This window comes from Raphanus sativus, chromosome 5 (genome assembly GCF_000801105.2).
Source record: "Raphanus sativus cultivar WK10039 chromosome 5, ASM80110v3, whole genome shotgun sequence".
In the NCBI taxonomy this organism is placed as follows: domain Eukaryota; kingdom Viridiplantae; phylum Streptophyta; class Magnoliopsida; order Brassicales; family Brassicaceae; genus Raphanus; species Raphanus sativus.
In genome coordinates this window covers 6,503,863-6,717,075 of record NC_079515.1, presented here as the reverse complement: position 1 = coordinate 6,717,075, position 213,213 = coordinate 6,503,863, and the positions used below count along the sequence as shown (strand labels likewise).

General features: G+C 33.9%; 29 protein-coding genes, 4 long non-coding RNA genes and 1 pseudogene across 40 annotated transcripts; 15 read left to right on the top strand and 19 right to left on the bottom strand.

Moving 5' to 3' along the window:
* The first annotated feature begins 10,023 nt into the window (after positions 1-10,023).
* On the top strand, positions 10,024-11,902 carry LOC108835001 (protein IQ-domain 26). Its single transcript, XM_018608317.2, has 3 exons — positions 10,024-10,646; positions 10,861-11,043; positions 11,133-11,902. The coding sequence occupies exons 1-3, from the start codon at positions 10,248-10,250 to the stop codon at positions 11,733-11,735; spliced, it is 1,185 nt and encodes a 394-aa protein (XP_018463819.1). The 5' UTR covers positions 10,024-10,247; the 3' UTR covers positions 11,736-11,902.
* Positions 11,903-18,864: 6,962 nt separating this feature from the next.
* LOC108857032 (probable mitochondrial-processing peptidase subunit alpha-2, chloroplastic/mitochondrial) lies at positions 18,865-21,800 on the bottom strand. Its single transcript, XM_018630952.2, has 13 exons — positions 21,682-21,800; positions 21,283-21,501; positions 20,897-21,193; positions 20,662-20,829; positions 20,406-20,573; positions 20,240-20,317; positions 20,092-20,158; positions 19,881-19,978; positions 19,733-19,802; positions 19,553-19,623; positions 19,409-19,458; positions 19,231-19,343; positions 18,865-19,147 (listed from the first exon to the last, which is right to left on the bottom strand). The coding sequence occupies exons 1-13, from the start codon at positions 21,718-21,720 to the stop codon at positions 19,101-19,103; spliced, it is 1,485 nt and encodes a 494-aa protein (XP_018486454.1). The 5' UTR covers positions 21,721-21,800; the 3' UTR covers positions 18,865-19,100.
* A 5,486-nt stretch (positions 21,801-27,286) lies between these two features.
* Positions 27,287-33,564, bottom strand: LOC108858063 (jacalin-related lectin 34-like). The gene is made up of 7 exons (XM_018632048.2): positions 33,379-33,564; positions 32,820-33,278; positions 32,040-32,483; positions 28,849-29,301; positions 28,331-28,765; positions 27,775-28,215; positions 27,287-27,692 (listed from the first exon to the last, which is right to left on the bottom strand). Exons 1-7 carry the CDS (start codon positions 33,562-33,564, stop codon positions 27,387-27,389), a joined length of 2,724 nt encoding a protein of 907 aa, XP_018487550.2. The 3' UTR covers positions 27,287-27,386.
* Positions 33,565-42,348: 8,784 nt separating this feature from the next.
* Positions 42,349-49,475, bottom strand: LOC108858062 (jacalin-related lectin 34-like). Its single transcript, XM_018632047.2, has 8 exons — positions 49,335-49,475; positions 48,796-49,245; positions 45,879-46,322; positions 44,615-45,052; positions 44,073-44,513; positions 43,543-43,983; positions 42,700-43,149; positions 42,349-42,633 (listed from the first exon to the last, which is right to left on the bottom strand). Exons 1-8 carry the CDS (start codon positions 49,473-49,475, stop codon positions 42,349-42,351), a joined length of 3,090 nt encoding a protein of 1,029 aa, XP_018487549.2.
* Positions 49,476-52,591: 3,116 nt separating this feature from the next.
* Positions 52,592-56,637, top strand: LOC130512668 (uncharacterized). Its single transcript, XM_057010878.1, has 8 exons — positions 52,592-53,488; positions 53,600-54,211; positions 54,268-54,432; positions 54,518-54,864; positions 54,955-55,036; positions 55,114-55,188; positions 55,305-55,499; positions 56,320-56,637. The coding sequence occupies exons 1-8, from the start codon at positions 52,592-52,594 to the stop codon at positions 56,635-56,637; spliced, it is 2,691 nt and encodes an 896-aa protein (XP_056866858.1).
* Positions 56,638-58,380: 1,743 nt separating this feature from the next.
* Positions 58,381-60,474, bottom strand: LOC108858060 (uncharacterized). Its single transcript, XM_018632045.2, has 4 exons — positions 59,659-60,474; positions 59,074-59,361; positions 58,552-59,004; positions 58,381-58,464 (listed from the first exon to the last, which is right to left on the bottom strand). The coding sequence occupies exons 1-4, from the start codon at positions 60,472-60,474 to the stop codon at positions 58,381-58,383; spliced, it is 1,641 nt and encodes a 546-aa protein (XP_018487547.2).
* Positions 60,475-66,642: 6,168 nt separating this feature from the next.
* Positions 66,643-67,515, top strand: LOC130512560 (uncharacterized). The gene is made up of 4 exons (XR_008946109.1): positions 66,643-66,773; positions 66,852-66,927; positions 66,992-67,061; positions 67,262-67,515. It is a non-coding gene; the product is annotated as an uncharacterized LOC130512560 (long non-coding RNA).
* Positions 67,516-67,610: 95 nt separating this feature from the next.
* On the top strand, positions 67,611-68,484 carry LOC108838286 (mitochondrial outer membrane protein porin 3-like; annotated as a pseudogene).
* A 10,618-nt stretch (positions 68,485-79,102) lies between these two features.
* LOC108862088 (jacalin-related lectin 35) lies at positions 79,103-81,328 on the top strand. Its single transcript, XM_018636118.2, has 5 exons — positions 79,103-79,239; positions 79,514-79,723; positions 79,801-80,262; positions 80,356-80,802; positions 80,900-81,328. Exons 2-5 carry the CDS (start codon positions 79,529-79,531, stop codon positions 81,146-81,148), a joined length of 1,353 nt encoding a protein of 450 aa, XP_018491620.2. The 5' UTR covers positions 79,103-79,239; positions 79,514-79,528; the 3' UTR covers positions 81,149-81,328.
* Positions 81,329-81,367: 39 nt separating this feature from the next.
* LOC108862086 (jacalin-related lectin 34) lies at positions 81,368-84,263 on the bottom strand. Its single transcript, XM_057010666.1, has 6 exons — positions 84,201-84,263; positions 83,749-83,907; positions 82,995-83,639; positions 82,462-82,920; positions 81,886-82,341; positions 81,368-81,801 (listed from the first exon to the last, which is right to left on the bottom strand). Exons 1-6 carry the CDS (start codon positions 84,246-84,248, stop codon positions 81,550-81,552), a joined length of 2,019 nt encoding a protein of 672 aa, XP_056866646.1. The 5' UTR covers positions 84,249-84,263; the 3' UTR covers positions 81,368-81,549.
* A 4,452-nt stretch (positions 84,264-88,715) lies between these two features.
* Positions 88,716-90,155, top strand: LOC108857210 (uncharacterized). Its single transcript, XR_001950322.2, has 3 exons — positions 88,716-88,907; positions 89,102-89,422; positions 89,712-90,155. It is a non-coding gene; the product is annotated as an uncharacterized LOC108857210 (long non-coding RNA).
* Positions 90,156-92,727: 2,572 nt separating this feature from the next.
* On the bottom strand, positions 92,728-94,445 carry LOC108860901 (uncharacterized). The gene is made up of 5 exons (XR_001950762.2): positions 94,103-94,445; positions 93,832-94,017; positions 93,623-93,728; positions 93,233-93,535; positions 92,728-93,134 (listed from the first exon to the last, which is right to left on the bottom strand). It is a non-coding gene; the product is annotated as an uncharacterized LOC108860901 (long non-coding RNA).
* A 5,934-nt stretch (positions 94,446-100,379) lies between these two features.
* On the top strand, positions 100,380-102,865 carry LOC108837389 (polyadenylate-binding protein 6). The gene is made up of 7 exons (XM_018610444.2): positions 100,380-100,697; positions 100,840-101,152; positions 101,234-101,496; positions 101,581-101,874; positions 101,956-102,287; positions 102,371-102,433; positions 102,571-102,865. The coding sequence occupies exons 1-7, from the start codon at positions 100,385-100,387 to the stop codon at positions 102,775-102,777; spliced, it is 1,785 nt and encodes a 594-aa protein (XP_018465946.2). The 5' UTR covers positions 100,380-100,384; the 3' UTR covers positions 102,778-102,865.
* A 116-nt stretch (positions 102,866-102,981) lies between these two features.
* Positions 102,982-104,559, bottom strand: LOC108857342 (GDSL esterase/lipase APG). The gene is made up of 5 exons (XM_056986667.1): positions 104,283-104,559; positions 104,070-104,200; positions 103,745-103,978; positions 103,409-103,664; positions 102,982-103,310 (listed from the first exon to the last, which is right to left on the bottom strand). The coding sequence occupies exons 1-5, from the start codon at positions 104,527-104,529 to the stop codon at positions 103,114-103,116; spliced, it is 1,065 nt and encodes a 354-aa protein (XP_056842647.1). The 5' UTR covers positions 104,530-104,559; the 3' UTR covers positions 102,982-103,113.
* A 1,466-nt stretch (positions 104,560-106,025) lies between these two features.
* LOC108860340 (histidine-containing phosphotransfer protein 4) lies at positions 106,026-108,360 on the bottom strand. Of its 2 annotated transcripts, XM_057010415.1 has the most exons (6): positions 108,250-108,360; positions 107,959-108,089; positions 107,805-107,873; positions 106,651-106,722; positions 106,401-106,473; positions 106,026-106,279 (listed from the first exon to the last, which is right to left on the bottom strand). In XM_057010415.1, the coding sequence occupies exons 1-6, from the start codon at positions 108,292-108,294 to the stop codon at positions 106,232-106,234; spliced, it is 438 nt and encodes a 145-aa protein (XP_056866395.1). In that variant the 5' UTR covers positions 108,295-108,360; the 3' UTR covers positions 106,026-106,231. The 2 variants fall into 2 exon arrangements, with proteins under 2 accessions (XP_056866395.1, XP_056866396.1); XM_057010416.1 differs by lacking the exon at positions 106,651-106,722.
* Positions 108,361-116,271: 7,911 nt separating this feature from the next.
* LOC130512661 (uncharacterized) lies at positions 116,272-117,340 on the bottom strand. The gene is made up of 3 exons (XM_057010868.1): positions 117,113-117,340; positions 116,724-117,064; positions 116,272-116,632 (listed from the first exon to the last, which is right to left on the bottom strand). Exons 1-3 carry the CDS (start codon positions 117,338-117,340, stop codon positions 116,272-116,274), a joined length of 930 nt encoding a protein of 309 aa, XP_056866848.1.
* Positions 117,341-118,354: 1,014 nt separating this feature from the next.
* LOC130512659 (glutathione S-transferase T3-like) lies at positions 118,355-118,966 on the bottom strand. Its single transcript, XM_057010866.1, has one exon. The coding sequence runs from the start codon at positions 118,964-118,966 to the stop codon at positions 118,355-118,357; it is 612 nt and encodes a 203-aa protein (XP_056866846.1).
* An 861-nt stretch (positions 118,967-119,827) lies between these two features.
* Positions 119,828-120,443, bottom strand: LOC130495048 (uncharacterized). Its single transcript, XM_056986008.1, has 2 exons — positions 119,957-120,443; positions 119,828-119,880 (listed from the first exon to the last, which is right to left on the bottom strand). The coding sequence occupies exons 1-2, from the start codon at positions 120,441-120,443 to the stop codon at positions 119,828-119,830; spliced, it is 540 nt and encodes a 179-aa protein (XP_056841988.1).
* Positions 120,444-125,657: 5,214 nt separating this feature from the next.
* LOC108859212 (transcription factor MYBS3) lies at positions 125,658-127,980 on the bottom strand. The gene is made up of 3 exons (XM_057010892.1): positions 127,321-127,980; positions 126,537-126,748; positions 125,658-126,413 (listed from the first exon to the last, which is right to left on the bottom strand). Exons 1-3 carry the CDS (start codon positions 127,703-127,705, stop codon positions 125,898-125,900), a joined length of 1,113 nt encoding a protein of 370 aa, XP_056866872.1. The 5' UTR covers positions 127,706-127,980; the 3' UTR covers positions 125,658-125,897.
* A 642-nt stretch (positions 127,981-128,622) lies between these two features.
* LOC108859207 (ABC transporter G family member 29) lies at positions 128,623-137,290 on the bottom strand. The gene is made up of 19 exons (XM_018633083.2): positions 136,853-137,290; positions 135,899-136,108; positions 135,729-135,813; positions 135,507-135,666; positions 135,268-135,398; positions 134,556-134,646; positions 134,179-134,480; positions 132,615-133,213; positions 132,059-132,219; positions 131,853-131,962; positions 131,615-131,768; positions 131,293-131,459; positions 130,865-131,197; positions 130,296-130,670; positions 130,026-130,159; positions 129,725-129,952; positions 129,476-129,647; positions 129,127-129,381; positions 128,623-129,023 (listed from the first exon to the last, which is right to left on the bottom strand). The coding sequence occupies exons 1-19, from the start codon at positions 137,152-137,154 to the stop codon at positions 128,751-128,753; spliced, it is 4,242 nt and encodes a 1,413-aa protein (XP_018488585.1). The 5' UTR covers positions 137,155-137,290; the 3' UTR covers positions 128,623-128,750.
* Positions 137,291-141,977: 4,687 nt separating this feature from the next.
* LOC108859219 (uncharacterized) lies at positions 141,978-143,394 on the top strand. Its single transcript, XR_001950453.2, has 4 exons — positions 141,978-142,285; positions 142,362-142,534; positions 142,906-143,092; positions 143,177-143,394. It is a non-coding gene; the product is annotated as an uncharacterized LOC108859219 (long non-coding RNA).
* A 13,772-nt stretch (positions 143,395-157,166) lies between these two features.
* LOC108859213 (uncharacterized) lies at positions 157,167-158,179 on the bottom strand. The gene has a single exon (XM_018633092.2). It carries the CDS (start codon positions 157,959-157,961, stop codon positions 157,332-157,334), a length of 630 nt encoding a protein of 209 aa, XP_018488594.1. The 5' UTR covers positions 157,962-158,179; the 3' UTR covers positions 157,167-157,331.
* On the bottom strand, positions 157,753-163,379 carry LOC108859209 (cell division cycle protein 27 homolog A). 5 transcript variants are annotated; one of them, XM_057010842.1, is made up of 17 exons: positions 163,142-163,379; positions 162,725-162,797; positions 162,509-162,615; positions 162,347-162,393; positions 162,071-162,168; positions 161,640-161,941; positions 161,367-161,486; positions 161,048-161,195; positions 160,698-160,876; positions 160,552-160,617; positions 160,290-160,409; positions 159,982-160,058; positions 159,641-159,772; positions 159,336-159,555; positions 158,935-159,216; positions 158,752-158,821; positions 157,753-157,888 (listed from the first exon to the last, which is right to left on the bottom strand). In XM_057010842.1, exons 1-16 carry the CDS (start codon positions 163,244-163,246, stop codon positions 158,765-158,767), a joined length of 2,133 nt encoding a protein of 710 aa, XP_056866822.1. In that variant the 5' UTR covers positions 163,247-163,379; the 3' UTR covers positions 157,753-157,888; positions 158,752-158,764. The 5 variants fall into 5 exon arrangements, with proteins under 5 accessions (XP_056866822.1, XP_056866821.1, XP_056866823.1 ...); XM_057010841.1 differs by lacking the exon at positions 157,753-157,888 and having other exon boundaries at positions 158,606-158,821; XM_057010843.1 differs by lacking the exon at positions 157,753-157,888 and having other exon boundaries at positions 158,606-158,821; positions 159,641-159,760; positions 163,142-163,378.
* A 178-nt stretch (positions 163,380-163,557) lies between these two features.
* Positions 163,558-165,769, top strand: LOC108856396 (nuclear pore complex protein NUP35). Its single transcript, XM_018630179.2, has 4 exons — positions 163,558-163,714; positions 164,025-164,647; positions 165,038-165,149; positions 165,259-165,769. Exons 2-4 carry the CDS (start codon positions 164,058-164,060, stop codon positions 165,571-165,573), a joined length of 1,017 nt encoding a protein of 338 aa, XP_018485681.1. The 5' UTR covers positions 163,558-163,714; positions 164,025-164,057; the 3' UTR covers positions 165,574-165,769.
* A 97-nt stretch (positions 165,770-165,866) lies between these two features.
* On the top strand, positions 165,867-166,863 carry LOC108856397 (CASP-like protein 3A1). The gene is made up of 2 exons (XM_018630180.2): positions 165,867-166,269; positions 166,354-166,863. Exons 1-2 carry the CDS (start codon positions 165,992-165,994, stop codon positions 166,706-166,708), a joined length of 633 nt encoding a protein of 210 aa, XP_018485682.1. The 5' UTR covers positions 165,867-165,991; the 3' UTR covers positions 166,709-166,863.
* A 138-nt stretch (positions 166,864-167,001) lies between these two features.
* Positions 167,002-170,741, top strand: LOC108861612 (probable inactive ATP-dependent zinc metalloprotease FTSHI 2, chloroplastic). Its single transcript, XM_018635513.2, has 10 exons — positions 167,002-168,687; positions 168,837-168,938; positions 169,024-169,188; positions 169,286-169,426; positions 169,510-169,668; positions 169,754-169,839; positions 169,934-170,012; positions 170,108-170,230; positions 170,294-170,350; positions 170,442-170,741. Exons 1-10 carry the CDS (start codon positions 167,137-167,139, stop codon positions 170,655-170,657), a joined length of 2,679 nt encoding a protein of 892 aa, XP_018491015.1. The 5' UTR covers positions 167,002-167,136; the 3' UTR covers positions 170,658-170,741.
* A 1,675-nt stretch (positions 170,742-172,416) lies between these two features.
* LOC108861614 (ethylene-responsive transcription factor ERF036) lies at positions 172,417-173,646 on the bottom strand. Its single transcript, XM_018635516.2, has one exon. It carries the CDS (start codon positions 173,326-173,328, stop codon positions 172,606-172,608), a length of 723 nt encoding a protein of 240 aa, XP_018491018.1. The 5' UTR covers positions 173,329-173,646; the 3' UTR covers positions 172,417-172,605.
* Positions 173,647-174,623: 977 nt separating this feature from the next.
* On the bottom strand, positions 174,624-178,008 carry LOC108861613 (protein MODIFIED TRANSPORT TO THE VACUOLE 1). 2 transcript variants are annotated; one of them, XM_018635514.2, is made up of 6 exons: positions 177,871-178,008; positions 177,478-177,795; positions 176,538-177,287; positions 176,239-176,394; positions 175,173-176,150; positions 174,624-175,097 (listed from the first exon to the last, which is right to left on the bottom strand). In XM_018635514.2, the coding sequence occupies exons 2-6, from the start codon at positions 177,682-177,684 to the stop codon at positions 175,056-175,058; spliced, it is 2,133 nt and encodes a 710-aa protein (XP_018491016.1). In that variant the 5' UTR covers positions 177,685-177,795; positions 177,871-178,008; the 3' UTR covers positions 174,624-175,055. The 2 variants fall into 2 exon arrangements, with proteins under 2 accessions (XP_018491016.1, XP_018491017.1); XM_018635515.2 differs by having other exon boundaries at positions 175,209-176,150.
* A 281-nt stretch (positions 178,009-178,289) lies between these two features.
* Positions 178,290-182,408, bottom strand: LOC108863394 (tRNAse Z TRZ4, mitochondrial). Its single transcript, XM_018637806.2, has 9 exons — positions 181,919-182,408; positions 181,736-181,825; positions 181,617-181,661; positions 181,483-181,537; positions 181,347-181,390; positions 180,638-181,275; positions 180,407-180,551; positions 179,905-179,955; positions 178,290-179,821 (listed from the first exon to the last, which is right to left on the bottom strand). The coding sequence occupies exons 1-9, from the start codon at positions 182,315-182,317 to the stop codon at positions 178,445-178,447; spliced, it is 2,844 nt and encodes a 947-aa protein (XP_018493308.1). The 5' UTR covers positions 182,318-182,408; the 3' UTR covers positions 178,290-178,444.
* A 359-nt stretch (positions 182,409-182,767) lies between these two features.
* On the top strand, positions 182,768-185,658 carry LOC108863165 (photosynthetic NDH subunit of subcomplex B 3, chloroplastic). 2 transcript variants are annotated; one of them, XM_018637496.2, is made up of 6 exons: positions 182,770-183,103; positions 183,292-183,402; positions 183,490-183,546; positions 185,181-185,243; positions 185,325-185,387; positions 185,480-185,658. In XM_018637496.2, the coding sequence occupies exons 1-6, from the start codon at positions 182,873-182,875 to the stop codon at positions 185,567-185,569; spliced, it is 615 nt and encodes a 204-aa protein (XP_018492998.1). In that variant the 5' UTR covers positions 182,770-182,872; the 3' UTR covers positions 185,570-185,658. The 2 variants fall into 2 exon arrangements, with proteins under 2 accessions (XP_056842378.1, XP_018492998.1); XM_056986398.1 differs by lacking the exon at positions 185,325-185,387 and having other exon boundaries at positions 182,768-183,103.
* A 7-nt stretch (positions 185,659-185,665) lies between these two features.
* Positions 185,666-187,270, bottom strand: LOC108863164 (aquaporin TIP2-1). Its single transcript, XM_018637495.2, has 3 exons — positions 187,072-187,270; positions 186,741-186,991; positions 185,666-186,177 (listed from the first exon to the last, which is right to left on the bottom strand). The coding sequence occupies exons 1-3, from the start codon at positions 187,196-187,198 to the stop codon at positions 185,809-185,811; spliced, it is 747 nt and encodes a 248-aa protein (XP_018492997.1). The 5' UTR covers positions 187,199-187,270; the 3' UTR covers positions 185,666-185,808.
* An 11,954-nt stretch (positions 187,271-199,224) lies between these two features.
* On the top strand, positions 199,225-200,339 carry LOC108858056 (putative F-box protein At3g16210). Its single transcript, XM_018632041.2, has one exon. It carries the CDS (start codon positions 199,236-199,238, stop codon positions 200,337-200,339), a length of 1,104 nt encoding a protein of 367 aa, XP_018487543.1. The 5' UTR covers positions 199,225-199,235.
* Positions 200,340-201,244: 905 nt separating this feature from the next.
* Positions 201,245-203,864, top strand: LOC108863263 (uncharacterized). The gene is made up of 4 exons (XM_018637636.2): positions 201,245-201,675; positions 202,478-202,922; positions 203,017-203,132; positions 203,220-203,864. Exons 1-4 carry the CDS (start codon positions 201,267-201,269, stop codon positions 203,639-203,641), a joined length of 1,392 nt encoding a protein of 463 aa, XP_018493138.2. The 5' UTR covers positions 201,245-201,266; the 3' UTR covers positions 203,642-203,864.
* A 10-nt stretch (positions 203,865-203,874) lies between these two features.
* On the top strand, positions 203,875-205,354 carry LOC108863265 (probable inactive nicotinamidase At3g16190). The gene is made up of 5 exons (XM_018637637.2): positions 203,875-204,030; positions 204,122-204,235; positions 204,489-204,726; positions 204,810-204,926; positions 205,160-205,354. The coding sequence occupies exons 1-5, from the start codon at positions 203,983-203,985 to the stop codon at positions 205,231-205,233; spliced, it is 591 nt and encodes a 196-aa protein (XP_018493139.1). The 5' UTR covers positions 203,875-203,982; the 3' UTR covers positions 205,234-205,354.
* The last annotated feature ends 7,859 nt before the right edge of the window (positions 205,355-213,213 follow it).

Sequence of the window (213,213 nt, the reverse complement as noted above, 5' to 3'; positions counted from 1 at the left end):
AATATAATAAATTAAAAACATAAGCTAATTACACCAGAATACTTTTAGACAATTTAAAGATTCTTTTATAATGAATATAAAATTAGATATCAAATTGAACAAAAAGATTATTTCTTAAGAATCTTGCAATTTTAAAAATACACATTCGGACTACATATTGAAAACTAATGCAATTTTCCATGTTTATATGTATTTCTCCAAATATCTTAAATGATATTTGATTAAAACATCTCTCTCTTTTCTAGTATATTTTTGATTGTTGTGATTTTATTGTTTATAATTTCTTACAACTCCTTTTATAAAGATATTAAGAGTTGCAATGTTTGACAAACAAATAGTATAAGGATTATCTAATGGTGGTAACAGTTATACCAAAAGTCGCAACGACTCATCACCACCTGCTACAGTCACCGAGAGTTATAATTGTTAAACATCACATATTGCAATGGTTTATTAAAGTATCAAAGACAATTGTTCATTACCAAAAGTCAAAATGTTTCATTTAATCAGTTGTAGGTGTTACTCTACACAATTACAATTGTTCAACTAAATAATTACATAGATTCACTAAATGGTTACATATATTCATTTAAATCTCTAATATTCGTTCTCCATTTCAGTGTAAAAAAGATTCACTAAAAATACATATATCAAACTCATTCATGATTGAAAATGTGTATATAAAAAGTATTTTTTTTCCTAGTAAATCACAAACTTATTTTGAGAGAGAAAATGAGAGATACCATTGGAAATGGTCTTATATCGTTTTAAGGCTTTTAGTGATTTGTGAATGAATATTACAAACTAGGGGTGGGACGGACCAGTTACCCGGATACTCAGATACCTGAATCCGGATCCATAAAGTTGCTACCCGGATTCGTGTCTTTCGGATACCCGGACTAAAATCCGAATACCAGTGGATATTCGAATCTAAATCCTTTGTTAAAAAAAATTAAAAATTAGCTAATTAACTATTTATTTAGTCTATTAAAATTATTTTTTAAAAAAAAATTGAAAAATTATTGAAAATTCATAAAATTAAATTTTTAGTTATTTAGTATATAAACTATATATGGTATACATATATAAATATAATTATATTTTAATATATAATAGTTTCAGATCTAAATTCGGATACCCAAACCTAAAATTTCACTATCCGGATCCATAGATCCGCCAGATCCATAGAAATACTACATGAATCTGGATCCGGACTCTCCGGATATCCATTTTTTGGACCGGATAGGAGCGGATACCAAATCGGATTGCAGATCCAGATTTTAATTCTCAGGCTTATTACAAACCCTATAAACACTTTACACATATAAATATAATACCAAAATGATATATTTATTTCAATTACATTCGCAGTATACAATTACTGAAATGAAAAATAAAATATTTACAAATAAATACTTAGAATTAACAATAAACTAGATCTTGACCCGTCCGACCGGGCGGGTATTTATTTTATGTTTTTTAATTTTCTTTTAATATTAAATGATGTTTTATAATATTTAAATATAAATTTAAATTGGAAATTAATTTTTGTTATAATAAAAATTAAAATTAAAATTTTTTGATATAAATTTTAAACTTTCTAATTAAAATAATATAGAGGTGGGTCATAATTTTTTCCAATTCAAACATCTTTGCATCCCTCAAAAACAAAGAAAATAAATTTATAAATACATAAAATATATAACCATATTTGGAACTACAATTTCTATTAAAATAAATTTGTTGAAGAAAAATAATGTTGCGCTGTTTTTGTTTATTTCTAGAGCTTGACCCGTGATATTATAAATATTTCTTTCACTTTAATTTTTTTCTCTGTACTAATAGTATACTATATATATTTGTAAATTAAAATGTATTACATAATTGTTAATATAACATTTTAAAACATAACGATTTTATTTATTACTTTAAAATAATTATATTTTGTGATTTAATAGTCTATTATATCACAGTGTATCATATAAACAAATCTTATATTTATAACTAATTGGAATTATATATGGAAGCATTATGCTAATAATATATGAAACAAAATATTTTATATTTTATTTATATGTTATATAAATTGATAATGATGTGTGATTATTTATTTTATTATTTATTACTAATAAATATTAAAAATATTTGATATGTCAATACGAAATATATTAGGAAATATATTTTGGTTAAGATTTTATTAAAGAAATCTATTTTTTAAATTAGTAAATAACATTAAATGCTTAAATATATTATTTAAATTAGGAAAATGCAATCATACTTAGATATAACTTCATTTAATACTTTAGTGACATGACAATGTAAATATAGTGAAAAAGTAAGGGTTAATCTAATTTTGTACTTCTGTTTTAATAAAATAGATAGGTCGGTGATTAAGACCAGTCCTGATCATACGGTAATGGGCTTATGGCTCCCAAATCTTTTTAAAATTACCTTAAATTACCTGGTTCTATAATACAACGAATAGTCTCTTCTGTAGTTCTCTTAGTCAAAAATTAAATCCTACAAGGGGAAAGTTGAACCACTAGACAAGTTGATAGCATATAGAAAATCATTATTTTATAATGTCTTTAAAATATTAATGCATCTCCTATCTGTAACACCTAAAAACGCTGTATATACAATGGAAACTTTCTCCGACATAATCTTTAAACATAGAGAACACTAACGAATATATTTTAAAAGACAGTAGGAAAATTTGGCCCACATTTGAGAAAAGCGGTAAAAGACTCATTCTTCGATGTATTTCATCTGTCACACTGGAGCCATGAGTACCTTATCTACAGTATGAAACAATAATGTAACGGTTTTTGCACCATCTCTCTAACCATAAGCGCAGCGCAACAAACGTTTCAATACACATCATGATTCTGATTAATTAGTAATTTTGTTGTCGACAGTCGAGTCAGATGGATTGATTGGTATACGTTTATAATCTTCCCCATACGAGTTTTGATTTTCTCTCTCTCGATTATATATATTAGTTAGTTAAAAGAACATGAAACAGGAGAGTATTAAGAATGTGAACTCAAAGGCAGTGATCATGGCTTTTGTGACCAGGAGACAAGATTCTTCTATATATAAAGAATTCATCAAGTGGAGGCGCCCATAACTGTTGAATATGTATTATTTGTTTCTCAATAATAATGAAACTGAGGGTTGAATCCTTCTCCAGTGTCTATCCCACTTAACTATCCCTTTATACTACAGTGTCAAATGTTTTCTTTTTAAACGGGTATACGAGAAAACGCAGCGGAATGATGCAAGTGTGTGTAAAAAAAAAAACTCAATGGAACCGACGATTTCTGTCGATATATAGTAAACAATCCAAATTACAAAACCTAGAATGTGAATAAAATTGGATACTCTAAATATTATTTATTGTATATGACACGGTCGTTGTATGAAAAGGCTGTTATACGCTTCTTCATTTCCAGAAGGGAATATATTAAAAGAATCGATATTGGCATAAACTAAAGCCTAATGTGTACTGTGTACATACGTATAATCTGAAAAAAAATATACGGAGAAAGAGAGTAAAAGATAACTCTTTCGAGTTGTGATGGACCTATCGGATTGCTTGTGTGTGCTCATATTGTATATGCCTAATCATTGAGTTATATGAAAAATGTTTCTGTGAATAATTGGTCTCCACGCAATCGAGTGCTTCTAGAAACATCGTTTTGGCATATTATAGTTTAGATCGCTTCATCAGTTAAAACATTCATAAGTTTTCTCTATGCTCCTTCTTTTATGTGTCTGTATATTTATTTATAAGTAGAAATATGGTTAACGAAGGGTAGTGTTGTTAATTAAGCGATCAAGAGGGAAGTTTATGAATAAGAGACAAAATCTATGTCTTCTTGTTGTTGTATCTACTTCTTCAGAACGAAGCAATAGACAAAGTGAGTGTATTGGATTTGGTAAGGAAGAGGAAGAAGCAGCAGAAGCAAAGGTTCTTGAAAGATGGCCTGAAGAAGATAACTTCAAAGAGTGCCAATGTCATAAAAGGGGTCCTATGGCACACAGGGTTAAGTCAGGCAAAATAAAGAAATTAAAACAAAAGGTAAATATTTATATACAGCAAAATGGATTTTAGATCTTTCAAAGGGATTGCTCACCACTGTTACGAATACTTATTTTCCTTTGATTATACCTTTAATTATTAATACATTGATGGTAACATTCAAGTATTTTAATGTTAACTAGGATGTTGATCTAGATAGGTTCTTGTAAAGTATGTATTAGCATTAATAATATTCTTGAAGCTTACGTCTATTATATTCTAAATGTATACAATAACATTCTTTCTCAATATGAATTTGCAACATTAATGTTTAGAACAACCCAATTCAACCCATGTTGTAATGCAGTGTTTCAGACAACGGTATTGGTTCTTTGATCAAAAAAAAAAAAAGACAACGGTATTGGTTCGTTGTTCGTTATTACGTTGCTGGATAACTTGGATTGATTTATCATGCTCGACTTTGAACGTGTGTATTTTTCTAAAAAATGTTGATTAACAAAAAAATATGTTTGTCTACAACTAGTAAAAACAACGAAACAAGATTTTGTGAAGAAATTTAACATTTTACCAAAAAAAAAAAAGATTTTGTAAAGAAATAGATAAGATCGGATTCTATATTAGGTGAATGTTATTGAGCTGAACCACGTATAGAGAAGAAGTTCTTCCAATATGCGAGAGTTGCGTAGTGGAGAGAAGATATCCAATTTCTAATAGAATTGTCAGTGAAGCGAGTGAGAAGAGAAGATTGAATTTATCTTGCGTTTCATTTAGAGATGGTAGATGATCGATTTCAAATGTTGGTTTCTAACGATTTCAAATTTATCCTGCGAAAGGAACTGTACAAAATTTAAAAGTCACATTATCTAATGATGCTTGGGACGAAACTACTATATGTGTTACAGTTTGAAGGACTTACTAGATTCGTTCCAAAACCTCCTGGTACTTAGAAAAGAAAAAAAGAAGATTATTGAAGAATGAAACATAAACTCATAACGTCTTGTACAAATAAACATGAAGCATATTCGTCTAGTCGGGTTTGCAAAAAAAAAAAGGAAGCTCTGTCTGAGACACAATCAAGTAAACTTCACTGATTCGAAACTCCAAAAAAAAAACCTCGAACCAGTTAGGAACTTGCTTATTTTTCCTTTTACCACATCCCAATGAAAGAAACGTGATTATGTGATGTGTTATCTAATTGGTAAACGCACTCAAACATTTCTAATTTAAATTTATTATGTAAGTCGGTCCGTCCCATCAGACGGGACTCATTTATCAAAAAACGATTTGTTGGGCTGTGGTTAGACAACCAAATGGCTTAAGCAGTTAAGCATGGAGGGTTCACCCTTTTTTTTTTTGATAAGTTGGAGGGTTCACCCTTGTTTCACCTATAATGGTTCTAGTAACTAGTAATGCTTGTGAAAGCATATTAGCCTAATGGTTAAGGTCTAAAGGTTTTTACACTCAGGTTTGGGGTTCGACTCCCAAATTATGCAATTTATTGCAAATTTTTTCAAATCCAGGTTTCAAGTCCTAGAGAGAGCGCGATTTATTAGGCAACTATGCAAATTATGGAAAGAATGATTACAGGCAACTATACGATTATGGAAAAAAGGATTACAAGAGATCTTCAACATAGTACAGGTAAATCTGGTCAGGCGTGGATCTTCATAGGACGGCTCAGATGATGCAGTTAGGCGTAGATCTTCATAAGACAAGTAATTTGTCGATTGTCGAATCGTCTATATAATGTTTTTAATAATTATAATTGTAATATTATAATAAATCAGCGTTAAAAAAAAATTAGTAATGCTTATGATATTTATTTAGTTTCATTTAAATGTAAAAAAAATTACGTCAGGAATTATGAAGGATGAAACTGTGACATTTAAGAAAATATTGGTGGTGCTGGTGCATTCAATCGTCCTGCATAAACTCCCTCTGTTTCTTTCTCCTTTTCCTAATAAATTTGTTTTAACATTTTCACATATGTTAAAAACTGTTGAAATATAGTATTAGTTTACACTTATTTAACCAGTAATATTTGAGAGAAAAAACTATTTATAAAATCAATACAATTTACAATAATTTTCAACTGAAAATAAATATAATTTACATTAAAATTATAAATTGACACTTTTTATATAGCAAAATATGTTTAAATTATATTTATTATGAAACAGAGGGATCAATATATTAGATGAAGAATCCAATGTGATATTATCTCGTGATCTAAATATCAGTTATATTGCAATTTTCACCACATAAAAGTAAAATTTATTATTCTAATTTTATATAAATTTTAATATATCACTCATCATAACAACTTTAGAAATATTTCAAAATATGATTAATTAAATTATATATTCTTTCGAAGACTAAATTGTTTCAAATACATTTTTCACAAATTGTCATGAACTAAAACGATATATATACATTTCCTATTTCTCGACATTTATTCTGTCAAAATTGAAATAATGTAAAAATGACACATGGACAGCATGATTACAAGCCATTATACTATATTTTTTTTTGTTATACTCCTTCTATTTTTAAAAGATAGTTTTTAGTGTTTTTACACATATTAAAAAAACGCATTAAAACACTATAATAAACTTATTGTTTTCTGTAATTTTCAACAACTTTTGGTCAGTAATAATCTAATAAAACCAATTAATTTTTTTAAAGTTTGCAATTTTTTATAGAAAATATAAAACAACCATTTTTAAAAAACAAATTTTTTTTTCAGAACAGTCATCTTTTAAAAACAGAAATAGTACTATATTTCAAAGATTACCATTGATCAAATACAAAATATACAAGAGATATTAACAAAAAAATATACTATGTTTGCAAATAATAACTCATATAAAAAATCGTCAAAGCATAGTACATCGTCCAAATTTTTACAAAAAAGGAAAAAAAAATCGTCAAAGCTTTTTCAGAAAAAAAAAGAAAAGAAAAATCGTCAACGCATAGTACTCCATATCGTCCACAAACTAAAATAAACGGGAAAAAGGTTGTTTATTTTAAAAAGAGAGAGAAAACTCTCTGACTTCTCACTAGAAAAACCACCGCGTGAATAGTGACTCCGGCCGACGGGTTAGCTCTATAGCCACCGTCGGTCCGGCTTCTGTGTTTTCTCCGTTTCCTTTCTTCTTTTCTTTTCGATTTGCATGCGTTTGGAGAGGGAGAGAATCGTTGTTCTCCTTCTGTTTCGGTTTATATAACCGCTTTTTGACTCCGAGAGACGTTGACTCCTATAGCTTCGTTCTCGTCGGCTTTTGTTATCGGGGAGGTAGAGACTTCCGAAGCTCTGCTCCGCCGACAGTTTTATTTTTTGGGTTACGGGCTCTGTTTTACCGGCAAGGAAGAAGTGTGCATGGTTGGATGTTTTCCTCGGTTGAGATCTCGACTGTTCGATGATGCTCCCCGTGGAAAGGTGTTTCGTGCAGGACGAGGTCGTGGTGTGGGTTTTCTATCCCGCGGTACTACGGAGAATCGCCGTCGGTGATGAATTCTCGAAGAAGATGATGATGTGGTGTCGTGAAACGCGTGTCTCCTCATTGGTGAGGGTTTCGACACGTGAAACGGTTAGTCCAATATTTCGACACGTGGATGGAGTGGAGCTTAGTGGGCTTCGGGATACAGTCTTGGTTTATGGCGTCGAGCAATGGGACGCGGATCCGGTTGGATGTAATGGGCTTTGTCCCACTTGGTTATGTAGTTTGTTAGCTTTTTGGGTCTTTTGTAAGTTTGTATGGTTTGTTGGGCTAAATATAATGAATGCTATTTATTTCTCTATAAAAAAGAATAAATAATAATTTCTATTTTAGGGAAATAAATAGAATAAGTTTGAAATAATTTTGGTTCTAAATGATATTATAAAGGTAAAATATAGAGGAGGGTTAGAATTAGGATGAAAAGGATAAATAGTCTCTTGATTTGTTGTCCAAAAAGAAAGCCTCTTGATTCTTTTATGTTTATCGCGTTCATTCAAGTTTTTTTTTTTGAACTTACATTAATTGAAGTTATTGATCAGTTTTTAGTGGATGTACGCATTTCGCTACCGTGAACTTCACATAACGACTCTAGAATCTATACCCAAAAGTAAACCAAATAAACCACATAAAAGTACAAAGAAGAACGATAAAAGGTACATTATTTCACAAAGTTAATTTCATTTCACGAGGTAGACAAACCTAATGCGACTACCTTCTTTGATTGGTAACATAAACTCATCATTAAGTCATATAAAGTTTCATCTTTTCATAAGCCACACTTCATCGTATCCTTGGCCATAATAATGGAAATGACTTGGTCAGCGTTCGTCAACCACGACTATATTTACAGTTTGGTTTTGAATTATACTACCAATAAATATTTTGGAACTACAAATCGTCAAACCATAAACCAGACTTGATTTAGAAACAAGTCAATATGATTCCATAATCAATGCAAATTAGCTTAATACAAAAAGTCAGATTGAGGTTATGTTTCAAAATTCATTGGTAGATTTTTAACTTAAGTAAAAGGAGTATATTTTGGTAGGTATTTAAAAACAAATGGGATTATGGGTTAAGGAAGGGAAGTGGGTAATTAAATTAACTTAGACGGGACTTACGAGAAGGGTATCCTCTAAAATCGAGTAAGAACACAATGCTCTATAAATTAACTAACATTATTACTCAATGGGAAAATGTTGAAGGCAGACACACCACTTTTGAATCTTTGAAGGTGTGTTTATTTTCAGTTTTAATTTGAAATCTACATAAAAGCATACTTTACTCTGTTCGTCTTCATTGTTTGTCTGCAGATCCATGTTCCGTTGTGGTTGATTTTCTGTTTTTCTTTCTGTTTTTGCACATTCTAAATAATTCAAATAAATCGATTAGAAATCTCTAAAAATAATTAGAGCGCTCCATCTTTTTGTCTCTCCATGACATCATTTGTCTTGTAATTCAGTTTCTTCACGAGGTTGTGTCAGATTATTTTCTTTATTACTAGTATATCATAGTATTTCTTTATTTCTATCCTTTTCAAACAATAGTTAGTTACTGTGTACAAATATTCTGTAAACCGGCATATTTTTTCCTAATGTTCTACTATTCTATAAATAAATCGTTTTTCAAATTTCTGAGTAATTTTGTCAAAAAAAATCCGGAGTAATGATTCCTACTTTTCGCGTTTCAGAAAGGATGATTACAGTTGTTGTCAGCTCATTGAAACTGAGTTCAAGGTATTGTCAAATGAAGTAACTGTTTGTCTTACAACAGCAAAACTAGAAAAATAAAATTTCTTCTACTTTTCTGGTTCAGAGTATTTATTTCTTTACCATCTAAATTTAAAGGTAAGACTATAAACAGCGAGCGAGAAATGAAAAAGAATAACTCATTTTCTGATGTTTTTTTTTTGAAAAACTCATTTTCTGATGTTTTTAAACAAATTTACCATCTGTAAAAAATATTTTTCCCTTTCTATTCATTTTCATTTCTTTTAATGAAGAGGAATATGAAACAATATTGTTTTATTAAATATGATAAAAAAAAATATTTTTTGAATTTTATTCTTATAAATTTTTAATATTTGTTTTTAGTGTTTCTGTGATGCCTACCGATTAGCCCTATATAAAACCTTTTTTTAAACATTGTATAAAACTTATTTGCTTAGAACCTTTAACATAACCTTTGACATAAAGCTGAAATTTTAATATTTTGAATCAAAATTCTTTTTTTTGACCAACGTTTTGAACCAAAATAAGTTATATCTGAAGCTATATCGCATAATATTATACAAAAAGGTTGGCTAGTATAGCTCTTTACCAAATATCACTCGGTGCATTTAAAAACAAAAATTCTCCATAACAAGTGTACAGAAATAGTTCTTTTTTTAATTAACCAATTTGTCATTGCTCGAGTTTAAATTCAAATAGTACATATATATAAATGTGAACCAGATCTTTATTTACAAGAATCTGTTTTCATCGCTCCCTCTCTCTCAACTTCTTTATCTTTCTCTTTATTACAGTGCTTCTTTCACTAAACATCATACTGGTGTCTTCAGTTCCAGTGCCATAACTTTTGGTTAATTTCCCCTCCATTTCTTGCATACGAAAAGTTCGCCTTGGTATTTGTGATTTGTCATCTCTCTTCAAAACGCGGAGGAGACATCTTTGACCGTTCTTGAAAACTCGAACTGAAGCAAGATGGGTAGAGCAGCGAGATGGTTCAAGGGCATTTTCGGTATGAAAAAGAGCAAGGAGAAAGACTACCCAGTTTCCGGTGACGGAGAATATCTCAGCAAAGGAGGAGGAGAAGCCGGTGGGTCACTAATCCACCAAAACGTCCTCCAAACAGACTCTGTCTGGCTCAGAACCTACTTGGCGGAAACAGACAAGGAACAGAACAAACACGCCATTGCGGTTGCTGCCGCCACTGCTGCAGCAGCAGACGCAGCGGTTGCAGCGGCCCAAGCTGCCGTTGCGGTGGTTAGGCTAACAAGTAACGCGAAAAACGGAAGATATTCCGGACGGAACGGAGTTTCTGGGACCACAACGGAGCGGTGGGCCGCGGTGAAGATTCAAAGTGTCTTCAAGGGCTATTTGGTAAATTCATAACTCTTCAAAACCTTTTGCCATGTGGCTATCGTTCTAGATTCGGATTTGTAAAGTAAAGCATGTCTGTACATTGCTTGCTTCTTACACATCTTTCTCAATGGAACAGTACACGTCTTTGCTAGTTACAAAATATTAGGTTTTATACTGTATATTATTATTAAGTTTTTCTTAATTTTTAATATTAATTTGAATCTTATTCTAGGCGAGGAAAGCGTTAAGAGCGTTGAAAGGTCTAGTGAAGCTACAAGCTCTAGTGAGAGGGTACTTAGTTCGCAAACGCGCCGCCGAAAAGCTTCATAGCATGCAAGCTCTTATCAGAGCACAAACCAGCGTTAGGTCTCAACGCATAAACCGCAACAACATGTTTCACCCTCGACATTCTCTTGTAAGAAGAACAATTTATTTATTTATTATTTCTCTGTCCTACCATTAATCTGATAGTCTCTATGGTCTACAAACTTTGATATAAAATAGGAGAGGTTTGATGATTCAAGAAGCGAAATCCATAGCAAGAGAATGTCAATCTCTGTCGAGAAACATATCAACAACAACAACACGTACGATGAGACCAGTCCCAAGATTGTTGAGATTGACACTTACAAGACTAAGTCAAGATCGAGGAGAATGAATGTTGCTGTATCCGAATGCGGAGATGAAGATTTCGAATGGAGTTTCCGTGGAGAGAAATGTAAATTTCCTACGGCTCAAAACACGCCAAGATTCTCTTCTTTGGCGGCAATGAATAATCATCATTACTACACACCGCCTTCGCCGGCAAAAAGCGTTTGCAAAGACGCTTGTTTTAGGCCTAGTTATCCTGGTTTGATGACACCTAGCTATATGGCTAACACGCAGTCGTTTAGAGCCAAGGCGCGTTCGCATAGTGCGCCGAGACAGCGTCCTGATAGGAAGAGGTTGTCGCTTGATGAGATTATGGCGGCTAGGAGTAGCGTTAGCGGCGTGAGGATGGTCCAACCGCAACTGCAGTTACTGAAACAGCAACAAGAGAAACGTTCTTCTTGTAATTGTGATCATCAGTTTCCTCAAGAACCGGCGGGTTTTAGATTCTATAATTAGAAAGAAAACGTTATTTTCGTCCTTGAGAAGAGTACGTCATAGATTTGACTTTTCTTCAAGGACTACTTTGGGTGTTTTATTTTCTCCCTTTATTTTCGGGCTCTTATTTTGTAAATGTTTGGTTTGGAAAAAATGTTAGTTTGTTTTTAAATATTAAAAAGTCACTTTAACCACTCCAAGCGAGTTTTAAAATGTCAAATTTGTTTGTAGATGTTTTTTCTGATGATGTTTCTAGTTACTACTAAGACAATTTACTCGTTACCACTACACACGACCTCTTTCATGTTGAAATGTTTTTCCTTATGATGAATTAGTTAAGGTTACATGTTAGAATAATAAGCTGTTTCAATTCTTTGATCAAAAAAGAAAGCTGTTTCGATTCATCATTCATGTATAACAAACAATAATTTTATACTTCCTCTACTGTTTTAAAGAAGTGTCATTTGATATTTTTAGACATATTAAAAAACTAATTGAAATGTATTTATGTTTCTAATAATTATATTTATCTAAACAGTAATATTTGATACTAATAAATTTTTTATAAGATTCATTTTGTAACAAATATTAATTTTTAAATATATATAGAGTGACACTCTTTGTTTAAATAAATTTTTCTTTTTATCAAAAATACATTGCAGAAGGAGTATTATATATACATTAAAGGTCTACTAAACTTATTTTTCTTGGTTAATTGAAGTACTTTTTGAGTACTCAAGGTTAATTGAACTTGTGACATCTGTTTTGGAGAAATTTGAAATTTCAAAGATTGGAGTGATCGAGAAGATATTATTATCAACTAACTATGATGACGAAATGAGGTTGAAATTTGCAATAAATTGGAATCCATGTAGCGTCAGACAAGTACGATATGACGTTTTCATTGCTATGAAAATTTTCAAAATCTTTTGTAATGTTTCTGTATCTAATCATTATTAAAACCACCAGGGAATATAATTGGCGGAGACCGATACGTGCCTACGTCATCATATTCGCTCTTCTGAAACCCCAAATATATATATTTTTTAATTTCAACTACGGCTTTTTTTTTTTGAATATTAAACTATAGTTAATTTCAACTACGGCTTTTGATAAGCTCTGTTTACCATGTCCAAGATAAAGAAGCAGGTAAGAGCTACATTTACCTCGTAATCTGTCAAAAAGATTCCTTAATAGCCTTTTAATTAAGGTTGTATTCTAACCTTAACTATAGTTTAGTTCAGGCTCTAGACGAATATGCTTTTACATTTAAAAAAAGTGGAAGTAAATTCGTCTGTTTTTGATCACATGACACTGTTTTCTTTGTTGTTGTTAACGATCACATCAGAATATTTAAGTAGTATATAGTAAAGCATTTATTTGGTTGATGAGCTACTTGCATTTGCTCCAAGTTAGCTAAGATATTATATTATCAGCATTGGTACATTTTCACAACATATTTAATGTATAATATAGTGTAGAAGTATAATTAAGTTTTAGTTAAACTAAACTAATTTTAAACAGAATTAATATAAGACTAGGTGATAATCTGTGTCCTACACGGAGTGAAAAGATTTTTAAAATATTATAACTTTGAATTTATAGGTATTAGAAAGGTAAAAGTAAGAAGAAGAAATATTACATGTTATATAATAACAGATTCAACAAAACTGTGTATGTCTATATAAAGTAAGTTTCAATTTTTTTTAAAAAAAAATTGTATATTTGTTTTGTTTAATTGAAATATAGTTCGTGGAAGTGAATCTATAAAAGTAAACGAACACTTATAATAAATTAAATTATGAAGTAAAGATAAAACGAAGCATAGAAAATAGAATTATTGATTTCATAAAATAAATTGTAAATATAAAATAAAACGAAACATAAGCAATAAGCAATAGACTAATAAAATATGAAAGAAACAAAACTAAAAAAAAAAAAAACTGAGAAAACCACAACTGCTATGAAAAGTGTTTTCAGAATTCTTCATCTCCAATCCTATTATGAGCAATAACAAAGGATATCAGCTTGGAAAACTAAACACAGTTATTTAACAAAATATATAAACGAAATGTATTATCTCATTCTAAAAACATCAATTTCTGGAATATCATTGGGCTCGAAAACAATTTTGAAAAAACCATCAGTGTTAATAAAGTTCTTCAATCGACCTATTATGAAAGACAAAATAATGTTAGCAAAATATACAGATAATATCACCTCCAACTTTTTTATATAAAATAATTACAATACGTAAAACACAGAATAAAATATTTGCATCTTTAGAATTCTATAAATCTTAGAAAATATGAGCAAGTGCACCATAAGTGACACACTTAACGACAACATTAGTGTAATCAGAAAAACATAATATTTTAGCACATGTGATAAAGTTCTATCTAATAGATTGAGATACGGGCCTTGCACCGGATGAAATCAATATTTATTATTTTCTTGTATTTTAAAGTGTTTGAATTTTTCTCTTTTTTTTTTTTTTTTTTTCGGGTAGTCATGTATGACTATAAAATAAAATAATTGGTTCAACATCATTAAATACTCTACCTAAAATTATACAACTAATGACCAATTTATTTATATAAAAATTGTTTTCATTTTGCAAAAAATACTTAATTTTAATGATATATGGGATTATTTTGATGTACGTGTTGGCTACCTAAACATATATAAACATAGTATTAATTATAATAAATCTGGAAATAATATTTCTCACAGTTAAACAGTATTAGTTTACCAAATTATTAATTGTTGAAAAATAATATGGTCAGCTTTCTTAGTGTACATGAAACATATACAAAAAATTGAGAAAGGTATTTTCTTTTTCACAATTAAACATATACAAAATAATATAGAAAACCATATACCATGCCTAGTTGACTAAATGATTGTCTCGAGTGTTACTGACCCACAAGTTAAATTCTTGAATTTTATTGACATCACCCAAAACAAAACAAAAAAATTAAGGAAATGATACTTAGGTTTGAATAAACTTTATTGTAGTCAAAAAAAATTAAGGAAAAGAAATTTAGGGTTGAAAAAAGATTATAGTAGTTTCAATATCGTCTACTCCAACTTTTATGTGGAGAATAAATTTTATAAATTACACAAATAAGATAAAGAAACTTAGGTTTGAATACCAAATATACGTTGAATTATAAAAGATTTGTTACATTAATAGTCTAATTTGACTTTTCAATCAAACCAAAAAGATTGCATATCACGTTTTATGATTTGAATAATTTCCTTTTGGATTATAGCGGTTATCAAAAATATCAAGGGACCCCAATCAATTCATTAAAAAATAATAATAACAAACATACCAATTTCGATATTTTTTTTTTGAAAAAAAACATACCAATTTCAAGGGAAAAAAATTATGTGCTGTGGAATACACGGTATCAATAATATTAAAAACTATGATTTCTTAGCAAACAACACGCTGTTTAAGAACATACTGTGTGATCCTTTCAAGAATACACGATCAGTAACCTTAACGAAAATAAAAACTACACTTAACAGTTAATAAATCCATTATTTACAACATGTGCAATTGTATGATCCATTAAAGAAGTCAGTGTTAATATAAGGGTTTTTAGTGATTAAAACCCTCAACTATTTTTAAATCGTAAAATAAACCATCAACTATTTTTTTAGTGTTTTAACCCCTCAACTTATAAATTGTTAGTGTATGTCACCTTCCGACTATAATTCTGTAACGGAAAGTGATATACGTTAACGATTTGTAAATTGAAGGGTTAAAACACTAAAATAATAGTTGAGGGTTTATTTTATGATTCAAAAATAGTTGAGGGTTTTAATCACTGAAACACATTTTTAAACAAATTAGAAGGAAATAGATAAATGAGTTGATATTTCTCTAATTATCAAATATTTTTTGTTAACTAAGAACATTTTAGCTTAGACAATATGACTATAAACTGATAATGGGACGATAATAGCCTAAGCTAAGAAAAAGAAGAAGTTGTAAACCCAGTTTAAAAAATTGGTTATCAGATAATACGAATTTCAAGTAAATAAGTTTCATTTACAATTAGATATTCCCATCAGATGGCCTAACTTATTATCTTAAATATTTTTCTTAACTGGGTCCCGGCAATCCGATCTTTCTTTTCGTGAATTAAACTTCTTTACATATAATTCATATTATCTGATAACCAACTTTTTTAACTGGATTTACAGTCTCCTTTTTTCTTCACTTATGCTACTATCATTCCACTATCAGTTTACAGTCATACTATCTAAGCTAAAATGTTTTTAGTTAACAAAAATATTTGATAATTAGAGAAACATTAATTCATTTTTTTTCCTTCTAATTGTTTAAAAGTGTGTTTTAGTGATTAAAACCCTCAACTATTTTTAAATCGTAAAATAAACCCTCAACTATTTTTCTAGTGTTTTAACTCCTCAACTTACAAACCGTTAACGTATATCACCTTCCGTTACAGAATTATAGACGGAGGGTGACATACACTAACAATTTGTAAGTTGAGGGGTTAAAACACTAGAAAAATAGTTGAGGGTTTATTTTACGATTTAAAAATAGTCGAGGGTTTTAATCACTAAAAACCCTTTAATAACAAAAATGATATTATAGTCATACATGATGAGGGGGAAGAGTGGCTCTTGAATATTCGGTTTATTGATCCTACAGAACAGTGAATAACTGTAAAACATACATCGGTGATATCATATAATATATAACATCGACTATTATGTTAAACTACAATTTAATGAATAATGGCAATATATGTAATATGTCTAGTAAAAAAAAACTTTTAACTATAGAATGTGAAAATGAATATGGTGTTACTACGTAGAAAATGACATTTTGATTAATAATACATAAATATATTTTGGTTACCTGATATTAAGGAAAATTGCAACATGCTCAAACTGTTTCAATTAATGTGACTCAACATATTTCTATGACAAATTAATGAACACTTACATACCAATTCCGATATTTTTTTTTGAAAAAAAATACCAATTTCAAGGGAAAAAAATTATGTGCTGTTATTTGAACAAAAAAAAAAAATATGTGCTGTTGAATACACGGTATCAATAATATTAAAAACTATGATTTCTTAGCGAAACAACACGCTGTTTAAGAACATACTGTATGATCCTTTCAAGAATACACGATCAGTAACCTTAACGAAAATAAAAACTACGCTTAACAGTTAATAAATCCATTATTTACAACATGTGCAATTGTATGATCCATTAAAGAAGTCAGTGTTAATATAACAAAAATGATATTATAGTCATACATGATGAGGGAGAAGAGTGGCTCTTGAATATTCGGTTTATTGATCCTACAGAACAGTGAATAACTGTAAAACATACATCGGTGATATCATATAATATATAACATCGACTAATATGTTAAACTACAATTTAATGAATAATGGCAATATATGTAATATGTCTAGTAAGAAAAAAACTTTTAATTATAGAATGTGAAAATGAATATGGTGTTACTACATAGAAAATAACATTTTAATTAATAATACATAAATATATTTTGGTTACCTGATATTAAGGAAAATCGCAACATGCTCAAACTGTTTCGATTAATGTGACTCAGCATATTTCTATGACAAATAATGAACACTTACATCTCCACATAAATACATCTTATGTTTTTTTCAAATTACTTTGTTTATTTTTCAGCTTTAAACATTTTTCTCTCTTTTTTATTGACAGTAAAATACTAAGATGCATTTACTACTCGTAACGTGTTCACATGGGAGGGGAGGGGGAGGGGTATAAAAGCAATGTGCAGTGTACAGTACGAGAACATCAAAGTCTTTTCATTTTAGTACGATGACATCTGGAAAGCATATCGTTGTTCTCTTACTGTTTCTCCTACCGGCAACGGCAACGTTGACGAGTACGAGAGCACATCAAATCTCTGTTTATTTATTTTTATTATTTCTTTATCGTTCTACAGCTTGGATCGGTTGGACTACACATGTCACGACTAACAAACTGTACATAATGGCTAGAGATCTATATAACATGATTACAACTAAAAGGTCGAGACACAATACGCAACTGTGAACAAAGAAAAGAAACTACGATATTGTGAATAGGATAAGATCCGACCATCAGTCATTCTACAACTTGAGAGAAACTCTAAAGGCTATGTAAAACCACGTACCGTGCGAGTTAACATGAAAATATCATACTTTATACGTCTGATGAAAGTTACTCATTTTTTACTTTCTTCCTTTTTAGGACTTTGCAACTTTCTTATTTCTTACACAAACTATAGTATATGTCCTAATTATCATAAAGTAGCTCAAAATTAAGGTTAGTAATTTATAATGCTCTGAAAGTGTACGGAGCAGGATCCACCTCCATTGCCATATCTGAATCAATGATTGCGTGACACAAAAAACAAACTGCGACACCAAGTACCAATCTGCAACACGCATAAGTTAGATCAGAAGATCAATGATTGCGTGACACAAAAAACAAACTGCGACACCAAGTACCAATAGCTTACATACATCAAACCTTTCATTCCTAGTTTTCAAATCTTTTAATTATAGAGTGTGAAAATGAATATAGTGTTATTACGTAGAAAATGACATTTTGGTTAATAATACATAAATATAAAGTTAGTTTTTAGGAATGCTCTTATTTTAATATTAAAGAGGTTATATGGATAATTTCTAGAAAGTCATCTTTCTTTACTTTTCAATACTAATATGTTATTAATTATAATTTAGAAAGACATCTAAAACTACCAGTAACGATGCTCATAAGAGAACTGATCACATGATAATGTCAAAACTATCGATCGACTAATGTGTTTAAACTATCTATCACTGACTATATTTTAAGTCCTGGATATTCGGTTTTCAGTTTGATTCCGATTTAGTTTTTCTGGTTTTCAGTTCAGTTTCAATTTTTTGATTTTAAAACTATAAGATACACTACTGTAATTGATAGTTTTCAGTTTGGTTTCAATTTTTCAGTTTTAAAAATATAAATCCACTATTGTAATTGATATGATCCCGACATAAATCAAATTTTATTTTTAGGTTCGGTTCTGGATAAGTGTACGAAAGCCTAGTCTCAACTGAAGGTGGAAAAGAGTAAAAACTTGGTAAACGTAACAATTATTATTCAAGAACTGAAGTTGGAGACATGGTCGTAAATAGTCGACATTTTAAAGGGATTATCCTTTTCTCAGAGTTCAAAAAACTGTGTGATGAAACAATAAGAAAAGTAGTTGCATCTTCCTAAAAAAATGCTCTCTCTTTATTTTACAAGACCTCCCCCGCCCCACTCTTTCTTATGACGCGAGAAAAGATCCTTTGCTTTCAGCAGAGAGCTTCAAGAAAATCTACTGCTTACGGAGTCGTAGCTTGGAACATTCAACACTGCAAGCAAAAGATCAACAAAATGATATCATAACAAAGTAAACTGGAACTAATCGAAAGGAAACACGTTTATATTTCTATACCTGATCCTAAAGATGCCATCGTCAATGGCTTTGCAATAATCTTGCTGGTGAAATCTGCTATGTCCTTTAAGGTGAGTTGGTCAACTGTCTTCAAGAATGCATCCACTGGCTTCCTGCAAATATAAGACCCCCGGTTATAACCGGTTAAGAGATGGAATGTGTTTATGTAGTTAGATACCTCTCTCCGTATGTAAGTATCTGTCTACCGATGTCTTCTGATACAATCATCTGCAAATCACACCAATCAATTACAATTCCACTATATCTCATGGCTTAAAAAAGGAAGAAGACGGTGGACTGTTATAACTTATAAGTGACCTACCCTAGATTCAAGATTCATCAGAATTGCAGATTTCGTTGCTGCTTTGGCACGATCGAGATGTTTCTGGTTAACTGCCAAAACATATAAACCAACGGTTATAATATGTTTTTTTTTTAATGTATACATAAATAAATGGTTCAAAAAAAAGTATCATAGGAAGGAGTGTAAATTTTACAAAACCTTTTCCTTCAGCAACAGCTTTCATTTCATCAGCTACTAATTCAATTCCCTTTGCAGCATACTCAGGACTCTGCAACCCCCAAAGTCAAAATGTAACCAAATCACCCACAAATAATCAACAACTAGAAATTAGTGAAAAAAAACTCACAGTGCAACCGTAGATTCCAAACAATCCGGCGTTGTTAAAGATGCTAGTGAATGCAGTGCATGATTGAAACTCCTGGTATTGGTTCAAAATACGGAGATCTGCATTCACAGTTAAGAAATATTCAGTTTATAATCATCATCATCATAGACACTGATTATGAGACCAAGATGGAACTGCGAGTAGAAAGAAACAAAGACACTGAGAGACTTACAGAGCCAAGAGTGCATTCCCTTGCCAGGACCTCCCGCAGAGAATGAGCCACCTCCTCCCATAAGCATCTAACAAGAATAATATATTTTTAACATCATTAAGCCGTACATCTCAAAAAGAAACTAGAGTAACATATCTGAGTTAAGCACCTGAAGAACAGTGGCCATAACAGCTTCCTTCTCTTTATCCCATCCTGGCACTCCAAAAGAAAGCGCAAAATGTGTAGCCTAAGAATCGCATAGAAAGAACACATTAGGAACAATAAACCATTCTTCAACTCAAACAAACAACAGACTCATTGAAAGGCGTGCATACCTCATCACCAGTATGTTGACGAAAATCTCCACCAACATATTCAGACTTAGGTTCTGCTAGTCGAGTTACATTAGGAAGGTCAGAGAGTAATGGCTCAACCACTTTTAAAAGCTCCTCATGTTCGACTCCACTAGCTGCTAACACCATTCGTGGGGCAGTGTAGTTCTCCTAGTAATATTTCAAGTTCCAAATGAGTAAAGAACAAAAGAAGACACACATACACGATATAACTAACTAAAAGCAACGACTGTCTTACGGAAACGAACTTCTGCAAGACGTCTCCATTTAATCCACTAATTGCAGATTCAGGTGCGTACAAAGGATTAGCCATAGCGCCAGAGTAAGCAGCAGAATGAGCCGCCTCGAGGAGATAACCCATAGGGTTCTTTGCAAGCTCTCCTATCTCCACTTTCACTTTCCCGAGCTGTCAGGTGAAGGAAACACAACGTCAAAAAGAGATAAATTGCAAAACATGACATGATGATGATTACCTCTTCGTTGACTTCCCAGTCGAGGAACGCAGGGTTCCTCACACTGTCGACAAGCACTTCAACCATGTGAGGAACATATGTTTTGAGAGCGTCGATGGTGTAACCCATCTGCTCTCTAGATGCAGAAGCTGAAGTGCTGGCTCCCATGGACTCTATCTCCCTCACAAGGCGGAGATGGCTTCTGTTCAACGTGCTCTTGAAAGCCATCCTCTCAAGCAAGTGCGTAGCTCCGCGTGAATAAGGTGTCTCGTAGATAGAGCCGCAGTCAACGTATAAACCAACCGAAGCTGCTGGATTCTGAGTAAGCAAAAGAGTTTCTTTACAAAAAAAAAAAAAAATCAAATCTTTTTTCAAGAAGAAGGTTGAAGCTGAGAAGAAGGTCTCACCGGAGACATCTCAGAGGCTATTTTGAGACCATTGGGAAGAGTAGTGGTGTGAAGCTTGCTAGGGTTGAGATTATCAGAGAGTGATGGTGGAAGAGAGACACCTTCCAAGGGAATGTTCAACGAAGGAATCGAGCTACCTGAGAAAACTGCTGAAGCCGTTGCAATAGCAGCAGTTGAGCTTGCATAGCGTGATGCTCTGAAACCGCGGCTAAGACAGCCCTATAAACGAAAACAAAAAAAAAACATAAATCCTATCATGCATCCATTACACGATGATGCTCAATGAGACAAAAGTGAGCTACTTTCCTCAAAATGTCAAAATCTAAAACCAGAAAGCTTTGCAATTGATAATGGATTAGAAAAAAAATGTTAATTGAGAAAGTGGAGTGGGAGACTGACCGTAAGAGCCTTTGCTCGTAAAGCTGCCATGCGGTACATGACGACTGCGAACCCTAGATCGGTCTGACGAGTGCCGGTGGTTGCTGACGACAGGAGAGGACAAGGCTTTTTTCTTCTTAATATTGCTTCTTAAAATTACTTGGACGAGATCAATTTATTAATGGGCCATTAAATTCTAATGATTATGGCCCATATTTGTATAATAATCTAAAGCCCATAGGTAAAGGTATATGTCCGTAATAAAATCTAGATCAAATTGGGTAAAAAACAAATAACTCTTAGCAAATTAGGTAAGTAGGAAAGAGGGTAAAGTAGAACCAGCATGTCATAACAATAGGGAGGCGATTTGACGAAACTGCCCTTTGGGTTTAGAGAGTCTACTTCCAAAAGTTAGGAGATCTGGGATTAGTATGTGACAGAAAAGATTTACAAAGATATGGTGCTATAGTAAAAAGATTTGTTTAGTATTTATTTAAGATTTTACTAGATTTGATAATCTTTAAAGATTTTTTTATATATTTTAAACATACAAAAAGAAAACAAATCATTTGAAAAACAATTATCTTCATCTTTCTCATCTCATATTATTGTTCTTTAATCTTAATCTTCTTCGTCAAACTTTTTTTCATCCTCCTAATGAATACATAAACCCAAGAAAATATGTTTCATCATCATATTGCTTTTCTCACTTAGCGGTAAAGTTATTGCGTATGCTGCACGTCGGTGTAAACAAGTTATACATAAAATTTATTTCTTAAACAGTCAGTTATTTTCATATCCGGCTAAACCTCATTTTTTTTACTTAGCAGTAAAGTTATTACGTATGCTTTACCTGGATACTTTTCGCATTGGCTGTCACATGTAAATATTAACGGGCAATTGATTTGACCTTATATTGCAGGTACGTCCAATGCTTCGATAATGTCAAACAGAAAGAATGGACACATCTAAACCCTAAACCTAAACCATAAACATAAAATGCTAAAACCCTAAACCCAATAGGAACCCCGGAACCCCAAGGATAAAAAATAAACACTAAAATCTTTATCCTTACCCCCTTAAACATATTACTTGATTAAAAATATAATTATTATACCCTAAACCATATACTCTTATTCACAACCATACCCCAATAGCTGAACGTTAGTGTAAACAAGTTATACAAAAAAATATTTATTAAATAATTAGGTATTTTTATAACCGGCTAACCTCGCATTTTTCACTTAGCGGTAAAGTTATTACGTATGTTTTAGCATGATAATTTTCGCAATGGCTGTCACCTGTAAATATTAACCGGGTAATTTTTAAAGTATGCCTTAGCCGGAATTGTTTTTGCAAAACCGGTTATGGAAAAACTTAGCCTGGTTTAGTTTATTTTTAGGTTGATAATATTTATTGCAACCAATGAGGAATTGCTTTTACAGAATCGGCTATGGAAAATCTTAGCCTGGTAAAGTTTATATTTAGGTTGATAATCTTCCTTGTAACAAAGCCGATTATAAGAAATTTTAGCAGGTTTATTCTACTTTTTGGTTTGTTAAACTTTCTTGTAGCCAATGGTGTAATAAATTATCATGTAATGAATTTATCTTATACAACCCTAAGTTTTTACAAGTGTGATTAACTCAAACTTAAGCCATTTCCCAACCTTGTTTTGTTAGAAATATGGAATTTGTTATAGTAAGGAATTTTTTTTGTAATTGATGATGGATAATTTTTACAAAACCGGTATAAGAAAGTTTAGAATAGTTTACTTAACCTTTTTGGCTTTTGGCTTGTTAAACTTTTTTTTGTAAACAATGATTTAATATATTATCATGTAATAAAATTATTTTATTGTACAAGTTGTTGTCAATACCATTTAACCTTTGTTACGACATATATGATGCTTGGACATTAGAAAGATAAAAATTAATCATGGTATTAATTTAATATTAGTTGGTACTAGATTAAAAAAGCGGTAAATAGAAACACAAGCAAGCTAATTGTGAAGCACAACTTAACAAGAAATGGAATCTAAAAATCACCGAGCTAAACTCAAAACTTTCAGAAAACTCTAAACAAAGAACAACAAACTTCATTCCAAGAAATACAATCAAAAAAATTAAGTACAAGATGGCAATAAACTATCAAGAAATCTGCCAAAAATACTAAATTTGCACAGTTAATATGTCAATTTATGTCACTGGTTTCATAGGTCTTACAAAGAAACCCAAATCACACAGCCAGAAGAGAAAGGATCTAGGGTTTCTCTCTTCTCCAAACGTCAGTAGATGAATATCCAAAGAAAGCTGTTTTTGACCGATAGATGAGAGAGACGATTGTTGAGATGCAATAGCAAGAGAGATCACGATTTCAAATTTTGAAAACTTTGGTTAAAAAACTAGACTTCTATTTCTATCTGACATGCAAAGATATGATTATCTATGCTTGTCACTGTAGAAGATCTTTGTGAATCTTTCTACAAGATTTTGAAGGGGTATTAGATTCATATTTGATTTCGTACAGTGAGCAAATAGTAGTATTTGATATATTGCTAAATAGCTGATAATGTGTTGGTAGGAGTCCTAATTTCTCAAAAATCTATCTATACCGTTAATTTGTTTAGTTCTCATATTTCCATGATTTTCAAAGTATCTAGCTCCAAAAGAGAATATTTTCAAAATATTAATTTTTATTTAGAACAGATACGTTATATTTGAAAATTTAAAATTAACTCTATTTACTTTTAACATTTTAAGAGTTTCACAAAATTATAGCTTTGTTTAAATGAAAATTTATTTTAAAAAATATTATTTAAAGAATAATATGATTCTATTTTTTATAAAATTTTATCTTCTAAAATGATTTTTCTTAGTTATAATTATTAAAATTTGAAAGTAAAAGACCATTTGAAAATAAAAAAATACGATTTTATAATAAAATACTATTTTATATAAAAATAATCTTTACTTTAAAATAAAAATATAGGTTGTCTATAGCTTATTTTATTCTATAATAGCATTTAGAAATAAAAATAATAATAGATAGAAAATGTTCTCCTCTTATACATAACATATTAATGTTTTGTTTGTTAACATGATTTGTCTACTTGAACATTTATTCAGTTATTATGATAAGTATTGCACAATATAATTATAATATATTGATAATTTTATTTACTTTTATTAATATAACATGTTTTGGGTTCGTTTTAACATTCTTGTGCTTTTGATTTATTTTGAGATTTTTTTAGATTTTGGTCCTTCCAAAATTTGGTTTAATAACATCACCGTATATTAAAAACTATATATATTTAGTTAATTAAATCATTGTTTATAAATTAATATAAGAAAAACTTGTTATAGATAAGAACACATTTTAAAATAAAAATATTAATGTTGTTATGCAAACTAATGTTTTTTTAATTAATAAAAGTTTAAATAATAAAAAATAAAAGATTAATTTCATGTTTTATTTAAAATTTTGATCTTTAAAATAGTATTAACTAAATAGATATTTATATTTTCTGTAAGAATCAATTAATGAGAAAAATATGCAAAAATATATTTTCAAATTTTAGCAAAAGAAACTATATAGTTTTCCTTAAGAGTTACCAAATAATGATTTCCAAAATAACATCTCTACATCTATTTATTTATTTTTCGCTATACCTTTTTTTGATGAAATGTTAAATTTATTGATCATCAGAAGAAAGAATTGTTATTTACAAAAATTTAGACAAACAGAACTTTTATTTAAACTTCCTATCCTTGCCCAATGTAGGCACTAAACCAGCGTTGCATTAGGCCTTCAAGCCCTCTTTTCTCCTGATATCGCGTCGATAAAATTCGCTGCCTAATGGTTTTGTCAATCACCTTTGCAAGCTGGTGTGCAGGTCTTGTTTTCTGAGTATGCCGCCGTTCATTCCGCTTTCGCCAAATGTAGTAAATAGTGACCTGAAATGCCAATCGCAGGAGGATAGATGTGAGCCTGTCATGCACCATACTGAGAATCCTAGCCAGAATTTCCGCCCAATCAGGTGATGGTACTGGCCTGAGTAGCGATCCAATAACCTGCAACCATAAACCATAGGTATATGGATAAGCGAAGTATAAGTGGTCACGAGATTCCACCGGCTCGCCGCACAGCGTGCAACCTTGTCTAACTCCCCATGCTCTCATTCTAACTCCAGTACTGAGGCGATCCTTGATTGCCAACCAGGTTATAAAAGCATACCTAGGTACTCCTTGCTTGAACCAGATCAAATTATACCAGGGAACCTTAGTATGCCTGGTACGAATAAGATCCCATGTGCTATGCGCTGAAAACTCTTTCTTATAATCATCTTCCCCTTTTTTCCACAGAGCTACATCAGCCTCAGTATGCGACAAAGTGACAGGAAAATCTTTTACCTGCAATAGAGTACTTTGAATGTTTCTATCCCTCGTGTTCCGAAACCTCCATTGGTTATCTACAAAGATATCGGCTATCTTTGCATTCCGAATGATACCCAACTTTTGTGTTCCTATATCTCCAATCACCTCTATCAACCGTTCTATAGGATGCCATAAATCCGTCCAGAACCCTATAGAGGTTCCTTTTCACTATACCTTTAAAAACAAAATAAAGGATAAATGTTAATTTCTATGGTTTTAATTTTTAAATAAAAATTAAAGCTAAAGACAATCTATTCTATTAAAATAGAAGTCACAACTTCTCTTCATGTATGATTTTTTTTTAAATGGACTTTTCCTAAAAAAATCATTTCATTATTTCATTAAGATATCAAATCTTATATAATCAACAAATATAACAACTTCACTTATAATATTGTTATAATTTTATTTTTTAGTTATAGAAATTATGTTGCCAAAAAATCTAACAAAATCTTAATAACGTTTTTAAATATTTTATAAAATTATGCAATACTTAATTTCGTATTAGTAGTATAATATTAGTACAGACTAATGTTAATTAAAATTTTACTATATAAAAAATAAAGTTTTTATGTTATTTTCATAAACTTTCTAATTACAGTCTATATAATTAAAATAGAAATACTATATGAATTAAATACAGAATTATATTAAATTGAGAAATTAACTTATTTTATATTAAAAATCTTTCATTTAAAATCTTCAAAATATAATTTTGAAATATGTTGTTTTATGCATATATTATGTCTTCAATAAATAAGTGCGAATACAATAAAATAAATATGTCAATAAAATAAACTGCGACAAATACATGTGACAGTTTTAACCTATTGATTAATTATAACATGTAAACTATAAAATTATTGTATTTGAAGTAATTACATAAAATTTTAAATATGTTATTAACATAATGATCTAAAATAAAAAAAATATATGTATATAAAACTGGAAAAATAAATATCCACACGGCGGATCAAGATCTAGTTGTGATTTTAATAAACCTTAACTGTCTTTTGGAGTGCTGTATGTATGATTTAAGGAGCTAGAGAAACAATCGGAACAAGCTTCCTTTATTAAAATGGATTACAAATCCATCAAAAGACAGTTTAATAACACAAAGAAAAGACAAACCATTGAGGAGAAGATAAAACAGACAGAAACAAGGAAACATAAGTAGAATCAGCTTATTCAAAAGATCAAATACCATCAATAGAGAGAGACCACTTAAGTCTGACAAATTCAAATCTCCACGATCGCATGTTGATAGGAAAGACATGGGCTCCAAATTTACGACTCAGACTCACCACCCTTAGCTTCAAGCTCCTTCGGGGTAACTATAGGAGTGGTCGTGGTGGAGGATAACGGAGCGAAATAAGCTCCAACGGAATGCAGAAAGGCTGTGCTAAAGCCGTGAAACCCTACGATCTTCTTGTCTTGAACTTGGAGACTAAATTTAGTACCACTAGCATTCATTAAGCCCATGTAATCATGAATCTTTTGGTTAGTTTCGAACTTGATTCCCATGATGGTATTGGAGGAATCATACCAACCCTCGACTGAAACCAGATACTCGTCCGGATGGTTAATCACAATCTGCATTGGTTCACAATGTCAGTACAAAAGAAAATCTAGAAAAAAAAAAAAAGACAAACTCGATTGACCGTCTGTAGCTTACATCTATGGTCTGACCTCTACGATCTTTCAAACCGTGTTGGCTACCTTGTTTCGTTTCTTCATCTTTCACATAACTGAACATTACTTGTCGAATGCCAAGCCAGTTGAATCCTAAGCATATATTTGTCACGCCGTCGTGATCAGATCCATCGTCCCATTCCGTTCCACCAGTGCTACCTTGTGCATCCAATTTTTGAACGGCGGGTATGGGAGCGTAGTGAACCTCGATGGAGTTGAGAACACTGTCGCTCGTACCATGAAAACCGGCGATCTGTTTTCCGGTCTCCTCCGGAAAAGAAAACAGTAAACCAGATTTATTTCCGTAAGGTCCATAAGTCTTCTTGTTCGTTGTGAAAGTCAACGACGTTACAACATCTTGGGTGCTCAGCGTTTTGGTGTAAGCAGAAAGAGCCGTTATGTACTCGTATGATCCCAAAGTGAACTATTTATAATAATGTGTATATATTAGAAAAAAAAACAAAAGTTCAACGCATTACTACTATAAAAATATAAAGGAGGTTTCTCGGAGTGCTATCATATATTTTGTTTTAACGTACCTCCTCGAATCCAAGCAATGTTGGTTTCCCACGTTCAACTCCATACACCCTGTAAGAACCATCTATGTATACAAACTTGACAGATGCTATACCATCTTGGCCTAGTCCTACAAAGACCTTTTTCACTTTGTCGTGAGTATGATCGTCCCACACAGCTCCAAGCTTCTTCGAGGGAACAATAGGAAGGCTGGTGGTGGAGGGTAACGGAACGAAATAAGCTCCAATGGAATGGAGGTGGTTGCTGGAGAAACCGTGAAACCCGATGATTTTGTTTTGAACTTGGAGAGTAAATTCAGTACCAGTACCATCGGACTCAAAGCCGAGGTAATCAGAAGTCTTCTTGTTAGTTTTAAACTGGATTCCCAAGATGATATTGGAGGAATCATACCAACCCTCGACTGAAACCAGATGCTCGTCCGGATAGTTAATCACAATCTGTAGTGGTTCACAATGTCAGTACAAGAAAATCCTCCTAGTGTTATTAAAAAAAAACACTAGATCAAACATTCTTGGCTTACCTCTCGTGTTAAACCTCTACTACCGTCCACACCGTGGCGGGTTTCTTGTTTCGGTTGTCCATCTTTCACATAGTCGAACTTAACGTATTGAACCCCTGCCGCACCGGTTCGTACGTATATTTTTGTCACCCCATCGTGATCGGATCCGTCGTCCCATGCCGTCCCACCTGTGCCACCTTCTGCATCCAATTTTTTAGTGGGGGGCATGGGAATGGGAGCGTAGTAACCGCCTAGAGTGTTGAGAACATTTCCGCTGATACCATGAAAACCGGCTATCTGTTTTCCGGTTTCCTCAGGAACAAAAATCTCGAAACCAGATTTGTTTCCGTAAGGTCCATAATTCTTCTTGTTCGTTGTAAAAGTCAACGACGTTACAACATTTTGCGTGGCCAGCTTTTCGACGTAAGCAGAATAAGCCGTTATGTACTCGTCTGACCCCAATTGCAAAGTGAACTATTAATGTATATAAGGAAACAAAAGTTCATCGCGTTAGAGCATCATCATCTGTCAAGAAACCATAAGAGAGGCAAATAATAATACTCTTTATACAATTAAATTATTTAATTAATTTTTGAATCAAAAACAAAATTAAGCAAGTAATAAATGACAGATGCTTAAGTCGTCCCTCATCTCTTGGGAAAATGATCATTAAATTCCTGAAATATTTGAAATTAACACTTTTATTCCTCAACTATCTACTATGCAATTTAAATCCTCAAATGATCGTTGACTTGGCAACATTAAGACAGAAGTTATAATTAATTTTCTTTAATTGTTTTGTTAATTTTCTTCGTATTTTCTGCACCAAATCAAAACCTCAATCTTTAAATAGATGTACTCCAAATAAGAAACCCAGAATCCTAAATCATTTCCACACTACTACGGTCTTTAGTTCAAAGTCGGGTACTGTGGTTTCGATGACTTAAACTGAAGGAACACTGATCTGAACTGTGAGAGAAAATTAAATAAGGAATGAAGGGATGATAAACAAAGCTAAGTGATGTTTTCTATGGTAGCTTTTTGGTAGAGATTGATTTTGATGTAAATAAGAGGAACAACAAGAATAAAAGGTTGCAGAGACAATATACCTCTTGAGCTTGGTACTTGTGCACAAATGATTGAGACAAATGTTGGTAACACTTAAACTTGAGAAATAAGATAGATTCGTTGATTAGTTTTGTGTAATTAGTTTTGTTTGAAAATCTGGTATTTTCCCGAAGCTATATAGGTTTCATTTGTCATCTTAAGGATGTATTTGTTTTTTTTCTTAAGATTTCTAATTTCATACTCTGTTTCCTGGGACATCCAAGAAACAAAATTCAAAATTTTGTTTATTCAAGTTTAAATTCATATGAGAATTCCAAAACTTTGGTTAAGAAAAATTTGTAATCAGAAAACAAGCAGGTACAACTTTGTCAAATAGATTCAAGGTTCTGTGTTTGATTTAGGGGAAAATCAATCAAGGGGTTTTGCTTTTGATTTGTAGATTTCGAGATTGAGATTTTATTTGGGGAAGGAGGTGACGAGAAGTGGAAATAAGTCGGAATCACTTTTAAACTTAATGTTTGCCATCTTGTTTTTAACGTGGACTTTTCTTATGTTTAAAGTCAAGTCAACAAACATTTGAGGATTTAAATTACATAGTAGATAGTTGAGGAATAAAGTGTTAATTTCAAATACTTCAGGAATTTAATGATCAATTTCCCTTCATCTCTTCTGCTTTTACTAGTTTATATTTTTATTGTCTGACACCAATTGTAAAGGAGAAATTTTTGGGTTAACCCTACTTGAACCTACAGATTTCGTTATTTTAAATTCAATATCTTTTTGAAAAATTAAATAAAATATTGTAAAATTATATTATATTTTTAAAATTAAAAGATAAAATAAATAAAAAATAGTAGTAGTTGCAAACAAAATTTTTTAAAAAATATTTTTACTTCCGCCAGCAAAACACTAAGCCCTAAATCCTAAATCCTAAACCTTTGGGTAAATTCGAAATATATACTTGGGTAACCCCTAAACCATTTGATAAATCCTAAATCCTAGAGTTTAAGATTTATCCAAAGGTTTAGGATTTAGTATTTAGGGTTTAGTGTTTTGCTAAATCTGGTAAAAATATATTTAAAAAAAACTCAAAGGTTTAAAACTTATCCAAAGGTTTACTAAGGGTTTAGAGTTTAGAATTTAGAGTTTAGTGTTCTGTTCATCGTATTTAAATTGTTTTTTTCTTTTGCAACTACTATTATTATTATTATTTTTATTTTAAAAGCATAATTAACTTGACAATTCTTTGTTTTATTTTTTAAAAGATGTTGAATATAAAAAAACAATTCTTATTGGTTTGTGAACCTCAAAATTACTCATTAATAAGTGAACTATTCATGCATATAAGAAAACAAAAGTTCAACGCGTTAGGACATCATCATCTGTCAAGGAATATAAGAGATTCTTCCCAATAATAATACTCTTTATACAGTTAAACTAGTTGATGTACCGCAACTTGTGCGGATTAATATATCTATATACATAACAACTTTTAGTATTAATGTTTATTTTTATAAAAAAAATTAATTAGATTGATACAAATTTTAAGTTATTACAAAATATGAAACTTCAAATTCATATTGATAATCAATGTATTAAATTATTTTTTATTTCATATTTTATTTTATGTGATGTACATTTTGGATCAGAACCTTTTCAATAGTAATAATTAAATTAGGGAATTTGTATTTGAAATTAAATACATATGTATTTGAATTGAAAATAAATCATGTGGCACTGAAGGGATTATTAAAAAACATCAACCGAATAATGATAGTCTATGAGTGTTCATTCCAGTAAAACCGAACCATTTAGAACCAAACCAAACATAAACAGAGAAATTGTCTGGACTTTATAGCACCATATAAAATCGAGTGGATGTTATTTTTAAGAAACTAATGAGTTATCCTAAAATTATGGAAAACATAAAAATTAAAAAAAAATTAACTAAAATCATGGAGAATATGACAAGTAAGCAAATTCACTTTTCAAATAATAGTATATAGATTATGTAATTAATTTTTTGAATCAAAAAGGTAAACTAAGCTTATAAGCAAGTAATTAAATGACAGATGCTTCCTATCAGAAGAGAAAATATGAAGGAGTCTTCTTGGAGCTATATTATATTATTTGTTTGAACGTACCTTCTCGAATCCAAGCAATGTTGGTGTCCCATGTTCAACTCCTTTGACCACTTTAGAACCATTTTTGTATTCAAACTTAACAGATGTTATACCATCTTGGCCTAGTCCTATAAAGACCTTTTTAACTTTTCCGTAAGCACCATCGTCCCACACAGCTCCAACCTTCTCCGGGGGAACGATAGGAAGGGTGGTGGTGGAAGGTAAGGGAACGAAATAAGCTCCAATGGAATTGAGGTGGTCGCTCGCGAAACCGTGGATCCCGATGATCTTCTTGTCTTGAACTTGGAGAGTAAATTTAGTATCAGTATCGCCATTGAATTTAAAGCCCATGGAATCATAAATCTTGTGGCCGTTAGTTTTGAACTGGATTCCCAAGATGAAATTGGTAGAATCATACCAACCCTCGACTGAAACCAGATGCTCTCCTGGATCGTTAATAACAATCTGCAGTGATTCACAATGTCATTATTTCATTTTTTTTAAATGGCATTACAACAAAAATAAATCATCCTAGGAAAAAAGAAAATGACAAAATCAAATAAACCTTCTTAGATCATCTCCAATGTATTTTGTTATTTTCACTATATAATAGATGTTTATTTCTCTAAAATATCAATTTTTATTTGTAGATGAAAAAATAGAGGAATGCTATTTCCTCCTCTATAAATAGAAAAAAAAAAAGATATCTCTATCATAAAAGAAAAAATTGAAGTGGATTCAGTATTTTCTTGTTATTATAGAGATCAAAATAGCAATGAGTTGGAGATGTTCTTAGCTTACCTCTCCCTTGTAACCGTTAGTACTACCGTGGTGGCCACCTTGTTTTGGCTGTCCATCTTTCACATAGCCGAACATTACGTATTGAATGCCATCCAAGTTCCATCCTACGTATATATTTGTCACACCATCGTGATCAGATCCATCGTCCCATGCCGTTCCACCTGCTAGACCTCCTACATGCAATTTTTGAGCCCCTGAACTGGTCTCTAAACCGCTGGTTCCGGTGGGTATGGGAGCGTAGTGAACGTCGACGGAGTTGAGAATTTTGCCTTTCTTACCGCGAAAACCGGCGATCTGTTTTCCGGTCTTCTCAAGAACAGAAATCTGATAGCCAAATTTGTTTCCATAAGGTCCATAAGTCTTCTTGTTCGTTGTGAAAGTCAACGACGTTACAACGTCTTGCGTGCTCAAGGCGTAACCAGAAAGAGCCGTTATGTATTCGTCCGATTCCAAAGTGAACTAGTATTTGATTATATAAGAAAAGTTCAATTAAGTGTGTGTTACAGATATTTAAAACTGACAATATAAAAGACATTTGTTTGTTACTCTTTCAACTAACCTCGGCAGACATGGGCCCCACAGAGCCGCGACGCGGGGTTTGAACTTGAAGTGCGGTTCCGTAGGTGACCTGGACTGAGTAGATGACGTCATCGTACGTAATATGAACTTTCTTCACCTTCGCGTGCGTACCATCGTCCCAAGACATCGTCGCTTTCGATATCTGTTCATATATTACACCAACCATTAGTACCTAATACTATAAACAATGCCGTGCTTAGCTCCGACGGGGCCTGAGGCAGAACTTATAAAACATGACATTTATAACAATTACTATATAAAATTATACGAAAAACTTCGAAAGTTATGCAAACAACTGTTAATAAATATATCTGAATTATTTATAAAAGCACAATATTATATAATGGTGTTATGTACATATTGAACAATTCAATATTAAAAATTTACCTATTTAGATTATATGAACTTTATGATTTTTGATTATTTCAAAAAGCAGGTTAATATGCATGTATATAAATATGAAATACCTGATTGTATTGCACTGATTATGAATCTGATGATGAGGATAAGATCAAGTGTGGGAGATGAGTCTGATGGTAGGATTTATATACAGAGAGATTTGTTATGACTTGGATTTTTTTTTAAATATAACAATAGATTCCCATCACATGGCCAACATATAAAATATTAATGTGTATCCACAAGTATGTAAGAGTTTCTTGTAACTTTCCTACGCATGAAAGTATGAAAGACTCATTTTTTATGTCCCTTACTTATACTTGTAAGAAGCGTTTGAGATAGGGAAAAAAAGAATCATTGATTATTCCACGAAGCAGGTTAATATACATGTATATAAATATGAAATACCTGATTGTACTGATTGTACTATTCTGAATCTGATGAGGAGGATGAAGATCGGGTGTAGGAGAAGATAGTCTAATGGTAGGATTTAGTTCATATACAATGAGATTTATTACAATTTAGTTTTTTTTTTTTTAACATAACAGTAAATTCACATGGCTTACATATAAAATATTAGTGTATCCACAACTATGTATTAGTTTCTGGTAACGTTCCTACGCATAAAAGTATAAAACATTGACTCATTTTTTAATTGACTTTTTGCTCTTCCTATTATTGTAAACATGTGAGAAGGTTCAGAAGTCTAATGAGGATTCCTAGGATTGTACAACTAGGTTTGTTATTATTTAGTGTGTTTTTAATCATAACAATAATTTTCCTATCACATGCCTACATATAAAATATTAATGTGGATCCAGAATTGTGTAATAGTTTCTTTAACTTTTCTACGAGTGATAAAGACGGGTTGAAAAAGCCTTAAGCATCCCATATTAGAAAATTTAGTACTGAACATTTTATCCGTTAAATTTGATTCAATTATTATTTGTTGCTATTCCATCTGAAAATTCTGGATATCCGTAAGTTTTCGAAGCAAAGTAAATACTAAAATTCAATATCTGTTAAAATCGAAGCAAATGACAAATATTAAAAGTTTGGAAAGCGAATATCCGATCCAATCCGTCAATATATAAATACATGTATATTTTGATAATATTTAAAGTTTTAATGTATAAAATTATATAATTACTATTCCAACATATGATTTGACATATTCTATTCACATTATTATTTATATAAACATATTACATAAAATGAAGAGTTTATGACAATTATATTTTTTTTCTTAAGTTCTATGTTATTATGATTGTTAACTAAGTTTGAAAATTTACAAAAATATGTAGATACGCTACTTCTTTTAATTTTTATTTTTTATATCATGCAAAAAATAATATTTTACAAAACAAATTTGTATTGAATTTTTAAGATTATTTGTATTAATCAAAACAAATGAGATATCCGTAAGTATCCGCAAATATCCGCAAATATCTATTTATTTTCTGGATATCCGTATTTCCGAATATCCGTTTTTTCCGAAGCAAAGCAAATCGAAAAATTAGATATCCGTAACATTTGAAGCAAATCACAAATACCTTCAAAAACCCGGATATCTGATCCGTGCCCAGGCCTATTCGAAATGATAGTTAAGCATTACATATCCAAAATGATATCATTTTAGATTTATTGGTTTATATGGTTAGACGCCTGAGTTTATAATTTGGACTTTTAGTAACTAAACTCTTCAAAGATGAATCGTAAAAAGACCTTCAACTTTGGTCTTGTAACTTACTAGAAATTTTCCTGTGCCATACATAGAAATAATAAATTTAAAATATAATTATTTTATGTAAAATAAAATTTTCAATTTCATATTTTAAAATTTTTAGTTACAAAATAAAACAATAATGTAACTATTTATTGTTTTGTTTATTTAATTTTACATTAACTTTTAATTTGATTTATTTAAATTTTAATAAAAATAATTTATATTTTATAAAGATTTTATTCATATTATAATTTATTTAAGTACTTTCATTTTATTTATTTTTATTTTAAACATATAAACTAATTCTAATATATATATATATAAATTGATATAGTAGGGTTGTTATGTATTACCATATTTTTAAAATCTTATCAAAGTGAATATTCATTAAAAATATAATCCGTATATAGAAATAGTAATAACTATATTTGAGAAATTTTACCAAAAATATAAATATCAAAATAAGAAATTTTATATGTTATAGTTATGTTGATTTCATGTTATCCTATTTTAGTGACATGGCATCATTTTTAGTGAGAAAGAATATGGTTATAACACACATATATTCTATAACTTTTCGTCTAAACAACCGTGACGAAATATAGCAGATGTTAACAAAATTAAAGGTAAAAGTTTATTTTGTAGATTTTTTTAGTTAATAAGTTTTTACACGATTCATCTTTAGCTGAGGAGTTTAATCACTAAAATCTCTTATTGATATAACATTTTTAAATTTTAAATTAATAATTATGAACACTACCTAAAATTTAATATAGCTTAAAATATTTAAGTTATCTGATATTTTGTAATAGTGATATAAAAATTTGTTTCTTAAGTCTATTAAGTCTTAAGTACGGTCAAAGATAACTAATTCAAGAAAGAAGTTATTGTTCCTGCTTAGAGTAGAACGCTAGTCTTTTTTTTTTTCCATAATTTCTACCTTCGGATGATATTTTTTTGGGGGAATTGGAAAAAATAGATGCTTTAAACTTTTTTGTTTGTCTATTTAGGATTTTTCATACTTTTGGTAATTTTTGACATGTTTTGCCCTTCGTTTATGGGAAAAATAGTAAACATAACTTTAAAAATGTAAAAAAATATGAAATGATTGGAAACATAGGTATGATAATTTATATATTTAAATTTTTTTTTTAAATGGAGAATCATATTTTATTTTCTCTTCTAATCAATATATAATACACATTCTGTTAGTCTGCTTAATCCAGAAAACGGATACCAAATTTAATACATAGATATATCTTGGGTATATATCGTAAACTAAAGTTTCTTCTACTTTATATCTGAGCTAGAATTAGTTGCGTCACAATCTAGCAATATGTCTTCAATGTACCAGCAGATATATAACGATATATAGCCTGAATTCTATGTTGTACCTAACTTAGATGTTGTGTCATAGACTCTTCTACCTTTTATCTTATATGACGCCTAAGGAAAAATAGGTGTTGCATGTGTTGTATTGTGTTCTGAGTTAGGTATATTGCATATTCTAGGCAAATCCAAAAAATATGGAAATTTCCATTTTCGGTTTTAGATGTTTCCTAAATCTACACTAAAAATCTTGAAAAAATTTTCTTGATATCCCACATTTTTCTCCTCCACGATCCCCTTCTCTGTGTTCTTTGTGTTTATCTCTTATTCACTACCATATCTTCTCTTCTCTCTTCTCTTTTCTCTCTTCTCTTTATCAACATGATTCTAATATACGTTAAATATGGTGAATAGATGTCTAGTTCCAGCGACGAGTGAAGTTTCATGGTAGACAAAGACAGGTGTGGTCGAATGATTCCATTGGAAACTACTACTCTGTTTCGAATGATTCTATTAGAAACTACTACTCTGTTTAGCTTGTGCTATGTTAAAGTACCAGTTCGATAGCATTTTATTAGTTGTGCAATTGTATAACTTCTAATAGCAGAAAACAATTGTTATTATAGCATTATTAAAAAAATAAAAATATATTTTTAAAATTTATATATCGAAATTGTTTACAAACTTCTTTTCAAAAAAAAAATGAACCTATACACAAAATTCTATACCTAAAGTTCTATCTCCTTACGCCCGCACCACACCACGACCGACGCCGTAATAACGAGTTCTCTAACGTCGCCGTCTTCCAGTCACACACCCTCTAAACCTAATGTCCCTGAGGCTAACGACCACGCTTTTACTACCTCGTCTTAGCAGCTGAAACAGAGTTACATAAGAATATGAAGATACAAAATATTTTTAATCAGCATCCTTGCCATTAAGTAGAAGCATCAACTACCATCCAGATCAACGAAAGGTTAAATACCTCCAAGCCCGATCAACAAAACACATGAGATATAAATAAACCAAAACATAAAGAGGTTCAAGTGTGGTAGAATGCTCTATCAAGAACAAGCTTTGATATGTTGAAATCAAAGTTAAAATTATTAACTCAAAAGAAATGTCAAACTGAGAACGAATAATTTAAAGTCATTATGTAAAGGTTAAGTATATACCTCATGCTCACGATCCTCAAACGTCTTCCGTAGTTAATCTCCAACAATGAGTCAATAATAGTTTCTTTCACCATTCTTTCTTGCTGCACATAAACACCTTTTTCATTGTTATTATTATAATAAAATTTATTCAACAAGTGCTAATCAGTGAGAACTTAGCTCCTAATAAAACAAACACAATCTCTTACCTTGTACAGACCGATAAGATCAACCTGGAGGTTTCATGTTCAAGACCTTGGTAATATAATAATTGTTGACGTTAAGTTGCAGTGAGTGGAAAAGTTTCTGAACTTAAATTGGTTGAGCAAGCTTACCATTGATCAAATACTTGTGCCTTCCACCAACAACAATCTTCAAAGGTAGCCAAAAGACAAAGAAAGAAGAAAAGCAAATCAAGCTGAGACCTTTTTCAGCATAGTCTCATAACAGTCTAATGAACCAAATAATTTTAAGCTTTTAAGTAGAGAGATAACTAAGTAGAAAGAAAAGAGAATTAACTTACACAAGAGAATACCAAATCTCGAACCATTGCTTGCCCTTTGCTAGAATCCACCAATGAGAACCGCCTTCGACGCTGCTCCGCCTTGCCACCGGAGACGAGAGAGAGAACGAGGTGTGACGGAGATGAGGAGATGCAATGAAACCCTAACAAGAAATCTGGAATGGAAACAAGTAAATTTGAACCCTATAATCAGTAGAAGAAGAAACAAATTCTCAGAAATCGACATGTGGATCAAGGCCTGTTTGAGACCAGTGACGATGGAGACGAACCGGCGGTGGAGACGAACTCAGATCAATGACGATGGAAACGAATTCAGACCGGTGACGATGGCACGAACTTAGACCGGTCTGTTCTTCCTCCTGCAATCTCTCATCTCTCTTTGCCTCATCTCTCTTCTCTCTGTCAGGGTTCTCTATTGAACCCTAAATCGTTATGGAAGACGACGACCCCATGTCTTTCTTTTTGTCTACTTTTATTTTATTAACCTTTTAATATTTTACCATTTAAAATCAATTACAAAAATTATAAATTATAATTATAATTCAAACTAAATTAAGGGTAATATGGTATTTAAAGGGAATCAAAATCCTATTTTCCTAAAACATCTTCTAAAAATCTTAGAGCGACAAACCTAAGATGAAGATGTCTCTTTTTTTTCTCACTACTTTTTCTATCCCCAAAAATAATGCAGAATTATTTTTTTCTTTGATTTTTAAACCAATACAACGTACTTTTGTCCTAGACCAATAAAAGAATATTGATATATTATTCTTTAAATTTTATTACTTCATATTTTTATAGTGTTATTTCATGTTTCTGTAGTAGCACGAATAATCTTGTATCATTTTATCCTAACAAGTAACAAGAATTATAAAATCATTTTGAAATCTTTTTAAATATTTGTAAGGTATTAAAATATTTATAAAGTTTATTAATCGATTATAAAATTGATAAAGTAATGTATAAGAATTTGTAAATAAGTTGTAAAGGTTTACAAATCGTAAAGGTTCATAATGTATAAGCACTCAATTAAAAATTATATTTTTGGTAATTAAAACCCTCGACTAAAGATAAATCGTAAAAAGACTATTCAACTAAAAATCTTATAAAATAAATCCTCAAATTTAACTCCGCTAATCTTTGTTACCATTCATCTAAAATACTAAAAATCCTTTATAGTTTCCATTGAAATTTTTGCTTTTCGCATTACTGTAAACATGATAATGTTCATACCATTAGAAATTCCACATATCCTATTCCTTTTTTTTAAAAAAATCATGGTTTATTTCATTACCTAAGATTAGACTACCGAAATTCTAAGTATCCTAATATAAAAATAAGGTTGGGCAAGCATTATGATTTTGGTTACTGTTCTTACAGAAAAAAGTGGGCAGGTTGTTTGCATAATGATAGATCGGCCAGCGTATATATTCTAATAAAACAACATTATGATCTATTGATATAGGTTTTGTCCAATTATTTTAATATAATTATTAAAATATTTTATTCATTAAAAAAAATATTTTATACAAATATGATTACAAAGAAAAAAAAGATTAAAATGCAAATATAAAAATTAAGTTTTTAAGAACACGTAAAACAAAAAATATATCCGTTTTCTGAAGGATGGGTTAAAATCTAATTGTGTGATTAATTTTCAGATATAAACATCATGGTCACATGTTACAAAAAAAAACATCATGGTCACTTTTGTGGTTGGAAATTAGTATATCCGAGAAGCTTCATTTCTTCAGAGGCTTCCTCCTGGATTTAAATTTTTGTTCACTGAACAAGAAGAATGTAACCATTTTATTCTAAATATATAGAGTAAAATAATTACATTTCTCTATTTTAAAGTAATTCTATTATAAAGTTATATTATTAGATCAAATCTAATTCTAAAATAGAGCTACTCTAAATTAAATTTGAATTAAATACAATCAATTCACTTCTCCGTTAATCAATGTCAAAATTATTTATTTTATCAGCTTCAAAAATTATATTTTTATTGGACAAATAATTCATGAAAATTATAATATTAACTCTTCATCTATATTATTAAAAAGAGAAGTATCATTTAAAATTTTCCCTTAATTTCATATTTTAAAGTCTTGTCTTTTCCACTTAGATTAATATGTTTTACTAAATTAAATTTGAATTAAATACACTCCATTAAATTCTCCATTGAATCAATGTCGAAAGTATTTATTTTATCAGCTTCAAAAATACAGTTTTATTGGACAAAAAATTCATGAAAATTATAATATCGACTCTTCATCTTATCTATATTATTAAAAAAGAAGTACCATTTAAAATTGCCCATTAATTTTCATACTTATTTACACTGCCATGCCATTGAGAGTTAAATAATACTACCTATTTTAAAGCTTTGTCTTTTCTACTTAGACTAATATGTTTTTCTAAATTAAATTTTAATTAAATACACTTCAATCACTTCTACATTAAATATGTGTCAAAAGTATTTATTTTATCAGCTTCAAAATTACATTTTTACTGGGTAAACAATTCATGAAAATTATAATATCATCTCTTCATCTATATTACTAAAAGAGAAGTACCATTTAAAATTGTCCCTTAATTTTCACACTTATTTAAACTACCATGCCACTGAAAATTAAATAATACTACATATTTTAAAGCTTTGTCTTTTTCACTTAGATTAATATGTTTTCATAAATTAAATTTGAATTAAATACACTCCATTCACTTCTCCATTATATCAATGTCAAATAGTTTATTTTATCAGCTTCCAAAAATACATTTTTATTGGACAAACAATTCATGAAAATTATGCTATTAACTCTTCATTTAACAAATCTAAATGAAAAAATATTACCAAATTTGAACCAAAACTGGATAAATATCCAAACAGATTTACTATTTTGGTATCTAGAGAACTAGAACCAAACCTGATCCGAATGAAATATTTTGGATATTCGAATGTATTTGAATTATATTTATACACTTGAATATCTTAGCTATTTTTAGAGTTAATATCGAAGATATAAGTTATATTAAAGTTGTCTAAAATATTTGAAATATAAAAAATAGTCAAAAGTAAACATCTAAAGTAGATAAACAATAATCAAAAAACCAAAGATACTTAAAATATAAATTTATTCGCCATCCAAATATCCAAGTTAAACATGCTTTTAATTTTAATTTAGGTATTTTGACTTACATTACTCAAATTTATATGTTATATTATTTTTATTTTTAAATTTAGAGAAATTTAAAGTATATATTAATTTTGAAAATTTTAAAATAATTTAAACGGGTTATCCGAACCCGCAAAGATCCAAATCGAACAGGAAACAAAATTTATAAATACCCGAATATAGTTGGAATCTTTAAACTCGAAAATCTTAAACCCGAATAGGTTTTAACCTCGATTGGGTATCCAAATACTCACCCATAGTTTAGTCATTGTAAAAATGATCAAATATCACAAATACATCATTTAATATAAATAAATAAAAATTAAAATAGAAAATTAATATACGTGTGGTCGCACGAGTCAAGATATAAAAGTCAAGATATAAATCAATTGGAACGAACTTCCGTTATTAAAATGAATAAAAATCCATCAAAAGAGTAATATAGATAACACAAAGAAAAAACTTAAACAATTGAGGAGAAGATGAAACAAACAGAAAAAAAAAGAGAAGTAGAATCAGCTTATTCAAAGCGAACTGTTCAATTATCATCAAGAGAGAGACCACAAATTCAAGATCTCAACTATCAGTTGGAACAGGACATGGTCTCCAAATTTACGAATCAGACTCACCACCCTTAGCTTCAAGCTCCTTCGGGGTTAACGATAGGAGGGGTGGTGGCGGAGGATAACGGAGCGAAATAAGCTCCAATGGAATTGAGCTGGTTGCTGGAGAAACCATGAAACCCGATGATCTTCTTGTCTTGAACTTTGAGAGTAAATTTAGTAGGATTACTACCATTGGATACAATTTCCAAGATATCATAAATCTTTTGGTTAGTTCTGAATCGCATTCGGCAGATGACATTGGTAGGATCATACCAACCCTCGACGGAAACCACTTGCTCGTCCGGATGGTTAATCACAATCTGCAGTTAGATCACGATGTCATCATCCTAGAGAAAAAGAAAAAGACAAGTTCCATTTAACCTTACCTCTCTCTCTGATTCTCTACTACCAGTACTGCCACCGTGGTGGTCTCCTTGTTTCTGTTGTCCAGCTTTCGCATAGTCGAACCTTACGTATTGAATGCCATACATGTTTGATCTTACATATATATTTGTTACGCCGTCGTGATCAGATCCATCGTCCCATTCCGTTCCACCAGTGCCACCTTGTGCATTCAATCTTTGAACGACGAGTCTAGGAATGGGAGCGTAGTGAACGTCGATGGAGTTGAGAACATTGTCGCTCGTACCATGAAAACCGGCTATCTGTTTTCCGGTCTCCTCCGGAAAAGAAAACAGGAAACCAGATTTATTTCCATAAGGTCCATAAGTCTTCATGTTCGTTGTGAAAGTCAACGACGTTACAACATCTTGCATGCTCAGCGTTTTGGTGTAACCAGAAAGAGCCGTTATGTACTCGTACGATTCCAAAGTGAACTATTTAATATATATATATTAGAAAAAAACAAAAGTTCAACGCATTACTATAAAAAATATATAAAGGAGGTTTCTTGGAATGATATTATGGGTGTGATTGGTACCGGTTGTATGTGCTGTCCATAACACCATTTATTTCTAAAGTATCAAATTTACAACAATCAAATTTTAATGACTTTTTAAAAATCACAGCTCCGAAAATAATCTACAGCTCTGTAAGTGCTTTCTAAAGCCAAATATTCAAATCATTTTTTTTCATCTTTCCATAAAATCTAAAGCAATAAAATCTAAAGCCAAAGGCAAAGCAAAAAATCTACAGCTTTTTTTCTACAGCAAAATTTTTAAAGCTACAGTCATTACCAATCGGACCTTATATATTTTGTTTTAACGTACCTCCTCGAATCCAAGCAATGTTGGTTTCCCGCGTTCAACTCCATAAACCCTATAAGAATCATTTATGTAGTCAAATTTGACAGCTGCTATACCATCTTCGCCTAGTCCTACGAAGACCTTTGTAACTTTTTTGTAAGCACCATCGTCCCACTTAGTCCCAAGCTTCTTCGAGGGAACAATAGGAATGGCGGTGGTGAAGGATAACGGAGCGAAATAAGCTCCAATGGAATTGAGATAGCCTGCGTTGAAACCGTGAAACCCGATGATCTTCTTGTCTTGAACTTGGAGGATAAATTTAGTACCAGTATCCTCATTGAATCCAGAGCCCATGTAATCAGAAGTCTTCTGGTTAGTTTTGAACTGGATTCCCATGATGGTATTGGAGGAATCATACCAACCCTCGACTGAAACCAGATGCTCGTCCGGATGGTTAATCACAACCTGCAGTGGTTCACAATGTCAATACAAAAAAAAAAAGAAATCTAGAAAAAAATAAAAAAGACAAACTCGATTAAACCTTCGTAGCTTACATCTAGCGGGTGACCTCTACCACTTTTCCCACCGTGTTGGCCACCGTTTTTCGGTTGTCCATCTTTCACATAGTCGAACCTTACGTATTGAATGCCAAGCCAGTTAATTCTTACGGTTATATTTGTCACGCCGTCGTGATCAGATCCATCGTCCCATTCCGTTCCACCAGTGCCACCTTGTGCATCCAATTTTTGAACGGCGGGTATGGGAGCGTAGTGAACCTCGATGGAGTTGAGAACATTGTCGCTCGTACCATGAAAACCGGCGAGCTGTTTTCCGGACTCCTCCGGAAAAGAAAACTGGAAACCAGATTTATTTCCATAAGGTCCATAAGTCTTCTTGTTCGTTGTGAAAGTCAACGACGTTACAATATCTTGGGTGTTCAGCGTTTTGGTGTAAGCAGAAAGAGCCGTTATGTACTCGTACGATCCCAAAGTGAACTATTTATAATAATGTATATATATTAGAAAAAACAAAAGTTCAACGCATTACTATAAAACTCATTTCTTGGAGTGTTACTATATATTTTGTTTTAACGTACCTCCTCGAATCCAAGCAATGTTGGTTTCCCATGTTCAACTCCAATAACAACTTGAGAACCATTTATGTATTCAAACTTGACAGCTGCTATACCATCTTGGCCTAGTCCTACAAAGACCTTTTTCACTTTTTCGTGAGCACTGTCGTCCCACTTAGTTCCAAGCTTCTTCAAGGGAACAATAGGAATGGTGGTGGTGGTCGAGGGTAACGGAACGAAATAAGCTCCAATGGAATGGAGGTGGTTGCTGGAGAAACCGTGAAACCCGATGATTTTGTTTTGAACTTGGAGATTAAATTCAGTACCAGTACCATCGAACTCAAAGCCGAGGTAATCAGAAGTCTTCTTGTTAGTTTTAAACTGGATTCCCAAGATGATATTGGAGGAATCATACCAACCCTCGACTGAAACCAGATGCTCGTCCGGATAGTTAATCACAATCTGTAGTGGTTCACAATGTCAGTACAAGAAAATCCTCCTAGTGTTATTAAAAAAAAACACTAGATCAAACCTTATTGGCTTACCTCTCGTGTTAAACCTCTACTACCGTGCACACCGTGGAGGGTTCCTTGTTGCGGTTGTCCAGCTTTCACATAATCGAACTTAACGTATTGAACCCCCGCCCCACCGGTTCTTACGTATATTTTTGTCACCCCATCGTGATCGTATCCGTCGTCCCATGCCGTCCCACCTGTCCCACCTTCTGCATCCATTTTTTTAGTCGGGGGTATGGGAATGGGAGCGTGGTAACCGCCTAGAGTGTTGAGAACATTTCCGCTGATACCATGAAAACCGGCTATCTGTTTTCCGGTTTCCTCAGGAACAATAATCTCGAAACCAGATTTGTTTCCGTAAGGTCCATAAATCTTCTTGTTCGTTGTAAAAGTTAACGTCGTTAAAACATTTTGCGTGACCAGCGTTTCGACGTAAGCAGAATAATAATACTCTTTATACAGTTTAATTATCTAATTTATTTTCGAATCAAAGACAAAATTAAGCAAGTAATAAAATGACAGATGCTTAAGTGGTCCTCAAGAATTTTTATGGGTCTCTTGTTAATAAGAGAGTTGTCTGATCGTCTCTCATCTCTTCCTTCTTTTACAGCTTTCTGTTAATTTCTACTTTTTTTTATTGTCCAGAAAACCGTCTTAGATACTACCATTGATTTGACCAAAAAAAAAGATACTACCTTTGCTTGTGTTCTTATCAAAAGAGAAAATATAAAGGAGGCTTGTTAGAGCTATATTATATATTTGTTTTAACGTACCTCCTCGAATCCAGGCAATGTTGGTGTCCCATGTTCAACTCCATAAACCACTTGAGAACCATTTATGTATTCAAACTTGACAGATGCTATACCATCTTGGCCTAGTCCTATAAAGACCTTTTTCACTTTGTCGTAAACGCCATCATCCCATGTCGTTCTTCCATCTTCTAGCTTCTCGGTTGGTTCTGCAGGAGTCAAGGGGATGGTACCTACTGGAGCCAAGTAAACTCCAATAGCAGTGATAGTATCACCAGCTCGACCATGGAACCCTGTTATCTTGTAACCTTCCGCCTTGATGTCAAAGTGTGTGCTACCTTGGAGACCATACGGACCATATGTATTCTTGTTAGTATGGAAAGTGAGACTCGTCAGGCCATCACTTCCTAAGATTTTGTCGTAGTAACCTTCCACGATGGTTATGTATTCATCAGATGCAAGCTCAAACTGCACAAGAGGAAGGCGTAAAAATATATATTTAGACTAGTTTTTTCACAAAAATCTATCTATACTATTATTGAGAAGTTATTTTGTTTACTTTTCATGTTTTCTATTATTGTAAGTTATTTTGTTTATTTGTCATGTTTTATTAGTTTTTAGAAGTTTTTTGTTATCTTTTGCTTACTTGTCATGTTCTTCATAATTTTATTTCTTATTTGTGAAGTTTTTATTAATTTTTATAATTTTATTTATTACATTTTCATGATTTTAGGTTGAGTCATTAGTTTTAATAAATATTTTTTTTTGAATTTTAGTTTTAAATTTTTTTAGTGATTAGTTAATAATTTTTTTTCATTATATTCAAGATAATTATTTACAGTATTATCAAATTAAGCAATAATTTTATAGCTATGCTCATCTTATGTTAAATTTAATAATACTCAATCATATAATTTTTTTTTTCATTATTTATTCTTTTGAAAAAGGAAGCTTTCTTCTCTTTTATATCAGGGAAGAGTTATGTAGTATTGTGGATTTTCATTAACATTACTTTACCAATCAAAAGCTATGAGTCCAAAAATACAATCTATTGATGTTACAACTAAAAATCAGCTTTTGCTCAACATATATAATTTATTAATTTTAGTTTATAAGGTTTTTGTTAAATAGAATTATGTTTTTATTTTTTTCAGATTTTGTTAATAGGTATTACTATATTCAGATGAAGAGAAAATTCATAGAAAATGCATTTACATTAATGTTCATAGGAATCATCGAAAAAGAAAGTTTATTTCTCATGTTTTGTTTACTTTTCATGTTCTCTATAATTTTAGGTCATTCTATTTATTTTTCATGTTTTTATTAGTTTTAGAAGCTTAGTTGTTATATTTTACTTACTTGTCATGTTCTCTATAATTATATGTTATTTTTATTTGTCATGTTTTATTAATATTTAGAAGATTATTTATTATAGTTTTAAGTTAAGTCATTAGTTTTAATAAAATAAATATTTTTTAATTTTTAGTTTTAAAAGATTATAGTGATTATTTAATAAACATTTTCATTATATTAAAGATAATTATTCACATGTATTGTCAAAATTAAGCAATAATTTATATTTATGTCCATCTTATGTTTACTTTAATTATATTAAATCAGATAATATTTTTTCTTTATTTATTATTTCGAAAGAAAACTTAATTTCTTCTCTTTTATGTCATGGAAAAGTTATATAGTATTATGAGTTTCATTAACATTAATTTACCAAGCTAAAACTATGAGTCCAGAGAATACAATCTTTACTGTCATAATTTTAAAATCAGCTTTTACTAGACATATATAATTTATTAATTTTAGTTTATAACAATCTAGTTAAATAGAATTATATTTTTAATTATTGTAGATTTTGTTAATAGGTGTTACTAGCTATAAACTTTAATTAAAAGGAAATTCATATAAAATGAAATTAAACTAATGTTTGTAGGAGTCATAAAAAAATAAAGATTATTTATCATGTTTTTATTAATTTTAGAAGCTTATTTGTTATATTTTTCTTATAATTTGAGGTCATGTAATTAGTTCTAATAAATAATTTTTGAATTGTTTGTTTTTAAACAATTTTAGTGATTAATTAATAAATATTTTTCAATACATTCAGGATAGTTATTAATGGGTATTATAAAAATTTATTAATAATTTTATAATTATGTTCATATTTACTTATGTAATATTAAATCATATAATATTTTTATTATTTTATTCTTCTTTTTATGTCATGGAAGATTTATATATTGTTATAGGTTTCATTAACATCATCTTACCAATCAAAAGTTATGAGTTAAAGAATACATTTTCTTGCCGTTATAATTAAAAATTTCCAGCTTTTATTAGATATATAAAAGTATATAAGGTTTTACTAGACATATATATTATTTTTAGTTTATAAGGTTTTATTTGAATAGAATTATGTTTTAGTTATTGTAGATTTTGTTAGTCGGTATTAGAGGAAATTCACATAGAATGCAATTAAACTAATGTTGGTAGGAATCATAAAAAAAGAAGAATGTTTAATCATATATACTATTATTTGATGAAGATGAATTTGCTTTCATAGGTTTCATTGATAATTGGTAATTATTATTTTATTTTGTAGATTTATCTTTTATGTTATTTTAAAATATTAATAAAACTTTTTTAGGTTGTTACGATGATAATTCTTTTTACATGTATGGTTTGACGATAGAATAAATATTTGCAAGTACCAAACCATAATCTAAATTGCTTTGTTATAAAAGGTCAGATTATATTTTTGATTAACCAATATTTGAAACTAATTATAGAATTTATATAAAAACTAAAAATATCTTAAAATTAGAATTATAGTTGGATATATAATAGTCCGCATGAAGTGGTATACAATTATCTAGTTTTTTGAGAAAAAAAGGGAAACTCTAGTACATATCGGTTTTAACGTACGTACCTCTTCGTATCCAAGCAATGTTGGTGTCCCACGGTCAGCTCCAATAACAACTTGAGAACCATTTCTGTATTCAAACTTGACAGCTGCTATACCATCTTGGCCTTGTCCAACAGAGACCTTTTTAACGTTGTCGTGAGCACCATCGTCCCACACAGCTCCAGACGCTCCACCCTCGGCATCCAACTTTTGAGCCTCTGAACCGCCGGTGCCAGTGGGTATTGGAGCGTAGTGAACGTCAATGGAGTTGAGAATTTTGCCTTCGGTACCATGAAAACCGGCGATTTGTTTTCCGATTTTCTCATGAGCAGCAGAAATCTGATAACCATATTTGTTTCCATAAGGTCCATACGTCTTCTTGTTCGTTTTGAAAGTCAACGACGTTATAACGTCTTGCGTGCTCAGCGCGTAATCAGAAAGAGCCGTTATGTACTCGTTCGATTCCAAGGTGAACTATTATTGGTTATGTAAGAAAAGTTCAGTTAATTGTGTTACAGAACTGACAATAAAAAAGACATTTGTTTGCTACTCTTTCAACTAACCTCGGCAGACATGGGCCCAACAGAGCCACGAAGCGGGGCTTGAGGTGCGGTTCCGTACGTGACCTGGATTGAGTAGATGACGTCATCATATGTAATATGAACTTTCTTCACCTTTGCGTGCGTACCATCGTCCCAAGACATCGTCGCTTCTATTACCTGTTCATATATTATACAGTATACTAATGTAAACAGTTCCGTGCTTAGTTATGAAGGGGCGTGAGGCAAAACTTATAAATATGACATTTATAACAATTATTATATAAAATTATACATAACATGACGTAGAAAGTTATGCAAACAACTGTTAATAATAAATCTGAATTATTTATAAAGTACAATATTATCTAATAGTGTTATGTACATATTGAACAATTCAATATTAAAAGTTTACCTATTTAGATTATATGAATTTTATGATTTTTGATTATTTCACAAAGCAGGTTAATATACATGTATATAAATATGAATTACCTGATTGTATTGTACTGATTATGAATCTGTTGATGAGGATGAAGATCAGGTATGAGAGAAGAGTAATGGTAGGATATATATACAGGGAGATTTGTTATAACTTAGATATTTTTAAAAAAATAATACAACAACAGATTCCCGTCACATGGCCAGCATATAAAATATTAATGTGTATCCACAAGTATGTAGTAGTTTCTTGTAAGTTGTAACTTTCCTACGCATGAAAATATAAAACATTGACTCTCTCTTTTTTTAACATTGACTCTTTTTTATGTCCTTTATACTTATTTTTTAAGAAGCGGTTGAGAAAGGAAAAAGGAATCACTTGATTAATTATTTCACGAAGCAAGTTAATATAAATGTATATAAATATGACATACCTGAATGTACTGATTCTGAATCTGACGATGAGGATGAAGATCAGGTGTGGAAGAACAGAGTCTAATGGTAGGATTTAGGCCTCGGATCGGGTTCGGATCGGGTCGTCTCGGGTTCGGGTTTTTCGGGTCTTAGAGTTTAGACCACGACAGAGTAATTTGAAATTTTCGGTTTCGAATCGCTTCGGGTCGTCTCGGATTCAGGTCGGATGGGTGAAGGATATAGGACCCGTTAAACTCGAGTATTTTTTGGTTCTTAAATTTCGGGTCTTTCTAATGGTTTCAGGTCGGATTTCTTTATTTTTGGATCAGGTATACAGTAAACGTGTCTAAATTACCCTGTATATCCGAGAAATTACCATATATTCCTATAAAAAATCTGCAAACCTGCAAAACACCTGGGCATTCGGGTCCTCAGATCGAGTTCGAGTCGGGTTCAGGTTAGATTGTCTTGGTTTCGGGTTCTTCAGGGAAGGGAAAATTAAAAGATAGATGTAGGCTGGTTTAGATAGATGTAGGTATGGTTTAAGCTTGGTTTAGTGTAATTGATTCGGATTTAAAATTATCCTATTGGGTATAAGATACGGTTCGGGTCGGATACTACCCGCATGTCTTTAGGCTCAAGAGCCAATAAGGTAATTTGATCAGATTTCTTCCTACCCGGATCGGGTCTTTTCGGATCAGTTTCGGATCGGATAAGGTCTTCGGGTCCGGATAAAATGCATGTACCTAATAAGATTTATATACAAGAGGTTTGTTATAATTTAGTTTTTTTTTAACATAACAATAAATTCCTATCACATGGCTTACATTTAAAGTATTGATCGATGTGTATCAACAAGTATGTAATAGTTTCTTGTAACGTTCCTACTCATGAAAATATAAAACATTGACTCATTTTTCCCATTGACTTTTTGCTCTTCCTATTATTGTAATCATGTGAAACGTTCAGAAGTCTACGAGGAATCCTAGGAATTTTATACGAGGTTTGTTATTATTTAGTTCTTTTAATCTACAATAATTTTCCTATCACATGGCTTAGCCTTCGACTTAGGCTTTGAATTGGTAACGGTGGATTAAGTGGAACTAGCAGATTGAACACGATGCGGTTTAACTATGGCTTGTATAAGAGAAATGCACACTACAAACAACTGCGATTCATCTAAAAAACGGTTTAAAATACATGACAAACAGCGACATGTATAATTAAGGGACATATATAATATATTATATTTTACAGATTAAAAAATTAGTGATATAAATATATATAATATTATTATAAAAAGATTTTACATATCTGAAATATGAAATTTAATATGCTATTAATAAGACTTTACAGCCAATATCTTATTTTACATTTTTATTAAACAAAATTAATTTAATTTTTATTTTAAATAAAAAAGTAATTAAATCAGTTCATATACCTAATACATACTAGAAGTTTTAGATATCTTACATAAAGACATGAAAATATCCAAATTTTTATCTGACTACCCGAATAAATTTTTTACTCAAACCTAAAACCATACTAGAAAACCTCAATTCGAAACTTAAAAAATACATGTAATACCAAAATATACTGAAACAGCCATATATATTGAATATATAGCAAAAGTTTCAGATATTTCAGGTACTCCATCGGATCTCAAGTCCGGGCCAGGTCCGTTTCAAGATCCGTGGATCTTCCACAACAAAACCTAATAAGGTAAAATGACATTACCGTACCCGATCGATTCAAATTTTTTGGTTTGGTTCCAATTCGGGTTTCGGATCCAGGTAAAATGTCCATGCCTAATTTGGCTAATCTTGAAACAGTTTTTTTTTTGTATGTCTTTGTAAAATATGAATTATGAAAAAATTTGAACTTGAATACACATGTGATATATATTTTGTAATGAAACAATAATTTTATTTTAGCATAAACATTAAAATGGTGATATTGCAAAGTACAAAAAAGGGAAATACATAAGCCTTTTTCAAAAAAAGAAAAAGAGAAATACATTAATTTTTAAAAGTTAAATAAAAACTCAGATTGGCAAAAAAAAGTCAAAGAAAACCACACCTTATTACCATCTGTATCTTTTAGGGAAATTTGAAGCTCTATCAACACACTTGTGCGATATTGGCAAAGTACCAAAACGCGGAAAAGACACAACTGTTCACCAAGTTGTTTTACACTGCTACCCCTAGAAGCAAAATCTGTACATAACGGACACCGAATCTTCTTATACGATACGGCAAAATCTTTTGTCTCACATATCGAAGTTGTCAGAAGAACTGTGCAGTTACTGGTGGTCAGATCACAGTTTTCAAAAACCAAAAGCTTTCATCCCCCCCCCCTCCCGGTAATTCTATTATCTAAACCGCGTTGATAAAGAAAAAAATATTTCAGTTCAACGAAAACTCTCGATGGAAGAACCGGACGGAACACGGAGGCCACCGTGCCGACTGCCGGAACGGCTTTTCGCAGTCGGGGAAGAACCCGCCGGCGTTAGGGTTACTCCTTACCATAAAGCAGGCGCAATCAGGGAAATTCTTAATGCCCTCGATCCAGCGGAAGTCGACCACATCAGAAGTTCTCCATTCGGGCGATTGATAGAGATCGCCGACAAACCAAGTTTCTCCGGGAGGTTTGGGAGATATATACTCTCCAGACAGCTTAAAGTGTTTAAGAAACATGAGGCTTGGTTCCTTTTTGCCGGAAAACCAATTAGGTTTTCAATCCGAGAGTTTGCGATGGTAACGGGTCTTAACTGCAGCAAATTCCCAAAACGGGGCAAAAAGAAGTCAAGAAATTTCATGGAAGATAAACCATATTGGGGTGAACTCTTTGGATCCTTCAGAGAGGTCCCAGTCTCATCTGTTGTGAAGATGTTGGCGAAGAAGACGGTTGTAGATCGAGACATCAGGCTTAAGTACGCATATCTCGCCTTAGTCTCCGCTGTGATTCTCCCAACGACACACGCACCGCGTATTTCGGTAGAGTACGCCGAGATGATAAAGGATTTGGATACATTTCTAGCACACCCATGGGGGAGGGTCTCATTCGAGATGTTAATTAGCAGCATCAAGGAGAGAAAGGAAGTGTCATTGCTTCAGAACACGATTGCTTTGAAGGGATTTGTTTTAGCCCTGCAGCTTGTCATTGTGGAATGCGTGCCCGCGCTAACCGAAGTTGTGCAAGATGGAAGTTCATCTGGTTCGGACGGCGAAACCGGTGGTGATGATAATACGTTAGAGATGGAGAAAGGGGAGAGGAGAAATATCAGCCCTGGTCACGCCCGCGACACAGATGCTGCCGGGAAGGTACTTATGTATACATGTTTCTCTGTTTTTGAGTGATTATAAGTATACCACTACCAGATTATTCTTAGGCAGAGTGATAGACTGATTATAAAACCACTTTCACCGTCGCAGGCTATTGTCGAGTCCATACTGCTTGATGCAAATGGAGAGATAACAGTACCTGAAGTTTATCAATGGTCAGACGATGAAGACGACGGTGGCGTGTCTAATATGGTGGGGTTAATAGAGCAGCGCTATGGTTTCAGCAATGACTGTTTTGTTGGTGGGGCAACAATACAGGATGTTATAAAGATGCGTGAAGAGTCAAAAGCTGAAATTGTAAACCGCAAGATAGCAAAATCGAAGGCCGGGACATCTTATCAGGCACAAGATGGGCTGGACACAGATTTGTTGGCCTCCATTGTGAGGGAAAAACTGAAGGACGACTTCCAGCTCTTACATGGCAGCATATCAACCATCCAGGAATCATGTAATGGCTTCACTGAAACCATCCTTGTCAACATCAACGAGGTTTTTGGAATGGTACAAGATAATGCCCGTGCTATTAAAACCCTCTCAGATCAAATTAGTAAGTTCACTCCTACACCGGCGGTTGCTACTGTCGACTCGGTGCCTCCCCGGCCAAAAGTGGTTAATGCGGGAAAACAAACAATTGACGATTCCACAGACATAATAGGAAAAGCAATCAACTTTGCTAACCGGTCATCTGTCATTTCTACTGATGTAAGTTTATATTTAGATGGCTAAACTTAATCATGAACATCTAACAACTTGATTAGCCTGCTAATAAGAACTATATCCAGGATGTTGAAATGGGGTCCGAACCAAACACGGTTGCACATGGAGTAACTACCGATGGTTGCCAAGAAGGCGGGCAGGGAGAGCAGAACACATCTGAAGATGAGCAGTTACATCCTCCACAGACAGCCACAGTAGCTGAATCGGTACGTAACCGTTGACAACCTATTTTCCCTTAGCTCACCATCTCTTTCCAAGTTTGTTTGATACTTTTGCCATAATTTATGAAAGCTGCAGCCTCTTGATCCAGCCTTGGTATTTCCCAACCCCACATTCTCGCTTGGCCTTACCCAGGAGGCAGTTCTGGTTAAAAATTCGAACTCCAATGTCAACGTTGAGACTGACCAGCAAGTTTCCGAAGAAGACAACCACGTTGATGCAAACATACCAGAAGCAGATGGGTGTAGGAAAAGCAAGAGGCACAAGGTACTAACAAAGTCGCTCATGGCTGAGTACCAGTGTGACAAAGGATTTTTGAACCGTGCGAGAAAGGCAGTGGCTGATGCAATATACAAGGGAGGGGACATTGATTACTCGGCTAAATTTGGAGCTTTGATGGAGAAGATGAAGAAGCCGTTGTAAGTGTATAGTTACTGAGATAGCTTTTATATTAGATGTTTATTGATATTGTTAGCCGGCTAAAGTTGATGCACGTCTCCATTTTATAGTGATCTAACTACTGCGAAGGGAACTCTTCAGAGCACCGAACTGAAGGAGGTCATTGAGAGAGCAACCCAACTATCGGCTAAGGTTGGTTCCTACCAATATGGCATCCTGCGTTTTAATGTAAATGACTGCAATGTGTGCTAAAGTTGTGGTCTTAACAGGTGGTGGATGTCCTAATGTTCCACACTAGTTCATTGTTCCGGTCCGGATCATCTCTTAACTATCTAGCGGGGCCAGTATTCATGGACACACAGTTCGTCTCCCAGTTCACCAAATTATACAGCAAGTTCTCAAAGTCCTCGAAAAAGATAACTACAAGTTTAGTGGGGAGGTTACTGAGATGTTTATGCAGCTTCCGGCTTACGCTGATGCCGACCGTTTCTATTTCCCATTCTGCCTTGATAAAACTTACTGGGTTGGCATCTGCGTTGATTGTGGGACATGGAGCGTGACTGTCTTTGACTGCAACATCTCGATTAGGACTGACTACATGATGAACAAAGAAGTTAGACCTCTAGCATTGATGTTTCCTTATTTGCTGAAGCAGGTAGGTAGGCAGGTGGGCACGCGAGACTGCAAAGCAATGGCAATTGAAAGGCCCCGGAGCATCCCACAACAAAACGAAGTTAAAGACTCCGGAGTCTCATCCGTTTTTTTTATACAAGCGCATGCGGTCGGGGGGATCGATGCTTGCAAATGCATCACACCGGATGTCATAGCCAGCCATGTTGAGAGGCTCGTTGTGACTCTATATGAGGCATCTCTCGGCCCCCTCTGATCACGTCAATGTATTATTTTAGTTTTCTAATTCGAAAAACTCTCACCAACGTTTCCTTTGTTCCTGTTGTTGTAAGATGCTTGGATTTTTAAGATACTACATTTGACGGAGATTTAATAACGACCACTCTGTTTCATTTTTAATCGTTCATTTTGACTTTGCTTGAACATAGATGTAGTTGATTATTTATTAGCCGGCTATGTTTTCTTGTTGTATGATAAGTTAAAACTTGTACGTCCAACGCCGTAACACTGTGAATTATTTTTAACCAAAAAGCTTTGATTTTCAATATTATTGGTTTACCAACCCGAAATACCCATTTAGGCCCATTAACAAATTACTGTTCAAATAGGGCAATTTCCTTTATTTAAGCGGCATCGTTTCAGAGGATAAGGAAACACGTTAGAGGCTTTATTTGTACTTTCAATTCTTCAAAGCTAGCGGCGGAGACGACCATAGATCTTCGTATCAGGTGAATCTTATCCTCTCTTTATTTTTTCAAATATTATGCCACCAAAATCGATTAATCCCTCTCCCATCCCGATCCAACAATGTTGGTAATTAAATGTGCGATATGTTATGTTATTAGGCGTTGGGTATTATAATGGAAATGGGACCTGGAATCCCGCGTCGGTGCCCGTGTGGAGCCCTGACAGTTGTTCTGACATCAAAAACCAAGAAAAACCCTGGTCGGAGATTCTACAGGTGTGGGGTTGTGTTTGGTGAAAACCACCTGTTTAAGTGGGCCGATGAAGCTCTTGTGGAGGAGATAGAAGCATTGGCAGAAAAGCAGACAGCCATAGCCAATTGCCTCATCGAAATGAAGGAACAAGTTGTGGACATTAAGAACGACATCAAAGAGATTGTTGAAGTTGTTGCCGCATTTTCTAGGAAGCTACGCAAGTAACCCGCCGTTGTTTTCATCTTCTGTTTATGACATTAATATTCTTGGTGATGTACTATGTTTAACTTATGCAACGCGGCTGGATGAAAGTTGTTCCCGGTTAGGTTACCCGTAGTGGGTTCTAAATGTTTTATATATGTTTAAGTATCCCTTATTTTCGTGTAGCCTGTTTTGCTATATATCTTTCTCAGCACACTACTTTACATCCGGTTATACTTTTTAATAACCTCCAAACCAACCTAGATCCGGCTATCCTCATAACGGGGGGGGAGGGGGGGGAGGGTAAAGTGTTCAACTACGGTTTAGATTTTGTGGATAGGGTTTATAATTGAACCCAATGGTTGATGGTTCACTTTGTTTTAGGGGTTAGTGTTAACCGTTTAGGGTTTAGTGTTGCAGTAGGTTTTAGGGTTTACTGGTCAGTTTTTACGCTTAATTTTAGAAAACTAACCCAAGGGTTGAGTGTTTAAAAAGGATTTAGGGTTTACTATGTTCTTTTTTTGTCTGTACTCATGTCTTCTGAGCATAGCATACAATGTATCTTTAATATACATTACCCACGGGTTGAGGGTACAAAAAGTGTGTAAGGTTTAGTATGATCTGTTTAGGGTTTAGTTCACAGTGTAAATCTCTGTGTTTTGGTTGTATTGTTAACTTTTGTTTTCAAGTACTTCACTTTAGCCGGCAAATTGACGGACATTTTCCACCTAACTAATAAATAGCCGGCTATAATTATGATTAACCTCCGGCGAATATTGAACCCGGCTACCAAATAGAGGTTGCAATTATATAATTTCTTAAGGATATACAAATTACACAAGGGGACATGTTTAGGGGTTCTACTACGGTTACGGTTTAGGAGAAAGTGTTTATAATTGTACCCAAGGGTTGAGGGTTAACTTACTCGAAGTGGTTTAGGTTTTAGGGTTTAGGCTTTAGGGTTTAGGGTTTAGGGTTTGGTGTTTAGGGTTTAGGGTTTAGTATACGTCAAGTACCTAAGGGATTTTGGCTTGACTAAGGGTTATGGGATTAACATATTCGATTCGGGTTCATGGTTCAGGTTTCGATCAGGGTTTTGGGTACTTTATATCCGGCTATACTTTTTAATAACCTCCAAACCAACCTAGATCCGGCTAACCTCATAACGGGGGGGAAGGGTAAAGTGTTCAACTACGGTTTAGATTTTGTGGATAGGGTTTATAATTGAACCCAATGGTTGATGGTTCACTTTGTTTTAGGGGTTAGTGTTAACCGTTTAGGGTTTAGTGTTAACCGTTTAGGGTTTAGGGTTTAGGGTTTAGTGTTTAGGGGATAGAGTTTAGGGTATAGGGTTTAGGGTTTAGGATTCAGGGTTTAGGGTTTAGGGTTTATAATTGAACCCAAGGGTTGATGGTTCACTTTGTTTTAGGGGTTAGTGGTATGTCCCGATGATAACATTTTAAAATTTAGCCGGCTAACAATGTCCCGATGATAACATTTTAAAATTTAGCCGGCTATGTCATTGACAAAAACGTTTTCGACAATATCAAACGTTCATCTGAACTTCACCATTTATATAGAAGAGAACTTATTATTTATAATCACAAAGCGTTTATCCAAATCCCCTACATACCCTAGATGGTGTAATTGTTGAAATACTAAACAGTACTACTACCCAATTACACCTTCTAAAACCTCCAACCATCCAATACAAATCCGCCCCTCGCATAAAGTTCTCTCATTATTAACTCCCGCAATAGTGCTAACTTATATTGGATTCTTGCAAGTAGCCTTGTTGTGTCCTACGCCCTTGCACCTGTTGCATGTGATCCTGCGGCGACCGCATTTAACCTGCACTCATTGTCAAAAATATTGTGTTACTTCAACATGATCCACTACATGATATGGCTGTCAAACATTAGCTGTCGTAAGACTAACCCGTTTCTCTCCTCTGGAGAAGTACCTCAGCTTCTTTGGCCTTCCCGGAGGGCGCCTAGTTGCAGGAGGACGCAACTGGAGATCGTTAAGGACCGCAAGGATTTGTATTCCCCCCGTTGAATCACTTTCCGGCACGATAGTTCCTTGATAGGCACGCTTAAGGAAGTCAATCTTGTATTCATCTATAACAAGGTCGTTGACACTCATCTTTCCTTTCAGAGCTGCAGCAATTGCGTGAGAGCATGGAATTCCTAGCATCTGAAACTCAAAACAGCTGCAAGTCTTTCTGTCAAGGTTCACATGGAAGCTTGCGCCAGACTTGTTGCGGATTGCGTACTCCATCTCAGCAATGTCGAGTACATGGTACCCACCAGTCTTCTCGAAATTGTTTCTTACCATTTCTTCAATACGCGGTGTGAGGTCTCCACCAGACTTGGTTGCAACGTCACGCCTCTAAGCAAACCATGTCATCATCTTCTCACGGATGAAATCAATCAACTGGGCAATTGGAAACTCCCTTACCTTGCACAAAACAGAATTCCATGACTCAGCCAGGTTGCTAGTCATCACATTGTAGCGGTTACCAGGGAAATGGGACCGTGACCAATTTTCAAAACCTATCTCTATTAGGTAAGCTGCACAAGAAGGATCCATCGCTTTGATCTCGCTAAATGTGACATAGAAGTCATTCAACCTATACGCCCTTGCTGTTTTGGCAACCAGATGTCCCAAATGTCTCTCTCTAAAATTGGTCCTGATGTTCCTCTTCAGATGGACAACACAAATGCAGTGCCCTGCACTCGGATACACCTGTAATTCAATATTAGACGTTAAACGGATATCTTTCTGTTTAACAGAGCCACAAAATGGTTGGCCCGGCTGACATTATGTTCCCACAAGCTAAATAATATTATAATCGGTTAACAAAAATATTTTTTCGGATTGCCTACAATTATATTAGCTATACAATATTCCATTTTAACCGGTTATCTTACAGTTTAACACTACAAACACAGTTTATTCCCGGCTAACATTTTTAGTGTACTAGCTACACAATATTATAAACGGTTAACCATAGTTCACCCACCCGGGGAAAATATAACAAACCTGGCTGATTGCTTTGTAGATCGAAGGATGTCTGTCGGACATGAGGACCAACCCACTTTCATTGGGCACAAATGCTGCTAAGTTTTGGAAAAACCACTCCCATGACTTGTCATTCTCGCTATCCACAACGGCGCACGCCAAGGGGAAAATTTGGTGGTTACCATCTTCTGCGGATGCAGTTAGCAGACATCCGGCATACCTTCCTTTTAGATGTGTTCCATCAACCACAACCACCTTCCTCATGTATTTGTACCCTTCTACACATGCTCCTAGCGCAAGGAACATATATTTGAATCGGTGTCCACCTCCATCCCCTTCCTGGGTGTGCAAATTGGCTAAAGATCCTGGGTTGGCTAACACAAGGTTATTGAGATAACCCGGAAGCTTTCTGTACGAATCATTACATGTTCCATGTCCACTATCCACCGCCATATCCCTTGACTTCCACGCTTTCCAGTATGAAATACAGACGTCATGGTCACCGCGCATCATCCTTCTAATTTCATTTGGCTTTGGCCCTAGCCCGTTCCCAGCGTACTTAGTTTTCATCAATTCTCCAATGACCGCCGATGTTGCTTGGCTTTGGTATCCACCCCTGTCAGCTATAGAACATGTATGTATGTGGTCAACTTTCCTGACTTCAAAAACATCCGAGTCTTTTAACCTGATTGCATACACACGCCATTGGCAAGATGAGCTGATGCATTTCAACACCATCATGGTTGGATCGGACTTTGCGTTCCGGTAGCAAAACTTATTTGCTATTGCAAACATAGCCATATGCTGCTTGAATGAGTCACGGTTCCTGAACATCATTCCCACTTGGAGTGAAGCTCCATAATCACCAATATATTCTCCTTACATTGTGCAAAACAAAAAATTCAGTGTTGTCAACGCAAAAGTACTGAGTAATACACAACAAATTTGCAGCAATATGTCCAATTTTGTTAATAAGGCACAAAAGAAAAGGTGAGACGCAATCACATATGCACATTACATATTTTACAAAACCCATAATTAACCGCTTTTGACTTAACCGGCTAACAAAAATAGTTGCACATTTCCTTTCGTTCAGTTATTTTTATGTTCTAAACCCTTAACCGTCCAATCTTACCCTAAAGGATTACACTAAACCGCAAAACTTTCAAAACTAAAAACCCTTCAAAACTAAACCCCCTAACCATTATAACCGTAACATAGGAAGAGTGTAATTGTATATAGTTAACCGGTTATATATATATATATATTCTCCTTTTCATTTACTTAGCTCAATCCAAACCATACAAATTAGAAGTTAATGCATCTCACTTATCCGGCTAATTATATTATTTGAAGATTCCCTCTCACCCCAAAATATGTGTTCCCAAAATAAGACATTGAGATTGTCATTTCTACATGTTTAAGTCATTATACCGGACCCTATAAATATGGGTCCCTAAATATTTACTTAACCAACATTTTTTAAATTACAAACATGGAACAAAGCCATGAAAATTTTATATAGTTAAGGGGATCGAGTACAACATGTTTCACAACCCACAACATACATCCCAAACTCCTAATGACGATCCATTTATGCCGCCAACACGAAGTACTTCAAAAACATAAACATCGAAAACAAACAATCCTTCCGATTTCCCCACGGTTAAATCAAAGTTTAACTCAAAAACCATCCCCAAAAGGTTAAACTTTCTCTTAACCGTCCAAAATACCGAAACTACCTTAGTTCAAGATTACTAAACAGAAACAGATTCATATTTTACTAAGAACTTGATGACCATTAAACTTCAGAACCCACCCTCTTTTTCGCTCTCCTCCGAAGATGTGGTGTCCCCTTTTGCAGTCGAGAGTGGGTAGCATCCGGTTCCCCTGACCCACAAGCCAAACTTAGCTTCAGAGATGGGCCGGGAAGAGGGCCGAAGGTCTTCTCTTGTGCTGTCCCTCCAGCTCCATCCACCACACCACCTTCGGTGCCTGTATTCACAAAGGCAATGTTTTTAAAATTTTCTTCTCATAACTTCAAACAAAACTAAACCAACAACCGTTTCAAATTTTTTTTACCTTGTTCCCCACTGAGGGTAGGAACCACATCTCCTATTTGAGTGCAGCTGATTGGAGGTGTAAGAGGAGATGATTCTCCTTGAGTGAGTCCCACATCTTGGCGGTTGGTGTTGGTGACGAGGTACACCCCTTCGAGAGACTGGTTATTGTCGTCGATAAGGTCGTTCCAGAAAGCTGCGTCAGCCACAACTAGGCGCCCATCTCTTTGAGCGTTGTAGAACTCTGGATAGTCGAGCATATCCATCCCAACATCCCAAAGAACTGGTGGTGCTTGTGCGGGTGGGATCTGAGCTAGGGGCTGTGGCTGAAACGGTACAATCGCTCCTGTGTACAAAAAAAAAAGATTAAGACCATAAGTAGCCGTTCATTAAGTCGGATAAACATCCTTTTTGTTTTTTAGCCGGTTAATCAAAATACACTACCTCTGGTTTCTCCGGCTGTTCCATTCCCGGCCGTACCGGTCTGAGAAGCCTCCGTCATGTCGTCATCATCATCAAGCTGAATGATCTCCACTCCTGTAGGTACGCCTGAACCTGCTGGGCCTCCCATTACCCTGTCAGCATGGGCCATCTCTAGAGCCACACGGTGGAGGACAAGCATATCTTGCTCTCCGAATATCTCACTCATAACCCTCTCGCTCATAAGAAGCCTCTCACCCAAAACCAAAGCTGCAACCAAAATGAAATGCATTAATATTATATTATGACAATCTAATGGGCTAAACATAAACAACAACACAACACTTACACTCGTATCTTGCTCTAGCGCTCTCATCCTGACCATCACCGACAACGTAGGTTGAACATCCTATGGTGAAATCAGCCCGAGAGAGAAACTGAAACTCAGCCACTTTCTTTGCACCAAAGGTTACAAGAAGGGCTATCTCCGCAAGGTATGGCCTCCGGGAGAGTAAGGTTACAAGATCCGCTGTTGTTGCAATCGTTATCGGAGGAGAGGGACCACTGGGGAACATCATCCAGTCGGGCATCCCATAGGTTATGAGAACAGGAGTTTCTGAAGCCAGCATGTAGTTCTCCCTCACGGTTTCATCGATTAGCCCAAGGGTCTCCGGTGAATCCAAAAACATGGTAAAGCCATAGTCCTCATGGTTTGGTACAAAGTTCCACTGTTCTTGAGCATTCTTTTTCCAGTCTCCACGCTATATGCGGAACACACGACCCATCCTGATAAACAAAAGATCGATGTATAAGTACATATCATGACAAACATAAACAAACAGAAACAAACATTTATACGAAACAGAAACAATCATTTGAAATATCTGGATTAAATGCTCGACAAAATAAATTCTCAGACCTAGCAACGATATCGGTTTTACATATTTAAAGCTGATAACTAAAGACAAAAAATCCTTTTACCTATCTTAAAAGCTTCTGCAGACTTTTTAAATCGCACAATCTTTTCTCTTCCCTGATCTGAACTTCGTTTGCTTGTAAATGAGAAACCGTCTAACACTCCTTTATACACGGCAACCGATTTAGTATAGATCTTCTCGTACATGCGTGACAGGGAAATCTTTACAAAGATTTCGTCTACAGGACCGCCGTATGCGTCAGACTTATCCTCTAAAACACGGTCGCTTTTGGTTTATCGATGCATTCGCTTCTTCTGTAAACTAAATCTATTTCTTATCTCGCTAAATCTTTACACAGATCTTCTGTCAGACACTACAACCCTACGACCTAAAACAAAACCTAGGGGAGGATGAAGCGTCCTGGGTAAAATGGTCTTTTCCTGGCCGGTTTTGATGACGCGTCGGATGGCGTTTCTTCTCTTTGGTATAATGCCAATTATACCATCTTCTTTGGTTTTCTAGCTTAATTACCCTATCTTTTATACGCGGTTCGTCTTTATTTATCGTCCCGCACTTTCTTTTCCATTTTTTGCTAGATTCAATAATGTAAAGAAAACGCAATTTCTACAAAAATAAAATGAGGACGCAATTCTAAACATTTCTGTCCTCAGAAACTTTCACCTACCTGTATTAAGAAAACAAGCTAGTAATATTTTTTTTTTTATAAAGCTAAAGAGTTATAGATGATGATCACAACCTAATAATTCTACTATTTACGGGTAAGATACATATAATAATACTAAACCAAAGTATATCAAATGACAAAAAATTGAATGTTTGGATGATAAAATCAATTTAACAGGAAAACGAAAGCGGTATGATTATAAGAAAATTGGCATCGGAATTGTTTTACCTGAAAATTACCAAAACTGAACAAAAAACAACATAGTTATATTTTTGGTATAATTTTCTTTTGCCAATTCTTTGTCTCTTTTACCTTTTTCATTTCTAAAACTAAATGAAACAAATGATTTTATGAATTAAAAGAATTAAAAAATAGAAACAATTGACAAAACAACCATATACACAAACTGATATTTTTTGTTTGAAAAATTTGATAAATTAAAATTTTAAATTAAGTTCTACTAAAAGTAAATTTCGTCTTATACGGAAAATGAGTTAGTAGAAATTAAATTCCATATTAAATAAGTATATTTTTTTGTTAGAACGAATAATCTACTTTTAAATCTATGAGTCAATTAGCTAGAAATCCATTAAAAAGTTGGAAATTAGTAAACTACCCTAAACAGTAAATGTGCAAAAGCTACGGTAGATATATAGTATGTAAAATTACTTTTGGAGCCCTTTGGTAAATTGCTCATCATAGATCGAGTTCATAGGTATTAGCTGTCATTTTCTATCTCATTGTCGTTATCTTCTTCTCCATCTTTTTTTTTTGTTGTAACTGTTCTTCTCAATCTTTTTCCTCTGTTTTTTTTCTGATGAATCTAAAAAAAAAACTGAATAAGATATTTTCCACCATAATGGTTTACATAATCTCTGGTCTGTATACACTTGATCACACACATATTCATTACCACAGTTTTGTATAAGATCAAGAGTTCAATCTCGCGGGGTTCAACCTTTTCGTTTCTCTTTTGTTCGAAGATTCCTCGAGTCATTCCTTAAGATGATCAATACGACTCCGTCTCAAAACTTTTTTGCGCGCAAACCGAGCAAAGATCCGTGCTGGAGTTTCTTATGAAGAAAACTGTTTTCTTATTACATGAAAGTAATTTCAGAATTTATTTCTTGTTGTTTACTATTTGGAATCCACATTTGGATTCTAATTGACTAATTCGTAGATGCATAAAGTATCTCTTTTTTTTTGATGAATCATAGAGACATCTCCATTATTACACGTTTAAAATCTTATCAACTAACATACTATCTAGGAACATAAATTTCCACAGTGCTCGTTTTCGAAAGACGCTCATCTGTTTTTGCTTCTTTCGACAAAAACAATTTAATATATATGAAAGTTAGCATACTATACTCCCACTTATCCGACCACTTTATATGTTAGCTGGTATTAACTTTCATTTTTCCAGGCTATTTGAAAAAATGATGGTAAAGTTATTTTATAAAGAGTTAATATACAAGATAGCAAGGTTATACTTCAATTTACACGTACACTTTATTTGTTAGTCGGTATTTATTTCAGATTATATCTGCTCTTTGATCAAATGCTGTTTATGATATTTTATAGAGAGGTGTCACTTGAAGTATATTTATGTTTTATTGTGCTAGTGAGTAACCAAGTTAAATTGTTATCATACAACATAAACATTAATATTCATAAAATAGGCATGCAATACAAGCACTAAAGTGGAGTACAAAAGAAAAATCATTGAGTATAATCGGTTCTAATCCATAAAAGAAGATAATATAATGAGATTAGTCAAATGAGATGGCCGAACAATCTGTCGTGTTGTTTAATCAATGAACCACGTATCATAAAGATACATGTAAAGGTATGAATAAAATTGTTATATGTTATTAGATATGTTAACATGCTAACAATTAATCCAACAAAAAAAATTGAAAACTTTAAATGTAGGAAAAATTTCTTATACGCTATTTAAATTGTTTTTTTTATGGTAAAACGCTATTTAAGTTGTTGTCAATCTAATAACGTATCTTTATGATACTGAATATGTTAGCAGTCTAACAAAGAATGTAAAAGATAATAAGAAAAATATAAGTAAAATAGTATCTGGTTAAAATTTTTATTGTTTTAAATATATATACAAATGTATAAGCAGTGGCACATTTGTTGCAGTTGGTACTACGCAGTTGGAAGGATATAGAAGATTATATCATGTAACAACGAGTGGATAGAGTTGGTGGTTTTAGAGATTGGATCTTGTTTTTGGATCACGAGTTTAAGTCAGGCGGGAGAAGAGGCATGTCCTCCGGTGCCGACGATAGAGATTTGGGTTTGAACTCGAAGAAGATTTTGTAAAAGAAAAAATGGGTTGGATCAGATGGGAAGGGAAACGGAGATTGGAGGTGGCACTGAGGAATGTGAGATGATGATGAATGGATGGTGGAGATAGTGGAGATTTCAAATTTGTAGAAAATGAAGATTCTAAAAATAAAAACAAGTTAGTTTACAAAAAATAAAAATAAATAAAAAATAAAAATAAAAACAAGTTTATGAGACGAGAGTAGAGAGAGATGATAAACAAAGAAGAGGAATAATAGAATTTTTTCACTCTCGACCAAAATACTTTTTTCTTATCTAGCTATGTACATAATATAGGTAATAGGGGCAGTAGAGTAATTGTAAATTAGAAATATGTGGGGGATGAATTGAAATGTGTATATAGCTAAATACACTATAATGTTTGTGTAGAGAGTGCAAATATTCTAAATTTATTTATATAAAGTACAGTTCAGTCACTTCTGTGCGCGCCACGTCAGATTTCACGTCATAAACAGGAGCTCTGTTGTGTCGACACGTCAGATCCGCACTATTTCACTAAAGCGTGATTATATGGGCTCGGGCTTCGCGGTGGGCTTCATGCGCTTCTTCTACAGCCCATCGACCACAAGCTTCTATAGAAACCCTAATCAAATACTCTCTTTCATGTTCTTCGTCTCTTCTCGATCGGCGGAAACGGTGACGATCCAATATCTGTAACGGAAGGCGTTGTGGAACTCAACCTATTAAAAGGTTAGCCTTCAACCCTTTAGCACCATCCTCACAATTCCTAATATTTCTAACCCATCAATCGTTCTCGCTGATTTGCAGGCTTGCTTGCCGCTGTTCTTCAACAATCATGGGTAAAGGTCCAGGACTCTACACTGAGATGGAAAAAAGGCCAGAGGTATTCAGAAACAAACATTGTCACGGTTAATGAGCTTCTTCTGATTCGTTTCTGTGATGATTAGTCTTTGTTAAGGTTTCTTATTGAAAGTCAGGAACTCCCTTTCTTACTCCTATAAGTCTATCTCATCAAAGGTAATCAGGAAACTCCATTCTTCAATACCATCGACAATAAGACATGTGATTGATTCTCCTCTGTTTTTTTTTTTTTGCTTTCTCCGCTTCTTTTCGTCTTTTGAAATTGTGGGTTGTTTTAATTGGTGTTTGATATGCTTAAATTTTGATCCATTTACTCGGCTTTAATCACTTTGGATTCTGTTACTTTGAAATTGCAGGAGATGGGTTCTGCGAGAAAAGAGTACGAGTTTCTGAGTGAGATTGGGTTAAGCTCTCACAACCTTGGAAACCACGTTGGTGGTAAACGGCTAGGAAACGGACCTGTTGTTTCCACTTTGAATCCTGCTAAGTTGATGTTCTTTTTCTGTGTGCTGTGATGATTTTTGTTGGCAAACATTACAAGTGGAACAAACACGGGAGATTTGTTTGTGTGTGATGTAGCTACCAAGTCAAAAACAAGAACTTCACTGCTAATATCAACGTTGCCTCTTATTCTTCTGTAAGCAACCATCATCTCATATATTATATTTAGAGATCATACAAGCTTTGCTTTTGACATGTCACTTTATGTTTTTATTTCAGATCCTTACCACTATCACCTATGATTAGGATATCCCTGGATTGAAGGCAATCATTGTTAGCGCCAAGGTGCCTGACTAGAAATCTGCCAAGGTAAAAAACATAACTTTCATTTAAAGTTCATTATATAGTTTTGTTATGTTATGGAATCTGTTTAATGAACCATTGTTTGTGTTTGTTTTCAGGTTGAACTACAAAATCTGCACCCACATGCAGGCATCTGCACCAGTGTTGGATTTACAGTTAACCCCATTATCAACTTATCCAGTGTGATTGGGACCAACCTGTTGGCTCTTGGTACAGATGTGTCTTTCGACACAGAATCTGGCAACTTCAAACATTTCAATGCTGGTGTGAGTTTCAGTAAGGATGATTTGGTTGCTTCTTTTACTCTGTAAGTGTCTGAACTTGAATAATTCAATCTCTACTTTCTATTTTTGGGGTTTGATCTTTTCTTGAGTTGTGTTTTGTTTAACAGGAATGACAAAGGTGAGAGATTGGATGCACCGTACTACCACGTGGTGAACCCACAGTGGTTGGAGCTGAGGTGAACTACAACTTGAAGAGCCAAGTGAACTCGATAACCGTGAGAGCTCAGCACGCTCTTAGACCCATTGACAGCAGTGAAGGCACGAGTGAACAATGCAGGTATAGCCAACGCGCTGATCCAATACGAGTGGCGTCCAAAGTCGTTCATCACCATCTCCGGAGAGGTTTACTCTAAGGCCATTGAGAAGAGAGTTAAGGTTGGGTTTGCTCTCGCTCTCAAGCCTTGAGAGAAGAAGAAATCCAAATGTCTTCTAATCTTTTCGAACTAATCTCTGTCTGTTATTTTTTCTTTTAAAATTGTGAATTTCTTTTCTGTTATGCAAACTAAGAAGTAAAAAAAAAAACTATGAAAATATCGTCTTTGAAAACGAATCATACAAGTCCCTTCACATTAATATAATTTTAAAAACTCCTGCTTAAATGAATGAGTACGACCTTAGCTTCATATGATTTATTTGATAAAAGTTTGGATGATATGGTTTATTTGATAAAGGTTTTAACAAAACATGTGTATACTTAAATTAGGCCTGGGCAAAAGGCCTGAACCCGGAAACCCGAACCGAACCCGGTCCGATAAAACCGGTTCGGGTCGGACTCGGATCCTCTTCAAAAACCGAATGGAGCCAACTATTTGTTACCGTCGGGTTATGGGTCGGTTCGGTTTGAAACCGAGAACCGATTGATTACACCCGAAGCCCGAGACCACTTACCCTAATCCTCTTTCCCCCTTTCGATTTTCACATCCCTTGAGCAAAAAGGAGAATCTCTCCAAAATCTCCAGAACCTTTCCTAAATCTCGATTCACCTAGATATTCTCACTGAATCCCTTCCCTAACTCCGATTATCGGATATCTCCATCGATTCTCCTAACTGTTTTTATTCTTCGATATCAACCGAAACCCTAACTCTATAATCCTATAAATGGGTCTGCTATCATCATCGACTCCTCCATCACAAAGCTCTAGTAATCAATCAAAACCTTTGAGTCAAAGGTACTCCTTATTCAGATTACTCGATGCTTATCTCCAACTTTATTGAGTTCGGGTTTTATGGTTTCGATTTGTATTTTAAGCGAATTCAATTTTTTTTTGTGTGGTAAAAGTCAAGTTTTATGTTTTGTTTCGTTTTAATTAGGCATCAAGAGTTTTCTTATGTTGTTTTATATGTGTAGATGCTGTCTTTTTTATGATTAGTCATAGATGTTGCTGTTGCATCAACGGGTTCTCATATGACTAGTTGTTGTCTGCTTCTACTTGTAATGTTACGTTGTTTTCATGGTTAACCATATATTATCAAGTACTATGTGTTCTTGTTCCATAGTTATTTTTTTGTTAGTTGTAAGGGTTCTTAAGCTATGTTGTTGTTCAAAATAAATGTATTTTATTTTCATCTCGTGAGCTATGTCTTAAGATTCTTGTAGATATATTATCAGTGACTTGTTATTTTTTTATGTTTTTGCCACTGAATTTTTCTTTTCATTTTTCTTGTAGATGGTTTCATCATCCTCTAAGAGCGCACACACTGTTGAAGAAACAATGGATGTTGACGTCCAACAAGAGTGCCAAGGGAAGTCCAATGGTGCAAACGCATCACCTGGAGTGTCTTCTCTGTCGAAGACGGTGAAGAAAGCTGTGGTGCCAAGGTCTGCTGTGTGGAAGCATTACACCAGAACCAAAGACAGTCGTGACAAGTGCATTTGTCACTATTGTCAGAAGGTCTTCTCCTGTGCTAGCAAATCAGGAACATCAAACCTTCAGAAGCATTTGACGATCTGCAAGGAGTACCAATCATGGTTAACCAGTCATGAGAAGGATCAACTTCAGATTAATACTGAAGGCAATCTGAACTCATCAAGGGTCTCGGAGCCAGTCTTCAGAGAAGCCACTAACGAGTTGATTGTTTCAGCCGAGTTGCCTCTTTCATTTGTTGAAAGTGTGGCTTGGAAAACCTTCTGCAGAAAGGTAATATCGTATAACCTCTTATCTGTTTACATTTATGTAATTTAAGTCTAACTTTTCTTCTCTTAATTTGCAAGGTAAACCTGCACAAGCCTCATTCGAGGAGGACTGCTACACGAGACATTGTTCAGATGTACGTGAGGAAGAAGACAGCTTTGAAGAACTTGCTTCGCACAACGAAGCAAAGAGTGTCTCTTACTACTGACATTTGGGTTTCTCAAGTTACAGGTAATGGTTTCTCAACTGTAGTTAGTTCATTTTAATAACTTTTTTTTACTACTGAATTTAAACAGTTTTAGTAACTTGTTTTTTTTTCATGTTTAACAGGTGCTAGTTATATGGTAATAACAGGCCATTTCATTGACGCTTCATGGCAGCTCCAGAAGCTTATCCTTGGCTTCAAGTACGTGATGGATCATAAAGGTCAGACCATCTCTAATGTCCTCTTAGAGTGTCTAGAGGAATGGGGAATCGAGAGAGTATTTTGCATTACAGTAGATAATGCTACTGCTAACACCTCTGCCCTTAGGAGATTCCATGCGCTATTTAGAGAGGTTGGCCCTGATGCTCTAGTTTTGGATGGTAATTTCTTACACATGAGGTGCTCTGCTCATATCATTAATTTGATTGCTAAGGAGGGTTTGTCTGAGGTAGGAGAGAATGTGTTAGCCATTAGGAATGCAGTTCAATATGTTCGTTCTTCAACTAATAGGCTGAATGCGTTTGATCTGAGAGTCACTAGTGGGAGAATGAGCCGTGGTAGTTTGCCATTGGATAGTAAGACCAGATGGAACTCAACCTTCCTCATGCTGTCTAGAGCTCTACAATTTAGAGCTGCATTTGATAGGATGGAAGCTGAAGATAGGTTGTATAATGATTATTTTCTTGAGATGGATAATGGTGTTAGGAGGTGTGGACCTCCTGCTTCCAGAGACTGGAGTGTCGTGGAGAAGCTGAAGAGGTTTTTGGTAATCTTCTACAACAGCACTTTGGTTGTTTCTGCCTCAGCGAAGGTGAACTCGTTCAACTGCTATGGTGAGATAGTGACCATCGAAAGAAATCTCACTGCACTAGCCAACAGTTACGATCCTGAGCTGAAGGTTAAAGCATCAGAGATGTTGCAAAAGTTTCTCAAGTATTGGGATGGTATCAAGAGTGTGAACAAGATGCTGATCTTGGCCACGATTTTGGATCCCAGGAAGAAGATGCAATTCGCACAGCTTTGCTTTGAGAAACTCTATGAGAAGGACAGTTTAGAGGCTAAGGAAATGCTTCAGTCTGTTGGTGATATTCTCAAGTGCATGTTCAATGAGTACAACACTCGTTTTGGAGGGTCAGTTGGGCAGTCATCTCAGTCCAATCAAGCATCGTCTTCTCAGCCGAGTCAAGAGTCTCAAGATCAGGGGGATAGAATGGAGCTGGTGGTTGAAGACTTTGGTTATGAGAGGATGGATTGTGTCTACAAGGAGCTGGTTGCTGAAAAGGGAGAGGATACACGTGATGAGCTGGAAGTGTATTTGAAGGAACCAGTTGAAAATCCAAAGCTCATACTTGGTGTTGACTTCGACGTTTTATCTTGGTGGAAGGTTCACCAGATGAAGTTCCCTGTTCTGGCGGAAATGGCTAGAGATCTCTTCGCCATGCAAGTGTCTTCAGTGGCGTCTGAAAGTGCCTTCAGCACAAGTGGCAGGATCTTGGAACCATATCGAAGCTGTTTAACCCACTATATGATAGAGGTCCTCATGTGTACTGAGCAGTGGATGCATGCTGACATCAAGCTGTTTGAAGAAGTCAGAACAAACGAACAAATGCTTGCTGATGTTGAGATGCTTGATCGACTTGAGAAAGGTTTGAAATGCTTCCTCACTTTTGTGTTTCAATTACTTCTATAATGTATGTCTAACTCACTCTGTTTTTGTTATTTGTTTCAGAGTTTCAAGCTCAACGTCTAGACGATTGAAGTTTGAAGTTCATGGTTGAAGATTGGTGATTTGAGTTGAAGCTTTGAAGTTTTTTAAGTTCAGTTTTTTTATTTTATCGAATACTATGTTTTTCATCATATTTTGGCTTTAGCTCTTTGAATTCTTGCATTTGTTCTGAATTATTTATTTCAATAAACATGTTGCTTTCGTTTCACCTTTCGTTTATCTCATATTTGTTATCGTATTTTTTTTGGCATTATAAGTTTTAGTTTCACCTCTGTTTTGTTATTTATGCTTCTCTGTTTTGTTATTTATGCTTGCTTGCAAGCGAAGTCACAATTTCATATTGCTTTCGTTTATGATAAAACTTCTATCAACGGGTTCATTTCATATTTACGCTTGCTTTTGTTTAAAGATTTTTTTTTTGCTTTGTCTTTCTGCCATTTGATTTCGTTTTTAAATAACAAAATTGATGTGTCTCCTTACTTGCATGGCAAGTTATGAGTTTTGTAGATTTTAAATGGTTACATTTACTACAAACGAGTAACTCGAAGAACCGAAAGTCCATTTGGGGCATAAACCCGTTAGTATTTCGGTTTATACCAATACCAAAAAAATAAACCAACACCGAACCGAACCGCGGAACACCCGAACCGGTCCCGAACCAAAATTTAAATATATCCGAATGGGGTTGGTTTTCTGCAACCATAACAAACCGAACCCGATTAAAATGGAACCGAAAACTGAATGGTACCCCGGTTGCCCACCCCTAACTTAAATAATCAATTCTAGATTGCTATGTTATTTTACTAACTTTAGAAAAAAATTGTAAATAGATTCGTTTTTATTATCTAAATCAATAGGTTTAAAAATGTATAGAAAAGTACCAACACATTCAAAAATAAATATATAAGAATGAGAAATAATTCATAATGTATGTATTGAACTAAATGTTTTGCATGCACGTGCGGGCTTGATCGTCTTACAAATATTTTATTAGTTTATATTTTATTAATTCAAAAACCAGCATGATAATTTATTATATATGTTTTCAAAAAAAAAAAAACAAACATCAAGCTATATATATATATGTTACAAAAACATTTCATTAAAATATATATGTTTATAATTGTGTTAATATTTTAAAAGAAAACATTCATATGTTAGAAATATTTTACAAAATATATTTATACAAAATGGTTTTACTTGGTTAATATTTAATTATAAATAGTTTATATGTTATTTAATATTTTTATAATTGAAAAATAAATTTTAAGATAACAACACAATATATAAAAACTATCCTATTAAAAAAATTCTAATATTATTAATAAAAAAATCTTTTTAATTATATAATTAGTTATATATAAAATTCATTAAAGGTAATATTGACTTTAGCCACTTAATTATAATAAATTGTTTATCTTATTTTAAGTTTTATAATTATTTTTTTTAAGATAACAAAAAAATACATAAGAATAATCTTATTAAAAAATTAATAAAATTAAAAAAACAATATTTATTTTAACCACTTAATTATTATAAATTGTTTATGTCTAATTTTCAACTTTTTAATCGAAAAATATTTTTAAGATAACAACACAATATATAATAAATATTTTACTTTTAAAAATAAACAATATTATTAATAATTTTTTTTTTGATTATATAATTAATTATACATATAATATATAATTCATTAAAGATATCATCAATTTTGACCACTCTAACTTTTAACGTGAGAGCTCAATTGCGAAAAATCAGTTTTAGTTATATAATTAATTATATTTAAAAATCATTAAAGGTAATATTGATTTTAAACACTTATTTTTTATAAATTGTTTTATATCTTATTTTAATTTTTATAACTGAAAAATATTTTAAAATAACAACAAAATACATAAGAATTATCTTACTTTTTTAAAAATAAATAATATTATTAATAAATTTCGTTTTTGATTATATAATTAATTATATATATAATTCATTAAGGGTATCATCGACTTTAACCACTCTAACTTTTAACGTGAGAGTTTGATTAAATCACTTCGCAAATAATAGTATAGATATCAACTGTAGTGACAAGTATTTTTTATTTTTTAATTTTCTAATAAAAATATAACAAATACTAAAAATATAAAATAGTTACATAAATTAAAAATAAAATCTTTTTATTAGTTTATTAAACCTTTGATTTCTAATAAGAACAACATAAATAATAGTAAAAATTAAAATTATTTTTAGTTTAGACAAACTGCATATTTTACACGTATATAAAAATACAGTATATCTTTAATTGATCTTCACTTACTTAAAAAGATTAATATAGACAAATATAAGTTAATAACAACACTAATTACAATAACTGAAGTTAAAACAAATATTTTGTATCGTTTATTAATAACTGTCTCAATGATATCATTTGTTTTTTTAATACTATTTATATGATGTTATATGATCCTTTTTTTTATCATACATCTTTTGCAAATGTAAACCTAAACCACAAACTATAAAATTATACAAAAAGTAATAACATAGATCACAAATAAAATACGGGCGGGTTGACCCTAGTAAACTTATAAAATGGGGAATACGAATTCTACTAATTGTTAAGTTAGTTACTTTTTCTTCTAATACAGTTTCTACTATTATGAGGTATTCTGAAATTATAGGAATGCAAAATCTAAACACTACTCATACGGCTACACGAGGTAAAATCTGATTATGGAATTTTTGTCTTGGTTCTAAGCTGTGTAGAAAGTGCCTTCTACGGAAAAGAAAATATGATTTTAGCAAAAATTTCTACGGATTAAAAAGAGAAAATTGCCAATAGAGAACAAAAAAATAAGGGTGTTGTCCCTTTGGTATAAATTTTTTTTTGTCCAATTTTTTTCTTTTCTACCATTTGTATTTTGAAAACTAATGAAAAAAATACTTTTGTGAATCAAAAAAAATATTAAAAATATAAATAATTAATAAAACACCTATATACACAAGCTGGTATTTTTTCCTTTTTCAAAAAGTTAATAAATAAAAATTTGAAAATACGTTCTACTAAAGGTAGAGTGTGTCTTCTACGGAAAATGGTATAGTAGAAAGCGATTTCTAAAACAAACACGTTCATCTACTATTTTTAGAACGTACATTCTACTATTTACTAATTTTCTAAAAAAATGGAATGCGCATTCTACTAATTCTAAAGCTATCTACTTTTCGTCCGGAAGCATCTTCTACTTTTATTAAGTATTCTAAATTTCGCAGAATGTATTTTCTAGAATGTACTATTCCGTCTACTAAAAATAGAAAGCGTGTTCTAGATTTTTGTCAATCTTCTAAACTTTTAGAATGCGCCTTCTACGGATAAGATTATCTGATTTTTGCGAAAATTAATGAAAATTTCAGTTAAGGAAATATTCTAAAAATCTCCTAAAAATATTCTAACTTCCTAAAACGTGTTATTTTCGATTTTACTTGTCAAAAGTTTTTAAAAAAATGATTCTATCTTGTCTTCTTCATTAATCTATGGTTTTTCCATAGTTTTTCTTTTGATTTTTTTCACAAATTCTTGTTCTCTATGATACATATCTATACAACATGTGGTGTTTTGAAATTTTTTGCAATTTTTTGTAAAGTTTTATTTTTATTTTTGTAAAGTTTACAAATTTTATTTTTATTAAAGTTTTATTAAAAACATTTTTAAAAGTTCTATTTTTATTAAAAAGTTAGATAAAATTAAAAGGTTATAACCGTTTTAAACTTTTTATAAAAATAAAAATTTTTAAAATGTTTTTTATAAAGTTAGTTTAAAGTTTTTATGAATTTTTTTTTGTAAAGTTTTATTTTTATTTTTATAAAGTTTATATTTTTTATTTAATTAAAGTTTTATTAAAAACGTTTAAAACTTTTTATAAAAATAAAAATTTGTAAAATGTTTTTTAATAAGTTTATTTAATGTTTTTTATTAAAAGAATTTGTAAATTATTTTTATTTTTACAAAGTCTATTTTTATTAAAAAATATTTTTACAAATATTTTAAACTTTTTATAAAAATAAAACTCTGTAAACTGTTTTTATTAGGTTGATTTAACATTTTTGTTAAAAAAGATTGTAAGTTATTTTTATTTTTATTTTTATTAAGTTTTACAAAGTTTATTTTTATTAAAAAAATTTAAAAGTTTTTATTTTTATTTTCCCTTTTTAAACGTTTTTAATTATTATTTGTTTTAAATTATATTAACTTAATATGTTTAATTAGATTAATCAAGGGTTAGTTTTGGGATTATGAAAGAAATTATACTAAAAGGACAACTAAATTATGGTTTTATACAGTAGGACAACCATGCTGAATTTTTGTTCCGTTTTGGCAGTTTTCCCATAAAAGATATGATTTTAGCTAAAATAATGGAAGTTTCAGTTAAGAATATCTTTTACAAATATTTGTAATATTCTGACTTACTAAAACGTGTATAGGTCGATTTACCTTGTTAAAGACGTTTTTTTCCTTTTTATTAAACTTTTTTTAAACGTTCTTTTCTTTTTTATTCAAATTTTTAATAAAAATAAACTTTTAAAATTTTAAAGTTTTCAAAACTTTTGTAAAAAATAAAAACCTTGTAGAACTTTTTTAATAAAAATAAAACTTTGTAAAACTTTTTTAATAAAACTTTAATAAAAAACTTTGTAAGCTTAATAAAAACAAAAATAAAACATTATAAAAAAATTAATGAAAATGTTAAATATAATTTATAAAAAAACGTTTTACAAATTTTATTTTTATAAAGAAATTTAAAGTATTTGAAAACTTTTCGATAAAAACATAAAACTTTTAAAGTTTTAATGTTTTTAATTCTTTTTTCCTTTTTATTACAATTTTTAAAATTCAATTAAACTTTTAAATTGTGTTTAATGTGTTTAATTTGATTAGTTAAGGATTAGTTTTGAGATAATGAAAAAAAATATACTAAATGGACAACTTAAGGATGATATTATACCAGAAAAGATATTTATGCTGTTTTTTTGTTCCGTTTTAGCAATTTTCTCTTTTTTTATTCCCATGATTTGTGGATTATTGAGCTTTGAGAGAGTAACAAACTTCTTCCGAACTGTTGATAATTTGCAACAAAATCACTTCTCTGGGTTATAGGTCTGATCACAAGCTGGTTGGTATAATGCAAAGATGGTTTGAAGTACAAGCATAAGTGATTGAAGGGCTGATGTAAATACCTATTCTTTTTACATAGATCAATAAATTTCACATTTCATAAAAAAAAATTCACATTTCATAAAAAAGAAAGGTTCTTTTTCTGTTTTTTTTTAAGAGAAGAGTACCCAACTTGGAAATATGCATATAGCTCACGTGAATAACGAGTGTAACAGTTTCGTTGTTATAGCTGGAGAGAAAAAGAGACAAATGGTCGTCCTCAGTGCACTTCTAAATTCTAATTCTAATGCCACGAACCATAGCCCACCTCTTTCGTCTCTAATTTTAATCTCGTAACAAATTACATTTACAAATATTATTAAACTAATATTAGGTACTCACTTAGAAAGACTTGTCTCTAAGAACAGCTCTAACAAGAAGTTGCTAATGGGTTTCTTATAATTAAAACTAAATCAAAATGTTAAAGGAGAAAAGAGAGAGTGATAAAAAGTTCATAGGAAACAGATTTAAAAAACCTGTGAAAAACTTATAGTCAAAATGCTTGCTTATAATTGGTTAACCTTTAAAAAGAAAATTAAATTTTAATCAATTAACTTAATTTTATTAAAAAGTTAATATTTTGCATTTTAAAGACTCTAAGTGGAGCTTTCCCTGTTGGAGCTGCTCTAAGACTAAGAGCATGGCACTGCAGAGAAAATCTCAATTTGTTTCTCATATAATCCCTCTGTTTCTCAGTAACAAAAAATAATAATAATAATAATCTCTCTGTTTCTGAATAAGTGTCGTTTTAGAGTTGTGCACACAGATTAAGAAATCATTAAATTTTGCATATTTTCCATATAAAAACATCATTACCCATACATCTTAACCAATAGAAAAATAAAATGAAGAATAAAGTTAATAAATTCTGCATTGAAATACTAAAACGACATTTATTTTGCAACGAAAAATTTTCTCTACAACGATATTTATTGAGAAACGGAAGGAGTATTAAATTCTCTATTTATGTTTCATTTGCTTTAAATTAATTGAATTATTATAGAGTTGATAGGTGTATAATTATGTCTCACCATCTCCTTTGCGGTGCCTTTATAAACAACTGATTCTAACAAACTTTCATTATCTCTTCTTCTATTTCAATTCTTTTCATTACTTTAATTGATAGGTATTCATTGAAATATTATCACTAATAGTGCCCCTAAGAGCATCATTAGTGGTTGAAAAATTAATATAATATATGAACTTTCATATAATACAGAATATAAGTATAATATGAACTTTTAATATGAAAAATTAGTAAAAATTAGTATAATATGAACTTTTAGTTAAAAATTAGTGCCCCTAAGAGCATAATTAGTGGTTGAAAAATTAGTATAATATGAACTTTTTTTTTGGTCAAAGTATAATATGAACTTTTAATATGAACTTCTGAAAGTTAAATTAAATTTAGCCAATGGAAAGAAAACAAATAGAAATGGAGTCTCTTCCTAACTTTCAGAAGTCTGCACTCGGAAGCGTTCTTCATTCTCTCTCTCTTCCTTATTCATTTAATTTCATTGATCTAATGATAAGAGATCTATTAAGATACCTTTGCTGCGCATGGCCTAAAAATGATCTCAAAGATAACTGATCTCTTGATTCTTGATGCTTTCTTATTCGTTTTTATTTATTTATTTTATGGGATCTTTTTACTAGTTTGAATTTTGGGGTTCTAGTCACAACTTTCATTAAAACAAAATAACTCAACTGCTAAGGTACACTACTATTATATTTTTTCTCGTGCAATAAAGATGTGTCGAGTGTACCTTTTTGTTCGGTACAAATTGCTAACTAATCGAAGCTTCCCTCCCTCGTGGAGCACGAGTTGTATAACTCAAGCCTAAGGAAAAAAAAGTGGTTAGTATTGGTATTTTTAATTTTGTAAAACTTAATGTCCGTATTCGAAACTGTATTATTATATATACACAAAAAGTATCAAGCATGAAGCCACACATTCCCCTTCATCTCCATTTCTCACACTTAAAAAGGTTATCTTTCTCTCTTCCCTCTTACTCCTTTTTATTTCTTTCTAAAATCGATATTTTACAAGTTTTATAATTTTAGTGAATATCCGTAAAGGAAACTGAATCTACGCGAACATATATGATAATATTGTTTAATGTAAAGATCTAGTGGAAGTATTGTAGTTTTCCACTTAGACTAGTTTCATCATTGTCCCTTTTTCAGTGTGGTCAGTGGCAACGATGAATGTATGTTCGTGAATCTTCTATAATTTTCATATGCGTTTTTAATTAAATTTAGGCTTAAGAAAGAACAATGGCGAAAAAGTTGGATGCTCAAGGTGGCCGCGGAGGAGAGCTATGGGACGATGGTGGTGTTTATGAGAACGTCAAGAAAGTGTATGTCGGTCAAGGTGACTCTGGTGTGGTTTACGTCAAGTTTGATTACGAGAAAGACGGCAAGATCGTATCACTCGAACATGGGAAGAAGACACTTCTTGATCCAGAGGAGGTAAAACATTTTCTTTATACACGTTCAACCAAATGACCAATAGAGTTTTCTTGATTTTCTTGATTTTCTTTTGCTAGTTTGAGCTTGATCCAGAAGATTACATCACATCCGTGAAAGTGTACTACGAAAAGCTCTTTGGAACGCCAGTGGAGATCATCACGGCTCTTATCTTCAAAACATTCAAAGGCAAAGTTTCTCAGCCTTTTGGATTAGCTTCTGGAACAGAAGCCGAGCTTGGAGGTGGCAAGATCGTCGGATTCCATGGAAGTTCCAGTGATGCTATTCATTCCCTGGGGGCTTATATAACACCGCCAACTACTCCGGTGACTCCACCGGCGTCAGGTGGTCCGACCAAGCTGGAAGCTCAAGGTGGTCGTGGAGGAGAGTTATGGGACGATGGTGGTGCTTATGAGAATGTCAAGAAAGTGTATGTTGGACAAGGTGACTCTGGTGTGGTTTATGTCAAGTTTGATTATGAGAAAGATGGGAAGATTGTATCACTCGAACATGGTAAAAAGACGTTACTTGACCCAGAGGAGGTACATAGATTTTTGTATTCTTGATTTTTGCTTAAGAAATGTATATATTATATATTTTTCTAATATCGAAATTGTTGATGTATGGTTTTGCAGTTTGAGCTTGATTCAGATGATTACATAACATCTGTAAAAGTTTACTACGAGAAACTCTTTGGAACACCAACAGAGATCATCACCGCTCTTATCTTCAAGACATTCAAGGGAAAAGTTTCTCAGCCGTTTGGAATGGCCTCTGGACAAGAAGCAGAGCTAGGAGGTGGCAAAATCGTTGGATTCCATGGAAGTGCAAGCGACGTGATCCACTCTCTTGGAGTTTATATTGCTCCTACGTCAACACCAGTGACTCCCGTCGATACTATTCCAGCACAAGGTGGAGACGCTGGAGTTAAGTGGGACGATGGTGTTCATGATGATGTGAAGAAGATATATGTAGGACAAGGTGACTCTTGTGTGACTTATTTCGAGGCTGAGTATGTAAATGCTTCAAAGCCTGTCCTTGGAAGTGTTCACGGGAAGAAGTCATTGCTTGATGCTGAAGAGGTTGTTTTCTTGATTTCATCTTCGAAACTAGTACTTTTTTTTTGTTACTTTACAACCGTTGAGTTTTTGAGTATTGAATTGGTTGCAAAACGTGCAGTTTGTGCTTGAAGATGGTGAATATCTCACAGGTGTGATAGGCTACTATGACAAGATTTATGGTGTCGATGCACCGGCCATCATCTGTCTTAAATTCAAGACAAACAAGAGAATTTCTGACCCGTATGGAATGGACTCAGGAACTGAATTCGTGCTGGAGAAGAAAGACCACAAGGTCGTTGGGTTCTATGGACAATCTGGTGAGTTTCTTTACAAGATCGGAGTTAGAGTGGCGCCCATAGCCAACTGATGCAGAACCAATCTTATATTGTGTATGAATAAGATTATCATGTGAACTTATGGAGTTGCATGGTCTATTGTTGTTGTTTTTGGTTTGTCTTATATCTTAATGTACGTTTGTCTTGTCTATTGGCTATCTAAATAAAGGAGGGTTCTTCTATTGTTATTTTAATAAACCCATGTGTGTCTTTTTGGAGTGTGCTAAATGTTATGATTCAAGGAAGTAGAGAAACAATTGAAACACGCTTCTTTTATTAAAATGGATCACAAATCCAACAAAAGACAGAACAATAACACAAAGAAAAGACGTCAACCACTGAAGCGATGAAACAAACAGAAACCAGAAACAGCAATTCAAAGTTCAACGTGCAAAAGACCACAAAAGTGTGACAAATTCAAGATCTCCAGGAATCAGTTGATGGGAAGGACATGGACTCCAAATTTGTGAAGCAGATCACCAGCACTTCCATGGAACCCAACAATCTTGTGGCCATCCAGTTTGAGTTCGAAGGGTGGGCCAGCAGTAAGCCCAAAGGGACCATATGTTGCTGGCTTATTAGTCTTGAACGTAAGCATGGTAATGATCGCGGATTGGCTCCCAAAGATTGTGTCGCATGTGCCATGTACTTCCGTGATGTACTCACTTGGATAGTTAAGCTCAAACTGGAATCAAAGTAACCAAAACTGAAATTTAGTCCATATGTTAAAAAAATGATAAAGAAAACAGAAAGAACTAAGCTATAGTACCTCTTCGAATCCGAGTAGAGTACTCTTTCCATGTTCATCTCCTACGATCTCAGAAGAACCTTTGTTGTACACAAACTTAACCGCTCCTATACCATCTTCGGCTTGTCCTACAGACACTTTGCGTACGCCGTCGAAAGCGCCATCATCCCATGTTGCTCCTCCATCACCACCCTTAGCGTCTAGCTTCTTGCTTGGTTCTGCAGGAATCAAGGGGGTGGTACCTAATGGAGCTAAGTAAACTCCAATAGCAGTAATAGTAGCACCAGCTCGTCCATGGAACCCCGTTATCTTGTGACCTTCCGCCTTGAAGTCAAAGTGTGCACTACCTTCGATACCATACGGACCATATGTATCCTTGTTAGTATGGAAAGTGAGACGTGTCAGGCCATCACTTCCTAAGATTTTGTCGAAGGTTCCTTCCACGATGGTTATGTATTCATCAGATGCAAGCTCAAACTGCACAAGAGGAAGGCGTAACAAAAATATTTAAACTATTTTTTTTTTCACATAGAATTTTTCAAAAAAAAAAAAGAAGGGAAAAACTCTAGTACATATCGGTTTTAACTTTTAACGTACCCCTTCGTATCCAAGCATTGTTGGTGTCCCACGTTCAGCTCCAATAACAACTGAAGAACCGTTTCTGTATTCAAACATGACGGCTGCTATACCATCTGTGCCTTGTCCAACAGAGACCTTTTTAACATCGTCGTGAGCACCATCGTCCCACTCAGCTCCAGACTCACCACCCTTAGCGTCAAGCTTCGTGGGTGGAACGTTAGGATTGGTGGGGGTGGAGGATACGGGAACGAAATAAGCTCCAATGGAATTGAGATGGTCGCTGGCGAAACCGTGGAACCCAATGATCTTTTTGTCTTGAACTTGGAGAGTAAATTTAGTACCAGTACCATCGAACTCATAGCCGAAGTAATCAGAAGTCTTCAGGTTAGTTTTGAACTGGATTCCCAAGATGACATTGGAGGGATCGTACCAACCCTCGACTGAAACCAGATGCTCGTCCGGATGGTTAATCAAAAACTGCAGTGGTTTACAATGTCAGTACAAAAAAAAAAAATCATCCTAGGAAAATTAATTAAACCTTCTTAGCTTACATCTCGTGTTAAACCTCTACTTCCTTGCACACCACGGAGGGCTCCTTGTTTCGGTTGTCCGGCTTTCACATAGTCGAACTGAACGTATTGAACGCCTACCCCACCTGTTCTTACGGTTATCTTTGTTAGGCCGTCGTGATCGGATCCGTCGTCCCATGCAGTTCCTCCTGTGCCACCTTGTGCATCCAACTTTTCAGCCCCTGAACCGGTCCCTGATCCGCCAGTTCCGGTTCCTCCCGTACCAGTTCCACCAGTTCCTGTTCCTCCCGTGCCAGTACCACCGGTTCCGGTTCCCCCAGTTCCAGTTCCACCGGTCCCGGATCCACCAGTCCCGGTTCCACCAGTTCCACCGGTCCCGGTTCCACCAGTTCCTGTTCCTCCGGTTCCGGTTCCGCCGGTTCCAGTGGGTATGGGAGCGTAGTGAACGTCGATGGAGTTGAGAACATTGCCGCTCGTACCAAGGAAACCGGCGATCTGTTTACCGGAACCTTCCGGAGCAGAGATCTGGTAACCAGTTTTGTTTCCGTAGGGACCATAAGTCCCCTTGTTCGTTGTGAAAGTCAACGCCGTGATAACTTCTTGCGTGGTCAGCGTTTTGCCGTAAGCAGACAGAGACGTTATGTACTCGTCCGGACCCAAAGTGAACTATTACATAACAAAACAAAAGTTCAGTCTATATTGTTACATAAACATATATTAAGCGTTACCACTAGAACTGAAACTATAAAAGACTTATGTTTGTTATTCAACTAACCTCGGCAGTTTTGGGCCCAACGGAGCCACGGCGCTGGGATTGAAGAGCGGTTCCGGCGTACGTGACCTGGATTGAGTAGATGACGTCATCGTACGTAATCTGGACTTTGTTCACCTTCGCGTGCTTACCATCGTCCCAAGACATTGTCACTTCGATTACCTGTTCGTATATTATACAGTAATACGGATTTAGTTTTCTTGTTCTTGACTAAATGTAATGAACTGCTCCATAGTGTAGATGAAAGTCTCAAGTCAAAGCTAATAAATCCGGTTCCTTAGTCTAAACGCACCTCTCACCAATATAATACTGCATTATTGTTCCCAATATAAATAAATTATGTGATTAAATAGATAATATTGAATTCATTAACAAAGATTCAAGTGGCTCTAATAAATATTTTTTAAGTCTTCTTTAAAAAATAAAATATCAGAAATTTCTCACCTTCTTCCTACCTTTTTATTTAAATATAAGAAACTAACGTAAACGGTAAGCTTTAACATCTAACTATGCGCTGAAACTGGTCTATGCTATAAGTCTTTATAACACAATGATAAATCGATAACATTGCTCTCAAAAAAAAAAAAAAAATCGATAACAATCTGGACCACTGTTTTAACAAAGTCAAGTAGGTCCCTTCATTTTTTTTAAAAGTGATTGAGATAGAAATAAAAAGAAACAACTGATTGTTATATTTGTAAAGAAGGTACAAACATACATGTATATATACACATATAAATTATATACAAGAGAGAGAGAGAAGCTAGTGAGAGAGGGATTACCTGATTGTAGTGGTTATGAATCCGATGATGAAGATGAATATTTGATGCGGGAGAAGCGAGCCTAAATGGTAGGACTTATATACAAACGTCTTTGTAATTGTTTAGTTTATTTAATTATAACAATAATACGCATCACATGGTTTCTATATAAAAAAATATTTATTTGGGTCCACAAGTATCTAATTATTTTTTGTAACTTTCCTTCTCATGAGAAAAACCATTTTATTGACTCATTCTCCCTTGTTGATCTTTAAGCGTGATGATAACGTTCACACCACTAGAAATTCCACCTAACTTAATCCTGCTGGTTTCTAAACTCATGGTTTAATTATTTCGTTGCCTAAATTAGATATACACGTAAAATTAGCCAAATTATGTTTTCAATTGAGTACTTATTGGGCATCTGCTTGTATCAAAAATTGTTCCAAAAAAACTGAGAGAACAAGATTGATCAATGAAGATGGTGACACGATGGGTACTAAAATTCAATGGAACCCTCTTTGATCAATCATTTACTTAAATATCTCGTGAATTGATCGTGCATCGCATGCGTAAATAATAATACAGTATGCCTTAAAAAAAGAGTAAATAATAATTCAGTACTTTGCTGTCACCTGTGTTTATTTATTTCCCTGATACTCGTATCGTTGTAACCGATCGATCCTCATCGTATTTTGTACTATTATTTTCTCAAACTTTTTTTGAAGGGCTTATTTGCCAACTAGCCATATTTTGAGTGTAAATTAAATAAATAGCATTGATTTTGACATAATTCATTTTCTAACATTTGTGCTCTAGATTATCCGGTTTTATCCTTTATCTTTGTAGGTATCAGGTAAAAAGCAAAAAAGAACAACGTAGCCAACATAAGAAAAAGCCATCCACGCCTGCTTTTATTAACCACACACACATGCGCCCAATGTTCTATTATATACAGCCAAAATAGTATAAAATTATAACTTTACATGCAATCCCTAAATACAAAACATATCCAAACCCAATCCCTAGATACTAAACCTCAATCCTATCCCACTCAACTCTTATACTAAAGCCTAAACTCTAATCGGTGAACTCTAAACCCACATAGAAGTTCTATTTTATATCACCAAAATAGAATAGGACATCAATTTTATCTCAACCTCATTTAAATACTGAATTTTATTTTAATCCCACCCTAACCCCCAAATACTAAACCCTAAACCATAATCAGTAAACCCTAAACCTAAATATAAACTATAAACCCAAATATAAACTTTAAACTCAAATAGAATAGAACAAAATAAATAACATAGTATATAATGGTGAAATGCCCTTAACCCATATACAAAACTAAACCATGTCTCAAACAATCTACTTGGAAGGTATAACTCATCCATACCAAACCTGAAGAATGAAAAGTAAGAGAGACAAAAAGTGAAGACGGTTCACACTATAATATGCAATATATAAATGAATTATGAGTTAAACAGAATAAGAACCGGCAAACGAATGAAATAGTATATGATGTGAAAGTACGATTCCATGTAAAATGGAATAATTTGAGCCACATACTATTCCACTTGAGATGACATATAGCAACGGAATATACTGATACAGTCATAGACGTAACACCAAGAACTTACGGCGTTGTCAAAAATCTGAGAAAAACTGAGTTGGTGAAGTTGGAGAAGCTGGCTGTGTTACTCCCCTCGGCCGAAACGGTAACGCAAACCACAACCACCAAAACTCAAAGCCGAAGACGATTAAAAGAGAGAACGATGAAGATGAAAATTGGACTGTATGCAGTGGCGAGACGTTGGAGCAGATCGGCGGAAGAGGGCTTCCGATTTCCAAAAATTACAGAAGAAAGTGAGAAGGAGAAGATGTGAATAGGGTGAAGACACGATTTACTTAGGACAATTCAGAATTATATTTTTAATTAATTTCTTTTAGCAGGTAAGCCGGTTAATTTTCAAGGACACTACCGTATTATTATGTATATATGACGCCGTGTAGCTGTCTGTTAGGTAAAACTGCTACTCTGCAAATTACCGTTTTTTTCATCGCTATACGCCCCAATTTCCCTTTTTTGAAACACTTGCTATTATTTTCTCAATTTGAAATCTGAACTTTTGTTGTATTAATCAGTGTTTTAAAAAGCGGTCTAAATAACCGTCTATGTAGCGCTTATGTACTAGACGTTATAAAACAATGGTTATTACATTTTAAACTGTCTAGATAAATATAATATTATAATAATAAATAATATATAATTTTTAATATATATTTTTATGAAAATAATTTTATCATATATAAATAATATTTATTATTATTTAATATAATTTTTATATATTTGATATATTATTATGATTTATAAATACGTAAACCGTTTAACTAATAATTTAGGCGTTCTCTTAATCGTTCTAAGCGTTAGACGTTAGGTCACCGTCCGCTTAATACCTAGCGTTTTCTTGAACACTTGTATTAATATGTACTATAAGTCTATAATTACTGAGATGTCTAACCCTCGTAGCAACTTGAGTTTTTAATTTAGTATGTACGAAGCTTCATTTAACTGGACGATCATGAAGTTGGAATTATTCGGGAATCTTCTTAATTTTTTCAAAAAATGCAAACCATTTTTTGTTCTTTCAACAAGGCATGAAATTTAAATAAAAGAAATGGCCACTCGTGGGTCTCGTGGTCATTATTTATTTATATTAGCTTGACAATAATGATAACTGTTTAAGCTTTACAAATAAATTATATTATCACACTCAGACACGTCGAGGTCTAAACTCGTGGAACGTGTATGCTATTATATTATCACACTCAGAGCACGTCGAAGTATAAACTCGTGGAACGTGTATGCTAAGATCAGATCTACACCTCCTTACGCGGCTGATCCAAGATTAATATTGTAAATTTGTAAACTCAATCAATGTGATGGAGGTAATTAATATATTGTGATGAAAAGCTTATGTTTTTAATTATTTATGGGCTTTATATTGAAGCATATCAATTAATACAGTTGTTCGCAATGGATCACCAACTCAACATAACTTTTAAGGTCAACTCTCAATCTCAGATAATCGTGATAATTGTGGTCCAATGATCCGGTAAATAATCCGATTTAAGATTAAAAAGATATTTATTAATTTAAAAATCTTATATAATTCATTTAAAATCTTTCTGGTAATCTGGCTATCAGATGAACCAATGATTAATTTTAAAAGTTTTTGTTAGGTCGTTACTAATTTATTAAATATATTTTTTTTTTGTTTTCTCATGAATTTATTGTTTTCTTTTGCACATACTATATATACCTTTCAACTTTATTTTTAAAATTTTACTTATTTTGTTCACGGTGGATATCATTTGTTCTATCCTTCTAGATTCTAACCTCTATCACTTAAACTGTATTTTTATTTTTTATCTTATTTTCTTGATTTTCTTGAATTTACAATTTACATGTTTCTAAGTAAATAATGTTTCCTCGTGAATCAAAGTCCTTTTTATGCCAAAAGACCATTCTATTATCGTGAATCAAAATCATTGATCTCATATTTAGTAAGCTTATATATAATATTGACTAAATTATTTTATTGTGATATTTAGATTTTGGTGAACATTTCACTATACTAAAAAATATAATAAACGATAATAAAAAACCAAAATTAGATAATAAGATTTGATAGTACTTTATTTTTGTAATAAAAAATCTATTACTATTTTGATGTTTATTGTTTGGTTATTCACTTATTTTATATTTGAAATTTAATTTAGTTATTCATACTAGATATAAAAACTTATGAAATTTAAATTTTCTATGTTTTACTATATGTCCTAACTTCTAATTTCTTACATTTTTTTCAAAAATAATTTAAATTATTATTAACTATTTTATATGTGAAATAAAAATAAAGAAAAAACCAAATTTAAATATTTTCTATATTTCTTTTAAAAACATGATTTTTAATAGGTAATATATTTATATATATAAAAAAATGTTTCCATCCCTCACGTTCCGCCACATCAGATCCAGCGTGGAAAGTCGAGCGTCGACAGCGTGACACGTCAGATCCAAGCGCTCCGTTTCATTAACGGCACAGCGATGTGGGCTTCTATTGGGTATGTTTCTTAATGGCACTTTGTATGGGTTTAGGCCCACAAAATAATAAACCGTCTCTGACCTAATGTTCATCTGCAAAGTTATGTCGTTTCCATTAGAACGCGTCCCTCATCCTTTGACGGCGAGGTTATGTCGTTTCCACTTTCCCTCGCCAAATGAAACGCTCTGAGTTAAGATTTCGTGATTAATCCACTCAAATCGCTCCCCCACGAAGTGTATTCAAAGCAAACTTGAAGTTCAGAAGCGGTGTGATCTATGTATAAATAGAGGTGAGATATCTCCCTTACAACTCGTCTTCTCTTCGAATCTCATCTTTTTAACGTAAGTCTGTTCGAATAGAGGTTGACATGCTTCTGGTGGATGTTAACATAAGTCTGTTCTTCCTAATTTTTTTTTTATGATTTAACAATGATCCAGTGAATTTCTTGGTGATTGATCGTAAAATCGCTGTTTTTTTTCTTAGATTCTTCTCCCGATTTTTGTGTTTCGATGAATTGAACTATGGTTTAGGCTACCATGATGCAAACTACCATCAATGCTAGCCGGCTTCAGAGATACCGTTCGAAGCTTGTCGCCGGGAAGATGTTCTCCCTCTCCGGATTTAATGTGTCTCAGGTGTGCTCAGAATTTCCGGCTCTCCTTTGCTAATACGGTTTAGTGAGGCCATATCCTTTGATGAGTTAAGTGAACCGGTTTCTCCGTTGCCCAAAGAATGCTTCCGGTTCCGCGATCAGACAGAACTGGTCGGATTAGCTAACACCAATACACAGTTACCACTTACCAGGTAGAGTATGTCTAATTAGATTTTACAATTATAGTTTCACAACTGCCTATATATATAGATATATATATATATATATATATATATATATATATATATATATATAATTTGTGTTTTGACTTATTCAGTGAGTAAAATCTAAACACTATAAACTCTCGATAACTCTAGGAGGATTACGAATAGTGATCTTGAGGCTGCTGATCTTGATGAAGATGGAGTTGGGTGAGCGAGATCATGATGATTTCATTCTCCTTCTTATGCTTATGGTTTTTTTGTGTGTGTGTGTTTGCAGAGCTGCGGAGTTTATAGTGTATAAACTGAAAGAGATGGGGAAGATTGATGAGAAAGATATCTCTGGTGGAAGAGTTTGAGCAGCTAGATTATGATGTGTCTAGAACTCTGAAGGCTTCTGACATCGTGTTAGCTCAGACTACGTCTCACATCCAAATGTAAGCCCTTTTGTTAGCATCATCCTTCGAAGACGAATCGGGATCTTTGCTAAGTTATATATGCGCAGCACCCAGCAACAACAAAAAGCAAAGGAAGTGAACTATTTTTTTTGGAACTTTTGTATGTTTCTGTTTGTGCTTTGTAATGACTCATTCTCACTCTTTGACTGTTTCTTTATGCTTGAGTGTATGATCTACAGACGTAGATATTTCATTGATATACAAACACTGTAATAAAACTAAATTTCGTGTTATTAACCTATAATGTAGCTCTGTTTTTCCATTAATGTTGTAATGTTCCTTAAGACCTAACTCCAAAGAACTGCACACCAAACTAAAAAAGTCGTATATGTTTTTGTTTGTATTTGATCCGCTCAAAGAACAGGTGATGATGATGATTGTTTTGTTTCTTTGAAAACTTTGTTAGACTGAACCAAACGTTTACACAGAAGAGAGACAGAAAGGAAGGAAGATGAAGGAGAAAGGCAAACAATAAAAGATATTAATGATTACCCCCATAAGATTAACAACAACAAAAAATATATAACAAACACTAAAAATGTAAAATAATTACATTAGTGAAAATAAAATCCTTTTATTAATTTATTATTTCTAATAAGAACAACAGAAACAATATTAAAAATTAAAATTATTTTTAATAGAGTAAACTGCATATTTTTACACGTATATGAAAATTCAATATATCTTTTAATTGATTTTCACTTGCTTAACAAAGATTAATATAGACAAAGATAAGTTAATAACAATATCAATTACAATAATTGATGTTAAAAATATATTTTATATTATTTATTAACAATTGTCTCAAATTAATACCATTTGTTTTTTTGATACTATTTATGTGATATAATATATTATTTTTTTGTAGTGTATCATACATATCTATTGCAAATGCAAACTTAAAACACGATTCACAAAATCATACAAAAATAATAACTTAGATCACATTCACAAGTAAAGTTCATCCCGCCCGTAGGGCGGGCCGACCCTAGTAATTATATATTAAAATTAATTAATTTATTAATCAATGGTTTGGCGCTATTGATACAATAATCAGTGACTCAGAAAATTATCCGAGTGTACAGGTTTCTGCCCAGGAGGTAGACCACATAAGCAGCTGTTTAGGGCGCATAATCTTATTTCAAAATTTTACATTACAGATTTTATTATCTGAACATTTGCTATATTGGTTTAGGGCCCTAAACAAAATTTTCATTGTCTGGACCAGGCCTGAGGTCTGGTTTAAAAATATTGCTGAAGTATTTATGTTTGACTTTGATTACAAACAACTCGTGTTCATATCTCTAGTTAAAAGTAGGAATGCGTGAGCAAAAGAAATACCCGAAAGGTAGAAGCACATGGAGGCTAGTGGTAGTATATCCAGGCCGCACGTGAAATTTGATGGTGTTAAAAGTCCAGGACCGGTCCAGAATTTGCCTTCTATAAGCCCATAATCCAGAATTTTTAACAAGAAAAAAAACACAAAAAATGTCTGGGCACGTGAGCAAGCAGTGGCTTATGCCGCCTGTGCTATGGATCAGGCCTGCAAAAGTCAAAATATTCAAGGCAAGCATGGCAGTTCATAAAATGCATGCTTTTTATTTGTGATAATCTACATATAGAATTCAATTCGCAATCTATACTACATAAACGTTGACGCTATCAATGCTATTTTTTTTTCTATTTTTTTTTGGCAATCCAGGATTCTCCGCTTCGCGGGTCAATCTCTGGATCCGGTCAAGCAGCGGTCCACTTCACCCGGGAGGGTATTAACCTGGACCGAAACCCAATACCACTAATGGTGACATGGAAGAAGCAGTTCGCCTCCAAAAAAAAATGAAAAAAAAATAATGCTATTAAAACAAGACTAGAATTTGATCATTTGATCTGTGCGTCTACACAAATGTATTTTTCAAAAATATATTGTTATTTATTTTCCATGTCAATATTAAGACTGGACAAAAATCTGGATCTGAAGAACCGAATCTACGATCCGAAAAAGTAATATCAAACTCAAATTAAAATTGATTAAATATTTTAATTATTCAAAATTTTGGTATTTAGAGAACTATAATCGAATCCGATCCGAACCAAAAGAATTTCGAAATACGTAAATATCTAAATAGTTAAAGTATACTCAAAACACCAAAAATACTTAAATTAATTATTGACAAACCAATTTATATATTAAATTTTGATATTCTAAAATATGTTATTCACATTTATATGTAATACTAGAATCGGCCCGCCCTACGGGCGGGATGTAAGAAAAACAAATATTTGGTTTCATCTCAATTTGTGAAAATTATTCTAATATATTTATTATTCATTTTTGTTATTTTTATTAAAAATTATATGTTTATCTAGATAACAATTATGTAATTATTTTATATTTTCCAATACTTGTATTATTCTTATAATTTTCTACATCCGGGGTTTTTCTTAAGTTGATTATATGTTTGTATTTTGTTTTGTGCAGCATATATTCTGTATTTATATTTATATTTATATGTTAAAAATATACGTCATTAGTCAAATTTAGAATTATGTCAATTTCTTGTTGATGAGCATGTTCTTTTAGCTGTGAAGATCATGCCTTGAGTTGCAGAAAGGCCAAGGAGACCATGCTCTATAAACTGAAAAACGATGTAGAGACTTTATAACTTTAGGATGATTTAGCCCCTGCTGCAGCAGAAGATTCTCTCTCGCCATGAACTTAATACTTTATGCTTCCAAATAATCAAATCTAACTTTCTTCGAAGCTGCCATTTTTAGTCAATAAATGTTTGCCTTATACACATTGCTGTGAGTTCCGTTCACAATCTCTAGTTTTAGGAGTGCCACTCACAATCTATAATTTTAAAATTATTAAATCATTCATTACATCAAAAATAAACGTATTTAGCCTTGAAGCCCCTAAAGCAAGCTCTGTCCTTTCTTTCTGGACAACGATACTTGACTTGTCAAAACGTCAAGAATCCCGTCACATCTCATTATCATAATCTCGTCTTCCTCTGTTAATGTATATGTTTGATCTCTGGCTATGCTATGAGTGGAGATTGTGACCCTCGGTGATGTCCTAATCGCCGAGAACTTGTGTGACTTATACAATGCCAGTTAAGTAACTGTCATCAATGATGCTTCCAATCTTATTTATTCCGGTAAGTAGATTGGTCTGTCGTCTTGAGACATGTCTATTGCTTCACCTTCTTACAGAGAACAGCTTTGCAATCCCCTGCATTTGTCTGCAGTAAAAGAAAAACAATCATGAACAAACAAACCTACACTTAAAGTCAAATCTTAGTGACTATGAGATGGGTTTGGTCGAAGCGAGCAGACATACCTTCTAAAAAGGGCATAGCCGAGCCTGGAAGAAGAGCCAACGTAACGCACAGAACATGGCAAATATGGACTATGATCACGTCATTCCATTGATTCATATGGTTTTCTTTGGAATAATAAGTCGAATATGTAGATCTATAGATTGTGTACATCGTTTTCTCTCCGTATAAAGAAGCTAACTTCAACACAACCAAGAGTAGTGGTTTCTGACTGGTTTCCTCATTGATACTTATTTTGTTGCATTTTCTTCAGGCTTATTTCCCAACTTCTCTAACCGTAAGTGTATTCCACTATAATTCTTCCTCTATTCAGAAACCAGATACAATACAAAGATCAATTAACAAATTAACTTTAGAGAGATTAAGATCACATGAAGAGGAGAATTATTTACTTTATCTTTGGAGAGACTGGTGATTAGTTGCTGATGCTCTTCAGTAGTAAGTGACTAAGTGTGTCCTTTAGGTACATCGTGGCAGCTGCAGCTTCATCATGCCCGTCTTTCCATGTCAATCCATGAGTTATGTGCATACAAAAAGTTACAACTTTAGAAATTTAGTATCAGAAACGAAAGAAAATAGAGGATATATAATGTCTACATACATGTCACGAAGCAGATAGCCTTTGCCAATTTTGATATCCACGTCATCATTCTCCTTCTCGAGATATTGGTATTAGACCATCAACATTGCAAAGTACACCTAGGAGGAGATCATCTTCATATATAGTGTATGGGGTAGGTGAGGAACGCTTGGAAGGTGGACGGATGGATGAGGAGCTTATTTATTGCTATGAATGCCATCAATAAAGTCGTTAACAGTCAGTAAACCGGATCATCAAAAGAGATTCGGATAGTTGGAAATTCAGAGCACACCGTGACCCATCAAAACCGGAGGCAGAGAGCATCGACCCGGCGGCGAGCCTAGCCTGGAACCTTGGGAGTCGGCTAGCACGGATACTCACTTGCAAAAACAAAATTTGATTCATAGCAAAAACAAAATACCAGGAGCAGAATCTAAGGAGAAAACAATAATCTAAAATAGAAAAGCGAACAAACATAAAGAATATCACCGGAATATTGTTGAATCACCGGAATATTGTTGAATCGCACTGTATATTTACAACTGTTTCGGTGATGGCAAAACTGAATCGTCATTGTTGCGCAGAGCCGAAGATGGGGAGAGATGAATTTTTCTTTTCTGTTTCCACACAATTATTATGGTTACGCAGGAGACACCTCTTTAACGGGCCGGAACAATAACACCAACACAGATTGATATAAACCCATACACATAACATAATTTAAAGCCCAATTGGACACGTGTCGGCACTGTAGAAGACGACTTTCCAAGCTGGCGATGACATGTCTTCATGGGAGAGAAGCAACATTTTTTTATATATATAGATATTATTTTTTGTTTATAAAGTTTGAAAAAACTAAAGTGTACAATGAATTTTAAAATTCTAAAAATTATTTAAATGGGTTATTCGAACCCGAGCCGAACCTGCAAATATCTGAATCGAACTTGAACCACAATTTAAAAATATATGAATAGAGCTGAAATCTTTGATCTTGAAAATCCGAAAACCAGGCAAACCCAAACCAAACCCGAATGGGTATCCGAACGTCCACACATAATCACTATTATACATCATATATGTGTCATCATATAATTAACCGTATTTTATACGTACCATTATATAAGTAATCATATAACTAGTAATATTTTATATGTACCATCATATAAATAATCACATATATTATATTCTAAAAACTTAATGTGAAATATAAAACCACAATTTAAGTTGGTATATGGAATTGGGTTTTGAATTGTATTTTTCTTATATATATTGAAAATATTTTTTAATAATGGTTATTGGAAAATAGTTTAGTAAAAATCAATTTTTGAATATATGTATATTTTTAAAATTAGTTTTTGGTATAGATCAACTTTAAATTATTATTTTGATTTGAAATATATATAAAGTATAAATTTTGTTTTATGATTATTTTAGAAAAAGATGGTTTTAGGTAATTAGATTGGACCGTTTTCGTATATTTAAAGCAGACCCATAAAAATAGTTTCTCATAATATAATGGATTTCCAATTTTTCTTAATAACATAAGTTCATTACTTTTTTTTCTTAATATATTGATATTCACGCTTCTAAAAAATATTATACTCTTTTTATACTGCTATCCATATTTTCATATAATTTTTTTTTAGAAAAACACTGTTATACATGTTTGCAAACAAATTTCTTTTTAAAAATTGTTATCTATGTTTCCAAATAAACCCCAAATATATTTCAATTTTAATAATACACTAGATTTTGACTCGCATGCCCGTGCGGATGTATATTTCAAAAATATATTGCTGTTTATTTTTCATATCAATATCAAAGCTGGATAAAAAATTCAAATCTGAAGAACCGAACCGATCACGATCCGAAAGAGTAATACCAAACCGAACCAAAATTGATTAAATATCCAAATTATTCAAAATTTTAATATTTAGACAACCAAAACCATAACCAATTCGAAGCAAAGTATTTTGGATATCAAAATGTATCCGAAAAAGATTTATATACTTATATATATATTAATTCTTTTTAGTTTTAATGTATATAAAAACATCCAGAATATATATGATACTTTTAGGTTGGTTTAAATACTTGAAAATATATAAAAATAGTCAAATATAAATATCTAACATAGAGGAAGTACACTCGAAACACCAAAAATATTTAAAATAATTATTGATTTTTGATCCAAAATTTAAACCAAACCAACTTATATGTTAAGTTTAGATATTCTGATATATGTTATTCAGATTTATATACAATATATTATTTTATTTATAGATTATAAGAAATTCAAAATATATAATGAATTTTAAAAAATAATTTAAATGGGTTATCCAAACCCGAACTGAACCCGCAAAGATCCGAATATAATTCTAACTGAAATTTAGAAATATCTGAATGGGACTGAAATCTTTGACCCCGAAAACCCAAAACCCAAACAGATCCGAAACGAACATGAATGGATATCTGAACGCCAATCCCTAGTCACTATTATGTATCATATATATGTCATCATATAAATAATTGTATTGGTCCATCATATAAATAATCATATAATAAATAGTATTTTATATGTATCATCTTATAAATAATAACATATATTATATTCTTAAAGTTTAATTTGAAATATAAAAACCACAATTTAAATTGGTATATGAAATTAACTTTTGTGTTGTATTTTTCTTATATATATTGAAAACATTTTTTAATAATGGTTATTGGAAAATATTTTAGTAAAAATATTTTTTTGAATATATGCATATTTTAAATCAATTTTTGATATAAATAACTTTAAATTATTATTTTGATTTGAAATATGTATATAAAATTTAAATTTTATTTGATGATTATTTTAGACAAAACAATGTTTTTAGGTAATTAAATTAGTCCATTTTTATATTTTAAACTGATATAATGGATTTCCAATTGTTATTAATAACATAAGCCATTACTTTTTTTTATTGACATACTCTTATCCATGTTTCAAAAATTTAATTTTTTAATTAGTTTTCTATGAATTATTATTTATTTATGATATTTTATTTTGAAAATTGAACTCTCGAAATTTTTATGTTTGACTAAACTAAATAAGGTAATAATACTGTTTTTAAAAAATGTTTTATATAATATACTATTTATATTTCAGTTTGTGTTTTTATTTTCACCATACAAAATTTTAAATAAAAATAATTGTAAATATACTGACAAAATTGTAAATAAAAACAAATATAGAAAGAATGTTGTTTAATTCATTGTTATTTTATTACTTCAAAATTATTTTTATGTTATTCAAAATATTTTTAAATGGTATATTACTATTTTTTGAATTTTCCTTTTTGATGAAATCATATTATATATACATATATTTTCCTTTTATTTTTAATTTTTAAAGTGTTTCCTTTTTATTATTTATTTTATTTATAAAATTTTAAAAATAAAACTAAACAAAATATAAATAATAGTATTTAAATGTAATATTTTAATTCATTAAGAATATCGGTATTATCAACCATCGTGAGAGTAAACATGAACGCGACATATAGTAAACTTATTTCTCAAATAATATTTTTAATGAAATCACATTATATAAAAATATAAAATTTTCATCTAAGAAAATATTTTCCTACTACAAAAGTGTTTTTATGTTATTTAAAATATTTTAAGTGGAATATTACTATTTTGTGAACTTTTCTTTTTAATAAAATAATATTACATATACATATATTTTTGTTTTAAATTTATTTTTAAATTCGTTTTTTTAACTTTATAAATGTTTCCTTTTTATTATATATGTTGTTTGTAAAATTTTAAAAATAAAACTAAATAAGATATGTATAATAATACTTAAATGTAATATTTTAGTAAGGGTATCTTGTAATCAAACATCGTGAGAGTAAACGTGAGCGCGATACTTAAAAACTGATTTCTCAAATAATAGTGTTTTATGAAATCACATTATATACAAATATAAACTTTTCATCTAAGAAAATATTTTACTACTTCATAAGTATTTTTTATGTTCTTTAATTATTTTTTGAAACTTTATTTGAAATAATTTTTAAATAGAGTATTAGTATTTTGTGAACTTTCCTTTTTAATGAGATCATATTATATATACATATATTTTTCGTTTTTAAATTTGGTTTTTCAAATTTAAAACATTACCTTTTTATTATATATGTTATTTGTAATTTTTTAAAAAAACTAAATAAAATATCAATAATAATATTTAAATGTAATATTTTTAAAATTTATTTTAACTATATATATTCCATATACAAATATAAACTTTATTTCTATAATGCTTACGAATTTACAATATTATAAGGATTGAATATTAGAAAATATCCAAATTCATAATTTCCTGTTTCAGTTATTTTAATCAAGATCTGAAATTGTGGTTTTTGGTTCCCGAGTTAGATCCTAGATTAGACTGCAGGTCATATCACAAGTTCTAGATGATAAATTCACTCATATATTTTTTGACTTTTTCTTCTCAAACATAATTTATATATACTTCACTGTTTGTATATTTTCTTCCTTTATATTTGATAATTTTTCATAATAACTATTCTTTTCCAAACCATGTTTTTCGAAAAAAAAATTATTGATCTGAGATATCTGGCGGAGCGAAAACCTACCGACAAATTTTCAGGTTATGTTAGCGGATACGTAGAAGCGGAAACGTATAGAAATGCAGAAACGAGAGTTTTTAAAAAAAGAATTAGGAAACGAATACATGTTGGAAGCGTTTATCCATAAAATATATATCTAAGAAAATTTTATAAAATATAGAACTAAAAATTATAGGACCTAAATTTAAAATAAATAATGTATTGAATTATAATAATTTTAAAATTATTTCATATTAAAACTGTAAAAATACACATAAAATAAGTTTAAATAGGTTATTATATTAATTATTTTTAGCACATAAATAGTTGACAAAATATATTTGAATATATGCTATATCATTAATAAAAACTTTAATACATAAATATAATTTATAGTGTTAGTTTTAACATTTGTATATTTTATTTTTTTTTATTTCATTACTATTAAATTTTGGATTTTATATAAATTAAAAACTATAATTTTATATTTTATTGATTTTATACCATTGTGTTTTAAAAATTGAAAATATGATTTTAAAATAGAATCGTAAGCTTCTAAAATATTTTGAAAATGTCTTGGAAACGAGATTCCAAAAGCATTGGTAAGATTTTAATTTTGATTCTGGTTTCGAAACAGAAAGCAGACGTCTAATAAAACTTCTATGCAACCTAGTTTCCGGGTTCTGACCAGCAACATCAATCAAATATGGTTGCTCGCAAGATAAATTAGAAATTTTTGTCACCTGGCCACGTTTCAGAGTAATTTGATGACAATGAATTCGAATCCGAGATCCTTATAATCATTATGGGACCCATGTACCACCACAAACGCGTGGTTTTCCTAAATTATTAATAGATCTCAATTAATAATACAGGTTGAAGTGCAGCAAATAGTTTTTTTGTCTTTTTGCTAAATAGTGCCGCAAATAGTTGATCATAATATATTTTAAGTACACCTAATACACATGAATAACGAAAATAGATGATAAGCCAACTCATAACTTCCTAACTAATTATACTAGGATCATTGCCAAGGGGTATGAACAGATAAATAATCTCGTGGAAAATGCGCTTTAGTTTATTAACATGATCAAATTCTATTTTTAGGTTATGAGTTGAATGCAATCTTTTCTTTATTGCTATAATATATTTATGCAGTTTTCAGTTTTAATAAAGTAGCAATTTCAATTTATATTCTCAATATAATAATATATTAATCCATGTTCGGAAATTCGTCAGACACTACGTGTATAGTTACCATGGACCTATCGACAAACAAATAATCGCATAAAATTTGAATGAATCATCTGTATAGATCATATAAAATGAATCATCTAAGATGAAGATGACAGATGGTGAAATGAACGGTCGCTAGTAGTAGTTGTAAACTTTTATTCCATAATACACATTATCTATATGCAACATAATAGTAAAATACATGTGCAAGTACTGTATTATGAGCCTTTTAGGAAACTACATAGTAACATACCCAAAATAGAAAGCTGAAAACAACCCAAAATAGAAAGCTGAAAACAGCCCCTATAGTAGTAAACTTTTATTCCATAATACGCACGATCTATAAGCAACATAACAGTATAATACATGTGCAAGTATTATATATTATGAGCCTTTTAGGAAACTACATAGTAACATACCCAAAATAGAAAGCTGAAAACCAATAAGCCCAAAATCAGTTTGTAAGGGCCGTTCTTTCACAATACATAGACCAAATTCTCTTATCCCCAGCTGGCCCAGCACCAGATATACATCTTTTGCTTTTTAAAAATTTAAATATTTTTTTGTCATCATATATTACGCGCGAGTATAGTCGGAGTCACACTCGCAGCGCGTGTACTCTCCGTACAGAAATCGTACCGCCGACTCTGCGACTCCCAGTGTGCTGCTCATCACTCGCTATCATTACGGTTATAACGGAACGATATATATATACACACATGTGTATACACACACACACACACATAACGACGAAAGACCTCTCTGCTTCTCTCTCGTCTTCTCCCTCTTCCTCACGAGCAACCATGGCGGCGGCGATCGCGAAACCGGAAATGCAACCGCAAGTAAACGTCCAACAGTCCTCGACTCTCGCCTCGCTTTACGTCGGCGATCTTAGCCCCGACGTCACGGAGGCCGATCTCACCGCCAAATTCTCCTTGACTGTCCCCGTCGTCTCCGTCCATCTCTGCCGCAACTCCGTCACCGGAAAATCACTCCGTTACGCTTACGTCAACTTCGATTCAACCATCACCGGTATAAAAAAACAAACAAACTCAATCCGTTTCGTTCCTTCGCTTCAAGTTAGGGTTTCTAATTTCGGATTCTAGTTTAGGTTTTCTTGCGATTGATGATGATGAATCACTTTTTGATTAAGTTCTTTTTAATCGTGGACAAGCATCGAACGCTATGGCATGCTTGAACCACACTGATTTGAAAGGGAAGACGATGCGGATAATGTGGTCTCAGAAAGACGTTGCGTACCGTCGTCGTAGCGGATTGGGGAACCTCTTCGTTAAGAATCTCGACAGCTCCATCACCAGCAGTTGCTTGGAGCGGATGTTTAGTCCCTTTGGAGTCATACTTTCTTGCAAAGTCGCCGAGGAGAATGGCCAGAGTAAAGGCTTCGGTTTTGTTCAGTTCGATACAGAGCAATCCGCTGTTGCTGCTCGTCTTGCATCCCACGGCTCTATGGTTGATGGCAAGAAACTGTAAGTTAAATTAAAAACTGTGCTCATTTCCTGAAGGTTTGATGATGGATGTTTTTGATTTGTGGTGAGTTTCTTTCTCAGGTTTGTAGCGAAGTTTATTAAGAAAGGTGAAAGAGCAGCTATGTCTGGGGTGAATCAAGAGTTCACAAACGTTTATGTGAAGAATTTGGTGGAAAGTGTTACAGAGGATTATCTCCATACGATGTTTTCTCAATGTGGGACAGTCTCTAGTGTTGTGGTTATGAGGGATGGTGTGGGAAGATCAAGAGGTTTCGGGTTTGTCAACTTCTGTCATCCAGAGAATGCAAAGAAGGCTGTGGAAACTCTCAACGGACGTTTACTTGGTTAAAACTCAACTTCTTTGGCTTGTGCACAGAGTACTTAGATTAAAGTTTCTGATTTTGTAACATTGCTTTGGTGGTGATTAGGTCCGAAGAAGCTGTTTGTTGGAAGGGCTCTGAGAAAAGCTGAAAGGTTGGAGATGCTGAAACAAGAGCATAAAGGCAACTTTGTTGCCAAGTTTAATGTTGGGTGGCCTAAGCTGTACGTGAAGAACTTGAATGGATCAATGGACGAAACAAGGCTGCGAGACATATTTGGAAGATTTGGGAAGATAGTCTCAGCAAAAGTGGTTCGTGATGAAAATGGCAAAAGTAAAGGATTCGGCTTTGTGGGTTTCTCTACCCTTGACGAGTCCAAACATGCTAAAAGAGAGCTCCACGGTAATACTTATCTTATATTTCCTATAAACCAAGGCTGTGATATACACTGATTAGATCTGGATTCCTACTACTGCTTTCCAGGTTTTTTAGTTGATGGAAAGTCACTTGTTGTTCGAGTTGCTGAACGCAAGGAGGATCGGTTCAAGAGGATGCAGCAATATCATCGAGTACGAGCTCACATGCAAGCTCCTCCTGTACCTGCACCAGTTCAGCCAGTCCCACCGCAATATTATGGAGTGCAGCCACGCAATTACACTCAAGCTCTTCCTGTCCCTTCACAAGCTCAGCCAGTCCCACCGTCTATGAGCAGCCCATATGGTTATTTGCCGCAGCCATTCCATATTGGAGCATACTATTACCCTATGGCCACTCAGTTACCACAGATGATGAGTCACCGAAACATGACTGCCTACGTAAGTATATATATCTGCAGCTGACAAACCCAGTCTTTGGCATTATGATCGATCATTCAGGACTTGCCTTTTTATAAATTCAGGTTCCCGCTGGTCAAGCTCATCTAAAGGAGAAAAGAACAGTTCAACTAGTCTACAAACGCCCGGTATGATTTTTCTTTACTCATCTTCATCGATAACAAATGTTCTCTGCTGAATCTTTCTTTATCTCTCTGATTTTATTATGTTGAAATAGTTCAAAATAAAATATTTGCTGAGATGAAAGTTGATATGTGTTCTGCAGGGTTACAACACCTTAGCCAAGAGTGGTGCGAAACAGAAACTGGTCTTTAAGGGGCAGGGTGACAAAACTGTAGAGGCAGGGACTTGCTCTACCAAAGCGAAGACATCTGCTGAAAAACGTAAAGAAGTATCATCGCATTTGATGGCAATGTTGACACCAAATAGGAATGCTGCTTCAGAGAGCTTAGCACCACTTAAAGTTGCTTAACTTTGTCTCCCTCCTCCTGCTGTGGCTTTGATCTTTTCTCACTGCTTAGGAATATTCTACCATGTTCATTTTAACCGTTCTTTGATCTTTTAGTCACTTTTGGTATTTGTACAAACGAACAAGTACAAGAAGGGTTGGGTTGTATATAGACTAGTTTTCTGGTATGAGGGGTTGGTTGTTTCTCAACTTTTGGTTTTCGTGCAGTAAGAAATCATCAGTTCGTTTATAGTAAATAGTGGTGGTTTTTGATACATAAATTCAAAAGGGAAATAACAGTGTAAGACTCTCTCAAGCTTTGACAGCGATTACAGAAGAGAATTTAATAAGACTTGGAGATCAACCGATGAGAGTGAAGCCCTGTCCAATCAAAGAAGTGGCGAGAATCTCATTGGCAGCTTCGGAGGGATGAACACTGTCCCAGAAAACATACTGAGTGGCATTGGAGCATGTCCCGTACGATTTCGGATTGCACAAGAGCGAAGTTGTCTCGACCGTTCCTGTTCCACAACATCCTTTTGTTGCTTCCGTGAATCCTGTTCAAATAATAATAAAGATGAATGTGTGTCAACATGGATTATAAAGCAAATCAGGAAGGAGAAAGTTATATGTCAGTCCATTTATTGTGACGTACCAGATTTAGCAGGGGACTGAACAAGATCATAGAGTGGGGTGAAGATGTCAAAGACAACAATCTTTAGACCAGAGTATTGCTTTTGGAGCTTTGAAGCAGCTGCGTTAAGCTTCTTGTTGAATTGCTGAGCATCTGTATTGAGTCTTGAAACACAACCTTTTTCATGGAATCCGAATAGGGTTCTTGCAGCTGGAAGACATCCCGTTGGTGGCAGAGAAGTCACACCGATCTTCCTTGCCCCAACCGCATACACTTGCTGCATCCACCCAAAGATTCACAATCCATTCTTTGCAATTGAAAACAGAGAAAACAAAACAAAAAGGGGTATAATGTTACCTTGATAAATGTAGAGAAGTTATCAAGAAGCATAGAGCCGTACTGATCAGGAGTGTAGACTTTGTTAAGAAGAGGATTCACATAATAATTTTGAACAAAGTCACTGCTTCCTGCACTTAAGAGATAGAGTGCTCCCTTAATGATCGTATCAGATTGTTTGCTTCCTGCAACTTTTATGAGCTTGCTCTTGTACTCCTTGAAGTACTCAACTTGCTGATACAATGGAATCGCATGCTGCCATAACAAAAAAGGAAAACAGAAAAATCAGAAGATAAAACAAACAAAAAAGACATGTAACATAATATGAGAAAGAACAGTCACTGACATTGAGAAGAGCGGCTTTGTCATCGTAACCTGAAGCTGCAGAAGCGAAATTAGCACCAATGAGAAGGTTCTTGCCTGTGGCTTCGGGGCTTAGATAAGCTGGTGGGTATTTAGTGAACCCTAGTGTCTCAGCTGTAACAGAGAAACACACACACACACTTCAGTCTGAAGCAACTTCAAAAGATAACTTGAGCTACAAGTAACAGCTTTTTACCGGTAATATCAGTGGCTAATTTGCCGTTGCAGAAGCGGCCTGTGGGTTTGTGGCCAGCAAAATCACGGCCATAAGGAGGGTAGTCGGCTCTGAAAAGGGTAGGAAGATAGTTGTTGTTTCCGACATCGACCACAGAGTCACCAAATGTCATGATTGCAGGAAAAAGAGTCGTTGGAGCATCTTGAGCAAATGAAATCTGAAAAGAGATCAAGAGAAGAAGTAAACACGACTTCATGCGGTGATCCATGTTTTTGCTTTGGTATGTGTGAATGGTGTAGTTTGATACATATATATATATACATAGAGAAAAGAAGGTTACACGAAGACAAAGAGGTTAGGGAGTTTAATGTACTTCAATGTAGTGTCAACTCTCTATATCTCTCTCTTATTCAATGGTTTTCCAACCATTTTTATTTGTGGAAACAATTGAACCAGCCTGTTCTTCTTTTTAATTATTTTATAGGTAATTTTATTAAATTGATTTACCTTTTAAGTTAAACAAAGGTGCACATGGATGACATAAATATGATCTCTGGTTTGTGTTTAAACTTTAAAGTGAGGGAAGATGGAGGTTGTGGTAGTGAGTGAGATATAGCTAGGGCTAATAAATGAGAGTGGTTCGACGTCGCTTTAGATATTAAAATAGTTTACTAATCAATAAATATCAAGACCAACATCTAGTTATGTAAAAGATCTACCCAACACTAGCTAGCCTGTTCTGTATTTATTTTTCATTTTTTCAGGCAGAGAAACTTTTATTGCTCTCTGCTTCTAAAAGTCAGCGTTACTATGTATCTAGTGTCTACTATACGCTGAAGAACTTGAGATATTTCTCTGCAGTTTAACAATGCTTTTTTGACTAAGAAAATGAAAATCAATACTTATCATTATGTGATACCAGATACATAAAATTGCTGTATTTTTTCATAAAAAAAAATTGCTGTATTTTTCTGACTCTTTCCACATTTGATCAGACTCATTTTAAATGGCGGAACAAGTAAAAAAAAAAACTTATTGGTAAATCAACAAACGGAAACGTGGTAATTATGTAAGAAATCAATAGAATATCATTGATCAATAAAAACAAAAACAAGCGGACACAGTAATATCAATGATCAATAAAAACAAGTTCACACAATAAGAAAAAACAATATAAATTATTCACATATATATGTTTCATTGGATATATATACAAATTAGGGGTGATATGATCAAATATCATAAAACATCCATACCAATGCACTGGCCAAAAAGTAAGTATATGAGTTTGTGTGGGTATACAAATAAAAAATCAATAGCTGGAAGTTGTTGTTTTTAAAACAAAAAGGAAAAAAAATGTTGAACCATTTAAAGAAAAGTTTAATTTATTTCTCTGCATGGGACTTTTGCAATGTTTTTTCCCCATGCATAAGACCTAGTTAACTTATCCCGATTCCCATCGTATGAAAAAAATAGGATATGTAAAACTAAGGTTACTTGATTGGAAAAATGTTATCTCATTAGATTCGTGTGGGAGATTAGTGAATTATAGTTTTACATCTATCTAGTTTTCATCCAACTATCTAAGCCATGTATATGTGTATCTTTTAGACCAGTTTTTATATTATCAGTAGCAGTAGAGACTATACTTTTGAAGTGCATCTAACATAATGAAATAAATTAATGTATCATGGTAAAAGGCGAATTTAGATGCATGTTTGTTTTGTTGTATACCGTTGTTAGTGGGAGACAAAATGCTACGAATAAGGGTAATTTTGAATATATGATCTCTAAGGAGAATATTGGCCATATAAGGAAAATACTTAGAGGTTTGGACCGTTTATTAGCATGCATAATATTAAAATCCAAGATCTTCTTTAATACGTACATTGAGGAACTGTTTTTATTATATATAGTAATAATTTGTACTACAAAATTCGCTGACGATTCCTCAAATGTCTCTCTCTCTCTTACTTGGACCTACGTGCTGTCTCCTTAGGCCCCGCCTGTCTTGCCAACTGTTCATTATAAATTTTAACCTCAGTAAATAATTAAACACTTACTATGATTAAAAAGTAAATAATAAAAGATCATCACATAAGTTGTGATTCTGTTAGGCTTAATTGATCATTGGCTTGCCTGGAAATAATGTTCAAGCTTCTTTCTCAACGTTGCGTGCTCTTTTTTCACTTGCTGGAAAATCCTCAAGCATCTGCACTCGTCGCAGGTATGGAATAAGTGAGAAGATTAAGTACAGAAACGTTCAAGGTTTTATAGGTTATGGGTTACTGCAATTTTAGCGCCGTATGTTTTACTTGTTTTCACTTTGACCCCGTGAGTTTATATTTATGTATAGAAGCTTAGTAGACAGGTGTTAATGGAATGATACCCTTCGGCGTTTCCAACTCTGCAGTATTCCCTAAACATAGTGCATTCAGTTTTCACCTTACTCGCACCAATGCTACAAAAGGAGAAAAATGAACATTATGTGGCTGTTTGTGTTTCAAAAAAAAAAGAACATTATGTGGCTGTTAATTCCGTTTCTATCAGAAGTCTTTATTATTTAGTAGTTCTGAAACTTATAATTCAAAATAAACGTATAGTGACTTTTCCATTTAATCATAAATGAGAATGGAAGTAACTTTCAGTGTGCTAATGTTAAACTCTTGTATCTTATTAAAACAGAACTATCCATATAGAATATCTCTTAGTTTTCAGTGTTATTTACAATTGCATGCCACTGAGAATTAAATTGAATTTCCTATTTTAATGCTTGTCTTTTCAGTTATATTAATGTGTTTCTTTTTCTTTCCTATTTTAATGCTTGTCTTTTTAGTTAGATTAATGTGTTTTTTTCTTTCCTATTTTAATGTTTGTTTTTTTTAGTTAGATTAATGTATTTTGGTTTTTATTCTTTAACAATTAATGATATTTTTAAGTTGTCTTTTTTGTCAACTTAAAGTTGTCTTAACTATCTGAGAATATAAAAAATAGTCAAAATAAACATATAAAGTAGATAAACAATAATCAAACACCGAAAATATTAAAATATATATTTATTCTCTATCCAAATATTGAAGTTCAACCTGTTTTTTAATTTTTAGTTTAGGTATTTTGGCTTACATTATTCAAATTTATATGTTTTGAGAAATTTAAAGTATATATGAATTTTGAAAATTTTAAAATAATTCAAACGGGTTATCCGTATCCGTACCGAATCCATAAATACCCGAATCAAACCGAAACCAAAATTTATAAGTATTTGAATGTTGTTGAAATCTTTAAACTCGGAAATCTCAAACCTAAATAGATTTTAACCGAATCAGTGGGTATCCAAATACACATCCCTAACGTAGTCAATGTAAAACGATCAAGTATTATAAATACATCATTTAGTATAAATAAATAAAAACTAAAACAGAAAATTAATACCCGTGCGGTCGCACGGGTCAAGATCTAGTTTTACTTATATTAGGATTCCATTTAAAGCACTCAATACCTCATTTCTATAATAAGTATATCAAAATTAAGGGGAATATTTACCTAGTGCTACTGCCCTTAAACTGATGCATGTAGTTATCCAGCCGATTGAAATCAAATGATCCTCTTTCCCTGCATTGTAATTCTCGTGTATTAGAGAACTTCAAATCTTGTGGACAATTAGTAACATCGATATGAAAAAGATAAAGGTACTTACAGAGCTTGGTCAATGCTATTGATTAATCTAATTGAATCTTTGAAATATAATGTGGCAACTTCTTCAACAAAATTAGGGTTTGCATCATCTTGGAGCTCTTCTAACTCCATGAACTGTTCGTCGAGATATCCCTGCATGCATTTGCCATTTTAGATTTCAATTGATTTTTTTTTTGAATAATAAAAAATCTGATTAGTTGGAGATGCGTATATATTTTCATTTATTTTTAAAATTTTGATAATTAGTACAAATATGAACACAAACACGTACTAAGCAATAAACTTTAACAACCTGATCAAAGAGGGATTTCTTAATGAGTGCCACTTGCCTCTGCATTTTTTTGGGTGGGGGTGAACTACTTGAGAAAATATTAAACTTTAATTTGTTTCTTTTGTTAGGAAATTTGAGTGGCAATGCAATACTGAAATGGTGGAAATGTGAGTATATATATAGGGGAAGAGAGAATATAGATTATTAATTTCACATTACATCAAAAAAGAGAAAGTATAAAAGATAAGAGAATATTTATAGAAATTATGGGAACCTGCAACGTAAGGGACATGAATTCTGTACAATGCTACAAAAGTAAAAATAAGTTGTGTATTCGTTATTACCAGCCTATTTTGATGACAAATGGGTGCATTCCTCAATATGTTTTTTTTTCTTTTTAAAAGAAAAAGACATGTTTTACCAAAAAGAAGAAAAAGACATGCTTTGTTTTTTTTTGTATCTGTGAATAAACTTTAAGAGCATGCATTTGCATTCATTGTAAATAAATATTTTTTTATATTGTATTCGAATAGTGTCTTGGTATATTACCATGCATTTCTTGTAATCTCTATAGGACTTTTTAATTAACTGTTGTAAGTGTGTTCGAGTAGTGTTTTGACATAAGCTCAAATTTACTATAGTATATCAAGATACCATTCAATTACTATATTGTAAACTTATAAACGTATTTATTCTATTAAAACAGAATTATGTCTAATTGATATTTGGTCTAATTATTTACAATTCATATTATTTAATAACTAACTGACAGTATTTAGCATATATAATTTAGATAGACTTTTGAACTATACTTAAATATAAAAATTAAATTTTTTAAATAAATTTAAAATAAAAAATATATCCACCTTTTTAAGGGCGGGTCAAAAATTTAGTATGTTCTTAGAATAGTAATAAGAAAATACCGTGGATGGTTGATCTGTTGCCCATAATTATTACAAAATTAATTAAAAATTAATCAAAGTATCTCATGATTGGCGAATATCATCTTATTCAATTACGTACCACATAGAATTAGACAGGTAACTGCGAACTTTGTAACCTTAACGCTAAACGTTGTTATTATATAAAACAGATATTTGGAAAGAGGTGAAAGATATACATTAAATGTATTAGTTTAGACAATATTTTTTCTGAAAGTCAAAGGAGAAGATTAGTATGAGAAAGTAGGGATGGAGAAAAACCGAATCGAACCGACCCAACCAAAATTTAAACCGATTCAAACCAAACCGTGGGTTATACAACCAATTAGTTCATGTTTTACTCAATTTGGATGGTTTAGTTTGGGTTTAAACCGAACCAAACCGACCAAACCGATAATCCAATATATATAGTGTAAATTATAGTTAAACTTTTGTTTTCTAATTTTTTTAACTTCCGTGTATTTTTTAAAAAATCCAAATATGATTCAAATAATAGTATTATTCTCTAATCATAATACCTAAAGATTGTATTCAAAACAAAATCTAAAAATTATAAGCATTTAAATTGTAGTCGCCTCGTTTCGTTTTTTTCCAATATTCATTGTATAAATGTAAAATTATGTAACAAAGTTATTATTTGCTATTTTTAATTTTTGGATACATTGTTTTTTAATATTAGTAATGAACTTTTTTAGCTAACAACATTTATATTCTCACTCTAGCTTTTATAGTTCGCATACCCAAATTATACTGAACCACACTAAACAATAATAAAGTAAATCGGACTAAATTAAAACTAAACCGAATTAAATTTAAATCAAACCGAACTAAACCGAACCAAAGTAAACTCAAACTGAATCCAAACTAAAACTACTTCGGTTTTAGTTGGGTAGAGTTTTATAAAACCCAAGTTAATCAAACCAAACCGAACCCGAAATTAAACAGATATGCCCACCCCTACGAAAAAGTATATAATTCAGGAGAACTATAATTTCAACACATAATCAGAATGACCATTTATGTCTTGATTAATTACTGAATATTATGATTGAAATGACCATTTCTGTCTTGATTAATTACTGAATATTATATATATGGTTTGCTAAATCTTGTCTTTTCCGCCAAAGAAAGGCTAGGGATTGTGCAGATGCGTGTGTTCCGTACTTCTTATTCAGTCTACTAGTTTCTTCTTTGAACTCTTATTCAATCTATTAGTTCTTTTTTTAGAAAATGGAGTAATTAAGATACTTATCGGCAACGAAAACTAAACTAAACAAGGAACAAGTATTGGAAAAGGAAAAACTGAACAAAAAGAAAAGCAGAGCACAAAATAGTGTGAGCTAAATGATTGACACAACGCATACAGTCTTTTTATCGTGAGATCGAATTACATTATGAGAGAGATTGATCATATATACAAAGTTTCAGCTTTATTTATTCCTATGCCCACGATGCCAATTTTCACTTGTCTACATACTTTTTGGTGGAAGTGGGTTTAGAATATTAGTTTTGTTAACTTATTGCTAGATGTCTCTTCTCGATTATTCTCCTTAATTTCGACCTTCCACGTAACGACAACTACCTTATACAAAAAAAAAGACAAATACCTTATACCAAAAAAATTAGATCAGAAACATACAAAAACTTGTGAAAATACGTCAGAGACATGCAAAAATTTGTGAAAATATCATAAACAATAAGCAAACAAAACCTAATTAAATTTTGTAATTTATAGCAAATATTTTTATTTTAAAGTTTTATAAACTATGAAAAACAAAATGCACGAAATTATGACAATTGTGTAAAAGAACTTGTTTGAATGCGTTATAATTCTAAATTTCTATTATTATTTTTTGTCAAACTCTAAATTTCTATTAAACATTTGTTTTCAAACTATAAACTATGATAAATTTCTACATATATATCATTAAAAGGTCATTTTCTATTTTAATGATCTTTCTCTATTTTTGTACCACTATCTTGTATCAATATCTTAAATTATGTTAACTAGTTCGACAAATACTGTTTATTTTGCCGATAACTTTTTTTTACCGATTTATAAATGTCGTCAATTACAAAGTTATATTCATCTTCTCTATACCAATAAATAATGTAACTCTTTAAGAGAATACATGTAGAGATTTAGTTTCAGTATATTATTAAGAAATAGTAGACTGTGTATAGGATAGGCAAATAATATAACTTATATCCATATTTTAGACAATCAGTATTGTGATGCTTTAGAATGCTAGCCTGTTCCACAATTTATCTCATATGGTTGAAAGATTAATAAATGTTTAATGATTTTTAAAATGCGATATTCTTTGGAAAGGTGACATGAGATTTTTAGTTGGATATACATGATACGAGGATTTTTGTCACAAAAGTTATTACAAGTAGCTATTAGCAATTTAGCACCTAATCTGAATCGAGTATTTTGTAAAGGGCACAATGTTAGACTGGTTGGTGACTGAAGATGACTCTTTTAAAATTAGAATGCCAACACGCAAACAATATTATTTGTAACTATCACTCAATTTAAACTTTCTTAGCAACATAAATTCAAAAATAACAAAGTATTCGAAAGCAGTAACTTCAATCATCTATCACCCCCTTAAATAAAGTATATGCAAAACAATTTATTTTTTATCCTATGTCACTTTCAGAGACAGTTACACAAAGAGACACATTCTGTCTTTTATTTACTTACAAAGACACATTCTGAATTTGGAACACTTTTTGTGTACGGACGTCACTGTTATGGACAATAATAACCTTGCTTTTGCCTTTGGTAGATAAACAAGCATGGATGTGTATTTAGTTAAGAATTACTTATTTGTTTGAGGAAGTAGGTTCATCGATTAATGAGTCTATTTTAAACCCTTAGATGAGATGCTTAAATCACATCTAATGGCTGAGAAAATGACAGTACAAAACCAATTGTTTGATAGTGACTCATCGAGTTTTAAATTTTTAAAAGATAAGTTATAGTTTCTTTTGGTTTTCAACGAACTTAAAACTATTTACGAATGTATGTGTGGACAATGATAGAGTGAACAATAAAGATGTGGTGTTGATTTCTTATGGTCACGGCAAAATATCTCTCGTGCTATCCACATGTCTGTTGTCCACGGATCTCATGTCCATCTATCTTCTACAAATACGTTGTCCTATCTCATTTTCCATGTATCTCATGTCTATCCACGTGTCTTATTATCACAGTTGTTGTCCACATATCTATCCACCGATCTATTGTCCATGAAATTTATGTCCATCCATCTTCTTTACACATCGAAACACATTGGGCTCTGTGATGTTTTCCATGTTGGTCACCATCCACAAAACTCTCTTCCACCATTATCCAATCCAAGCAACTCCCATTCATCTATCTCCCATCCACCAAATGCCATCCACAAGACCACAAGACATCTCCATCTCAACCATGTCCACTGTTCAAAGCGTATATTCAAGTTGACAAAAAACTGATGGGAGAAGAGCTAAGATTATTTATTAGAGAAGGTTATGTGACCCAATTTCTGGATTGAGAAAGTGGAAACAGAGAAGACGGGACTAGGGTTTGGTTGTGAAATCAAAAAATAAAATTTTATGTCGGTGGTTGCCTATGAAATGAATCGGGGGAAAGAACAGACAGTGGAAGAAAACACAAAACTTTGTCTATAATAAGAAATAGAGAAAGAGAGACAGGGATTCAGGAAAAATTTCTCTAACCTTCCATGTTTCAGTGTCTAACCGTCCAGATTTGTAGATCAAGAAGATATCGGAAAGGAGAAAAATATTATGGTTTGGTCTAGTTCGTGAGAAAAATATTATGGTTTGGTCAAGAAGATAACTTGATTTAAGGATTTTTAAATGAATAGATAAGGTTATTTATATTAAAAGAGATAATATATTATTTTCTTTTGAAACAGAACATTGTTTAACTCAATACACAATCTCATTAGTTAAAGGTTAGGTTGGTAAATTCACTAAGAGAAAGTACCTTCTAAGTTCAAAGTGTTCTTTTGTGTAATTGGAAACTTAAAATGTGTCTTCTAGAGTAAATTTCTCTCACTTTCATGAGTAATTACACTGCCTTATTATGAACATGATTCCCCTCCCAATCCGAAAAAGTTATAATCAGATACAACTACTAAAACCAAATAAATCTGCTGATAACGACTAATTATAATCCTAAAAGTAATATAAGTTATACAGCCTAGTTTACGTTAAATCATAGGGGACCGTCTTCCGACATAGTAACATGTTATTCATTTTCATTTACTCATCGCAACTAAAACTAACATCAAGTTTTGAGTAGTCTGGTTGAAAGTCGGAACAAAACTACTCCCTCCCTCTGTTTCAATTTGTAAGTAGTTTTAGATAAAAACACTAATATTAAAAAAATTACTATTTTTAAAAAAGTATCATTTAATATATGAATTCAACCAGTTATAAAAAACTAACATATTTTTATTGGTTATAGAATAGACAATAAATGCAAAAGTTACATTGAAAAGAAAAAACTACTTTTATAAGGAGTTTAGCCATAAGCACAACTCATAGGCCTGACACATTTTGCTGGAACTTCACAAGACATGGTCAAGTCTGGATACTGGATAGCTCAAAATCTTTTGAAGGATGTAGACGAAAAGCAAGTGGTAGAACCAAGTATTACAAAGCTTCAGGTCTTTGCTTGGAAGTTAAAGGCACCGAAGAAAATTTATCATCTTATATGGCAATTGTTAACTGGTCATGTGGCAGTAACGAGGAATCTTGTAAGGCGAAATATAAGATACGACAATTACTGCCCAAGATGTGGTCAACCAGAGGAATCAGTAACACATGCCATTTTTGAATGTCCACCTGCTCTTCAAGTTTGGCTACACTCATCGACTCCGACGAATCCTGATGTTTTTCCACTATCAAGCATCTACACGAATATGAGCTATCTCTTCTGGGAAAAAAACGGTTCACTTGAACCAGAGCAAGACAAGGATCCTTATCCTTGGTTAATTTGGTATATTTGGAAGGCTCGGAATGACAAACTCTTTAGGGGAATAGACAGAGATCCTCTGGAACTGGTTCGACATGCTGAGAGTGAATGTCAAGCTTGGTTCAATGCTAACGAGACGATACCATCAGTAATACAAGAGAGTAACAGAGATGAAACACAAGTCATAAGCTTGAGTAATATTTGCTTATTGGATGGATCATGGACTCCTCAAGCGCAATTTAGTGGATGTGGATGGGTCTGGTTGGATAGTGGAGGAAATACACAGATCATGGGATCACAGAACTTCCCCAGACGAGAATCAGCTCTACACTCAGAGGTGGAAGCTCTGCGATGGGCGATGGAGGAAATGCTTCAGCACTCAACTTGTCAGAATTTCGGAACAGATTGCAAAGAACTGATTGCTATGATCAAGGAACCTCATGCTTGGCCAAGCTTTGCTACGGAGCTAGAGAGAATAGAGACTTTGCTTATATGCTTTCCGGACTTCAAGATTTCTTATATTCCAAGAACGCGTAATCAGATGTCAGATTATTTAGCTAAGATAGCTAGATCCTTCCATAGGAAGTTACTTTTTGTTGGTTGTTCTATTCCGGTCTGGTTACCCAGACCACCTCAAGTTTGAATAATAGAATAGTCGTTTGCCGTAAAAAAAAAAAACTACTTATATTTTGAAACAATTGTTTTTGCTAAAACTACTTACAATATGAAATGGAGAGAGTATATATATTTGTTTTGAGTTTTAATGTGCTAAAACCATTAAATGTAGTTTGTTATTTTTCTCTAAAATAGATTTTTATAATAAAGATAAATTTTACTTCGATGTATTTATTTACAATAATATTCATCAAAATATAAAGTAGAAATAGAGATTATTATTTTTTTCTAGATATAATTATTATTTTCTATTTTAGAAGAAATAGAGATGAATTAAATTAGTTTTCTAAATGTTACTATAGAAATAAAAAGGGGAAATTGCCAAAAATACCATTTTCATAGTACCACTTTTCATGTTTACACTAACCACTTTTACCACTACTTTTAATGAAGGGTCTAGATTTAAAGGTTTAGGATTTAGGGTTTAGATTTGATGTTTTAGGGTTTAAGGTATATAGTTTAAGGTTTAGAGTTTAAGATTTAGGGTTTAGAGTTAAGGATTTAGGGTTTATAGTTTAGACTTTAGGGTTTAGGGTTTAGGATATTGAATTTAGGGTATATAGTTTAGGGTTTAGGGTTTAGAGTTAAAGATTTTGGGTTTAGGGTTTAGAATTGGAGGTTTAGGAATTAGAATTTGGGATTAGAATTTTGAAAAACATATAAAAACAAAGATATAAGAGTCTTTACCATTTTAATAAATAAGGTATTATTGAAAATGTGTCTTTAGTGGTGGTAAAGATGAATAATGGTACCTTGAAAGTGGTATTTTTAAAAATTAATGAATTGAAAACGTTCAAAGTGCAAACATGAAGGAAACTGCGACTGCGACTATCTAAGTGCTACTGAAATTTTGTTACAGATTAGGCTTTAAATTTGTGTATGGAAAATTATGTGGATAAGGTTTATCAGTCTATCAAGTACTACATAAATTAGACGTCGCATCGGTCTCATTGCTTAGAGCATCCACAATGGTGACACCCATTGTGGAATCCTTAGGATTAGTTTAGTAATTTCTTTTTTTTTGAATAGTTAAGGATCTTAGTCTAAAAAATGTGTTTAACGGTGTTCCCGAATTATGAGTCCTTAGAAATAAAAAAATATATTTTTTAAAAAAGTGAAATTTTAAATTTTTATTCCAAGAAATAAAATAAATACAATAATTAAATATAAAAATACAATAATTAAACATAAAAATACAATAATTATACATAAAGATACAATAATTATTCATCACCAAATTTATTCCAAATATGCTCAATTAAATCTTTTTTCAGTGGTTCATGTATACGGCTATCCCGAAGTTCTCTCTCGTTCTGATTGACAAATATGTTATTCAGATTTGTAGGCATCGCGGTTTGAGTTTCCACGTGTGAACTTCTGGTGACACTTCCTTCTTCAAATTCCGAAATGTCGATGCGAGTGTATCCATTGCGTTCATTTTCGACTATCATATTGTGTATTATGATACATGCTCGCATAATCTTCCCTATTTTTTTTGTCCCATGTAAGAGGCGGGTTTTTGACAATCGCAAATCGAGCTTGCAAAACTCCAAAGGCCCGTTCCACATCTTTTCGGGCTGCTTCTTGTTTTTTAGCAAATAACTGTGCTTTAAGACCTTGAGGACGTGAGATAGATTGGATAAATGTTGACCATTTTGGATATATACCGTCTGTGAGATAGTAAGCGAGCTTATACTTGTGTCCGTTGACCACGTACTCTAACCTTGGAGCTCGACCTTCTATAATGTCATCAAAAACAGGAGATCGATCGAGGACATTAATATCTTTAAGGTACCTGGAGGACCAAAAAAACGTGTCATATCCAAAGATCTTGTGAAGCTACAGCCTCTAAGACAATTGTCGGTTTGCTTGATCCACGTGCGTACTGTCCTTTCCAAGTCGTTGGGCAATTTTTCCACTCCCAATGCATACAGTCAATGCTCCCAATCATCCCAGGAAACCCGCGTTTCTCTCCAATATCGAGGAGTCGTTGAAGATCCTCTGCTGTGGGTCTTCGTAGATACTGCTCCCCAAATAACTGTACTATTCCATCAGTGAAATGATGTAAACAAGAAAGTGTCGTGCTCTCACCAAGTCGGAGATATTCGTCAACCGCGTCGGCTGCAAAACCATAAGAAAGCATACGAATTGCTGCGGTACATTTTTGTAGTGGAGAAAGACCAAGCCTCCCGGTAGCATCTGGTCTATGTTGAAAGAATGGAACGTTCTGTGAGAGGGCATAGACAAATACTCATGAATAATTCCTTGTTCATACGGAAACGGCGTCTGAAGATATGTTCCTCATATGTGGGATTTTCGGAGAAGTAGTCATTCCATAATCGGGTGTGTCCTGCTTCACGGTTTCGTTCAATATATGCTCGTTTCTTTTGCTTTTTGGTTTGGGCCTCGATAATGTTGTTGATTGTATCTTCACAGATATCTTCGAAAACTTCGTCCAATCTTTCTTCCAATTTTTCCATTTCATTGATGAAGATGATGACATCCTGATTGACAAATTAAATTTATAAGTTATTCATTTTTCTTTAATCTATAAGTTCAAAATGTATAAGTTTTAAATTTTTTTTTTATCTATAAGTTCCAAAATAAGTTCGGATTTTTTTTATCTGAAAATTTGTATAAGTTTATATTTTTTTTTATCTATAACTTGAAAATATGTATAACTTTATATTTTCCTTTAATCTATAAGTTCAAAATATGTATAAGTTTATACTTTTTTATCTCAAATTTTGTATAAGTTTAGATTTTTCTTAATATATAACTTGAAAATATGTATAACTTTATATTTTTCTTTAAATATTTAATTTTTTTAAAATCTATATGCTCGAATAAAAGTTCAAACCTTATTGTATTTTGTATTGTGGTAATCAAACCTTAGCAAGTGTTAAAGAGAATCAATACAAGGATGTTGGTGAATCAAGTTGAATCAAGACAAGGATGCTCCTGCTGGTTTCTCCACAGCCTCTGTTAACATTATACAAAGAGAATGAAGAATGAACAGAATAAAGATAATCAAGAGAACTGCATTGATACAAAGAGAATGAAGATAATATTTTACATTAACGATAACATTTTACATTAACCAACATCAAGTCTTAATATTCATACAAAGAGAAGAACTTTTTATACCCAGATATTACAAGAGAAAATCGGGTTTACAACATTTCCGAGATATTCATAAGTCAAGTTTTGATGTAGAGGAAAGAAAGAGAAGCTGATACAAAGCTAAAGAGCAAACAACTACTTATACTACATAAACTGCAAGAGATGAACCCGTGAACTACTTCAAAGCACCCGTGACTTGCAGTACTCCTAATGCACCCGTGACAACTTCAGCCTTAACCTGAAACAAGGAGAATCAAGACAAGAGTTAGTTTGAGACAAGACAGAGAAAACATCAAACAACAGTAATACCTTAAACCAAACAGAGAAAACATCAAAGCAATTCAGACATTAGTTTGAGTTTTAGAGTTGTTTCCATCTCAGTCAGAGGCTTCTTTTACGCAAATAAACGATCAAGGAGCTTTTGCCTTGAGAGTTTTTCTTTGATTTCTAGAGCGCCATGTAAGTTTGACAACTCCTGCTCTCTGCCATTCATCTTCTTCTTAAGAGCAGCTTTCGCAGCCTTCACCCCGGGAGGTCTAGCCTCTGGTTCTCCCACAGCTGCTTCTTCGCCATCAATGTCCACCACTTTGCGCTTCTCCTTAACAGTGTCCTTACCCTGAACCAGGGAGCACCATTTCTGGTCATACCTCAGCTCCTTCCAGCAGTGATCCATGGTGAACTTTAAGTTCATAATAGTGAAGAATGAATCTAAAGCAGCCTTCATCACATGGTCATCATTCTGACCACTTCTTTGCTGCCGAAGAGCTCGATCATAGCAACCACAAAACTTTGAAACGTGGTCGTTAATCCGAGACCACCTCTGCTTGCAAGGACCAAGCTCTCTCGGTATTGTTCCAACCAAGAGAGGGCTTGCGTTGTAGTACTCCACAATCCGCTTCCAAAATGCTCCACCTTTCTGCTCATTGCTCACGATCGGGTCTTTACTGGTGTTAAGCCATGCCCCAATGAGGATTATATCCTCTTTGGGAGACCATTTCTGTAACATCCCGAGTTGTGATATGTGAAAAGGCTTAAGAGAATTGATTTGGCTACCTATATCACCAAAGTTGACTTACCTTTTCTGGAGCACATCCTGAAAGAACTCCAGAGTTAAGCGTGCTTGAACTGGAGTAGTGGAAGGATGGGTGACCTATCGGGAAGTGATTCGCGATGGTGTGGGAGTGAGGCCAAATCACGGGGAAAGGTCGGGTGGTGATTGCAGGGTCAGTAAATAATGATTTCGAGCCTTGGAAAATTAACGACCGACCGTCGGATGGGATGGGGCCACGGGCCGAGAGAGCGGGCGTGGATGGCCCATTAGCCATGGGCGGTCGGGGCGTTATAATTTCCTTCTCTCAGATTGTTGGGGAGTTGACTTCACACCAGACACTTCAGGCACTTCGCTACCAGACATCACATAAGCCTCATCAGGACCTTCGCTACCGAACCATAAAGGTTCGGCTGCATCAAGATCAACTGGAAGTTGACTCTGAGTAGGTTAACATAGCTTGACGAGTTATTAGCCATGGTTGATCTGTGCCACTCTACTAGTGACACAGAGGCTTAAGTAAGCCTTCTATGACTTACAACTAATTAATGGCAATCAAATCTATGCAGTTGGGAAGCTGGAAAGTAAATAACTAATAACTAAGTATCATTTACAACTAATTAAGGCAATGAACTAGTTACAGAAAGATAACTAATAGTACCTACACACAATCAATTCAATACGACTTATAGGACTAGCTACATAACACACATATGGGAACAGAACAGATAGTAAAAGCCAATCACATCAGAACAGAGAGGACGATATTATCATTTAAACCAATTCATTATGAGAAAAGAAAGGAAACTTGTTACCTTATTACAGAAACAAGCGAGGTCCGCCACTGTCCTTTGAAGCCTTTCCTAATATTCCTGAAAAAAAAAAGAAGAAACTATCAATTGTCTACCAAAATGAGATAAAACAATTCATTTAGAACCATATACTCACCAAGTAGAATAAGTAACACCAACCCTATTAAAACTAAGGTAGAGACCATTAGCTTAACTCCTGGTTTCTTCTTTGAAAACTCGGATACTGTCTTCTCGAGGATAAGAACCTTCTGCTCACTCTTGTTAAGTTCACCCTTAAGCTGCCTAAGCTCCCGCTGAAAGTCCCTCATCTCCTCTATGACTGCCACGTCCCACCATTTCCAAACGTGGCAGTCACTATCTTCAGCATTGTTGCACGTAAAGTAACGTCTGTATGGGTCTTTACGAGTTGTAGAGTAGCCGACAACTGGCTCCGCACCACAGTAGCAGGTTGTAGGGATTCCATCATCACACTCTGGTTGCGGTTGGTACTGAAGCGGCTCTGCATTGAAGTGGCTACTCTCAGCTTCATCCGCGTACAGCTGAGCTTCTGCTTCAATAAGGGAGGTTATGTCTACAGAGTTTGATGATGAAGATGGCTGGCTGTAACTGTAATCTTGCCCCATTATGGTTTACCTGAAAACAACAACTCGATGGTTAATATACATTCATTAACCAACGAAACCAACGACATAAGAACTGATTGAAATCGAACACAACTAAACATAAGATAACACAATCTCGTTGTAATCGATTAAGAACATAAAAGGTTCGATTCAAAAAAATAAAAGGTTTTGAAACCGTTAATCGATTGAAACAAAATATGAAATTTCTAACTGTGTAAGAAATAAAGACCAGATTTACTTCCGATTGAAACCAAAATTGTTTCTAATCCATATCTACAAAGGCAAATAATACAGAAATCGATTTTTCCCCAAATTTTAAAAAAATCCTAATTTAACAACTTTTCCCAAATCGATCGAAACAACAAAATATCCATCTTTACGGAGAACAAAGAAGATGGAAACTGTTTTAATCGAGAAATCAACGGCTTTGAGGATTGGATTTACCTTCGTCAAGCCGAGAAAGTGAGATCGCTTCGAAATCGCATTTCTCTGCAGAGCTTTTTTTTTCTCCTTTGGTCGAGAATGATTTTTTTTTTTGCTTCAGACCGACCCACTCAACTCTAAACCGACGACGATCACTCTAGTATTGACACGTACTCACGGACTTAATCCTTAAATCCCTTCCCGACAGACCAATCCTTAGCTCTATTACGAAAATTAATCATATTTAATTAAAACTATCCTAAGAATTAGCGCTAAGAATTCATCATCATCCCCCATTGTGGGTGCTCTTAGTACTTAGGAATTTTTAGATAGTACTCAAATGGTAGAACATGACTTTCTAGGTAGTTTAACTACATACTTTACAGGTTTGTAATCCAACACACTTTTTTATCGCCATTCGAAACCAAAAATATAGAATGGTGCATCAAAAGGTCAAATATGTTATTTCACTTCAACTAGCTTTCTCAAATTATAGAGAACTTTTTTTTTTTGTGTCACGAATAGAGAACTAAATACGTTTTCTTAAGATATGTATTTTGAGAAAAAGTACTGACTGCGGTAGACAATGCTTGAACGGCCACGCATAAGAGAATTTGAAGATCTATTTGAGCATTTGACCGCCTCAAATACGGACACAACTGCCATTGATATATGTTGGATCAATTAAGAACAAGAAATCGATAATAAACAGTGTGGATATCAATTACGTATCGGTCGTTCCAGAAGGAAAAGAGGCGGTAGATTGAAACATAATATTGGAACATAATATTAAAAAGAAATCAAGATTGGTGTAAATACAGATTTGGAGAAATATTGACACATTGTACAACTTTAACATTACAGAGTAGGTTCTTTGGAATATTATAGGGAACTTAATTATGGGGGCAGAATTACAATCATTTGCAAAATTCGATTTTAGGGCTCCTTTTCAAAAAAAAAAAAATTTGAGATTATTCCCAACGCAGCATTGATTCTCTATCTCTCTCCTGATTCTTGATTTGATTTGGGCAATGCTGAAAGCAGCTTCACACCAAAGACAATCCTTTTTTTCTTTGATTATATCCAATTTAATGTTCGAGTCCAGCATTAAACAGTAAAATTGGTTGAACGGTAGCCATAAATATTTCATTTGTAAACATTTCTTATTATTTAACTCTGAACAGTACACCTTATGTATGATTTTTTGGCTGCAAGTATAAAAACTAAGGGGGGTGTATTCAACCAAGAATTTTAGGTGATTTGTATTAAAATGTCAAATCCACTGTTATTCAAACATGAATTTTAAAAACTCATTTAAAATCCACTGTTATTGAACTTGACATTTCGTAAAGTACTCTGAAATCCACTGTTATTGAAAATATTTTAAGTTGTGGGATTTTAAAGTTTTGAGGTGATTTTAGAGTGTTTGGGTGGAGTTTCTTAGTTAAAATAAATAAAACTCAAATCTCATTATTTTAGGTGATATTCTAGAGTAGTTTAACAAAAACCACCTAAATCTCTGCAACTTATTAAAATCATCTAAAACTCCATCAAAAATCAAATCACATCAAATGCTAAATTGAATACATCCCCCTAAAACATTCTTTCTTAGAAAGGATCATCGTATATATTAAACTAATTCAACTAATTATCAAAAAGACTAGTAAAACAATTTAAAATATCAAAACATCTCTGTTTTAAAAGAACTTTATTCTGATTCGCCCTAGTCACTCAATGGTTTATTCTAAATTGTCCTTCCTAATAAATAATTTAACTTTTCTTTTTTTTAATTACAGAAACATGAATAAATACATAACTACCCTTAATGAATCCATAAAACTACAACTAAACCTAAGCTAAACCCTCTAATCCGACCCAAATGTTTCCTTCTTTTTTTTTGGGCAACTCCTTACTCTTTCTTTGTTTTCTCTTTTTTTTTCTCTTTGCGCAGAAACCAGTTTCTTTCATTTTCTCTGCACTTCTCTCTCTTTCCCCCAATCTCTGTACTCTCTCTACTTATCAATGATGAAGATAAAGACAAAAAGTTATATTCTAAACTATATTAGTGATATGTTCTTGCGATTTTGAATAAGTTCCTTTTCTAAGTTCATTGTCAATTCTCTGTTCTTAGACAAAAAGTGTTTGTTTTTCGCAAACTTTAAGTTTAAAAGTGATGAATATGGACAAATTTATAGATTTGATGTGTAAACAATCCATAAAAATTGATATTATTTGAAGAAATTTCATGGCGGCCGCGAAAAAACAATTGCAGAATCGGGAAAACCCTAATAAAGATGAAGAAATAATCACGAAAATGCCACTAAAAAGTAATAAAACAGTACCAAGTTTCGAACCGGAGCTGTAATTTTAAGAAACCAGGAGCTTACCACCAGACCACGAGTAACCATTGTGTGTTAACACATAAACTTTGTTTTCTATGTGATTTTTTTAAAAATAAATTAACGCTAAAAATAAAGAATAACGAAACCAGGGATTGAACCCAGGGCTCACATATGAACAAAAAGGCAATATGTCACCAGACCATGAGTTAGCCTTGGGAATATTTACAAACGATATTTTTTTGATATAGTTTTGTCTGTAAATTTCATTTTTCTTCTAGAAATTTCATATTTTCTCTAAAATATATCATTGTTTAGTCCTGTGATTTTTTAACCGCAGGTATTTTTTCCATCATTTAGTTCTATAGTTTTTTAATCACAGGTATTTTTGCCATCATTTAATCCTGTTGTCGAGTTTCTCAGAAGAATTTCTATTTACTTTTTATATATAGTATTTTTTGTCGACATATATAGTAGGAATCTCTTTCTTCAAAATTTTGTATTTAACATATATTTACAAAATTCTTTACAAATTATTAAATCATGCATTTAAAACATGTATACCATCAAATAATATTATATTTACAACTTAGTGAAATAAAAATAGAAATAAAACAATAAGTGTGAGAAATTTTATAAACTACTAGTTTTACTAGGTATTACTAAGCTAAATAAAAAAAATCAAACATATCTAAATGTGAATAGCATATTTAACATAATAGCATATTTAACACATGTTATTGAAATATAACTACAAACTTACTCATTTAAAATGTCTACATGCCATCTATTCAAATACACTGTTATTATATTTACACTTAGTAGTACTCAAGGTAGTAGTGATATTATCTTGTTCATAGTAATACTTTTGTCAATTTGACATTTATTAGTAATACCACATGAAAAATAAAATATTTCTAGTAGAACCAATGCATTTAGATAGTTTTAGATGGTGTATAACACTTTTGTAGAAACAAAATTCTAAAAATATGTAATTTGTGTGATTTACCTTATTGTGACATCACCATCAAGACATTAGATATAAAAGTCTAAGGAAGTTTTTGTGGAAGTGATAATTTTTCTAACAACTTATGAAATATTAAAGATTTTATTACTAATTTTTATATTTAAACACATATGTGGACATATAGTTCAAAATATATAAGTTATATCTGCTGAAAATATATAATAAGCCAAAAAATAAAGTTCTAAGAGATTATGCATAATACATAGTAGTCCAAGGTAATACAAAGTAGTACAGAGTAATTCTAGTAGTGCTAGTAGTCCACATACACATCTATAATAATAAAATATATATCAAATCTTCAAATTTATATAAATAATGCATATCCTTCTGTTTCAAGAAGAATGTAATTTTTGATGTTTTTCACAAAGATTAAAAATGATCTACATGCATTCATACTCTTTATTAATACATATGTTTTAATCAAAATACTTTAAGACAGATAAATTATTTATAAAATCAAACATATTATAATGATATTAAAGTTAAAATAGATATAACTGAACTAAAATCTTAAGTGATACTCTTTATGTAACAAGAAAATGTGTGAAAATTACTTTCTTATAAAAAAGAGAATATTATTTATAATTTTATATATATTGTTAATTTAGTGACAAATACAAATAGTAAAAATATGAAATATATTTATTTTTCGATTTAAAAGCAATATAAAATATATACAATTTCTGGTTCTAAAATATTTTTATGTAAAACAAATTTATATAATTTTTATTAAATTTAATTATAAAATTATTTTTATTATAATATTATTTAAATACATATTTTATTAAATATTTTTGAAATATTACGAAATCATTTATATATATTATTTTGAAATTAATTGTTGATTTAAATATTAAATCTCTTATTTAAATTTGATTTATTTTATATAAAATAAATATTAGTTTATATAAATATTTTATTAAATTAATTTTGAAAATTAATTTTTGATTAAATATTATGTTAATAATTTATTTGTTATTTTATTGTTTATAAAAATATTATTTCAAGATAACATTTTTTTATTTTTCCAAAAAAGTTTAGCTATATTAATCATTTAACAATTTTTAGAAAGAAAAAAAAATTAAAAAAATAAATCTGGGACTCACCTGAGAAAACGAAAAAAGCAAAAAAAAAAAGAAATATGGTCGATAAACAAAGAAAAATAATAGAAAAAGAAAGAAATAATGGGTCCCGCAATAATTTAAAAATAAAAAAACAGATAATAAAGAAAGGAAGGATAAGAGAGTAAAGGGAAAAGTGGTGGAAAAAGATGGGATAATTAGAATAATGGTAGAGCAGCAAGAATGAAATTTTTCTAACTAGGGCATAGAAGAATACTTTCCGTTTTAAAACACCAAAAATTCTTTAAAACCTTATACAATTCGGAATGAAGAGAATAACAAATATAAGTTAAAGACATTAAAATGAGGGGTAATATTGTAATGTGTGATTATCTTATGTAAGTATGACGTAATGCTGAGTAACATGTTTGACTGTTTGGTAAGTCTATTGTTACAGTTTTGTAATGTTTTCTTTGCAAGTAATTTTGGTCTCTAATGGCTTATGTCTTCTCGGTTTGTTTCCTCCTAAAACCAAGAACAACCTTTGGTTTAATCCGGTCAGGACCTTCCCTCTTCGTTTCTTGAATCACCAACAAGATTTTTTTCAGGTCGCCTGAATCGCGCTGCTGCCTTTACTCAAACCGGAGCCACTAACGGAGCCATTGGAGTGAAACGCTGATGGCCTTGATGGCTCTCCTATTAGTTTCAGAGATAACGGTGATGGAGAATGGGAAGTCTCGGCTTCATGTCTTGTCTCCATTCCTATGCTAAGCTGAGACATACCGACCAGCTCGTCCATGTTGGTCCGTTCTTTAGCAAATCCAGGTTTTGGTTTCAAGACCTGATGCTGCTGAGAGGAAGCTGAGGCTTCTAAGGTGTGCTCTGTTGAAGTGGCAGGGAGCCATATGGTGTAAGTGACTGGAAAACAAGGAGGAAAGAAGCCGGTTGGGACTAGCATTGGTGAAAGCACGTTTGATGGCTCTATAGCTTCCTCAGGTTGCTCCTGCGGTGGTGGCGGCGGAGATTCAGATTCTGTAGCGTTGTTGAGTTTGAGCTCAAGTGAAGGAAGGTAGGTTTTACATTCAGGTTCCTTGCTTAAGGTTTGGTCTTCCTGTGTTACCTAAAAGAAGGCAAAACAGAGGAGATTTTCAAATATTAAGTGTCTAAAAGCATTTATTTACATATAATAATAACAAAACAAAAAAAGTTACCATTTGTTTGACCAAAAAAAAAGAAAAGTTACCATTTCATCAGTAACCATGTCGAAGAGGCTAGAACGTCTTTTCCTGCGGGTGGAACAAGTATGGCGGATGAAATACTTTTGAGCATGACTAGCCACTTGTGTTGGAGTTCTTGAAGTTACATAGTTTCTTGATATACCACGCCAATCTCCTTTCCCTAGCTTCTGGAGTCCCACTAAGAATAGCCTGTGCTCCTCCTCCGTCCATGGAACACCTAATTAAACCCATTTTAAGTTTCCAATTCAATTTACTAAAACATTCCATATATAACACCATAGACTTAAGTCTCAACACTATGGATAAAAATCATCTCTTGCTTTAGCAAGAATTGAAAGAGAGTAACACAACACAACAACTTTATCACAATTCTAATCCCAAAGTTCAAAACTTATTTTTTCTTGTTAAAAACTTCATAACAATTCCAATCCCAAAGTTCAAAACTTTTTTTTTTTCAGTTCAAAACTTTAGACCTATTCGAATACAAAAGTTCAAAACTTTATAACAATTTCAATTCCAAAGTTCATGACTTTATAACAATTCCAATCCGAAAGTTCAAAACTTTATAACAATTCCAATCCAAAAGTTCAAAACTTTATAACAATTTCAATCCCGAAGTTCATGACTTTATAACAAGTCCAATTCCAATCCCAAAGTTCAAAACTTTATAACAATTCCAATCCCAAAATTCAAAACTTTATAACAATTTCAATCCCAAAGTTCATGACGACTTTAGAACAATTCCAATTCCAAACAATTTAAAAAAAAAAAACTTAAGCTATTGATTACCTCTCTTCCTCTCTACACGACGGTGGATAGAACCAGAACAAGAACCATGAGCTAGATCATCCGACAAATACCCTCCGTTATCTTGATTAGAGTACCTCCCGTGATCCGATAACGGCGAGTCATTATGATTATTATTACCCGTAGCTAACGGAGACGACGGAGACAAACGGTGGTGCAAGGCCAATGCCGAGAGGTTACCCATACTCGCACTCTTCTTTATAATCGACCCATCCGTTAACCTCACCCCGAACAGCTTCACCGCCGACGAGGAGGAGGACGAAGAAGCTCCAAAAGATCCTCCTCCGCTTCCACCGCACGTGCCACGAGTCGGGCACGTGCGCGAGTTGTGCCCATTGTAGCTACAATGCGAACACCTACGAGTCATCCCCACAAACACACAAACAACACAAAAGGCCAAACACTTTTTATTTGTAATAAAAGCTCCTCCTCCCTCCGTGCTTGTTACACAAGTTCCATAAAATAAACATTAGATGATAGAGAAATGTGATTTCGATTTTATTATGGAAAGAAGAAAGACCGAGAAGATTATGCTGGATCTTACGTTTTAATCCGTGTTTTAGTTTACTAATTATATACACTAGCTTTTTTATTTATATCTTATCTTACCTGTAGATATTTTCGTGTATGACAACTAACTAATCTTATACATACACTCATCTTCCGTTTTAGGATAATCTTTTTTAAAATAAACAATGCTACCGACATGTACAGTTCTGATAAACAAGATAATCATATTTAAAATGATTTAGATGTTGATGATAATATTTATTAATCTAAAATCTGTTGTGAAAACGAAATAAGAAAATACATTTTTCTTTTGATCCACTTGTGAAGCGATCTATCCACATATGATGATAAGATACACGTTTTTAATATGAGATGGTGGATCAAGTGGTCTTACACGTAAAGGAGTTGGATATTATCACAAAGGTTAAAAGCATCAGTCACATTTGTTTTGTTTTTATTGTAGGCATAAAATGTGATATGAACAAGCTCTTTGAATGTGTTAATTGTTTGTGTATTTTAATTAATTTTAAAGTTATGTAATATTTACTGAAATTTAATAACTAACATATAATTTAAATTAAATTTAAAATTTGGATATTTTCTTCAGATTTAGTTGTTTGTATTTTTAACAAAAAAAACCTTTTAAATTTACTCTCAAGTCTCATCTATGTAAAATTAAATTTATTAACAAAAATTTGAGATTGAACAATAAACCAAATTTTAACAAGAAAATTAAAAGCATAAAAAGAACACTAATTTAGTTTGGAATTCCGATTCTACTAAAATACACCAATAAATAGTGTCCACTTAAATTAATTAATATAAGTGTTCTTTGTCATATCTCTTTTATAAAAATCGGTAGTCCACAAAAATAAAGTAAAAGCATCTGACTTCCAGACACTCTATCTGTTCTGGAAGTTTAACATTTTGATGCCGAAGGCAAACATAAAAGCGAAAAACACGGTGAAGCCCACTAACACAGCAGCAATAGAGCCCATAAAGTTCGGGTCGTACCCGTAATGATTCTCAATGTACCATTTTATCGTCGGATCTTCCATCATACCCGGGACTTTGATCGTATCCTCTTGGTCACCATACTGTGAAACAATCAATCCATACACAGTCCAAGCTACTGGACAGATCCAGTAGTACCATATCCACCATTTGGGAATCCTCTGCGAAGAAAAAAAGTGAAAAACAAACTTATAACACAATCAAAAGATTTTTAATAAACCCTTAGGGTTTAGGTTTCTTGCGATGGAAGTAATGAAAGCTAACCGGTCTAGGGATGAGAAAACCAGAAAAGAGGTTGAAAAGACCGTAGAAAGCTCCGGCGAAAATAGCTGCGACTTGCTGGTTCGGTGTGATGGCGACAGCCATCATCCCGTAGTATGTGAAGTAGAGGAAGGAGAAGAATGATACAAAGAAGAACCAAAAGAACTTGACCAGGGTCCATTCGAAACACATCATTGCGTATGTAACTAACGTATAATACGTAGTTTGGATCAGCACATACGGTATTTCACACACCACCTGAATCCAATGAAAGAAAAAAAAGAAGTTAATTACAAAACCTAAAGATTTCTTGTCCATCAAGAAAGTAAAACTGGTTCTAGTTTAATCCCACCTGTGCTAGGGCATAGGGTAAAGCAGAGTACATTTTAGCACCTCTTTCTCGATAGAACACAGTTCTTTCCACTGCTACGAGTGGCTGAACAGATGATGCATTGTTTATTCCCACGAATAAAACAGCAGCATACATTGCTCCAATAACCTTTGTAAGATCATTCGCAGTGTCCCTATTCGTACAAGAAGTTATATAATTACTGACTCGTTTAATTAGTGGCTTTTCAGAGACTAAGATCTTCGAACAAACCTTGTTGTGCCAACTCTCCAGAAAATTGATCCGACCATGAGAGCGGCAACAAATGTAAAGAAAAACCTAGCTAGATTGTAGTCTGGAGTTCTCCAGTAAGTTATCCACTGTTTCCACAGACAAGATTTGAATTGTCCTAACAACGATTCTGAGAACTGCGTTGAGAAATAGAGATCTTTTGCTCCTTGTGGCGGTGTGCTTACTTCCTTTACAAGCTTCTTGTTTTGTCTACACCAAGACCAGTTTTAATAAGTAGCTTAAACTCTTGTGAATGATTAGGGTTTTTTTTTTTGAGTCTTACTGGTATAAGGATGATGTAACGTAATGCTCAGCAAAATCTATCTCAAGCTTAGCTTCTGCAGCAAGTGAGCTTACTTCTAGCATCCATGTCGCCGGATTATACTTCTCTTTAATTTTCGGAACTCCAGGAATCGCCTGTAGTTTCTTAAATTGATCAGGAAGTTGCTATTTTTTTTTTTGAATTATACATGGTATCCTAGCCCCACATAAATGGTCCAGACTAATTATGTATCGCCACGTGTCGGTCTCCTAACAAAATTTAGAATCTAACCTGGAAATATTCGATAATCTTGTGGGAGTTTTGGCCTAAAGGACCAGCGTAAATCACTTGTCCTCCTCTCTTCATAAGCAGAAGCTCATCAAAAGCTTCAAAGATGTCAATGCTAGGCTGGTGGATTGTGCAGACAACAGTTCTTCCTGTGTCAACTGTGTTCCTCACCGTCCTCATCACAATCGCTGCAGCCCTAGCGTCAAGCCCTGAAGTAGGCTCATCCATAAAGATTATCGATGGGTTCGCTACTAACTCAACTGCGATCGTAAGTCTCTTCCTCTGTTCTGTTGATAGGCCTGAGATCCCTGGAAGCCCCACTATAGCATCTTTTAGACTCTTTAACTCTACTAACTCCATCACTTGGTCCACAAATCTCTGCAAAAGTCAGTGTATGAGTTAGACTAATAAAACATTGGCTTATAATCTCAAAATTTTAAAAAATAATTTATATAAAAATAGACCCCAAAATTGTTTTTAAAATAACTAATTAAAATATTTATTAAATTGTCTATAACCTTCAAAATGACCGGTTATACTCGTATGGTTTGAAGTTGCAAGAAGAAGCATACCATTTTCTCATCTTTGGTGACTTCTTTTGGGAGACGAAGGAAAGCAGAGTAGATGAGAGACTCTCTGACAGTGACTTGCGGTGAATGGATATCATTCTGTTCACAATAACCAGAGACTCTGGCAAAAGTTTCTTGTCTTTTAGGAAAGCCAGAGATTCTGATGTCGCCTTCGATGTATCCGCCGGTCTTTCTACCAGCCAAAACATCCATTAAAGTGGTTTTACCAGCTCCACTTACTCCCATCAGAGCTGTTAACACCCCTGGCCTAAACACCCCTGTCACTTCCCTTAGCAGCTGAAGCTTATCCTTGGCAACTTCTTCCTCTTTCATTTCCTATTTGTTGTATATATTATAAACATATAACATTATTGTTTAAATTTCAACTTTCAACATATTTAGTGTAACAAGGATTTTGGATTTGGTGTTACCATAGGCATGTCCACGTAGTAGTTGACGTTGTCGAAGGACATTGTGTAAGGAGTAAAAGGTAGAACCATTCCTCTTTTCACGTAAGTGTTTTTACTCTCTGTTCCATTTATCGCTCTATTTTCCTCTGGACTCTCTTTAGAAACGATGGCTTGAGGTTTCTCAAGTGCTGGCATATCAAGAACACATGAAGTTTCCGCATTAAAACGAATTAGCTATGAGTATATTTTTCTATATTTTTATATTCTACATTTAAGTCTCAAGCTATTGTAGATATTAAGAGAATATATGATAAAAACAAACAATGTATATAGTGACCCTTACGGTTTAGGTATGCAAGAGCGAGAGTAGCTAGGATGTTAAAGAGAATCGTAAACCCGAGAACGGCTCCTACACCGATCCAGTACCAGCTTGGGTCCGAGAATACATCGAAAATCTTAAGAACAGCCAACCCCAACCTCGTGGAGTTATCAGAAGACTGCAAGAAAAAAAATTAAAGCACGGAAAGTTTTGTTAAATAATCATTTGATTTTAGTTACTAGCTTGAATCTATTGGAGTTACCGGTTGATCCATCCATCTAGGAGCAAGCATTTCATTGACGGTTAACGCATCGTAACTGTAAGTCATTGGTGAAACCCAATAAGCCCATTGCCACCATGTAGGAATCTCACCTGTTGACATATATCATCAAGACCACCTAGTTTAGTTTATCTTTAAAACATGTATGTTTATTGAAATCAGTTTCATAGTGTCTTTTGATGTTTGACCTCTAGGAACAATGAACCCTCCAAGTAAGAAGAGGAGGAGAACAACTAGAGATCCTCCCGTATTAGCAAGTATCATTGATCTACAAGTTGTCGCAATGAATCGAAAAATACTACCAGCCATTTGCTGTGTAAGAAATATCACCAGTAAATGCTTGAAGAACCTGCCATAAGCACACAAACAAAAGTTCAAGGAATTAGTTTTTTCATATTAATAAGTTTGGATCCACTGGACATGTTAATAGCATCGATTATTGAACTCTAACTTAAGTCTCTATTGATGTTTTGCATCTAAGATCACCAGCTTAGAAAACATCTCTGGAAACTATGTAGCCGTTAGGCTAAATAGACAATCCAAGTCCTACATCGAATATTAGAGCAAAGAAAATCTATTTATAAATACCATCTAACTCAACTAGTTTGAGGTCCAAAACGAGTTTTTGTCTTACTAAACAAGGGACAGCTTCTCTAGTAGAGTGTCCTGTCCAGGAAGGCCATTTGCACAATCACAACACTATGTAACAAGTTAAAAATTTATGGTTCAAAAATCATAAATCACCTGCTAGGTTCTGGAGAAAATCCGATCAAGTAATATGTAATGCTGACCCAAACAACGGATTCGAATATGGAGACAGGAATGCTCAAGAGAAATGTTGGAAGGGTGAAGGTCCAAGAAGGGTGAAACAAAAGGTCACGTTGCTTGTAGAACACGGGAAGTCTTTGAATCATCAGAGAAAGCTCGGCAAACCCATTGAACATGTTAGCGATCATGGAGAACATCAATGCACCAATGTAGACGGCTCCGTCATTCTCGTCCTTTGTTCCCATCCCCGTCCTCAAGTACACGGTAGACGCAATCAAGGCCATTATAATGATCTGAACGGTCTTGAAAACGTAGAAGAAAGCATTGCGTTTTATGAGAAGCAGTTCTCTGTCCCAGCAGATCTTGAAGAGTTGAGATTTGGGAACTGATTGCTTGCTGAATACGAGAGAAGCTGGATGTGAGTTGAATCTGTCGTAAGGGACGGACAGGTCGTTTTCAAGATTGGCTCCGACATGAAAGGTTCTGAACTGTTTGGAGAATTCGGAGACAGGAATGTATCTGTAAGGTTTTGTCGTGTCTGCCCAATACTGTTCTTGGTCTTTCCTTGAAGATACCTGTTTAACAAGGCAAGTGGGTCAGGTTAATTTTCTTCTAAAATATTATAATATTGAGTGTCAATTCCTTTTCGATTAAATGTTGAAAAATATAGGTTTGACTGGTTTTATCGTTACCACCCGCAAACACTGTATTTACGGTTTGTAACGGTTTTTGGCATTTTACAACAATCACGAAAGAATGTCGTAAACAGCTTTGCATCGTTCGAGAAGAAAATCAAAAACGGGTTCCATTTAGCATTTATGGGATCGAGTAAATACAATATTTTTTTAAAAAAAACTGTATAAATATATAAACAAAAAAGTAACTAAAACATTAATTTGAGATAATATATATATAATATTTTAATTTATATTACAAAACCTCAAAACATAAGTTTTTGCTATAACATTTTAGACATTAATATATACGCATTATAATAATATGATTTTTAGTATTTATCTGATATAAGGTGTTAATATTATTCATTTATTATTAAACTATTATTTGATTTGATAGTCAATCAATCATAATTATCCAGTAAATGCGTTAATTTCAAACCATTGTACGAGTAATACTATTCGCGAATAATGTTTGAAACTGTAACCACATAGCATCCACAAATTCCAACAACAGTTATGTTTAAGCTAGTCAGACCAGTAAACTAGCCTTGTGGTTTTGGTTTATTCTGGTTGGGTATTTTCAGTTTCGGTTAGTTTGATTCAGTCACAATTCCACTGAAGTAAACCAAAAAAATAGATTTGGTTTAGGATTCGATATATTTTGGTTTTAATAAATCTAGAAATAACCAAATTTTTGGGTTTCAGTTAGATTTCTGTTTATTTTTTAAAACTACTATCAGTTAAATTTGGTTATTTTTAGTTAAATCAGTTAAATCGGTTCAGTTATTTCGTTTAGTTCGGTTCAGATCCGCATGGCTAATATAAAATAATGTATGAGCGGATTAAAAGGATTAGATATAGACCTCTTGCAAGAAATCGGCGGCGCCTTTGCGCTCGGGACACTTGAAACCGCAAGCCTCAAAGAAGGAAAGAATATGGTCACGCGGACCTTGGTACACGATCTGGCCTTCCGATAATAGAATAATATCGTCAAAGAGCTCGAACGTTTCAGGAGCTGGTTGTAACAAGGACATTAAAACCGTTGCGTCCGTGAAGCGAACCATCTCTTTAAGGCATTTCACTATTTGGTAAGTTGTTGAACTGTCTAGACCTGTAGATATCTCGTCCATGAACAGTGTCTTTGTTGGTCCCACGATCATTTCACCTGTTTTTTTAGATATAAAAAATTGTGTTAACCACGGAGTTATCATGATGTCAATAAAAAATGGGAAAACAGGACCTGTTGTGACTCGCTTCTTTTGACCACCCGAGATTCCTCTTATCATTTGGTCTCCGATCACCGTATCTTTGCATATGTCAAGCCCCAATATCTGAAGAAGAAAACAATAAAATTCAATAATTACCCAAAATTGCGAAGCAAAATAGACTATTTACACTGCTTTCCGAAAAAAAAAATAGACTACTTAAATTGCTTTATTACGGAGCTATTGCCTATTGGGTTTGTTTGGTGAAAACTGGATATAATCTTAACTTTTAGGTAAAAAGTAGAAGGAAGTAGGTGGATCTAAGGTCCACTCATTGCGCGAGTTGGTATTTTTGGATGAATTACTTTTACCTGTGATTATTAGTTCTTGTTAAACTATTTTGTTTCTATTTTTCCTAATGGAATATCTTGAGATTTTTGATATCTCTCAACTTGTTAGTGAATCTATAAAATACAAACATTGACAATAGAGAGCATATTAGTTAGGGAAAGACATTTGCATAGTCCTAAAACCAAATTTTCCTAGTCTTTTTCCTTTTGTTAAAAGCTTTTAAATTAAAAAGAAAAAGAAACTTAAAGACCAAAACATTTTTAATCTATCACTAACTTACACGGTTACACCATAACTAAGTGACTAGATTGTGACCTTGCAACGTACCCTTATATCATGTACATATATTAAATCTACATACTATTTCCTACTATATGCTAAAAGTGAGATCATTACTTTGAGAGTGTAATCTGTGATGAGACTGCTCTTTACATTCTCAGCTGCGATGGACTTCATGAAGAGATCCACTTCCGGTTCGGGTAAGATCCCTGCGTCCTTTTCTCTCCTCACCAACTCACTTAACAAATCTAATAACATCACAGTAGAAAAGAAACTCTTTCGTTTTCTTAATTTGATTCCTAATCTGAGTAAAGTCGATTATAAAATTAAGACTAGTAAAAGTGATGGTTAATTACCGTATCTAGTGCCGATGCCTTGGCACCTAGCAGAAAAATCAAGAGTCTCTTGGACAGTCATCACTCCAATATGAACATCGTTTTGGCTTATGTAAGCTGATGTTTTCTGTGGTACAATCTCTTCTAATCCGTGCCCATTGTATGTTACTCTCCCCGTCACCTGTCCATTTCATTAATTACTATCACTAACTTCCTCTAATATGTAATTTATAGTTAAGTAACCTTTAAGCTTGGGTCTAATTTTCCAGCTAACGCCAACAAAAGAGTTGTTTTCCCTGATGATGGTGGACCTAATAAAAGTGTCATTCTACAACCCACCAAAACCATACATTATATAAAAATAATCAACACAAAATGATAGAAAACATAAATTGATAGTTTACATAATTTACCTTGAAGGTTTAATGATACCAGAAGCGTCTCTAAGGATAGTGAGTTTAGTGGTTTTAGCAAAGTTAAAACCAAATAAACTAAGGCCTCTCCCAGCAATGTTTAATGCAACGTTAGGTAACGTCGGAAGAGCTCTTTTTCCGATGTGACAATCCGCCTCTATTGTCAATTTCTCGAATCTCACTTCCACGGTCGGTAGCTTTATCCGCACCCTGTCATAATAGTCATTATTAAAAGTTTAGAAATTTCAGATTTACAAGGGAAAAAAATGCAATTTGGACTTGAAATCTAGTGGTTGTTGACGCTGATGTTACTTTGTCACCATACAAGTTCAAACCAAGAAACATGATTTAAATATTTACATCCATGACCGGTTCTTGGCACAGAGTTTAACTTCGTCTTACCTCCTAATTTTAAAGAGCTAGTATAGTTTATAGGACTTAGAGCATCTCCATCAGCAAGTTTGTCCATTCTCGATTTCTAATGCAATTATAATAGTTTTTAATTTTTTTCGTTTGATTTTCAAAAAAAAAAAAAAAAAAAAATTAATTAACGGACCAATCGCGGGCCGCCACGCGTCAGTGGGACCCGCAAATAGTGACGATACGGGTTCGTCCAACTGATTCTGCGCGGCGCAGGTTCACAAAGCAAACATTAATATATTATTTTTTTATCGAAATGCGTGTGAACCTTTATTAGCATACCTCAATGGGGATGCTTATGCCCTTAAAATTAAAAAAAAATTATTAAACTAACTGAAATTTTTAAGCTTCTTAAATCTTAGAGCCGGTCATGTTTACGTCAAAAACATAAATGTTAAACAGAATGTTTTCAAGAAAATGAAAGACCAAGTTGACATAGTATTTAAAAAAAAAAAAGAAAAACAGATTCGTAAGACTTTGGCTAATGGATCGGTTGCATATCTAAATCGTCGTGCCAAAGACTAAAATAAGTACCTATCGATTCGTTTCCTCAACTTTTTCAAGAACTTCTCATTGTCTTCCTCGGTGACTTTAAAGATAGAGTCAATGAACTTCTGACGATCATCAACGCCGAGTTTTGTGACGTCAACGAAATCATGAGGTTGGATGATAGTGGTACGAAGACGAGTGAAGGTTGGAAGTTTCTCAAGAGCAGCCCATTTAAGAGCTTCCTCATCATTATCATCGATAGAACCGCTTCTCCCTGAGAAATGATTACTACTGCCCGTTAACAACTCTCCGAATCTCTTGCTCAGGCTTCTCGACAACGTCTCCATTTTATTGGAGGATGCAGGAAAAATGAAGAAGGCTTATTTAAACGATTTTGATTTGGTGGCCGAAGAAAATGTTTCGGGAAACAAAAAGAAAGCGTGGGGAATCTCAGCGGGTTTGAAGTGGGTGAGAGAGAGCAAGTAAATGTATACACAAAGAGTTAGTAAAGGATCTGTCACTTTTTATATAAGAAAATTAAATTAGGAAATATATACTATGAAATCTATACAATATATTTGTTTTACCTATACAATAGTCTGTATTTTAAATACAAAAAAAAATAATTAAAGAAAAATGAGACGGAATCATATTCTTAGATTATTTAAATCTTCTTTTTTTGTTCTTGTTTTTTGTTTTTTTTTTGTCAACTCTTGCGCTTTGTTTCTTTGCTTGTTCATAAGTTGGCTTAAGTATATAGATATGTTGAAAGGTATATCACTTTAATTTATTGATAAAAATCCAAAACTAATTAAATAAGACCAAAACCTAAAATTGACCATACACGCTTAATAATCAGAAAAGAGGAGATAATTGATCAAAATTATTAACACGTCTCTTTAAGCCCTAGAAAATCGACACCTGAATTAACAGAGCAAGCGATATCATCTTGAGAATATACATATTTTGGTCCAATATACTTCAACAGAACTTTGAACTCTATGCATGTTATGTATGCACTATGCACTACATAAGTTCCATCTGTTAAATGAGTTTTGGGCTACTTTCGAGTTATCGGACTCTAAAAATTAAAGAAGATGTTTAGGGTTGGGCAAAAAACTCTGAATCCAAATAACAAATCAGAACACAATGCGAAGAAGTAGTAATGAATTTGAACAGAAATTTATTAAATATTTGAACGGGTTTAAAATTTTGGTATGTAAAATGTCAAAACCAGATCAGATTAGAACTGAAATATTTTGGGTATCCGAATGTATTTGAAATAAATTATATATCTAAATATATTAATTATTTGTAGATTTAATGTATTAAAATAATATCCAAAATATATAAGATATTTTTAATTATCCAAAATACTTAAAAATATATACAAATAATTAAAATTAAATGTCTAAAATAGCTAATATATATTCAAAACACCAAAAAAACTTAAAACCAATTTATATCTTAAGTTTAGGTATTTTGATATAAGTTATTCAAACTTATATGTAATATACTATTTTTATAGATTTTTAAAAATTTAAAGTATATAATGAATTTTAAAAATAGTATAAATGAGTTATCCGAACCTTAACTGAACCGGAAAAAATATAACCGAGCGCAAACCAAAATTTATAACTACTTAAATGGGGTCTGAAAATCTTTAATCTAGCCCGAAACCTTAATAGATCTGAACCGAATTTGAGTGGGTACCTGGATCCTATAATTTGGAAGAATTTAGAGTGAGAAGATTTTTAATATGAGTTTATATGAATTTGGATGAAATGGAGAACTTGCTACGACTTGAATTTAACATTTTAATATCTACAAAGCATGAGAATTGGAATTTTTTTATTCAGAAACTAAATCAAAACATCTTAAAGTTACGCTCATGGTGGCTTAATTAAAAATATCTTTTTACATTCAATAGATTGTGGTTTGAAAGTTCAATTTCACAAGAACAAAGTTTTATTCTCACAGTTCTTATGTATAGAAAATTTACAATTTTTATTTGTTTCCTGTTAGAAAGATAATAGTAATTAACATATATAAACTTTGGTTCAAATTTTTATTTTAACTTTTTAGAAGGGGAAATTAGTTAACAATTCATAGAGAAATTTAAATCACAGCAGATATTATTCATTAATATTGATAAAATTATAGCTTTTCAAAATTTCAGTAAAAGGAAGTTTAGAAAAGATAAAGTTTCAGGAATTTTTATTATTAATTTTAGTGACAATATAAGATTTTTAGAATATTTCTTTATCTGAAAGTTTCATTAAAACATAAAATATTTAAAATAATTGGCGAAATCATAGATTTTTTTGGAGCTTCGGTCATGAGTTCGAATAGCATTAGCCATCTATCTGCGCTTTAGATGAATTTAATTGTTCACGCATACCCGGATATAAAGTTTCGTAGGATTAATATTTGGATCTAAAAAGTTTTTAAGAACTTCACGATTATAAAAAAAAAACATAGAATTTTTGGGAAAAAATCGCATAATTTTTTTCAAAATGATATTTGCTTACACTTTAAACCTCTAACTTTTTCACTATTACTTTAAACCTTCAACTTAACATCTTTACCACAAAAAACATTCAGCTTGGTTTAAAAGGTGACCGGAAATGTTCATTTACAGGTTAAAAGTGATGATATGTAAGTTTTCTAATAAAAATAAATTATAAATAAATAAATAAAATCATAAAATTAAATTAATATTATAAAAATAAAAATAAATAATCGTGTTTTTCAAATTATTTAAAACTAAAAAATATTCAATTAGCTTTAATAGATTGTTTAAAATTAAAAAAAAAACGATTTTGAAAAGAAAATAAAATAAAATTTGTTAAATATATAATACTCAAAAATAAATCAAAAAATAAGAAATTTTTAATTTTTAAGAAATTCAAGTAATAACAAATTTTAAATTTATCATAAATCATTACTTGATTTTTTTTAAAAAAACTTAAAATTTCTTAAGGTTTGAGTTTTTCTTTTGAGTATTATTATAAGATTAACAGTTTTACTTATTTTTTTAAAAAAAGTTATAATTTAATTTTAGACGAATTTTTTTTAAGGTTTGAATTTTTCTTTTTGATTAGTATATACAATTTTACTTGATATTGTTTTCAAATTTGTTTCTTTTTAATTTTAGAAAATTTATAGTAATTATTTGAGTAATTTTAGTTTTAAAACACTTTAAAAAGTTATGATTCTCTTAAAATAATATCTGATTTCTACTTTTTATTAAATTTTCTGATTTTAATTATTTTTTTAATTAGAAAAGTAACACATCGTTATTGTTTACCCGTAAATGAACAGTTTCAGTCATTTTCTGATTTGATGAACAAATACCAAATTAAATTTTTCTTTGTAATAAAGATTTCAAGTTGAAGATTTAAAGTGATAGTGAAAGAAAATTGAGAGTTTAAAGTGTTAATGAATGTTATTTTGAAAAATTTTAATGTGATTTTTCCGAACTTTTTATATAGTAAACACCGACGGATAATGATTTTTTTTTGGACATGAGAGTTCGAAAGTGGAAATGCATGAACTTAAAATTACAGTAAATAAAAAACGTGGGTTGGGATTGATCATAGAATCAATTTTTTTTGTTGATCATAGAATCAAATTTCAAGATAGTAATTGATGATATAATTTCACTAGAGTTGGTAGGATGGGATCTGCACCCACCAACTCAAATCTTTGCAACGTGTGTGGCGTTGAGCAAAGTAAACCAACTTTCCAATGCTCAAATGTCAAAAGAGGTTGAAATTAATCTGTATTATATCTTTGACCGTTCACGGACCCAACACCAACACTAACTACATCTTTCTTCGTTTTTTTTATTACTTTATGTCACAAATCCGTCATGCGATCGTTGAAATTTAGCTTTAGACTCTTTTACACAACAACGATATATTGATATAATTATGATTACGTTTTGTTTTTTTTGCTAAAGGATTTATTTTTTTGCTAAAGAAAATGATTAAACCCGGATTAATGATGACACAAGCCTAACCTCCAGGTGGAGGTACAGCCCACGGATAGACTCTCTCCTGAGCATTCAAATGAGTCGAAAGCAATAACTCATATCCGTGTGGCCGGAGGGGTTTGAACCCGGGTTCGCCTTATTGGGTTTCTCAATTCCCTTAAGCGTCAATAGGCCACCACCACCGATTAATGATTACGTTTTGTTGTTAGGTGAAAATGATTTATGAATTATCTCCCTTTTTTAAAGAAGAGAGAAAATAATTGTGACATGAAATGAAGAGATCAACAACGTCAAAATAAATTTAGTTTTAAGTTGAACTATTTTTTTATCAAAAAAAGTTTAAACTAAATCTAATACTTTAGGAAAAAAACCTAATATCTTTGAGCATATTCAACGCATAGATACGTTAAGAGTTGCTAAAAACAGAAAATATTAATATTATAATAATTTTGTTTTTTCGTTTTTCTGTTAAAATAAAAACCAGTCATTGAATGTCACATATACTAATTATGTTAGTAACCATAGCTTGAAATGCTTGTTTTAGCAACATTTTTCTTTATTTTAATTCTTTTATTATAAGAAATGCTGTTTAGCAACGTGCACTTGCGTTGCACATACTCTTATGAACCAGCAACGAACTAAAATTTGGAAAAATATATGTAGTAAATATGAAATGAATTTTTTGTGAAACTATTTGATCTCTCGACCATACAAGCATGGTTGAGTGGTATAACGAATGTAAAGCTAAAATACGAAAAAAGTTATATGATAATTGTAAAATCAATAGTTCAGTTTTAAGAATCTTTAAAAGATTAATGCACCGTATATTGCATGGAATATAACTAAAAGACTGAATAAGCGCATGGAAAGTACATGGACGATTGGAGCGTTACACAATAATTAATTGACTAATGATGACTGATAATAGTTGTTAAAAAAAAAAGAAAAAGATGACTGATAGTAAAACAAAAAAAAATGATGACTGATAGTAGATGAGCTTCAAAGAACTCTTCAAAGTTCTCACTCGATGCTAGAAGTAGGCCAAGAAAATAAGATTGTGAGGCCCAAAATCCAAAAAAGGATAAAGCTTACTTTAGCCTCACAGGCCGTATGCAACATGAACTATAAAACCAAGTGTCTATCAATCATGGTTTGTTTTAATGGTTACAGGACGCTCTTAGAGCATCCGCATTAACGGATTTAAGAGGTTCATGGGCTCGAATTCCTAGGTCCGAATTGATAAAAGAAAATGAAAAATGCATTTAATTCGGTGAACCGATTCTTCCCCGTGAACCTGAAGAGGGGAGTTCAAGCCACGCGTCGTGCTCTCAGTCGCCTGCTCCTCCAAAAGCACCTCTAATCAATGTCGACGGAACGAGAAGTAGTCTGTGTCACCGGCGCCAGTGGCTGCATCGGATCGTGGCTCATACATCTGCTCCTCCTCCGCGGCTACTCCGTTCACGCCACCGTGAAAAACCTCTGTAATCTATATCGAATCCATCTCCCCCGGTAACAGTATCTTCCTACTAACCGCCACTGATCTTTATTGTGCTGTAGAGGATGAGAAAGAGACGAAACATCTGGAAGCTCTCGAAGGTGCATCCACGAGCCTCCATCTGTTCGAGATGGATCCACTGAATTACGAAACTGTTTCCGCCGCCGTCAACGGCTGTGCCGGCGTTTTCCACCTCGCACCTCCCTGTATCGTCGACGAAGTCCAAGATCCTCAGGTTTTTAAACCCAATCCCAAAAAAAATCATAGCTTTAAATGAACCGATGATGATTAGTTCACTTGCATGTGTACTTTTTCACAGAAGCAACTACTTATACGACCCCCACAACGTTTATCCCCTTAGTTACAAAGAGTTTTATTTCTCATAAGATGTTCTTAGATTGGCTAGGAGTAGGAACGAACATATGAAGTGCAGAGTCAATTAGTATTGTTTCATATAGTTCTCTTCCAGAAACTTTCATTATGTAGAGGTATATATTTGTTAGTAGTTGAGGTCATTTTAGTAGTTGGACTAGAATGATAATTATTTATAGTTTTTTCTTGTGTATTCTAAGAACTTCATCTTTATCATTCATTGTTTGGTTGCAGTTTGAAGAGAAAGAAAGAGCCTGAGCCTGAGCCTGTATATACACGTATACAGTTGAACACAAGAAGAGCTCTCAGTTGTTTCTGACAAGTTAGCCATTGATTGTTTTGGTTCTAACAGGATTGTTCCACCTCCTGGTGCTCTTTATGATCCTATTGGCCCGGGTTTTGAGACTGGCCGATTTGGGAGGTGACTAGTCCTTTTTTACTGAACAAGCAAACTCCACATTTTTTATTTCTGTTATGTGACGCTTGTTTATATCAATCTTGATAGGGAATCTCAAAGGAGCAGCCGAGGGGATATTCATCCTGATCTTCAGCATTGTTCCCGCGGTTTTGGTTCAGATTATATGTAGGTCAAAAGTAAAGCCAGCTCTGTTGGTATGTATACATATACATGTGCGAACTAGACCTTTGTGGTAGAATGAATTGGATCTTAGATGTACTAGGTTGTGATTGTTATATATTTATATTGCAAGATGACTTCGTTCATATGACAATTTAAAGTTATTACCACTATTGTTATGAGCATTAGGTTGATTATGATCAATAGACATTTGCCAGGTTGAATAAAAACTTTTAATTTTTTTTTCTAAAATATTTTATTTTATTTCTATGAACCTCAATTTCAGGTTCACCAATGGGAGAACACAATTGATAGAGATTCATCACTATTTATGATCCCACCATACAATTATTAAAAAATGTCTATGAACCCTAAAAAGGGATTCACTAATGGGGATGCTCTTATCCTATAGAAGCACACAAGTCACTTCACTTCGCATATCTTCTACTAAATCAAACCTAAAAGGGTAGCCACTTCACAAGCTTTAGTCTATAAATATTCTTCGAGAAGAGCCCTAAATAAATAATTGCATAAGTTTAAATAAATCAAGCGACGTTAGTCTTTTTTCTTGTTATAAACCATTGTGTGGATGGACCATAACCAAGTACTTAACCAAGTACTAGACAAGTCCAACAAGTACAAGAGGAAGTGCAAGGAGGTTTACATCCGGTCTACATCGGTTCATCTACAAACCGGTCCGAGATTAGAAGACTCAGTCAACCTCGTTATCATCACCTTGACCAAGTCTTCATGTATGACATCAATATAGTCAAGAGTATTAATGTGTAGATTTACTTCCTTGTAAAGCATTTGTAAACCCTTGTACAAACCACTATATAATGTGGTGTTGGCTAATGAGAAATACACACAACATTCCTCACAATTCACTCTCCACATTTCACACAGTTTATAACACGTTATCAGCACGATAGTGCTCTCCACCTGAGAAGTCTCTCTCCACCTGAGCTCTCTTTTCCGGCCATCTTTTCCGGCCAGAAAATCCTAAATTCAGGCGTAACTTTAAACCGCTGTATCTCTCAAACCCTGTGGAGCCAGACGACGATCCACCTATCAATCTGAAGCCCGAGACGAGAAGAATTCGTTGCCGAAGACGGCTTGTCGATCCGATCTCTGACGCGTCTTCAATCGCATAAACAATCCGCGCCGCCGACTCATGGTTTTTCCGGCGAGCTCCTCCACCTCTCTCTCAACTAGCTCATCCGTGGATCAGCTCTCTCTCATGGTGGTCCATTCAGATTCTTGTGGTGTAAAATGGTAAACTAATCTATCCATAAAATCTAAGAACACCATTATATTTGAAAAGAAATCTAAGGATCTATATGAATCCATAATATTAATCTTGTTTCTATGATCCATTGATCCATAAGAAACTTGATTCTGAATTATGTTGAATCCATAAAAGTTATAATTCTCTAAAGGTTCTTAGTATCTCAAAAATAGATTAAAATACCTAAAGATCTATATGAATCTTGTTTATAAAAACTTATGAACCATAAACTATTTGAGATAGCTTAAACCTATGGATGCTTTGGCCAATTTACCAGATGTGATAAACATGAATGTATAATCTGGCCAAAACAAAAATCCATGAATTCTTTTCTGTGCCACTTTCGGCCAGATCTCCCAAATTCAGTCAACCCATCTATAAAATCGAAATTAAAATCATTCATTGCATATCCTTGACCAATAATATTTATTTTGTATCTGTCAAGAGTTTAAAACTTTTCGAAATGCAAAATTAGATTTTATAAACTGAAAATCGATTTTATAAATGCTTGCTTGATTTTATTAATTGCATATCTTTGACTGAAAATATTTATAAAAGTTTTATAACATATAGTCTTGATTTTAAATTTATATGTCATAAGATAGAATAAATATGCATGAAATCATTTGATCATATAGGTTGATAGCTAAATAATTGAACCAACCTTGAATAGATTTCATATCATATTGAATATTGATCATATAGGTTGCTAGTTAAATATTGATCTAGTACCATGCTTGAAACTGATGATTAATTATATAGTAATCTTGTTGCATACTTGATAGCATTCTTGAATCATCTTGAACCAACTTTGAATGCAATTGTCATATTGTTTAAAATCTGACCATGCATAATTGTCATATTGCTAAGACTGATTTTATGTTTGCATATCATTGACAATCCTGATAATAGTTCATATAAATTAAAATGGTTCATATTGCTTGCATCTAAATGATTCACACTGCTTGCATATAATTAGACCAAATCGGTTTTCATTTAAACTTAGCATGTTTGTTTTGATTGAAATTATAATCCTGTTTTAATCCGATCAAACATGGATAAGTAAGTTGTTAGATCATTCCCATATCATGAACTGATCATTTCCATGCATCTTCTTGTCGTATAATTTTATTAAGAATTAAGCATGCTTGCTTTTATTAAAATATAAACCTTTCTTGAAACCAATTGATTGAAAATATAATTGAATTTGGTTTAGACATTTGCTGAAAATTATAAATTTTCTTGTCTTGGTTTACCCGGTAAAGGGGGGAAGGAATCGGTTATTATTTTATGATCTTTGAAAACCAAATATCCTTCGGTTTTAGTTTCATTTTATGATCTTTGAAAACCAAATATCCTCATGCATTAAGAATCACATTCATATTATTTCGGTCCAATGCTTAGGACAGAACATACATTCGATTAGTTCTTGAGCCATGCATTTATCATTCGACCATTGTGATTGATTTTCATTCATATTGCTTGATCTCATTTAAAATAATGATTGATCCTTATTCAAAATTCTAAAGGGCTTGGAAACCCTATATGAAATTATATACATATATATAGTCAATCCAAATATGAATTATAATTAAAAGGATCACTAGATGCAGTGATCAATTGATCATTGTCATACTAGAATTTCTTAAAAGCAATTATATTATATGATTTGGGGGAAGCCTTATTAAATTATTATTAAATCATATAAATTAAATCATATAAATTATGGCTTGATGCTTGAAAGCAATGTTAAATATTCAGATGTTGAAAATCATCTTGAAATCTAAATCTTGGTGACTATATCTAAATTTCTCACTTTTGAGATAGATACAAGGCAATTTTCTTAATCATATGTCATCACCTTACTGAAAGTCTCAATGATCAATATCTCACTATTGAGAATCCTCTGGACCTTTGGATAGAACTGAAATCCAGATATGATCACCATAATACGGTGCTATTACCAAAGGTCCTATATGATTTGAGGGACCTAAAGACCCAAGACTATAAGTATGTGGATGAGTATAACTCGGCTCTATTCATGATAGTCTCAAAGTTGAAACTGTGTGGAGAGACTATCACATATGCTGACATATTAGAGAAGAAATTCTCTACATTCCACAAGCAATGTTTTGCTTCAGCAATAATACCGAGAAAATGGTTTCTCCACATATGCAAATTTAATCTATTGTTTGTTGCTTGCTAAGCAAAACAATGAGTTACTCATGAGGAATAGTGAGATGAGGCCTCCTGGATCTTAAGGCATTGCCTAAGGCACATACGGCCACAGAGCCAAATGAAAGAGTCAAACCATGGCCATGTGAAAGGCCATGAAAGATGGCAAGGGTGTGCGTGGATATCACCCACAGTCACTCCATAGTCGAGGCCGAGGCCAAGGTTATCAACCTAGCCGTGGGTATAAGTCCGATTTTAATACCCATGCCACAACCAAATTTGCTCATTGGTCCAACCGATGTAGAACTCCCAAACACTTTATTGAACTCTACCAGGAGAGCATAAAGGGATAAAACCCTATGACCCATTGGGTCCATCTAGATGGTGCGAATAATTTCGACCATAAGAATGATGATCAACTAGAATACGAGACTTCATATTGCCTTAATAAAGGCCAATTAGATTTCGACATTATTTTACTTTGTCTTTGTTCTCTATAATGGACCAAGCCACATTATATTAAGAGACAAAAGATATTTTTCAAGGTCATGGCTAGTCCAACCTCATGATGCTTAAAGGCACACATCTGAAAAATCTCTGATGCATTACATTCCCCATAAATCAAAGTGGAATTTATCAAAGTTTCAAAGACATTCATATGAATGGTCTACATATTGAAACTATGGGCAAAGGAAAGAAAGGATTCCTTATGATTTATTAAAATGCCCAAGGCCAAAGGAAAGTCCTAGAGACTACCTACTTTATCTATAGGCCTTCTTTGAGCCAAGATAAATATGATTGTGGGTTAATACCCCAAATCACTTTCCAAAGAGTTCAGAGAAGCCTTTATAAGTATGGCACGACATGCTCGGCCATCTAGGCTCTATTATGATGCATAAAATACTCTTGAACTCAACTGGACATTCCTTGAAAGAAAGGAAAAGAGGTCCGACCAAGGCATTGCCTAAAAGGTATTATATTCACCCTGTAAGACCCATTGAATTAAGAAGAAAATATGGTTTCCAACAATGGGCAAAAAGAATAAGAGTACCTAAATTAAAATCGCCTAAGTGGTCGAAACTACATTCTCTATTGATCTAGAGATCAATATGATAATAGGCAAATAGCCAGGGCAATCATAATCATGTTTGATTGACCCACGAAACTTATCACTTAGATGGCATTACCATACATAGCCATCTGAATTATGATGCAAAGATTTAAAAGAGCACAAAAGCTATCCCATAAGATCTCACGTTTGTGCAATTTATATCTATGCACAAGGGAATTTATTGTCCCAAGCACCACGAATTAGAGTATGTTCATGAGGGGGAGTGAGGACAAATCCCATGATACATGACCATACTAAAATTCGTGAAACATGGTCCACAACCATATTACATATTGGTTGAATTTGATATAAAGACCATTACTTATAAGGTTTAAAATTTACCTATAAGGTTCAAAATCTAAAAGTCCATATGCTTGGGGACATCATGAGTTATAAAAGATTAACTTGCATCAGGCCATAGATATTATATCAGGCCATATAAGTGATAATAAATATCCCCACCTCAGACTAATACGGGTCATGAGTCCAGACATATATAATATTAAGATATTATGAATTAAGATATTATGAATGAATCCACCACAAATATATAAGACATCTAAAGATCATATGATCTTAGAATCTCATAAGGAGGATTGGGAATATATGTTGGATATATATTATGAATATACTTTCTCCATAAATTTAAAAGAAACCTTGAGCCAAAAATGGGTGATTTAATCATAGGCCAAGGAACAAGGATTACATAGAGTTTATGAATCCCAATATCCAACATTTGAAAGGAGAAGTAGTAAGCTGGTAAAGAATGGTATTAACCATCATTGTCTTGGCAAAGATCCTCGGACTAGAAAAGATTTATAGACGTCCATATGCTAAAAATGATAGCAAAATAAAATGCCAGACACATTGACCCGAGAAAGAATGACTATGTCATCCCAGCTTAGCACCACACGGTTTTGATGTCTTAAAGACACAACCAAGTTGCTACAGAGTCTAATATAAGACCGAATTGGTTCCAAAGATAAAAGACCTCGGAAATTAAAGAAAGGTGCAAAAGAAACCGAGGTCATAGAGTTCCAGACAAGGCCGAAATGGCTATGCCGTCAGTATCAACACTTGGGGTTCGGGACGCCGGGCCTCATGGTACTGAAGGCATTGATAATGATGAGATCTCGTGAATTATTTGATGTCTGGAAGGAAACCATATATATATAAATGTATCGACACATACATTCATAGAAAAAGCGTGAATATGTAGCACATGAATAATGAATCGAGGATCATGAACCCACGCAAGAGTACTCATAAATATGAATAAAGAAAGAAACGTGGGGTTTCTAAAGTGACAGATAAAGGCGTATTGAATTGGCCATGAATATGTAAACGCCATATGATGCCCAGTGAATAAATAAATCCTGAAAGAAGGATAAATCGTGAGACAGACCAAGAGAGGTCTATATAATCCAAAGTGGTGGATAATACTACATATGTCACTACATATAATGTCTGGAAGAAATCAAAAGATGTAGTATGTTATATATATGATTCACTGGATGATGATAATATTAATGGTACCTAAAAGGTTTACCAAAATGTACTGAGCTCAGAATCATAAGATGAGAAAAGAAGTTTTCATGAACAGCATTTTCCTAAAGCTGTCCATGGACTGAATTAAATTGCTACATGTAAGCAAATGAAAAGGTTCTATAAGAACAATTCAAATCAGTCCATAGAGGAATTTTAAAATTCCTTGTGTTATACTAACCAGCTTAAGATAAGGTTAAATGGTTATTCATCAAACCTTAGAAAGGTTATAGACCATCACCACAAATTAGCCAAATTTGGTAATGCTTATGGTTGGTCAAAATTCTCAGCATGAACCAACCAAGTTGTGGTATGAATGAATAAGCTATCATAAAGATAAGCTATAAGATTAAAATTCATCTTTGAACAAAAGGTGTAGGACCACATTATGTGACCAAACGGGTCCGACCATATTATAAGATTTGGTCCATGATAAAGCTGTAGATCATGGATGTCACTAGACATAAATTTGAGGATCAATTAGATCAATTCTATGTCATGACTGTGTCCGGCCTAGATCAGTCCAATCGTCCATATATATATGTGTACGAATTGTCGGCACACTAAGACTGCAAAATGTCTTAGATCGATCATAGATAAACTATGGATATAAGGATCATGATCTAACAGACATGACCTATGTATAAAGTTGCCTATGGCAAATAATATTATACTCATAAAGCTAAGGCATGTCCATAAGTCCTAAAGAGCTAAGTAGCTCATACTTGATATAATGATGATCCATATTAAATAAAGGATCTAAAGTATTAGCCAGCCAATATTATGGAAAGGCATATAAGAGTGATTTGGTCAAGGACCATAATCAAAACGACCAGAGTATAAAATAGTACATTTTATCTAAAGTAGTAAAATGGTCGATATCAAAGTGGTACATTTTCTAAAGTACCATCAGGATTCTAAGAGACATGATATGTCCGAACAATACAAGATTGTTCTCCATGAACATCTGTTCAGCAAATGATGTTCAAATCAGGGGGAGTAGTATGTGTTGTACTCTTTTTCCTTAACTATGGTTTTATCCCAATGGGTTTTCCTAGTAAGGTTTTAATGAGGCAACATTAAGCATATTATGAACTCATATGGTTATGGCATCCAAGGGGGAGTGTTATAAACCATTGTGTGGATGGACCATAACCAAGTACTTAACCAAGTACTAGACAAGTCCAACAAGTACAAGAGGAAGTGCAAGGAGGTTTACATCCGGTCTACATCGGTTCATCTACAAACCGGTCCGAGATTAGAAGATTCAGTCAACCTCGTTATCATCACCTTGACCAAGTCTTCATGTATGACATCAATATAGTCAAGAGTATTAATGTGTAGATTTACTTCCTTGTAAAGCATTTGTAAACCCTTGTACAAACCACTATATAATGTGGTGTTGGTTAATGAGAAATACACACAACATTCCTCACAATTCACTCTCCACATTTCAGACAGTTTATAACATTTCTCTATTTTTTTCTGAAAAATAATTTACAAGACAATTGTTTTTACGTTTTTAAATCAAGCAATGTACAAGACAATTTCCATTCTGAGAAATCTTTTTTTAATGCTTACTTTTATTCATCTTCTTCTTGGAAAGATACGTTTCCAAATACAAGATTGACAAAATAAATACAACTGAATAAAAGACAGAGTACAAGTTAATCAGAGATGAAAGAGAACCACGTCTGAAGCAGAAAAAGAGATGATAAAAATCCTTTTAGAGGTGAAAGTGACAAAACAAAAGATGAAGAAACCAAAGATGAAAAAGCGAACTTCTCTCCTTCCACAAAGCGTACAGCCCAGCCTGAAAGGTCAACTTATAAACAGTTTGAAGTTTACTATTTGACGAAGCAGATTGAATCCAAATCACCGCGAAGTCAGTAGGAGGGTTAATAATCTCTTGCATGAAGAAAGAGTCCCAAACTTCTTTTGAGAAACAACAATTGAAGAAGAGATGGTCTCTTGATTCATCCGACACACACAAAGTAAACATTTTGAAGATACATTTAAACCCCAATTCCGAAGTCTGTTCTTTGTTGGTGACCTATTCCGAACCTTTATTCAAGTCAGAAAAGCATGTTTCAGAGTACGATACTTAGAGGAGTTAGACGGGTGAAGCAAATCATTTTCTTTTTTTTTTTGACATGAGAACTTATGGTCTAAGGGTTTGCAAGAAATACTCGATAATTTTTTTCTAAAATCTGGCAAAGCCATCAAACATTCAACTTTTGCTAAACCAGTTGAACCCCTGAAGTATATGACGTAACCTCAAAATTTAAACCATTTCAAATGACGGTAATTATATTATATTTTATACAACCTCAAGAAAATAGTTTATCCAAAATATCATCATATTAGAACTCTATCGTTTAGCAAGTTTTAAGACATTTCCGAAAACATACAAAATAATGGTTGAATTAGCTAAAGCCTAAACAGTAAAAAAAGGTAACATTCATCTATATTCTATTTATTATAGAGTAACACCTTTAATGCAAAATTCCTTATTCTATTTTAGAGAAAATTAAAAAAAATATATATAGTGTAATTGAAGATGGTCTTAGAGTAAAAAAGTAATATTATTCTATTTTCTATTTTATAATAGAGTAATTCTATTATATAGTAGCACTATTGAAGCAAAAACTACTCTATATAATAGAATCAATCTATTTAAAAAAATAATTATAAAGAAAAAACTAGAATGTCATTGGAAATGGTCTACTTATGGTACAATGTAACTTAGATTTGTATTTATTATACAAATAATTGCGTCAAATAACATGCTTAATGAAGCCACATAAATAAGAAAGGAACATGCAGAAACTTCCTTTTCAGTACTTAAAAAAATCTAAATAGATGTTTTTTTGGCTAACATAATCTAAATAGATGTTACACAATGAAAAATAAGTTTTTATTTGACTCCTAGTTATTTGTTGATACTGGCAGAGATTGTTGTTTTATGACTAAAGCGTTCAAATAGTGAAACCCAACGAGAGAGTTTCATATCTAGGCGTTCAAATATTAAACATAAAAGTTGAAAAGGAAAGTTAAAGAAAAAGGTCGAAACGAAAAAAATAATAAAAAGGTTTCTTTCTCCTTTCTTTTGCAGTAAGGAAAGAGCCAAACAGCTTGCATCATTGCATGCAACCATAGTCATTTTTTGATAGAAGTTCTTTTCTTGTTACTTGCACGGTTATATATATCATTTCCAGGTATTTGAGCAGCCTTCTTAACAGCATCTTTCACGCTTTTACACCAAAAAAACTCACCAAAGAGTAGTTTTTACTCTTTGTGTAATAATCATATATTCATATATAAAGAGCTAAGTGAATGGCCCTTTCCAGTAATCACTGGACCTCTATAGAGATTTATAAGCTATTAAGTTAGGTATATGCAGACGAGGGTCCCGAAAATAATATATAAACACATCAAGTATTTCTTATTTGGAAATGTTGAACACAAACAAACAAACAAACAAACTGAACGAGAGCACTCCGACATAATTAATCTTATTAGATTTACTATGACACAACGTAACATAACTAAAAAAGGTAACATCAGATTACCACCATTGTTTATTATTTGTAAACACCAAAAACTCTCTTACGCAATTTCTTTTTGAGTTATCATCGGTGCATAGATTTTGGTATTAATTGGCTGAAATTTCTATAGATTTCTATAAGCAATTAGAGGGATCAGCCCGTCGGCAAAAGCATGAATGTTCGTTGCCAAAGAATCCTACGACGGTACATTTGCACTGACGATAGCGTATTGTTTTTGTTTCGTTGTTTGAACGCATTTCTTTGAAGCATTTCTTATTTCCGTGCCATCCGCAGACTCCATCAGAGAAATTGACATTATCCCAACAGTCAGTGTCTCTAGCGTCTCCCTCTATTTATTTTTGTCAACCAAAATATATTGTTAGGTTATACAAAAAATATTTAGTAGTACAACGATTGACAATTAAGCCGTGTTCTAGACTTGCTCTTGGTTTGTTTCCTTTTTCTTTCAAACACCATTTCTGTTGTTAGCAATCAATAATAAATAAAAAGAATATTATGTTACCTTTACCATGACTCAGAATGTAAAATATGAAAACACAAGAAACCATAAACAAAGTAGTACACCTCATGATTTCAAAATTTGGTGTCTCTATGTAAATGGAGGAATGTATTACAACTTTTTTTGTTGTCTATGACACTTGTAATATATAGGTATATATATTAAATCCAGAGTAATATATATATAATTTTCTGGATTAAATTTGAGAGAAATAAACACAAGGATGAGACCAGTCAACATGATCGGCGGAATAGGTACATTCAATTTTAGAATCATCATTTTTAGTATATTTGAATATTTAATTTCCGATTTTCTTTTAGTTTTATCTTTCATTTTCTCTTTGATATGAAGGATTAATTAAAAGAAAAAAATATTATAATGCAATTAGAAAATAAAGCTCTTTTTTTGCAACACTGGCACTATATCATTTTCTTTGTTTTATTACGCAAAAAGGACTATTAGTTAGATATTCCATTATTTTATTTTTATTTTACGAAAAAACATAGATATTCCATTATTCTGTGCAAAATTTCTGATTTTATTATACGTTATATCAAATCGTTCGATTCCAGTAATTCTATCTTTTTGAAAACCCTTTTTTGAAACACTTCCAGTAATTCTATCTAAATCTCGATTTTGATGCAAAATCATAATTCATGATCTCCAACCAAGAAATGTTTTTGTAATGCAAAACAATGATTTATAGTGATTCTATTATTTCAACTTTTAAATCGTGATTCATCAATAACGATACAATTTTTGTTAGTGATTAATTTCATTTTGCACTGATACGTAAATGAACTCATATATAGTTTATAATCCCAATATTCGTATCGTAAAAAAAGTTCAAATATTGACTTGAATTCCTACTTTTTGGATTTAGGAAATTTTCAAGCTTTAACACAAACTTCTACTAAAGATATTTGATTAGACTTTTTAATAAACCTAGTAAATCAAAGGTTGTAGCAAGCATGAAAAAAATGAGAAGACCTTGGTATCTAAATATTTAATAATACAGAAGAAAAAAAATCCGGAATCAGAAACACAGTCAATGAATACATGGTACTTGACGAATAGAGTGCATAGCATCTCCGTATCCGAAGGTTATGTGGATCCAATAACTGTCCCTCTTATCGAGTTATGAAATCTCAAGTTTTTGGTTCTTGGACAATATCGTTTGGTCGGCAAGGCAGTAGCGATAAGTCGTGGTTTGGGTGTAAGAGGTGGAGGTTATCGTTTGGCGAGCTATGGCAGCAGCGATAAATCCCAAGCATGAGCCTATGCTTAATTCTAAAGTTTGCTGAGTTGAGTTGTTTAATGCTCATGTTTAGTTGGTAATCGTATAGTTGGGTCTTATAATGTTTAAGTTATTTGTTCATGCAAGTTACCCCTGTGTGGGTTTAAGTTGCCCCTGTATGCAGTACCGTGCAAACACTTTAGGAGGTCTAAAGCAAAAAAAAAGTTAAGCATTTATTCTTATAGTTTTAAATTAACAGTAATATTCATAATTTAAGTTGAGACAATATATAATTTCTAAAAAAAGATATATAAAAAATATCTTACATAAACATTCTTTTTTCTTCATACACCAATTTTTATAAACTTAAAAAAAAAATCACAGAAAACAAATTTGTGGCAGAAAAAAATAAATATTTAAAGAAACCTTTAAAAATATATGTTGCAAAACATTAGAAGTTTAGGTTACACAGTAGTATTAATAATTTATTTCTTTTACATACAGAAAATTTTATTGAAAAAAAGAATCTAAATAGTAGAAAACAATGTGTGGCAAAAGAAAATCTTAATAACCTTTAAAATATATTTTCTAAAATATAGGAATTCTAGGTAACAACTGTAGAAACATTGACTGATATCCGAACTTACGTTGACAGCCTCGTACAAAAACTATTTTACCAGTATACCATAAATAAGTTATTGATTATGGGGGTCCTAAAATCTATATATTATTTGGGGACCTAAGACACATGCCTTTTTCTTTAAACCACAAGCACGGCTCTGCCTGTATGGACTCTAGATGCTGCTTTTTTTGTGAGCTCTTGTATTAAAACTGGTATTTCACTTTGGAATGAGTTTCATCAGATGGGAGAAAGAAAAAAGAATACATGGTACTTGATACACAAACCGTACGAAATGACCGGCATCAAGAATCCAAGATTGCAAAGATACGTCTTCGTGTGGATAAAGAAACAAAGATAGCCAACAAAAGAAAAGCGTTCTAAAGCCGCAATGTTTTTGTTACAAACGTGTTTTAACTCATTTGTTCCTAATTTTACAATTAGTTAAAGAAAATAGTATCTTAAATGTCCATTTTCCAAAGAGTTATTCTTGGGTTCACTAGAGGTGAACCTAGGCTCACCAACCAATAGCAATCAAGCTTTTCATAACTAATATCTTTTAAAAAAAGAAATAAAATATTGTCAAGTTATATTATGTTTTTAAAATAAATAAAATAAAAATAAATAAAAATAATAGTAGTTACAAAAAATGATTTAAAAAATATACTTTTAACATTTAAAAAAAAAAACTCTAAACCCTAAACCCTTGATTGTACCCTAAACCTTTGGGTATATGCTAAACCCTTAGATAATCTTAAACTCTAAACCCTAAACTCTAGTATAAGCAAAAAAAAATTAGATATTTTAACGCCGTCATCGAAATACTAAACCCTAAATCCTAAACTCTAAACCTTAAACTAGGACTGAACAAAAAATCGGAACCAGAAAAACCGAACCGAACCCGATTCGAAAAAGTAGTACCGAACCCGAACCGAAATTGATTAAATATCCGAACGGGTTCAAAATTTCGGTATTTAAAGAACCGAAACCAAACCCGATCCGAACCGAAGTATTTTGGGTACCCGAATGTATCCGAAATAAATTTATATACTTAAATATATAAATTATTTTTATATATAATGTATATTAAAAATATTAAAAATATATAAGATACCTTTAAGTTTTCCAAAATACTCGAAAAATATATGCAAATAGTCAAAAGTAAATATTTAAAATAGCTAAAGTATACTGAAAACACTAAAAATAGTTAAATATCTATTGATTTTTTATCCAAATATTCAAAGAAAACCAATTTATATGTTAAATTAAGGTATTTTGACATATATGTTATGAAAAATTATATGTAATATATTATCTTTCTTATAGATTTTGAAAATTTAAAATATATAATGAATTTTGAAAATTTAAAAACATTTTAAATGGGTTATCCGAACACAAACTGAACCCGCAAAGATCCGAACCGAACCCGAACCAAAATTTAGAAATATCCGAATGGGGCTGAAATCTTTGACCCCGAAACCCGAATGGACTGAACCGAAACCCGAATGGGTACCCGAACGCCCAGCCCTACCCTAAACCTTTGGATAAATCCTAAATTTTTTTAGGATTAAGGATTTGGTATTTTTAAGATTTAGTGTTTAATGTTTTAATTTAGAGTTTAGAATTTAAAGTTTAGAGTTTAGTGTTTTGATGACGAAATTAAAATATTTTTAAATTTTCTTTTGCATATATTACTATTTTTATTTATTTTTAACATTTTTATTTTAAAAAACATAATATAACATGATAATATTTTGTTTCCTTATTTAAAAGATATCAATTGTGAAATGAGTAATTCTTATTGGTTGGGTAAACCTCTATGTTCACTCTAGGGGTGAACCCAAGAATAAGTCTTTTCCAAACTAATGTAGAGAATGGCCACATAATAACTTTTTTATTCATAATGGTAAATCTAATTTCATCAAGAAATGAGAAGAAAATCCCCAACCCTCGCACCAAAAATATTATTACAACTTCAGAGTACCAAATTAGCAGAATAGAGAGAAATTATTTAGGAAGAGAAATGAAAAAGAAGATTTGTTATTTAGGTGAGAACTCAATCTTCTTTTGCTGATTCAAGTTCTTGTAAAACTTCACTATAAACTCCTCGGCTGCTTTGTCCACATGTCCGTTGGCCACGTCACCATCTTCCGCTAACGGGAACGGTGAGTCAGTCACACGTAAAGGTCTCACTGACTGAGAACTCCGTCCAAACCCGGGCAAGTTATAAGGAGACAACGACGCCGTCAAAGCCTCGACCGACAAAGCCTGCGTCTTACTGCCGCCTTCTTGAACTCCTGCGCCGTTGAGCAGCTCCAGCACGGCTAAGGAGGCGGAGGTATCGTCGTCGAGGGTCGGTGGCGCTTGACCACACGCGAAGAGACCACCAATGTGGTGACTCTTCTTCTTGAAAGCGGCCATGTTAAAGGGGAATGAGTAGTTTGGAGTGTCGTTGCAGCTAAATTCGTAGTCTTTCCTCGGCTGGGAAGCCACGGTGGAGGCCGTGGCTGGGACTCGGCGGCGGTTGTGGAAGATGAGATTCTTGCCGCGTTTGAGAGTGGCGTTAAAGTCGGCGAGGAGCTTTTGCTTTGAGATGCCTTTGTGTAACATGTACATGACAAAACGTACGATGTTAAGTAGCTTCTTGCTTAATGGTACGTTCTTCTCCATCTCTAGAGTTAGAGAGAGAATGTGAATGTTATTTATTTGTTTGGCTTTGTTTTTTTTTTTTGCTTATGGACTAAGGATCATTGTGTGTGCAGTTTATAAAGGAGGAAAGACGTAGAGACTTTTCTACAAAGAAGTACTTCAACGTGGAACATTACACACACATTTTTAATTTATGTTGTCGTTAAATAGCTTTATGTTTTTAAAAGCCAAATAATGGAAAAGAAGAAGAAAATTTGGATTTTTTAATTAACTTTTGTTGTACTTTAGATTGCACTATGAATAAAAGCCATCTATATATGGATATTCGGTCGTGATTTTGCTATATAAAATAAATTAACATACATACAAAGTTAAACAAGTTGGGTTGTATAATGACATGGTCTTCTAGTACATACGCTTTAGAACTGCATCTTTTTAAAAACGTTTTACTTTCTTGTAGGAATTGAATAAAAACTATATACTATAATCAAAACTATATATTATATTGCCAATGTGGCTACTTGATCCTTTTGTCTTTAACTCTTTATATACTTACTTTCTAGTTTGAATCCTTCACCAGATAGTTACCATCGGTGTAAAGAGTACCACAAAGTTTAGGCAAAGAAGAAAGGCAAGTTTAATTCAACAACCCAACTTTATGCAAATCTCTGAAACTAGCCCTTATTTCTTAACCAGTAAGTGAAAATTAGCAAAGTTTTAGGAATATTCCTATCACAAGACTAATCGAATAAAGATGACTTTGGGGTTATACAAGAAACATAATAACTGGGTGTGTATATGCATTGTATACCTGCACAGTGATTCTAGAGATCCTCCTCTGTCTCCAACTCGTCTGGTACTATTAACCTCTCCATGCAAGCCTGTCGTCACAATGAATAAAAAAACTTCTATCAAACCCTAAACTGAAAATGTTACCATCCCAATCCAAACTCGTAAGCCAAGACAATTATTGATATGTAAGGCAATATATAACCTTGATTTTGACAGCATCAGATGTAGATGGGTTTAAATCCAACGCAATGCCGAAATTTAACACGGCCTTGTCGTATAGCTTTACTTGTTTGTAGATTTTGCCAAGCAACGCATGGACACTGCTCTCTTGAGGAGCAGAATCTTTGAGCTCTTCTAGAACTTTCAGGGCTTTGTGATAATCACCGAGGTTGGCCAATATGTTAGCCTTAAAGTACTTCGAGATCGGATTCCTAGCATCAGCAACTATAGCTTTCTCCATCATCTTCAACGCCTCATCGTTCCTCTGCAAATATTACTACAACCTTAGCATATAATCCGTGTCTTATCTTTTATCTGGAAAGTTTAAACTCCACAAGAAAATCAGAACATCACAATGTCATAAAAAGAGTAGTATATTCCAACCTTTGACTCATGCAACGCGATTCCAAAGTAACACATGATGACTGACGATCTTGGGTTTATTTGGAGAGCCAATTGAAACTGATGCTGCGCAAACTCGAATTTCTCCTGATGAATGTAGGTCATTCCAAGACCATACCATGCATTGTAGTGTCTTGTATCTATGCTCAGAGCCTTCCGGTAGCATCTCTCTGCATCCTCAAAGTCTTCCAATGCAGCAAGCCTGTGAAGCAACCGTATGGTATTTACTGTAAATGTTTGGTTAATAGCAGAGTAAGAACAGAGAAAGGCATCGCAAAGAATTGTACTCGTGCCCACAGAGGGTGTGTGCATATGTGAATCTTTCATTCAGTTGGATAGCTCTTCTAAACATCTTAAGAGCAGCTTCGTGATCTTTACGCAAACTGTAGTAGTTCCCTGAAGCACACCTGCCATTCGCATTGCTAACACAGTCATTACAGGGTGGGAAAAAGAAGTCTAAGCCAAAAGAAAACTTTGCAGTTTCAGGTTTTGAAATAAAATAGTACTAAGAGCTGGTTGGTGGTTAAAAGATGTGGGTGTCAAAGTCTGTACTCAGACGTATGTGTTTGATCATGTCGGTTTCTTGAAACAAAGCTTGAAGAGGTAATGAAGATTCTAAGAAGGATACCATGATTCTGGAGATAGGCGGTCAATTGCAATCAGCTCTTGCGCCAGATAGCCCAACCTCATCTCTTCTTTCAGATGCTTCAAGAACAAAGACACGAAATCACTAAGAGTAAAACTTCAACTTAGAAGTCTTATAAGTAAAACAAGGACTTCTAAGTTTTTTTTTCAGTTAGAAGTCTTGCAGGTTGGTCTAACAATCAAGCTCTGAGTGGTGGTATCGCAACAAGACAATGTTGAGAGTCAAAGTCATGGGATAATGTTTACAATGATTAGCAGGAAACTTGAAAATACTGATAAAAAACAGCTCACATAAAGAACAGTGGAGTACGTATCCATTCCCTCCAAAGCATAAGGATATTTTTGATGCGCAAGAGTAAAGACAGAGTCAGCGCTGAAGTAGTCTTGTAGCTCAACATATGCTTTTCCAACCTATGTCAAAACGTATCTCATGCCTTTTAGTAGTAAAACCAACAAAATGAAATAGAAAAAGGCGTTGATGAACTAATATGACCACTTCAAGCTGACTTAAATTTCCAATATAGCACACAGAAATACCAGTCATTTTATATACCTGCATGAGAACCCAGTGTGTATTGTATTGTTTCTCAGATAGCTTTTGATATATCAACAGAGCTTCCTGCAGTCATAGCCAGTTTTAGGCAGAGAATTCAAGTTGAACAATATAAACCACGCAGGTACATTTTCTTGATACAGTACCTGACAATTGTACATATGTAAACTCCTGTGGCCATCCCCAAGAATCTTCAGAAGGTTTAGCATTTCTGAAATTCCAGACATGAGACTGAAAGGATCTAGAGAAGATCCACGAGGGTTTGAATTTTGCTCATCATCAACAGAGCTTCCAGTGTCGTTTATAGACTGGCCTGATGTCGTTGCTGCATCGTTTACAGTAAGGGTATCAGGAAAACAAAACACACACATATGTTCGAAGTCTTAGTACCAGAGATCTCGCCTTTTCCTCAAAAGTTCTTTCGAAAACAACCAACCAGTTGATACTCTATAGAGCCGTCTAGAAGACAGAAAAGAATACTAGAAGGGAACATCACCTTCCTTGCTGCTTTGGATTCTGCATTTTCCAATCATCGAGGAAAGTGAAGGTACACCGTTTGACTCGGAAGGTGAATGATGAAACATAGGAATCTTTCTCTTTGCTGCTATTCTAGCACTCCGGCGACGCCTAGATTCTTCTGGAGCCTTCAAGATATACATAATGGGGAGATTAAGACCAATAAATCAAGTATCATTAGATCGTCACTGAAATAAGACAACCGGTTTATTCCAGCCGTAGAGCTGGAAGAAGAAGCCAGGTGGAAAAGCTTTATATCAATATATATATGCACAGAAAGCTTATTGCAGATAGACAACCTCTGATGACTCTTCTTCGCAAACAAACTTTTTTCGAGGCTCTCCATGTACAGACATCAATCCTTCCACCTCTGGACGACGCATATTCTTATAGAGCATAGGCGGCGGAACATCTAATACCTGAACGATGTAGATACTTAGAGATAAGGCAGCAGGTAATAAACATATGAAGGAAATATAGTACTTGCAATCAGAAAACTGTGAATTTTAAGCCAGTAACATTCATGAACTAGTGCGTGTTTTTTAATCTATAGCTTGATTTAAAGATATCACCTGTGGAAGCACTGGAGAAGGTGTATTCAAGTCCCATCCATTTGTATGAGAACTAGCATTACGTTGATTGTCAGTATCTGGCGGAATCTCTGCTCCAAGCTGCTTGACTTTCAGATCTTGTTGGTTCTCTCCTGGAACATGTTCTGTTTGCCATACACTGATATCTTTCGAGGCCTTATCAGAATCTATAAGCTGGTCCTTGGTTTCTCCTTCTGAGAAGTTTATTCTCTGTGGGACGTGAGTTTTCTGAAGACGCTGGGCAGCGACATTGCCGAAAACTGTTGAAGCTTCTTCAGCAACACCTGATACGTTAATGGCAGAAGTGCCATAGAAAATATATGAAATCTGCTGTCTCAGATTTCCAGCTTTAATCACCAGAAAAAAAAAACCGAAAAAAAAACAAAACAAGTCATACAGAGCTTTGGCTTTACCTAAACTACAAAGTTGTGCATATGCTTCCCAGCACAGTGGATCACATGATAATGCAATTCTAAACTGTTCTACCGAGCTGTTCTTCCTCCCAGCATATCTGGTAACAGAGAGTAACACACATCAAAAGACATAGGAAAGTTGTTCCATTTGGTAGTAAGAGAAGCAGCAAATGAATAAAGCTTTCTACAGCATCAGTATACAAAGATAGTGAAGTAGTGAACATTAAAGCATGCGAGAGTCAACAACAGAAACTTGCAGAATAAAATAGCGTTCACCTATAGATAAGACCAAGAAGATAATGCCCAGCTGCACCACCAGGAATCTGAATGTTAAAAGAGTATAGAAGTTAGTACTTTGCCATGAACAAAAGCACAAAGGATATGGAAGAACTTTTTAATTAAGAGAAGTAACAAGCAACGGGCATAGACAGTAAGTACTACTTGTTGTTCAACAGTGGACAACAATGCGGCTTCAGCCTCTCCAAGAAGATCCAATTTAAAGCATGAGAGTGCAAAGAGATACCGAGACTGCGGCGTTTTTGAACCTTTTAGATTCACAAATAAGTTTAGTAATTTCTTTTTTTTTTGAATGAATAAGTTTAGTAATTTCAAAAAGAGATGTAGAATAAGATGGGGAGAGTGTAGTTAGTTTACCTTTGAGGATATAGTATGCACTATAAGGTTGACCGTTACTTAAGTAACACCTTGCTAACAATTGCAAATTCACCTGCATAGTGAATGTGTTTTTGATCACCAGAAATGAAAGTAACATAGATCAAACAGAATCTCCAGAGGCTAATTGTAACCTATAGTTCCAGCTCACCTCAAAGCAATAACAGAGACATTGTTGACAAGTTAAAATAATCACAAAATCAACCCCAGAAATCATGATCAAATTGATCGGATCAAATTGACCTTTTTAAAAAAAAATATAATAATAATAAACCATAAGAATAAGAAAAGAGAAAAGGCTAGAAGATCGGATCAGAGTGGCAGAAATTCATGTGATCAATCAATCAATCACACGAGAAACTGAAATTGAAATTAAAAAAATATAAAGAGAATCGGAACCTCAGAGGGGAAATCAGCGAGAAGACGTTCGCAGAGGAAGATGGCATTGGAGAACATGAACTGCGTAAGGTTTTTCTCCACACTATTCACCAGTAAACTCTCCATATCTGACCGACCGACGAAACTGAACGATGACGTTTGTAGCAGCAAGCAAATCGCGCGCCGCTCAGGGTAATTTCAAAAGCCTAACCTTCTCACGCGGAGAGCGTGCCAAGCCAAGTTTTTTGTCATTACTACCCCCCTACCCACGCAGCCCTCTCGTTGATCGTGTAGCGATCGTATCAAACGATGTCGTTTCTCTCTGAATTCAATCCTGGCTTTTACTTCTGGGCTGACTACTATCAATAAGGCCCAAGTTTAGCCCATACAATTCGGCGCCTGGTGTTTAAACGAGAGGCTATTTTCGTCAATTCACAAAATCTCTTGAAAATTTAGATTTAGATTGTTGGCTCCTCCTCTATTCGTCTAGGGTTTTATTTCCTTTCCTCCTCCCCTCCCTCCCTTTAAGCTCGAGCTTAGCTTCTCCCGGATTACCAGATCGGAAAACTGCAACACCGCCGTCTGCATCTTCAGGTTTCTATCTCTCTCTCTCTATCTAGTACTATGATTTTTCTCATTCCTTATCGTTTTTCCGACGATTAGCGTCAATCTCACTGCCTCGTCAGTCGCCAAACGATTTCAGCGATTTTGCATTTCTAGATTCATAAGGTAGCTTCTGTTTGTAACGAACACTGCTCTTTGATCCAACGGCTTGGATTAGAGTCCTCCTCCTAGTTACTGTTGATGATCTTTTTCTTTCTCCATTTTGTTTGCCTTTGATCCAACGGCGTGGATTAGAGTCCTCCTAGTTACTGTTGATGAGAGTTTCTTCTCCAATTTGCAGGGGAGATAGTTAAAGAAGAGTAGTAGTTATATCATGAGTGCTCACAGGACTCCTAAAACAGGAGGGAGGCAGTCTCTCCTCTTTCAAGATTTAGCTTCCCCCGTCTCAGCGCGCCGCGGAAAATTCTCCACCCCGGGCCAGGCGGCTGCGGTTTCCGCACTGTGGCGCGAGAATCTCGGAGGATCTGATCTCCCTCCTCCGCCAATGTACACTCTCGATGACCGGTCTGATTTCTCTCCTGAGTCTGGTATCGCAGACTACTCTGCGTCGTCTCCGGATGTCAGGTCCGAGAGACGGACGGCGACGACGACGCCTTTCCAGAGCTCTGGGAAGAATGTTGTGACTCCGGGGAAAGGGAAGTTGGAGGCGAGTCCGTCTTTTTCTCTGCTGAGTGGGCAGCAGGTTTCTGGGAGTCCGAGTTGGTGGTCTCAGTCGAAGGGAGGTGGTGGTGGTAGTAGTGCGGAGCAGGAGGATAAAGGGAAGGGGTCTCCTGTTGATGGGGTGGTTCAGCCTGGTGCGTTGGTTACTCTTCCGCCTCCGAGGGAAGTTGCTAGGCCTGAGGTTCAGAGGCAGGTTATACCCACGGGGAACGTTCAGGAGGAAGAGTGGGTCACTGTCTATGGGTAAGTCTTCTTGTTTACCTCTTGCGACTCTGAAGGTTTTAGGTGCATGGTTTATAAGTGTAGTGTATTGATAGTGTTATCAGGGCCTCATCTTGTCCCTGTCCCCTCCATGTTACCATTCCTTCGCTCTTAGAGAACTGCGCATAGTAACTGTTGTTGTTTACGCTCTTTGCTTGACAACATTCATGTATCTATGTAACTCTAGGTGCACCAATACTTAGTTTATGCTAATCATTCCTCAGCCTTTGATTGTGATTTTTACTTTTGAGCATTGTGAGTTCTGACTGTGTACATGAATGATAACTCGTATAGTGGTAGTGTTACTAAGTGCTTTGTTTTGTGTCTGTCTCCCACTTTCAAGAACTGATCATAATAACTTATACCTTTCAGATTTTCTCCAAGTGATACAAATTTGGTACTCAGAGAGTTTGAAAAGTGTGGTATGATCGTGAAACATGTTCCTGGTCCAAGAAATGCCAACTGGATGCACATCCTCTACCAGGTTACTCTTCTTCTCTTCTTGCTTTTTTTTGTTTCATGATGATAACTCTTCTGAATGAATCAAACTAAAAACAAAACAAAACAATGTGTCTGTGTGTTTGATACTGCAGAACCGGTCTGACGCACAGAAGGCCCTAAGCAAAACCGGGATGATGATCAACGGAGTGGTAATAGTAGGAGTGAAGCCAGTAGACCCGATACAGAGGCAAGCGTTAAACGAAAGACTAAACAACCAAGGATTCATGCCGTTACCTCCACCATCGTCCACCAGAGACTCTGAGTTTAACACAGCTAGGGGAACCTCTTCTCGTCCTCACTACTTGCAAAACGGAAGCGCCTTCTCCCCTCAACCAAGTGGCGGCGCCATGGCCGTTCCATCAAAGTCGATGGTCTCAAAGTTTGTTGACTTGATGTTCGGTGTTTAAAGCCTCCTCCTTCGAAATTGGCATTTCACGAGTGATAACTTCCATCCATCCACAGATATTTCATGTTTTTGTGAGCAATGAGTGATTTAGGTAAATTCAGAGCGTGATCAAAAATTCAAAATGTGTCTTTGTATTGACGATAGCCATAACTGGTATAAATCTGATATTTTTTTTTTAAAAAAATCATTGTTTAATTTTTTGTTTGTATTTGAGTGCACAGTGGTCATGAGTCATGACTCATGCCTCGTGCAGAGCGACTAACCACTAAGTATGTATAGTATACTTGAAAGTCACTGATTACATGGAAGAAGCCTCACGGGCAGTGTTTTGAACTTCCATTGTAGGCCAGCCACGTATCCAGCAGCATTTGTGTTTATATACCCCCTTAACTAGTAGTTTTGACTTTAACAGAGACGCAATGGCGAAAGCAACAGAACAGAAACAAAACTCTCAAACTGTGGAAGTCACGAAGCTTGATATCCGCGATGTTGTCACCATAGCAACCACATACGGTGAGGATAACCGTCACGGCTGCAGGCGCATTGACGCAGCAATGTTAGTGTTACGAACCATGTGCATGGCTGTATCGGCGGTGGCTGTGTCGTTAATGGTGACAGCCCGTGAGACTAGCATGACCACTCTCTACGGTTTCGAGTTTCAGCTCCACGCTGTCTGGTCTCTCTCAGATTCCCTCATGTAAGCCAATTTCATAATCACAAAAGATACATCACGTTATATAACTGACTGTAACAATAACGAGAGTGATCGTTAATGTTACAGTTATCTAGTGGCGGTCTCATCCGCGACGGTTATTTACTCATTGCTGCAACTGGTTTTAAGCGGGACAAGACTAGTGAGAAGATCTCCGGTGATTCCGACAAGAACACAGGCATGGTTTTGCTTCGTTGCGGATCAGATATTGGGATATGCGATGGTGAGTGGAGGATCAGCGGCTCTAGGGGTGACGAATATGAACAGGACAGGAATCAGACACATGCCTCTTCCTAATTTCTGCAAATCTCTAGGTTTCTTCTGTGACCATCTAGCAATCTCCATAGTCTTCGCCTTGCTCGCGTTCCTCCTCCTCGCCGCTTCTTCTATTCTCGACGCTCTCGCTCTCTCCCGCTGTTTCTAGAGAATTATCTGATTCACATTTCTGTTCCGTTTTTTCCTACCTCTCTGATGTTTTATCATCATACAATAATCATGTGTTGTTATGTTTTCCTTTTGGGATTTGTATGGTTTCCATCCATGTCAGCGAATCTTCTAATTCCAAAGTTTTTTGAATTTTGTTGACCGAGTCAGTCACAAATATTGATTGATGTTCTAAGTTTTGGTTTTACGAAGTAAATGGGCCTGACTTTCTGTTATTGGGCTTTGAAGAAGCCCCTGATACCACCACTGTTTTGTGCTCTTTCTGCTGCTTCTTCTATCCCCTGACCTCGGAGAAGAGACACTTCCAATCTCCTTTCTGAGATTTAATGTTGGTCCTCGTCACCCTCGCTTTATCGCAATCCACTTCGTCTTCTTCATGTAACCGAACCTCATCTCCACCTTAATCAAATGGCTTATCGTTTCCCTCTACATTCATCTCCTCATTTCCTCTCTCCCTCAACTCCGAGATTACCCAGAAACCACACCTCAATCTCATGCCAAAACACTTCATCAACCACTCACGATTCTTCTCACGATCCTCAAGACGACGAAGACGAAAACCCCCAAACAAACCAAATCAACCTCCTCGCAGCAATACCAATCACACTCACTCTAATCTCCGCCTCTCTCCCCCAACCCTCCCTCGCCGCCTCATCCGCAACGAAGAAGAATAGAAGCCAGCAGCAGAAGAAGAAGAAGCCTCAAGAAGCCCTAACACCCGAACAGCTCAGATCCTGGTCCAAAGACCTCCCCTCAATCTCCAAACGCATCCCTTACACCGACCTCTTAACCCTAAAATCCCAAGGCAAACTCAAACACGTCATCAAGCCTCCCTCCCTAACCCTACGCCAAAAGCCAGAGCCCGTGCTAGTCGTCTTAGAAGACTCCCAACACGTGCTCAGAACCGTTTTACCGTCCCTAGACGGTAACAAACGGTTTTGGGAGCAGTGGGACGAGTTAAAAATCGATTCGAATTGCATCAACGCTTACTCGCCTCCGGTTAAAAAGCCACCTGTCCCATCTCCTTACTTAGGGTTCCTATGGAGATTCCCTTCGTACATGCTGACGACGTTCGCCAGGCCCAAGAAGGAGTCAAAACGGGCCGCGGAGCTGAGGAGCATGAGGGAGGATTTCAAGAGGCAGAGGAAAGAGGAGATGGAGAGGATGGAGGAGGAGAGGGAGGCTATGGAGAAGGCGATCAAGGCGCAGAAGAAGCTGCAGGAGAGGAAGAAGAGGAGAGCGGTTAGGAAGAAGAGGTACGAGGAGTCTCTGGAGGAAGCGAGGCTGAAGTACCGGAGCATGGGCCTTATGTGGGCCGGGCTGGCCCAGGATCCCAACGTGGCGACGGCGCTCGGGCTGTTCTTCTTCTACATCTTTTACCGCGTGGTGGTGCTTAATTACAAGAAGCAGAAGAAGGATTATGATGATAGGTTGAAGATAGAGAAGGCGGAGGCGGAGGAGAGGAAGAAGATGAGGGAGTTGGAGAGGGAGATGAGAGGGATTGAGGTGGGAGATGATGAGGATGAGGAAGGTGAGGAAGGAGGAAGTAGTGGTGGTGGTGGTGAGAAGAATCCTTACTTGCAGATGGCGAAGCAGTTCATGAAGTCAGGGGCACGTGTGAGGAGAGCTTCTTCTAATAGGAGGATGCCTGAGTATCTTGAGAGGGGTGTGGATGTGAAGTTCACGGACGTTGCTGGACTTGGGAAGATTCGTCTTGAGCTGGAGGAGATTGTTAAGTTTTTCACTCATGGAGAGATGTACAGGAGGAGAGGTGTGAAGATTCCAGGTGGGATTCTGTTGTGTGGGCCACCTGGCGTGGGGAAGACGTTACTGGCGAAAGCTGTGGCTGGTGAGGCGGGAGTGAACTTCTTCTCTATTTCTGCTTCTCAGTTTGTTGAGATATACGTTGGTGTTGGTGCGTCTCGTGTCCGAGCATTGTATCAGGAAGCTAGAGATAATGTGAGTTCCTTGTAACTTTGCGTACATGTGTTAAGAGGGTGAAGCTTAATTAGATGCATTTTATTAGATCATATAATAGTAATACCTCTTGGCGTGTGTGTCTGTTACTGTTACTGGATGCTAAATTTTGAGGTGGTGTTTCGCTGCAGGCACCATCTGTGGTTTTCATTGATGAATTGGATGCTGTGGGAAGGGAGCGTGGGTTGATAAAGGGCTCTGGAGGACAAGAAAGGGATGCCACTCTTAATCAGGTTTTTCAGACATTATAGATTCTGTAATTGTCTTCTTCGGTTTTAATGTGATGGAAGTGTTTAATCGTTTTTTGTTTGGTCACAGCTTCTTGTTTCTTTAGATGGTTTTGAAGGAAGAGGAGAGGTGATTACCATCGCTTCCACAAATAGACCTGACATTCTAGATCCTGCGCTTGTGAGGCCTGGAAGGTTCGACCGCAAGATTTTCATTCCAAAGCCTGGTCTGATAGGACGGATGGAAATTCTGCAGGTAACTTAACTGGCTCCGTGTCTGTTTACAAAGTGAAGGTTTTTGTTCTTGGGTCAAAAAAAGCTAATATCTTTCTTTCCGTTTTGTTTTGATTAAGGTTCATGCTCGTAAGAAGCCGATGGCTGAAGATTTGGACTATATGGCAGTTGCTAGCATGACAGATGGCATGGTTGGAGCAGAGCTTGCTAATATCGTTGAGATAGCGGCTATCAATATGATGCGTGATGGCAGAACTGAGGTAAGGTCTCTCTGTGTTTTTTAGTTAGGTAGCTGCCTTTGGATCCTTTTTTCTTTTCAAATGATATGTTCTCTGTAATGCAGTTAACAACAGATGATCTGCTTCAAGCTGCACAAATAGAAGAAAGAGGAATGTTAGATAGGAAAGATAGGAGCTCTGAGACGTGGAGACAAGTTGCTATAAACGAAGCTGCTATGGCTGTTGTGGCTGTCAACTTTCCTGATCTCAAGAATATTGAATTTGTAGGTTTCTTTAAATCTTTTTTTTTTCTTCTCCCTCTTCGAACTCCCTTAGTCTTTGGACTGACATTTCAATGACTTTGATCAGCTGACAATCAATCCTAGAGCTGGTAGAGAATTGGGTTATGTCCGTGTGAAGATGGATCACATCAAATTCAATGAAGGCATGCTTAGGTCTGTATCTTTATTTAAAGCATATTCGTTTTCTTGATTATAAGCATGGAGTCTTTTACGATCTTTGACTCATTTGTGGTTGTACTATATGCAGCCGACAATCCCTCTTGGATCACATAACTGTTCAACTAGCACCTCGTGCTGCAGATGAACTATGGTACGGTGAGGATCAGGTACGATCAGTATGATATCTCCTTTAACATGTAGATGTGACCTTATGATTTTTTTTTTTTCTGTTTAAAGAATCTTTGCTAATGATTTGTTCCAGTTAAGTACCATATGGGCTGAAACATCGGATAATGCAAGGTCAGCTGCTAGATCACTGGTTCTTGGTGGTCTCTCTGAGAAACATCATGGCTTGAATAACTTCTGGATGACTGATCGAATCAACGTAAGTCCATATCTTGAATTGGTGTCTAAATCATCATCTCATTACTTGGATTGGTTTTTGCAGGATATTGATGTGGAGGCATTGCGGATACTGAACATGTGTTACGACCGTGCCAAAGAGGTAAAGAGGAAATCTAATAGAGTTACTCTGTAATCCTTTTTATATTGGCTATGTTTTAAGTATGAGTTTTACAAACTGCATATACAACCAGATTCTCCAAAAGAACCGGACGCTCATGGACGAGGTGGTAGAGAAACTGGTTCAGAAGAAAAGTCTTTCGAAACAAGAGTTCTTCACTCTTGTTGAGATATATGGCTCCATTGAACCTATGCCACCAAGCATTCTTGAACTCAGGAAAATCAAACGGCTCCAGCTCCAAGAGGCTGTGATGAAACAGGACATGACTACTGCAAGAAACAGTTCATAAGATGTTTGTGGCATACCTAGACAATGTTGTAATCTTAGACACGTGTGAAAATTCTTTGAGCTTCAATAAAAAAAGTTTTCAGTTTTGAAGGAAATTAAAAAATTCATGGATTTTTCTGACATGTGACATGAACCAGTTATGTAAGCATGGGATTATTAATTGCAATATAAAATAAAATAAATGATTGGTTAAAAGACACTGAAAAATGACACATTTTCTAATGTATTTGAACTTTTGGGTATTAGTTTAGGTGAAATTGCAATTTGATTAGTAAGCAAACCAAGAGTCCTAGGTTGGTCGATTTACATAAAACAATTGGATTATATTATAGGGTAGATAACATTTGACTTACAAGATTCGACAACTATGTGATATTTACACATTACCAAATTATTTACTTAAACCTCCTTATTGGTTAATTAGCTACCTTAATGACTTAATCTCTATTATTGTACCCACCCGATTCTTTTATAATATAATAAAATAGGATACCCTACCAAAATTTTATTTTATTATTTGAAAATCTTACATGCCTAGCTGTTTAATATTGTAGTTCACATATTAGTATATCAATCATTTTGTTATACTAGATTTCAATAGTAATTAAGCACTAGACAACTAAACATAATTTTTAATGCTTTATAATCTGTGTAAATAGTTCCCACACGCTTCCTCTATTAGGTTCTTGTCTCGTATCAAGTGTCCAAAACTATTTATACAACGGTAAAATTTATATGAACTCGTGAAAGAAATTGACAAAAACAAACAAATGTCCACAACGGCATTATTTGACTCTCCTTCTATCTGTTCATCGTTCCACCACTTCCCACGCCACCACCTTCTTCTGATTATCAATTAAAATTATTTGTTTAAGCTAAAATAAACACGCTAAAATATATATAAAAAACACTCGTGTTTAAGAAGATTTTTTTTTTTTTGTAACTGGTGTTTAAGAAGATTGATAACACGTTAACAATTATTAACTATAAACGACGAGCATGCCAATAGGCTGCAGTCATTGTAAAACAAAGAAAATAATAGACTTGTAGTATTGCTCAAAAAAAAAAAAATAGACTTGTAGTATGGATAATAAGATGAGTTATTTAGGTTTGTTAATAGAGACAAGAGATAGAAATAGCATTGGGTGTATATTGGTTTATAATTATTTGATCTTTGAAGATATCCAATGATAATAAGTTATATATAAAAGGTCAAAATATATTATTAGTGAAAAAGAGTGGCCGGTGGTGTACCTCATTAGAATGTTTTAGCGTATTCTGAGATACATTCTCGTTTTAAATACGTATTAGAAACACATTCCAACCAATGTTTTAGAATCACCTAACTATGAATATAAATGTTTTGCATCGAGAATCTTATCAACAAATGACATGGTTGATAATAATCTACAATCTTGTAAATTGGAGATAATATTGTAAGCTTATGAATATATATTATCTTAAAATGTTCAATTCTCAAGTTTGCCATGCGAGTACTGGAGAAGACTTGACTATTGGAAAAAACAAAGACTAGCCATTGACCCTCTTAAAAACTATACGTTAAGAAGGAACACAAGAACATGTTTGCTTGGTTAATTCATGAACACAAGAACATGTTTGCTTTAGTTTTTTTTTTGTTTTCGATAAAACAAAAAAAAAGGTTTGCTTTGTTCCTTCCATTCACAAACACAAGAACATTGCGTTACGATAGCTTTCATTTTACCAAGTTACAATAATTGTTTTATCAAAAGTTACAATAATTGTATGATAAGTACAAATATAAATATAAATTTATTTTACAATAGTTTTAAACTAGCCTTGGTAACTTACAACATATATAATACCACTACAATTCCTATACTACGTACCTAACTAGCCATACAAATATAAAAACAACACAAAGGTATGTATTTATCTATATATGAATGCAACTTATTAATTAAACCTAATTAAGGATTAATCAGTTCCGTGTGAGGAAAGCTCCATAGCTCCAAGAAATCGAACTCCAAGAAATCTTCTTCATAGAGATCCATGACCGGAGGAGGATACACCCAACAATCCAACGGCTCAGAGTAATCCAGGTCAGAGTGTGACTTCACGCTCATGTCATAACTCCCCTCTTCAATGTTAGGCAGCTCCACAATCTCCTCCAACCTCTCTTCCTCCTTGGATGATTCAGGCGACTGTGGTGCTTCTGCTTCCTCCGTCTCTGTGTTTGATGCTTTTCCGTCGACCACCATGGCGGCGGCTTCTGCGGCTGCTGCTTGGATATCATGCGGCGAAGACGACGCCGGACGAGGGAGGACAGAGGCCAGCTCCGGGAAGTTGATGACGGCGGAGGAGCCTTTGATGGCGAGAGCAGCGACGTCGTGAGCACGCGCCGCCATGTCTGCGGTGGCGAATGTGCCGAGCCAGATTCGAGACTTTTTGCGAGGCTGTCGGATCTCGGAGACCCATTTGCCCCAACTTCTCATGCGCACACCTCTGTAAACAGGATGCTTTAGCTTTAGCTCCGAAGAAGAAGAAGATGAAGAAGAGGAAGAATCTCTGCTTCTCTTTCTTTTGTTGTTTCTCGGTGAAATTTCGGACAAGTGGGTGCTTGTTGTCGTGGTTACATCAGATTGGTCTGACGAGGATGATGTTCGTGATGAAGAACTGTTGGATGACGTCATCTGCTATATACTCTTTGAGAGAGAGAGAAGAGAGGGAGACTGTTTTGTTTTGTGTTTGGGGATGTGAGAGATGTATTTATAGACTGCACATGATGTTCAATTCTTTTTTTCTTTCTTCTCCCTTTTGTTAATTAATTATTAGAAGAAGAAAAAAAATTAACACGTTTTCCGGTGTTTCGATCTGAGAATAACTAATAATTTTGTAACCTTACATAAAAAGCAAAATAATTAATAGTATAACATTTTCATGTTGACAGAAACATTTTTTCATGTTATATTCAAAAATAAAACCATGCGTAGTTAGTTTTATTTTTGCTATAAAGGAAAGAAAAACAAATATACACAATTAAGTTGTGTTTCGATAATACATAACCGAATCGTTTATTTAAACAATTCCTTTTCTTTTTGTCAACAAGTGGACTAGTATTGCTTATCTAGTTCTTGTTTCTAAGGTTTTATTAACTTTGGTGGAAATGTGACAAACAATCGAAGAAAATAAAATACCAAATTTGACTAATGGAAACTAGACGCTCCATTTTAAGTGACACTTAGCCTACCCATATTTCACTTCACCACAAGGCTTTTTCTCGTTTAAAAACAAACTAGAAAAAATGCAACTACTAATAGTTACATAAACTATTTAGAGATTTAATAACTCAGTAACCAAACTATTTAGGAACATAACAGAAAATATTCACATAATATAAAAGGTTAAAGAAACAAGAGAAAAGATGGGCAGGAGAGAACTAGTTATCGTTTCCTCATACAGAGAGACTAGAATCTAGTTACTCACGTGTGTCGCTATCGATCTTCCCGTTGAGATATTTTTTTATTATTCATTTTAGATATACACAAAAAGAGAACACACCAAATATCAATTGCATTTAAATTTTGAAGACGTCAATTCATCATTTCCGTTAACCCATTTTTAACAAATAAAAATAAAAAGTAACTTTCAACCACTTTTTCATCCTTTTCTATCTCTACCGTTGGTAGAAAGAGAGTATCATAAAAGTTGCACTCTTATCAAAAACATCAGTTAAAGATATCTCTACAAATGTAACCCCGTGGTCCTACTCTCTAAGCCCTCTCATAAAAACTATGTAACGCCAAAAAACTAAATGAAACAAACGAGGCATAACAAGCAAAGCTGACTCAGAATAGACGAAGCCTACTTTCCCCAACAGAAAGACCTAAACGTGTTAGAAACTATACAGTTAGGAGGTATTGTAATGATTAAGTTGGCCATCAACAGGAGGAGTCAGGAATGTCAACTGAAGTTAGGGGTAAGGATGAAGCCATAAGATTAGATATCGATTTAAAAAATAAATAAATAAAGTGGACATGACTTGAAACCAAACTCTTATGCTTCACGACCAAACAGAAAAAAACAACTCTTGTGCTTCATTACATCCATTACCATGTGCTCCAAGAAGAAATGGAGAATGTTAACGGAAAGGACTCAAAAAAAAACACATTTAGAATCCAACAGGTGAAAACAAAAGCAATTCTAAAACTACATGTTCATACCACAGAAACAATGATTCCAAACATAAGACAACGAAGACAAACAAAGAAGAAAAAGAAAGCAAAAAGCTTACCATATAATTCAAGTTCTCCACATTCTCCTGAAGTCTTTTACAGCTCTCATAGATAACGTTTAAGCCTCCTCCTCATTGTGTCCATATCTCATGAAATAGCATGTAACACCGGATATTGGCAAAGCATCAAGATATTCTCTTTGTGTCGCGGGCAGATGAAAGATGATCCTGCACCATATGAACACATATGTTTGTTACTGTATATGTAAATCAGACAAGGGTGGCTGTAAAGAAGATTTTTACAGCTCTATCTTGGGTGAGATTGATTGCAAAGCTTACGGAGATGAAGTCAAATGCTCTGGTATCTTCTTTTTTCGCACCATTCATTGTTGAGGTTGGAGCTTGATTAGCAAAGCTTGGCTGGAATATATCAGGGAATGCTGACTGATTTCCTCCGCTAGTACCCATAGGGAGAACATTTCCACTGCCTTGAGCGTTCATGTTACCAAACTGCTGGAAGTTTGATATATTACCAAGGTACTGCTGCTGCTGAGCTAGCAAGCTTGCCATGGCAGCATAATTCAAAGGTTGAGACGCAAAGGCTGGATTCATCATCATCCCAGGAGGGAAATTAAAGGGCATGACACCCCCAGGAACCATTGGGTTTTGAATAAACCCAGAACTCTGTGAGCCAAGAATGCCTCCAACAGGATTTTCCGGTGCTTGGTGGCTGGTGGTGCTCGGCATTGCAAATAAGTTATCCGGAAGGGTGCTTGATGACGACGAGCCTTTCTGACTTGATTTCGTTTCGTCAATGGAGAAGCTTCCCATTAGATCATTTATGCTATTAGAATCTTTGGGCTCTGCTTCAAGTGTTGCAGTTGAACCAAACATATCAAATAGCTCGGTCACTTGATTACCACCAGCAGTTGGCTTTTCCCCAACATTCATTCCGGAGAAGAGGTCATCTGCAGTTTCTTTTTCTTCATTAGGATGAAAGGATACATCTGCAAAGGGGTCATCATCATTTTTTTTATCGCTGCTTTCCAACCCAGTGTTAGTGCTATCCCCAAACCAATCCCCATCCATCAATGGAGCTTCTGTTGCCACTGTACTGCCAGTACTAATAGCATTTGGCATGTTCAAGGTATCTTCTGTTGTATAGTCTGAATCACCTGTGTCGATCAAGTCAGGTAAATCAACAACAGTCTCTCGCTTCACAGTATTCTCTGAGCTGCTCATATAACCCTTTGACTGACCACCATTTAGAAGGCTCAGAACCTAAACACAAAGCCAGTATTTTGAGTTAGACTGAACCTAATACCAAAAAGAGAGTTCTGTGAATGTTTGCAACAAGGATAATCTTTACCTTGTTAGCCTTCTCCCGAAGAGAAGACTGAGGAGAATCTGCGCATCGCTGAATGACATCTGTGTTTTCACTAAAATAAGTGTGTACAATTGATAAGTTACCATCTTCCTTCTTCCTCAAAATTGCCTCTAGGACACATAAAGCTTTCATTCGAACCTGCCAAACGAAATTCAAAATTTCTTAATAAGTAAAAACGTTTGAAGACCTTTTTAATACTAACAAGCCAGGGAAGGAAAATACAAATGATAGAACCAATAAAAGGGTACATTCGCATATACAGTTTCATATCATAAACATACCTGCCACATTGGAGACTGGAGCTTCCCCTCAAGAGCAATGCTTAAAGCAACAGTATCCATTTTCGCAGCCTCTAAAATGAACGCATGAAGTGCATCACGAGTTGGCTGCAGGCGTACACCACCAGATGTAACAACGGTTTCCAGCAGTTTTTCCTCACGGGTTTTGCTCTCAAGACGAACTGCACCCGAACTTTCACTTGCAGTCTCTCCAGAAACGTGCCCCCAAGATCCACCACTCGTGCTCTTAGTAGACACACCGTATTTACCATCACTCCCCAGCTTAACCGGATCATATCTACCCGAGCCCTCATTTTCCAAAGTCAAAGATCTGTGTAGATTCGGACCTCTGTAGCTGCTGCTGCTTCCACCCTCATTCTTACTAGACAAATGACCTTGAGCAAAACTACTGATCCCTTGCTTAATCGACGCACTTCCAATACCAACCACCTCACTCAGGAACGACTTATTATTATCATTAGCAGGTACCTGATAGCTAGTATTCCCAAACCCTTCTATGCGCCTGTTGATGCTTTCGGGAGCAGCTGGCTTACTACCATTCTCTTCGGAGAAAATAGCAGAGATTGTCTCCTGAGCAGTATCTCGTACAGCCTTATTGAGCGCGTCCCCTTTCAAAGGATCTGGATACCCCTTGTAGTGAAATAGATTGCGAACTGCCACAGAGTTCCTTTGCATCTCTCTTCTGAACTCTGACCCGGACTTCCCCACAGCATATTTAATCAGCCTGAGAGCCTGTGTACATTCAACAATTACAACAAACCAAAAATCAGCATAAACAGTTCCAAGAGAGATTCAAAACCAGAAATAAACCGGAAAGCTATCAATCATACTCCCTATCATAATCTCCAGCCAGCAAACTAACTCAATCACCACATGCAAAACATCTACAAAGCGAGGAAAGGAGGTAAACAACATTAATTACCTTCTGCTTGACGATGGGGCTCTTGTTATCGAGACGTTTGAGAATGAATTCAGAAAACTCCTTGACGATGGAGACGTGAGAAGAACGAAGGAGGTCGCAGAGCTCTTCCAATTTGTAAACAGGAGCCACCTTGTCTTCGTCTGACGTGACCGCATCGATCATCCGCGACCTCCAATACGATTCCACCGCTCTCCTGCTCGTGTCCATGATCGTAATTCCCTCCCCAAACACACAGCAATCAATCAATCAATCAATTTCGCGATCGAAGAGTCTATCAGATCAGGTCAATTTCGCGATCGGGAGCTCGATTTCGCCTGCCTGCGATACAATAAAAGTAGAATCGTTATGCAAATCGGAATCAGATCGAAATAAGCAGAGATCGGAGAAACTCACCGTCGTCGCTGTGTAGGTGGACAAGGAAGGAAGGAGAAGCAGTCAATACAGATCCAGAATGGGAATGGGAGCGATTCACGTTTTCTTCCCCAATTTTTATTCTTTCTTTTTCTTTTTCTTTTTCCCACATGTTTTCATATTTATTACGTATAATTTTTAATTACAAATTACGGAAATTATTATGTTATTAGTACAGTAATTCTTTTTTTTATGGAGATTTATTCCATGTTTTACCATTTCAAAAATTGTATTTACATTCTTATACAAATTGACATTCTATTATTAATGTTTGAATTGACTACTTTACACAGAAAAAAATATTTTATAACTGTTTTATGAATATTCACGGTTGATTATTCTATTTGCACCATCTCTAACCATTTTGTATAATTTCTTCTTCAACAACTCAGCCAAACCACTCAAACAAAGAAGCTTTCACATTCACATTTCTATAAATTAATTTCTGCTACAAAAAAAGAAAAATCAATAAAATATCAAAAATAACAGATGTAGAAGAGAAGAAAAAACAGAGCAACACCAAAAACTAAATAAACACATAACACTCTAAAGTACACTAATTGCGGAAAAATCTCGAGACTTTGTTGCCACTCATCATCATCAAACCATCAGCACCACCATCACTCTCTTCTTCTTCACATTCACCTTCATCACCATCATCATCATCGACCACCACGTTTCTGAACAGGTTTTTAAAGTAAGGAACAATCTTGGGAAGCACATGCAAATCCGCCATGTTGATACTCATCATATCGAAACCAACGCACGTGTTGTGCATGTCAGACTCGTCGATCACCGGAATCTTCGGATACCTCTGGCTAAAATGCGTCAGCACGATCCTGTACGCTCCCGCCGACGATCCAACGTCGATCGCTTCTTTAGTCGTGCTATGGTTCTTTGCAACCGCTTCCTCCACCAAGGCATCCTCGAACGTAGCCTCGTGTATAAGAACAGTCGCTCCTTTAGAAGCTTCAACCATCTGAGGACAAGGCCTCGTGTCGCCTGAGTAAACCGTATTCCACCCCGGAATCTTATCTCCCGCCATGTTTTCTCTCTCCGCCGCTTTCAAAACAACCCCAAAAGCTTGAGGGCAGTGCACAACGGGAAAACTTATCAACTCCTCCAACCCCATTTCTCCAAGAACCTTCTTCAGTTTCTTTAAATAAGGTAAAGCTGAAGCACTGTCGTTTAAAGGGCTACTCGGTCTTTTGTATATACTCTGCATTGGACTCCCTTTGCTAAACAAAGAACCTTCTGTTTTTTTCTCCGGGCTGGTGGTGATGGTTTCTAGAGAAGCCCAAGAAGTCGAAGTGGTGTTCCTGCAATCAAGAAACTCCATATCCAAATCCTCCAGTCTCTGATACGCGTCGAGGAAGCTCTTAAGCGGTCTCGGTCCAACCACGATCACCGGCTCATGAGCCTCTTCTTTCAAAAGCTCACGTCTACGAGCGAGGATTCTAGCGAGTCCAGTATGGTGATCAGCGTGGATGTGTGAGATCCATATACACCTCAAGTTTCTAACCGCTTCATCGGCTCCTCGTAAACCGTATCTTCGTTTAAGCTGGCCCAAAGTACCTTCCCCGCAGTCCAAGAGGAGGCTACCTCTAGAGAAGAGGTCGATGTAAACCGCGCTGACGTTTCTGTATCTTGAAGGTTGGGACGAACCGGTGCCTAGAAGAACTATCTCCATGTCGTCTCGTTTGATGTTTTCGAGACAGCTTGGGACGGTGCTCTCGTTCAGCCACGGTTCTTCGACCATCATCTTGTTGTTGTTGTTGTTGTGTGGTCCGTTCCATAACCGCTTGACTTCTTCGGTCTTGGAGGTGATCTCGGGAATCTCTGAGAGTAGCTCGTCTATCACTCGTGTGGACGTGAGTTGACTAGGGATACAAGATCTGTCTATCCCTAGGTTACCATGTGGACGCAAAGTGAACTACGTACCATAAAAGAGAATGAGAGAACAGAGAGATTTCACAGGAAAGGAAACAAAAAAAGCATGAGAAACTTCAATAATACCTTGAGGAGATTTTCCGCGGAAACGTTTTCACCAAGACTTGAACCAAAGCACTGACAAGCAAAGCAAAATAATACATAGAGTGATTCATTGAGCAAAACTAGCTGGAATATCTAGATCCGGCTAAACGAACTAAATCGATCCTAAAGAAGTCGTACCAAGCCCAAACCAAAACGATATCTGAACGGGTCTAAAATTTTGGTATCTAAAGAACCAAAATATTATTTCAAAATTCTCAGAACACCGAAAATATCCTAATCTCTACCCAAAAATCTAAACCAAACCAAATTTCATGTTACATTAGTTTTAGATATTTGACATACACTATTCAAATTTATATTATTTTTACTTTTAGATTCTAAGGTATATTGAGATTTTTGAATTTGTATACATAATTTCTGAACCAAACCGAACCCGAATGGACCTGAACCGGACCTAGAATACTCACCCCTAAGCAAAATTAAAAAAAAAAAAGAGAGTATTATCATGACTGCATTTGCAAACCTTGCTAAAAGAATCTGGACTTGTCAAGTCAGTTGGATGCTGAGGAGACCAAAAGCCAGGAGCTGGAAAGAACTGAGGGCACAGATAGTTAAGTCTAGCTGTGATTCTAGAACTAGCCTTCAGGATGGGAAACTCCATATTCTTCCTGTCCAAACACCAAAACAATTAAAACAATTAGCTTTTTGATAAGAAAAAAAGAACCATTAACTGAGGAGGACAGGAGACTCTCACGTTTCATGTCCAGCAAGAATGTGCTGCGCAGAATGGAATCTCTTCATCCAGCTCTGGTAACTCGGACTGTTCGTCACAGAAGCTGGACTCAAATGTATAATACAATTAACAAACTTATTATCCCCGTCATCCGTTGAGTAATAACGGTTCAGAGATGGAATAGACAGCAGTTCCTCGGCGTGTGACTCTGTTGGACAGTCCACAAGCAAGACAACAGGACCAGGAACCGAAGGTCCCATCACATCGCTCGGATGAACCGTGATATCTTTGAAATCCGACTTCACAGACTGTCCAGACTGGAGTTTACCGTATTTAGGACCAGCTCTAAGACCAAGAGCCATGGCCTTCGCCGGGTCAAATTTTCCGTTGATTTCAGGTAACTCGCATACATACACAACCGACGTCTCGCCAGGTTTGCTTCCTGACTCCTCTGAAGGACGGCTTGGTGGTTCAAGGAGAATAGCGGAGATTTTCACAACTTCGTCATCCACAAGAACGAAGGGATCGTCTTTGGCTTTGCTTGAGCCAATCTCATCAGATGGACCGAAACTCCGCGTGTGAACCATTGCGGCACGAGGGATGAATGATCTCATAGCATCAACTAAGTACTTGAGATCCGAAGGACCCCACACGTTCACCTTTGTTTAACAAAAGAAAACATTATTAAGTTTTCAGCACAAACACAGATACAAAGAGAAGAAACACTCACGGATAGTCCATCTTCACCGATACCAGCTAGAGTCAGTAGAAGACCTAAAGCATTTTAAAAAAAAAAACATGAAAATAAATTTAGCAGCAGAAGACACGCATTGAAGCTGGTTCTTCTAGGATCAAACGAAACAAACCTGGAAGTCCACCTGCTGTCTCTGAACACACACGTGACAAAAATATATGATCCACCTGCAAAAAAGGTTCAAATCACATTTCAGAAAAATAACTTCACCACATACAGAAAAAAAAGAGAGACACAATGACATACCTTTGATAACTTAATTTTATGTTCAGTACAGAAACGTTGCAAACCCTACAAATAACAATTAAATTAGTTTTATAAGAGTTAACAGTTATGATCATTATAATCAGAGGAAACTAACAGACCTCTCCAGCATTAAAGATGAACCTTTGTTTGTCAAAGAAGAGTAACACAGAAGGTGACGTGTCCTGCGTATCCATCCCCGTCCCAAGTATCTAAAAATTTTCAGACAAGAACCAGGAGAGAGAGATCAAGTTTCAAACTTTAACAAAACCCACAACAGACTGGACCTCTATAGATATTGAAACCTGGACATAGGCAATGGTGTTGGTAGGATTAAGCGTGCGAGTGTTTCGCCTAAGACTCTTCTTAGGCTTATCGATCTTATCCTTTCCCTCAGCTCTCCTCTTGTTAAACTCGAAGGAATCTGAAGAGGAAGACATGCCTTTCCTCTGCCTACTACTACTCTTCTCCTCCTCGAAGCTGCTCCACTTGCGTCGCGGAGGGAAGCGAGAAGGAGGAGGAGAAGGTTCGCCGCGGCGGTAACCGGCGGTGCGAGGAGGACGGCGAGAAGAGGGAGGAGGAGGAGAAGAGGCGAGGATTGGGTAGAGAGAAAAGGGTCGGAGGAAGAGAGCGAAAGGAGAGGACTTTAGAGGAGAGAAGCCGAGGAGGGTTAGGTTATGATGATGAGGCATTGAAGTTAACATCCTTCGTTAAACTATCAAAGCTCTCCTTTCTTTCTCACTTCCTGCTCTTCTTCCTCTGAGTCATCTCTCTCACGAGATTGGTTTTTTTTTAATTTCTCATTTTTTTCTCACAACAAAATGAAAACGTTACTTTAGCCCATGGGCTTTTGTATTATGCTTGGCCCATAAACTAATCCATTGTGAGAGATACATTTGTCCTAATACTGCTGATATTTTCGACCCATATCTCTACTTTTTTTCATCTTGGTAAGTTGGTAACTGCTCTGCTAGGAAAAAGTGTGACGAGAATGGATATCTCAGAAACTGTATGATAAAAATGATAATATGATATAATATAGCGTGGGTATCTCAAAATTTGGAAAATTATATCATCCAACATCCAATAGATTCCATTGACTAAACCGTCTCATATACACAGTGGATAAGATAAGAGATAGAGGAGACACCACACACTTCCATAAAGAACCTCAAGAAGTGATATAAAACGTTAGCCCAAAATAAGTCCTAGCCTTTTTTTTTGCTTCTGTTCTGATTTGTTTTTATTTTTTATTGACTATGGGAAGTGTACAGTTGAATGGTTCAGGCTTAGTAGCTTCTCTATCTCCAACTCATATCTTTAGCCACAAAACCAAACTTAGTAACCCAAAGCCGTTCTTCTTACGCTCAAAACACAATGCCACCAGAGTCAAGACCATTCGAGCCATAAGCACCGCACCAGCGAGCCAGCCTCCAGCCGCAGATGAGCAGGATGATGAACCTCCTGCTGTCGATTTTGCGTTCGTCCATGTAAGTAGTGATCTTTAACTCTTCACGAATATTTCTACCATTGTTAGTTATATCGTTAACAAAGATAAGTAGAGTTATTAGAGGGTCTAATGATGGTCCTTGAATCATTTTTTGTTATCTATTGAAAAATGATCTAAAGCGAAATTTTGAATTAATTATTAACTAAATGTTGATAATTGAACTGTTAGTCGGTGTTGTTACCGGACGGGACACCAGACGTGCATTGGAGAAGAGCGTGCGGTGGACAGAAACTTAGAGACATAATGTTGGATTCTAACATCGAACTCTATGGTCCTTACGTATGATTTTCTCTCCCTCAATCTTGATCATTTCTCTAAACTAAAATAATTTGGAGTATCATTTGAGTGTGTCAATTAACTTGGCAGAGTAAGCCCTTGTCAAACTGCGCAGGAGTAGGAACTTGCGCTACCTGCATGGTCGAGGTATACGTATATCTTATGCAATAGCAATTGTAGCTAGTCTTTTAATAAATACTCCTTCCGTTTCGATTTAATTGTCATCGTAAAAAAAAAATTCTTTTCAAAATAAGTGTCGTTTTAAAGTTTCAATGCAAAATTTATTATAAAGATTTTTCATTTTATTTTTCTATTGGTTGAAATATGGTTAGATGTATAGGTAACTGTATTTTTATCTTGGAAATATACAAAATCATATGTTTTCTTAATCCTTGTGCATAAATCTATAACGCTAATTAAAATGAAATCCCCCTGATTTGAACATCACTTGATGAATAGATGTTCATGGATTCTTATCATGTCTCTTAAAATCCTGATGGTACTTTAGAAAATGTACCTCTTTGATATCGACTACTTTAGTACTTTAGATAAAATGTAATATTTTATACTCTGGTCGTTTGATTATGGTCCTTGACCAGATCACTCTTATATGCCTTTCCAGAATATTGGTCGGCTAGTACTTTAGATCCTTTATATAATATGGATCATCATTATATCAAGTATGAGCTACTTAGCTCTTTAGGACTTATGGACATGCCTTAACTTTATGAATATAATATTATTTGCCATAGACAACTTTATACATATGTCATGTTGGTTAGATCATGATCCTTATATCCATAGTTTATCTATGATCGATCTAAGACATTTTGCAGTCTTAGTGTGCCGGCAATTCGTACACATATATATATATGGACGATTGGAGTGATCTAGGCAGGACATGGTCATGACATAGAATTGATCTAATTGATCCTCAAATTTATGTCTAATGACATCCATGATCTACAGCTTTATCATGGACCAAATCTTATAATATGGTCGGACCCGTTTGGTCGCATATGGACACATAATGCGGTCCTACACTTTTTGTTCAAAGATGAACTTTGATCTTATAGCTTATCTTTATGATAGCTTATTCATTCATACCTCAGCCTGGTTGGTTCATGCTGAGAATTTTGACCAACCATAAGTATTACCAAATTTGGCTAATTGGTGGTGATGGTCTATAACCTTTCTAAGGTTTGATGAATAATCATTTAACCTATCTTAGGCTGGTTAGTATAACACAAAGAATTTAAAATTCCTCTATAGACTGATTTGAATTGTTCTTATAGAACTCTTTATTTGCTTACATGTAGCAATTTAATTCAGTCTATGGACAGCTTTAGGAAAATGATGTTCATGAAAACTTATTTTCTCATCTTATGATTCTGAGCTCAATACATTTTGGTAAACCTTTTAGGTACCAATAATATTATCATCATCCAGTGAGTCATATATAACATATTACATCTTTTGAATTTCTTCCAGACATTATATGTAGTGACATATTATCCACCACTTTGGATTATATAGACCTTCCTTGGTCTGTCTCACGATTTTATCCTTCTTTCAGGATTTATCTTATTCACTGGGCATCATATGGCGTTTACATATTCATGGCCAATTCAATACGCCTTTACCTATCACTTTAGAAAATTAAAATGAAACGGAGAGAGTAATCAATAAAGTTTATTTTTAGTTTCTTTAATAAGTTTAATTAATAATTCAAATGATGGCTTATCAGATAACTAAGTTTATTTCATGATCATTATTTGCAGATTGTAAATGGAAAAGAGCTTCTAAATCCACGAACTGACATCGAGAAGGAGAAACTAAAAAGGGTATATTCCTATTTTAAATACTATTAATACTTATAATCTTGTTCATTTGTTTATATTGAGATAAAAGTATTATTGTCACAGAAACCAAAAAATTGGAGACTCGCTTGTCAAACCAACGTGGGCAACCCAGATTCAACTGGATTGGTATTATGATAACAGTCTCTCGTATACAGTGTACTATAGTTTTTCTATACACATGTGACTGAGTTATAATTAATAACCTATTTATTGAATAGGTCGTCATACAACAACTGCCAGAGTGGAAAGCTCATGAATGGAACATCCCTAGGAATCTACCTATTGATGATCCCGAAACTTCTACGTGAAATGATTAATTTGTATTATTATTATACTGTATATCATGAAAATGTAACGTTTTGTTTGTTTTTATATATGTCGATAATTAGTCCTAAAACTACCTATTAGATACAACGAACTGATTCCATTAAATGATATTCATACAAATTGGATACAAGATACAATGAAACCTGACCAAACTCCGAACAATGCAACATATCGATCGAGAGACAAAGAAACCAAACACAGAATCCTCACATTTTCTTGCTTAGAACTCAGAAGCCAGAGGAACATGTTCGGAAGTCATGAAGACATTTCCGTAGGTAACTCCAGCGAGTCCACCACCGATGAGTGGTCCAACCCAGTAGACCCAGTGACCAGAGAAGTCTCCTGCTGCAACAGCTGGTCCAAAGGAACGTGCTGGGTTCATGGATCCACCAGAGAATGGACCGGCGGCTAGGATGTTGGCACCGACGATGAGACCAATGGCGAGGGGAGCGATGGTTCCGAGAGAACCCTTTTTGGGATCAGCGGCGGTGGCGTAGACGGTGTAGACTAAAGAGAAAGTGATGATGATCTCCATCACTACTCCTTCTATCGCTCCTACTCCCGCAGCAACGCTGTGGGTTGGAACCGCCTGCGTTATACCATAGTTTTGTTTTATGAGTTTCTTTTAATTAGACAGCATCAGTAGTTGTATATTAGTGGAAAGGAAACCTTAGAAAACTCCAATAATGTTCATTTGAATTAGACAAAAACTTACAATAGTCAATAGATATTAAATAACTTCAAATTTAAACAAATCACATGTCTAGTATATAGTATACATAAAAGACAGAAATGGACAAACGAAAACTATTGAATATGATAGAAGTTTTTTGTGTGGTTGATCTTGTAAATTAGCTATATATTTTCTTTATGTTGTAACCTAATTTATAACCGATTGAGATTGTCTTCCAAGACCCTAGACTATGTTCTTTTTTTTTTGTAAAAAAAAATTGTTATGTTTTGTAGACCAGCAAAGGTACAGGGACATAACTTCTTTGTTGTAAAAAGGTTTATTGCTTTATTTTGATATAAACTCATTAGTAGAGATTAAATTGATGGACTTCTTCTTCTATTAATGTTGACTGGTGGAAACAAAACCTCTGATTTTATTATGCTACTGTAGTAATTAAAGACGTTGTGATGAGTACATACCAAACCACCGGTGACGTATTTGAGAAGGAAGCAAGCGGCGGTGGAGCCGAGAAGCTGAGCCACCCAGTAGAAAACTCCGGTGATTAGTGTGATTTGACCACCGACAGCAAGGCCAAAAGTGACGGCTGGGTTCACATGGCCACCGGAGATGTTGGCTCCGATTGCAACCGCCACGAAGAGGGCGAAACCATGGCATACGGCGATGGCGACAAGCCCCGGGGTATCAAGAGCCGCATCTGACGTCAGCTTCGCTGTATACATAAATGTTACACGTTCATTAAGTATAATGGACCCATTGTTACAGATTATTTAGATATGTTTAGTTACAAACCGTAGGCAATGGCGGAACCAACACCAGCGAAAACAAAGAGCAAAGTGGAGATGAACTCAGCCAGGTAAGCTCTTAGAGAAGCCAAGCTGAAAGAATCATCAAAAGAACCAAAGGCAACTCCAGCCATTGTTTTCGATGAAAACTGGAGAAGAGGAAGTGAAGTTTTTTGTTTTGCTTAATGAAGAAGATGATAAGACTTTTTGCATGCCACTGTCTTTTTATATAGGCGTATCGTCATATATCCATGCATAATGTATATTTTAAAACTAATCTTTTATGAGTTTATTTTTGAGGTGGGTTGTTCACAAATTAATAAATGATTTCATTTGTGTTTCCATTTTACTCTATAACTAGATCATTGCCCGCTCGACCGAGCGGGAGTCATTTTGTTTTTATCTTTGTTTTTACTAAATGTTATACATGATCACCAATGTGTATTAATATAAAATTTTGATAAATAACAATGTGTATTAATGTGTTTAAATAAGCAATGTGTTTAATTACTAAATTTGATTTTTAAATTTTATGATAACGTAAAATAGATTTTTTCTGTATTATTTAAAATATATAGTGCTATATATTTTGTATTTTCAACATTTATCATACAAAACTTACATTGGGGTATTATTTATATGAAAATATGCATAACATATTATATTTATATATTATATAAACATATGCACACCCGCACAGGTTTTATTTTTAAAATGTATTCTATATTGTTTAGTTTTATGTAGTATCGAGTTTGTATAATTCAATTTTGTGTTTAAAGAACAATATCAAAAATGTCTTTCGTATGTAAAAATAACATTTTGCAAGCGCGAGTTGTGTCTTTTTATTGTAACACAAAATTTTATATAAAACTTATGTTTTTTTGTACATTACGAAATTTAATTTTTTAAAATAATTATTATGTAATTTCAAAGTGAATTTTATCTCTGAGGTCTAATATATTTTGTGTGTAATGATTCAAAGCATTTTCGATATATATTATATTTCAGTTTGGTTTGTTTTTAGTTTTATTGTATAAGTATAATACTATACAATATTACTATATTCTATACAATATATGAAGTTATGTGTTATTTGTTTTAGAAAGTAGATTAGGCCCAACGTAGTTATAAGAATAGTCATATCTTTATGTATGTGTCTATGACTTATCTACCTAATGTTATTCGTACTAATAAAATTAATATGGCCAATGAAAGTATACTGATCAATTTAAAATGAATTGTATAGGGTAATTATAGAACGATTAATATTTTTAGTATTCTTAGTATATATCTTATTTAAATCGACATGTAATAAATGTAAAAATCATATATGGAATATGGACAAAAAGAAGAACTGTATTTAAGGAAATACATCAATGCAAAGTTAGACTATGGTACGTATTATATATAAAGAATAAGATATTTAATTTAAATATATGAGGTCCACTTTTAAAAATCCATCTAGAAGAAGTTGTAATGTTCTTGTTTTAATAAGATAGATTGTGATCGTATCTCGTAGCAAAATTTGTTATTTATTTTATTTTGTTTTGTAAATTTGCACGGTGAATAAATAATGTAATTTACTTTTCAATACATTAATTATTAATCTAGTTTGATTTTTCTGATTTAATTAATTATTTTGTTTGCACTTTTAGTTGTTTAAATAAAATATCTCAATCTTTTGTTAACATCAATTATGTACAAGCGATAAAAATCAGTAATTATATGTGATATAATTACTAAAATCACTTATGAAAACGATACTAGTTTTACATCAGTTATTAATAAGTGATATAAATAATTTATATCGATTATTGTAACTGATACTAATTTTGACATCACTTAAATAATTTGATGTAAAGGTTAAAATCATTTTATTGTAATTGACACATATATACATCAGTTGCCCGAAGTGACATGAATATTTTGTATATTTGCATTAGTTATAAATAAATTGATGTCAATTATTTGCATTATCACTTTTATAATCATTTAATTAAGTGATCAAAAGTTTTTAACATCAGTTATAACTGATACATATATTATAAATAAATGATGTGAAACAAGCTTTTTTGTAGTATGATAATCGTGACTTGTGACGTGTAAAGAAAGTTGCCTAAAAAGACTCAAACAATAAAATTTACCTTGAATACTCTAGAAAGACTAATTATTGGTTCACTAGGTTCTTGTGGTTCACCTAGCCAATAGTTATTTGTCACATCATATTTAAATTTTGGAAGAAAAAAAGATAAAAATCAGAAATAAAATTATCAAAATAATAAAAAAAAATTCAAAATTGTTTTAACGCTCAAAATGTTAAATCATAAACCCTAAATCCTAAATATAACTCAAAATTCTAAACACTAAACTCGAACCATAAACCCTAAACCCAAACCTAAAACTAAAAATCCAAACCTAACCATAAACCCAAAACACTAAATCAAAAACCCTAAACCCAAAATCGTAAACCCAAACCTTATACCTTAGACTCTAAATCCGAATCGTAAAACCTAAAACTTAAATCCAAATCCTAGACTCTAAACCCAAACTTTAAACCTTAAAGAAATAACATCAACATTAACCCAACTCTTTAGAGTATAGGATTTGAGTTTTTGAATTTTGGGTTTGGGTTTAGGGTTAGAGTTTGGATTTTGGTTCTAGGGTTTAAGTTTAGGATTTAGGTTTTGGATTTAGATTCTAGAGTTTGAGTTTAGAGTTTAGAGTTTATGGTTTAATATTTAGGTTTGGGTTTAGGGTTTAGAATCTGGATTTAGATTTAGATTTTATAGTTTAGGATTTAAGATTCGGAGTTTTAAACAATTTTGACATCTTTTTGTTTTCTTTTTTATTATTTTCCTTTTAACTTTTTTATAAATAATTATATTTTAATTTTCTTTTAAAAATTTAAATATGATATTACAAATAACTATTGGCTAGGTGAATTTATAGGTTCACTCTAAAATGTGAACCTAAGAATTACTCGCACATAAATAGTAATGCATTTATCAGAATGCAATCATACGATATGCCTCATGACCTATTAGTCTTTACGAATTTTGTATTATCTAAACTACAAAGGAACATCGGTACAACATAAGGTGAATATTCAAGTTAAAATAGAAGTAAGTTACTCAATAAAAATATAATCTTCAAAGTGATGATTGGTTCATTAATTAAAATATATAGGAGAAGTCTCAAAATACCAATTTTGTGATTCAATTTACAAGATACCACCAAAAATTAGAAATATTCTACAACTTTAAATTTATGATGTCTTTTAGAAAAGTTTACCAATGGGTTTCTAATCAGTTACTAACTCTTCCTGAAGTTTTTTAAAATTTCTTAATTAGGTTTAAATTTTTTTATATTTTGAGACTTTCTTAAATGTGATTTTGGAAATGAAATTTATGTTTAATAATTTTTCAAATGAACGCGGAGTTATATATTGGTTTTCTGTTACGTAAAAATAAATTATTTGATAATGTTTTACATAGAGCGGCATATGTCTCGAAAAGTTTAGTCAACAATTTGAATCGAATCAATACTATTAAAATATAAACATAAAATTGGATCTAACTTAAATCCAAAGTAAAACTAAATACTATTAAAATATAAGTACAAAGTTGGATCCAACTTAATTCTAGATAAAAATGTTTTTAACAAATTATCTTATATATTTCTGCTTAACTTATGTTACTAGTAAATATCATCCTCAATTATAGTTGAAACTAAATCTAATAAATATAAATATTTACAAACTTTTATATCTCAAATCAATTTGCCTATATTTTAGCAACTATATAACAAACGTACAGAAAAAAATCTTCAAATATATAATGGACCCAATCATTACTTATTATTCAGCACATTACATTGAGTTTCTATCCATAAGAACCTATTTTATTATAAACACATTTGCATAAAAGAATTAGTATAAAAACTATGAAATAGTTCATCATCGATCCACATTTAAACAAAAGCTATATATATATAATATATATATATGTCATAGTCATTTTCATTTAGGTTTGATATAATTCCACCAAATTATGTTTGTAAAGTTTGTGTTTCTGTTGAGTATATTGAAATATCAACTTATTTATGATTCAAAATTTTGTTTAACGTTATTTATCAAATATATATAATAAATAACATATCTATATTACAAAACATAAACTCTAAAACAGATATATATTTCTGAGGATAAAAGAATACAAACAAAATTTGAAACTATATATTTGTCAAAACTAATATTATATATGTTGATCTGGATACTACGCCAATTGACTTTAAAATTTACACCAATATAAAAATACTTAAAAATTTATTGAAAATATTCAATATGAGCCTTACTTCCTCAATCTAATACAATTAAGATCCTAATTGTATTTTAGAAATTATTTGTATGACTATCAAAACTAAAATTTTCATTAGAGATTAAAAGTCACAAATCTAATAATTTATTCATTTTTATGTAATATTCAGAAATATATGAAAAGTTTCATCAATCGATATTGGATCACGGGTTGATGGGTGGTATTTTAGATTTTTATTGGATTCTATCAGATTTTAATTAATGAGTTTTTCATTAAATTCAAACCATATTATATACTTCATAATGTTTACATATTCAAATTCGGATTAGATATGTAAACATTGAATAAAATAAAATTACATATATAGTTATTTTATAAATAAATATGTAGATCAAAAATTGAAAATAGTACTCAATACCAACAAATATTTTTTTATCTAAAAATCAAATCAGAATTTACAAGCGCAGATCAAAATTAGTTTGTTCGGTTTAGGGGTGGGCGTTCGGGTACCCGTTCGGGTTCGGATCGGGCATTTCGAATTTTCGGATATATCAGTATAGGGCTATAATACCCGTTCGGGTATTTCTGCATTTCGGGTCGGGTTCAGGTATTTTTAGTTCGGTTCGGTTATTTCGGATCGGGTTCAGATATTTAGATTTTGAAAGAAAAAAATTCAATTTTTCATTTTTTTTAAAGTTTATTATATTTAAAAATATAGATTTTATTTAACTTATTTTTTTTAATTTTAATAGATTAAATGATTAATAGATTTAGAGATAATGTTTCAAAAATAAATAAACATTAGTTTTATTATTACTTTTAAATTTCGGATGTAAATTTTGTTAGTACATGAAACAAAAAGCTTAACATGCATTTTTAGTGAATGTCAAATCATTTTCTCTGTAATCATATGTATATTAAATGATCTTGAATTATGTGTAGCATCAATATAAATATTTTAAATAAAATGAGAGATGTAAATTAGAAATATAAGGGTAAGTATATATATGTTCGGTTATCTTCGGATATCTATTCGGCTTCGGGTATTACCCGTTCGGGTTATGATATCCAATCTCTCTTAACTTAATACCCATTCAGGTATTTTGCTAGTTTGGTTCGGATTTTCGTTTGGATTTTTTGGGTCAGGCTCGGGTGCGGCTTCGGACATCGGGTAAAGTGCCCACTCTTAGTTCGGTTAAATAAAAATGGCCTGTTCAAAGTAGTGGCCGATTTGGATTGATTGAAATCAAGGTGGTGGTGGTGGACCCAAAAGACAGAGGAGCTTCAAAATTCGAGAAAGGATATAGAACATAAAGATGAGATTGGAGTCGAGAGACAAGAAAACAAATTGATACGAACGACAAGTGTGAGCTGTAAACAATGTGTATGGGTGATAGATCAGCCAAAACATGATGTGGTTGCATGTGACATGCTACTCTTTTTCCCTGTGATCTGATCAAAATTTTGAAGATGTGACCCATTTATGATTATATTCCATTTCACAATGTTATATTGGGTCCCTCCACTATTTACTCCTATGAACATTCTCCATCATATTCGTTGATTTACCATCTTGTATATTCTTCACACTTATTGAATCCAAAGCTAGCTAGATGTTGTTGTTTCAACAAACTTGAAAAAAAAAAGAATTCTAACAACGTTAGCATTCATTGACGTCAAATTTACACAGTTTTGGAATCTATATTCGTCCATTTCTAATCAAATTTTTAGGTTTTATAATAAGAACTTACCATACATGTAAATATTTTGGTGAAACAGAAAAAGTTGTTAAGTTTTTTGAATTATGCTGTTTTCTTTATCATCAACTTCTAGACTTTCTTTGAATTAGAAATAAGTTTTTCAGCTTTTTCAAAACCAATCATATGTTATGTTTTTTGGTATGAATGTTGTAAGACAAATCATATGTTATGTTGAGATGGCAATAGCATGTGTTGATTGTTTTAGTCTATATATACACACACTTTTCTTCAACTATTGTGGTTCTTACTACAAGAAACTCAAGACATCTTTGATTACAAAGTTCATTGCTGCCACCTTACCAAATACGCCAAGAGTCGCTTAGATGGGAGCACTATTCTCCTAATTAACTATATCTGGATATTAAGCTTAGTTAGTTGAATGATAACCCATTTTTAACTTATCCATAACTATATTATACTAGATAAACAAACAATGATGGTTTGTGATTGGTTGTAGGCCGGTGGAATTATACGAATCTTAAGAGTTAATAAGCTTGATTTCGTTGTCTTGTCTTCATGCACAAAGATCTTTCCAATTTTAGATCTGTTGACTTGGTTTATAGCTCATTACCTAATCAACAGCTTTCAATAAAGCTTCTCTTAACCATAATATAATTAACCATCTTTAACGAAAATGTACCATAGTTCCATGTATACGTTTATTTAATAACATTTCGAGACTGCAAAAGAACATAGCACAACTACGTTGTATATCGGTTTATTGAAGATCACGAGAAATGAAACCGAAGGCAATTATTTGGTTAACACAAGATGAGAAATGAAAACAGGCTCTTAGATAAACTAGCAGACGACAAGCACTAAGCAGTCGTCCTTCATCCTCCAAAGACCCATTCAAACAATCTCAACAAGAGAGACACGCAGGAAAAATAAAAAGAAACTTGAGGATTAAGTCACTAGCTAATGAAAATGATATTAAATGTGTTAAACACTTCACTCATTGCGCTTGATTTTGATACTCCTCTCTGTTTTCACATGTGATGGTCGGCAAGTATCATGGTCGTAATGATGATTATCATCGGATCACGCACACAAGAGGAGTATCAATCAAGAGAGAAAGACTACCACTTGCGCGATTTCGCCGGCGTTTGAGACTTCTCACGTTCAACGGTCTTCTCTTTTTCTCTTAAACATATAAACGATGTTACATGAGACTTGGTCAATGCCACCAAAGCCTCTCTCATAATAAACCCACAGAAAACTCTTAAAGTCGTAACTTTCGAGAAACCACACTGCGTTTTAAACAAGGTAACCGTATTCAGTGCAACTTAATCGAAGTCCGAAACTGTGGTAACCTTAACCTTTACGTTAATCAATGATCATACGCATGCGTTTCTCTTGCGCGAGCCTTTGATCTTAATGCTTTTTAATGATAAATAATTAACTTTATGTAAAGTTACGTTAGTGTGAAAGTGGAAATATTTCCCTTGCCTTGATTCACAGATTTACATCAGTTTATATACACAAATGGGTTGCAAGATCTTTGGAATCACTTCCACAAATATCGGAAGGTATCTATAACAAACTATAGAATATTCTTGATTATCTAACACCCTCCCGCAGTCGGAGCGTCGAGTGTGGAGACGCCAAGACTGGACCTGAAGCTTGAGAACAGGGACGAAGGAAGTCCTTTGGTGAAGATATCGGCATATTGAGATGCAGCAGGTATATGTAAGACCTTGACCTGTCCCATTTGAACCTTCTCTCTGACAAAATGTATGTCAATCTCTATGTGTTTAGTGCGCTGGTGTTGAACGGGATTGGAGGAGAGATACACAGCACTGATGTTGTCACAGTACACGATGGTGGCTTGACGAAGAGGACAATGCATCTCAAGAAGAAGATTGCGAATCCAGCATGTTTCAGCGACAGCATTCGCTACTCCTTTGTACTCTGCTTCTGCGCTGGAACGAGAGACCGTAGGTTGCCTCTTTGCTGACCAAGACAAGAGGTTATCACCCAAGAAGACACAGAAACCGGAGGTGGAGCAACGCGTAGTAGGACAGCCTCCCCAGTCTGCATCAGAATAAGCTGTTAAAGTCATTTTTTGTTTCTTTAGAAGTTGTAATCCTCTGTCTTTGGTGCCTTGCATGTAGCGCAATATCCTCCGTAGGGCTTGTAAATGTAACTCTCTTGGATCATGCATAAATAAACAGATTTGTTGTACTGCATAAGCGATATCGGGCCGTGTGAATGTTAGGTATTGTAGAGCTCCAGCAAGGCGTCTGTATTGAGTTGGATCGTCTACTGGTTTGCCAATACCCTCTGCAAGCTTAGACTTAAGATCAACAGGTGTCGTTACCGGTTTGCAGTCTTGCATCCCAGCCCGAAGTAGTATCTCTTCTGCATATTTTGACTGATGAAGAAATAGCCCTTTGTCATTATGAACTGCTGCAATGCCCAAGAATGAGTCGATAAGACCACCACCCGTCATAGGAAACTCTTGTTTCAGGATTGAGATGACAGACGAGGTCAAGGCAGGTGAGGACGATGTAAGGATGATATCGTCAACATAGAGAAGGAGGTAGGCAATGGCTGCTCCGTTCCTGTAAACAAACAAAGAAGCATCGCTTTTGCTCTGCTTAAAATTGTGTTTAGTAATGTAAGAGACAAAGCGTGCGTTCCAAGCCCGAGGAGCTTGCTTTAGTCCGTAAATGGAGCGATTCAACTTGCAAACATAATCTGGTTTTGACTGATCAACAAAACCTGGAGGTTGAAACATGTACACCGTTTCATCCAGAGTGCCATGTAAGAAGGCATTTTGGACATCAAGTTGATGAACTGGCCAGTCATTCGCAAGAGCAACGTGCAGAACACTTCGTATTGTTGCAGGCTTCACAACTGGACTGAATGTCTCAGTATAATCCACTCCTTCTTCCTGTGATTTTCCATTAGCTACTAGCCTGGATTTGTGACCTTTAAAATTTCCCTGAGCATCATATTTGTGCTTGTGAAGCCATAGACAACGAATGATGTTAGTGTCTTTAGGTCGAGGTACCAAATCATAAGTACCACTCTCAATAATGGCATCATACTCTTTAGTCATTGAAGGTGTCCAATTGGGATCAGTGAGGGCTTGTTTGTAGCTATTTGGAAGTGGAGAAATCTGAGTGTGAAGAGATAAAACATTTCTTGGCTTGTGAATACCATGCTTAGATCTTGTGGTCATCGAATGTCTAGGAGCCTCAGTGACCGCGGGTACAGTTTGAGTTGACTGAGACGATGGGGAGGATGCAGCAGGAGGCGCTGGAGGCACAGTTGGAGAAGTAAGAATTCTCTGAATTTGTTGTGAGACATTCGTATCTTCATCCAGGAACTCGTATGTAGACTCAGTGCAAATTGTTGAGTCAGTATACGGAAAGGAAGTCTCATCAAAAGTGACATGACGAGATAGGATAATCTTTCTGGTTTGAAGATCGAAGCATCTATATCCTTTATGAAAAGTAGGATATCCAAGAAAGATGCAACGAGAAGAACGAGGTGACAGTTTTGAAGTTTTAGCATGGTTTTGATTTGGGTAGCAGAGGCAGCCAAAGACTCTGAGATGAGAATAGGAAACTGGCTTGTTGAATAGGGCAGTGAAGGGAGTTCGGTCGTTTATAGCTTTTGAGGGTAAGAGGTTGAGAATGTGGACAGTGACATGAAGAGCCTCAACCCAAAAAGTAGGAGGAAGTTTGGCTTGAAACAGCAGTGTTCGAACAGAGTTGTTAATGGTTCGAATCATCCGTTCTGAGCGTCCATTTTGTTGGGACGTGTACGGACAGGAAAAGCGAAAGGTGATTCCCTTTTGTGCAAAGAAAGATTGGAATTTCGAGTTGTTATACTCAGTTCCATTATCACATTGCAGAGATTTCACTTTCACTTTGAAGTGTGTTTCAATGTAGTTGTAGAAGATGAGAAATTTTGAAAACACTTCTTCCTTAGATCGAAGAGGAAATACCCACAAGAAATGAGTATATTGATCTAGGAACAGAATATAATATTTAAAGCCACTGAGACTGAGAATAGGGGATGTCCATAAATCTGAGTGGACTATTTCAAACGGAGAAGTGACTTTAGAATCTGATTGAGAGAAAGGCAATTTTATTTGTTTTCCAATTTGACAGGCATCACAAACGTTTGAAAGAGCATCTTTATTACAAAGCAATTGATGAGAAGAAAGCAAGGAAGAAAGAGTTTGATTGCTCAAGTGAGCTAAACGACGATGCCATGTATTGGATGAAGTGGTGAGAAAAGCAGAAGGACCAGCAGTGATCTTATTTGAAGCAGGGAAAACTGGATATAGGTCACCAGTGCTATCACTGCGGAGAATCGTCTGTCGAGTTTGAAGGTCCTTCACAGAAAAGCCAAACGGGTCAAACTCAATAGAACAAGAATTGTCTTTAGTAAATTTGCGAACAGAGACTAGATTTTTAATGATTGCAGGAGTTACTAAGACAGGTGAAAGAGTCAGAGGTCTAGAAGAGGAAGAAAAAGAGAAAGATCCCGTTTTAGTGATGGGAATACGTCCCCCATTGGCGACAGTGACAGAGTTTTGATTGCCAGAATTGAGAATAGACTTTAGATTACCTGGACTATTGGAGAGATGAGCAGTTGCTCCGGAGTCCATGTACCATTGATGATCTGAAGGATCCATTAAGGTCATCGTATTGAAAGCGGTGGCGAAATCAGTTGTAGGAACAAGCGGTGCAGCTGCAGGTAACAGACCTTGAGTCTGAACTTGAAGGGCTTGCTGATTTGTCTGCGGTCGAGGACCTAAGAGACCCGGGTTGTTGTACTGTTGTTGTGGTCCCCATTGACCCGCTTGCTGATTTCCCCAAGAAGGATATGCATTTGGCCAGAAAGGAACTCCCCACTGATTGTACATTGGACGTTGATGATAGTTGTAGTTGCGTCCACGTCCTCTGTTGTGGCGACCACGACCTCTGTTGTTGTAGAACTTTTGTTGTTGCAGAGGTTGTTGATTAGGGCGAGGAGTTTGAGTTGGAACAGAGACATTGAGAACTTTATCAGAAGACGCTGAGTCTTTGACAAGAGGAGACTTGTTACCTTTATTAAGTCTGTCTTCTTCCAAAATGAGCATCGATCTGGCCTGTTCGTAGGTAGGGAAAGGCTGGCGATGCATGATCACATTGATAATGTTATCAAACTTGGCACTCAAGCCATTGATCATGTAGGTAACGAGTGTTCTCTCTGAGATCGGAGCATCAACATTGGCTAGTAGATCGGAGATAGACTTTAGTTCCTGACAATACGCCTGAATGGTTAGGTCACCAATCGTTTTCGTTCGAAGTTGATGATCGAGTTGAACAGCACGAGCCTCCTTGTTGTCTCTGAAATAGGTCTCGATGCGAACCCAAATCTCATGAGCAGATCCACCAGTTTTGAAGATGCTGCGGAAGAGATCTTTGGACAGTGTTCCATAAATCCACAATTTTACCAAACCATCGCGTTTGGTCCATTGCTGATCATTATCATCGGTAGGAACAAGGGTACCATCGAGATGACCAGCCACTTCAAAGCTTTGACAGTGTGTTAGAAACAGCTCTCTCCAAGCATCATAGTTGTGTTCGTTGGAGTCCAAGATGAACGGAATGTGATGTTTGATGTTAGTAACACCATAGGCACGTTCAAGGAGTGCAGCCGTAACAGCGGGAGCAGCCATAATAGACGAGAAAAGAGAGGAAGAGAGAAGAAGAACAAGAACAGAAAACAGAGAAGAAATTAATGGTTCAGGATCGATGAACCCTCTGATACCATGAAAGTGGAAATATTTCCCTTGCCTTGATTCACAGATTTACATCAGTTTATATACACAAATGGGTTGCAAGATCTTTGGAATCACTTCCACAAATATCGGAAGGTATCTATAACAAACTATAGAATATTCTTGATTATCTAACAAAGTGATTACGTAAACACGCGGAATAGGTGTTCAAATCTTCCTTTTGGAGTAATAGTATAATCACATTTCAAAGGCACGAAACTTTTTTCCTGCGCATTTACTTTTATAAAGAACCAACAAGCAAATAACAACATAGAACAATCTTTTAACAACAGCAACAACAAACAAAAAAATGTCGGAATATCTGTCGGAAGAACTAGCCTTTGAGATTCTCGCGAGGCTAACCATAAAGGATCTTGCTCGATTCAGATGCGTCTGCAAGACGTGGAGAGACATTATCAACAGCCGTGGCTTCTCCGAGAGGTACCGAGACGTTTCTTCCGTGAAGTTTGTGTCGTTTTATGACAAGGGTTTCTACTTGCTTGACGTGGAAGACAAGCTTCCGCTTATAGAAACACCTCGTAAGCTTGATTTCCCTTTGGATCATCAGTCGATGATAGATGAATCCACATGTGTGCTTCACTGTGATGGGACGTTATGTGTGACGTTAAAGAACCACACTTTATTGGTTTGGAATCCATCTTCCAAGCGGTTCAGGATCGTACCAAATCCTGGTATCTACCGAGATTCAAACATTCTTGGTTTCGGTTATGATCCGGTTTCCAACGATTACAATATCGTAATGTTTATGGACAAGCCTGACACTTCCACGGCGCAGGTTTTCGAGTTCAAAACCGGTTCTTGGAGAGATAGCGTACGGATTCCTTGTCCTGATTGGTATTACAGAGAGAGAAGAGGTACATTCTTGGATCAATACCTCTATTGGATTGCGTACCGGTCTGATGTCGACCGGTTCATCCTGTGTTTTAATCTTTCGACCAATGAATACCGAAAATTATCTCTCCCGGTTTACGATCAAGGTGCTACGTGTTCTTGGTTAGGCGTTACAAGTCGAAAACTTTGCATTACAGAGTATGGACCATGCGAGGAGATTTGGATATCGGTTATGGATAAAACCGAGTCATGGAACAAGATTATAAGCCTTTCAATATCTAATTTGATCTCTATACAAGATAATATCTTCGATTATCAAGTAGAGTTCGTGTCATTTACGAAAAGGAACGATATCGTCGTAACATACACTGGGTATTACGATAATGTCGAGATGGAAGGTGAAAAACGTGTGAAGAAAAAGGTGTTCTTATACAAAACCGGTGACAATACATTTCAAGAAATCCGGTTTTGTAACTCCTTTGCCGGATTTAGGCTTCTCGGTGAATATGTGGTGACTTCTCTGATTATTGATCGATATTTATTTGAAACAAAGAAAATGTAACAATGCCATTTGTAATTATTTCGTTTAAAAAGTAATATTACATGCAAGATAAAGAAATACTTGTTCTTATAGGAAGATTCGCAAATAGTAGATTTGGCCATGATTGCTTCTATGATTTGTCTTTGTTCAAAGACTCTTTGTTGATCTCTCTTGCATGTTGGTTCTTGAAGTTTCTGGATTCATTTGATCTGTTTTTAGATTGTACTAGTTATTGATGTTGTTTATATCATGTCTCTCCCATATGTGGGCTTAAGTTTCCAGGAATTTTGTGTTGTCCGCTGGTCTTTGTATTCCGGAATGTTCATCGCCGGTCTCTCTGTAATCGATTTCATGTCTAATATAATTACCAGTGTTAAAAAAAAAAATACTTGTAAAGGCCAAGCCTAATGTTTTATTTTATTTCAAAATGAGGATGAAAAGAGTTACAAAGCCAAGCCCATTGTTTTTTGGTGGAACCTAATCAACTAAATAAAACTATTTTGAGGCATCATTATCTTATGAGAATACAGATTTGACCATTAGCTTTGTGTTGCATTACACGGATAGAACGTATAAACTATCATGGCAACTAGAGAAACTTATACTTCTACGTAATACAAAAGTTGCTTCAAATGGTGTGACCGGTCCAATTAAAGGAACCAAACATGCAAATTGGTTTGAATTGAGTACACACACTACAATTTTCCATGACACACTAATTCCTAATACTATAAGTCCGGAGAAAACGTATATTAATCACATAAACTCAAACCAAATTGGTCCCTGTTAGATACTAATCTCCCTGAAAACTTATTTAACCCAAACCCGGTTCGGTCTAAAACTTGGGGTTGGTTCATCGTTAATTACTCGGAGAAGTCACTATAAACACTCGCGTGGGTAAACATTTTTTAACATTTACTTTCAGGTGAAAACAAAAAAAACATTATAATGGAAAGAATAGGGATGAACAGCAACAGCAGCAACGGCCAATCACTGTGGCACTCATCATCATCTCAGTCCCCCAAAACTCCCACCTCCACCATGCTCGATCGCGCCCTCTCCTCTCGCCGCCCTCACTCCGACGCCGATCTCTCCGGCGAATCCGGCGCCGACGAATCCAAGACTAAGCGCCCCCACATCTACCTCCTCGCCTCCAATTTCGTCTCTCGGATCGGCCACCAGTGGCTCCCCTGCCTCCTCGTCGCTCTCCTCTTCCTCGTCGCTCTCTTCCTCTCCTCCTTGGCCTTCCACTCCAGCAGCTTCGTCTGCGTCTCCCGCTTCGATCCCGCCGCTCGGATCGGGTTCTTCGGTTTGGATGGCCTCGAATCGGACTTTGGAGCCCTAGGTGTTCCTTGGTGTAAGCACCTCCAGATCTATCTCTCTCTTATCTGCATTTCACACATTGTGCATTCGCTTTATGAGTGAGGAGATCTCTAGTGAGATTCAGTTTGGATCTTCTCTTGAATGTATTGGCGAAGATTTGATCTTACATAGATAGCATGCGATCTTGAATTCTATTTGGTGGCAGTGGTTAAGAGCGATTGATCTATGATTAGTAGGGGCTATTAGTGTAGTTAACCGTAAATCAGTCTCGGTTTAGTGTGGTTTAAACTCTGGTTTGTTATGTCATGTAAACCAGTGACAAGCTCACTGTATTGTACACTCTTACGATTAACAGAAATAAGAAAGTTAGTTACAACTTCATATTCTTCCTTAACACTAACATGGTATCGGAGCCTTGAGGCTAAACCAGAGTTTAAACCACACTAAACCGGTATTGATGTACGATTAACTACACTAATAGGGGCTGTGATGGCAGGACTGAATCAATGACAGACTCAGGGATTGTTTAGTGGGACTTGTACAGAAGAACCATTTACTACTCTTTTAATTACGAGGTTGTGTATTGTAAGATTGATATGTTGTTCTCCTTGATCTGACTCTGTTGCTTTCACTGGAGTGTGTTATGGCAAGCCTGTATCAGTCACGGAATCTTGGATTGTGTAGTGAAACTATTAGAATAACCATCTACTACTCTTGGTACAGTTTAAATTTACTGATTTTGTGAGATAGCTATGTTCTTGTTAAACTCTTATTTATGTTTAATTGAAGCTTGTTATGATGGTATGGACGTATTTAAATCTTTTCCTTGGCAAAAGGCAGATCGAAACATGGAAAAGAAGTTGAGTGGACCTCCAAGGATTTACTCAAGGCTCTTGAAGAGTTTGTGCCTATATACGAAACACGACCTATAAAGAACAACATGCATGGGATGGGTTTTGACCACAGCTTTGGGTTATGGTTCATGGCACGTTGGCTAAAGCCAGAGCTGATGATCGAGAGTGGTGCTTTTAAGGGGCATTCCACTTGGGTTATGCGGCAAGCGATGCCAGATACACCAATTATCTCACTGACGCCAAGACACCCCGAGAAGTACTTGAAGAAGGGTCCTGCCTATGTGGATGGAAACTGCACGTACTTTGCGGGCAAAGATTTTGTTGATTTTGGAAGTGTGGATTGGAAGAATGTGTTGAAGAAACACGGAGTAAAAGATCTCAACCGTGTTCTTGTCTTCTTTGATGATCATCAGAATGAACTCAAAAGGTAGTTATTTCTCTTTTTTTCATTTCATCTTCTCTTGCCTTTGTTGCATGAGCGAAGAACTCACTGGTTTGATCTGATACACTACGAGGAGTAGGATAAAGCAGGCACTGAAGTCAGGTTTCCAACATCTCATTTTTGAGGATAACTACGATACAGGAACAGGGGATCACTATTCCCTTAGGCAGATATGTGATCAGTCATATATAAAAGGTGGGTTCTGTAAAGTTCACACATTTAGATACATAAGTTTGTTCTTTTTCCTTTCTAATACGATTCGTTTGTTTTTTCTCCCCCCAGGAGGAGGTCACAGCTGTTTCAAAGACAGCGATGAAGCAAGGATTAGATCAAACAGGAAGAAGTTCTGGGAGAAAGCAGTTGATACAGAGGAACTCTGTGGACCAGGTGAAACATGGTGGGGAGTGCGAGGAGAAATGAGAGATGACTTTAACCACACAAACACACAAATCTCATACAATCAGCATTTTCAGAACAGCAGATACGTTGAATCGATTCTTGATGTCTACTGGGAGTTACCTCCGGTTGCAGGACCTTCATTGACGCATCAATCGCGTTACGACCCTGCTCGTGCCACTCCACCGATCGTAGCAGATGGGAGGTACCGTTTGTTCCAAAGAATCGGCCTAGGTCGGCTGGATAAGTCTGTGTTCAATGGCTATACTCAAATGGTTTACCTTCAGATATCCAAAGCCGGGTCATAGAGATTTGTGTGATTCCTCCAATAGAAGAACCACTCCTTTTTTATTCCTTAGCTTTTGTTCTTACAAGTTAGAAGTTGAACTGAAGTTTGTTAATACATGAGAGTCATTTCCACTGGTTTTCGTGTAAAAGTTTCGTGGTCACGGTTGTTAATTTGTTATGACAGATACTTCAGTTGGTTTAAATTTAAAATAGGCAAGAAAAGTCTGTTCTGGTTTGTCTAAACCGGTTTGGAACAACAACTTTAAACCGGTAAAATGTTGACCAACCCGGAATAAAGACATGGAATGTGTTATCTTTGTTGTTGGTGTTGTTGCTTTTCATCGCCTCTGTTGGAACCACCATGGCGGAGAGATGGACGAACACGGCTCTACTCGTTATCGATATGCAGGTCTTTCTATGTGTTGTAATCGGTGTAGATTCTGTGTATGTGTGTTTCTTGAAGTGTTGAATTTATTCTGTCGGTTGTGACTTGTGAACAGAATGATTTCATAGAGGAAGATTCTGTGATGCAAGTGAAAGGTGGAAAAGCCATAGTTCCTAATGTTATCAATGTGGTCGAACTCGCGAGGCAGCGTGGCGTTCTCGTCGTTTGGGTATTTCTTCTCTAGTTAGTCTCTTGCTTGCTCTTTTGATGGTCGAAGCAGGGGTAAAAAGCTTCTTAGTGTCTGAATCAAAACTTGACTGAGATCTCTAGTTTTAAGGACAAGTACATAGTAATCTAGTAGAAAGGTTCTGGCTTTGAGTGCTGAAGGTTAATTTTTATGCTCAAATTGCTAGAAACTGGCAAAGGGACTATGTCCATTTAGTGTTTGGTAGTCTCAGTTAACAAAGTTTTTTTTCTCATAGGTTGTTAGAGAACACGATCCTCAGGGAAGAGATGTTGAAATATTCAGGCGTCATCACTACAGTTCTGAGAAAGTTGGACCGACTGTTAAAGGAACAGAAGGTGCAAAGCTAGTCGATGGACTGAACATCAGAGAAGAAGAAGATTATAAGATAGTGAAAACCCGTTTCAGCGCCTTCTTCGGCACTCATCTTCATTCGTTCCTCCAGACTTCAGGGGTTACCAAGTTAGTCATCGCTGGTGAGTAATGTTTTGAGAGTATAAGAAAGAGTCCCCATCAACGCTTCTTCTTCTACCTCTGAAACGGTTCTTTTGATTCTTAGGGGTGCAAACGCCAAATTGTATCAGGCAAACGGTGTTTGATGCAGTGGAGCTGGACTATCCAGATGTAACTGTTATTGTAGATGCGACAGCTGCTGCAACACAGGAGATTCATACGGGTAATTACAACCACATCTTTTTCACTGTTCGTTGTATTTTATCTTTGTAGTTTTAATAAAATTCATCTTTTAAAATCATATACAGAACTAGAACGATGGATGTCACTATGTTTCTAGCAAATGACAAAAACAAATAAAGACCTTACTTATCAGAGAATCATGATATCTTTTGTATTGTTCTTTAAAAAAAGGTAATACTTATGATAACATTGTCGTAACATGTTTTGGAACAGCGAATATTCTGGACATGAAAAATATCGGCGTCAAGACTCCTACGTTACACGAATGGTCTGAAGAATTTGCATGATGGTTTTTGGATGACAATATATCCACCCTTCTTCTATATTCTTCCACCACTTTTTCTTGTCCTTTTATATATTTGTAATTGAAGATCTGAATGAAAAATAAAGTAAAACATCTTGCACTTATTATGGGATGCCGTTTCTATCATAATTAAAAATCTGTATCCCTTTACATGAAAAATTAATCATTATGTTTCACAAAAAGTATCATTTTAACACCTTTGTTTACACAAATAGTATTATCTATTTATAATGTAATTTATATTTATTTTATCTTAATTTTTTTTTTACCCTAATTAAATCTTTTTTTTTTAAACACTAGATTTCATTGATGAATAGAATTCCAGATTACAAAAAGGATCAACATCAATCCTACAATTTAGACAAAGAGATGACTAAGCCAAGAGGGATAACCCACTGCTATATAAGATTGATGAAAAGCCTTTGTGATTACACTTGAAGCAATTTTTTTTGCTGTAAGGATATGATGATGGGAATGCAGCTGAGCTTTCCAATCATTAAAATCCTTGATCCAGTGTAGCAAATGGTGCGAGTAAAACCGTAAGGATGGCCATGCTGAAGGATTGTTTATCGCTCCAATAATATCACTATCATCACTAGCAAAGATGATAGAATTAAAATGCAAGCTTTTCATGCTTTCAAGAGTCCATAACCAGCTTTCAAAAGATGCCTCCAACTTACTAGAGACACCAACAAAAGATCTCATGCCATGTAAGATTACTTTTCCTTCAGAGTTCCTAAGGATCCAAGATGCTCCACTTTGGCGATTAGTGTGATCCCAGGCAGAGGCAATGTCACACTTGAACCAAGATTTGGAGGAGGTTTCCAGCCGTAGATGATTCTCTTCTTCCTCTCCAAATCTATAGCTTTTGCTTGTTGTTCTGCTTCTTTGATCACAAACCAATGATCCGCTTCTTGATAAATAGTGGCAGTGAAGGATGGACCAAGAGATAAAGAACCTTCAAAAAGGAAGGAATTACGGTTTTTCCATATAGACCAAATGATCCAAGGGCCACTTCGTCTGATGTTTTCAGGAATTAGGAGGTTCTTCCTTGAGTTTAGAACATAGAAAACATTGGAATAAACCGAGGATGAGCTGAAACCTGTTGGAGGGTGAGGGAAAGTTGATGTTTGCCCAAGTTTGCTTTGCAACCGTACAAAGAAACATAACATGATTAATTGTTTCACCCTCCAAACCACACAGCTGGCAATGAGAATCAATCTTCATGCCTCGATGAATGAGATTGTCAGCTACAGGTAAGGCTCCACTGATGACTTTCCACAAGAATATCTTGATTTTTGGAGCCGTTTTGAGAGACCAAATGATGTCCTTAATTCCATTAAGTGATGGTTGAAGTCCTCCCGCCACAAAAGCATCTTTGTTGGCGATTTTCTCAGCCAACCAGTAGCCTGATCGAACATTGTAGGCTCCAGAACGGGAGTGATTCCAAATGAAGAAATCTGGTGAAAATATGGCTGGCTTGATCTTGAGAATGATCTCTATATCTTGAGGATAGAAGAGATCATTTAGCAGCCTGATGTTCCAATGATGAGAATGAGGCAGCAACAAATCTCTTACTTTGAGATTCAAATCCATTAACACATTCTTCATAAGCAGTATACGTAGCCGGTCACCATCAACTAGCCAGGGGTAGACCAAACACTAATAGATGATCCATTTATTTTATCTTAATAATATTTACAAAATGCATTGATCTTATAAATAATAGAAGATAAACACAATTCAATTATTATTTTTTATCCGGGTGTGAAAAGTTTTAAAGTTACAATTTTTGTGAAATAGATAGAGTATATTGTAATAAAATCTAAAATATAATCTGGAAAATCATCAATTGATTAAAATAGTGAAAACTTTTTTATCAAGACAAATCATCTGCTAGAGAGTGATGATGCATTGAATTTGAAACAATAAGAGTTGTTATAAAACAATAATTGTTGCTTGAAGAAGAAAGAAACATGATTGATAATTCAAAGGAGATAAGAAAGGGAACGTGGAGAGAATTAGAGGAATGGAGGGTAATGGCTTATCCTCACCTCATTGTCCTCTCTTTTCCCTTTATTGCTTTCGCATCTCCACTTTGTTTCCCTCTGATTGTGGGGTCGGGTCATTCTTTCATCAATCACATTATATTCTTATTTTCTCACTTATCTAATAATACTCCAGTTTGATCTTTCACTCATCTTAGTACACTCCATTACTCATTTTCACCAACTCCTTGTAATTTCTCACATTGAAAACCAACAATATTTTGACACCTAAAGCTAGCCATCAAAGAATATAACCTTTTTCATGTTATTTAGTTGTTAGTTGAGAGAAAGGACTCAAGAACATTGATTATCAGGAGACAGCTTTTTCTTCTTCTTGTTATTACACATTTCCATACTTACGGAGGAGTGCATGTACCTGAAATAATGATGCCTGATTTATTGTTGTATGAATAAAAGAAAAGAAAAAAGTGAGGGAAAGTGAATACTAATGGAGTAAAAAAGCAAATACTTGAAAGGACGTCTGTGATTAAAGAAAAAGAAAGGAGAGAGGATTACGAGAGTTGATGTAACACAGCTCATTTCATGATTACGAGGGACATTCTTTTGTGTAACCCTTAAAACAGTGGGGTACTTTACGAGACAATCACCTCTTTCAATTTCCACTTTTTTAAAAGGTTTTGATAAAATTGGAACTTAAACATTTTTATTCCATCTATATTATTAAAAGATAAATACCCCTTAGTTTTACTACTTATTTATAATAGAATGTCATTAAAATATTTATTGAACATATATTTAAGTAAGCTTGTCTTTCCTAATATAAATGATATATTAAAGCATTTAATGTTTTTCCTAATTTAAATAATAAATTTTCAATAATCAAAATCTTAACCAAAATAGATTTCCTAATATATTTTTATCAACATATTAAATATTTTTTAATATTTATTAGTAATAAATAATAAAATAAAAAATCACACATAACATATAAATAAAATATAAAATAAATTATTAGCATAATGTTTTTATAATATAAGTCCAATTAGTTATAAATATAAGATTTTTTTATATGATACACTATGATATAATAGACAAAATATAATTATTTTAAAATAGTAAATAAAATTGTTATGTTTTAAAATGTTATATTAAAAATTATGTAATACATTTTAATTTAATATATATAGTATACCACTAGTACAAAAACAATTTAAAGTGAAAGCAAATATTTATACGGTCACATATCAAGTCCTAGAAATAAACAAAAACAGCGGAAGATTATTTTTCTTTAAAAGATTTATTTTAATAGAAATTATAGTTCTAAATATATTTATATATTTATAAATTTATTTTCTCTGTTTCTAAGGGATGCTAAGATTTTTGAATTGAAAAAATTATGATCCATCTTTATATTATTTTAGTTTAGAAATTTAAAATTTATATCAGAATATTTATTAAAATTTTAATTTTTTTATAACTTTAAATATTAATTTTTAGTCTAAATTTATATTTAAATATTATAAATACATCATTTAGTATTAAAAAAACTAAAAAAATAAATAAATATCTGCCTAGTGTTCGGGCGGATCAAGATCAAGTTTATCATTAAATTGCCATATACTTATGTGTTATTAATAGCGACGAATCATTATCAGGTTTTTATGAGTTTCTTTGTGGGTGGTGGGGGAGTAATTATCAGGTTTTTATGAGTTTATTATATTCACCATAACAGTTTTGATAAATCAGTGTACAGAACGAGTGAAATACATATTTTCTTGTTTCTAAATGATGATTTGACGTTTGATTTTAATATCTTCTATTAAGAGAATAGGATATAGAAGTGCAAATAAATGCCAGAAGAATTATTATAATACATTGATTTGACTTATGAAATAAAAGGGAGACTTGAAAAATCAAATAGCAAATTGAAGTTATTACCCAACTACTAAACTTCAGTAGACACAAGGAGAAAAAGACAAGATAAATAGCGTGTTTGTAAATGGAGAATGGTTTTTGAACAGAGTAAAGAAGAAGAGAACATTGAATAAGAAATAGAGTAGGTAAGAAAAATGACTCTGACAAAATAATAGTATACTATATGTCCTCCCTTTTGAAATTGAGGAGAAAAATCAAGTCTGAAACCTGACACATACCTCAATAGACCTTTCCTTCTTGAAGTAAGAAATGGAGGAAAACTGTTAAGTTGGCGTGTAAGTCAAGCAATCTTTGAATAATAATAACAATGTTTCAGACTACATATTCTTTTTTTTTTTTTTTTCAGACTACATATTCACTTTCTACAGTCTTCTTCTTTTGGATGTGTCCCAGAATTATTTTCGTCCACAATAGACATTCACTCTTTCACACCATTTTTATATATCGAAAATAACGAATTAAATAAATTCAAAGATGTTCTGTAATGTTTTCACTCGTTGTATTCATCAAGTTCTATGCATTGTTTCTCATGGACGGACCATTCCTTTCGACCGTGTTTTTGACAAGACCTTTTTCATTAACGTTGAAGACTGAACAGTGAAAAGAAAATAATGTTAGTACTAGTTCTGTCGACAGTTTTATGTATGTATGCCTTTTGTTTCTTGATTTTCATTTTTATAAGTAAGTCTCTTGTCCCTATAATCTAAGGAAGCTTGCTAAATTTTCTTTTTAATTCGGTTAAAATAAACGTTTTTTAGTTTGACGATAAGGATTTTCAAAGTTTGTCGACCGATAAGGAATTAAGTAACTTCTTTTTTCATTGTCATCGAGGTTAGTGTCTTTAACTATTAAAATATAGGACTAGTTTTTTTTGTGTGCACTAGGACTAGTTAACTTATGATGATAAAATAACATAATGATGCAGTAGATTAATAAGTCTTTGTCAAAAAGGAGATTGCAGAGTATCCAACACCCACGTGCAAGGCAAATGACAATGTCACTCTCATCATTATGGCTTTTTGCTTACTCTTTTTAAGAAGTCCCAATATTTTTATCCGCTTGCTATTATTTGAGGAGACCACTTTCTAATTAACCTTTTGGTCATGTGTTTATTACATGTGTGCTATTTTTTATGTGGCAACTCCACATTTCACTTCACACCATTTTTTTAAAAGCCTATCATTGCCTAGAAGAATTATCTCTCATGCCATTCTAATGGACATATGTTATATTGAAAAGGAAATAAATGTTATTAATATCCAATGCTTTACGTGATGTGTTTTACGTGATGTGCTTTTATATAATATTCAATTCACCGAAGATTAGTTTTATATGCCTCTCTCATACATTATTTTATACAGACAATAACATAATGTATACGTCTTTTTTTATTTTGTTGATATATTCTTTTTGAACTGAAGTTATAATGCTCATACTAACATAAAATATATTTTTTTTTGTTGCAAGAACATATATATTTATATATTTATTGTTAATACAATGCTCATACTTATAATAGTGGTAGTTGTCATATTTTCTATTTTATTTATATTTTATGTTTATCGTAATTTTTATATTTTCTATCATAATCATATCCCAAATCATTTATTACGATAAAATCTCGCAAATCATTTATTACGATAAAATCTCGCAAATCATTTTTTTTACTTTTATGATACAACCATAATCATTTGCAATGAAATCTTGCAAATCATTTATTACGATAAAATCTCCCAATATGGTATGCGAGTCAAGGAATAATTATGGTTGTTTCCTGAATATGAAATCTCTTAAAAAATGATTGATTTAGGATTCAGTCCCTAATCAGATCGCAATCTTTCCGTATTAATTCAATCACCACCTAATTGTTAGGCTTAATTGATATGATTAGCGATTTTTCTTACACTTTTTCATATTTGAGGCATATTATTAGTTTTTAGTTACCATAATTATAAAAACTCTCTGTCACATTTGTTATAAAAGGATCGTCAGGTGAGTAACAAACCACCCGTGGATTTTCATTTTCTTCAGTCCTAACACAAATGGCTGTCTTTTGTTTTGTGCCTTTCAAAAATCTCCTCGATGGATCGCTTAACCCTCATTTTCCGATCGGTAATTCTAATATATTTTGTTTATGAAGTATCAAATATAGTTCAAATAGCAGCGTATTGTTATATAGTTTTTTTACTAATCTATTTTGGTTAACATAGATGTCATCGGACATGTTGTGCAAGTAGGTCGCATTCAGATGTTTTCAGTTAATGGAAAAGAGATCCCGAAAATTTCATTGCTGATACGTGATGCAGAGTAAGTTCTGTTCAAAAATCATATTCAAATTTTAGTCTGAATGCGTTATTTTAGAAAAATACTTTTGATACACTTTCTCTATTACAGATTATTAATTTGTTCAAAAAAATAATATATATATATATATATATATATTCACCAAACTTACAACAATCTTTGACTGAATACACATATGGAAACAATGTTTACTTGATTTACGTATAATAATTATTAGCACTAGCAGTTATCAAGGAAGACATTTTATATAATATGTATTACTTATCAGTCACAAACTTATAATATTGAAACGAAATGTTATATAAACCTCGGTGTATATGCCTCAAATGAGAATAAGCATTCGGACTTTCTATGTTGGATTTTATAAAGTTTTCCAATATTCACTTTAGTCAAAATACTATGCATGTTTGATGCTTGATGTTTGATCTTCACTTTATCTTTTCGGTATTTATAACCAAGATAGTTTTTTTTGCTGGTTAAATAAAAATTTGAATATACATACTTCAGTCATAATCATATACGGCATATGTAAGTTTTCAAATTCGGTGTGCTTGATCTTGGCTTTATATTTTCAGTATTTATAACATTGACCATTTTTCTCATAAGTTACTTCTTTTTGTAGAGTAATTACTTTTTTCTATATGTCATAAAATCAAAATTCAAATAGATTATTTTCTATATAATATGCAGCATATGCAATGTATTGAAAGAGTATCTTGATTCAAATACATAATTGATCCACATTATGAAGTTTTCAAATTTCAAAATACTACAAGTTTACTCAGCGAGTATCTTGATTCATATCAATTAAGCTTTGATTGATTTCATAAGATCATTTGTAATATAATTGTGCAATATTCAGTTTTTCAGAAATTAATATCATGTAATCATGGATTGTTTTTCTTATAACTACTAACAATATAATTTAAGTTTGTCATTTATGGTTAAATTTCAAAAGATTGGTCGAAACCATCATTATAACGTTTCATATAATTCTTTCCAAAAATTTTGTATATAAATACAAACAGATTACAATTGTGCTTATAAATTATAATTTCTGATATTACTCCAACCATGACATAAAATAATATTAAATTGTAATAATGAATTTTTCATCTCTAACTATAATTCTAAATTCATACAACAATATTATATAGTATCTAATTGTAAGTGCTTTTACGTATAATTATAATATAATATATTATATATTAAACGGAGATTTGGTTTTATATTGTTTGTTATATTTGTAAAATTTTGTTCTTTATAAAAGTCATTAGTTACAATTTAAAAATTTTAATATCAAAATGTGTATATTAATCTATATGTTATATTCAAAAGTTAAAGACTTTTATAGTACGTGTTTTACGTATTTTTACTTCATCTCAGTCTCTTTCTAACTAAATTTGATATGCAATTCGATATGTTTGACTAAAATAAAGACGGTTGTTGTTTCCTATAATATATTACAAATCATAATCATGTCATTATGATAATAGTCATCACCGCTGTAAATTTAATTGATTCCTTTTACTAATTCAAATTTGATCGTAATTTATGCAATACCGAAAAAATAGGAAACTGAAATATGCAATCATCATAATGAATTTTGGTTTTGTTTAATATAGAAAAGTTACTATAAATTTATTTAAATTCTCATAACTAATTAAAAATCACACACAAAATTCATTATTAAAAAAGTTGTTTTTTAAATAAAA

Coding starts and splice junctions, on each gene's coding strand:
- LOC108835001 (XM_018608317.2), top strand. CDS start 10,248: ATGGGTAGAGCAGCGAGATGGTTCAAGGGCATTTTCGGTATGAAAAAG. Junction 10,647..10,860: donor GTGTCTTCAAGGGCTATTTG/GTAAATTCATAA, acceptor ATCTTATTCTAG/GCGAGGAAAGCGTTAAGAGC. Junction 11,044..11,132: donor TTCACCCTCGACATTCTCTT/GTAAGAAGAACA, acceptor GATATAAAATAG/GAGAGGTTTGATGATTCAAG.
- LOC108857032 (XM_018630952.2), bottom strand. CDS start 21,720: ATGTACCGCATGGCAGCTTTACGAGCAAAGGCTCTTACG. Junction 19,803..19,880: donor TTGGAATCTACGGTTGCACT/GTGAGTTTTTTT, acceptor TGGGGGTTGCAG/AGTCCTGAGTATGCTGCAAA. Junction 19,148..19,230: donor GATGGCATCTTTAGGATCAG/GTATAGAAATAT, acceptor TTTTGCTTGCAG/TGTTGAATGTTCCAAGCTAC.
- LOC108858063 (XM_018632048.2), bottom strand. CDS start 33,564: ATGGTTGGTGTAATATATGAACAGATATCGAAAGCGACGATGTCTTGG. Junction 32,484..32,819: donor CTAACGGTTACAAGGGAGAG/GTAAGCTAAGAA, acceptor GAATCACTGCAG/ATTGTTATTAACGATCCAGG. Junction 29,302..32,039: donor CATTGCTTGGATTCGAGAAG/GTACGTTCAAAC, acceptor ATACATTAATAG/TTCACTTTGCAATTGGGGTC.
- LOC108858062 (XM_018632047.2), bottom strand. CDS start 49,475: ATGTCTTGGGACGATGGTACGCACGCAAAGGTGAAGAAAGTTCATATT. Junction 49,246..49,334: donor TTGGGCCCATGTCTGCCGAG/GTTAGTTGAAAG, acceptor AACCAATAATAG/TTCACCTTGGAATCGAACGA. Junction 45,053..45,878: donor CATTGCCTGGATTCGAGGAG/GTACGTTAAAAC, acceptor GAACCACTACAG/ATTGTGATTAACTATCCGGA.
- LOC130512668 (XM_057010878.1), top strand. CDS start 52,592: ATGGAAGAACCGGACGGAACACGGAGGCCACCGTGCCGACTGCCGGAA. Junction 54,865..54,954: donor GAGAAGATGAAGAAGCCGTT/GTAAGTGTATAG, acceptor TCCATTTTATAG/TGATCTAACTACTGCGAAGG. Junction 55,500..56,319: donor TTCCTTATTTGCTGAAGCAG/GTAGGTAGGCAG, acceptor TTATGTTATTAG/GCGTTGGGTATTATAATGGA.
- LOC108858060 (XM_018632045.2), bottom strand. CDS start 60,474: ATGATGTTCAGGAACCGTGACTCATTCAAGCAGCATATGGCTATGTTT. Junction 59,005..59,073: donor GGAATTCTGTTTTGTGCAAG/GTAAGGGAGTTT, acceptor TGGTTTGCTTAG/AGGCGTGACGTTGCAACCAA. Junction 58,465..58,551: donor TCTCCAGAGGAGAGAAACGG/GTTAGTCTTACG, acceptor CAATGAGTGCAG/GTTAAATGCGGTCGCCGCAG.
- LOC108862088 (XM_018636118.2), top strand. CDS start 79,529: ATGGCGAAAAAGTTGGATGCTCAAGGTGGCCGCGGAGGAGAGCTATGG. Junction 79,724..79,800: donor CACTTCTTGATCCAGAGGAG/GTAAAACATTTT, acceptor TTCTTTTGCTAG/TTTGAGCTTGATCCAGAAGA. Junction 80,263..80,355: donor CGTTACTTGACCCAGAGGAG/GTACATAGATTT, acceptor ATGGTTTTGCAG/TTTGAGCTTGATTCAGATGA.
- LOC108862086 (XM_057010666.1), bottom strand. CDS start 84,248: ATGTTAAAGCTTACCGTTTACGTTAGTTTCTTATATTTAAATAAAAAG. Junction 82,921..82,994: donor GTAGAGGTTTAACACGAGAT/GTAAGCTAAGAA, acceptor AAACCACTGCAG/TTTTTGATTAACCATCCGGA. Junction 82,342..82,461: donor CAATGCTTGGATACGAAGGG/GTACGTTAAAAG, acceptor CCTCTTGTGCAG/TTTGAGCTTGCATCTGATGA.
- LOC108837389 (XM_018610444.2), top strand. CDS start 100,385: ATGTGTATACACACACACACACACATAACGACGAAAGACCTCTCTGCT. Junction 100,698..100,839: donor CTTCGATTCAACCATCACCG/GTATAAAAAAAC, acceptor ATCGTGGACAAG/CATCGAACGCTATGGCATGC. Junction 101,875..101,955: donor TGCTAAAAGAGAGCTCCACG/GTAATACTTATC, acceptor ACTGCTTTCCAG/GTTTTTTAGTTGATGGAAAG.
- LOC108857342 (XM_056986667.1), bottom strand. CDS start 104,529: ATGGATCACCGCATGAAGTCGTGTTTACTTCTTCTCTTGATCTCTTTT. Junction 103,979..104,069: donor ACAAAGCCGCTCTTCTCAAT/GTCAGTGACTGT, acceptor TTGTTATGGCAG/CATGCGATTCCATTGTATCA. Junction 103,311..103,408: donor TCAGTCCCCTGCTAAATCTG/GTACGTCACAAT, acceptor TTATTTGAACAG/GATTCACGGAAGCAACAAAA.
- LOC108860340 (XM_057010415.1), bottom strand. CDS start 108,294: ATGCAGAGGCAAGTGGCACTCATTAAGAAATCCCTCTTTGATCAG. Junction 106,474..106,650: donor AGAGTTGGAAACGCCGAAGG/GTATCATTCCAT, acceptor CGACGAGTGCAG/ATGCTTGAGGATTTTCCAGC. Junction 106,280..106,400: donor AGCTTGAACATTATTTCCAG/GCAAGCCAATGA, acceptor TATAATGAACAG/TTGGCAAGACAGGCGGGGCC.
- LOC130512661 (XM_057010868.1), bottom strand. CDS start 117,340: ATGTCATCATCTTCATCAATGAAATGGAAAAATTGGAAGAAAGATTGG. Junction 117,065..117,112: donor TATCTTCAGACGCCGTTTCC/GTATGAACAAGG, acceptor GCCCTCTCACAG/AACGTTCCATTCTTTCAACA. Junction 116,633..116,723: donor CCAACGACTTGGAAAGGACA/GTACGCACGTGG, acceptor TTGGTCCTCCAG/GTACCTTAAAGATATTAATG.
- LOC130512659 (XM_057010866.1), bottom strand. CDS start 118,966: ATGTTACAGAAATGGTCTCCCAAAGAGGATATAATCCTCATTGGGGCA.
- LOC130495048 (XM_056986008.1), bottom strand. CDS start 120,443: ATGGGGCAAGATTACAGTTACAGCCAGCCATCTTCATCATCAAACTCT. Junction 119,881..119,956: donor GGTGTTACTTATTCTACTTG/GTGAGTATATGG, acceptor TTTTTTTTTCAG/GAATATTAGGAAAGGCTTCA.
- LOC108859212 (XM_057010892.1), bottom strand. CDS start 127,705: ATGACTCGTAGGTGTTCGCATTGTAGCTACAATGGGCACAACTCGCGC. Junction 126,749..127,320: donor TCGTGTAGAGAGGAAGAGAG/GTAATCAATAGC, acceptor GGGTTTAATTAG/GTGTTCCATGGACGGAGGAG. Junction 126,414..126,536: donor ACATGGTTACTGATGAAATG/GTAACTTTTCTT, acceptor GCCTTCTTTTAG/GTAACACAGGAAGACCAAAC.
- LOC108859207 (XM_018633083.2), bottom strand. CDS start 137,154: ATGGAGACGTTGTCGAGAAGCCTGAGCAAGAGATTCGGAGAGTTGTTA. Junction 131,198..131,292: donor ACTACGTGGACATGCCTATG/GTAACACCAAAT, acceptor TACAACAAATAG/GAAATGAAAGAGGAAGAAGT. Junction 129,953..130,025: donor GTTACATCATCCTTATACCA/GTAAGACTCAAA, acceptor GTCTTGGTGTAG/ACAAAACAAGAAGCTTGTAA.
- LOC108859213 (XM_018633092.2), bottom strand. CDS start 157,961: ATGGAGAAGAACGTACCATTAAGCAAGAAGCTACTTAACATCGTACGT.
- LOC108859209 (XM_057010842.1), bottom strand. CDS start 163,246: ATGGAGAGTTTACTGGTGAATAGTGTGGAGAAAAACCTTACGCAGTTC. Junction 162,616..162,724: donor TGCATACTATATCCTCAAAG/GTAAACTAACTA, acceptor TGAATCTAAAAG/GTTCAAAAACGCCGCAGTCT. Junction 162,394..162,508: donor CCACTGTTGAACAACAAGTA/GTACTTACTGTC, acceptor TTTAACATTCAG/ATTCCTGGTGGTGCAGCTGG.
- LOC108856396 (XM_018630179.2), top strand. CDS start 164,058: ATGAGTGCTCACAGGACTCCTAAAACAGGAGGGAGGCAGTCTCTCCTC. Junction 164,648..165,037: donor GAGTGGGTCACTGTCTATGG/GTAAGTCTTCTT, acceptor TATACCTTTCAG/ATTTTCTCCAAGTGATACAA. Junction 165,150..165,258: donor GGATGCACATCCTCTACCAG/GTTACTCTTCTT, acceptor TTGATACTGCAG/AACCGGTCTGACGCACAGAA.
- LOC108856397 (XM_018630180.2), top strand. CDS start 165,992: ATGGCGAAAGCAACAGAACAGAAACAAAACTCTCAAACTGTGGAAGTC. Junction 166,270..166,353: donor TCTCTCTCAGATTCCCTCAT/GTAAGCCAATTT, acceptor TTAATGTTACAG/TTATCTAGTGGCGGTCTCAT.
- LOC108861612 (XM_018635513.2), top strand. CDS start 167,137: ATGGCTTATCGTTTCCCTCTACATTCATCTCCTCATTTCCTCTCTCCC. Junction 169,840..169,933: donor TTCAATGAAGGCATGCTTAG/GTCTGTATCTTT, acceptor TACTATATGCAG/CCGACAATCCCTCTTGGATC. Junction 170,231..170,293: donor GGATGACTGATCGAATCAAC/GTAAGTCCATAT, acceptor TGGTTTTTGCAG/GATATTGATGTGGAGGCATT.
- LOC108861614 (XM_018635516.2), bottom strand. CDS start 173,328: ATGACGTCATCCAACAGTTCTTCATCACGAACATCATCCTCGTCAGAC.
- LOC108861613 (XM_018635514.2), bottom strand. CDS start 177,684: ATGGACACGAGCAGGAGAGCGGTGGAATCGTATTGGAGGTCGCGGATG. Junction 177,288..177,477: donor GCCCCATCGTCAAGCAGAAG/GTAATTAATGTT, acceptor GAATGTACACAG/GCTCTCAGGCTGATTAAATA. Junction 176,395..176,537: donor TCCAGTCTCCAATGTGGCAG/GTATGTTTATGA, acceptor TTCGTTTGGCAG/GTTCGAATGAAAGCTTTATG.
- LOC108863394 (XM_018637806.2), bottom strand. CDS start 182,317: ATGTTAACTTCAATGCCTCATCATCATAACCTAACCCTCCTCGGCTTC. Junction 181,391..181,482: donor GACAGCAGGTGGACTTCCAG/GTTTGTTTCGTT, acceptor AAAATGCTTTAG/GTCTTCTACTGACTCTAGCT. Junction 181,276..181,346: donor TCGGTGAAGATGGACTATCC/GTGAGTGTTTCT, acceptor TGTTAAACAAAG/GTGAACGTGTGGGGTCCTTC.
- LOC108863165 (XM_018637496.2), top strand. CDS start 182,873: ATGGGAAGTGTACAGTTGAATGGTTCAGGCTTAGTAGCTTCTCTATCT. Junction 183,104..183,291: donor TCGATTTTGCGTTCGTCCAT/GTAAGTAGTGAT, acceptor TTGAACTGTTAG/TCGGTGTTGTTACCGGACGG. Junction 183,547..185,180: donor GCGCTACCTGCATGGTCGAG/GTATACGTATAT, acceptor CATTATTTGCAG/ATTGTAAATGGAAAAGAGCT.
- LOC108863164 (XM_018637495.2), bottom strand. CDS start 187,198: ATGGCTGGAGTTGCCTTTGGTTCTTTTGATGATTCTTTCAGCTTGGCT. Junction 186,992..187,071: donor TGGTTCCGCCATTGCCTACG/GTTTGTAACTAA, acceptor TTATGTATACAG/CGAAGCTGACGTCAGATGCG. Junction 186,178..186,740: donor AATACGTCACCGGTGGTTTG/GTATGTACTCAT, acceptor GGTATAACGCAG/GCGGTTCCAACCCACAGCGT.
- LOC108858056 (XM_018632041.2), top strand. CDS start 199,236: ATGTCGGAATATCTGTCGGAAGAACTAGCCTTTGAGATTCTCGCGAGG.
- LOC108863263 (XM_018637636.2), top strand. CDS start 201,267: ATGGAAAGAATAGGGATGAACAGCAACAGCAGCAACGGCCAATCACTG. Junction 201,676..202,477: donor AGCCCTAGGTGTTCCTTGGT/GTAAGCACCTCC, acceptor CCTTGGCAAAAG/GCAGATCGAAACATGGAAAA. Junction 203,133..203,219: donor TGATCAGTCATATATAAAAG/GTGGGTTCTGTA, acceptor TTCTCCCCCCAG/GAGGAGGTCACAGCTGTTTC.
- LOC108863265 (XM_018637637.2), top strand. CDS start 203,983: ATGGCGGAGAGATGGACGAACACGGCTCTACTCGTTATCGATATGCAG. Junction 204,236..204,488: donor GTGGCGTTCTCGTCGTTTGG/GTATTTCTTCTC, acceptor TTTTTCTCATAG/GTTGTTAGAGAACACGATCC. Junction 204,727..204,809: donor TACCAAGTTAGTCATCGCTG/GTGAGTAATGTT, acceptor TTTGATTCTTAG/GGGTGCAAACGCCAAATTGT.